The sequence below is a fragment of the Drosophila suzukii genome, assembly GCF_043229965.1.
Source record: "Drosophila suzukii chromosome 2 unlocalized genomic scaffold, CBGP_Dsuzu_IsoJpt1.0 scf_2c, whole genome shotgun sequence".
Classification (NCBI taxonomy): Eukaryota; Metazoa; Arthropoda; class Insecta; order Diptera; family Drosophilidae; genus Drosophila; species Drosophila suzukii.
This window is the reverse complement of record NW_027255896.1, coordinates 25,975,629-26,263,986: the sequence shown is the minus strand read 5'-3', so window position 1 is coordinate 26,263,986 and position 288,358 is coordinate 25,975,629. Positions and strand designations below refer to the sequence as shown.

Sequence of the window (288,358 nt, the reverse complement as noted above, 5' to 3'; positions counted from 1 at the left end):
GTTGGGAAGTTATCTCGGACAATCTTTTTATTTAACTTTCGGTAATCGCAACACAAGCGCTTCTTCCCGTTCTTCTTATCTACAAGCACCACTGGCGAAGCCATCTCGGATGTGCGAGGCTTGATTATCCCTTCCTCTAGCCATTCTTAAACCTGATCATCGACAATCTTCTGATCGCAGTAAGCTAATCGTCTCGGATGTTGGAAAACTGGCAACTCGTCTGTCAACAAGATCTTCTCTCGACTGGGGAAATGAGAATTCTTTTTGGCTTGTAACTTTCAATCAATGACTCCACTTCAGAAGCTACTTCCTGACTCAAATGCTCCAAATCTACTGCCGAAACTGTCTTAGAGTCTTTCGTGCTGATCATGCACAGACTTTCGAATTCGCTAATTAGCTGCAGACAAGTACTTTGCCCTGCCTGGTTATTGTATGATCCTGTCATTGGTCTTTGCTGAACACTTAGAACTCTTGGGGAAAAGATAGTGCCATACTTGGTTACCATCATGTCAACGCTGATTAAGATTGTTGTGCCTAAGATTGCGTCAAACTTCATATCGTCATCTGGTATGACATGAAACTCGACCGACATGTCGATTCCATCGATAACGACCTTTGTAACGAAGCTTCCGAATGTTAGCACTTGACTTTCTCCGATACCTGTCAAAACTCTCTGACGACCCATCAGACTGCCTACTCCAACGCCTAGCTTTAAGAACATACGCCTACGCATCAAGCACAATTCAGCACCTGTCCAAGTCCAAGTCCTTTGAATTCTGAATTCCTCAAAATCACAGATTTCAATTCCAAGCTCGAAGAAAAGGACTCACGCGATGGTTGTGAAACGACTTTATCGTCCTGGACGACATTGGTTGCTCTTTCTGTTTTGACCTGCACTTCTGCTTTACACTGTGCTGCTCGGTGTCCTGGCTGATCACATTTGAAACATTTCTCCTTCACGGGACAGTGTTTCTTCATGTGCGACGAATCTCCGCACCGAACACATTTCCTAACTGATTCAGCTAATGCATCTTGTTTTGTGTCGTGCAAAGCCTTGCTACCCTGTAAACCATACTTGTTAACTGGTTTGGATGATCCACGTGATTTTTGATACGCGTCGATTTGTAACTTAAGATCCTTGAGGTTTCTGGCCTGGTATAGCATTGCCTTATTTGATCTAGCATCTGGGATACCTTCAACGAAATACTCGATCAAACTTTCTTTCTCCAAACAAATGGGCTTTGCAATTTCCATAAGTGCATAAAGGAACTCGTGCAATAATTCACCCTTATGCTGCTGTCGTTTTCCCAACCTGCGATGAACTTCTGCTGAGGATAACTTGATTCCAAACTCCTCCACCAAAGCTGATTTCAAACTTGCCCAGTCTTTGATATTCCTCTGGCTACGCACAAACATCTTTGCTGCTCCACTAAGCAACTGTTTTGCATACACTAACAACTGTAAAGGGTTCCACTCAACTGTAGCTGCACAATCTTCGAACTCTCCTATCCATTGGTTTATGTCTGGAGAACTCGACCCAGAAAACTGCGAGACACTGCCCTCTACATCTTTCAACGTGAACCATGAACCACCCTGCCTTTCCTTTCCTAGTCTTGATGCTAACCTGCTGCGTTTGGCCGATTTATAGTGGTTTCTGCGGACGTTACTGATAGACCATCTTCACCATTATCCTCCGTTTCTGACTCACCATCGTTGTTTAGACCGTAGTAGGTCAACAACCTCTCTTGCAATTCCGCTTTCAATCCAGTCGTACCCAATTGCAACTTCGACAACTTCCGACGCAACTCTTCAACTCGCAATGCCAAGATCTCGTTTCTCTCCATTTTACAACTTTGTCCTGTAGATTATTAAGATTAAACAATGGTTACTTAAATTTAGTATCAAAAGCAAATTGTAAATAGATTAACCACCCTGTCTCTGGAACTGCTTGATTTCAATGTTACCCCACTACTTTACAAACGACTTGAAATAAACTTTCCGGCAACACTCCTCCAAAAGTTCAGCCACTCGCTCACTGATGTCGCTTTTGTTCGTCGTCGTATTTCCTTCCCACGCTTCCCGTTTTGTAGCGTCACACATACAATGAAGACTTCCAAACTCAACTGGAACTTTCTGGATGCTTTCGTCTGCTGCCGAGATCTGTGCACCAGCCTTCCGCTTGCACAATCCTGCACGCACGCTCCGATGACCACACCAGATCCAATGTCTTGCTCGCTGTATCTCCACTGCTTCCAGCCCGTGTCTGCTGCTTCTCCTAGATCTCCAGCCACGATCCGCTGCCTCTTAATCCTTCCGGCACTTCGTCCACTAGTTCTCCAAGTTCTTGCCCTTGCAAAAGCTACCAACTGTGTCTGCTTTCTACGCCAGCCTTCTTTGTCACACTCCAGCCAAATTGCTTATGACGATTTGAAGATATCTAGCCGATTTGCTCAATTTCACCAGCTCTCTGCATACGCACTCCACGTGTTTTTGCCAAGGTGAAAGTTCTGTCGAATGGTAGGCTATATCTCGGTTGAGCCCCCAAAAATTGCAGGGTCCTCTTTTAGAAAAGATGACGCTAACTTAAAATAGTATGATGATATGCTTTATTCACATTCGACTGATTAACTTAGGTTTCAAAAAATATGCGTGTGCTAATGAACTGTACTTTGCGAGATTCTGGCAGCGAGAGTAAGGCGGTGCGTTGCCACTTTTCACTCACGTTGCAACTGGGTATCGAGTACAACTTAGGAATATCGAGCAACTTAGGAATATCGAGTACAGAAAGGGAAAGGTATTAGATGTTAGCACTTGACTTATGGGGTCAGAAACGCTTCCTTCTGCCAGTTACATACTTTCCGACGAATCTAGTATACCCTTTTACTCTACGAGTAACGGGTATAAAAAGAAATTGTTTCTTTACGGACTCTATACGGCCAATGTGCACTTGATACTGAGGACTCCAAACGGAAGAACAGTATTCTAAATTAGGACGGACAAGGGACGTAGTAATAATTTGGTAGTGTATGGATCATCAAATTCTTTGGGCCAACGCTTTATAAACCCAAGAACACTCAAAGCTTTATTTCCAGTAGAGGTTACGTGGGAGTCAAATTTAAGTTTAGGATCTAGAAGAACACCTAAATCGTTTACTGAGTATATTGGGTGCAGGGACATGTTCTAAAAAGAGTAACTCAAGAGCGTTGGCGTACTCTTATAGAAATTCAAAAGGTTGTACTGACACCATTCATGGAATCTATTAATATCTGACTGGAAGCAGAAACCAGACTCAATATTATTATATGATAAACAAAGCATAACATCATCAGCATACATTAGTACACGAGAGTGAGTTATGATAAAGGGAAGATCATTTATAAGCACAGTAAACAGCAAAGGGCCTATGTGACTGCCCTGAGGCACTCCAGATGTCACGTTGATCATCTTGGAAACAGAATTTTTTTAATAAATCCCTCTGAGTTCTACCATTCAAATAACTTGAAATCCAAGTTAACAGATTATTCGACAACCTGACCTGATCTAATTTAAATAAAAGAAGAGAATGGTTTACAGAGTCAAAGGCTTTACTAAAATCTGTATATAAATTGTCTGTCTGCAGTTTTTTGTTAAATCCATCTATTACAAAAGATGTCAATTCGAGCAGGTTAGTGGTGGTCGATCTTCGCTTAACAAAACCATGTTGACACGGTTATGTTAAAGAGCAGCACAAATGTTGAAAATGAGAGGTAATAATGCGTTTAAATGTTTTAGGAATTACAGACAATTTGGAGAATCCTCTATAGTTCTGAACATTCACCTTCGCACCCTTTTTGTGGAGTGGAATAATAAAAGAATCTTTCCAGATAGTAGGAAAAACAGATGATGAGATAGACAAATGAAAAAGTTTAAGAATGGGTTTACAAATAGTTCGGGCACAAAACTTAAGCACACACGCAGGGAGTCCATCTGGCCCCGGAGAATAGGTTGGCGTTATAGTTTCTAAATCACTTAAGAGAGAACTTATGGTATTTACAGAGGAAACAGAACTATAAGTAGGTTGGAAGAATTCCGCAAATAAATCTGCAATTTCGGGATCCGTAGATGTCTCCATAGAGTGTAATCGTACTGATGATAGCAACGTTGAAGTCTTTCGCTTCGCATTAACAAAAAATGCCATGGATCCTTTGAAAATTCAAATTTACATCGTTTTAGATACATGGAATAGCAATGACTGTTAAGTACATTAAAATTAGTACGAGCCACCACATGTCTTGAAAAACTGGATGGCCTACCCGACTTTTTGTATTTTTTATGGAAGTTTAACTTAGGAGGAAAACTATCAGAAACACATTCACAGAAATACGAGTTTCGGACACTATAAAATAGTTCCGTAGCACTTTTAATATCCAAGGAATTATATAAATTTGTCCAGTTATATTGAGAAATCATGTTGTTGAGTTTATTATAGTCACATTTACGAAAGCATCTACTTCTAGTTGGAGAGATTCTAAATACCGTGACTTCAGACGGATCTACGTATAAAACTAACTTGCTGTAATGATAATTCTAACAAACCGTCAACGAAGTCATGTACAAATAAAGGGGTAGAGACAAGTGAGTCAGTGGGAGGGGACCAAGAAATGTCACGGAGATTGAAATCACCCAAAACAATCAAAAGATCCTTTTCGGAAAGATGAGATAGAACAGTTTTTATTGCAGACAAATTCTGCTCATAAATTGCTAAGTCGGATCCATGTGGAATATAAGAACAAGTTACATAAATAGAAAAAGATTATAAAGAAACTTTAACACCAAAGAATTCTATGTCATTGGGATTAAGAAAGTATTTTCTCTGCGGTGGTAAAGTAGAGTTAACGGCAATCAGCAACCGACCCCCCTACGAGGAGAGCGATCAGTTCTATTCGTATTAAAATTGTTGGACAGAAATTTAGGGTCTGATATCTCCAATTTTAGCAAAGTCTCAGTAAAGGCCAGAATGTCTTCAGAAAAGCATACAGCTTAGGTAGCTTTAAATTAAGTCCCTAACATTTTGATAGGCCAAAAATAAACTGCTCAGTTTTTTGGCGCAGGTACTACCGTGGAAGGCCTATTATTAGTTATCCATCTGTTTTAAACAAATTCTTTAATGACCCATTCATCATTCTGCCAAACTCTTTTATAGTTTAGTACATTAAATACTTCAGGAGGAGCAGATATTTTAAATGAAGATATCCCACGAACATATGGAAATTTAAACTCCTCCACTGTGATGTTTTAAGATGGGAACTCCTGATGTATAAATTCCAAAACATCTGCAGATGTGGTTTCAGGTGTTAAACGAGAGTCTCTTTTTTCCGCCACCAACAATCTGAACACCGTTCGTCAGATTATCGCGACCTCCTATAGAGCTAACTTCACCTGTAGGCACAAAAAGCTGCGTAGTGTTTGACCCCTTAGGCTGACTAGCAGAAACAGGGACTTCTCCAGAGCTTTTTGTACCTATGTGTACTGCTGGCAGTGAAGCTTTAGGTCCCTCAGCGCCAGTGGATGCTGACATAGCTGCCGTTACCGATCGGGTAAAAATAGTTGAAGCTGAGTTGGGATTTGAGACTGATGCCTTTACTTCAACAGATTTTAAGGAAGCGGTCTTTTTGCATTTAGGTGACCCTGTTCCTGAACGGTTGCTGTCTTTAATAAACTCTCATATTTAGGCGCATAATGCCATCTCTATCCTATGTACCGACATACATATATATATCTACTTTTTCGATTCTGGCAACGCTGCTACATCGGCGTCTTTTTTGTGAAATTCAGATCCGTATCAAATAGGCTTCGGAACTGACAAGAATAAAATTACATACAGTCCACACATCCAAGTCGTTTATATTTCTAACCATATTGCTGGCCCATCGTTCCGGATTCTTGGACAGTTTTGAAGTGCTTTGATTCTCAATTGTAATTGTTTGCAATGGAACAATTAAAATCGTTAGTGAAAAGCCGTGCAAGACTCAAGGCCAACATGACACGTGTCTTGGCATGGGCTGAACAAACGGAGATTGCTACACACACAGAGATCGTCACACGGATAGATCTTCTCAATGAAGTTTGGAAGGAGTTCAACCAGTTTAGCGATTGCATTGCGCTTCACGAGGAAGTGGAAGGCTATGTCGATCCGGAGATTGACAATGCGGTCTACGAAGCAAAATACCTAAGGGCAAGCGCTATTCTCAAGGAAAGGAGCAATGATGTACAACCGGGGACATCTACAAGCGGTGCGAGTGGCAGCAACGGGCTACACTCAAACAACGATGCAATCCTGAACTTGCTGCAACAAAACCAACAACTATTTGAGCGACTTGCTGTAAGTCAGAGCACACCGAACACGCCTGATCATGTTGGTGGTGACGTCACATTAGCGAATTCTCGGAACTCGGTACTCACGGCGAATTCAAATCTGAGCGAATTGCGTAAAATTCAAATCAAACGGTTCTCGGGCAACTACACAGAGTGGCCATCCTTTCAAGACATATATGAAAGCACAATTCATAACAAACAGCATTTGTCCAATACCCAGAAGTTCCATCACTTGAAAACACTACTCGTTGATGAGGCTGCCAACTTGGTTCGACACTTGGCAGTTACGGACACGGCTTACAACACTGCATGAGAACGTTTTAAGGAAAGATACAATCGTCCACGGCACATTGTAAACTCGTTTTTGGAACAGTTTATGAGCTTACCAACAACTACAAAGATCGATGCAACAGTTCTACGGAAGGTTTCGGACGGAGCAAACGAAATTGTTCGTGGATTGGATGCGGTGAATCAGATTGTTGGATCATCAATCTAGCCCTAGAAAAACTTGACGCTGACACACGGCGCAGGTGGATTGAGCGCAGCATGGAGACAGATTCACCCACTCTAGAGGAATTCTTCAAGTTTCTCGATTCTCGCTGCGAGGAACTGGAGCTGAGCAAAAGGAAGCTTGCGACTGGAAGCAAGACAACATCACATCTTGAAAAGCCAAAACGGATCACACAATCGATGGTTGCGGTTGAAAGTAGTGGCTGCACCAAATGTAGCTCTGCGGAACACACTCTATATGGCTGTCAGTAGTTTCTGGATATGTCTGGACTGCAGAGGAGATCATTTGTGAAGGAGAAATTACTATGCTACAGCTGCTTGCGACCTGGTCATGGGGTCAACAGGTGCAAGTCAACATACAAGTGCAGGCAATGCAAAGGAAATCATCACTCCCTTCTTCACGTCCAATCGAATCCACAGGCTAGTGGGAATCTTGCCCAGATAGCAGAGGGGGACGAGCAAAACTTAAGCGCGTCTAACACAAACTCAGTGATACTCAGTCATTTGGCCCAAGGTGCGGGCACCCAAAAGGTTGTATGTGCACAAGGCACTGCAAAATGTACACATCTAACGGAATTCAAGCGAAGCATACTACCAACTGCTATGGTGTATGTTAAAAACGCAAAAGGTGACCAGGATCAGAGCTATCTTATGTATCTGAGCGTTGCATCCAAGCTCTCGGATTGACACGGTCGGCATCATGCATTTTGGTTACGGGAATCTCTTCCGTAAAAGCAGACACTACAAGGGGATGCAGCACGCTGCAAATCAAGTCACGCATATCCGATGATCGTTTGGTTGTCTATGCCCACGTGCTAGGCAGAATCACCTCATCTCTGGAACGCCAAAATATCGACGCATCGACCCTCGAGGTATTTAAGGATCTGCAACTGGCGGATACACATTTCAACGCAAACACACCAGTAGATATACTATTGGGAAGCGAACACGTATGGTCAGTGTTCACAGGACGAAAGATTTTCGACAACAAGGGTAATCTTATCGCTATTTCCTTGGTATTCGGATGGGTTATCACTTCACTCATCACATCGAACTCAAGCAACGCTATTGCACTAACCACAACAATGGATATCGACAACACGCTTCAGAGGTTTTGGGAACTGGAGAACGTTCAAAGCAACACAAAATAGGAACCGGTAGACGATCAGGTCGAGAAGCACTTTCTCGCCACCCACAGTCGCGATGAAAACGGGAAGTATATCGTTGAACTTCCATTCAACACGGAAAGTCCCTAATTCGGAGAAACTCTACATGGAGCTCTTAAACGTTTCAAATCGGTGGAGCGACGACTACAACAAAAGGAGCAACTGCGGACACAGTACGTATACTTAATGCGAGAGTATATCAACCTGGGACACATGCGAGAGGTGCCGCCAGAGGAAATCACTACTGGAAATCTGTTCTTTCTTCCCCACCACCCAGTGCTATGCCGAAACCTGCGAGTGGTCTTTGATGGATCCTTTCGCGACGCTAACGGTAAGGCTTTAAATGGCACTCTTTTCACAGGACCCAGTATTCAGCGCGATCTATTTGCTGTGTGCCTACGCTTTTGAATGTACAAGTTCGCACTCTCAGCGGACATCGTTAAAATGTTCCGCCAAATATGGGTAAACGAAAAGCACAGAAACTATCAGAAGATCGTTTGGAGAGAGGATCCATCCGATCCGATCAAGCATTTCCAATTGTGCACTGTAACCTACGGAACGTCATGTGCACCCTTCCTGGCGGTACGAGTCCTGGAACAACTCGCCGTGGATCATCAAGACGAATACCCGAATGCTTCAAAAATCCTACTGGAAGATTTTTATGTAGATGATGTTCTTACTGGATCAAACAATGAGGATGAACTACGTCGAAACCGAGACGAGTTAATTCAGCTGATGTCGTGCGCAAATCTGGAACTCGGGAAATGGGTATCCAATACCTCATTCATACAAAAGGATGATACCAACGCACAATCGTCGCCAGTTAAGGTTCTCGGGCTATACTGGGATCCTGGAAAAGACATTCTAACGTACAACATTGGTCTAGCGGCAAATCCTGACTGCACAAAGAGACAAGTCTTGTCCGACGTTTCCAGGATATTTGATCCTCTCGGACTCTTGGCACCCATTGTAATCCAATTTAAGATTATTTTCCAAAAACTCTGGCTCTTAAACTTGGGTTGGGATGACCCGCTCCCAACTAAACTAGGGGACAACTGGCTAAAGTGTAGAGAAGATCTAGGCACTCTACAAAAATTCCAATTACCACGCTTCGTTGCCAACGACGCAGACAATATCGAACTTCACGGATTTTCGGATGCCTCAACCAAGGCGTATGCTGCTGTGGTGTACAGCAGAGTTACAAATGACGACGGATCCATCTTGGTGTCCCTTGTGGCTGCGAAGACAAGGGTGGCTTTGCGCAGCACTTCTTCTAAGCCAACTCATTCGTTCGATCTCTTCTGGATTACGCCACAAGAACATAACTGTTTTTGCCTGGTCCGACTCCTCAATAGTGCTCTCCTGGTTATCCTATGCACCAGCCCAACTAAAGACTTTTGTTGGAAACAGAACCTCGGAAATCCTTGACACTCTTCCTAGGAAGGCCTGGCGGCATGTAGACTCCAAATCAAACCCAGCTGACTGTGCTTCCAGGGGTCTGATGGCGGCTGACCTCATCGACTTCCATTTGTGGTGGAATGGACCTTTGTGGCTACGGGACAAGGATCAATACCTGGTAAAGTTGAGCGATTCACGTTTTGGTTTATCTCTTTCAGACAAACGCATTCAAGGAGAAGTCAAGTCCAACTGTTTGGCTACAGTGGCTGTTGCAACTCAGGTTCATCCACTCGATGAGCTGATCGCACGAGTTTCTTCTTGGCTCAAGCTCGTTCACATTGTCGCCTATGTGAAGCGATTCATTCAACGCACACAAAATCCGTCCTGCGATAGGGCCTCAAGAGGTCTTACATTTGAAGAGATTAAGGCAGCAAGGATCATTTGTATAAAACACGCGCAACGCTGCTTTGACGAGGACTATCAATTGCTCCTTGCCAAGAAACCCCTAAGGAACCGATCGCAGCTGGTCAAACTTGCACCAATAATAGACGAAAACGATTTGCTGAGGGTAGGCGGAAGACTGCACCAATCGCAGTTGTCACGAGAGGCGAAACACCCAGTTTTGCTACCAAAAACGCAACGAATCTCGAAGCTGATCCTGGAACACGAGCACCGAGTAAATCTTCACCCTGGCGTTTCTTCCCTGTTTGTAATCGTTCGTCAGAGATTCTGGATAATTGGAGCACGTAATCTCATTCGCAGAATAACACACGACTGTTTATCCTGCTTTCGTCTTCGCTGTGTCAAACTGCATCTGCGCCGAGTCACCGGCAACTCAACGCTCACCTTCGAACAAATGCGCACCTTGCTTGCTCAAATCAGCGCAGTGATAAATTCACGCCCCTTATGCTACACATCTGATACCGAAGACAACTACTTATCACCCGCCCACTTCTTAATTGGGCGACCGTTAACCACCGTGCCAGATCCAGACTTAAACCACATCCCTGTGGGCCGATTAGGATATTGGCAAAGCATCCAGGCTTCAAGGATTTTGGAAGAAATGGCATCAGGAGTATCTGACTACTGTGCAACAACGTCGAAATGGACCACTTCAACACCCAACCTCTCGATTGGTGATGTAGTTCTCGTTAAGGAGTCCAATACACCACCAGCTTCGTGGCACATCGCACGGGTTATGGAAACCTATCCAGGGAAGGACAACCTTGTTCGAGCAGTCAAGCTGAAGACATCAACAGGAGAGATGATCAGGCCAGTCACGAAGATTGCCGTTTTGCCCAGTTCAGAAACTGTGTTTCAGGGCGGGCCGGTATGTTCCTGAACGGTTGCTGTCTTTAATAAACTCTCATATTTAGGCGCATAATGCCATCTCTATCCTATGTACCGACATACATATATATATCTACTTTTTCGATTCTGGCAACGCTGCTACATCGGCGTCTATTTTGTGAAATTCAGACTAGTATCAAATAGGCTTGATCAGGATCACTAGCCGAGTCGATCTAGCCATGTCCCTCTGTCCGTCTGTCCGTCTGTCCGGATGAACGCTGAGATCTCGGAAACTATAAGAGCTAGGCTATTGAGATTTGGCGTGCAGATTCCTGAGCTTCTTACGCAGCGCAAGTTTGTTTCAGTAGACTGCCACGCCCACTCTAACGCCCACAAACCGCCCAAAACTGTGGCTCCTACAGTTTTGATGGTAGATAGAAAATTTTAACTGAAATGTATTAGTCTTCTCAATACCTATCGATTGACCAAAAAAAAATTTTGCTACGCCCACTCTAACGCCCACAAACCTCCAAAGAAAAAAGCTATGACGTCAGAGCCAGACAATCCGAAATGTTCTTACGCGTGTATGTGTGTGTATGTAAATAGTTGCCGGCCGAGCTTAGCGGCAAAGAAAAAAGCCCTGCCGGCGCTTAGAGAGAGCAAAGTGCGCGGCAAAAAACTTTAAAGATCTGTACATCTTTATTTATCTCTTTCAAAGAATATGAATAAGCTTAATAAATACCTATAGATTGTCCCAAAAAAACTTTTCCGTTTTCAGTCCAATGCTCTCAAACCAAAGTAGTTGCGACAAGCCTTGACACTAGAGCCAGAAAACGACATACATACATACATATGTATTTATGCATGTGTGTGGACGTAAAAAATTGTAATCTAATATCCGCGGCAAACAGAATTCTTTCAAACAAAGCTATTCAACCAAATATTTTGAAATACAGAATGTGCCTTAAAATTGTGTATGTTTAGCAAGCATACATAAATATAAATGTTTTTTGTCTATTTTATGTGTTGCTTTCTCATTCTTGGCGCTGGCTGAAATAAAACCAGAGCCGAGAAATGAGAGCAAGGGAGAGAGAACAAAGTGCGCGGCTAACTTATTTTAAAGTTTGTTATCTGAGTAACGGGTATCTGATAGTCGAGGTACTCGACTATAGCGTTCTTCCTTGTTTTTATTATCAAGGTCGGCCTTAAACTCTTTGAAATCAGCAAATACGCTCATTAGTTTATCAAACAGTTTCTTAAAACGATCATTGGTCAGCGCCACATTGCCATCCAAATCACGGTCTACTTCAACGCACGAGGCACAAGTCCACGAAAAACCAACACGCAGATCAATATAGTCTTTTAGTCTGCCACCAAGTCCAGTACATTTCGGATGTATGACTATGTTGCAGAGACGATAGTAAATAAGAACGTCATTAGGTGACGATCCAAGGGGACAATCTTTTTATTTAACATATGTTTGTTTGAGTTTAATACTTTCGGAGTTATAAGGTTAATACGCATCTTATCAAGATATTTTTGACACTTAATAGTTTAGTTTTAATGTACGAATAGTTTAGTTTCTATGATCATTTTTTTTTAGGTGTACACTTTATGGGGTCCTTCTGCCTGTTACATACTTTCCGACGAATCTAGTATACCCTTTTACTATACGAGTAACGGGTATAACTAACGAGTATACAATTTATACTCACTCAGTATACTGAAATTTATGCTGATAGTTTACTTTTTATACTATTAAGTTTAAAAGCTATACTATGTAGTCTCCGTTTTATACTATTTCGTATGCAAGTTATCCAGCTCATGATCCCATTCTTAGCTGAGAACGCTTTCCAGCTCGAGCGCCCAGCCGCCTTACCCAAGTCGTAAACAATTTCTTATAAACAATTCTTAGCTGGGAACCCCTTACTCAGCGTTCCCACAGAATCCCAATTAGCTCCCCCACTTCAATCGAAGTTCATTATTAAGATTCAATCCTTAGTCCTCCCAACATAAACTAAGCTGGGTGCAGCTAATGTAAACACAAGCATCCGGTCAACACCCGGCGTGCCCCAAAACTGCAGCGTAATCCGTTTAGCAATCGAGCAGAGAATTTGATCATCCGATTTCCTGACTCTCTTGAGTCCAACCCTTGTCCAACTCTTAATGAGTTCCCCAATTCTCTTAAGCCGAGGTTTGTTTATCAGATAATCGGCCCTTGGCCAGGCAGTCCGTTTTTGCATCTGAGAAGATCGGTTCAATAGAAAATATAGAATAAAAGTCGGTATTAAGGAAAAGTTGTAAGTTGTAACTTAGTGAATAAAATATAAAAATAAATTTTGTTAAATTATTCGCAAGTGAAATAATTAATTGGCGCCCAACGTGGGGCCACGCTTAAATTGTTCTAATTAAAAGCTTTAAAATAAATCACTAACGGTTTTGAAATTAAAAGGAACTTGCGTGTTTAAATAAAAACCTAACCAACCGAAAAAAAGGTCGCGTTGAAACCAAAGGAGGAGATCAATAAATAAAATAATCCCCTTTCCTTACAACAATCCTCTAATTAATAATCGGCATAATAATCCTGCTGCTCAACAAAAAAACTAAACGGTCTCAAAAAAATAATTCACAAAACTAAACAAAAATTGTTAAACTGTGAAAGTGAAAGTTGATACAAAATATATTTACTGAGAAACAAAAGCCAAATACAATTACAAATCCAAAAATACAAATTCAACAAGAAGGAAGAGCTTAGGGCAATCCCTCGCTAAACAGTGACGATCAGAAACAGAAAACAAACCGAAGGAAGAGCTGAGGGCAATAACTCGGTAAAAATTAACAACCAACAAAAATAAAATGAAGGAAGAGCTGAGGGCAATCCCTCGCTAAAACAACCAAGAAGGACGACCACAGCAGGATCATCAAAGGAAAACAGAAGACATCATATTAAGCCCAGGAAGAAAAGAAGACAATTAGTGAGCGTATCCTGTTTATTTTTTTATATTTTATTTAAGTACTATAAGAAAAAAATTTTTAAATAAAATCAAACAAGGTGGAAGACTTAATTAACGATTTTGAAAGAATTCTCACCATGTCTCTACCCCAACCTGCAATGGCTTCTAGCAGCCAAGCTAATAACCAAGTGAGCGATTTAATTGCACATATTGTAAATACTGAATTGAATCCTTTAAGGAATCGTGAGTTTAAAAGCACAAATAAATCAAAATATAAAAAAGGTTGAAGATTTTAAGTAGAAGTCATTGACCCAAATATTAAATGTGAAACTTCATTCGAAATTATCAAATCAGTCAGGGAATTTAAAGGAGAAGAAGACAAATACGTGAGTTGGAGGGAATCAGCAGGGATAGCCATGGGGCAATATGCTAGAGGTAGCGAAAGATTCTTTTCTGCATTGTCAATCTTGAGAAACAAAATAACTGGTACAGCAAACGATGCCCTAACACACAATGGGACAGTATTAAATTTTGACGCCATTATGGCAAGGTTGGACTTTGTTTTTAGGAGTGCTAAGTCAAGGGAAACTGGCCATAATAGAATATTATGGGTTAGTTAATAAAAAACTTACTCTTCTAATAAATAAAACCATTATAACTTACGGCAGAAATAAACCATTACAGACAGCACTAAGAGTATTCATAACAGGCCTCAACGGCCATATCTCAGACGTAATATTTTCTATGAATCCACTTACCGAACGCTATGATAATAGTAAAAGAACTAGAAAGCAATAATTTGAGGGCCCAACTCGCAAACAATTTTACATCATCACAGCGGAAAAATTATGAATCAAATTTATTCGGGTACCAAAACTCAAATAAAAATCCCAGGCAAGGTAACCATAATAACTATAATAGAAATCAGAGGAAAACTAACAACTTGAGGTTTGCCCAACCCGATAGCCAAAATAGAAACAATTATAATCAGAATAGAAATCATAATTGGAATCAGGGCAGACAGTATAATCCTCAATATAATTCCCATAATCAGTGGAATTCCATTAAAGCTAAACCAAACAAGCCAGAACCGATGGAAGTAGATGAATCTTTACAGATTCAGAATAGGCCAAAGTACAATCAGGGTTATAACAGATATAGCATTAACAACTATAACCAGAATAAATGGAATCAAAATAAAAAGCAGGAGACTCAAACAACTCCGCAAAATAATCCGCAGAACAAAAGAGAACCAACAGGTACGGTTAACCACCCGGCTAATAAAACTATGCGATTAAATAATATCGAAGAGGACCGTTTTTTAGGCCAGAATCCGGAGTAGGTTTACCCTATTTAACAAGATATGATAGCAAGATAAATAAAAAACTTAAAATTTTAATTGACACAGGAGCGACCTCCTGCTATATCAGAACAGGGATTTATAAAAACAAAAACGAGCTTCCTATATATAAAAGAGTATCTACGGTTAATGGATATTCTATAATTAAATATTATCACATGGTAACGATCTTCGATACGCGTTACACATTTTTTGATATAGATGGGTTCAAATCAGACTTTTTAATAGGTTACAACCTATTGAAAAAAATAGGAGCTGTAATAGACACAGAAAAAGGAGCAATAAGATATGGGGGCAAAGAAGAAAAATTGATTTATGATAATGACAGTTCTTTTAACCAACTTTCCTTATCTGAAGAAAAAACAATTCTTCAATTAAAGAAATGTATAATACGAAAATATTTTGATGAAAAGGCCAAAATCAGAACTGAGTCTAAAGAGGCAAATCAAAGCAAAACAAGTTTGGGATTTAAATATCCCGAACACGCCGTCGTTAAAGTATCCGACAAAACTAAAAGTATGGGATTAAAAAATCCTGAACAAGCCGTCGTTGAATTATCCGACACCAATCAAATAAACCATATGAGTGAATCAATCACAAACCAAAGAATGGATTTGGAAAATTAGATAATAAATGCAGGGTCCACTTTTTAGAAAAGATAACGCTGACTTAAATAGTATGATGATATGCTTTATTCACATTGGACTGGTTAACTTAGGTTTTTCAAAATATACGTGTGCTACAGAACTGTACTTTGCGAGAGTCTGGCAGAGAGTGAGTATGGCGGTGCTTTGCCACTTTTCACTCACGTTGCAAGTGGGTATCGAGTATTACTTAAGAATATCGAGTGTTACTTAGGAATATCGAGTACAGAACGGGAAAGATATTAGATCAGTAGGTGAGACTGCTTCTAGTGGTCCTTGTGTCTCCAGTACCGCATCCCACAATCGGCCCTCCTGACGCAGGATTTGTCCCGAATGCCTTAATGTACTCTGCCACGGTTGATGTCATAAAAGGCCCATCACCTTCTCCTACCCTTTCAACTTCGTATCTTACATGGATTCCGACTTTGACTACTTTATAAGGCCCTAGGTACTTTCCTTTCAATTTCAAACCAGTACCATACTGGGTGCGTTTAATGGCTACCAAATCGTTTCACTGGAACTTCTTTTCGATTTTTCTTTTTGCGTCAAAAGCTTTCTTGTTTTCCGCTTGGATACTCTGAATGTTCTCCTTAGCTTCCTTCCTCAGTTTGTCGCGTTCATCGTCTAACTCCGAAATTAAACAACCCTGTATCAATGACTTCAGGTGGACATCTCCTTAGATACGCATATCTAATCCTGTTAGCAGTTTGAATGGTGAAACTTTGGTACTCCTTGGCGCAGTGTTGTTTATGATCTGCTGTACCTTACCTACATGCTTATACCAGCACTCTGCGCTTTCAAGGCTTAGTTTGGAGAGCATCGGAATAAGTATTTTATGCATGCGTTCTACTTGTCCGTTTCCTATTGGTACGCCTGTTGCAATCAGCAAGCGTTGGATCTTCTCCCTATCGCAGTACTCCTTAAACAGGTGGGATGTGAACAGCTCCACGATCTGACACTATCCTATACGGATTTCCAAAACAAACAGCCTGGCGCTCCAAACAAGTCCCCACTTCATCAACCCCTGTGCTTCGTGTAGGATTCAACCATACGTACAAGAAAAAGGCGTCTACAATCACGAAGATGTGATTATATCGTTTTTTGGTGAACTCCATCGGATCAACATGATCTACATGGTATGTGACGAGCGGCTTGTCTCCTTTGTCTATCGGTGTAAGAAACCCTTCTTGCCTACCAGCCTTCGCATTCACAAGGATGCGGATTAGTTAAAAATCCACGATTGTCCACGATCAAAAAGTGATTAAAATTTGTCCACGTGGTTTATGGACGGCCCATTATTAGGGTCTTTGAACAGAACTTCGTTCACTATGTAGAAGTCTTCATAGCCTTTGGTCTCGACGACACTTTTGAGCACCTTCGTCCAATCATCTAATAGCTGTGCTTCATGCAAACTATGAAGCAAACTGTTAGACAACGTATAACATGACACCCTACTCAACGTATTTAAATGTCTCATGTTAGAACTTGACCTGTACTCTATTTCGTAGTCGAAATCTTGTAGATACATCGCCCATCTAGACACTCTGAGCGGAATCTCTTCCTTCTTCATGGTCATGGTAAAAGCGTTACAGTCCGTAATAATTTTAAACTTCTTCCCTAGAACGTACACCCGCCACTTTACCAAGGCTCCAATAAGTGCAAGTACTTCAAGGAATGATACTTTTCCTCACATGGCTTGGTTTTACGGCTCATGTAGAAAACTGGATGCCACAAGATATCAAAGGGATCTCATTGAAGCAAAACGGCTCCAAATCCAAACTTGGATGCATCTGTATGAATTTCTGTGTCAAGCGAATGATTATAGAGCTTCAGGACTGGTCCACTGATCAACGCTTCTTTTAGGTTTTTAAATGCTGCTAATTGCTGGTCTTGAAACTCGAACCTCACCTCCTTGCGCAACATATCGGACAACGGTTTGTACCTACGGAAGTACGACGTCAAACCTAGGAATCTTTGGACTCCTTTCTTGTCGCGCGGAATTGGAAAATCAGCAACTGCTTGAGTTTTGTCATTACCTGGCTTGATGGTACCGATTTCAACGACATAGCCTAAGAAGTTAACTTTGCGCTTCAACACCTGACATTTACTCCAATTTACGCGCAAGCCATTTCCTTGTGCCACTTCCAAAACTCGCTTCAACTTCTGCACGCCCTCATCGATACTCTTGCTCGAAATGATAACATCGTCCATGTATACAACCGCATCCTCGTTCTTAATCGAATCACGCATAACTGCCATGATAAACCTGGTAAACACTGCTGGAGAGTTTGTTATACCGAAGGGTACAAACAGGAACTCATACTGACCACTCTGAGTTACAAACGATGTATACTTTTGGGGATTCTGGCGAAACAGGCACGTGAAAGAAACCATTAGTTAAATCTAGAGTTGTAAAAAGTTGTCCACCTTGTAGCTTTTCGATCACACAGTCCATTTGAGCTGTTGGGAAGTTATCTCGGACAATCTTTTTATTTAACTTTCGGTAATCGCAACACAAGTGCTTCTTCCCGTTCTTCTTATCTACAAGCACCATTGGCGAAGCCATCTCGGATGTGCGAGGCTTGATTATCCCTTCCTCTAGCCATTCTTGAACCTGGTCATCGACAATTTTTTGATCGGAATATGCTAATCGTCTTGGTTGTTGGAAAACAGGCAACTCGTCTGACAACAAGATCTTAATTTCGAGTGGGGAAGTGAGATTTCTTTCTGGCTTGTAACTATGACTCCACTTCAGAAGTTACTGCCTGACTCAAATGCTCCAAATCTACTGCCAAGACTGTCTTAGAGTCTTTCGTGCTGATCATGCACAGACTTTCGAATTCACTAATTAGCTGGATACAATTACTTTGCCCTGCCTGATTATCGTCTGATCCTGTCATTCGTCTTTGCTGAACACTTAGAACTCTTTGCGAAAAGATAGTAACATACTTGGTTACCATCATGTCAACGCTGTTTAAGATTGTTGTGCCTAAGATTGCGTCAAACTTCATATCGTCATCTGGTATGACATGAAACTCGACCGACATGTCGATTCCATCGATAACAACCTTTGTAACGAAGCTTCCGAATGTTAGAACCTGACTTTCGCCGATATCTGTCAAAACTCTCTGACGACCCATCAGACTGCCTACTCCTACGCCTAGCTTCAAGAACACACGCCTACGCATCAAACACAATTCAGCACTTGTGTCAACAAGTCCTTTGAATTCGGAATTCCTACAAATCACAGATTTCAATTCCAAGCTCGAAGAAAAGGACTCACGCGATGGTCGTGAAACGACTTTATCGTCCTGGACGACATTGGTTGCTTTCTCTGTTTTGACCTGTACTTCTGCTTTACACTGGGCTGCTCGGTGTCCTGGCTGATCACATTTGAAACATTTCTCCTTCACGGGACAGTCTTTCTTCATGTGCGACGAATCCCCGCACCGAAAAAATTTCCTAACTGATCCAGCTACCGCATCTTGTTTTGTGTCGTGCACTGGTTTAGATGATCCACGTGATTTTTGATACGCGTCTATTTTTAGCTTTAGATCCTTGAGGTTCTGCTGCTCCACTAAGCAACTGTTTTGCATACACAAGCAACTGTTAAGGGTTCCACTCAACTGTAGCTGCACAATCTTCCAACTCTCCTATCCATTGGTTTATGTCTGGGGAACTCGACCCAGAAAACTGCGAAACACTGCCCTCGACATCTTTCAACGTGAACTATGATCTACCCTGCCTTTCATTTCCTAGTCCTTGATGCCAACCTGCTGCGTTTGGACGATTTATAGTGATTTCTGCGGACGTTACTGATAGACCATCTTCACCATTTTCCTCCGTTTCCGACTCACCATCGTTATTTAGACCACAGTAGGTTAACAACCTCTCTTGCAATTTCTCTTTCAATCCAGTCGTACCCAATTGCAACTCCGACAACTTCCGATGCAACTCTTCAACTCGCAATGCCAAGATCTCGTTTCTGTCCATTTTACAACATTGACCTGTAGATTATTAAGATTAAACAATGTTTTCTTAATTTTAGTATCAAAAGCAAATTGTAAATAGATTAACCACTCTGTCTCCCAATGTTACCCCACTCTCCGCCAAAAGTTTAGCCACTCGCTCAATGATGTCGCTTTTGTTCGTCGTCGTAATTCCTTCCCTCGCTTCCCGCTTTTGTAGCGTCGCACATACAATGAAGACTTCCAAACTCAACTGGAACTTTCTGCATGCCTTCGTCTGCTGCCAAGATCTGTGCACCAGCCTTCCGCTTGCAGAATCCTGCACGCATGCTCCGATGACCACACCAGATCCAATGTCTTGCTCGCTGTATCTCCACTGCTTCCAGCCCGTGTCTGCTGCTTCTCCTAGATCTCCAGCCAGCGATCCGCTGCCTCCAAGTTCTTGCCTTTGCAAAAGCCACCAACTGTGTCTGCTTTCTACGCCAGCCTTCTTTGTCACACTCCAGCCAAATTGCTCATGACGATTTGAAGATATCTAGCCGATTTGCTCAATTTCACCAACTCTCTGCTTACGCACTCCACGTGTTTTCGCCAAGGTGAAAGTTCTGTCGAATGGTACGCTATATCTCGGTTGAGCCCCCAAAAATTGCAGGGTCCTCTTTTTAGAAAAGATAACGCTGACTTAAATAGTATGATGATTGCTTTATTCACATTCGACTGGTTAACTTAGGTTTTGCAAAATATACGTGTGCTATAGAACTGTACTTTGCGAGATTCTGGCAGCGAGTGAGTATGGCGGTGCGTTGCCACTTTTCATTCACGTTGCAACTGGGTATCGAGTATTACTTAGGAATATCGAGTGTTACATAGGAATATCGAGTACAGAAAGGGAAAGATATTAGATCAGTAGGTGAGACCGCTTCTAGTGGTCCTTATCTCTCCAGTACCGCATCCGACATAAATATTATCAATAAAGATATGCAAGTACCTTTCAGGAGTGATATTCGCGGTGAAATAAACACCGAAAACGATAGAGCTATTTATAGCAAACAGTATCCCTGTGCTCTATCGGCTTCAGATTTCGTAAACTCTGAAGTTAATCGCATGTTAAAAGAAGGAATTACAAGACCAAGCAAAAGCCCTTATAATTCTCCAGTTTTAATGGTACCAAAAAAGGGTTTTAATGAAGATGGTACTGCAAAGCTCAGATAAGTTATAGACTGTAAAAAACTAAACGAAAACACCGTTCCGGACAGATATCCAATGCAAGATACATTGGTGATTTTGTCAAACCTTGGAAAAGCAAAATACTTTTCCACGATCGACTTGAATTCTGGGTTTCACCAGATTCTCATGAAAGAGACAGACATTTAAAAAACCTAATTTTCTATAAAGAACTGTAACGAACTGATTTTGTGTGTCTGCTCGCTACGAGATTCGTGCGGCTAGCTCAGAATATTGTGCGTTCGTCCCACCAAATTTATATGACGTGATTGCCCGTAGATCAGTGAGAAAACAAAGTGTTCAAATGGTAACAGTGGGATTTATTCTCGTGGTATTAGTACAGCGGGTGTGTGGCTGGGCTGGCTTCGGTATCTCTTGGCTCTGGTTCCGCCGGCTGCTGGCGCTCCTCTTTCTGGCTCCTCGACGCGTTGACTCGTCCTCCTCTGGATCCTGGGTCTCGGGACGCTCGTAGTGGCCGCCTCTGCTTGCTTGCCGACGCGTTGCCTCGGGGTCGCTTGTTGCGCCTTAGACCCGCAGAGAGTTCGGCCTTGTGGGCTTAGGGAAGCGTCACCGTTCTCAGACTAGGGTGAACAAGCCTTGCTCTCCAGGCTGACGCCTTTCGAGGCAATACCTGTCCCTTGCTCTGTCCCGGACGGTCCCGCTAGGTTCTTGCTCAGTTCGCGCTGACAGTCAAGGCTGCCGCCCGGAGGCTGTCTAGCGGTTCACTTCGCTTTACGCCTAGCGCAGACGAACGTTCCACCCGGCTTCACCCTAATGCGTGACGTCCGCGACGCTCCTGCGCTCCCCAATGAGCTCCGCGCGGCGATGGTAACGTGGCTGCCGGAAATGTCTGCTGGCGTCGCTGTCGATGTCCTCTGCGCTGTCTTCTGACCAGTATCTCGTTGTTCTGGCGCTCGGGGAGCTGGGCGGTCGCTACTCGGGAACTTCGCCGGTAATCGCAGGGCTCTCCAGGCTGCCGCCTCTTGAAACCGCAAATCGATCTACCGCTCGTCCGTCACGCCAGGTCCTGCTTGGTCGGGCAAGGTACGCTGGGTCGCAGACAACTTTCCTCCCCAAGCCGACGGCTCTTCGTCGTAGGACTCTTTTGCTTGTCTCTGACAGACCCGCCGGGCGACTCGCCAGGGTGTGGTCGTGACAAAGTTAGAAAACAAACGCCTTGACTTAGCCGCGTGATGCCTTTCAGAACTCAGCCACCTGTGTCTCAATTCGGAGATTCCTGATGTCCTAATCCCGAACGTCTCGACGTGGCGATCTTGCTCCTTGTATGCTTCCCACGGCGCTGCTTCCGACGACTCGCTTGGTTGTAGCTCCCTCGTAGATTATTTGCTTGACTGACTGTTTATTTGGTACTTTAATTGATCTTGAAGGTTTGACTCCTCGTGATCGACTGATCCAGCTGCCAGCGCTCTGCGGCCTTATATAGGGCCTCCAAGCACCGTTATTTCCCTTTTGCGCACGGCCCGCTGGATCTCTCCACTCTGGGTCCAAAGTTCGTGCCTCCTGGATGACCCACTTGTCCTTTATGTACCGCTTCCAATAGATGTTCCGCCCACTGCTGCCGTTCCGCTGATTCCCGTGCCGCTTGTGGCACGCCTGTGTGCCGCTCCACTGCCGAGATGTGGCACTTCCTCTCCCGGTCCAAAGTTCACGGGAGAGTCTAAAGTCCAGTGAAGTTCCGTTATCCCCTTCTGCATACGGCACTCTTGCTCTGCCCGCGAAGTCTCCATTCTCTCTCGATCTCCATCCTTGGTCTCCAATCTCTCTCGCTCTCCTTCATTGGTCTCCAAACTCTCTCGCTCTCCATCCTTGGTCTCCAATCTCTCTCGCTCTCCTTCATTGGTCTCCAAACTCTCTCGCTCTCCTTCGTTGGTCTCCAAACTCTCTCGATCTCCACCCTTGGTCTCCAAACTCTCTCGTTCTCCCCGCCGCGCCGTTACTACGCGAGTTCGCCGCGTATCTGGTAAGCGGCCGGCCATCTGCTGCTGGTTCTATTTGTGGGGAGTTATTCAACTATGATGAATTATGATTATGAATTCTTGAGAATGCCATTTGGGCTAACGAACGCTCCCAGAATATTCCAACGCGGATGATAGATGAGAGAACAAGTAGGTAAGACATGTCATGTTTATATGGATGACATTATTATATTTTCTAAAACAATAGAACAACACTACAAGGACTTAATCGTCATAATTGAATTGAATTGCTGAACGCAAATATGAAAATTTCAATTGAAAAAACCAAGTTCTTCAAATTAGAAACCACATTTCTGGCTTACGTTGTAATCAAAACAGACACCGAAAAAATATCTACAATTTTAAAATATCCAATTCCAAAACACATTCGAGAGCTTAGAAGCTTCCTAGGCCTTACCGGCTATTACAGAAAATTTGTGGAAAACTACGCAAAAATTGCAAAATCTCTGACAAAATATTTGGAAGGTCAAAATGGTAAAGTATCCAAAAAAATGTCCCGTAAAACTTCCATACAGTTAGATGATTCAGCTGTAAGAGCTTTTAACGAGCTCAAAGATAATTTGATTGCACAAATCGAATTGGTACAACCTGATTATAATAAAAAATTCACTTTAACGACCGATCCGTCCGATCTAGCTATTAGTGATGTTCTTTCTCAGGAAGGAAAACCAATAACCTTTATTTCAAAAACTCTAACTAAAGCCGAACACATATATGCAACCAATAAGAAAGAACTTTCAGCAATAGTTTGGGCATTTAAAAATTTGCGAAACTATTTATACGACGTGAGCTACATAGAAATCTATACATGTCATCAACCACTGTCTCTCTCAATCTCTCAAAAAAATGCAAACATCGAGATGAAAAGATGGTGCTCATTCATTGAAAGTTACTCTCCCAAAAAAATGTATAAGCCAGGATCTACCAATGTAGTCGCTGACGCCTTATCAAGAATTCAAATTAACAACCTAACGGACAGTAACGAGACGGTCTCAGATCAAAATACTCAGCATTCAGCAGAGAGTAGTTTTGAGAATGTTATACAAGAAACCCGTAAACCCTTAAACCAGTTTAAGCAACAATTGCTAATAGCAACGGTACCTCCCCGTACAATACATGAGATGGTCAATATACTCGGAAATATTAGACATATAAAAGAATTTGATACCCCGGAAAATTTGGTATCAATCTTAAGGGAATATATTTCTCCCAATATAACTATAGGTGTTCACTGTACTTTAGAAGACTTATACAAAATTCAAAATGCACTTATAGAAAATTTCACAAATAAATTCCTATATACAAAAATATTCGTCCAAGATGTAGAAAACCCTGAAGACAGAGCATTAATAATCGAAGAAACTTATTGTAGAGCACACAGGGGACTGGACGAAAATTACAAACACATTAACAGACTACACTATTGGCCAAACTTGAACAAAAAACTACAGGAATACATAAAAAACTGTAAAACTTGTAATAGTAATAAATATAATAGACACCCTGCACTAATTCCTATTGGTCAAGCACCCATCCCAAATAAAGAAGGAGAAAATCTGCATATTGACATTTTTTGCACTCAGAATTTAATGTTTATTACTTATATTGATTCATATGCAAAATACTTAGTTGTAAAGGAGATCCAAAATAAACTCAATATAGAAACCAAAATTGCAGAAATATTGCAACATTTTCCACTTGCCAAAACTTTAATGATGGATAACGAGCCTATTTTTTCTTCAACACAATTTAAATCCTTCGCACAAAGATGCGGTATTAATTTATATTTCGCGGATCCTCGCCATAGTACGTCCAATGGACAAATAGAAAGGGCTCATTCTACCCTTACAGAAATTGCTCGTTGCATCAAAAATGAACTTAATTTAGTTGATTATTCTGAAATTATAATTAAAGCAGCTCAGGAATATAACACGACTATATATTCCATTACCAACCAACGACAATACGATATATTATACAATAAAATCGAACATGATACTATTCCACAGTTATTAAAGCAGGCACAAGAGAAAAAGTTAAATTCTCACAACAAAGGCAGGAAAAGGACTTTCTCGTAGGGGAAGTCATTTATGAGAAAAAACACTGGAAAAGAAATAAGCTTAACTCTAGATATAAAAAACAAGTAGTTAAGGAGAATTTAGATAATAAGGTTATCATAAACAATAGAAATCGTACGATTCATAAAGGTAACATCAAATGTTAAACACAGTTTGTCTTAAATTACAGAAAATGAATTCAATCCAATTCCGAAATAATGGATTACACGAACCCTGATTTTTTCCTCTGCAATGATACAAAAGACATTCTTATTTATGATTCATACTCTGATCTATTTCATATAACTAATTTAAGTTTATATAAAGACATAATCAAACTCGAATCGATACACATAAACAAAAGTAATCATTTAAAGTGGGAAATTTCTTATGATTTAGATATCATTAAAATGCTTCTCTCACAAATTTGTCCAAGTAGGGCAAAAAGAGGAATCAATGAAATAGGCACCCTTTGCAAATGGATAGCAGGGACTCCCGATCACGATGATTTTATAAGATAATAATAACAACCCATTTGTTATTAATTCGAAATTATTTAAAGAAATATCTGAGAATCTTCAAACAGTTCTTTCAAACCAAGAATTTCCATTCAAAAACACCGTCTTCGCTTGCTCACTTACGATCTGATGAACTTAATGGATACAATTACATTAGCAAGAATAGATGTTTTCAACACTAAAATTCTAAACGCTGAAGAAATACAAGAAATATATAAACACGAACAGAAACCTGTAGTAATTACTGACATATTAGATATATCAAAATTTAAAATCCCTATACACCAAGAATTAATTTTAATATATATAAAATACCCCATCATAACAAACCGTTGCGAAGTGTATAACGCAAGATCCATCTCACACAATAATGGAAAACTGTTAATTTATAATCATGTTGCTAAATGTAACAATAGTTGTTATGTAATTTCTAATTTTAAGACAGAAATATTTAATAATTATGGTACTTTAAGCCCAGAAAATACTTGTTTTACTAGGCTACTAAATGGAGAAAAATCCCTTTGCAATAAAATCAGGGAATATAATAAAAAAATTGATGTTATCCAAGAAGAGCCATTTTTATAAATGGTTATAATACTGTTAATGATACACATTTAAATGGGTCATTTTTAATTACTTTTAATAGTACTACTACAATAAATAATATTCCCTACTCTAATCTGAACCATAAGATAAAAGATTATATCACTTCTAAACAGTATAATGATTTTTTAGTATCCGAATATCTTATGTCAAATGATTCGGAACTTTAGTTCGATAACATGAACATATTAAACCCATTTATTCACACTGTAACGAACTGATTTTGTGCGTCTGCTCGCTACGAGATTCGTGCGGCTAGCTCAGAAGATTGTGTGTTCGTCCCACCAAATTTATATGACGTGATTGCCCGTAGATCAGTGAGAAAACAAAGGTGTTCAAATGGTAAAAGTGGGATTTATTCTCGTGGTATTAGTACAGCGGGTGTGTGGCTGGGCTGGCTTCGGTATCTCCGGGCTCTGGTTCCGCCGGCTGCTGGCGCTCCTCTTTCTGGCTCCTCGACGCGTTGACTCGGTCTCCTCTGGATCCTGGGTCTCGGGACGCTCGTAGTGGCCGCCTCTGCTTGCTTGCCGACGCGTTGCCTCGGCGTCGCTTGTTGCGCCTTAGACCCGCAGAGAGTTCGACCTTGTGGGCTTAGGGAAGCGTCACCGTTCTCAGACTAGGGTGAACAAGCCTTGCTCTCCAGGCCGACGCCTTTCGAGGCAATACCTGTCCCTTGCTCTGACCCGGACGGTCCCGCTAGGTTCTTGCTCAGTTCGCGCTGACGGTCAAGGCTGCCGCCAGAAGGCTGTCTAGCGGTTCACTTCGCTTTACGCCTAGCGCAGACGAACGTTCCACCCGGCTTTACCCTACTGCGTGACGTCCGCGACGCTCCTGCGCTCCCCAATGAGCTCCGCGCGGCGATGGTAACGTGGCTGCCGGAAATGTCTGCTGGCGTCGCTGTCGATGTCCTCTGCGCTTTCTTCTGGGAGCTGGGCGGTCGCTACTCGGGAACTTCGCCGGTAATCGCAGGGCTCTCCAGGCTGCCGCCTCTTGAAACCGCAAGTCGATCTACCGCTCGTCCGTCACGCCAGGTCCTGCTTGGTCGGGCAAGATACGCTGGGTCGCAGACAAATTTCCTCCCCAAGCTGACGGCTCTTCGTCGTAGGACTCTTTTGCTTGTCTCTGACAGACCCGCCGGGCGACTCGCCAGGGTGTGGTCGTGACAAAGTTAGAAAACAAACGCCTTGACTTAGCCGCGTGATGCCTTCCAGAACTCAGCCACCTGTGTCTCAATTCGGAGATTCCTGATGTCCTAATCCCGAACGTCTCGACGTGGCTATCTTGCTCCTTGTATGCTTCCCACGGCGCTGCTTCCGACGACTCGCTTGGTTGTAGCTCCCTCGTAGATTATTTGCTTGACTGACTGTTTATTTGGTACTTTAACTGATCTTGAAGGTTTGACTCCTCGTGATCGACTGATTCAGCTGCCAGCGCTCTGCGGCCTTATATAGGGCTTCCGGGAACCGTTATTTCCCTTTTGCGCACGGCCCGCTGGATCTCTCCTCTCTGGGTCCAAGGTCCGTGCCTCCTGGTTGACCCACTTGTCCTTCACGAACCGCTTTCCATCGATGCTCCGCCCACTGCTGCAGTCCCGCTGATTCCCGTGCCGCTTGTGGCACGCCTTTGTGCCGCTCCACTGCCGAGATGTGGCACTTCCTCTCCCTGTCCAAAGTTCACGAAAGAGTCCAAAGTCCAGTGGAGTTCCGTTATCCCGTTTCTGCACACGGCACTCTTGCCTTGCCCGCGAAGTCTCCGTTCTCTCTCGTTCTCCATGCTTGGTCTCCAAACTCTCTCGCTCTCCGTCCTTGGTCTCCAAACTCCCTCGATCTCCATCCTTGGTCACCAAACTCTCTCGTTCTCCATCCCAGTCTCCAAACTCTCCCCGCCGCGCCGTTACTACGCGAATTCGCCGCGTATCTGGTAAGCAGCCGGCCATCTGCTGCTGCTTCTATTTGTGGGGAGTTATTCAAATCCTCACATTCCCCCCTTATTTCGGGAAACATTTAAGACTGGTTCCTACTCTCCGGCGTTTCCTTGCTTATCCCAGCCTTCGAGTCCTTGTGATTCCCGCGGCGCTCCCTCGTTGCTCCCTCGATGCTCCCTCGACGCTCTTAACTCCCTTGAGTTTCCACAGCGTTGGTCATCCTCCTCGTAGCAACTTTAAATCTCCCGCGCCGATAGTTCCCGTGTTTCCACTGGGACATCGATACTCATGGGCTATCGATCCCAGCTCGGCGCTCGTTGCTGCGTCTCACTCCTTTCCATGTTTCTTCCGCCTGGTCACACCATTCGTGCGTGATCGATATTTATTCGCATATCAGTACCGACGGTGCGGCGTTGCCACCTCCTCGTTTGCGATATTTCCACCTTGGCCGATATTTCCATTGTCGTGTGCCCATCGATCGCACTATCGTCCAGTGCCAATCGATCGCCTATCGAGGCGCCCCCTTCCCTGTCTCGTGGTGATTTTGCAATTTTTCATAGGTAAGTTCCTTTTGCAATTCCTCTACTCCTTCTCATCTTATCCTTCTCTCTCCTTTCGTCCTCTCTCGCCCTTCACTCGTCCTCTGTTGGCAGCATCCGACTCTACATTGGCGGCTTTTAAGAGCGGTTGCGGAGAGGACTTCGCATTCGCTTCGCAACCAGGACAGCATGTAAGTATTTATGATGTCCGTTTCTGCTTCCTGCATTAAGCCCCCTTTAAATTTCAGGTCGCTGGTGAGGCCCATGCATGCCCCGTTCCTTTTCTTGTTTTTAGTCAACTGTTGGTGTGCTGCGTGTTTCTGTTTTTTTTTTTGTGACCAGCTGGCTACGGTGTAGATCTGATTCTGCACCGTCCTCCCCTTTTCCTCGGGTAACAACTAGACGAGCTCGTCCGGCGCATTCCGTATAGAATCTCCGGATGCTGCGGTGTATGTCTGGACTGCGCGTCTTGTGTTGCTTGTCTCCTTCCGCGCATACTCTCTTCTACGTTACCCGTATCCTTGTGCCGTTTTGGAAGTGTCCCTTCCGCCTGGCGTTATCGCGGATGACTCTGGCAACTGCCCGACGCTGAATCCTGTTGCCTTGCGGTCGGGATCACCATCCATCCCTATCCACGTCCTTGTGCCCTACCCTTGTGGTTGACCTTTCTGCGTGGCGTGTGGATGACTCTCGCTTCGGCCTGACGCCTAATCCTGTGGCCTCGCAGTCTGGATCAACGTGTGATCCTTATCCATGTCCTTGTTCTATCCTGATTGTCCTTTCCGTGTGGCGTATGGATGACTCTCGCTGCGGCCTGACGCCTAATCCTGTCGCCTCGTACCCGTTGTTAGGCATCTGATGTTTCTGCTGTCTGCTCGTTTACTTGTTGCTTGAGCTCGCCAACGTGAACTGTCTTTTCTTTCTTCGACTGTGTGTGGCGAATTTTGCAGATCACTGGAGAGACGAAATCTACAACCTGGTAAGGGCCATCGTACCTCGGGGCTAGTTTTGTAGCGAATCCTTCGGCCGCTTTGGACAGGTGATGTTCCTTGGCCCACACTATGTCGCCCACCGCTGGTGACCATTGCCTCCTTCTCAGATTGTAGTGTCTGGCTTGGTCCTGGGACGCCTTTTCCATATTTCGCCTCACGATCTCGAATACCTCTCTTAGTTTGTTGGCATTTTCTTCAGGGGTCTCCGTAGCTCGTCCAGTGCCTAGGGTTTCCATATCATATAGGCTGCTGGGTAGTTCTGGTTCCCTTCCCTGGTTCCCTTCCCTGGTAAGAAACGCCGGTGTAAGGCCAGTGGATTCCGATGTGCTCGTGTTCACTGCTAGCATAATCTCCGGCCACTTCTCGTCCCAGTTTCTCTGGTCCTGCCCTGCGAACTGCGCAATCATGGTCTTGACCGTTCTGTTCGCTCGTTCGGTCGGATTTTCTTGTGGTGTGTATGGTGCAGTGAACTGTTGTCTGATACCCATCTCAGCCAGAAAACTCTTGAAGATACGGCTTGTAAAGTGCACTCCGTTGTCCGTTATGACCACCTTCGGGACCCCGTACCTTGCGATTATGCGCTCCCTAAACGCCTTCTTGAGCGACTCTGCTGTCGCACTGCGTAGGGGCACCAGTTCCGTCCACTTCGAAAACCTGTCTATCATGACCAGCAGCATTTGGTCCCCGTGCTTAGATCTTGGTAGGGGTCCAACGAAGGTTGCACATACCGTGGCCCATGGTTCCTCCGGCACTTGGGTCAACATCTTCCCGGCCGCCTGCATCTGATTGGGCTTAAACCGCATGCAAATCTCGCATTTTCGTACGTGGGCTCGGGCGTCTCTATGCATGCCTGGCCAGTAGTATCGGGCTGCCAACCGTGCAACTGTCCTTCGGCTTCCTACGTGTCCCGCAGACGGTGCGTCGTGGTTCTCCCTCAACACTGCTTCTCGTAGCGACTTTGGGACGCACATCTTCCATGACGCAACGTCTTCACTGCCTGCTCGGTGAGATATGTTTCTGTATAGTGTCTCACCCTCAATAACATAGTCCGGGTACTTCTGCGGTTGGGTCTTTATCTTTTCGCCCATGTCCTGGATCCAGCTGCACCCTCCTGAAGCTGTAGTTGCCGATGCCTCTTTTAAACCTCGTAGCGTTTTCGGTAGTGGTTGTCTTGATAATGCGTCGGCCACCACATTTAGCTGACCCTTTCTGTACGCTATCTCAAAGTCGTACTGTTGTAGGGCCCATCTGGCGATCCTTCCTGAAGGGCTTTCTATGCTGTTGAGCCACTTCAGGGCCATGTGGTCGGTTACTACCTTAAAGTGGTAACCTTCCAGATATGGCCTGAGCTTCCGGATCGCCCAGACGATCTCCAAACACTCCTTCTCCGTTGTCGAGTAGTTCTTTTCCGCGCCGTTCAGTGTTCGGCTTGAGTAGGAGATTACTCTTTCGCCCTTTTCGGTGTCCTAGGTCAGTATCGCTCCGATGCCGTAGTCACTGGCGTCTGTTTGCAGGATAAAAGTTCTACTGAAGTCCGGGCATGCTAGCACTGGATCTGCCACGAGTCTTGCCTTAACCTCCTCAAACGCCATCTGGTGCTCTGGTCTCCACTCCCACTTACTGCCTTTGCGCAGCAGGTCGTTCAGGGGTTTGACGATTCTGGTAAAATCTGATACAAGCCGGCGGTACCACGACGCTACTCCTAGGTACTGCCGGAGCTCTTTGACAGACGATGGCGGTTCTAGTTCGGCGATGGCGGCTACTTTTTCTGGATCTGTTCCTATTCCCTCGCTAGTCACTCGATGTCCCAGGTATAGCAGCTCCTTTTTGAAAAATTGGCATTTTTCTGGATTCAGTCTCAGGTTTGCCTCCTTTAGACGCCGGAACACTTCCCTCAGGTTTCTTTTATGTTCTTCCAGCGTGCGACCGATCACTATTATGTCATCCTGGTAAGCGAATGCGTGAGGTGACATCTTGGGGCCAATTACTTGGTCCAAGACTCGCTGAAACGTTGCCGACGCCGAGTGAAGTCCGAACGGCATTACCCTCCACTGAAACAGACCTTTGCCTGGTACCGTAAACGCCGTATATTGCCTGCTACTCTCTTCCAGTGGGATCTGCCAGTATCCATCTTTCAGGTCCAAACTGCTGATATACCGCGCTTCCCTTAGTTGATCTAGGATGTAGTTTATGCGGGGCATTGGGTAGGCATCCTTCACTGACTTCGCGTTGATCTGCCTGAAGTCGACACACAGTCTCCACTTGCCTGTCTTCTTTTTCACCATCACGATGGGGGAGCTGTATGGGCTTTTTGAATGCTCTATGAACCCCATTTGGAGAAGCTCGTCCACCTTTGCGTTGATTTCCCCTTGAATTTTTGGGTTCTTTGGGTAGTATCTCTGCTTGATTGGCTTGTCGTTCTTCATTTTGATCTGGTGTTCTGCCATATTCGATGTTCCCGACATTGTGCTGAAGTCTGCCAGCTCTGTTTCAAGGAACGCTGTAGTATCGTCCAACTCGTTTACTTGTTGAACGACTGCTACTGATAGCTTCTCCTCAAGCCATCCATTGTGTCGGTTCCTGGCTGGTATTATTATCTCGTGTCCAGCACACCTTATCTCGGTTCCGACTTGTTTCAGGAAGTTCCATCCCAACACTAATGTATCCACTACTCCGGGTAAAATCAACAGGCTCATGGTCACTTGTTTGTTGCCGAATTTGACCTCCACCTCGAGCTGCGCATTGATTCCGCCGCACCTTCCATCTGCCAACCTAACTTGCCGTCTCGTCCTGGTAATCTTTCCTAAAGCAGCAATATTGTCCGCCAATTCTTCGCTAACGAAGCTTGCCGTTGCTCCGGTGTCGATTGTGGCTTTGTAGCTGTTCCCACCAATCATCACAGCTGCGGACAACTGCTGCTCCTCCTCGATTAGCTTGCCCGTTAGTTTGGAGAGGTGGCATTGTGCGATCCCCGCTCGCCTCTCTGCGGCTGAGATCGCTGGCCATTTCCCGATCGTTGGCAGCAATCGACGCTCCTAACACCCACCTTGCCGCATATCCAGCAAAACAGCAGCCGCTGGTTACGACATCCTCTAGCCCAGTGTCCGTTCCCACCGCATTTCCGACAGGCCTCCTGCGGGTCTGTGATATGGGTGGCCTCTTGTGGCCTCTGTGTGTTGCTTGGCGGCCTCCACAAGGTATTGTTTGGCTGTCTCTGTTGCTGTGGGGGTGGTGCCCAATGGCCTCCGCGTGGTGCGTCTTCTGCCTGCTGTCGTCTGGCTTGGTGTGGTGGTGACCATTGGTCGTTTCCTCGTGTGTCCTGGTTATCTACCTCCTCGCATCTCCTGCATGTCACCTGTGTTGTTGACGCCGACTTTGTCTTTGAGAACTTGTTCTCCTGTGCGAAGACTTCCCGTTCCTTTTCAAGTTCTTCGTACTCATCGGCTAGGATCATTAGCGTGTCCATGTCCGACACTTTGTGTGCTCTTAAGAACATTCGTAGGCTTGGGGTGCAGTTCTCTTTAATGACCCTTAACGTCTCTTTCGTAGAATAGTTAAGTGGCCTAACCATCGTCTGCATGTCGATCATGTAGTCCTTGAACGACTCGCTGAAGCCTTGCTTCCTTTGCCGGACCTGGTCCGCCAGCCTGGTGAAGAAGTCTCTTGGCAGGAAATATGTGTGGAAGCTTTCAATGAATTCTGCCCAAGTTCTCCATTGCTTATTGTTGGCGATGAACCATTTCAAGGCCCTTTCTTTTAGCAACTGCGGCATCGCTCGAGGGATCATATCAAGCTCCAAACCGTACGTGTTGGCGGACCATTCTACCTGCTCCAGGAACTCGAATGGTTTTTCCGCCCCGTCGAACCTGAACGACCATTCGCGGACCTGCTTAGCGACCTTTGCATAGTCCGACTGGCTTGGTCTCGGGATCAGCGCTGCTGCTTTCTTTTCTTCGTCATTATTAATTAAAATGTATCTTATTTTATGAAATTTTATACCCTCCCCATTTTGTCTTATTGTTAAACAAAAATCATTTTTATTATTATTATTGTTATTATAAAGAAATTACCGGCAATTACAAAGTGCGGGCAATTTTCGGTTTGTGTTAGGCAATAGCTGCAATGGCCTTCTGCTTCAATCTTATGTTGTAATAAATAACAATATTGGTTTAACAATGGAATTCTATTTACTTAAAGTAAGATTAGATTTATATGCTATTGTAAAGTTTTATGGATTTCTGAAATTGAATTGCTGTAACTATATTTTTGGGATCTTCTATTTCTTCTAGCGTTTTTGGAGGAGCTTTTGTCTATGTTCTGTGTAAAGGGGACATTCTAGGAATATGTGGTGTAGGGATAGGTTGGGATTGCATGGTTGGCATGTGGGATGAGGTGTTTTGTCAAATAGGTGGCTGTGTGTCAGTTTACTGTGTCCGATTCGAAGTCTCATAAATTTTATGATGTTTATTCGGGAGATTGTTGGTTCTAAAGTTTCGATATTGTTTTGCTTTTTTGGGTTGATGAGCTTGTAGTATGGAGAAGTGTTGTTCCAAACTAACTCGTATTGGGTTTTCATGTATTTAGTAATGTATTTAAGCGTATCTGGTATGTTGTGGTTTTTTAAAAACAAAAAAAGAAAGATACAACTTTAGACATAAATCCACTACTCGCAGACATACAAGAATGGTGCAATTACTCTGGACCCAGCCTCTCTATACCAAAATCAAGAAATTTACATATTTGTCGAAAGAAAAAATGCAACTTTAGAATACTTAGCAGTTTGAACCTAAAAAATGAAACAACTTTAAAAATATTAGGTATTACTATAACGAATAAATATAAATGGGACGCACACATAGAACAACTAGTAATACAAATAGCTAAAAGGCTAAATATTATAAAATGTGTAAGGACCTTTTTCATGGGCTGGGATAAAACTCAGTCCGGCCAGGGTCCTCTACAGTTAAATTTGTAGAAAAGTGTTGGGACGAAACTGGACGGGGAGTTGCCGCGGGGATTTGTAGGGAAAGGAGGCCAGAGTATCCGCGTTGCACCGAGTAAGCAGCTCTAACGCAACACGGCACCCGAAAGGTATAGTGGAGGGCGGGGCTGCTCCCGGCGAAAATACTAACGAAACGAGCGGCGTAGCCGATCCCTGAGAAAATACCAACAAAACTGGACAGCGTGGCCGTTCCCCCTGGATGTGCGACTCACAAGCTACTGGGGTAAGGGAGTAGGGATCCGAGGGGAGGATGGCCGGAGGCGACCCTTCCCTGTGCTCCCTGTGGTCGGTCGAGTGGTCGTTTGCACTGAGTAAGCTTCTCTGGCGCAACACGATTCCCGACCGGCACAGATTACTGCACGTGGCTCGCGACTACCTAAATCGTAATTGGGGCGGGGTTCCCAGGAGAGGGTGGCCAGAGGCGATCCTTTCCTATGCTCCTTGTGGGCGATCGGGTGGTCGTTTGCACTGAGTAAGCAGCTCTGGCGCAACACGATTTCCGACCGGCACAAATCACTGCACGTGGCTCGCGCCTACCTAAACCGTAATTGGGGCGGGGTTCCCAGGAGAGGGTGGCCAGAGGCGATCCTTTCCTATGCTCCTTGTGGGCGATCGGGTGGTCGTTTGCACTGAGTAAGCAGCTCTGGCGCAACACGATTCCCGACCGGCACAAATCACTGCACGTGGCTCGCGCCTACCTAAACCGTAATTGGGGCGGGGTTCCCAGGAGAGGGTGGCCAGAGGCGATCCTTTCCTATGCTCCTTGTGGGCGATCGGGTGGTCGTTTGCACTGAGTAAGCAGCTCTGGCGCAACACGTTTCCCGACCGGCACAAATCACTGCATGTGGGTTCCCGAAAAATGCACAAATTCACACGGACACATACTTCTTCATTCTCTCTTGTCTTTATTATTCGCTAGTACTACTACTACTACCCCTACTCGCACTCAGTCTGATCGCTATTGTCTGTCCCACTTACTCCTTGGATCCGGCGTGCCGACGCTTGTGCCGCTGTACCACTCCGGGTTAAAGTCCGCTCCTAGGTCTGGTCGCCTTGGCTGCCATTCGAGAATGAGAGCGAGCTTCCGCCCTTGCGGCCGCATGTAAGCCCGGCTTGCCGGGTTTCTTCGTTTCCCAACACAGTTTCTTATCGAACCTCCCGCCTATCGCTATCGGCACTATCAGCTGTTGGCCCTCGGTCGACCAACACTGGGTGGTTTTCCAGCCCTGGTGCGCGCAATATTTAAATCGGATAAGCTTAGCTTCTAGTTTGAACTTATATAAGTAAATTGCCTTCGTGGCGTAATCTCCAATTGTATGCCTTCGTGGCAGAAAGAATAGAAATGGCGAAATGTGGAGGGTGTCTTTCACGCATCCTCACACCCCCCCCTTTCTTCGGCGTGATTATGGCGGAGGGAAACGATCACCTCCCGCCCGGCGGTGATGGTGACTCGGAACCGATGACCCTCGATCTGGCGCAGGTAGCGCACCCTCCGTCGATCCTGCTCCTGGATGGATGCGACTAGGGCTGTAGGCAGTCGTCGCTGGTGGGTGTCTACCCTCCAGCTGACTGGGGCGACGATCCACTGGGCCTCCATCCTGTTGTTGTAGTTCCGATCTGTAAATTGCTAGAATATTAGCCTAGGCCTACGTTCCTTACTGGCCCTGCCTGAGTGCGAGGATCGACTTATCTAGTGGGTACAACTCTCAGCTTAACCTAGTTTCCTACTAAAGTTATTACTACGATGCTTTGGGTACATTCGTCGACTCCCTTATGTTGGGCACGCGCTCTCTCCGGTGGCTTCTTCCGGGTCCCCTAGTTGGTCACTGCGTTGGTGGTACTCCTTCAGGTCGCCTACTCCTGCTGTTCGCCTCTTCCTGTTTTCCATATGTTGTATCCTGACGATATTCGGGGAGAGGAACTTCAGCACCTTAAATGGCCCCGAGTACTTAGGAGCAAGCTTCGCGTTAAAGCCTTCGCTGGCCTTTGACAGGTGGTGGAGGCGGACCATCACCTGTGATCCGAGCTGAGGTCTCCACTCGCGACGTCGCAAATTGTAGTGGCGGCCTTGTTCCTGAGAAGCCATCTGGTTGGTTTCCAGCGCAGTGCGGAAAGCTTCCTGAAGTCGTTTAGCTCGCTCAGTGGGGTCCAACGGCGACGAGTGTAGACCAGGCGTGACCACATCAAAGAGGGCCCCTGGCAATCTGGGTTCCCTACCCTGCACCAGATAGGCGGGGCTGAAACCGGTGCTATCTGAGATGCTCGTGTTTATGGCCAGCGAGATCTCTGGCAGTAGCTGATCCCACGTCCGGTGATCCTGGTCCACGTACTGGGCTATCATTGTCTTGATGGTCCGGTTTGCCCGTTCGGTGGGGTTCTGCTGCGGGGAATAGGGAGCTGTGTATTCCAGTTTGATACCGTTAGTGCGACAGAATGTCTTGAACCGCGGCTGGTGAACTGCGTGCCGTTGTCGCAGATCAAAGTCCTGGGTGCTCCAAAGCGGGATATTATCCTTTCCCGAAATCCAAACTCCAGTTGGGCGGCTGTGGCCTTCTTTAGGGGTATGATCTCGACCCATTTGGAAAAGACATCTATAAATACGAGCAGCATGGTATTCCCTCGTCGGGTCCGAGGAAGAGGTCCAACGAAGTCGGCTCCGACGAGCGCAAATGGCTCCGTGGGATGGCGGGTGAGCATTTTGCCCGCCGGTTTGCGTTGACTCACCTTGTATTGTTGGCAAACCAAGCAGCTGGTGACGTACCGCACAACGTCTCGATGTAATCCCGGCCAGAAATATCGTTGGGCAATCCGTCTGCGAGTCTTCCGGATGCCCAGGTGACCAGCAGAAGGGTGGTCGTGGCATTCCTCCAGCACTCGTTGTCTCTGCTCCCGAGGCACGCAAAGCTTCCATGGGTTGCTGTTTCCCACGTCTGAGGTGTGTCCGATGTGTCGATACAGCTGTCCGTGATCCAGAGTGTAATCCGGAAACTTTTCGGGGCGCCTCTGGACTTCTTCTTGCATCCTCCGGATCCATTTGCACTGAGTTCCGTGTTCCGCGAGCAGCTGAAGCATCCCTAGGGGTTGTCGGGAGAGGGCGTCGGCGACAACGTTGTATTTGCCCTTCCGATAGAGGACGGTAAACTGGTATTGTTGCAGCTCCAGAGCCCACCGGGCTATACGGCCCGTGGGGTTTTCAATCGAGTTCAACCACTTGAGAGCGAGGTGATCCGTAATCACGTCAAACTGGTAGCCCTCCAAGTAGCAGCGTAGCTTCCGCGTGGCCCAAACTATGGCGAGGCACTCCTTTTCGGTAGTGGAGTAGTTTTCCTCGGCTCGCTCGAGGCGTCGACTTACGTAGGCGATGACCTTCTCCTCTCCATCGATGCTCTGAGTGAGGACTGCTCCAAGTCCTGTATCACTTGCATCCGTCTGAAGCTGGAACTTGTATTCAAAATTTGGGCAGGCCAGTACCGGTGCGGCCGTTAGTCTGGCTTTGAGTGTCTCGAATGCCTGCTGTTGGGGCTCCTCCCAGCTCCACTTGACCCCCTTCCTGAGGAGTCGGGACATGGGCTGAACGATGGAGGCGAAATCCTGGTCGAAGCGTCGATAGCAAGATGCGATGCCCAAATGGCGACGGAGTTCCTTGACGTTGGTTGGCGGGCGTAGTCCCTGGATAGCAGCTATCTTATCTGGGTCCGTCCTGATGCCTTCTTCGCTAATCAAGTGGCCTAAGTATACCAGCTTTTTCTGGAAAAACTTGCACTTGCCTTGATTCAGCCGAAACTTTGCTTCCCGCAGTCGTCGGAAGACTTCCCTGAGATTCCTGGCATGTTCCTCCCACGTCGCCCCGATGACGATGATGTCATCCAAGTAGGCAAAGGCGTGGGGTTCCATATCCGGCCCGATGACGCTGTCAAGGGCTCGCTGGAACGTTGCTGGGGCAGAATGCAGTCCAAAGGGCATGACTTTCCAGTGGAAGAGTCCACGCCCAGGGACGGTAAAAGCCGTGCATTCGCGGCTTCCTTCCGCCATAGGGATCTGCCAGTATCCATTCTTAAGATCCAGCGTTGAGATGAACCGGGCGTTCCGTAGCCGCTCCAATATGTGGTTGATTCGTGGGAGTGGGTACGCATCGGGTATGGAATGTGCGTTGAGTTGTCGATAGTCGACGCACATCCGCATATCCCCTGTCTTCTTCCGCACGAGCACCAGCGGGGCACTGTGCGGGCTACGGGAGGGCTCGATTCGGTCGTCTCGTAATAGCTCGCCCAACTGCTGATTGATTATGCTCTGCATGGCGGGGTTCTTTGGATAATACCGCTGCTTTAGTGGCTTATTCTCCCGGAGAGTGATGGTATGCTCGGCGATCTCCGTTGGCCCGCTTAGCTCGTCGAAAAGCTGTAGCTCCTCCTGCAGAAAGAGGGCGGTTTCCTCGGCGTGAGGTTCTTCGGTCACCTGTAGCCTGGTTGGGTCCTCCGCTACATTGGCCAGGTGTCCGTGGGGACAGTGGCTCCGGAACGGGTTGTGCTTCCGTGCGCTGGCTGCGTCCGACTGGGCTGGCAGCTGATATACACCGATTTTCCATTGTGGTTCCCCAGGCCCAGGTGAGGTGGCTGGTTTGCGCGTGTGAGTTTCCACCGTTGTGGTGGCCAACAGGGCGCTCGTGGAGAGGCGTCGAAACGGGTTCTTCTCCTTTGCCGTGGCGGCGTCCGCCTGCGGTTGTAGGCCGTACCTGTTATCCGTGGTGATGCAGGTTCCCGCGGTGTCGCCTGACGGGTTCCTTGACAACGGGGGTCCCGAGGGGTCAGGACTTGTCTTCCGCACTGGCTTTATGTGAGTCCTCGGAGCAGGCTTTGGAACTGTTTTGGTCCCCCCCTCGGTGCCTTGCGATGATTGCGGCGTACCGGGTGTGCTTGGGGATTGCGCGGTTGCGGCCGTAGGAGTCGCCCGCGTATCTGGGGTTGGTTCTACCTTCCGGGTGGCAGGTGGGGCTAGTTGCAAGCAGACTTGCCCGCAGATTAGAGTTGCGCTGATGGCGCAAAGAAAGTCGATGCCCAAAATCACTTCATCCAGGATCGTTGGCAGGACTAGTAGCGTCAGCCCGATCTGTCGGTCGCTTAAGCCGACTTGCGCCCGGAGGGCCTTGGTCACCTCTTTCTGGGATCCATCCGCCAGAGAGATGCGGGAGCGGACTTCTCTGCTGTTTCTTCCTGAGTCTAAGCGCTTGGCGATCGCTTCGCTGACAAAGCTTCGCGAGGCTCCTGTGTCAATGGTTGCCGAGAAAGGTTGTCCCTCGATGGTAACATTGGCAACAATTCGCCCCCCCGCCAGGCGGAGTGGGGAATCTAGTGATGGGGGAGCACCGAGTGGGTCACCGCGGGCTCCCGACGTGGGCGGCGACCCTGGCCGTTTTCCGTCCGGCGGCAGCAGTCGATGGTACGGATGCTTCGTTTCCCACAGTCCCAGCAGTACATCAGCGGTGGGTTTCGGCATTCTCGTGTGAAGTGTCCAATTTCTCCGCAGCGGTGACAAGCTCGGCCGACGTCAACCGGTGGTTCCGCTTCCTGGGCGATCATCCCGTTGGATATCGCCGGCCTCCTGGGTCCAGAGGGCGTTGGAGCGAGAAAGTTCTGGAGTTGAGGTGTGAGTCTTCCGCTGCTCTCCCTGCCGGAATTCCAGCTTGCGGTTGGAATTAGGGCTGCATGTCGAACGGGGTCTCGATCCCGTGCGATTTCGAACGCAGTTGCCAGTTGGGTAAGCCCCTCTAGTGAGGAGAACTCATGTCGCCGTATGAAAAGCTGGTACTCCGGCATCAAATTCTCGTAGATCCGCTCGAGCTCCTGGCCTAGTGAGTACTTGGCGCGTTGCATCATCAGGCGTAATTCCACTACGTATATTTTGAAGGGCTCGCCCACTTGTTGTTGCCTGGTCCGGATGGCATCTTCTAGGCTCTGGTAGTACCGCGGAGGCAAGAAAAACTCCAGAAACTCTCTCCGGAAAGTTTCCCATGGCTCGGTGTGCATTTGGTATGCCCGGTACCAGCCTTCGGCGCGGCCTGAGAGAAGTCCAATGACGGCCCTCGGTATGTCACTCGTTCTCACATTGTAGGTAGTGGCACCTTCCTCGATGCGTTCTATAAAATGAACGGGGTCTGACTGTCCGTCAAACAGTACGCCCCATCCTCGCAGTTTCTCGGCGAACACTGCCGCGGATATAGGGCTGTGCGGAAGATGGGCGGCTGGGTTGGCGGCCGGTATCTCCCGTCCAGGGCTTTTCCGTAGGTTCCCTAAGCAGGGCACGGGAAGCGTGTGATCCTCAATTCCGGGCATCGGTGAGGTGGCCCGACTGGTGGACGTCCTCTGGGTGGGTGCTTCCGGGTATATTGCCTCCAGTGCGGCAAAGCGCTCTCGTAGAGCCGGGCTGTGGTCTCCTCCTCCGATGAAGGATGCCAATCGTGGTCGTAGTTCGTCTACTTGGCCGTTCGGGTCAAGTCCAAACTCTTTTAGCAGAGCCTGCAGCTCGTCCTTCCGGCGGTAGGCGATCCACCTGACCCCCATGTTTGCGGTCGTGGAATCACCCCCGGATGCGGTGAAAAACCTGTCCTCTTCCAGTCCGGCAGCTGCCGGATCTGGCTTTGATTCTGCGTCCTCTGACGTTTTCTTTCCCGAGACACTGGGCATACGCGCGGTGGCGCTGCCGATGGCTCTGCTGGGGATCACTTGGTGAGCGCTCCTAGTGGCGTGACTGGGCGCTGGGCGCACGGCAGGTGCTGCTGACGTGCGGCACTGGCTGACCGATGTGGTTGCGGCTAGCGCTCCCGTTGGCGCTCGGTGAGTGCGGCTGGTGAGCGGCGGCGCTGATCGTTGGGCGCTCCTGGTGGCTAGTGACCACGTATCCGGCGCGGTTGGCGCTGCTGAGGGCGCGGCTGGGCGCTGCTGATGGGCGCTGCTGTGGGCGCTACTGCTGGCGCTCGGTGGGCACTCGGTAGGCACTCGGTGGGTGCTGCTGGTGGTGCAAATAACGCCGCCCGATGGGCGCTGAACGCTGCGGAGGGCGCGGGGCCGCTCGTTGCGCGCTCCTGGTGACACCCGTTGTGTGGCTGGTGACCACGTGTCCGGCGCTGTCGGCGCTGCTGGTGGCGCTCTGTGGGCACCTGGTGGGCACGTGGGTGGGTGCCGCTGGTGGTGCACTGACGCCGATCGCTGGACGCTTGTTGGGCGCTGCTGGGCCGCTCTGTTGGCGCTGCTCGGGGCGCGGTATGCGCTTGACGGCTTCGTGAGAGACCACGTGGCTATGTGGCGCTCCGGGAGTGGGTCGGCATTGGCGGGCGCAGCGTTACGGGATCCCCTACTCTAACTATTCCTGCGGTCTCCTATCTTTCTCTAAATCTCGTCTACTGGACATGGGTCTTTAGGCCATGCGGTTGGTGGTAAAAACCCAACTCTCCTGAAGGATATCTAGTCGTCCTTATTCGTCCCTGTTCGGGCGCCAAACTGTAAGGACCTTTTTCATGGGCTGGGATAAAACTCAGTCCGGCCAGGGTCCTCTACAGTTAAATTTGTAGAAAAGTGTTGGGACGAAACTGGACGGGGAGTTGCCGCGGGGATTTGTAGGGAAAGGAGGCCAGAGTATCCGCGTTGCACCGAGTAAGCAGCTCTAACGCAACACGGCACCCGAAAGGTATAGTGGAGGGCGGGGCTGCTCCCGGCGAAAATACTAACGAAACGAGCGGCGTAGCCGATCCCTGAGAAAATACCAACAAAACTGGACAGCGTGGCCGTTCCCCCTGGATGTGCGACTCACAAGCTACTGGGGTAAGGGAGTAGGGATCCGAGGGGAGGATGGCCGGAGGCGACCCTTCCCTGTGCTCCCTGTGGTCGGTCGAGTGGTCGTTTGCACTGAGTAAGCTTCTCTGGCGCAACACGATTCCCGACCGGCACAGATTACTGCACGTGGCTCGCGCCTACCTAAACCGTAATTGGGGCGGGGTTCCCAGGAGAGGGTGGCCAGAGGCGATCCTTTCCTATGCTCCTTGTGGGCGATCGGGTGGTCGTTTGCACTGAGTAAGCAGCTCTGGCGCAACACGATTCCCGACCGGCACAAATCACTGCACGTGGCTCGCGCCTACCTAAACCGTAATTGGGGCGGGGTTCCCAGGAGAGGGTGGCCAGAGGCGATCCTTTCCTATGCTCCTTGTGGGCGATCGGGTGGTCGTTTGCACTGAGTAAGCAGCTCTGGCGCAACACGTTTCCCGACCGGCACAAATCACTGCATGTGGGTTCCCGAAAAATGCACAAATTCACACGGACACATACTTCTTCATTCTCTCTTGTCTTTATTATTCGCTAGTACTACTACTACAATACTACCCCTACTCGCACTCAGTCTGATCGCTATTGTCTGTCCCACTTACTCCTTGGATCCGGCGTGCCGACGCTTGTGCCGCTGTACCACTCCGGGTTAAAGTCCGCTCCTAGGTCTGGTCGCCTTGGCTGCCATTCGAGAATGAGAGCGAGCTTCCGCCCTTGCGGCCGCATGTAAGCCCGGCTTGCCGGGTTTCTTCGTTTCCCAACACAGTTTCTTATCGAACCTCCCGCCTATCGCTATCGGCACTATCAGCTGTTGGCCCTCGGTCGACCAACACTGGGTGGTTTTCCAGCCCTGGTGCGCGCAATATTTAAATCGGATAAGCTTAGCTTCTAGTTTGAACTTATATAAGTAAATTGCCTTCGTGGCGTAATCTCCAATTGTATGCCTTCGTGGCAGAAAGAATAGAAATGGCGAAATGTGGAGGGTGTGTTTCACGCATCCTCACAAATGTCTCTGCAGCACTAGTTCCAACTGTCACATTAAAACCATCTTAGATGTAATTAACTCAATTATCATGTCAAAAATTGACTTTGGGTTATTCCTATACGGAAAAGCATTCCAATCAAAAATTAACAAAATTAAAACCATATACCACTCAGCTGTTAGAATGGCACTCGGTGACATTCGCTCCTCACCAATCAACAATTTTTTTTTTTTTTTTTTTAAATGCTTTGCTATTTATTTATTGAATCTTCTCCCTTTGGATACTAACAATAAGTGTATCAAATCTTAGACTAATTAATCTAACTCACAGTCATATGACTGATGTTGTGCTAAAGGGGCCCGAAAGTTATAGCTGGCTTGGCAGGTCGTTGCGTTGTAGACGGGATCGGCTGGAAACCCAAGTCAAGCCTCTTGCGAGGCGATTGGGGTGCACAGAGAGTTTTTCGTTGTAGGACGCTTTTTGTTTGTCTATTTCATCTTTAACGGTAAGAATGCTTAGGTCCCTGTGGATGTTTTGGTTGCGAATATACCATGGTGCCCCAGTGATAGTTCGCAGGATTTTCGATTGAGCGCGCTGTATAATGTCTATGTTGCTTCTGCTGGCGTTCCCCCATAGCTGGGAGCCATATGTCCAGATGGGCTTGAGAGTGGAGTTGTAGAGCAAAACCTTGTAGTCCAACGCAGGGGCGAACGAGCGTTAAGAGTCCAGTGGAAGCTGCTGGCCTTTAGTTTTAGATGTACTTTCTTGCGTTCGATGTGTCTTCTCCAGGTTAGTCGTCTGTCAAGGTGGACGCCGAGATACGTTACATCGTTGACTTGGGGAATCTGCGTATTATTCAATAATAGTGGAGGGCATGTTTGCCTGTTGAGAGTAAACGTTATGTGTTTACATTTTTGTTCATTTATTTTAATCTGCCAATCAGATAGCCACCTCTCTACTACGAGGAGGTGGTTTGCTAGCTGTGTTGTGGCTCGGCCTGGGCACCTCGAGCGACTTAAAATTGCGGTGTCGTCAGCGAACGTAGATGTTGTTAGCTGCTCGTTCGTGGGAATATCCGCTGTGTATAGGAGGAACAGAGTAGGCCCTAGCGCGTTTCCTTGCGGGACTCCAGCTTTGATAATGTAGTCGTCGGATGTTGTTGTATTGCACCTTACTGCGAAGGTCCTGTTGTATAGATACGACTCAAGAAGCTTGTGAGTGTAATCAGGTAAGTGTGTTTTGATTTTGTGCATGAGGCCATCTAGCCATACTCGATCGAAGGCTTGAGATACATCGAGGAATATTGCGCTGCAGTATTCCCGATGCTCAAAGGCTGTGCGTATTTCTGATGTTATTCTGTTAACTTGTTCGATTGTTCCATGGTTTTGACGAAATCCAAATTGATGAGCAGGGATAACATTGTGTGCTCCTAGATATGGTGTTATGCGAGTTAGAAGGCATTTTTCGAACAGCTTAGACAGACACGATAATAAACTAATTGGTCTGTAGGATGACGGAATTGTGTGGTCTTTTCCGGGCTTCGGTATCATAATGATAATAGATTTTTTCCATTTTTTCGGATAGTAGCCGAGAGTTATAATCCCATTGAAGAGCTTACAGATAACCTCAATGGCAGAGTTTGGAAGTTCAATTAACATTTTTGGGGTTATTTGGTCACCGCCAGGGGCCTTTTTTGGTTTCAGTTCCCCAATGACTTTCGCGATCTCCTTTGGTTGAAACAATGGTGATAGGGAAATAGATTCAGATTCGATTTGTGGTAGGAAAAATGAACCAGTGGCAGGGTTCGGCTGGAAGACGTTTCTTAGATGTAACGCAAAAGTTTCGGCTCTATCTTCGTCGCTGCGGGCCCAGATGCCAGATGAGTTTCTTATCGGAGTCACTGTTTCGATTGGAGAGCTCAGATTTGGGTGAGCCCTCCACAGAGGATGTTTTGTACTGGTTGGCGATAGTTTTGTAATGTACTGCAGCTGTGCATTTTCTGTTTCTTGCTTTAGAGCTCGATTTAGTGAGCGAGTGGCTTCCTTAAGACGTTGTTTTGATGACGGCGATCTGTTGGCTTGCCAGGCATGTCGCAGGCGCCTCTTTTCTAGGACTAACCGTTCAATTTGCAGATTAGTTTTGAAGTGGTTGGTTTGCGCGTCCCTGCCTTGTGGTGTTGAGATAGTGGCTGCCTCCACGAATACTTCTTCAAGAGCATCGGTAGAGCAGTCGATGTCCGCTTCGATGTTGAAGTGAGGTGTTAATTTGATGTGTGAGCTTACATACTTTTTATATTTTAACCAGTTGGTTCTGTGCGACGTCAGCCTGAGGGGGTGATCTGTGGTTCTTGTGCTTTGAAGAAGAGTTATTAGCACTGGCGAATGGTCTGACGACAGGTCCGAAAGCGCTTTGGCGCTTATTATATTGCGGGGAATGTTTTTTGTCACCGCAAAGTCTATTAGGTCTGGAACTTTCCTGGGGTCTGTTGGCCAGTATGTGGGGCTGCCAGGGGAAACATAGTCTAATTTGTTGTTCGGTTTTATGATTGCATTGTATAATTGCCTTCCTTTGGGAGTCACAAGGCGTGATCCCCAGTGCGTGTGTTTGGCATTATAGTCCCCTGCAGCTATAAAGCGGTCTACAAGCAAGTTGTAGAAGTCCATGAATTGTCCTTCAGAAATTGTAAAGCGAGGCGGGCAGTAGACAGCGGCTATGGTGAGGTTTCCGTTGCCTGACTGCACTTTGATAGACGTGGCTTGCAGGTAATTAGTTGAAAACCTTTGGTGAAAGTGGTGCTTGATGCGTTCCCTGATTAGGATGCCGGTTCCGCCGTGGGCTTTACCATCTGGATGGTCTGTGCGGTAGAAAGTGTAGCCTCTTATTTGGAAGTTGTATTTGTTTGTGAGGTGCGTCTCTACCAGTAGCATAATGTCGATATGATTTTCATTCAGGAACTGTGTTACTTCAAGGTTGTGCCGTGAAACGCCATTGGCGTTCCACATTGTTATTCGTAGGTTTGCCATCTGATTATTTGGACTGCTTAGCTGCAAGTAGCTGTAACACCATGTTCTGGTTTTGAACCAGTGTTTGCATGGTCGTTTTCATGAATGACATGAGTTCCATCATACTTTGTTGCATGGTGACCATCATAGTTTCCAGAGTGCTTTGCGACTGTTCTTGGATCTGCTGAGCGTTTCCTAGATTAGACTGGAGTGGGTTTTCCGTCCCCGATCGAAGGGCATCGGCGTATGAGAATCCTGTCTGGGTATTTAGTTGACCAAAGGAGGATCTTGCAGCCGTGCCGAAAAATACTTCCGGCGTCGTACGCGAGTAAGTGTACGCATTTTGGGTTTTCTGATGACGCGTTGCTATCACTTTTCGCATGCGGTCCTTTATCTCCTTGTAGACCGGACAGCCCCTGTAGTTTGCCGTGTGGTTACCTTGGCAGTTAACGCATTTTTTCTTTTTGGGGTCTTCTTTGTTGGCAGGGCAGTTAGCCGAATTGTGGAAGTCTCCACAAGCTACACAGACTGTTCGAAGCGAACAGTATGCCCTGGTGTGTCCATACTCCTGACAATTTGTGCACGTTAATTCTTCGGTGCAATAAGTATTGCAGGTTATAAATGGGGTGCACTTCATTTTTCTTCAAGACTCTGCTGTCTGGCTCCAGCTCGACCCTGAAGAGTGGTTGCGGCTCCTTGTTCCTGTTTATAATGTTACTGACGTTCTTTGCAGAAAACCCCTTTTCCTTAAGAGCATCGATAACTTCCTTGGCGGTTACGTCGGGCTCGATTCCTTTTATTACCACTTGCAGGCCCTTGCTGCTTTTTAGTTGGTACGTGTAGTAGCTTTTCTTAGCTTCCTCCAGGTATTTGGATACTGCTCGGAAATGTTCTTCAGATTTGGTCTGAAGCTTGGTTTCATGGATATCCCCTTTTGTGACCGGAACAACATGAAAGTTTCCGTCTCCGGTCAGCGCAACAATTTTGTTGACCAGGGCGTTCGAAATTTTCTCCCTAATGTAAATTGGTGGGGGCTTAGGTTTCGGTTGGGTCTCCTGAGCCCGTCCTGATTCATTTTCTGCTAGAAGCGCAAATCGATTGCTGTCGGATCTCCCGGGTAATATATCTTCTACTTGGACACGGTTTATTTTTGACTTGTTACCTACCGCGGTGTTCTGCGGGCTAAGCTTACGCTTGATATGGATGTACCGATCTAGTCCGGTCTGTATGGCCGGACCCGCTTGCTGAATTTTGTTTTGGTTTTGATTTGTTGTCGTTGTTTTTGTTGCCGTTGTATTTAGAGCTGCGGTTGCAGTCGATTCCGAAATAATAGTCGTAGCTGTGGTTGTCGTTGGTTTTTTTGCCGTAGCCGTAGTTGTTGCTGACAAATTTAGTGCGGATGCAGAAGTTTTACCGTTGCATGTTGTTGGTGCGCCAGGGGTCGAAACTGATGGTGGGGGGGTTTTGCATTGTTGACTCCACGCCGTCGGAGTAGGGGTAGCCGTAAGTAAGCATGGTGAGCAAGATCGTGCTCTTTGGCTATCGACCGACAGTAGGGTCGTTTTTTGCACTTCGCTATCACGCGTTGAGACATACGAAAAGTAACCGTCTCTTCGGCTCGCGGAGCTGAGTCGCTCTTTATTCTGTTCGTAGCTCATTGAGCTTTATTAGCGTGGCACTTATTTATTATTATAAGATAAAATAATTATGTGCTAGTTTAAGACATTACACTGATTTTGTGGGTTGAAACCTAAATTTCTTTGGGTTTTAGCGTCTTTTCGCTTATTTGAAATTAACCTGTTTAGTTTTTGTGTTTTGTTTGCATTAATTTATCAACTTTCTTGCACTTTTCGCGGAGCTCGCACAAGACACGTCCACTCTCTTCAGCGGTCGTAGTGAATGAATCAACAATTTACTATACGAATCCAACATAAAGCCAATAGAACACAGAACCAAACACGCCATATTAAAAAACTTTAAAATCATATCCACCGAAAAAAAACTCCATCAGAACAAGTCATTAAACAAATTTCAAAAGCGAAAAGAATACCAAAACTGTTATCAACAATTAAGAATACTATTGACCAGTGCAATGCGATATCACTTTATCCCGTCCCCATAATAAATAAAAAAGAAACCACTCCAACGTGGGCTTCTAACTTCTCTAACATAAATAAATCCCTTCACATCTCATTAAAGCCCAACACATCTTCGATAGTATACTATCAAAAATTCCTAGAAATGAAAGATTCTCTCAAACAACATACACAGACGGCTCTAAATCCGATAGCGGAGTAGTCTTCAGTGTAACTTCCACACAACACATCATAACCCAGCAAATGCTCCCACCTTATTCCTCTATTTTCACTGCTGAAATATCAGCAATTCTCTACGCATGTAGATAAGCGGAAAAACAAAAAGGAAAATATTCCATATGCTCCGACTCATTAGCAGCTCTTACAGCACTAGAAAACCCTAACAATCATAGTTACTACACACTAGAAATTAGAAAAGTTATATCAAAATACAAACACAAATTTACTCTGATACGCGGCACTGCGGCATTATTGGAAACGAGCTTGCAGACCAAACTGCTAAGCAAGCACTTACATTGCCATTAATATTAGAAAAAAACCACAACATACCAGATACGCTTAAATACATTACTAAATACATGAAAACCCAATACGAGTTAGTTTGGAACAACACTTCTCCACACTACAAGCTCATCAACCAAAAAAAGCAAAACAATATCGAAACTTTAGAACCAATAATCTCCCGAATAGACATCATAAAGTTTATGAGACTTCGAATCGGACACACTAAACTGACACACAGCCACCTATTTGACAAAACACCTCATCCCACATGCCAACCACGCAATCACAACCAATCCCTACACCACATATTCCTAGAATGTCCCCTTTACACAGAACATAGACAAAAGCTCCTCCAAAAAACGCTAAAAGAAATAGTAAATCCCAAAAATATAGTTACAACAATTCAATTTCTGAAATCCAAAAAACTTTACAATAGCATATAAATTTAATCTTACTTTAAGTAACTAGAATTAATAGAAACATTCATATATATATAGACTTGTTATCATACATATTAACTATTTGTACTATAAATTCCATTGTTAAACCAATATTGTTACTTATTACAACATAAGATTTAAGCAGAAGGCCATTGCAGCTATTGCTTAACACAAACCAAAAATTGCCCGCACTTTGTAATTGCCGGTAATTTCTTTATAATAACAATAATAATAATAAAAATGATTTTTGTTTAACAATAAGACAAAATGGGGAGGGTGTAAAATTTCATAAAATAAGATACATTTTAATTAATAATGACGAAGAAATTTTTATTTTAAGTGATCAATATGATCTTTTGAAGTTTAATAAGCACTATCTCCCTGTTAAATATCATAATTAAAATGCTTTTAGCTATGTAAGATTAAAATCATTATACCCGTTACTCGTAGTTTTAAATAAAACTGTATGAATATTTATGAAATAATAACAAAATAATATATGAAAAAATAACACAAGAAATGCAATATACAACGTGATTTTATTGGGTTTTTGGGATTATCGGGATACCACCAAAAACAAAATAGTATAAATTTTATACTATAGGCAACGGAAAAATCGTATAAGTCTTATACGAAATAGTATAAAATGTATACTACCGATTTCGATAAATAGCTTAAAAAGTATACTACGGCTCTCTAGATTGGCTTTTGCGGTTTAACAAGGCAATGAATTGGGATATGGATTTTGAGGCCACAGAATCTATTGATTTTTTTTTTCCAAATTTTTGGGATTGGGGTTTGTGGGTTGATGTCTGAAGTGAATTCGTATAGAGCTTTGCGTTTTTTTATTATACCCGTTACTCGTAGAGTAAAAGGGTATACTAGATTCGTCGGAAAGTATGTAACAGGCAGAAGGAAGCGTTTCCGACCCCATAAAGTATACATATTCTTGATCAGGATCACTAGCCGAGTCGATCTAGCCATGTCCGTCTGTCCGTCTGTCCGTCTGTCTGTCCGGATGAACGCTGAGATCTCGGAAACTATGAGAGCTAGGCTATTAAAATTTGGCGTACAGATTCCTGAGCTTCTTACGCAGCGCAAGTTTGTTTCAGTAGACTGCCACGCCCACTCTAACGCCCACAAACCGCCCAAAACTGTAACTCCTACAGTTTTGATGCTAGACAGAAAATTTTAACTGAAATGTATTGTTCTCATCAATACCTATCGATTGACCTAAAAAAAAGTTTGCCACGCCCACTTAAACGCCCACAAACCGCGAAAACCTGTGACGCCCACAATTTGCATGCTAGATAAAATTTAAAAAAAAAAAATTTTAACTGAAATATATTGTTGTCGTCAATACCTATCGATTGATCCAAAAATAAATTTGCCACGCCCACTCTAACGCCCATAACGCTTAAATCTGTCTACCGCCGGTAGGTGGCGCATTTTAATTTCGCTTTGCTGCTTGCATATCTCCATTTCCCTTTGAGTAACGGGTATCTGATAGTCGAGGTACTCGACTATAGCGTTCTTCCTTGTTTTATATTGGTTTTTAGTTTTTGCAGATCTTTGTCCCACCAGGGGACTTGTTTGGATGAATTTGGGTTATATTGCGGTATGGATAAATGTGAGCTGTGTCTTATTATAGAGCAAAGATGAGCTGTTTCTTGGTTTATTTGTTGGCTGGGTGGTCTGTCGTCGGATGATTGCTTACTTAATATTTGGTAAAGAGGCCAATTGGCTTTGTCTATATTAAATTTTGGTTTAATGACTGAGGAGTCAGTTATTTCACTTTTAAAAAGTTCGATTGAGATCGCGGAGTGGTCGCTTACTGAGAGGTGACTGTCGATTGTCCATTTAGAGTATAAGGCTAGTTTAGTAGAAGCTAGGGAGAGATCAATATGTGTAAAGGTGTGGTGTGTGGTTAAGTGGGTGGGTGAACCATTATTGAGTGTGGTTAGTAAGGATTGGTTTATAAATTTAAACAGTAGATTTCCTCTTGTGTTACTTTTTTGTGATCCCCCAGCTTTTGTGCCAGCTGTTGAAATCACCTGTTATTAAGAGAGGGGTGTCAATATAGTTGTAAGTATCTTGTAATTCTTGTAATGTAAATGGTTTGTTCGGGGGTCTATAACTGAAAATTATAGTGCATTTAATTTTAGATTGTACTGTAACGGCGATTGAGTCAAAATTTATATTACGGATTTGGGTTTGTTGTTGTTGCAAGGAGTTGTGAAGTAGAAGAGCTACCCCTCCATAAGGGTTTCTCGAGTTGTTTATGTGGTAAAGAGTAAAGTTTATTGGGATGGGAATATTATTGGTAGAGTGGAGGTGGGTATCTTGAATGGAAATTATTTTAGGGTTCTTGTTTTTTATAAGTGCTTGTAAGTGGTTGTAATAATTGAGGTATCCATTTACGTTTAGTTGTAATATTTTTAGCATGTTAAAAATAAGAATATAGTGTTAAGCTTTCTTTAAACTAGATTAATATATATTTTTTAGGATTTTATAGGTCGAGTTCTTCATCAGTACTCATTATACTCGTGTGATCGGATATCTTGTTCTTGGTTTTCTTTTCGGATTTGGTTTTTTGGTTGTTTTTTTCTTTTGCTTTCAGGTTAATTCCTAATTTATTTGATTTAACATTGAATATTTTAAGTTTTAGTTCGTCGGAGAGTTCAGAGCCTGTTGAGTATTTTGATGTTGAAGGAGTGGTGTCCATGGGTTCTTCCGGGGAGTCTTCGTAGGTGATAGTTTGTCTTGTAGTATGATTCGGGGTTGATGTGGCTAATTTTGATGCTTTAGTTGTGTGCGTTGTTGTTTCTGTAACTGGTGTTTTGTGCGTTGGAAGTGCTGCTTTCAGGGCGTAAGGCATTGGTGGGTGAGTGTGACGTGTGTTGTAAATCAAGCGGGCTGTCTTGTGGTCCACTTTTTGAATTGTTTTGATGGCAGTCAGTTCTTTTTGTTTTATAAAGGCGGGGCATGGTTTGTCCATTGCGTTGTGGTGTTTAGTTTCGTCATCTTCGTATTTACAGCTGATGCAGGTTTGAGTATTGGTGCATGGTTCATCCTCTTTTGTGTGTTCTTTTTCGGAGCAGTGGGCGCATATTTTAGGGCTTTTACAATAGACGGAGGGGTGTCCAAATCTAAGGCAGTTGAAACATCTCACAGGGGGTGGGATGTAAGGTCGTATGTTTATTACTTCATACCCTATCCATAATTTGTCAGGTAGGGTAATTGTTACAAAGCTTAGTATGATTAAGCCTGTTATTATTGTTATTATTGTTGTTATTGTTTCGTTGCTGTCTTTTTTGATGTTTTAATTCTTCCAAGATTTCTTTTTCTTCTATATTTCGTAAGTCATTGGAGTAGATGACTCATTTAGAGGTGTTGAGATTTTTGTGTTCCTCAGCGCGGACTGGGAAGTCGTGAAATGTTTGTAATTTGAGCAATTTTTGGGCTTGTGAAGAGTTTTTTGTTTTGATTAGAAGAGCTCCCGATCTCGTCTTTTTTTACAAATTTCGACTGCTCCGTTACAAGCAAAATCTACCACTTTTTTAATAAGGAATGGGAATACATTTTCAAATGTTTTATTGTCTGTTCTATTAATTATAATGTATTTTGGTTCACTTGTTATCATGTAAATCGTTGTCAAGAGTCGAGACATTGCGGTGTGGTTGGGCTCGGGCCCTGCCATGCGGGAGTTTGGTCCACTTATCCTTTGTGTTTGTTGTTTTTTTTATGATCGGATACGAAGTGGTCGCGAATTAATTGGTCTTTTTATAGATTGGATGCTGATAAGCTGTTGCTTGTAGAGTTGGTCAGTCGCACGACTTTACTCTTTGAAGGTCGGAGTGAAACTGAAATCATTTTTATTTCTTACCCTTTTGTACTGTAAACTATTTATTATAACGATTTTAAAACTATTTTTTAAACTACCAGCATATCGGAAAACTCTGCTGTTTCTAGATCGCAAAAAGTTTCTTTAATTATAGAAAATGTTTCGGGGAATCCTTCTAAACTATTTTCTAAAAAAGAGGAAAACTTTAAGCTTGACTTAATGCTCAGCGAGTACGGAATGTTTTTCCTGCACATTACATTTCTAGAATAAATCTTAGCCTCTCTATGTTTCGCCTCGATTCTAAAATTCCAAAAGTGTTTAGGGGGACCACTTCTTCGAATACTTTCTGGGTAGTGAGTCAAAATATGGTACTTGGGTTTAAGTGGTTTTTTAAATAATTGTACTTAATCTTCGTTGTGCTCTTTTATTAAAATGTGTTTAAGATGCTTATATAAACATCACTTTTAAGGAGAATATCAATAATTTTTATTAATGTGGTCATATATTGCCAAACCATCAAACAATCAAGGTAAAGTAAAGAATTAGCGTTTTCATTATTATTTTTAATATTTTTAAGGCGATGAAGCCCGAAATCTATATATTTTTTTGCTAAATCGAACAGATTTTTTCTAAAATTAAAGGTATTTAAGCTAAATAATTTATGCTTTAAAATTAAGTGCAAAAGAACATCGCAGATACTGTATCGGCAGACACCTTCATACAAATCATGCATGTCTGCAATAAAGTTGTCCGTAACATGAAAATATTTAATAAAATTAAAAATACAGCTGTAATACCTGTTGCTTTTAAATCATTTAAGGCCAAAGCGTCCTCATAATTTTCTTTAGTTCTTAAATGCTGTGGTAAAGCAACAACTTCCTTGGCAGTGTTTGGCTTAAAAAGTGTACAAAATCGACAATTAAATGTTAATTTAAAAGAAGTCGTGAAACCTAGTACTTCGTTTTGGCCCAAATTGTCCCCAAGAATATTGGAGGTTATGAAGTATTCTTTTATCGGACCTTCGTTTGTACTTATTTCAATTCCAGTTTCTTCCAGACTTTTGAAAACGTCAACTAGAGGCTTTAGGAACGGGTCATTGCCATATTTTTTGGCGTACTTGCTTTTAAAATATGCATCAATAAAAACATAATCCAATTTTGAAAGTGTGTGCTGAGGAATAACTGGCATAGTGTAATACACCCCACATATGTTATCGACGCATGGCTTCCTAACGGGTTATTCACTTCAAACCCGTCAAAATATAAAAATATTGGTATAACAATTTTGCTTTCGAAGTGAGTAACTTTTTATTTCTGAAAAAAGTTCCATGTACATAATGGGTTATGTGGGTGTCGCTGTCACATTTTTTCGTAAGGTCTAAAGTAAGGTCGAAAAATTTTTTTAGTCTGAATTGAATTGGCCCTTTATATTCGATGGAGAAAGAGTTGGCTTATTATTCGTATCCTCTAATTTATTGTTCACGTTAAATACTCTAGCCATTTCAAAACTTTTGTCACTATATAGTTTCTTTGAAAACTTGTGTTCCGTACCAATGCTATTAAATGGGTTGGAACAAAAGTCCAAAAACAATCTTGCTTGAGACCGAATTTCGGCAGAAATTTCATTTAAAAGTAAGTCTTTAATATAATTCACTATGGACTAATTGATTTTTCCAATGACGTTCTGAACAATTAAAACATCTTTTCTACAAAAATTATCTTTAGAATGCAATTCGGTTAGTGCTTGCTGGCATACTCCTAATACTTTTTATTCGAAGCTAGCTATAATTTCTTCAAACGATAATTATACCCGTTACTCGTAGAGTAAAAGGGTATACTAGATTCGTCGGAAAGTATGTAACAGACAGAAGGAAGCGTTTCCGACCCCATAAAGTATATATATTCTTGATCAGGATCAATAGCCGAGTCGATCTAGCCATGTCCGTCTGTCTGTCTGACCGTCTGTCCGGATGAACGCTGAGATCTCGGAAACTATGGGAGCTAGGCTATTGAGATTTGGCGTGCAGATTCCCGAGCTTCTTACGCAGCACAAGTTTGTTTCAGCAGAGTGCCACGCCCTCTCTTACGCCCACAAACCACCCAAAACTGTGACTCCTACAGTTTTGATGCTAGAATAAAAATGTTAACTGAAATGTATTGGTGTCGTCAATACCTATCGATTGATCCAAAAAAAATTTGCCACGCCCTCTTTAACGCCCATAACGCTTATATCTTTATACCGCCGATAGGTGGCGCATTTTAATCTCGCTTTGCTGCTTGCATATCTCCATTTCCCTTTGGTCCCTTTAGCTGAGTAACGGGTATCTGATAGTCGAGGTACTCGACTATAGCGTTCTTCCTTGTGTTAAACTAGTTTCAGCACTTTCAGGGAAAGCATTTTGAGAGCCACTCGGAATATCGTCCAACTCTTCATTACTGTCAAAATATTCAATGTTGTGGTCCCCTGAATTACCCTGACAATTATACTGTGCGATCCCTGTATTGGTCAAGTTTTGGACAGATCTTATATTTAAATGCCTTCTGAGATGGGCTTTAAATCATTGAAAACAAGAATACTTTTGGTTGCAATTGCCTTCGACACATATGTATAAATCAATTTCCCTTAAAGTGTAAGCATAAATTATTGAGGTCAGAAAATTCTTTAAAACACTTAAAGCAACGCATATTGTTAATGGCTAGGTATTATTATTATAAAAGAACTAAATATAGAAATTAAAAATATAAGACTTAACTAATAACAGAATATTTCAAGATCTTAAAATTAAAAAGGATATGAATAAATTTTGAAATTAAAAATATTTTACAAAGTATTTACATTTTGTATAAATCTTCAGTTTTCATATTATAGAAAAAGCATTGGGACTCATTTGGGTACTGTCGACCAAATACTTGATAAATTTTAAAAGTTAGTGCAATAATGAAAGAGTTAAACTTATAAAAGGACTTTCCAAAGCTAACATAGAAATCAACCAAATTGGAAATGTCTACGCCCACAACAACGCCCATTATAAATGGTTGAATGGGGGAGTTTGACTCGACACTTTTTTCGTTTAATGTTTCAATAAGGTTTTGAATGTCATTGATTTCGATATTGTCCTGGTTTCACACCAAAATATATGTTCGAATAATCGCTGTTGTCCTAGTTTCACACTATGAAAAACTATTTTATCTTCAGCATTCAATTTATGCTACAGAGTCTCACTCATATAACAATTAGTATAAGCTTAATACTATAAAGTGTTGGCATGAAACTATTTTGTAATAACTTGAAACTATATTTTCTTTATACTACATAAAGTTTTTTTGAAGCCACAAGTATAAATAATAAACTAAATAGTCGAATATGACTAGTTTAAAGATAACAATACAGGTTTACGCTTTATACTTTTTGGTAGAGCACTTACCCTACAAAGTATACAGTTGAAACTAATTAGTGTTGAGTTAATACTTACATTTTCATACTTACTTTAGTATACTTTTAACACAACGCTTATTAAGTGTAAGCTTTTGATTTTTTTTTGGGGGAATATATTCTTGATCAGGATCACTAGTCGAGTCGATCTAGCCATGTCCGTCTGTCCGTATGAACTCGGAAAACTATAAAAGCTAGGGTATTGGGACTTGGCATTTAGATTCCTGAGATTCCTGCCCAGCGCAAGTTTGTTTCAGCAGGGTGCCACGCCCACTCTAACGCCCACAAACCGTCCAAGCCTGTAGCGCCCACAATTTTCATGCTAGATAAAAACTTTAACTGAAATGTATTAGTCTCGTCAATAGCTTTTATAGTTTCCGAGTTAACAGCGTTTAACGGGTATTAATTGCAGATATTTGAAAATATAATTTGGATAAAAACTAATTTTATGTTTTTCCATTTGGAGTTTAAATAAACAATCGGCTGGGGGTACTGACTCTGAAACAAGCAAATTAATGTTGACCATGTGAAAAACATGGTTTCTTCAAATTTAATGCCACAAACGTGATGTGTTTGCCCTTACAGGATATTGTAATCGCCTTAACTCATATGGCGTGTCATACGGAATCATAACTTAGAAGTTAAGATCGTAGCTTTATCGACGTAGCGGAGAAAACTTTATGTGCTCATAACTTTTTATCAGCATGGGGTATTGATAATCAAAATAAAATCTCATTTTCGGATATTCCAAATAAAAAAATTAAATCTATTTTACCATAGAATTTTTTCAAATGTGGCTTGTTTGGTTTAGCTAGACGGTAACTTTAAACCTGTCTAGCATACACGTTTTTGAAGATTGTGTAAAAGTGCAAATTAAAATTGATTTTTTTAATAAAAACCTATCTAAGTGCTGAGAAACGCTCCATTCGCTTTGTTATTTTAAAAGTTAAGCAGGCTTTGGCAATAATTAAAACAATATTTGTATACCCGTTACTCGTAGAGTAAAAGGGTTTTTGAGATTCGTTGGAAAGTATGTAAAAGTTAGAAGGAAGCGTTACCGACCCCTAAGGTACATATATTCTTGATCAGGATCACTATCCGAGCCGATCTAGACATGGCCGTCTGTCCGTCCGTATGAGCGCTGTGGTATCGGAAACTACAAAGCCTAGAAAGTTGGGATTAGGCATACAGATTCTAGAGATCATTACGCAGCCCAAAGTTGTTTCAGCAGAGTGCCACGCCTACTCGAACGCGCACAAACGCCCATAACGCTGGAATCCGTCTTTGTTCTTAATATAAATACCCATATACATGCCAAAAATCATTAAAATCTGACCATTCATTAAAAAGTTATAACCAAGTAATAGTCAATATTTTCCAAATACAATTGGGATTGCACACTTCATGTAGAAAATCAGCTGTTTTCACTAATACGCTAGGGGCGGTATGGGCTAGCTAGGTGGTAGCCCTAGGTAGCTACAGCAAGCATATCTTTATCTCTCTCGCACTCTCTTCAGCTTAGTAAGGGGTATTTGACTGTCGTTGGCATCGACCTTGCGTTCTTTCTTGTTTATATTTAAATCAATGATTTATTAAATAAATTATACAAATATTTGATTTTACTGTGCTTTTTTTTTACCAGTGTAACCATGATGAAAGTACGGTTGAGGGTCACTTCTTTTTCACATTACCTTCTAATTGACTTCAAATATTTTAAGCACCCAAATACATTTTCACCCCTTCTGAATCATGTGAAGGAAACGCTGCTATCTGCAGCACCTTACAAAATCACTCATATACTTATTATATCAATTTCCTGCGATTGAAAATCAAAATAAAAAATTAATTCGTTCACCAATAACTAAGCTCATTTCTCTTATATAAACATTGTTGGATATTCGATTTGCCCAAAACCATAGGATTTGTCGGTCGTGGAATAACAAACTCTGTTTCTCTCTTCCGTTGATAAGCTTGCTCTCGCAAGTGATACAAAGATTTCTCTGTATGTTGCAGCCTCTCGTGGCAAGTAATCTATGCATAATTGTTCGTGCTGGATTCTCAAGTGTCAGTTGCTCTTCGACCGCGCCAGAAGTCGCTACGGTTTCCTCTCGAATCACAAATTTCTGTAATAACAGTAAGTGAGCCTTAAGTGTCCTAAATCAAAACCAGATTAAAATTAACTTCGAATAATAGATATTCCTCTTCGGTCCTATTTCTCTAATTATTATCAAATTAATTAAGATAAATAGGACTTGGGAGAACATTTAAAAATAACTAACTATAATGAGTTCAAAAAATAAATTATTCTGAATTAGGAAAATCATGGGTTTATTGAGAAGTCGATTTTTAGGAGCCATGGAACTTATCAACATAGACCGGATGGAAGGGGAATTTTGGGTAACTACAGTTAAATTGTTGTCAAAATAAAACACAAAGTAAGAAATGAGCTTCAAATAACAGTCTATTTCATGAGCTGATTCCGTTTATTATCGCCTGATTAACCTTTGCCGACCCTCAGTCTGCAGCTGGTGCGATAATCTCGTCTTGCGGTCTGAACTAGATTTAACATCCTTATCAGCGCTAGAAGTACTCGTACTTAGGGGGATTTCCATTTCCAAGTCGATCGTTTCCCCTAGGCCCAATTATTTTACCCGTTACTCGTAGACTAAAAGGGTATACTAGATTCGTCGGAAAGTATGTAACAGGCAGAAGGAAACGTTTCCGACCCCATAAAGTATATATATTCTTGATCAGGATCACTAGCCATGTCCGTCTGTCCGACAGTTCGTCTGTCCGACAGTTCGTCTGTCCATCTGTCTGTCCGTCCGGATGAACGCTGAGCTCTCGGAAACTATAAGAGCTAGGCAATTTGGATTTGGCATGTAGATTCCTGAGCTTCTTACGCAGCGCAAGTTTGTTTCAGCAGCGTGCCACGCCCACTTTAACGCCCACAAACCGCCCAAAACTGTGGCTTCTACAGTTTTAATGCTTGAGTAAAAATTAACTGACTTCTTATCAATACCTATCGATTGACCCAAAAAAAGTTTGCCACGCTCACTTTAACGCCCACAAACCGCACACAAACTTCAAAAAATCGTAAGTATGAACGCGGATATCTCGGAAAATGTCAAAGGTAGAGAACTGAGATTTCAGATCTAGATTCCGTAACCTTGAGCGCAGTGCAAGTTTGTTACGCTAATATGCCACGCACACTCTAACGCACACAAACCGACCAAACTTGTGACGCGTACAATTTTCATGCTAGAAAAATTTTTTTTACTGAAATTTATTAGTCTCGTCAATACCTATCGATTGACACTCTAACGCCCATAACGCTTAATCTGTCTACCGCCCACATAACCATATATTGAGAGTTCTTCCTTGTTTTATTTAGTAAATTAAATTTGTATTTCGTATATAAATTCAAATGCCGAAAAATAATATGTATACAAATAATTTATATTATTATTATTATTATTATTATTATTATTATTATTATTATTATTATTATTATTATTATTATTATTATTATTGTTATTATTATTATTATTATTATTATTATTACTATTATTATTATTATTATTATTATTATTATTATTATTATTATTATTATTATTATTATTATTATTATTATTATTATTATTATTATTATTATTATTATTATTATTATTATTATTATTATTATTATTATTATTATTATTATTATTATTATTATTATTATTATTATTATTATTATTACTAATTTTATTATTATTATTAATCTTATTATTATTATTATTATTATTGTTATTATTATTATTATTATTATTATTGTTATTATTATTATTATTATTATTATTATTATTATTATTATTATTATTATTATTATTATTGTTATTATTATTATTATTATTATTATTATTATTATTATAATTATTATTATTATTATTATTATTATTATTATTATTATTATTATTATTATTAGTATTATTATTATTATTATTATTATTATTATTATTATTATTATTATTATTATTATTATTATTATTATTATTATTATTATTATTATTATTATTATTATTATTATTATTATTATTATTATTATTATTGTTATTATTATTATTATTATTATTATTATTATTATTATTATTATTATTATTATTATTAATATTATTATTATTATTATTGTTATAAAGGTTGTCACGGGATGAGGCCTCTGGGAGGTATCACCTTGCTCTTGGCGTTTGCTATCTGTCAAGGCTACGTGCCCTATCAAAGTCCTGAACAGTTCTCACAGGCAGTACCACAGCTAAATTCTTGGGCCTCCGGGAACTTCAATGAAGTGCGAGAGTTGGCTAATGAACTGAAGCAGAAATTTAACGATCTCTCCCAAGGATTCACTGACTTTCGCCTCACATCTTCCTGGAGTGGTAAGTTTTATGGATCTTAGGATAATTGAAGCAAACTCGCAAATTTTAAATTCGGGGGACTGATATTCATATAAGTTTTATTAATCAGAGAATTTAGAGAAACAAAAACTGGTCAAGTCATAGGACAAATACGCGTCGATCGGTTTCAAATCCTGACAATCTATTTTAAGATAGTTTTTACCTTACCCCTTTTTGAAAATCTAGCTAGTTTGGCGAGATAGCCGAAGAAGGCAAAAATGAAAACACCTACAGTTTCCTAACAACTGAACCATACATACACTTTACTAGGCTCTTGCACAGTCAAACATATCTTTGGGTATACAAGATTCGTGGGAGGTATGTAAAATAAACCGTTATATCTATTTTTGATTAGGATTCGATTTAGCCATGTCCGTCCGTCTGTCCGTATGAACGCTGAGATCTCGGAAACTATAAAAGCTAGAATGTTGGGACTTGGCATGCAGACTCTTGACGATTACAGCAAAAAAAGTTCAACTTTAAAACCGCTTTTTATAGACTAATATGATTTTCCTGTACACGCCGGTAGAACTCAACAATTATTCCGTAGAATCGTTTATGAGGTATTCGCGAAAGTCATGTTTTTTATGTTGCTTTATTAAAGAGCTAGTATCACAGAAGCCAATTATCTAACCGTTCGGCAGTTGACACAATCTGAAAGTAGATAAATATTCCTTTTTGAGGACATATAACTTGTTGTGATCGGATGTGATCCAATTAAAGTAGTTATTAAGAAGTTACCAAAATTGAAATTTTCTAGACGTTTATTGAGAAAGCTATTTATACCCGTTACTCGTAGAGTAAAAGGGTATACTAGATTCGTCGGAAAGTATGTAACAGGCAGAAGGAAGCGTTTCTGACCCCATAAAGTATATATATTCTTGATCAGGATCACTAGCCGAGTCGATCTAGCCATGTCCGTCTGTCCGTCTGTCCGTCTGTCTGTCCGGATGAACGCTGAGATCTCGGAAACTATGAGCTAGGCTATTGAGATTTGGCGTACAGATTCCTGAGCTTTGTTTCAGTAGACTGCCACGCCCACTCTAACGCCCACAAACTGCCCAAAACTGTAACTCCTACAGTTTTGATGCTAGATACAAAATTTTAACTGAAATGTATTGTTCCCATCAATACCTATCGATTGACCTAAAAAAAAGTTTGCCACGCCCACTTAAACGCCCACAAACCGCGAAAATCTGTGACGCCCACAATTTGCATGCTAGATAAATAATTTTAACTGAAATGTATTGGTGTCGTCAATACCTATCGATTGATCCAAAATCAAATTTGCCATGCCCACTCTAACGCCCATAACGCTTAAATCTGTCTACCGCCGGTAGGTGGCGCATTTTAATCTCGCTTTGCTACATGCATATCTCCATTTCCCTTTGAGTAACGGGTATCTGATAGTCGAGGTACTCGACTATAGCGTTCTTCCTTGTTTTCTTTTAAAATTTACTACCTTAAAAAAATATAAATTATTTTGAGGAAAAGTTACAAAAGATAAGTGCTTAAATGTTAAGACCAACTTTGCAAAAATCGATGGCATATCGAAAGCGCTATGGCTGGTTTAGTAAAACTATTCAAGTAAATTACTTCGTATATTTCCTCGAAAAAAGGATTGCTATGCTGACGACAATTTTTACACATTAATTAAGTTGTTACTAGACTGAAATTTGCAAGACTGATGTTTTATATTCATCGAAAGAAAGGGCAGTAATATAACTAAATTATTATGCGCCTTTCAACAGAATTTTGGGTTTGAAGCGAAAAATGTATATAAATCATGGGCTCCCAAGACTGTATGTGCATCTCGGCTCACCCCTTTTCGAAATTGAAAGAGATGCCAATTCGCAATTTAAAGGCCAGTTAAATTTTTTGTTTATGTTCGTAAAAAGATTTTTTTACTTGAAATAATGACTCTATCTGACTTTTTTTATCGATAATTATGATTATTTTGTAAATTTTAAAATATAACTCAAAATGATTAAGGTTCCAGATTAGCTTTGTTAATTTTAAAAAAGGAATTTTTAAACAACGTTTCGCATATGAAAATATGTCTATAAATACCATGCTTTGATGTCGAAAAAAATAAAAATAGTGTACATAAAAAAATATCGGCACTCAAATCTGTTGAAAAGTCGTGCTTAAAGGCGAACTTGATAGTGATCCAAATAAACGATATTTGTTGTAACTTGGCTGTTAATTTTCGGTCTTTTAAAAGTGTTATATTATTCCGCAACTGTAAAATATACAAGTGTTTTGATAAATTACAAATAAATAATGTTTTGTTTTGAAACAAATGAAATATATGAAGTTACCGAAAACTTGTTACGTCGGCATATTCATGCCCTAGTCCTGAGATGGACTTGGGCCGAGAGAGTTGGGTCCTGACCAGACACGCTGGCTGCCGGCTAATCTAAGCTGTTGCTTAATCGCAATACGATTAACTCACACGTCGTGTGCCAAATGGATCGTCGCGGGCCGGGCTACACGATCCCCTAATGTCATAATACGAGTACATAAGTACGAGTACTTCTAGACTGGTCAACGACGACGGCGAATCCGGTATCCGGATAACGAAGAACGTCTGTAGAAACGCCATCAGTGGCAGAGGCGGTGGCAGCGATGGAACGACACTGTAATTACACAGGTACACAGCCAAAATTTTCCACGAACCATTTCGAGTTTTCCATGATAATTGGATCCTCCTGAGCAAAAGTCCCATATAAATCATCACCAACGGGCTCCACGGCTGAGAATACAAGAAACAGATGTCTGCCGACGTTTTGAGTTACAACAACAAGACCTTTGGTTTCATCGGTAAGTGCACGTCACTACACGAAATGTGTATGCAAATTAAGTTTCTCACTAGTGAATTGATTAAAAAAATTTATTTTTATTTTTAACAATCACTTATTCACTATTACAATTTTACAATAGGTCCAACTTATTTAATTCACTGCTCTTGTATTTATTCTCGAATTATTGTTCTGCTCGATTCGGATCTCAAAAACGGACTGCCTGCTCTCTAGTTCAATGATCAATAATCAAACCTCGGCTTAAGAGATTTTATCCCCAAAAATTGATAAAGAGAATGACTCAAGAGAGTCGGAAAATAGGATGATGCAATTTGCCAATTAAATTCGAAGTCCAATCTTGGCCGGAAATTGGTGTTTACATTAGCGGAGTTTAGGGACCGCTTTGGGGATCTTTTTGTTTACGTTAGCGGACTCGGGACTCGCTTTAGGGATCTTTTGTTTACGTTAGCGGACTCAGGGCTCGCTTGGGGCTCCGATTGTTTACAAAATCGGTTTGGATGTTTACAGCATCCGTTTGATTCGGACTGCGTGAAATTGATCTGGGTGGGAATGATTTGCAGGCCTGCTTGGCAGAAATAGCTGACCACGGATTTATCTCGGGTCTGTCAGAGTTATTTGGAAATTAGCTCTCGGCTCAAAGTTGTTTATAAATTGGGTAAGAGCCCCTAAATAATGTGTCATATAACTCCCCCCATTCTAAATTGAATCGTCCCGATTCATTGGAACTGTTGGGTATATTGAATGTAACTGATTGGTTAATTCGACAAAGATATTTTCTTCTAGGGTATTTTCATTGTCGGGTGTATTATTTATCTCAATATCGGAAGTATTGCTTTCTGGTTCGATTTCTATACGAATTTGCCATGGTTTGAATATTAAAAATTTTCTGAATTTGATTATAATCATAATAATTAAATATATTAATGCTAATATGATTAATATTAACGTAACAGGTATTTGAGTTTGTTTAATTTGAATAAATGGATTTAGTATGTTAATATTATCAAATGAGAGTTCCGAATCTTTAGATATAATATATTCGGATATTAAAAAATCTGTATATTTTCGAGCTGTGATGTATTCCAATATCTTATTGTCTACATTGGTGTAGGAAATATTATTAATTATAGAGGTGCCATTAAAAGTATTTAAATATGACCCATTTAAATGAGTGTCATTAACTGTATTTTCTCCATTTACAAAAATGGCTCCTTGGATTACATATACTTTTTTATTTTTTTCTCTGATTTTGTTACAAAAAGATTTTTCTCCACTTAGTAATCTGGTGAAACAAGAACCATCTGGGTTAAGTGTGCAATAATTGTTAAATATTTCTGTCTTAAAATTAGACATTACATAGTACTTATTTCTACATTTTGCGACGTGATTAGCAATTAATAATTTTCCATCATCATGTGAAATGGATCTTGAATTGTAAACGTCACAGCGATCGGTAATAATAGGGTATTTGATGTAAATTATAATAAGATCTTGATGCAAAGCGATTTTAAATTCAGATATATCTAAAAGGTCTGTTATAACTACAGGTCTATTTTCGTGTTTATAAATTTCTTGTATATCGTCGTTGTTTAGAATTTTAGTATTAAATACATCGATTTTGGCGAGTGTAATTGTGTCCATTAAATTCATAAGATCGTAAGTACGCAAACGCAGACGATATTTTCTAAGCGGAATTTCTTGATCTTTAAAGGCTGTTTTGAATTCTTCAGATAAAGATTTTATCTCTTTAAATATTTTAGAATTAATAACGAATTGATCGTTATTATTTTGTATTAAATCATCGATTTTATTTTGGACAGTTATGTAATCATCATGATCTGGTGTTCCCGCTTTCCATTTCCAAATAGTGCCTATTTCATTAATGCCTCTTTTCGATCTACTGGGTATAATTTGGGAGATAAGTATTTGGATAATTTTTAAATCGTGGGATATTTCCCAAAGAAAATTGTTGCTGTCGTGACTCTTCAGAAATTCTGTTTCAAGATTAATTATATCTCTATATACCTCATCGATTTAGCGTCGCTTGTGAACGGTTGTGTTTACTCTTGTGCTCTGAATTTTTTGTCTATTCTGTGATTTTTTGCGAGTGTTTTGTGTTTGTTTATTAACAAAGCTTAGTCTAACCGCTGGGTTAGTGTCTTTAGTGTTTTTTACTAGATCTCCCAGTGATTATAGTTATTTTAACATTTATATTAGATTTGTTTAATCTACTAGCTTTGTTAGTGTAATTCTTATACTCACTAAACTTGCTAAAACTCTTCGATTCTCACTCTCTCTCCCGCTCTATATTACAACTGTAACTTAAACTCTCTCTGAACCTGCCAAATTTCTGGTAGACTTTTGGTGTGCTATTCTCTTGTCTCTCTCTCTCTCTCTCCCTCTCTCTTGCTTGCTTTACATTGTAACTGTTCCTGCGTAAAGTTGTCAGTGTCCCACAAGCAACGCTCAATCGATAGAAGATTTTTTCTCTCGTGCTCTTTACGTTTAAATTATTACGCGATCTCGCGCTTTTATTTTTTTTCGTGTTTTGTGCCTTTGTGGTTTTGGAATTTGATCCCAGTGCCAAATTTACTCGAGGTATTTTTCATATATTATTCTATTTTATTTAATCTCCTTAAAATGGCTCTTGTCTGCTCTAAGAAAAATTGTACTCTTTCGTCTTCAACTAAAGACCCTTTTATTTTCTGCTGGCTCTGCGAGTCGATAATGCACGTTAAATGCGCAGGATTTACTGGTAGAGTCAAAGACTTTATTGATCAGAATTCTGGACTCATGTGGTCATGTGGATCCTGCAAGGAAATGGTTGTTGAGATGAGCGGCTTTATGAAGCAGACTCGAGACAGCCTTTTGAATCTCTCTGGTGCTTTTAAACAGCTCAATGAGGGGTTCAATTCCGTTTGTGCCCAATTTAATAATAAAAAATTACTAACTGAGTCGCCTAAACGTAAAAAAACCAGCTCAGCGGCAGTTAATACGGTCACGGTATCCACCCCAAATCCGAACTTGGTGGCTGCAGCAGTCTCTGTTGACACTGTGGTAAGTGAACCTACTGCGCCTATGGATACAGCTGTTTTAGGTGAAGTCACTGCTTCTCGAAGTCGGGTGGTAAATAAACCTTCAGTGCCGACTACGGTGCCGACCGTACCTATAGGTACAGAAGTTACCGTTTCTGGCTCTCAGCTTAGTGAGGTGCAATCTGCTGCTGGGGGTCGTAAGAAATTATCAGTTGTTCCACAAAGAAAACAATTATTTGTTTCGAGATTCACTCCAGATACCACATCTGAGGATGTTTTGGAATTTATTCGTGAAAAATTCCCATGCGAGAATATTTCAATGGAACAATTTAGATTTTCATATGCTCGTAGTATATCGTCGTTTAAAATATTTGCTCCGCCTGATGTGTTTAAGGTACTACTTTCTGAAAGCTTTTGGCTTAATGATGATTTAGTAATAAAAGAATTTGTTCCCAATAAACCGAGAACAAATAACAGACCTTCCACGGCGCCAAAAAACTAAAAAGTTTATTTTTGGCCTATCAAAATGTTAGGGGACTAAATATGAAGCTACCCAAGCTTTATGCTGACTCCTCTGCATTTACTGCTGATATTTTGGCTTTTACGGAAACTTGGTTGAGGCCAGAGATATCTGACAATGAAGTTCTGTCAAACAATTTTAATGCCTATAGGACCGATCGCTCCTCACGTAGGGGAGGCGGTGTGCTGATTGCCGTTAGCACTAGCCTAACTTCCGAGAGAATTCACTCTGATACTCCTAATGAAATTTAATTTGTTAGTGTGAAAGTTTCCTTGCAATCATTCTCAATATTTGTTACATGCTCCTATATTCCACCTGGCTCTGATTTAATAATTTATGAGCACCACCTGTCTGCGATAAAATCTGTTCTATCCCTTCTTTCTAACAGTGACCTTTTGATTGTTTTGGGTGACTTTAATCTCCCTGGTATTTCTTGGTCTCCTCCTACTGACTCACTAGTCGCTATACCTCTATCCGCCCATGATTTTGTTGATGGTCTTCTAGAATTCTCGTTACAGCAAGTAAGCTTTATACGGAATTCATTAAATAGACAACTAGATCATGTGTTTGTTTCAGACCCGTCTGAAGTCACGGTATCTAGAATTGACGCTCTTGTTGTACCTGAAGACCGATATCATCCAACAATGGAATTGACAATCTGCCTCCCATGCGTTGATACCCTCTCTCCTTTAGTTTCTCAAACTAAAGTGAGATGTTTCCGAAAATGTAACTTTAAAAAACTTAACGACATGATTTCTCAATATAATTGGACAGAATTGTACAATTGTATGGATATTGAAAGCGCCACTGAACACTTCTATATAGTGTTAAATACCTTTTTTAATGAATGCGTTCCTGATAGGTTTCCTTCAAAGACAAACAGGCCACCTTGGTTTACCAATGCGCTTCAAAGACTTAAAAACCTTAAGACAAACACTTATAAAAAGTATAAGAAATCGGGTAAGCCATCTGATTTTTCGAAATATGTGGTGGCTCGATCGGATTTTAATGTTCTTAATAGTCATTGCTATTCTATGTATTTAAGTCGATGTAAATTTGAATTTTCAAATGATCCGAAGCAGTTTTATAACTTTGTCAATGCCAAGCGTAAGTCGTCAGCATTGCCTTCATCGGTACGTTTTAACTCAATGGAGGCATCGACGGATTCTGAAATTGCTGATTTATTTGCAGAGTTTTTCCAAACTACTTATAGTTCGGCTGCTTGGTCAAATTCTAACTACCCTAATCCCTTAAATAAGGCAAATTGTATCTTTACCCCTGAAATTACGGAAATTTCTCTCGTAAGAGACTTAGAAAAAACAACGCCAACTTATTCTCCCGGTCCTGATGGACTCCCCGGGTGTGTGCTTAAGTTTTGTGCGTCAACCATATGTAAACCGATTCTTAAACTTTTTAATTTGTCTATTTCATCGTCAGTTTTTCCTACTATCTGGAAGGACTCTTTTATCATTCCACTTCACAAAAAGGGTGCGAAGGCGGATGCCCAGAATTACAGAGGTATTTCTAAATTGTCGGCAATTCCTAAAGCATTTGAACGTATTATTACTTCTCATTTGCAACATTTATGTTCCTCGCTAATATCACCGTGTCAGCATGGTTTTGTTAAGCGAAGATCGACTACCACCAACCTTCTGGAATTGTCATCTATTGTAATAAATGGATTTAGGAATAAAATGCAGACTGACGTTATATACACTGATTTTAGTAAGGCCTTTGACTCTGTCAACCACTCTCTTCTCTTATTCAAATTAAATCAGCTTGGGTTTCCATGTAATCTATTAACTTGGATTTCAAGTTATTTGAATGGTAGGACTCAGAGGGTTATATTCAAGAACGCTGCCTCAAAAGTGATCTATGTGACATCTGGAGTGCCTCAGGGTAGTCATTTGGGCCCTTTGCTGTTTACTTTGTTTATTAACGATCTTCCCTCTATCATAACACACTCTCGTGTACTAATGTATGCTGATGATGTTAAGCTTTGTTTATCACATAATGATATAGCGTCAGTGTTTTCAGGGATGGTGTGAGTATAACCTTTTAAATTTGAACTGCCTTAAATGCAACGTTATGACTTTTCATAGAGGTACTCCTACTTTTGTTAGTTACTCTCTTCAAAATACGCCACTCGACCGTATATATTCAGTTAATGACTTAGTCGTTCTTCTGGACCCAAAACTTAAATTTGACTGCCACATAATGTCCACTGTCAGCAAGGCCATGAGTGTTCTTGGGTTTATAAAGCGTTGGTCAAAAGAATTTGATGACCCTTATACAACCAAATTATTATTTACCTCCCTTGTCCGTCCTATTTTGGAATATTGTTCTTCGGTTTGGAGTCCACAATACCAAGTGCATATTGACCGTATTGAGTCGGTACAAAAAAAATGTCTTCTTTTTGCCCTTCGTAGTTTGAACTGGGATCAAAACATAAGGCTACCTTCCTATCAGAGTAGATTACTATTGCTTAATTTACCTACCCTTGCAAATCGTAGAACAATGCTTGGTACTATTTTTATGCAAAATCTTATAAGAGGTGATATTGATTCTGTAGAACTTGTAAACCGCCTAACTTTCAATGTTCCTGTTAGACTAACATGAAATTATTATCCCCTAAATTTGCCACGATGTACATCTAATTTTTGTCTGCACGAGCCCTTTCGCGTTCTATGTAATAATTATAACAACCTTTATCATTTAATTTGCACTTCAACTTCTATCCCGGTATTAAAAACTAATATTTTAACTCATTTGCTTCATTCTTAGATGCTTCTTTTATTTTCATTTGTGTCCCGTCTCTATTTGTTTTTTGTATCTTCCTCGCGAACTCGTATTTTTTGCCCAAATTGATAAAAGGGCCCCGCGCGTAACAAGCACGTGCTTGGTGTCGTTGGGCCACTTGTTTGTACTGCTCGTAGTGCATCAACGTCCATCATATATCTCTATAAAGACTTATATTAGTTATATGAAATAAATCTGCGTATGATTCATAAATAAGAACATCTTTGGTATCCTTGTAAAGAAGGAAATCATGGTTCGCGTAATCCATAATTTCGGATTTGGTTGTAGCTACCAGCAGTAACAAGTACATTATTGAAATCATTATCTGTAATTTGAAACAAATTCCCCGTGTTTCTATTCGTAAATTACCTCTCCTACGTGATAATTCTTATTTTGTCTATCTTTATTGTGGAAATGCAACATTTTCTCTTGAGCTTGTTGCAATAATTTAGGCATATCTTCGTGTTTGATTTTATTAAATAGTATGTCAAAAAGTCGTTGGTTGGTTATTGAGTAAATTGTTAAATTATATACTGTGCTGCTTTAATAATAATTTCGGAATAATCAACTAAATTAAGCTCATCTTTAATGCAGCAAGCAATTTCTGTTAAAGTAGAGTGTGCCCTTTCTATTTGTCCGTTGGACGTACTATGTCGAGGATCTGCAAAGAATAGAGATATCCCATTTCTTTGAGCAAAGGATTTTAATTGGGATGAAGAGAAACTTGGTTCGTTATCTATCATCAAAGATTTGGCTAATGGAAATTGTTGTACAATTTCTGAAACTTTATTTTCTATATTTAGTTTGTTAGGGATTTCTTTTACGACCAAATATTTCGAATAGGAATCTATACAAGTAATGAATATAAGATTTTAGGCGTAATATATGTCAAGATGGAAATTTTCACCTTCTCTTTCTGGAATAGGCGCTTGACCGATAGGAATCTGTACTGGGTGTCTGTTGTATTTGTTTTGAATGCAGGTTGTGCAATTCTTTATAAATTCCTTAAGCTTTTTGTATAAATTAGGCCAATAATAGAGTCTAGTTATTTGCTTATAATTCTCATCAAGCCCTCTATGAGCTCTACAATGAGTTTCTGTGATAATCACGGATCTGTCTTCAGCGTCTTCGACATCCTGGACAAATGTCTTAGTGTATAAAAATGTATTTATAAAATTGTCTTTAAGTGGTTTTTGAATTCTATAAAAATCTTCTAGAGTACAGTGAACTCCTATTGTTATATTGGGTGCAATATGTTCTCTTAATATTGATATTAAATTTTCTGGAGTATCATACTCTATTATATGTCTAGTATTTCCGAATACATTAATCGACTCATGTATTGTATACCTCCCCGTTGCTATTAGCAATTGTTGCTTAAACTGATTTAAGGGTTTTCGGGTTTCTTGTATAACATTCTCAAAACTACTCTCTGCTGAATGCTGAGTATTTTGATCTGAGGCCGATTCATTACTTTCCGTTAAGTTATTAATTTGTATCCTTGATAAAGCGTCCGCAACAACATTTGTTGCATCCTGGCTTATAAATTATTTTGGGTGAATAGCTTTCAATAAAAGAATACCATCTTTTCATTTCGATATTTGGATTTTTTTGAGAAATGGAAAATGAAAGAGGTTGGTGATCGGTATAGATCTCGATGTTGTTAACCCCATATAAGTAATTACGAAGGTTGTTAAAAGCCCATACTATGGCTAAAAGTTCCTTTTTATTTGTCGCGTATAATTGTTCAGTTTTGGTTAGAGTTTTTGAAATAAATGTGATTGGTTTTCCTTCCTGAGAAAGAACAGCACCAATTGCCAAGTCAGACGCGTCAGTTGTTAGGGTAAATTTTTTATTATAGTCCGGTTGTACTAGTTCTACTTGTGCAATTAAATTTTCTTTGAGCTCGTTAAAAGCTCTTACAGCTGAATCATCAAACTGTATCAAAGTTTTACGTGATGCCTTTTTAGATACTTTGCCGTTTTGGCCTTCTAAATATTTTGTTAAAGGTTTAGCTATCTTTGCGTTATTTTGCAAAAATGTTCTGTAATATCCTGTAAGGCCTAGGAAGCTTCTAAGCTCTCGAATATTTTTAGGGATCGGATATTTTACAATTGTTGAAATTTTTTCGGGATCGGTTTTGATCACATTGTGAGAAACAACGTAACCGAGAAAGTTTGTTTCTAATTTAAAGAACATTGATTTTTCAATCGAAATTTTCATGTTTGCGTTCAGCAAAATTTTAATAAGGACAGTTAGGTCTTTGTAATGTTGCTCAATTGTTTTTGAAAATATGATTATGTCATCCATATAAACATGACATGTTTTACCCACTTGTTCTCTCAAAATATCGTCCATCGCTCGTTGGAATATTCTAGGAGCGTTTGTCAAACCGAAAGGCATTCTTAGGAATTCGTATTTCCCATTATTTATTGAAAATTAGGTTTTTTGTTTGTCAGGTTCGTTCATGAGAATCTGATGAAATCCAGATTCCAAGTCAATTGTTGAAAAGTATTTGGCTTTTCCGAGATTTGATAAAATCACTGAAGGGTCCTGCATTGGATACCTATCAGGTATAGTATTTTCATTTAGTTTTTTATAGTCAATTACGAGTCTTAGTTTTGGAGTTCCATCTTCATTGTAACCCTTTTTTGGTATCACTAGTACAGGGGAATTATAAGGACTTCTACTTGGCCTTATAATTTCTTCTTTTAGCATTCGACTTATTTCAGAATTTACAAAATCTGAAGCTGATAGAGCATAAGGGTATTGTTTGCTGTAAATGGCCCTATCATTTACGGTGTTTATTTCACCGCGTATATCTGTCCTAAAAGGAATCTGCATATTAATTTTTGAATGCTCTTCATTTATAATATTTAATATTTCATTCTCCAGATCTTTTCTTTGATCTGCAGATGATATTTTTATGTTTTTTATTTTTTGATTGTCGGATAGTTCAACGACGGCGTGTTCAGAATTTTTCAATTCAAAACTTTTATTTTTGTCGGATATTTCAACGACGGCGTGTTCGGAATTTTTAAATTTCAAACTTTTATTTTTGTAGGATATTTCAACGACGGCGTGTTCAGAATTTTTCAATTCCAAACTTTTATTTTTGTCGGATATTTCAACGACGGTGTGTTCAGGATTTTTACATCCCAAACTAAATTCGCTTTGATTACCCATTTCAGATTCGGACCTGATTTGAGCCTTTTCATCAAAGTATTTTTTTAATATAAATTCTTTTAATGGAAGAATGGCGTTTTCTTCTGTTAAAGAATGTTGGTTTAAATTGTTTCCGTTGTCATAGTTTAATTTTTCTTCTATTCCGTTATATTTAATAACTCCCTTAGCTGTATCAATCACAGCTCCTATTTTTTTCAATAGGTTATAGCCGATCAGTAGATCTGAGTCTAGCCCTTCTATTTCATAAAAAGTATATCGTGTATCAAAAATAGTTATCATATGATAATATTTAATTATTGAATATCCATTCACTGTGGATACTCTTTTGTATATTGGAAGCTCATTCTTATTTTTGTAAACTCCTGTTCTAATATAACACGAGGTTGCCCCAGTGTCAATTAATATTTTTAATTTTTTATTTATTTTCGGGTCATTTCTAAATAAGTAGGGTAAGCCTACTCCTGACTTTTGTCTAAAAAATGGTTCTCCTCAATGTTGCTTAGTCTCATTGTCTTGTTAGCCGGTTGGTTAACAGTTCCAGTTGGTACCCTTTTATTTTGGGCTTGTCCTTGCTGAGTGTTCTGGGTCTCAAATTTTTTTGTTTGATCCCACTTGTTTTGGCTATAATTATTATTTTGATATTTATTATAGTTAAACCCGTTACTCGTAGAGTAAAAGGGTATACTAGATTCGTCGGAAAGTATGTAACAGGCAGAAGGAAGCGTTTCCGACCCCATAAAGTATACATATTCTTGATCAGGATCACTAGCCGAGTCGATCTAGCCATGTCCGTCTGTCCGTCTGACCGTCTGTCCGTCTGTCTGTCCGGATGAACGCTGAGATCTCGGAAACTATGAGAGCTGGGCTATTAAAATTTGGCGTACAGATTCCTGAGCTTCTTACGCAGCGCAAGTTTGTTTCAGTAGACTGCCACGCCCACTCTAACGCCCACAAACCGCCCAAAACTGTAACTCCTACAGTTTTGATGCTAGACAGAAAATTTTAACTGAAATGTATTGTTCTCATCAATACCTATCGATTGACCTAAAAAAAAGTTTGCCACGCCCACTTAAACGCCCACAAACCGCGAAAACCTGTGAGGCCCACAATTTGCATGCTTGATAAAAAATTTTAACTGAAATGTATTGGTGTCGTCAATACCTATCGATTGATCCAAAAATAAATTTGCCACGCCCACTCTAACGCCCATAACGCTTAAATCTGTCTACCGTCGGTAGGTGGCGCATTTTAATTTCGCTTTGCTGCTTGCATATCTCCATTTCCCTTTGAGTAACGGGTATCTGATAGTCGAGGTACTCGACTATAGCGTTCTTCCTTGTTTTGATTATAGCCGTTGTTAGCCCTATTCTGAACCTGGATAGACTCGTCTACCTCCATTGGTTCTGGCTTATTTTGTGGCTGCCTATAGATGTTCCACTGATTTTTTTGGTTATTATTAAATCTACCCTGGTTCCAGGAATTATTTTTGTTCTGATTATAATAACCATAATTATTTTTGTTCTGGTTGTTGTCATGATTAAACCTTAAATTATTACTATTTCGCTGGTTATTGTAATTGTTGTTTTGTTGTCTTTGCTTTTGGTTGAAATGTGTTTGACCATTTCCACCAGAGTTTGGCTCACTATTTTTTCTTTGAGTGGTTGAGAAACTATTTGCGAAATTCGCCCTCATGTTGTTGCTTTCCAATTCCTGAACTATGACCATTGCATTCGGTAGGTCAGGTGGATTCATTGAGAAAATTGTGTCTGAAATTTGGCCGTTTAGGCCGGTAATGAAAACTCTAAGAGCAGTCTTCCTATGTTTTTCATTCATTTCTGCTGTTATCGGATTGTTTCTCCCGTAGGTCATAATTGTTTTATTAATAAGTAGAGTTAACTTTCTATTAACTGTACCATAAATATCCATAATTGCTAATTTTCCCTGACTCAAAACACTTAGTTCCTGTTCAATAATATGAATAGAATGTTTGTCGCTAAAGACAAAGTCAAGTCTGGTCATTATGGCATCGAAATTTAATACCGTACCGTTATGGGTTAAGGCATCGTTTGCCATTCCCGTTATTTTGTTTCTTAATATTGATAGGGCGGAATAAAATCTTTCACTCCCTCTGGCATATTGCCCCATGGCTATTTCAGCCGATTCTCTCCAGCATACATATTTATCTTCTTCTCCTTTATATTCCCTCACAGATTTGATGATCTCATAAGATGTGTCGCACTTTATATTTGGATCTATAATCTCTATCTGATAATCTTCAACCGTTTTAATTTTATATGAAAGCTGCGATCTTAAGTTAACGATCTCTTCCTTTAATGGATTCAATTCAAAATTTACAATTTGTTTAATTAAATCTCCTACATTTAACATGGTATTGTTTGTAATCGCCTGATGATGTTCTTGAGACGAACTTATGTGGAGTCTTTTATTTGCTCCGTTCTGGCTTGTTGAAGGTTCTGACATTTTGAGAATATTTTCGAAGTCAGAAATTAATTCTTCCACTTTGTATAAATATATTTCTTTTTTACAAATTTCTTATTAAATAATAATAATAATAAAAAAAAGATTATATCGCTCACGAATCGTCCTCCTTATTTTTCTTGTCGTTGTTTTTGGGGTTGTCGTTTTTCCTGGATGATGATCCTGCTTGGGGTCGTCCTTCCTTTTTTTGTATCTTGGGGTCTTCCTTCTTTCTTCGGGTTTTTAAATTGATGTCTTCCTTCTTTCTATAGTGTTTATTTCTTGGCGAGGGATTGCCCTTCAGCCTTTATTCTTTAAATGTCTTTATGTTGATGATTTCGAAGATTTGCTTGCAATATTTTTTTTAATTAAATTGTCTTTCACAATGGTTATTTGTTTCGATGAATTTTGTTGTCACTTTTTAAATTTTTTATTTTGTCCGAGCAGTGAATTTATGTTACGAACACTATTTTGTAATTTGAGATTTTAAGGGGATTATTCCATTAATTATTTTCCACCTTATTATTTTTTGATCAACACAAACTTTTTATTTTTTTGCCGGTTGTATAGAGTTTAAGGGGATTATTGCATTTATTAATTTCCCCCTTATTTTTATCAACACAGGCTTTACATATTCTTCGGTTGTATCGGGTTGTGGCCGCGCAAAATTCCTTTTTCACTTTTAAACTTTTCTGGGGTTTATTTAAAAGCTTTGCTTTAGAATTTTTTTTTTATCACACGGCCCCACGTTGGGCGCCAATTAAGTTTCTCACTAGTGAATTGATTAAAAAAAATTTATTTTTATTTTTAACAATCTCTTATTCACTATTACAATTTTACAATAGGTCCAACTTATTTAATTCACTGCTCTTGTATTTATTCTCGAATTACTGTTCTGCTCGATTCGGATCTCAAAAACGGACTGCCTGTTCTCTAGTTCAATGATCAATAATCAAACCTCGGCTTAAGAGATTTTATCCCCAAAAATTGATAAAGAGAATGACTCAAGAGAGTCGGAAAATAGGATGATGCAATTTGCCAATTAAATTCGAAGTCCAATCTTGGCCGGAAATTGGTGTTTACACTAGCGGAGTTTAGGGACCGCTTTGGGGATCTTTTTGTTTACGTTAGCGGACTCGGGACTCGCTTTGGGGATCTTTTGTTTACGTTAGCGGACTCAGGGCTCGCTTGGGGCTCCGATTGTTTACAATATCGGTTTGGATGTTTACAGCATCCGTTTGATTCGGACTGCGTGAAATTGATCTGGGTGGGAATGATTTGGAGGCCTGCTTGGCAGAAATAGCTGACCACGGATTTATCTCGGGTCTGTCAGAGTTACTTGGAAATTAGCTCTCGGCTCAAAGTTGTTTATAAATTGGGTAAGAGCCCCTAAATAATGTGTCATATAACTTGCATACCTAGTTAGAGTTAGCGAGATGCTCGATGCTCCTATCTGTCAAATGAGAGTCAGCGAGAAAAACCAGAGGGCTTGTTCAGTTAAGCTCAACATTTTTCGACACAAAAATTATAAAATTGTATTACACAAATCTTTTTGAGCTGATAAATAAGCATATACACTTTTTTTTCAAAGGTTATACTTTAAAAGTGTTTACTAACAAAATTTCCGAATGAAATTAAATTAAGCAAATTTCTTTGAGAAAAAATGTGTTTTTTGTTCAAAGTTAAGGATAAAATGAAGTCGATCCGATTAATTCAACCGGAGTTATACATTTTAAAATGCATTTACTGAGGAAAAATCTTCTTTATCGATCTGGGGTTTGTGTATACACAGAGAGAATTATTTAAGTAATTTGCACTCAAATTGAGAATTTTTGTACTCAAAAATTTAGCATGATCAAAAATTCTCACTTTTAGTGCAAAATACTCACTCAAATTTTTCAAAAATTGTTTACTTAATTTGAGTAATTGTGCTCTATTTTGAAAATGTTTTCTCAATATGAGTATAAACTGCACCTATTTTAAGAAATAATTTAGCTTGAATTTTAGAAACGAGTATCCCCTTTTCTCATACTGAGAAATTTCAAGCGCTCAAAATGAAAAACAAGTTCTTGATAGTGAACTTCTAAATTCTATGATATTTTTTCTCTTAGCTGTCAGCGTTCATCCGGACAGACGGACAGACGGTCAGACGGACAGACGGACATGGTTAGATCGACTAGTGATCCTCTTCAGGAATATATATACTTTATGGGGTCGGAAACGCTTCCTTCTGTCTGTTACATACTTTCCGACGAATCTAGTATACCTTTTACTCTACGAGTAACGAATAAAATTATAAAGTTAATAAATGCACATTTGGAAGCTATTTGAAATGCATACATCTACATATGTAGTATACACATCTATAGAAATAGCTAAGTCATTAAACACGTGCTCCTTTACCCAAAAATAACAAACACTGCAAAAATACATAAATTGTATGTGTGACTGTAACTGAAGCAACCCTGCAGTTCCACAATTGAGTTAAGCGGCCAATCATCACGAAACCGACTGCGACGTCGGCAGAGCAGCCAGCGACGCCAGCTGAGCGGAACGGCGTCAAAGAGACGCGCTCTCAGTCGGGGTCCGCAAAGAGAACGCACAAAAAGTACTTTTGGGCTCTCTCTCTCTCGCCATGTCTCAGCTGGAGAAATGCGTGTGAGGGCAAGGAGGCCCAGCAATTAAAATAGCTAGACTTTTGTGCACCCTTGCCTTTTGAATAATGCGACATTTTTTCGTAAATGTTAAAACAACCAATTAAAATAATATGTTTGGGTTTTAAATTATTTGTATTTCTTAAAAAAATGTATGTGTTTATTAATATTATTTATTAATATGTGAAGTCTTAGAAATATATTTTTATATAACGATTTGCATATGTCTATAAATACCCTGCTTTTATGTGCAAGATGCATAGACCAAACGGGACATGCAAAAAAAAAAGAGCAACAACGGATTAGCGGACCCGTTGTTGTTGTTGCTTGTTGTTTTTCTGGAAGGGGGCCGTCCATAAACCACGTGGACAGTTTTAGGGGGAGGGGAGGGTTCGTCAAAAGTCCACGATTTTCCACGAGGGGGGGAGGGGGGTTCGAGGTAAATGTCCACGTGGACATAGTAAAAAGTTAATTTTAACCTTTTAAATGTACTATTAAACTTCTATTTATTTACCATTTTTAAAAATCTCTATAGATATCATTTTTAATAAAGAAAAAAATTTTCAATGAAAAAGTCCACGTGGACAAAATGAGGGGGGGGGGGGGGGGGGGGGGGGGGGGGGTGAGTGGTTTAGTTAAGAATCCACGATTGTCCACGAGGGGGGGAGGGGGGTTCAAAAAGTGCTTAAAATTTGTCCACGTGGTTTATGGACGGCCCCAAGGCACGCGCCTTTTTTCGTCTTTTTCACTTGCGTTTACTTATGTGAAGGAGTTAGAAATGCCCGCAATTAACGTAGTTAAATAAAATAAACCAGTAGTTTAAAAGTGATACCTATACGATTCCCAGGTAAGTCTGTCGCAGAACAATATTTATTTAAACAGTGAGAGTAAAAACAAGTTAATGTATATTAAAACAAGGAAGAACGCTATAGTCGAGTACCCCGACTATAAGATACCCGTTACTCAGCTAAAGGGACCAAAGGGAAATGGAGATATGCAAGCAGCAAAGCGAGATTAAAATGTGCCACCTACCGGCGGTACACAGATTTAAGCGTTATTGGCGTTAGAGTGGGCGTGGCATATTTTTTTTAATCAATCGATAGGTATTGACGAGACCAATACATTTCAGCTAAAATTTTTTATCTAGCATGAAAGTTGTGGGCGTCATATGTTTCGTTGGCTTGTGGGCGTTAGAGTGGGCGTGGCAAACATTTTTTTAGGTCAATCGATAGGTCTTGATGAGAACAATACATTACAGTGTAGGAGCCACAGTTTTGGGCGGTTTGTGGGCGTTAGAGTGGGCTTGGCACATTGCAAAAAATTGCGATGCGTAAGAAGCTTAGGAATCTGCACGCCAAATTTCAATAGCTTAGCTCTTATAGTTTCCGAGATCTCAGCGTTCATCCGGACAGACAGACAGACGGACAGATGGACATGGCTATATCGACTCGGCTAGTGATCCTGATCAAGAATATATATACTTTATGGGGTCGGAAACGCTTCCTTCTGCCTGTTACATACTTTCCGACGAATCTAGTATACCCTTTTACTCCAAGAGTAACGGGTATAAAAATGGAAAATAAAAGATTCCCAAAAAAACACGTGGCGGAAAAAAAATAGCTGTGAAAAATATTAATTTTTGTCGTGAAAAACAACAAATGATGCATATAAATAAACAAATGAATGAATCTGTGAAAAAATTTAAAAATCTTATTGAGTGCAAAGTTCCTAGGGACCAAAAATAAGAGAAGCTCAGTATTCCCAAATTTCGTCCGCGCCTTGTTAAGTAAGTTTTTATTGAGTCTGAAAGTAACTATTGTTTGTAAGTTTAATTTTTAAAAGACTTCTGGTATTTTTACATTGAATGCCAAAGATAACATTTCTTTTATTATAAATAAATCTTACAAATAACAATTACTTTCGGTCACTCGATTTTATTCTCGTCTGTTTTATTTTTTAAACTAATTTTTTTCTAATACTGGATGCAATCGCTCTGGTGGAGCCCTCGGAGCCTCCCGAAAAGGCGCTGCAGAAGGCAATGCGGTGCGTTAAAAACTTGAGTTGTACCAAAAAAAAGGCAACGCCGGTACCAGATGCTGAGGAGGAGGTGCCAGCGACCCCGATAACACCGAAAACCCCGAGTTCAAATTTTAAAATAAATAAATAAAAATAAAAATTACAACTGAAATTTTATTTTATGCTCAACGCGTGCTGAATGTGCGCTTTTTCCGCTGCTTAATCGAGAGCTCAACGTGTGCTGATTGTGTGCTTTTTCCGCTGCTTAATGGAGCGCTTAACATGTGCTGAACGTGTGCTTTTTTTGCTGCTCAAAAAAGCGCTCAATGCGTGCTAGCGCGGAATGGTACTGCACTTAAGTGCTTCACGCAAATTACAGTCACACATAAATTCGTACATGTTGATGTACATGCAACTAAATTACATAGTTGCATGAAGCAGCACTTGTTTTACATACTTATTTTTCTATGTACATATATGTATATACGTATGTTCATGTGTACTCTTGCACCTTTTTTCCCATAAGGCACATCGAGGCACGGAAGGGCCGAAAGAATGTAAAATTCTTTTAGCGATATCCCGCACGTCTTAATCTTGGAAAATCTCACTGAAAGTGACCGACAAACGAATGCAGCGCGTGCCACTTTACGCGCGGTGCATTTAGAAACAGTGAGTGACAGACAACCATAAACGCAACGAAATTAAGTCTGCTCGTCTCGTTCGCAGAATGGAATAATCTAGAACTCATTCTGAGAATTCGCAAATACTTTTTGAGTTTTTCGGTTACTCATAATGAGAATATTCATTCTTAAGTTGGAAATCGAAGAACATATTTCCTCAAACTTAGACTTCTGTGATCAATTTAAGTTCATTTTCTTAAAATGAGTGCAGCTTTTCTTAACATGAGTTTTTTCTACAAATCTTATACTTAAATTGAGTACATCCTCAAATTGAGAATACAAATACTCAATTTGAGAACGTCATAATTTTCTCTGTGTGTATATACTTTTAAAAAATAAACATCTGTGAGCTTTCCCGGGAAATACATAAAACTTGATTCCAATTGCATAATAATTATTTTATTTAATTTTTTTTCGATATGCAAACAAATAAATCATTGTATGTGTTTTGTGAAACTCAATTCACTCTCACCAATGGTAAAGACAACATATAGTGCAATAAAAGAAAACATATTACAAAAATTGGGCAGTCTATGCGTCTAGGTCTGGAATGAACGTAACACATGCGGGCCGTCCAATTATCCAATTGTCTGATGTGTGCAATCTTTTTAACCTTCTTCTGTCTTAGTGATAGATGTACAAACAGGATTTCCAGATCTCGAAAAATGGTAGTGTTTATTGTATAGTATGGGGCTTTTAAATTATTTCTTAACATTTTGGCTTGGCAGAATTAAATTTTTTTTTTATAGACCTGCCACAGGCAGTGCCCCAGAAGTATATACCTTAATGTAGACTAGGCATTAAAATAGCTTCCAATAGCCGAGTTTCCGCCGTGATCGACAGTCCACTGCCCGGAGGAAGGAACAATCTCATTTTCCACAATGTGCTACTTCTATGTAAGTCGCCTGTCCAAAGTAAGCGCAAGGTACTTAACCGTGTTTAGCCTGTTGATATAATCCACCTCGACGCCCATGCCTCAAACTCATTTAACATGTCCTGCACCATGTCTGTCGCCTCTCTTCGCAGAACACTTCTCGCCAGAAATGTATTGTCCTCTGCATAAGTAGCTGTTAGACCATTCCTGCTACTAGGCAAGGGAAGGTCCGAGGTAAATTTGTGGAAGGTTTTGCAAATAGGAAATGAGCGGAGAAGATCAAAGTATGTTGGGGGAAAAATGTGTTTAAACTTAGACAGTAAGCCACAGTGCCAGACTCGATGAAAAGGAGTATCAACCTGCAACCGGACCGATAGCCCTATGTTTAGGGAAGAAAAAGTCCGTCCTAACATCATAAAGAGCTTTTCTTAATAATGAATCGCCCTTTTAAAGATAGCTAAGTCTTGTGGTTGACGCGTTTGCATCCAGCATCGCGGTAGTCATCGCTTCCCTTATAAATAGCAAAATCAATTGCCGTTGGATTCCTCCTTGCATCAAAAGGAAAGTGTGTTGGTCCTTCTGTGGCTGAGAATTGCAGACTTAAAAAAGTAGTATGATCTAAAAGCTGAACATCTCTCAGTGAAGGCGGCTACAACCCCAAAATTGATTGTAAGCATTCTAGTCACCAGCTATGATGAAACGGTTTGAAAATTTGCTGAAAAGTTGTCCAAATTTTTGAGCAGATAAAGAACAAGAAAGAAAGTTAACTTCGGCAAGTCGAAGTTTGTATACCCTTGCAGTTATAATTATTAAATATAATTCGAAATTCTTAAAGATACCAATAATGATATTGCCAATAATAAAGGATAATATGTCAAAAAACACCGAAAAAACACCAAAGCTGTAATTTCTTTCATATTATTTTCCTACCAATTTTCCGATTGCTCCTGGCCAGCTAAATGAGATAGTCGTCCGATTTTAATAAAATTAAAATATTTCCAAGCGTAGGAGTTTATATGTTAAGCTTTTTTTTTTTAGTATAACAAATTCATTTATTTAACGTTGATCAGCCAACCTAATGGCTATAAAACGTTGTGTACGAACAGAAATAATAACCATGGAAACATAACAGAAAAGGTGATTAACAATATTTACAACAATTGAACAAAAACAATTTTATTGATTTAGGACTCGAGAGACCTGACGTCCTCTTGTCCAGAGATCACCGGGGTGCCTTCGCTTCAGTCTTCTTCTAGTCCTTGGATGGGCCATGGAAGCTGGTAGGTGGTTTATGTGTGCAGTGAGGCGATCATTGTACCGACTAGAGTGCCGGCTTATCTGCTCCCTGACTGAGGGAACATGAAGGTCAGTTGTTAGGGCGTCATTCCTGACGTACCACGGCGCGTCTCATTCGCAGAGCACGGTTTTGGACCCTTTAAACTTTCATTACGTTCGAATCTGAAGCCATGCCCCATAGTTGGATGCAATATGTCATCGAGGGCACCACAATTGCTTTGAACAGCAAAACTTTATTGCCAAGGCTGAGCTTGCTCGTTGGCTTAAGCAACCAGTTGAGTTTTCTCAGCTTAGCTCTACATGTAGCTGCTATTTTGGTAGTGTGCTGCTTCCAGGTGAGCCGCTTGTCCAGGATCCATCGAGAAGCTCTACTCTGGGAAGGATCTTTCCTCTCAAGGTGAAATTGCAGTGTTTCGACTTTCTTCCATTTATGGACATGTTCTACCTATTTGTCCACTTCCCGTAAGAGTCGAGGAATTCCTGGGTAATCCTTGACGCTTCGATTGGGCAAGAGGCGTTCGCAATAAAGGCAGTGTCGTCAGCGTATGTAGCCAGAATCATGCCCGGCTTGTTAGGACACGGCAGATCTGAAGTGAACAGAGTGTACAAAATGGGGCCCAGAACGCCAGAGGAACGCCAGCTCGAACGATTCTGGTTCTTGACCTTTCCCCTCTCACCACGACTATGAAACTTCGGTCAAGCAGGTATGATTTTAGTAGGAGGAAATGGCTAGTCGGGAGTAGGGACTTCAACTTATAAAGTAAGCCATCGTGCCACACGCGGTCGAAAGCTTCCTTAACATCGAGAAAAATTGCAGAGCTGTATTGCTTGTTTTCAAAAGCATCTAAAATATGCTGGACAACTCGATGTGCTTGCTCTGGCGTTCCATGATGATGCCTAAAACCAAACTGGTGGTCGGGAATGGCATCCTGCACGCTTCTTACTCCCATGATTCTGCTAAGAAATATTCTTTTGAATTTAGAGAATGTGGGTAGCAAGCTTATCGGTCGGTAAGACTGGACAAGGTTCTCCGGTTTTCCTGGTTTTGGTATAATCGTTATCACAGCACACTTCCATTGAGAGGGAAAGTGGTGGATACGTAGCATTGAGTTGAACAGGAGAACAAGGAACAGGATTCCCTTTTTAGGCAGAGCCTTGGCAATTCGGCTATCGATGCCATCAAAGCCCGGCGCTTTTCTAGGATGTAGCTTTTGGATATGAAGACAAATTTCTTCTGGGCCTACGTGTTGGATCGGTAAGGCATCCGGGGAAGGGTCATCAAGGAAGGCAAGCGTTTCTTCAACATCCTCGCGGCTCGCGAGTTCAAATGGCTGGAAGCGTTTTTCAAGTTCGTCTGCAAAAGCTAAAGAGGTTAAAGCCGTAAGGATTGGTGGGGTAAGCATTCAGGAGCATCTCAGCAAAGTACTTCCGTTTGGTTTCATAAAGAAGCTTTTTAAGATCATCCTCCGCTCGTCGATATGCACTTTTGTCGACAGGATCTTGAGATCTCATATATCTGCGACGTAGGGAGCGCTTCAGACTTACCAGGTCCATAGTCTCAGGTTTTAAAGGAGTCTGAGGTGGACTGGAGGGGTTTGAGCTTGAGGTTGAGGACTCGGCAGCGATATGGATGTTCCGGACAAATAGCTCGACGGCGTCGTCGATGGCGTCAGGAGAGCGTAACACCATATTTAGGTTCACAAGCCGGTTGACTGCTTCTTGAAAGCGTGGGAGGCTCGCATTCCGAGGAAGGATGCAAGGCCTTCGGGAAGTTTTTTGCGCAGCGACTCTTAGTTTCACTATCAATGGGATGTGATCAGAGCTTAGTTCAAGACTTTCTGAGATGGAGAGACTCTCAGGCCGAATCCCTCTGTAGACAGCAAAGTCAATGGCGGTTGGCGTTCTTTGACTGTACGGATAGTGTGTAGGCCCTCCGGTTGCAAGGACCTGGACATTTGATCTTTGAATATAGTCTGCTAGTGCTCTTCCGCGGGTGCTTGAGTTACGGGATCCCCAGAGACGGTGGTGAGCATTCCAGTCTCCTGCGATTATGAAATTGGTTCCCAGATCGTCGAAGAGTTATTCGAAGTCGTCAGCAGTGCATTGAAAGTTTGGGGGATAATAGATAGACGCAATAGCTGTTTCACCAAGGTCTGTTTTAACTTTGACGGCGACACATTGAACATTTGGGCTTTGTAGACTATTGAACTGGTAACATTGAAGACAGGATTTTATTATAATTGCAGAGCCATCGCATTTCCGACCAGCCGGATGTTTCACTAACCAACATAATGTCAATATTATGACATTTTACAAAGAGCTCAAGCTCAAGGGCTTTGTTGGCAAGTCCGTCAGCGTTCCGCACACCAATGTTGAGGCCGATTTGACTCATGGTTGTGCAACATTGACTGGGTGAAACTCAGCGAATGCTTGAGCAGTTGCAGGAGAATTTTGAGGCAAAAGTTTTGAGACAAATCCCATCATAGACACCATCATTTGGAACAGCTTGTCCATCTGAGCGACGAGGACCGACAGGTTTTGGTTAGATTGCATAAGCATTTGCCCTTGACGCTGCCATTGCTGGTCGTTCATCAACTGCTGCGAGCTGCGTCGCAGTTGTTGCGGGGAAGACTGCTGCTGGTGACTTGGCTGTTGTTGCTGTTGTTGAGGCCTTTGTTGTTGCTGTGATAGCTGCTGCTGCTGCCGAGGTGGTACTACTTGATGGTGTAGCTGACTTTGCTTTCTATTGTTGCTTCACAGTGGAGGAAACTGTTGATTCTGTGGGAAAGTCATAGGAGCTTGTTGGTGCTGGGGACGACTAACTTGACCACGGACGGCGTTTGCGTAGGAGTTCTGACCCACAAAATTTGACCGAACATTCAAATTAGTTGACTGTTCTACGATGGGATATGATACTTTTTCGTCGATATGCAACTTGCTGATAGACGACGCAGCCTTTATAGCTTGCTGTATGGTTTCCGCCACAGATTACGCACTTGACTGGGTGAATATCCTTTACGCAGGCCTCCAAACCGTGTTGTAGGCCACATCTGACGCAGTTGGATAGCTTTTGGCAATGATTTTTAGTGTGTCCAAGTGCTTGACAGCGGTGGTATTGGACGACATCATCCTTTTTATAGGGGAGTTCAACTTGAACCCGTTGCCGACAAAGTGTCTTAATTTCATGAATTTCTTTGTTATTTGCTGCCGGTTCTAATTCTACAAAGACTAGATTCACGAACTTGGTCTTGTCGAAGCGGCTTCTAGGTCTATTCACAAACCGAACTTTGAGGCCAGTCAAGGTAAGACTCAATGTTTTCATCCGGGATGGAATGATGAACACCACGGATGACTACTCGACAGGATCTCTCTTCCTTTAGCTGCCACGAATGGAATGACACTTTTTTAAGGGTTAGAGACTTGGTTATCGCTCTGTATGCATCTGGATCTGCAGCCGGAATAGAAACAGAGTTGTTCGGGTGGCATTGTCAGTGGATCTAATAAGTCCGTTCAAATTCTCAAAGTGATCGACCACAATAGGGGGTGGTTTGTGGGAGGGTAATTGTCCTTGACTGTCAGACGGTTGGCTATGTTTCTTATTGTTGCTGGCGGGGTTGTTGCCAACGTTAGTGTTGACTACGTTGTTGTTGCTGGTAGAAGTACTGGCTTTTTCAGTGTCGTTGGGGCTGACCGTTTGAGAAACTACGACGTCTATGTCCATGTTCGACAGTTCTGAAAAGCGGTTAGCAGAGACGATCTTTTTTGGGCTATTAGAATTTCTTATTATTTTAGTGACTGAATTCGGTGATCTGGAGTCAAGACGGCGTTTGCTGTTTACCGAACTTGGAGTCAACCAGTCCTCATCCTCGGCATTTATGGCTGCTAGTTCCGGATCAACTTCATTGGTTGGTACAAGTGGGTTGTTGTGAGACGTGGCATTATATAGGCGACTAAATTTTGTTAATGAGCAATTTAGTGCATCACTCATTTTCTTCTGTTGTAAGGCCACAGTGTTACGGATGTTTAGCTCATCTTCGGAGTCTGAAAGACCAGCCATTTTTGCTATTAGGCACTGGTGTGCACTGCTTTACCGACTTATGGTATACAGAAGGCCTTTGACCAGCCTGCTTTGAGGCGATCGTGGCCTAGTGGGTAGGGTGCAAGCCCCGCAATCAGGCGGTGCCCGGCTCGAACCCACCGAGAGGCGAGCAGAATCAAAATTATTTTTTCTTTAATTTGCAAGAAAATAATGAATTGAAATATATTTCGAATTCAAATTTGAACCAACTAGCGGTGATTTGTATGTGCAACAAATACAACTGTTAGTTTTTAGTTTCTGTTCCACTTGTTTTGTTTTCGCGACAAGGCACAACTAACGGACTTTAGAAGTCGGAATCACAAAAGTAGTAGGTTTTGCCACGGAGGTGACACAGGGAATTTCGCAGCGATGCAAAAACGCGTCTGCACTCTACGAAAGCATGATCGAGACTGATATGTTAGCTAGAAAATAAGTTTACTTCGGCACCTTGAAGTTTTTATGCCCTTGCAGGTCGTTCCCGTGGGAGCATTGTATGTACATGGCTTTCCGATTTTTAGAAAACTAAAAACTAAATATAAAAAATGTTAGAAAACGAAATATAACGGTCTTTGTATTATTTTTGCATTATTTATCCGATCGTTTCTATGGCAGCTATATGATAAAGTCGTCCGAATTGATTTAAGTTTTATGCGAAATTCAGAAATATTAAAAGAATGATATTTCCAGGAGTAGAAGTAAAATAACACCGAAGCTATAATTTGTTTCAAATTATTTTTCCACCAGTTTGGGGGTGGGAATAGTATAAGGGAGTATTGCAATTGAATGCGGACTAAAAAAAAGCAGAAGATCAGAGGAATATTTGGCCGTGAATAATCAAAATCCTGGCAATTATAACAGCTAACAACTTCATCTCGTCGTTAGGGACTTTAGTAACCTTTTTAAGTTCATGAAATGTAAACACCATATTGGACTTCCCCTGCGGAAAGTACTTATCGAAACTAGCTAAAACCCATTTGGGTTTCTCTGGCTTAGCTCGCTTTTGCCTATTATAGCGAACTAAATCCTCAACAATGAAGAACGCTATAGCCGAGTACCTCGACTATCAGATACCCGTTACTCAGCTGAAGTGACCAAATGCGCCACCCACCCGCGATCTCAATATATTGTTATTTGGGCGGCAAACAGATTTAAGCGTTATGGGCGTTAGAATGGCAAACTTTTGATTTCTTTTTGTTGATTCAATCGATGGGTATTCACGAGACTAATACATTTCAGTTAATACTTTTTTTCTAGCATTAAAACTGTAGGAGCCACAGCTTTGGGCGGTTTGTGGGCGTTAAAGTTGGTGTGGCACATTTACGAAACAATCTTGCGCTGGGCAGGAATCTCTAGGATCTGCATTCCTAGTCCCATAATTGCAGCTTTTATAGTTTCCGAGACCACAGCGTTCATACGGACAGACGAACAGTCGGACATGGCTAGATCGACTCGTCTAGTAATCCTGATTATGAATTTATATATACTTTACGGGTCGGAACGCCTCCTTCTACGTGTTAAATACTTTCCGAATCTAATATACCCTTTTACTCTACGAGTAGCAGGTATAATAATAAGCAAAATTAATTAAATTGTGTAATCGTATTATACATGTACATTGTACATGAAAAAAGGCTTTAGCCGATGCCTCTTCAACCGTTGAATGCCTATTACTCAGTTAAAGGTAGTGCGAAGGAGATGGTGATAAGCATGCAGAAAGTCGGCTGTTTTGTTGGGTTTCGTCGTTCCCGTGGGATCCCGATTTTTAGATAACTAAAAATTAATTATAACAATTTTAGGACTAATTTACTACCGTGTATGTTTACCGAATACGAAAAATATCGGTGTTATTATTATTTTGACATTAATTATCCCATCGTTCATATGGCAGCTATATGATGAAGTCGTCCGATTTGACTTAAATTTTAATCGAAACTCTGAAATTTTAAAAGAATGATATTTCCGAGAGTTGAAGTTTATATGTCAAATAACACCTCAGTTTTGATCATTCCTGTTTGTTTCAGCAGAGTGCCACGCCCACTTTAACGCCCATAAACCGCCCAAACCTGTGGCGCCCACAATTTTCATGCTAGATACAAGTTTTTAACTGAAATGTATTAGTCTCGTCAATACCTATCGATTGACCCAAAAAAAAGTTTGTGACGCCCACACCGCCCACGTAACCATATATTGAGATCACGGGTAGGTTGCGTATTCCAATCTCGCTTTGCTGATAGCATATCTCCATCTCCGTTTTGTCCCTTTAGCTGCGTATCAGGTATCTGATAGTGGAGGTACTCGACTTCCTTGTTTATAAGTTAAGACTGTTCCAAGCATCGTTCTGCCGTTGGATAGGGAGGGTAAGTTAATTAGAAGTAGTCTACTAAAATAAGAAGGTAAAAAGCAATACGTTCTTCTGTAAAGATTCGATACGATTCCTCATTGGGGACTCCAGGCAGGAGATCCACACACAAGTATCGGGCGGACAAGCGAAAAAAATAAGGTCTTAGTATTACCAGGATCATCTAATTCCTTTGATCACCTTTTAATAAAGCCAAGTGCTTTATTTATTTATTTATTTATCTTTTTTCACCTTGGACGAAATATGATAAGCATATTTTAGACATGGGTCCAAAAGAACGCCAAGATCGTTTACTAGAGTTATTCTATCCAATGAGCCCTCACTCAGCGTGTATGTCGCATATTGAGGATTGACTCGACAAAAAGTCGAGGTCAGAGCACCATGTTTGAAAATTATTCAAATTGGATTGTAAGTTGGACTGGAAAGAAGTATCCTTGTACTGCAGGCATAATCTAACATCATTTGCGGACATTAGTACACGGGAATGATTTATAACAGAGGGAAGGTCATTTGTAAACAAAGTGCAAAGTAGCTGCCCCAGGCGGCTCCGGTCACCGGAGGTAACGTGGAGTTACAAGAAAGAGAATTTTCAAAAAGTACACTTTGTGTTCTGCAATTCAGATGTTGTTGTTGACACAAAGTAATAACTAACCCACAGAGGTGCTGCAAATGGGGAGTAATAATATTTTCAAAGAGCTTTGGGATCGCTTACAATTTAGAGATACCTCTATAATTGCTTGCTTCAACTTTGCTTCCCTCCTTGTGGAGAGGAATTACAAACGAAGATACTAGATATAAGGTAAGCAATTTGAGAAGGGGTTGCATAAGGCCTCCGCGCAATAACTAAGCACGCAGCCAGGAACTCTATCGGGAATAGGCGGGCCTAACACGTTGAAGATTAACAAGTAGAAAGTTTGTATTAAAAGTGGGACAGAATGTTAAATTCGACTTGGAAACTGAGTAAGAATAAGGCTGTGAAGAATGCGGTAAAGCAGAATTGGTCTTTTGAAAAAACTGATCAGTTGTTGAGGAAGTGTTTTCAAACGATAGCGAGGAGGGATACTTGATGGATTAACGCTTAGTGCTAACAAAATTATAAAACTTTTTCGGATCCTGATAGAATCCAACTTTACAACGATTTAAATAGTTTTTGTAACACAGAGAGTTTAGAACGGTTAAACTAGTCCAAGCACTTAAGTACAGTCTGGACTGGTGGCTTGTTGGAGAATGACGGATAGTATAACGGAAAACAAGAATTGAAAAAAGAATTTACGGTACTATACCAAAATATATATAGCATCATCCATATTTTGGGATGAGTAGAGATCGGACCAATTAAAGCCTGATAAGTAAAAGTTTAGCCTCCGAAAGTCACCCTTGCGAAAACAATGTAGTCGCTTAGTTCACTTCTCTGAGTTTTCTACTAACACAGAACCAGTATCGATTGAGACCTCGCACGCAACATGATATGGACCTTCGGGTTGAGTAAGAGGTGCTACTTTGGACAGAAACACGCAGTCCAGAGTCTAGTTACAAAGCACAGGTGCAGTAAACGGCCTATAGAGATTTTAATATAGTTAACTTGAGACAAAGATATGTTAAGCAAACCTTAAGTGATGTCATGATAAGCTAATGGAAGTAAGACATTCGTTTTTTGATCTCTAGACCTCGAAGTTCCAGGTATATTAATGTCTCCTAGAACCACAAGTTGATCCGGAAAATCAGATGCAGGCGGAATGTACGAGCAGGTGATATATATAGGACTACCTGGAATCGATAGCCTTACACATATGAATTCAATATTACAGAATTCACGGCAAAGACTCCACCACCTCGCTTGGATGGATCATGCACATAAATGGTGTACTTACCAGAAAAAAATTCGTAGTTTAGGATTTCCGATTTTAACCAGGTGTCAGTAAAAACAATAATATGAGGTGCAAAAGGAACACTGTCCGAAGACAATTTAGTTAAAGAGTTAAGATAGTCTTTAGTTTTTTGAAGTTGGTGGTGTTGGTACGGCAGATGGTGTTTCTGCAGAGCCAACTAGAGCCGGTAGAATCGGCTCAGTATTCACTGAAGGTGGCAAGTTATTTACGGAAGGAGGGCTGTCCACACTTGTATGGAAATATTTAAGGTCCTACTCTAATCTGTCTATAAGGTGTACATTGAGGAGTTTAAGGTAAAAAAAACGAAATTGAAAAAAAAAATCGGGTTATGGGGTCTGCGAATTGGTTTCATAGTTTATTACTCATACGCACTGTTGAGGTTGTTCAAATTTATTATTTTGACATAGGGTTCCCTGGATGGAAAGTTCTGACATTAGTTTTCATTCCAAAAACATTCCAGTATTTTTAAAGAATTTTTGAGGACGCTTCGCAAGGTCTAAAACTTAACCAAGAAAATTTTAATTTTTGAATACATTTTTTGCACATTTTAATGAACTTTTACTATGAATTCATATGGTATGAATTTCATGCTTTCTCCAATACATGAAATTATAATAGCCCCTGTTTATACAACACAGACAAATTCATGAAATGATATTAGCAAGGCTGTCAAATTTGTTGAACTTGATATAGAGCTCTATAGAGTAGTAGGCTGTGAAGTAGGCAGTGCCTCAACATTTCGTACATTGGGACTGAATTCATGGTCAACTTTCGTGTGTTATCGAATTCATAAAAAGGTGTTTATGCACACACGAATTTGCCCATTTCATGAATTGATTTCATGAAATAGGCATAGAATAAACACAGTATATGTGAAGAGGTGAGAACAAGATTTCATTTTTTTGACCGCCCTAATGCTCATACATATCATAATGCAAGTGACTACGAGATTGCGATAGAGGTTTAAATGCAAATTAGTTTTATTCGTTGTCGTTGACTTAAAAAAAATAAAATTTTTATTTTGATTGACCTTAATTCACAAACTCACTTATAGATCAATACACTTTTACTTATAACGCAAAATGATCTGAAATTAGAACGCAATACTGTAGGCTTCGAACGAAGGATTTTGGGCTTCGAACGGATGCTTGTGTTTACTTTACGATTGGTTTATTTATCTTAGCAGGACGGTCAAGCGCGGCCCTCGAAGTTAATGGAAAAGGCAAAGCCAGAATCTTAAGCAAAGGCAAAGACAATGTCGCTGAAGGCAAGGGCAACTTAGCTGAGACTGAATTCAAAAATTTGTTTATAAATTCCATAAGTGGAACCGTTTCACGGATTGGATAACTTCCCCCATTCTAAAATGGATCGTCCCGATTCATTATGAATTTCGTTTAAGCGATTTCCTAATTCTGTTAAAAAAATTTCATAGTTAATAGGTTTCTAAAGTTCTGGCCGTTGTTTTTTGGTTACAAATATATTTTTGTATTTAATAATAGGTAGAGCAGTCAAATATATAAAGATTAAAATTAATATTATAAAGGATATAGATATTTTGGTATTATTAACTTTAATGAATGGATTTAAAATGCTTATATTATCCAAAGTGAGTTCTGAGTTATTTGATAATATATAATCGGATATTTGATAATTTTTGAAGTGGTTCGTTGCTATATAGTTAAAAATTTTGTTTTCTAAATTGGTATATGAAACGTTATTAATTGTGGTAGTACCATTAAATGTTATTAGGAATGATCCGTTTAACTCGGAGTTGTTGACAATATTGTTGCCATTTATTAAAATGGCACTATCTTGGATAATGTATATATTTTTTTATTTTTCTCTCTTATTTTTTACAAATTGACTTTTCAACTTAAAGTGCAATAATTATTAAAGAGTTCTTTATTAAATGTAGACATTTCGTAGTATGTATTTGCTCATTTTGCGACTTGATTACTTATTAATAATTTACCATCGGACTGGGAAACGGATCGGGCGTTATATATTTCGCATTTTTTTTTTATTAGTGGATATTTTACATAAATTATTAAAAGATCTTTATACAGTGCTATTTTCAACACCGAGATATTCATTAAGTCAGCGATAATTACTGGCTTTTATTCGTGTTTTAATATTTAATTACTAACATCATTATTTAAAATTTTTGTATTAAAAACATCAATTTTTTCAAGGGTGAAGATCAGGATTCTTTCCTTTTCTATATTTATAATAGCTCCGATTTTTCTTAATAAATTAAACCCAATTAATAGGTCAAATTCTAACCTATCTATTTCATAGAACAAATGCCATGTCTCAAATATATTTATCTACTGATAATATTTAATAATTGAATATCCATGTAAATTGGTAAATCATTTTTATTCTTAAAAATTCCCTTCTTAATATAACAAGCAGTGGCTCCCGTGTCCATTAGAATACTTAGCTCTTTTTAAGTTTCTCTGTCCACTTTTTTTAAAGGTGGCATTCCCCTTTAGGGGTCTGATCTAATAAATGATCTTCATTGATGTTATTTAATCTACTTACCTTATTAGCAGGCTGATTAACTGTTCCTTCTGGTTCCCTGTTTTGAGCTTGAGTTTGCTCCCTGGCTTGGTTTGTACGATATTTGATTTGATACGAGATTTGGAGCGATGGATCAACGTCCATTGGCTTGACAGTTTGTTGTTCTTGATTGGGAATCCGATATTGATTTGATGTTTTGCAAAAAATTACTATTTTGAGGCTAATTTTTATTGTGGTTATAATTCCAATTAATTCCTGTCCCCTTAGTATTAGTATTTTGTTTTGGAATTTATTGGTTTAAATATTATATAATTTTTCTGAATTTTATTTTTATACCCGTTACTCGTAGAGTAAAAGGGTATACTAGATTCGTCGGAAAGTATGTAACAGGCAGACGGAAGCGTTTCCGACCCCACAAAGTATATATATTCTTGATCAGGATCACTAGCCGAGTCGATCTAGCCATGTCCGTCTGTCCGTCTGTCTGTCCGTCCGGATGAACGCTGAGATCTCGGAAACTATGGGAGCTAGGCTATTGAGATTTGGCGTGCAGATTCCTGAGCTTCTTACGCAGCGCAAGTTTGTTTCAGCACAGTGCCACGCCCACTCTAACGCCCACAAACCGCCCAAAACTGTGGCTCCTACAGTTTTGATGCTAGAATAAAAATTTTAACTGAAATGTATTGTTCTCACCAATACCTATCGATTGACCCAAAAAAAAGTTTGCCACGCCTACTTTAACGCCCACAAGCCGCGAAAACCTGTGACGGCCACAATTTTCATGCTAGATAAAAAATTTTAACTGAAATGTATTGGTCTCGTCGATACCTATCGATTGATCCAAAAAAAATTTGCCACGCCCACTCTAACGCCCATAACGCTTAAATCTGTATACCTCCGGTAGGTGGCGCATTTTAATCTCGCTTTGCTGCTTGCATATCTCCATATAGCTGAGTAACGGGTATCTGATAGTCGAGGTACTCGACTATAGCGTTCTTCCTTGTTATTTTTAAAACCATAATCCCTGTTTGCAAATTGAGCACGGAAATTGTTTCATTCCAATTCCTGGACCTTTGCCAAAGCACTGCGGTGGATTTAACGAGAAGAGAGTTTCTGATATTGAACCATTTAGTCCAGAGATAAAAACTCGTTGAGCATTGCTCCTTATACTTTTGTTTGTTTCCTTGGTAATTATGTTGTCCTTTCCTTATGTCATTATAGTTTTGTTTATTAGTAAAGTCATTTTGTATTATATTTTTTATAGTATTCAGTAACTGCCATTCTACCCTGTCTAAGGATACTTAATTCGGACTCAAGAACAGGGATTGGTCGTTTGTCATTGTATATAAAGTCCAATCTAGATAAGATTGCTTGAAAATTTAGAACACTGCCATGATTGGTTAAAGCGTCGTGAGCTGCTCCCATGATTTTGTTTCGTTAAAATACTGCTGACTCTAAATTTTATAAGGCCTCATTGCAGTTTCTGCAGCCTCCCTCCAACCTAAGTATTGTGTTGGTTCCCCGGTGAACTTCGGTAATGACTTTATTACTTCAAGGCTGGCTTCACATTTTCCATTTGGGTCAACTTCTTGAATTTTATAGTCCTCTACTGTGTTTGCATCTGTAGCTAAGTTTTCTTCTAAGCCATCTATTTTTTTCCTTACTTCGCTTGAATATTAATTAATCTTTTAATTAATTCCACAGTTAAGTTACTGGCTGTGGCTCAGACACAGGCAGAAAATTAGCTATACCTCCAGTTGCCATTGTTAAATTTAATTCACCGAAACTATCTATTAAATTGTCCAGATTGTTCTCTTTAATTTTAAAAATTGTTTGTCTTAAATTAATTTTTTTTAGACCTTATTAAAAGAAAATTTTAGTTATCCTCACGGTACTCTTCCTTCTGTTTGTGCGATGATCTTCCTTCTTGTTAAGAGTGAGAATCTTTTTTCAGTGTTGGCGAGGGAAAGAACTACAGCCCTTTCTTCCTTCTTTGCGTTTCTTTGGGGTTTTTATAGTGGTTTGATGTTTGGTTGGTTTTTGTAGTATTTCTTTTTTTAATTTTAATTTGCCGTTTCGAATTTGTTTTGTTTTAATAGTGTTCTTGAGTTTATGAGTTAGATATTCAGTCCACCATTTAATCAACTTAATATTTATTTTAAATGGATTATTTCACTTATCGTTTTTCATTTAAATTTATATCACGATCACTGTATCTTTGTTTTGTGTCGTTGGTGGATGTTTTAATTTTTCCACTAAAAATTTGAGTTCTTGGCTGCGCGAGTTCCGTTTTGAAAATTAATTTTTATTTTTCATTAAATTGTTTTTTTAGAACTTTGGATGACGCAGCCCCACGTTGGGCATACATATATAATACTGAGAAGGGTAGCTATTCGAGTGGTGTAGGTTTTATTTAGGATAGTTGTGTTGGATATATTATTACATATAGAAATTATAACTATAAGTGTTCTGCACACGTTCTGCTCTGGAGTCTATCTCTGTCTCGACTACTTTACATTTTTAGAGCCTGGTAACATTATAAAAAGGGACTTATTCTACACTAATATCGAAGGTTTGGTATATACCATATTAGGCGCTGTTCACAGTCGGCCTCTCCTGACAAATCTCTGCGTCCTCGCAGGATTCATGGGGTGGATCATCTTCAAAGTCGTCATCTTCATCGGGCTCCTCCGGTGGCAGCTCACACCAGCGCTTCATCTTGTCGGACGAATACACCGACTTGTAGTGTCTCTGCTTTCGTTGTGCGTGAGGGATATCTTCTACAAGATATCTGTCGTTCGGCAGGACCTTGTTGATTATAAAAGGTCCTTTGTAGCGCGGCTCCAATTTGCATGATGTGCCCGTGCTGAATGGCTCATTCTCGACCAGCACAAGGTCTCCAAGGCTGTAAACAGTTGGCTTAGCATGTTTGGCATCGTAGCGTTTCTTGGCGGCAGCTCGGTGATCGTGGACAGTTGTCGCAGCATCTGCTCTAAGTTGATCCAATTCCGCATCGGTTAGCATCTTTTGGTGTTGGCTTTAAATGATGTTGGTTATCGCGTTCATTAGGATATCTCGAGGTTCATACCCATACAGGAGCTGAAAGGGAGAGCATTTAGTAGTACTATTTACCATGGTATTAATGCTCCACTGGATTGATCGGATATTGTCATCCCAACGCTTATCGATGTCATTGGAAGGCAACAACATTGACAAAATGATGCGATTTGTGCGCTCTGCGTGACCATTGGCTCTGGGTGTTCTTACAGCATTTAAAATGTGCTTAACATTGTTTGATTTGCAGTACTTATCGAAATCTTTTGATGTAAATGCTGTACCACGATCTGTTACAATTCGATCTGGCATTCCCAGGTAGCTGGTTACATCTTGCAGGACATCCAGGACGTGTTTAGTGGCTGTACTTTTCACCGCTCGTACAATGGTGAACTTGGTGAATGCATCGACTATTACCAAAATATGCTCGTTTCTCTTGGAACTCTTTGGAAATGGCCCCAGGTGGTCCATGTGTATCGTGGAAAAGGGAATCGGCTTGATGTCATCGTAGTGGTACTGACCTTCCTGACGTCCACCTGGTGTTTTATAAAACGCACAGCCCACACAGGATTTTATGTAGCTTTTGACATAGTTTCGCATTCGGGGAAACCAAAATAAGTTTAGAATTCGTGCCATAGTCTTATCCGTGCTCATATGTCCGGCCTTATCGTGACATTCATGTAAAATGTGGAATCCTTACTGCCTCGGCACAACCCATAACAAATTGTTACCATGTTTTCGAAACAAGCGATCTTGCTCGATCACATACTCGTCGGTCTTAGATTTCTTTTCCAATTTCATGTCGGAGACAACTTTCTGTACTTTCTCGTCCTGTAGCTGTATAGAAAATAGCCAGTCCTCTTCGTCGATTATCGTTTTTGCTATTTTCAGACTTGCGGTATCCATCTCTCGAGCATCTTCGAACGGAGCTCGACTGAGTGCGTCTACGTGGTTCATCTGTGTTCCTGCTCGATGAACGATATCTATGTCGAATTCTTGAATGCGTAACCACCATCTTGCAATCCGGGGTATCAGTTCTCGTTTCTCCATCGACGTCTTTAGGGCATTGCAGTCGGTGATAACCTTTATCTTTTTGCCATAAATGTAGTATTTGAATCGTTCCAACGATTCCACGACGGCTAGAGCCTCAAGTTCGTAGCTGTGGTAATTTTTCTCCGGCTTAGAAGTAGCTCGGCTATAATAAGCGATTGGTTTCAGCTGGTCCTCCTCACGTTGTAGCAAAACTCCGGCTAAACCAACGGCGCTGGCATCATGCTCTGCGTCTAGACGATAGCTGGTGACAACTGGATTTGATATTAGACATTTTTTTAATTCGTCGAAGGCTTCTTCTTGTGGCGCTTTCCAAGAAAACGGCTGATCCTTGCGCAATAGGATTCTTAATGGCGCTGAAATGATGGCATATCCAGCAACGAATTTTCGGAAATAACCAGTGAGACCCAAAAACTTTCTCACATCGGTAACATTGGCTGGTTTCGGGAACATTCTGATGGCGTTCGTCTTAATTTCTCCAGGACTGCTTCCTTCTGCGTGTATCTGGTGACCAAGGAATGTTATTGACTGCTTATATAACTCACATTTGTCCAGGTTTAACGTTAATCCGCCCTCTTTTAAAACTTTCAGGATCCTCTCAAGCTTCTCGTACATCTCATCAAATGTTTGACCGCCAATAAGGATGTCGTCCATGTAGTGTATCATGTCGCCTTTCTGCACTCTCTTTTGTAACTCTGCCATGAGTCGATTGAAAACCGCAGGTGCGTTCTTCAATCCGAACGGAAGTCGCTTTAATTCGTATAATCCATCTGTGGTGATGAATGCAGTAAATCGGCTCTCTGGGGCTATCTCTATTTGATAGTATCCACTTTTGAGGTCTAGGGATGAGAAGTACTTAAATCTTTTCGGCTGCTGCAGACGTTCTTCGATGTTTGGCACTGGAAAATTCTCCTTCTTGATCAGCTTGTTTAGGCGGCGGTAATCGACGCACATTCGATCGCTACCATTCGGCTTCTTGATGAGCACCACCGGGCTGGCGTAGTCTGATGTTGACAACGTGATGATGTCCTGCTTTAGCAGCTCGTCGACCATTCTGCTTACGATTTCTTTCTTTGGCTCGGATACTCGGTATGGGGCTTGTGCTACTTCGGCGAAGTTCTCCAGTAAGCTGCGCATTTGCTTACATTCTTTGTCGTTCTCAAAATTTTCTAGCAGCTTCCCGATATTGGTGCTTACAGGGGTTGTCGGCAGATGCACTGCTCGTTTGATTTTAGAATCGCCTGACTCAAAGTTGAGCTCGAGATGAGCGGAGATGATGACGTCCTGTCCCAACAGAAAGTCCTCCTGCAATTTATCGTTGTCTGCTATATACACTTTCGCTGTAATCGTCTTCCCATCGATATCCATATCCACAGTCATCGCTTCTGTGAGGATACATGAACCTCCGCAAATGCCTCTAATCTTCATAGAGCACTTGTGGCGCTTGGCGTTAATTTGCTCGGCAACTGATTGTCGGATGAGACTGGCTTGACTACCCGTGTCGATAGAGGCGCTGTAATCGTGCGAGTGTACGCAGATTTTCCTCGTGAAAAGTTTGTCCTGATTTGCGGCTCCTAAACGCATGACATTGGTGGCTTGGCAACTTCCATTTGGCTCGTGGAACTTGTTGCATTTGGTACAGCGTGACTTTTTCTTCTCCTTTGGACACGAATTGGCAAAGTGTTCTTTTTCTCCGCAGTTGTAGCATATAACGGATTCCTTTGTCCTTGGTGATTTAACATCGCTGTCTGGTTTCTGCTCGAAGTTGCTGGCTTTCGGTGAATACTCTTTCTTGCTCGTATTTGGCCGACATCGATTAACGAAATACGATTCGGCTGCATCACGAAGCTGTTTCATTGTGGCGAAATGAATTGCTGCAATACTGTTTTGCAATTCACGATGCTGTAGACCTGCGCGAACATATCTAATGATCGCTGCCTCGCTGAGCTTGTAGCGCACCCCAAGGGCTGACATCCTGAAACAGTACTCCTTTACCGTCTCCTTTGGTCGCCTGGTTGCATTGGCCATGTTGAAATGCACTTCTGCTTCGTTTGGATTAGCGCCGAACTCGTCCTTTATAGCTTCGGCGCAGTTTTTCCACGTAGTGTGTAGAATGGGTGATGAATCAAGCCACATCTTGGCTGGACTTTTAAGCTTTGTATAAATGGCGAGTAACAGGAACTTCTCGTCCCACTGGTAGGCATCAACCACTTTGTTGACACGATCGATGAACTGATTGACTGAAATGGCGTTGTCGTCGTTGGGATCAAATTCTGGCAAGGTGTTGGCAATTTCCTTGACTGAAGCTTGCCTCACGTTGTTCGTAGCCTGTACAGGAATGCTCTCGTTGTTAATCTCGTTGATATCCAAATCGATTATTTGGTGCTGTTGCTGACTTCCTGCATGTGCTGGTGCTGCGTTTACCATTTGAACGGTAACTAATTGAGCTAACATGTCCTTTAGTTACTTCATCTCGTTTTGCAATTGTGAAATTGCCGCTGACTGTGCTGACATCGTTTCTTCTTGCTGCATGTTGATACCCACTGCTGCTGGCAGTTCTACGTCCTCCGATTGTTCAAACTCTATTAGTCTTTTAACCAATTCGGCTCTGGTGCCCGAAACTGGCACGTTTCTAGATCTCAGCAAGAATCTTAATACGTCGCCTTTAAGACCTGCTATCTTTGGCATTTTAATGTTGTTTTAGCGACTAGGTTGGCAGTCCTCTTTGCGAGCGAGACAACAATATGTATCTCACAAAGTTCTGCATCTGCTTTCTCACTTGACCAATACACACAAACTCTTTGTATGCATGTATGTGCTCTGGCTTCTAGAAAATTCTGACTTGCATCGACTTGTAAAATTCACAAATACTCACAACCGCTTTGTGTGTATGTGCTTTGGCTTCTCTTGAGACTTCTGCTGCTCTTGAGACTACTGCGGCCACAGGCTCACTAAGAATCCTGATCTAACTGATGTGCTTGACTCCACGGGTTCACTAAGATTCCCGATCTGCTTTCCTTGAATCCGCCTGCCACGTAGAACTGGAACACATCCGTAATTTGCAATTTAAGCTGTCACATAGACCTGGGAACACATCCCATTGCAAACTTTCCACGCCGACGATTCTTGCTGCTTTCTTAGAGTTCTTGGCACAACTCCTCCGCCTCACACATATCCAACCACACTGATCCCACTTCTGAACTGAGAAGGGTAGCTATTCGAGTGGTGTAGGTTTTATTTAGGATAGTTGTGTTGGATATATTATTACATATAGAAATTATAACTATAAGTGTTCTGCACACGTTCTGCCAAAATCCAATAATTTGTTCTCCATAAGGATAACCAGATATAATCACTAGGTACGCATAGTATGAGGTAATTTTGAATTTTAATAAAGGGTCTTAATATATATAAAGTATAAAGCAATTTCATTGTTGGCTCCATAGATAAGTTTTACTTAAAGTTTTAAAAGGCTCTTACTCTACAAAATAAATATTTTTTCATTATTTGGTTCTAAAGGTTGTTCTTATTATCTCTCAGTGTATTAACGGTTTTATTTTATTTCCTTACTAATATTGTTATTTATTTATTTAATTTTTTAACCGTTCTTCTACTAATGAATCGCGTTCGGCTTTAAGACAACAAATGTTTTACTAATGTTCATATAAATCTCCAATTTTATCCGCTGTTGTGCATGTTCTCTTTTTATTTTTTTTACCATTTTATTAACCATTAAATTCGAATGCCGAGTATAAATTAACCAAAGAATATAAATTTTTGTAGTAACTCACTTTGTGTACTCTCCACGACGATAGATCGATCTCCGGAGCGGTGACTGTAAAAGAATTGCGACTCTGCTTCGCAAAGAGTTAAATAAATACAGAGTATTCATATGTTTTAGTCAACCAACTATTTTCTTAATAAATAATTCCTAAAACAAATCCCGTTAAATTATTATATTTTTATTTTTTCATTCGGTTCTAGCTAAGCCTATATTTTTTGTTACTAAAATAATTTTATTTTTTTTAATATTTAATTTAATTTTATTTCAAAATTTTCTCTCAGGCCGATCTAGCACGCACTCGGGGTGGCTTAAATGTTAAAGAAATTCTAACATTGTCCGAGCTTATATGCCCTTAAATTATATATGAAACTGCGAATCAAGGAGTTACTCGTTGTAGCGCGGCTGTTCACTATTTACTAGTGTATCGGCGATGGGCAAACCTCAGCTGCGGATACACTTTCTGGCTCTCCCTAACCCCGTTGGGTAGTTTTCCATGAGCACGTGATCGAGCCCTAAATCTCGCGTTTTGCCCAATTTTAACACTGGCCAACTGATCTGGAATCCTGGGGGACTAAATGCTGCTCTTGTTTGTTGCCTATGTATTTGCTGCTGCCCCGTTAACTACAGAGGGGGAACCGCTGAGGCGGTTACAAAATGAGCGGCTTTTCTGTCCGCTAAGATTAGATGGACTCTGTGAGAACTCTAGGCCTTAGATCGCGATGGGAAACTGCTGGTGCTTGGTTGACTACTGAGGGTGATCCCGTGGACGCGGTGGGCGACCGCGTGACTGCAAGCACGGCTGCCGGAGGGACGCGGTGAGCGACCGCGTGACTCCAAGCACGGCTGCCAGGGGGTGCTCCCGTAGACACTGTGGGTATCCGTCGATCTTCAGGCGTTTCTCGGGCGCGTCCCTCGATGCCCGTGCTACCCAGCACTATCTGCTGCTGCGGGTGGCCAATGCGGCTCGCTAATCCAATAGGATTAAAGAAAATTTGCGAGACGAACGCCGTCAGAAACCCGTTTAAGCCCGGTTATTATTTTTCAGCTTACCTAGGCAACCGGGTCTGTAAAGTTGGCCGCGGTAAGGCAGCCAAGTTTTGCATTGCGACTCTAATGCAGCTGCAGCTGAGGTCCACTAATATGGCAACGCAAAAGCTAAGTGCATATGTACCTATGTATTTATAGAGCCTATTTTCAGGCCAACTATATATATACGTGCTCGCATAAACGCTTCAGACGCTGTTACAAAAACCCCCCGCCGAAATCTAGCTAAGTATTTGGACCAAGTACCCTAGATGGATACCGCCTGAAGCTAGGTCACTGGCGGATATCCTTAGCATAATAAGTGCCTAACAATCGACCCTGTGGATCTTCCAGTTCGTAATAGCAGTTACCCAAATTCTTGCGCACCCGGACCTTGACAAATGAAGGGCCAAGCTTCGCATTGTATCCAGATTGGAAGCAACTCTGCTTAAAATTACGTCGAATCACCTCTTGACCGGCTTTGAAAGATATTACCTCGACCGAAGGTTGTATCGCTTTTCATTTGTGTGAGTGTGAGTGTTATTCAGCAATCGGTGTGGCAGGAAGGCATAAAAACCAGCCAAAATATCGCTGCCGCAGATTTAGGGATTTAAGCCCGTTTACGTGAAAAAGCGCCGCGTGTGGGAACGGCCTTAACCTAGCGTGGCACACTGGCCAACCGGGTTTAACCTTAATAATAAAAACTCTGTCTCTTTTTGGATCAGTCTTAATATAACCAACGCGCCTTGAGAAACTGAATCTTAAGAATAATGTGAAAAGAAAATCAATGAAATCAAAGATATGTAAACCCTAAAAAAAACAATAATTTTTTAATTGGAAAATTTGTTATTGTAAGGCATTCAAAGAAGGGCGGTGAATTCGGTGCTGGTTACAAAGTTTATTTTAAATCGTTCACGCGTCCAAGACAAATGTTTATTTTTCCTTTAAATTCTACATAGCGAGAAATAACGCTACAATTTAGATTGCAGCCAACCCATACCGTCCGGAGATCGATCTTCAACGTTGGAGGAAATGCCGTGAGTCACACTTACTAATCACATATATTTATTACTTCACTCACATTTCTCGCCGATCCGTAAAGCGAATGAAACTTATTTAAACATAACCTCACGATCTAAAAAAATTTAATTAAATAAAATACCATGAGTTATTTGCATTCTCTATGAATTAATTTGCAATTTTCAAATAAAGTTAAATATAAATTACGATCGCCTGTTTACAAACTCTTAAAGTCTCTAATTTCCTGAAAACATGAATTGATAAATTTAGAGAAAGTCCCTTGAAGAAGTTTTTAGAGCATAAATAATACAGGAAACCTAGAACTATCGAAAACTATTTCTTTAACTTAAATTTTATATCTAGGAAATACATATTGTTATAACATGAATATTATCTTCCTATACCTTATTGTCTCAATACCCTAAGTTCTTTTTATGATTATTAGGTATGACTTGTATCGCTATCTACGGAAAATTAATTAGCTTTTCGAACAGAAAGAAAACCATGGATCTCTTCATAACACTGAACTCAACTAAGCTGATGATTTCTCGATCGTAGGGTATCAAATGGGTCACCAAAGCCATGCTTTAAGATGGTGATCATAAGTTGGGAGGGCCAAACGCGACCACAATACCATCCGTGGATTCGCATAGCTAACATTCTCTATAACTTTTCTGTCGCTGTAATACTTATTCCTGAGTTTATTTATCATTCTTGTAGCGTGTATCTTTCGACTGAAGTTTTATGAATCGAAGGATCTGTACTTGCGGGGCACGCTAAAGGGTCCGACACTAACTCGTCGACTTTAGGGGTGTTGTTCTTGCTTTGTACTGACCCTGACACTATCTAGGTATTTACGAGACCAATACATTTCAGTTAAAATTTTTTATCTAGCATGAAAATTGTGGGCGTCACAAGTTTTTGCGGTTTGTGGGCGTTAAAGTGGGCGTGGCAAACTTTTTTTTGGGTCAATCGATAGGTATTGATGAGAACATTACATTTCAGCTAAAATTTTTATTCTAGCATCAAAACTGTAGGAGCCACAGTTTTGGGCGGTTTGTGGGCGATAGAGTGGGCGTGGCACTCTACTGAAATAAACTTGCGCTGCGTAAGAAGCTCAGGAATCTGCACGCCAAATCTCAATAGCCTAGCTCTCATAGTTTCCGAGATCTCAGCGTTCATCCGGACGGACAGACAGACGGACAGACGGACATGGCTAGATCGACTCGGCTAGTGATCCTGATCAAGAATATATATACTTTATGGGGTCGGAAACGCTTCCTTCTGCCTGTTACATACTTTCCGACGAATCTAGTATACCCTTTTACTCTACGAGTAACGGGTATAATAAGGGCGGTTGTTTTAAAGTATAGAATTTCAATTTGTTTCAGGGTGAGCTATTAACTTGATTTGTTTAGATTAATTTAATTAGGATTAATAAAATATTTTGATTAAATTCAAAATTTAATTCAAATTTAATTTAATTAAAGTTAATTTTTTTTTTTTTCTTCTTCGTAAGTACCGAACATTTGTTAGATAATAGTTTTTCATTAATTTAATGCTTCATTAGATTCGGGACTCATGTATTATTATTTTTGGCCGTTCAAATAAAAGCCCTGTTTAGTTTTCAAAAGATAAAGGTGGATATAGGAAATAAACAATTAGTTTTCAAACTCACGGCAACTTTTCCATCGACGAAAGATCGATCTCCCGACGCGGGTGTGCTGGAAAAAGATTATGGCGTTTTGCACCATAGGGTTAAAGTAAACTTAAGATCGCTCGATATTTTGAAAACGATTTAAAAAGAAACTTTCTTGCCATTATATCCCGATTCTTTATATGCGCAAAATTGTTATTTAAGTTTAGGTAGTATCTATAATAAACTAATTAAGATTCGCTTCAGTATATTTTAAAATTTCCATAGATGTTTTCCCATGGGGTTCACTGTGTTTGCAGGTTAAAGATGCTCACAATTGGGGCAAGAGATTGGGTTGATTGCCAGAGATAATACAAATAAATAGCAGAGGGTTAAAACCCGATAAAATTTGCGCCTATGTGCATTGGGTACATATGCCGTTTATGGGGGTGCTCCTCGGTACACGCACGTCGGTTTTCGTTGGTAATATCTGGTTTACATGCTCCTCGGTACATGAACGTGGGTTTTCGTTGGTGATAACTGGTTTTCGTGCTCCTCGTCACGTTGACTTTACATACTGCTAACTGGGCACAACCTGACGATTGGGTAACGGTTACAGCAAATACCTAATAAAATACACTATTCTCGAGCACATCCACCTTACGATTGTGCTCCAAAAACGTTTTGGGGGTTTTTGGACTTTTTTTTCGGGTCGTTGCCGGCAGAAATCTCGCCAATCCAACCACCAAATAATATAAATTGCTGCTGGCCGGAACACAGTCTCGTAGCCGGGACGACTCTAAGTTTTTCCACTTCAGCTGCCTGAGACACGGGCGGGGGTTAGAAAAAAAAGAAAACGAACTCGCCGGGAAACTTAATCCGGGTTAAGCTTTGGCGGGTGTCTTTATTTAAATTTTTCACTATCGAATCGCAATACTTGCGAGATGCACGCGTACCCACAAAAAAAAACCTAAAAAAATTTTTTTCTGGGCGGAACTAAACAAAATTTCATTGCTTCAGCCGCCGCTACATTCTCTTCCGGTTTAAGTTAACTATCCTCTCTTGTCGTTGGCACGCTCAATTCTAATCTTAGTGATAAGAATGTGTAGTCAGTACGTGAATCTGTGGGCGCAAGACCTCCACCCCCAAAGCCGACGAGCGAGTACCGGACCCTATAGCGTGCCCCGCAACTGCAGATTCCTGATATCATCCACAGCATCCAATCGTTGCTCGCTACAGAGATAATTGAATATTATTAATAAGAAAAGTGGTGGTCAACGTGTGGGGCCTTAGGGAGTACAGTAGTCACTCATTAAGACTCACCGGTAATGAAAATCGAATTCTTTTCTATACTTCTTTAATATCAACTTTTAATTTATTCACTTCTACAAAATACTTTTCTTGGATCGTTAATTCTTTTGGAGAAATACAACAGTATTAGTTCTCGAACTATCCGCAATACATTTTAGTAAATATAACCGACTCCCTACATGGATTTTGTTTAACTAGAGAAGTCCTCTTAATCTGTCTCTCATTATTTTTACGAGAAAGTTTAGCAGTAAAAAAAAATATTAATTTAGTTATCCTAATATACGGGGAACATTAAGCAAAAGTTCATTTTTATTGGTTTATATATAGAGAAGATTTTAGTTTAATATCTACTACGGTAAATACTCTTTGGTTTTTGTATTTTTTTAAATATAATTATTTCTAAAGTGCTCTAAAAATGGGGTTAGACCGATCCCCAGGAAAAGGCTCTCAGGAAGCCACCAAGCCAGTCAGTCCGATATGAAAGTCCGAATTTAAATTAGCCTCTGAACTGTTCGAAACTATATGCCGTCACGAGTTTCATAAGAAGTGCATTGATGCGCATATCAAGAAAAGCGACTTGTGTCCAGTATGCAAAATTTCCTGCAGGCCAGTGGTCGAAAAGTGTTTACAAACTCGGTCTCAATCTAAGGGTCGTCAACAAGGAATTAGCGATAATACCTCGGGCCTATCTGGAAGAGCTCAGAGCAACAACAATAGTGTTACTGATCAAGCAACCGCAATAAACACGGTCACAATGGTGTCCAGGGAGCAAAGGCTATTCTCGCTTCAGAGAAAATTACCGATTTAATCCAGACTTCAGTATAAGAAAGTGTACAGAGTCAGATCAGAACCCCGCCAAATTCCGCTGTAAGTGGCGAGGAAAGATCTGCAACTCCTCCAACAGTAGACGGGGAAAAAAACGAGCCAGTTGATGTCGAACAAATTCAAAACAGACATCGGGTCCTGCCTAACATAGGTTCGCCTGGTTCTCACCGAAGTAACATGTCCGATACTCTAAGTAGACCCGACAAGGTCGTTCATATCTCTCTTTGAGAGCAAGCCCAACGAATTTTTTTGGCGTTATAGTTTCTAAATAACTTAAGAGAGAACTTTCGGTGATTACAGGAGAAAAAATACTACTTGCCCTGTTTAAGTGATTAGGGTAGCTAGAATTAGACCAAGAAACAGAACTATATTGGAAGAATTCTGCAAATAAACCTGCAATTTCGGGATCCGTAAATGCCTCAATAGAGTTTAATCGGATAGCCTACCCGACTTTTTTTTACTTTTTATAGAAGTTTGTATTTAGGTTTCTAACTCTTTGCAACTGATTGGAAAACCAAAGTGGCCTGTCTAACTTAGGAGGAAAAAAAACTATCAGGAACACATTCACAGAAAAATGAGTTTAGGACAATATAAAATAGTTCCGTAGCACTTTCAATATCTAAGCAATTATACAAATTTGTCCAGTAATATTGTGAATTCAAGTTGATGAGATTACTAAAGTCACATTTACGAAAGCATCTACTTTTAGTTGGAGAAAGTAAAGGAGAGGAGAGGAGGGTATCAATGCAGGAAAGCCAAATTGTAAGTTCTAATGTGGGATGATACTGGTCTTCAGGCACAACTAGTTGGTCAATTCTAGATACAGTGACTTCAGACGGATCTAAAACAAATACAAGATCTAATTGTCTGTTTAGTGAATTACGTATAAAGCTAACTTGCTGTAATGATAATTCTAACAGACCGTCAACGAAGTCATGGTCAGATAAAGGGGTAGAGACAAGTGAGTCAGTGGAAAGGGACCAAGAAATGTCAGGGTGATTGAAATCACCCAAAACAATTAAAAGATCCCTTTCGGAAAGATAAGATAAAACAGTTTTTATTGCAGACAAATGTTGCTCATAAATTGTTAAGTCGGATCCAGGTGGAATATAAGAACAAGTTACATAAATAGAAAAAGATTTGAAAGAAACTTCAACACCAACGAATTCTATGTCATTGGGATTAAGAAAGTATATTTTCTCCAATGTTAAAGTAGAGTTAACGGCAACCAGCAGCCCACCCCCCCTACGAGGAGAGCGATCAGTTCTATACATATTAAAATTTTTTCATAAAACGATCATTGGTCAGCGCAACATAGCCATCCAAATCACGGTCTATTTCAACGCATGAGGCACAAGTCCACGAAAAACCAACACGCAGATCAATATAATCTTTTACTCTGCCAACAAGTCCAGTACATTTTGGATGTATGACTGTATTGCAGAGGCGACAGTAAATAAAAACGTCATTAGGTGACGATCCAAACTGACAATCTTTCTTGGAACAAAAAAGAGCCATTCTTAAGTATTTAAATTTAAGAAAAAAAGTTACTTATACAACCACAGAATCAAACGAATTATAAATACCTCACTTAATTTGACACTGGGATTAAACAATAAAAATGTAGACACACAAAAACACAAAAAATTTAAGAGGGCGTAGAGACTGCGAAAGCCAGAGAGCGCGAAAAAGTGGCTGTCGATTGTGCGTGGCTTGCGAAACACAAACAAAATATACACGACAACAGTTTAGACGACAAGAAACGGGAGAAAGATTACAAGAAAGTTATGGGAAACAACAACAAAAGCTATTGAAACAAATGCACCGCAGCGTACAGAAGTTACAATAACAAAACGCACCGGCTAAAAACAGAGTTAGGTTTTGTTAAGATTTCTACAATAAAATAGACAATTAAACATAAACAAACGATTTAAAACACAAGCACGGCTGGTTATGTTGGACTAAGTCACAAAGCAAGGCACCAGTAACACAGATATTAATGACAAATTGACAAAAATCACAGAGCACAAGATAAATACAACCGATCACAAGCGACGCTATTTCAACAGTCTCAGAGTTAAGACTGTCGTCGACGCGAAGCTTTTCTCGACGACGTCAAACGCGCTCACTGTTATAGTAAAAGTAGCCCATTTAGACGCGAAATATCAGAGCTGATTCCAGAATCTGAATCTCAGAAAGGTTCTGAATCGGAAAACTAGTTAAAAGTAGACGCGTTTACTCTAAAATGCTGGAATTGCCGCAAAGATGGCCACATTTACCAGGATTGTTTAGCCGATAAAAGACTTTTTTGTTACGGCTGTGGAGCAGATAACACTTACAAGACGAATTACGCAAAGTGTGCAAAAAACTCCAAGTCCGGCGCTTCGAAGTTGCTGTACAAACCGAAAACTTTAAGTGCCTTTCGCAACCAGTCAACGATGACCGATTAAATGTGGATGTACCGTTCGTTGCACCACAAATATCCCTGACGTTCCAGAAAGCAATGCCAGCTCTTTGCTGCATTGTAAAGTTAAAAATTTACCTGATATTCCAAATCAAAATTTTTGTCCCAACCCTCTATTGGAAAGATTTAAATCTCGGAGTTCTAAAAGAATCAAATCTTTTTGGCAAAACATTGGAACCTGTCGGCTAGGATTGAAATAGATTTGTTCTGTTCCTGTAGAAACAAGAGATCCTCGACCGTTTTTGCCGGTTCGTTTATTAAATCGTACCGTGTACGGTTTACTTGACTCCGGGACATCTATAAGTTGCTTTGGGGGTGATTTAGCCAGCGAACTCATGAAAAAGAATAATGCTTACAAGTCGTTAAACGTTAGAACTACCACGGCAGATGGAAGCCCACACGAATAGTAGGCAAGATGAGAGTAAACATAGAATATGTGAACATTCAAAAGATTTTAAACATTTATATTGTACCATCACCAAAGCAAGATCTATACTTGGGAATAGATTTTTGCAGGCTGTATGATCGTCTTCCCAAAAATCTGCATATATCCGAGCTAGAATCTAAAAAGTCTAGCAAAGTCAGCAGCGAGGACGAGGTAGATCAACACGACTTGTCTGAAGCAGAAAAGTTAAGATTAGTCAATGTTATCAATTTGCTTCCTTCATTCGCTCAGGAAGGTCTTGGGTAGACTAGTTTGATTACACATTCAATTGACGTGGGCAGTGCTCATCCAGGTAAACAGCGTCATTTCCCCGTCTCACCTGCCGTTGAGAAGAGTATGTACGCAGAAATAGACAGAATATTGCAATTAGGGGTTATTGAAGAGTCGGAAAGCGCATGGTCCTCTCCTATCGTCATGGTTACTAAACCTGGCAAAGTGAGGATTTGTTTAGATTGCCGAAAGGTCAATAGTTTCACCGCGAAAGACGCATATCCACTTCCACAAATCATCGGCATCTTAAGTCGGTTGCCAAAAGCCGAGTATATTACTAGTCTTGACTTGAAAGACGCATATTGGCGCATTCGCAGGTAGGCCACTCTACCAATTAAGTAATGCCTTTTGGGCTTTGTAATGCCACCAGCACAATGTCTCGCCTGATGGACAAAGTCATCCCACCGCATCTCAGGAACGAGGTATTCATATACTTGGATGACCTCCTGGTAGTATCGTCAAACTTTGAGAATCATCTTAACGTACTTAGGGAGATCGCCATTCACCTCAAGCGTGCAGGAAAACCAATTAATATTGGCAAAAGTCATTTCTGGAAGCGACGTGTACGTTATCTGTGCCATATCATTGGTAATGGCGGAATTCGAACAGATCCGGAAAAGGTGGAAGCAATCACTGAGTTTCCAGTCCCGAAAACCCTGCGAGGTTTGAGGAGTTTTATGGGCTTATGTGGCTGGTACCGCCAGTTTGTTCCGAATTTTGCATTACTCGCTTCTCCTTTAACTGATTGGTTTGATAGTCGAAATGAATTTAAACCACTTTAAGTCTCCTGGAGATCAAGTACACGATGAATACGCATGAAAGCTTTAGTTACCATCAGAGCTGATCCCCGAAGTTCTTTTCCAAGCCCATAACAGTCCATTGGCTTCCCACGGCGAGATACATAAGACTGTCGAGCGCGTTAGGAGGTATTATTTTTGGCCTCGCCTTGTGCCTGACGTGAAAGCATACGTTAATGCCTGCGAGACATGTAAGTCGACTAAACCACCGAATCATGTTCTCAGACTACCGATAGGAAAAGCGCCAGAAACCGTGCGACTCTTTCAACGAATTTTCATCGATTTTCTCGGACCGTACCCACGTTCGAAAAGCGGGAATATCGGGATTTTCATAGTCCTACATAATTTCTCTATATTTGTATTTCGAAAACCTGTGAAGAAGATCAATGCTAGTGTTGTTATTAAGTAAGTGTTGTTATTAAGAGCTCGAAAGCGAGCTCTTCATAACTTTCGGTGTTCCGGAAACTATCGTATCAGACAACGGATTCCAGTTCCGTTCTGAAACGTTTCAGAAACTGATGAAGACTTATGAGATTTCACACATGCTCACGGCTGTTCATTCGCCTCAGGCTAACGCCTCTGAGCGAGTCAATCGCTCTGTTATTTCAGGGATTCGAGCTTACCTTCGTCCAGATCAGAAAGATTGGGATGAGTATTTGAATAGGATATGTTGTGCCTTCAGATCCTCAATCCATGCTAGTATCGGTACAACACCGTATTATATGGCTTTCGGCCAGCATATGGTAACTTCCGGTTCTACTTATTCCTTGCTAAGGAGACTGAACTTGCTACACGATCGTTCTTTGATGTTTAATAGTCAAGATTCGTTTGAGTTAATCCGACAGGAAGCGACTAAGCAAATGCAGAAAGCTCACGATCGTAACGAAAAGCGATATAATTTGCGCTCGAGAGATGTTTTCTACGCTGAAGGGCAAGAGGTGTTTCGACGCAATTTCAAGCAAAGTTGCTTTCAGACCTGCTAAAACGCCAAGTTTGGTTCATCATTAGCCGATTTCGAAGAAAATTGGGAAGATCTTATTGGGTATCTCGGGTAACTATCACGGGAAAGATACTCGCCAGTGATGCGACTCCAGGCGGTAATCTGTCTAGGGTATCTAGATCCAAATACACTAGCCTGATTCTAGCGGGGGGGTTTTTGTAACGGCGCCTGTTGCGACTGGCGAACCTAGCTTCAGCCTGAAAGCCTACTATATAGGGCCCGCTTAAACCAAAGCTTGACTTAGTGTGGCCACCTGTATCGGCTATTCGATATTTCGATATTTTTGAAGAGCTGAGCCAGGGTGATCTTGGAAAGTTCTAGTTTTTACACCTGTCTGTCGTCATATGATATATATTTCCGCCAAAAGCCTCGCTGGTATCCGGCGATTCCGGTTAAGTTCTTCTTGTTTTGACCTGCGGGGCACAATCGTCAGGTATGGTTTTTTTGAGACCCACATTTTGCCATATCTGTTATTAATTTAAATGCACAATCGTCAGGTTGGCCCGCGAGGAATGATTTGGAGAGATTAGTGCCCTGAAGTACACATGTTTATTGGCCAGGCATATCGCACCCGAAGTGTAGTTATACCCGTTACTCGTAGAGTAAAAGGGTATACTAGATTCGTCGGAAAGTATGTAACAGGCAGAAGGAAGCGTTTCCGACCCCATAAAGTATATATATTCTTGATCAGGATCACTAGCCGAGTCGATCTAGCCATGTCCGTCTGTCCGTCTGTCCGGATGAACGCTGAGATCTCGGAAACTATGAGAGCTAGGCTATTGAGATTTGGCGTGCAGATTCCTGAGCTTCTTACGCAGCGCAAGTTTGTTTCAGTAGACTGCCACGCAAACTTTAACGCCCACAAACCGCGAAAACCTGTGACGCCCACAATTTTCATGCTAGATAAAAAATTTTAACTAAAATGTATTGGTCTCGTCAATACCTATCGATTGATCCAAAAAAAAATTTGCCACGCCCGCTTTAACGCCCATAACGCTTAAACTGTATACCGCCGGTAGGTGGCGCATTTTAATCTCGTTTTGCTGCTTGCATATCTCCATTAAGCTGAGTAACGGGTATCTGATAGTCGAGGTACTCGACTATAGCGTTCTTCCTTGTTTTTTTTTAGCTTCCTTGAGGACCAGATGGCAGTTTAATTCGACTATATAACCTGTTCCGACGCCCAACATTCCGCGCATCTGTACATCAACCAAGTTTTAGGGGGTGCGCGAGTCCGTCTGGGAGATTTTCGAGTGGAATATCGCTGCCGCAGATTTAGGGATTTAAGCCCGTTTACGTGAAAAAGCGCCGCGTGTGGGAACGGCCTTAACCTAGCGTGGCACACTGGCCAACAGGGTTTAACCTTAATAAAGATAAAAACTCTGTCTCTTATTGGATCAGTTCTAATATAACCAACGCGCCTTGGGAAACCGAATCTAAAGAATAATGTGAAAAGAAAATCAATGAAATCAAAGATATGTAAACCCTAAACAATAATTTTTTAATTGGAAAATTTGTTTATTGTAAAGCACTCAAAGAAGGGCGATGAATTCGGTGCTGGTTACAAAGTTTATTTTAAATCGTTCACGCGTCCAAGAGAAATGTTTATTTTCCCTTTAAATTCTACATAGCGAGAAATATCGCTACAATTTAGATTGCAGCCAACCCATACCGTCCGGAGATCGATTTTCAACGTTGGAGGAAATGCCGTCAGTCACACTTACTAATCACATATATTTATTACTTCACTCATATTTCTCGCCGATCCGTAAAGCGAACGAAACTTATTAAAACATAACCTCCCGATCTAAAAAAATGTAATTAAATAAAATACCATAAGTTATTTGCATTCTCTTTGAATTAATTTGCAATTTTCAGATAAAGTTAAATATAAATTACGATCGCCTAGTTAACAAACTCTTAAAGTCTCTAATTTCCTGAAAACATGAATTGATAAATTTAGAGAAAGTCCCTTGAAGAAGTTTTTAGAGCAAAAATAATACAGGAAACCTAGAACTATCGAAAACTATTTCTTTAACTTAAATTTTATATCTAGGAAATACATATTGTTATAACATGAATATTATCTTCCTATACCTTATTGTCTCAATACCCTAAGTTCTTTTTATGATTATTAGGTATGACTTGTATCGCTACCTACGGAAAATTAATTAGCTTTTCAAACAGAAAGAAAACCATGGATCTCTTCATAACATTGAACTCAACTAAGCTGATGATTTCTCAATCGTAGGGTATCAAAGGGGTCACCGAAGCCATGCTTTAAGATGGTGATCATAGGTTGGGAGGGCCAAACGCGACCACAAATCCATCCGTGGATTGGCATAGCTAACTTTCTCTACAACTTTTCTGTCCCTGTAATACTTATTCCTGAGTTTATTTATCGTTCTCTTCCGGTTTTAGTTAATTATCCTCGCTTGTCGCTAGCACGCGATCTAATCTTGATAATAATGTGTAGTCAGTACGTGAGTCTGTAGTCGCAAGACCTTCACCCCCAAAGCCGACGAGCGAGTACAGGACCCTATAGCGTGCCCCGCAACTGCAGATTCCCGATTTCATCCAGCCGAACTGGAATAAATAGTTAAGGATTTCGAGCTTCATAAGGATTGGCACAAATGTATTCTAGGCCGAGTTCGCAAAGCTTCACGGTTTCCTAGAAGGTTTTCATACGCCTTAAACTACGCGATTTGCGCTTTCGTTAGTCAGGTAAATAATTGATTTTATGAACTGTTGGTGTCTTTCCTAATTTATGAAATTTGTGATGGAGCACAGAACTATTATTACTAATACATCTAAAGATATGGGATTATCGACTTTAAGCAACGTCCTTCTTACTCCATCATTGTCACATGATTTCGTAAGTCACTCAAAGGCGTCGGTCTGAACGGAGACCTCGACGTGCCGGCTTTGCGGTTTTTCGCGCATTTAGCACAACTTGGCTTATATGTGTTGTTGGGAGCTCCGCAGCCATAACAGAAAACTCTCCTCTAGCTCGTCGGCTTTGGGGGTGGAGGTTTTGCTAATCCATATCTGGTATTTGCCTATTATTATTAATCTAGACATTGAGCTTGCTTGCGACGACATAAGAAATTAAATGGTAGCAATAGAGAGAAACTAAGAGAATGAAAAAGGAAAATTCGGTAAAAGAGACGCCGATGTTGTTACGCCAGTAGCCCGCCTTACCTAAGATTACTGGATCCAATTTCGATTTGCGTGATCCCTTTATATACCTTTTCGACCGCATAATCACCTGCAGAGTTCAAGTGAAATAATTACTCCATGGTTTCGTTTAAATCAATTTTAATGATCTAAATTAAATTGCATACCTATGGCCAGTGCGGGTTACACCCCTTTCGACATTGGGAAAAGACTTAAGTGGAATACAATTGCAAATGTCAATAGCAGAAGGGAATAAGAAGAGGCTATGTATACTATCGATGTGTAATGACCAACAAAATCCAATAGTTTGTTCTCGATAAGGATAAACAGATATAATCACTAGGTACGCATAGTATGAGGTAATCTTAAATTTTAATAAAGGGTCTTAATATATATAAAATATAGAGAAATTTCATTGTTGGTTCCATAGATTAGTTTTATTTAAAGTTTTAAAAGGCTCTTACTCTACAAATGAAATATTTTTCATTATTTGGTTCTAAAGGTTGTTCTCATTTTCTCTCAGTGTATTAACGGTTTCATTTTAGTTCCATACTAATATTGTTACTTATTTATTTAATTTTTTAACCGTTCTTCTACTACGTTCAGCTTTGGGACAACAAATGTTTTAATAATGTTTATATAAATCTCCAATTTAGTCCGCTTTTAGCTGGTGTGCATGTTCTCTTTTTCTTTTGTTTGACCATTTTATTAATCCTTAAATTCGAATGCCGAGTATAAATTAACCAAAGAATATAAATTTTTGTAGTAACTCACTTTGTGTACTCTCCACGACGAAAGATCGATCTCCCGAACGGTGACTGAAAAAGAATTGCGACTCTGGTTCGCAAAGGGTTAAATAAATACAGAGCATTCATATGTTTTAGTCAACCAACAATTTTCTTAATTAATAATTCCAAAAAACCGAACCCGTTACATGATTATATTTTTATTCTTTCATTCGGTTCTACCTACGCCTATATTTTCTGCTTTTAAAATAATTTTATTTTATTTAATATTTCATTTCATTTCATTTCAAGATTTTCTCTTAGTGCCTTTCTCTGTGTGTTAAATATTAATGAAATTCTAACATTGTGCGAGTTTATATGCCCTAAAATTAATTATGAAACTGCGATTCAAGGAGTTCCTCGTTGTATCGCGGCTGTTAACTATTTACTAGTGTATCGGCGATGGGCAAACCTCAGCTGCGGATTCACTTTCTGGGTCTCCCTAACACCGTTGGGTAATTTTCCATAAGCACGTGATCGAGGCCTATAACTCGCTTTTTGGCCACTTTAAACACTGATCTGGAATCATGGGGGACTACATATTCGCTCTGTACGAACTATCGGGCTACTGCTGCTCTCGCTTGTTGCCTATGTAACGCCGAACGCCGTCAGAAACCCGTTTAAGGTCGGTTGATATTTTTCAGCTTACCTAGGCAACCGCCAATATAAAAAAATATCGAACTCGATTCTCAGAGCACTTGTTTGTGTATTTTTTTGGACTTAGCGTGCCGCACTCGAATTAAACGCGTGTGATTGCTATGAAAACTTTGAAAGAAAAGAACGTGTCTGGAATTCGGATGCTGGTCTGTAAAGTTGGCCGCGGTACGGAAGCCAAGCTTTGTATTGCGACTCTCTTGCAGCTGATTTAAGCCAGCTGATCTAATGCAGCTGCAGCCGAGGTCCACTAATATGGCAACGCAAAAGCTAAGTGTATATGTACCCATCTATTTATAGAGCCTACTTTCAGGCCAAATATATATATACGTGCTCGCACAAACGCTTCAGGCGCTATTACAACTGATCGCGGCTTCAATCCGCAGTAGACTGACCTCTTTATTCGAAAAATTTATCCAACGATCCTCGGCCAGAAACTTTTCTTTCTTAAGCTTCCAGAAATTTAATTTTTGCTTATGCTGAAACTGTCGCATCTCGTTGTGAAAAGAAATTATGCTGCCCGATGCAATTTGAATGAAAATCGGAACGCAATATGATCTTAACTTAGAAGGCAATACTGTAGGCTTCAAACGAAAGAGTTTGGGCTTCGAACGGAAGCTTGTGTTTACTTTACGATTGGTTAATTTATCTTAGTAGGACGTTCAAGCGCGGCCCTCGATTTTAATGGAAAAGGCAAAGACAAAATCTTAAGCAAACTCAAAGGCAATGTCGCTGAAAAGTTGTTTATAAATTCCATAAGTGGAATCGTTTCACTGGTTGGATAACTTGCATGCATCGCTTGTGTGGGTTGTCAAGCCATGAGAATGTGCTGACACTGGCCTTCCCAACAACGTGGGATGCCGACGTTGGCAAGTGAAACAGTTGTGAGCGCTTGCCCAATCATGGAAATGATTGTTGCTTGCGAAGCACTTGTAGCACAACTGTTTCCTTTGGATAGAGGCTGAACGATGATATTCCGTCATTTGGAGGAACATTGAACACAGATCGCAGTCACTGGGTATCGGAACTACCCTGTTTTGAAGGAATGTACGAGGGTGGTCCGATAAGTACTTAGCCTCCAAAAAAAAAACGAAAATTTTGGAAAAGATGCGATTTATTTCTCAACATAATCTCCTTTTAGCTCGATACACTTGACCCAGCGATGCTCATACTTCTTTAACCCGTCTGAAAAATACATTTTCTCGAGGTCTGCAAAATAGGCCTCTGTGGCGGCGACGACCTCTTCATTCGACGCAAATTTCTGTCCAGCGAGTGACTTTTTCCAGTTTGGAAACGAAAAGAAGTCACACGAGGCCAAATCTGGAGAATATGGTGGATGGGATAGCAGTTCGTAGCCCAATTCGACCAATTAGGCCTTGGCGAGGGCGGAAGTGTGAGCCGGTGCGTTGTCATGATGGAAGAGCACTTTTTTCTTCGCGAAATGGGGCCGTATTTTCTGCAATTCGGCGGCGAATCGGCCCAATAATTCGGCAAAGTACAGCCCTGTGACCGTTTTGCTCTTCTCTAGGTAGTCGATGTAGATCAAACCTTGTGAATCCCAAAAAACGGTGGCCATCACCTTTCCGGACGATGGAATAGTCTTCGCCTTCTTCGGAGCAGGTTCGCCGAGTGAAGTCCACTGTTTCGACTGTTCCTTGGTCTCTGGTCTGTACCAGTGGATCCATGTTTCGTCGACGGTCACGAAACGACGCAGAAACTCCTTCGGATTGCGCTTAAACAGCGTCCGGAGTGAGCAAACGCGGCACCCATCGCGCCGACAGCTTTCTCATGCCGAAAATTTCATGCAGGATATGACCCAATTTTTGACGATCGCCATCGAAGGAGAAGAGTCACCGTACACAGCATGCAAGAGCTCTTTGATTTCGCTGCGCGATTTCCCTTCCAAAAACAAGAATGGAATCACAGACCGATATTGCTCTTTCTCAATTTTTCTAAAATCGGCGGACACTTCCGATTCCACACGCAGTCGAAACAAAACTACGAGTCCGATTCGGCTGGAATTTGGACAGTTGCCGTCTACGAGAATGTACTACTCGATAGTACATTTCTCTTGCGATAGTGACGCCATCGGGCGGTGAGGCTAAGTACTTATCGGACTGCCCTCGTATTAAGCTCGAGCCAAGTAGAAACTTCCGCTTAATCGATTGCTCTTGTCAGCTTTGGAAGATTCCCGGAGCAAACATTTACTAGAATAGGGTCCCAATTCTCAACTTTAATGCCGGAAAGTTGTAGGACAGTTTAACAACCTTAAATGGTGTTTTTAAGTTCCTTTAAGGCTGCCAAAGATTCTTGTGCAATAGATTGCATGTTGAACAGGTGGCTCCTTACCTGCAATCACTAGTTTTCGAAACGCTCAGCTAGGTTGTCCCAAGATGAGCGGAAGCTATCTTTGGTTAGATTGGACTTCGAAAGTCGTCCATCGAAAATCTCTATATCGATCGGAGCGAGCTGACAGCCAAACGAAGTATAATCTTGGGACGATAATGCTGAAGGTTAAGAAAATTTGGAGGAGTCCTGTTTGATTTGTTCGACCGGAGCAACAACCTTTTTCCTTATTGCGTACGTTTGAAAGAATATTGATTTGAGGTCGGCACTATCGCCTGCAGCCACAATGCAATTTAAACATACGTCGTATGCTTTCTTCACTTTTCGCCATAATGCTTGGACTTGGTCGCGGCGGACCTTTTAGGCGGATACGGATGAATTAAAACCAGCTGGACTTTTGCCGCTGACCTGGAAATGACTCAGGGGGTCAGCTGTAGCATTAAATTGGCTTAAGGCAGCGGTAACCTTTGCGGATATATTTTAAAATGAAGTTGATGACATAACATTTTGAAGTGAAATTTCGGGAACCAATTGAAATATGTAAGGAAATTTCTTAAGGATGCCTAATTGTAGTTTTTTTTTAAAGAATTTAAGATATAAATGACCGGAGTGTGGACAGAAATGTATTAACTAAATAAATGACTATATAATGAACACCACGATAGCTGTTAAGCACCGATTGCGGGAGTTCTGCAGAGTTATGTATATGCGTATTGCGAATAGCGGAATAGCGGTAAATCGAAAAATATGTTTTCCGGATTCCTTCACAATTGAAACAATAATTGAAAAAGTGAACTGTATTTTGGAATACATATGTTAAAATATGTGCACGTAGCAGAAAGGACAGTAAGAAATCGAGAACTGCCAAGTTTTGTTTTTTGCGCGGAATCCCACGGCTACACCTCCCACCCAACCGACCGAGGGGTTCTGCCGCGTGTCGTAAGGAACGAATTCGCGAGATGATAGACGCGTAGAAAAAATAAGATACAGTTCGAGGAAAACAAACAGGATCTAATACTTTGCTAGAAAATGTATAAATCTTTTTAAGAGAGGCAGACAGACAGACTACAGTCACTATAGTCAGAACATAATACTCTAAAATGTCCATGCAAGTCATAGTTAGATCTGCAATGATTTAAAAATAGGGGAATAAAATTTGTTGTTAATCTGCATGGAACAGACAAGCTTATCTGGCTAACCAAGCCGGGGCTATTCATTTCACCCCGAACAAGGTTAAAAATAAAGTATGTTCCAAGCATCATTCTGCCGTTGGCTAGGGGGTAAGTTAATTAGAAGTAATCTACTAGAATAAGAAAAAGTTCCTCTGTACAGATTCGATACGATCAACATGAATTTCGTATTGGGGCCTCCAGACGCAGTCAAGCATCGGGCTGACTAGCGAAATAATTATGGTCATAGTAATATAAGGATCACCAAATTCCGTTGGCCACCTTTTAATAAAGCCAAGCGCACTCCCAGCTTTACTAACCATAGTCAGCAAATTTTAGTCTTGGGTCCAAAAAAACGCCAAGATCGTTTATTAGAGTTATTCTATCCAATGAGCCCTCACTCAGCGTGTATGTCGCATATTGCATTGACACAACAAAAAGTAATTACTTTACACCTAGAGCCATTTAAGTCCAGTAAATTGCCAGAGCACCATGTTCAAATCGGATTGTAGGTCGGACTGACAGGAAGTACCGGTCTACTGCACGCATAATATAACGTCATCTGTGTACACGGAAATAATTTATAACTGAGGGAAAGTCATTTAAAAATAAAGTAAAAAGTAGCGGCCCAGGGTGGCTTCCTTGTGGGACACCGGAGGTAATGTGGAGTAAACGAGAGAGAGAATTTTAAAAAGTACTCCTTGTGTTCGATAACTTAAGATCTATCTTAAAAGATCAACAGGGAACCCTAATAAATCGAGTTATCTAACCAGAAGAATGTCATTTAGTCATGATAAAGTCAATGTAAATTACGTCTGTTTGAAGATGTTTTTTAAGTCCCTTTATCGCAAATGATGTAAGTTCTAAAAGGTTAGTGCTTTCTGATCTACGTTTCATAAGCCCGTGTTGACACGGAGATATAATTGACCCACAGAGGTGCTGCAAATGGGGAGTAATAATATTTTCAAAGTGCTTTGGGATCGCTGACAATTTAGAGACACCTCTATTATTGCTTGTTTCCACCTTGCTACCCTTCTTGCGGAGAGGAATTACGAACGAAGATTCTAGAGATAAGGAAAGCAATTTGAGAAAGTGCTTGCATAAGGCCTCCGCGCAATATCTAGGCAAGCAGCCAGGAATTTCATCGGGACCAGACGAATAGACGGGCTAAACACGTTGAAAATCAACAATCAGAGAGTATTCATTTAAGGTGGGGCAGAATACTAAATTCGCCTTTGATACTGTGCAAGAATAAGGCTGTGAAGAATGCGGTAAAGTAGAATTGGTCTTTTGAAAAAACTTTCAAATAGATCGGTTGTTGCCTGATCAGGTGTAGAGGTAGTATTTTCCGAAGATAGCAAGGAAGGATATTTGGTGGATTAATGCTAAGTGTTAGGCAAATTTGGCAACTTTTTCGGGTTCTAAGAGAATTGAACTTTACAACAATTTAAATAGTTTTTGTAACACAGAGATCTTAGCACGTTAAAACTAGACCGATCACTTAAGTATCTAAAATAAAAGGATTGAAAACCCGTGTCTTTGAATTTCCTGCCTTCTGAAAACAATGTTATGCCTTAGATGACTTCTTTGATTTTTCTACTAGCACAGCACCAGTGCCGATTGAGACCTCGAAAACAGGATGATATGGATCATCGGCTTTGCACGCAGTTCGAATTAGTTACACAGCACAGGTGCAGTAAACGGCCTAATGAGTTTCTAATATTGTTAACTTGAGACAAAGATATGTCAAGCAAACCTTCACTAAAGTAATAATGTGCTTAAGGAAGTAGACATTCGTTTTTTTATCTGTGGACCACGAAGTTCCAGGTATATTAAAATCTCCTAAAAGTGCAAGTTGGTCTCTATTATACAGCTTTTTTTTAACTGACTGTAAAACGAAAGGATGATTTAAATTCTCCGGAAATTCAGATGCGGGCGAAATGTACGAGCAGGTCATATATATTAGATTACCAAGAAACGATAGCCTCACACATATTTTCAATATTATGAAATTCCTCAACAAGCATTTCTTCCGACTTGAGGGTAGAGTCCACGGCAATTAAGACTCCACCTCCTCGCCTGTATTGTCGGTCATGCCTATAAATCCCAAAAATCTGAATTTATAGAACACGAGTATATACTTTGAAATATAATAATGGTCGTGTGGAGGACAATATGGAAAATAACTTGATACGGCGATGGAATAATTTCGAGTGTACGAAATTTCCAACAAAAATGAATTGGATTATGGCCGCTCACAAATTACAGGAACTGAAGTAAGTGCATTATATGCCGTTGCGTCGGACTTAATTACTGTGGGATTTATACAAGAAAAAATACAACAAATTTGTCGAAATGGGGTTTGAACAACTTGCTGTATGACCGATATATAATAATAATAAATGAAATTTATCTGAAGCCGTTCAGGTCACCGTAGCTGCTGGAAAAAAATTCAAGGAAAATCCAGGAGAGAAAAATCCAAAGATCCGGCTTGAGTGGACGAAAATATTGGGATGAGAGTCAGCTTGATTAAAAGGTTTGAAAGTCCCAGGTAAAATGGTACGATGAACACGAGAGAAAAACTTTATTGGATCACATGAAAACATTAACTGCCTAAGCCTAGCATACCTGAAGCGGAGGCTTAGGGGACAGTTGGGGATGGAGAGCGGAGGGCAGTGCGAGCATGCGAGATGCGCACATCTGGAAAAAACTTCCGCTCGACACTGCCTCTAGAAATTAAACGCCTTTTTGGGTGTGAACAATTACTAATGAATCCTAAAAGCGATAAGTTTCCATAGCCCGTGCAAGGTGTCAAGATGCGGTGATTTATTGGACTCCTTAACGTGCGGTTTCGCACGGTGGTGCTTAGTAGTCCTTGGAGCTAAGACTGGGTGCTTTTGCCGTTGGATACAGAACAGAAGGGGTATTGACAATTTTTATGACAATTGAACAACAAAAATGTAATGCCTTCGCTTTAGTCTATATCTTGTCCTTGGGTGTGCAAAGGGAAATGCTAGGTGGTTCGTGTGAGCTGTGAGGCGCTCGTTGTACCGACTGGAGTGCCAGTTTAGGGCGTCATTGCAGCGCATCTGCAATTATTTGCAGCGCCCAGTTTTATACCCTTTCGACTTTCATGACGTTTAAGTCTTAAGCCATGCCCCATAGTTGGATGCAATAAGTCATCGAGGGCACCACAATTGATTTGAACAGCAACACTTTGTGGCCAAAGCTGAGCTTGCTCGTTGGCTTAAGCAACCAGTTGAGCTTCCAAAGCTTAGCTCGACATGTAGTTCTTATTTTAGTTGTGTGCTGCTTCCAGGTGAGCCGCTTGTTCAAGATCAAGCCCAAGTATTGCGCCTGGGGTGATTGTGGAATGGTGATGTCGTGAAGCTCAACCCTAGGAAGGATCTATCCTCTCAAAGTGAAATTGCAGTGTTGCGAGTGTTTGTTCCATTTATGGGTACATTTCACCTGTTTTTTCACTTGCCGTAGAAGTCAAGAAATTCCTGGGTGATCCTTGACGCTTCAATTCGGCAAGAGGAGTTCGCAAGAAACTCAGTGTAGTCAGCGTATGTAGCCAGAAGAGTGCCCGGCTTATTAGGACACGGCAGATCTGAAGTAAACAGGATATACGAAACGGGACCCGAACGATTCTGATGCTTGACCTTTCTCCTCTCACCTCGAACATAAAACTTCGGTCAAGCACGTATAGCTTTAATAAATAAAATAGGCCAGTTGGGAGTTGGTACTTCAGCTTATGAAGTAAGCCATCATGCCAGTCGCGGTCGAAAGCTTTCTTAGCCTCGGGGAAAATAGCAGAGCTGTAATGCTTATTTTCAAAAGCATTTAAAATATGCTGGACAACTGGATGTGCTTGCTCTGGGGTTCCATGATGATGCTTAAAGCCAAACTGGTGGTCGGGAATGGCATCCAGCACGCTTCTTACTCCCATGATTCTGCTAAGAAATATTCTTTCGAAAACTACTATCAATGTCATCGAAGCCCGGCGCTTTACTAGGATGTAGCATAATGTAGCATATAAAGACAAACTTCTTCTGGGCTCATGTGTTGGATCGGTAAGGCGAGTGTATCTTCAATTCCTCGAGGATCGCGAGGTCAAACGTTTCTCAAGTTCGTCCGCAAAAGCTAAAGAGGATGTCGTTTCATATTCCGTGTAGATTTCCAGACGTTACGGCGTTAAGGTTTGGTGTTCTCAGCATCATCAAAATATTTTCGCTTTGTTTCATAAATAATCTTTTTAATATCATCATCAACTCGTCGATATGCGCTTTTGTCAACTGGATCTTGAAATCTCATATATCTGCGACGTAGGGGTTCAACCTTACAGGGTCCATAATCGCAGGTTTTAAAAGAGCCTGAGGTGGATTGGAGGGGCTTCAGACTTGTCCGGACAAACAGCTCGACGGCGTCGTTGATGGCGTCAAAAGAGCTTAAGACCTGACTGCCTGATGACATTGACGATCCAACTGAAGTGTTTGTGCGAAATATTTACATCGCTGCCGAATCATCAACCTGCGGCCAAAGACCAAACAGCCCATCTGATCCACTTCATGCCCTTTTAAAACCTGAGGTCCTGGATTTGGTGAGGCTTAAAAGGACGTTGCGCCGCAGATTTATGCGTTTTCGAGACCCTGCTGACAAAAGAGAATATCGTCGTGCTGAGGACGATCTTAAGAAACTTTTGCTGAGAACGAAGAGTGAATACTATGCTGATATGCTCCGCAATGCTGATCCCACAAAGCCGTATGGTTCCAATCTCTGGAGGGCAACAAGGAATATTAAGCGACAGTCCCCTCGCCGAATTCCAATAAAGCGTGCCGACAACACGTGGTGCAGATTAGACAGTGAAATTTCGATGGCCTTTGCTGAGGAATTGGAAGGGCGCTTTCAGCCATTCAATCTTGCCAGGCCTGAAGACGTGGATAATACCCTAGCATTTTTAAATGCCCCCTCCTCGGCGATCGAACCTATCCCACATGTGATTCCGGAAGAGGCTTGCCGTCGAATTCGCAAGCTGCAAGGCAATAAGGCTCCCGGTTTCGACGGGATCGACAGCAGAATTGCCAAAGCGTTACCTAGGAAGGGTGTACTTTTTCTAGTTCTCCTTTTCAACTCCATGCTACGTATCCACCATTTTCCCACACAGTGGAAGTGTGCTGTGATATCGATGATACCCAAGCCAGGAAAACCGGAAAACCTTGTTGCATCTTACCGACCAATAAGTCAACTGCCCACCTTCTCTAAAATATTCGAAAGAATATTCCTTAGTAGAATGATGGCAGTAAGAAGTGTGCAGGACGCCATTCCAGACCACCAGTTCGGCTTTAGAAGTCACCATGGAACCCCAGAGCAAGCACATCGGGAAACGCCGCAAGCAGTACAGTTCAGCAGTCTTTCTTGACGTCAAAGAAGCTTTTGACCGCGTTTGGCACGATGGCTTGCTGTTTAAGTTGAAAACTCTCCTGCCTACTGCCCAATATCTTCTTCTGAAATCGTATCTTTTAGAACGAAATTTTATGGTAGATGTGAGAGGCGAAAGATCGTCCATCAGATGCATTAGGCCAGCTCGTACCTCAGGGTAGCGTTCTTGGTCCGGTTCTATACACTCTGCATACCGCTGACCTGCCATACCCTAGGGAACTGGGTACCCTCTTGGCTACATATGCTGATGACACAGTCTTTATTGCCAACTCCACGAGTCGAATCGAAGCAACTCAAATCACACAAAACTTTTTGGATTTGTATGGCGAATGGACGAATCTATGGAATACCTCGATAAACGGAAATAAGTCTCAGCACTGCAACTTCTCTCTTAGAAGTAAAATTCTCCCCAGAGTGAAATTCCAGGACACAGGCATACCGCAATCAGCCCAGGCTCAGTACTTGGGCTTGATTTTGGACAAACGTCTTACGTGGAGGCAGCACATAACTAAAATTACAGCAACATGTCGCGCTAAACTGCGGAAAGTAAATTGGATGCTTAAAGGTACAAGTGAGCTCAGCCTTAGCAACAAGATGTTGCTGTACAGGTCGATAGTGGTTCCTTCATTCACGTATTGCATACAAATATGGGGTACCGCTTCAGACTCAAATGTCATGAGAATGCAAAGAGTGCAAAACCGGGCGCTACGTCCAATTCGGATGCGCCTTGGTACGTAAGGAACGATGTCCTAGCTTGCGATATTCACATCCCCACGGTGCGAGAGCAGATAAACATGCACTCAAGCCGTTACAACGACCGTCTACTAGCCCACACCAACCTTCTAGCAGCATTCCTGGCAAACCAAATTACAACGAGAAGAAGACTAAAGCGAAGGCACCCCGGTGATCTCTGGACAAGAGGACGTCAGGTCTCTCGAGTCCTAAAGCACCTGTCTCTTATGTTTCCATGTTAATTATATCTCTTCGTACACAACGTTTTAAAGCCATTAGCTTCGCTGATCAACGCTAAATAAATAAATTTGTTATACCAAAAAAAAAAAAAATTATTCCTACAAGCAATACATTGTTGCATGCAGATGTGTATTTATTGTGCTCCAGGAAAAAGTAGTCAATAAAATCATAAAAGTGGAGTGATTGGTCTAATAAATGTACTATTACGCGAAAAGACGCTTTCCGCGATGATATGTCGAATGTTTATATTGATTGGTCAATTGAATTAATATAAATCTTAACACTTAAAACTGAAACTAGCTTAACCTCGATTACAATGAGACTCAAACGACGTTCGCTCAGAACGTCAACGAGAGCAAGACGAGAGATGGCTCTCAGTACAAAGAAATAACGCGTAGTTCTCTTTTAAAGCAACCAAAAATAATGCAAGCTCTGAGTCCTCTAAATTCTCAACGGAAAATAATCCGTGGCAATGCTAGCCTAGCTGCAATAGAAACGCCCATAAATACAAACCGTTTTAAAGCCTTGGCAGATGTCTCTGACGCTAAGGAGGCCGAATCTACTGAAGTCGAGAAAAGGAAGCCAAAGCCTCCGCTTATCTATATTCGAGAAAAAAGTTCCAATGTTCTTGTCAACAAAATCATCGAGCTTGTTGGAAAGGATAACTTCCACATAGGCAACATTCTAGAAACAAAAGAATTTTTACACGTATCAGTTAAAAAGCAGCGGCCTGCAAGACGTACTTAAGGGCGTACTCGTAGAGTCCGACGTAACGCCTGCAGAGATAACAATAGCGCTACAAGAGAAGGAATTTACCGTTAAGACAGTCCTCAATATCCTCAACCGGGATAGAAAGCCGCAGCCACTCTTTAAGGTAGAGCTCGCACCAGAAAATAAGCCCCTAAAAAATTACGAATTGCATCCCGTACACAATCTTCAGTTCCTGTTGCACCGCAGAATTGCAGTTGAGGAACCGCACAAACGCAATGGCCCGGTACAGTGTGCGAACTGCCAAGAATATGGCCATACTAGGTCATACAGTAAACTGCGCCCGGTGTGTGTAGTTTGTGGAAAGCTTCATGACTCCGCAAACTGCCCAGCAAGCAAAGATGACTGCAACTCGAAAAAATGCGGCACACTGCTAACCATGGAGGTTGCCCAGTTTATAAGGAGCTGAAAATTCACATCCATCAGACAGGAACTACTGCCCACACCCAAAATAAACAGTTGACAGCTTCCCGGTCAAACCCTGAAGTCCTCTTCTCGACTTCAGCTAGATCCTCACTACGACCCAGAAACTTTGACAAAAATGTGACAATCGTAAGCGCTCTAAATCGGGGCTGCCTGCACCTGTCACAAAAAGTTAATTTCTACAATCAGCGTATCAAGAGCCGAACACGGCTCAGCATCATCAATTGCCGGAGCAGCCAAAATGCAACTTTGAAGCTATGATTTCCAGCCAGCAACAAAGCCTTACGGAGTTTATGTCGATTATGTGCACAACCATGCAATACTTAATGCGAAACTAAAATCTGCTGATTAAAATGCTGATCTCACAACAATCCAAATAATGACATCCCTACGGATATCTACGTGGAATGCTATCGACGTTTCACAGTATAATCTTGAGCAATTCCACAGATGGCGATCTGTCCGCTAGGCAAAGCTTAAGACATGCCTCACGTCAACTCACTAAAGCTTTACAGCCAGAAGAAGCATATGCCCAGCGCCGCTACATAGAGCAATTGTCAACATCTAGTACTAAGACAGAGCCAGCATGTTTGCTAACCACCTTAAAAACGTCTTCCAACCAAATCCTCCCACTAGCGCGTTCACCTAGCCGACTTTACCATATGAGCCTCAGCTTCTACATGAGCCAATCGAGATTTGCCCAAACGAAATCGTTAACATCAAAAATCAGCTGAGTCCAAAAAAATCCCTGGGATGCGACCTCATAACCCCCAAAATGATCATTGAGTTCCCATATTGTGCCGTTTGCACTATCACCCAGCTTTTCAATGCCATCGCAAAACTTGGCTACTTTCCAGTGAGATGGAAGAAGTCAATTGTAATAATAATAGCAAAGCCGGGAAAAGACCACACAATCCCCACGTCGTATAGACCAACAAGCCTTCTTTCATGCTTACCTAAACTTTTTTGAAAAATGCGTGCTGACTTGGATAAACACATACCTAAGAATCCAGGAAAGAGTCCCGTCACATCAATTTGGGTTTCGTGAAAAACACGGAGCAATTGAACGCGTTCGAAAAACGAGAGTACTGAACTGCCATGTTCATAGATGTCTCTCAAGCATTTAATAGAGTTTGGCTAGAAAGTACAAGATCAAGACAAAGCTCCCATACAACACCCACAAGCTTTTACAGTCTTTAGCTGGAGTTCCTCTAGGTAGCGTGCTTGGGCCAACCTTATATGTCCTCAACACAGCAGACATCCCGAAAAGCACACGAATAATAACATCCACGTTTGCTGATGACACAGCTATTCTTAGCCGCTCAAAATGCCCGATGCAAGCAACTGAGCAGCTAGCTCTTCATCTGGTCGATGTCAAAAAATCAGATTGGCGAAATAAAGTGAACGAACAAAAATGCAAGCACGTTACGTTCACCCTGAACAGGCAAAGCTACCCGCCGTTCACGTTAAACAACACTCTACTCCCGCAAGCAAACGAAGTGATTTATCTAGGAGTACACCTCGACAGAAGACTCACATGGCACCGGCACGTTGAAGCCAAAAGAACACACCTAAAGCTAAAAGCCAGCAGCCGGCACTGTCTTATTAACGCTCGGTCTCCCCTTAGCCTTAAATATAAAGTCCTGCTATATCACTCGGTACTCAAACCTATGTGGATGTACGGCTCCAAGTCCTAAAGCAATAAAATTGTTTTTCTTCAATTATTGTTAATATTGTTAATCACCTTTTCTGATATGTTTCCATGTTAATTATTTCTGTTCGTACACAACGTTTTATAGCCATTAGGTTGGCTAATCAACGTTAAATAAATAAATTTATTATACTAAAAAAAAAAAAAACTTGGTTTCGGTATCCGCGCGTAAAGTAAGGGGCGTGAATTTATCACTGCGTTGATTTGAGCAAGCATGGTGCGAATATATTCGGGGGTAAGCGTGGAATTGACATAGCGAAATTCCGTCTTCAATTTCGGAGAAATAAGAAACAACTAAATTCTGTCATCCGTTCGGGTCCTTGTAATGATGTCCTTATGTTGTCTAGATGAAAACACTCCTTCCAATTTGTCGTTGCAATTCGAAAGTCAGCTATAATGAAGTTTATTTGTATGATTGTTGTTGTACAAATTAAAAAATAATAATTTTACTTGTAACTCTTTGCATTTTATTATACCCGTTACTCGTAGAGTAAAAGGGTATACTAGATTCGTCGGAAAGTAAGTAATAGGCAGAAGGAAGCGTTTCTGACCCCATAAAGTATATATAATCTTGATCAGGATCACTAGCCGAGCCGATCTAGCCTTGTCCGTCTGTCCGTCTGTCTGTCTGTCCGGATGAACGCTGAGATCTCGGAAACTATAAGAGCTAGGCTACTGATATTTAGCGTGCAGATTTCTGAGCTTCTTACGCAAAGCAAGTTTGATTCAGCCGAGTGCCACGCCCACTCTAACTCCCACAAACCGCCCGAAACTATGTCTCCTAAATTTCTGTTGCTAGAATAAAAATTGTAACTGAAATATATTGTTCCCATCAATACCTATCGATTAACCCAAAAAAACGTCCACAAACCGCTCACAAACTTCAAAAAATCGTAAATATAAACTTGGATATCTCGGAAACTATCAAAGATAGAGAATTGGGATCTCAGATTTAGTTCCGTAGCCTTGAGCGCAGCGCAAGTTTGTTACGCGAATATGCCACGCCCACTCTAACGTCCACAAGCCGACGAAACCTGTGACGCCCACAGTTTTCATGCTAGATAAAAAATTTTAACTGTTATGTATTGGTTTCGTCAATACCTTTGGATTGATTCAAAAAAAAATATGACACGCCCACTCTAACGCCCATGACGCTTAAATCTGTCTTCCGCCGGTAGGTGGCGCATTTTAATCTCGCTTTGCTGCTTGCATATCTCCATTTCCCTTTGGCCCCTTTAGCTGAGTAACGGGTATCTGATAGTCGAGGTACTCGACTATAGAGTTCTTCCTTGTTTTTTAATTATGATGTTTTGGTTTCATATTTAACATACATCATATGACGTGTTCTTCGGGCTGTACATATTCGCCATTGCTGCAAAGAAGAAATGGAGGCACACGATGTGCGGCTTGTGCTTCTTTAAAAAGGCGGAGCGCGCCAAATATCCATCATAGTGTTCTTTCTTTCGGCCATAGTGCGGAATGGTATCTTTAAGATCCCGCCACAGACGCTCAATATTTTATGTATTGGCCTTCGTGACTGGGCCAACAAAATTGATGGAGTGGTTGACTTTCAGGTGTTGATTGCCTGACTCATCCAAGCAGACTTACGCTCTCCAGCAATCGGAGACGATGGTGGTCCCGGCAGCGGTTTTCTCTTACATAAGTGGTAACATGGTATCCTTTGACCTGTCCTCTACCGGAACCATGAAAAAGTCGTCGGTCTGGTGTCGTCGCTGTTACCGAACACCCATTGAACCAATCTACGTCTCCGATTACGGTCCTGACCATTTTCACCGACCTATCTACATGGACTTCCCTGAGGAACTTCGTCCAATCGGCCACGGTCTGGGACGCCCACCCAATTCATCCTCCAAAAATGAATATGTGGAGTTTTCAAGTTCCACGCAATGAACTTGCATTCCTAGCAGTAGGGCACGCAAGCATTTTCAAAAAATGAGTTTTTGAAGGAGCTTTCATAAGACATTACTTTTTTAATTTATATAATATAATTTTTGATTATATACAAATGAAAAGCTTGCCTTAAAAGGACACTGCCTCTTTATTTTCTTCTTTTTGTTGGAACTTTCAACTGAAAACCTTCCCTGGCGTATTAATAATATCTTCCCATCATCTTCGATCACTTTGCATGGGCTGCAGGTTGCGAGGACAGACCCGCTTGACAATAGTTCACGTTTGAGATTGAGAGAGTGTTTCAGCGAAACTATTTAAGATAGTTCCAATTATGTGGGCCATATAATTTAAAATGTCAGCAAACATCAGTTTTTTAGTGCGAATCTATTCGGCGATGAGCGTTGAATTGACATAGCGTAATTCCTTCTTCAAATTCGGAGAAAGAGGTAACAATTAAATTCTGTCATCCGTGTAATGATGTCCTTATGTTGTCTAGATAAAAGCAGTCCTTGCAATTCGTCGTTGCAATTCGAAACTCAGCCAAATGAAGTTTGTTCCATTGCCACTGAAGATTTTTAAACACTTACCACGTAAGAATATGAAGTGGCACAAAGGCAGCCAAGAATGTTGATACGTGGCTTCCGAACTTTGGTATCCTTTGAAGGGATTGAAACTAAGTATTCGCAACCAGCGTTAACAAATGAAAGGGCTTGAGCGAAGCAAACGCTAGGAAAACCAAATTTTTGTTGCTGAGATGTGGGTAGCGTTGACGAAAGAGGCTTATGGGAATAAGATTCCGGGAAGGAAGGAATCGTCAGAGTGTTTTTTTATCGGTGCTTGTTTTCAGGATCAGTTTCGAGATCCGATGAGTTTTGGGTAGCAAGACTGCGTGTTTTGTCTCTCTTGACAATTGCGATTGGTGCAGTAGTCGGAAGGTGTTAGTGGACTATTGAAGCTATTCGTGTGGCTGGGCTTGTATGGAGCCGCGGTCAAAAATGTTTCTAGTGTTGATATCGATCACAAAATTATTCCAAGAATTTTTTGACTCTTGTCTAGATAACGACCAAACATAAGACACACGTCAAGTTGATAACAATAAAGCTTACTGCAGTCTTATAAAATTCAAATGCACTTTTGCTTAGCTTTCTACGAATGTCCACGGTTTTCATATAGGACTACAATCGCCTACGATTGACGTGGAACTTGCGAGCTGGATACATATATTTCTCTCTGCGCGGCAATCAAGAAAGCTGGCGGTGCTAATAGTTGCGCGTTATGGTTACGCTGCACGTTGTACGCACAGAATATCCACTCCTTTGCGAGGTTAATTCCTCGCGGCGAAAACCTGGCACCTGGCACCATCAGACCACACGAGGGTAAACGACCCCAAAAGTGAAGATTACTTAAAAATGGAAATTTTTGAGGTGCTCGATTAGGTGCATATGTGGCGAAAGTAAATAAAATTCTGCATTAGGGGGTGAATGAATTATAGAAACCTCAAAATGTGAAGGCAAAGTTAAATCATTTTGTTTTCGCTTATGAAGGTACAAAAATTTAGTTTTTAAAATAAAAAAATTAAATAACTTTTTGAAAAGGGAAATAATTACAATACTTTGAATCCTTAGCAATATACAAACTAAATAATTTTTTTTTATACTTATAGGAAAAAATTAATTTTTTTTATACCAGTTAGTCGTAGAGTTAAAGGGTGTACTGGATTTGTCGGAAAGTATGTAAAAGGTAGAACTAACCGTTTTCGACTCTATAAAGTTGATCAGGATCACTAACCTAATCGATCTACTCATGTCCATCTGTCCGTATGAACGCTGAGATCTCAGAAACTATAAAGGCTAGACTGGCATGTAGATTTTTGAGCTTCTTGCAAAGCGCAAGTTTATTACGCTGACACTCGTAACGCCCACTCTAACGCCCACAAGTGCCTATAACGCTAAAGCCCTACATTTGTGAAGATTTGTAAAAGTGTAAAGGCAATTTTGTTTTGATTACACTGCCAAAATTTTCAACATTTCTAGTTTTCCATGATAATTGGATCTTCCTGAGACATGAGTTTCATTACCAACGCGCTTCGCGGTATAACTAAGAATACAAAACACCGATGACTGCCGACACTTTGAATTATGTGGCTTATATAATTGGACAGACAATCAAAACATGACGGCATTGCAAAAATATAGTCACCATCTTGAACCATTACCTATGGCTTTGGAATTTGACGACAAAGTTAGAATACCCTATATTTGTACAATTTCTTTTACAGAAAACCGCTCCTAAACCACTGAATGCTTTAATTTTATGAAGATTTTTTATTGGATTTGTTATAGGAATAAATCAGTTTCTTAAGTTTTATTATCTGCTCCTACATATTGTTAAATTTGAAATATCTCATGGCAGCCTATAGGATGCGAGTAAACAAGAAAATCGTCTTCGGAATACAACATTTTTAAAACAGCATAATGTCCCCAAAAAACAAGAAGGTAATACTCTAGATTGGGAACTAACCCCCGAAGTTTGCGAAAAAATTATCCTGGTTGGACCGCAATTAAGAATTTAAGTGCCAAAATAACTTGGTTGTTCTCTTTTAATTAAATTTTAAAGTTTCCAGTTTTGCAACAAAAAAAATTTTAGTGAGTTCCTATCAAATTAATTAATTTACTAATAAGTTCCTATTAACCTAATTAGGGATTCAAATGTGTTCCTATAAAATATCATATAGGATTTTTTTTTATTTTGTTTTATTTTTCTATTAGTCTCGTCAATACCTATTGTTTGACCAAAAAAAAGTTTGCCACGCCCACTCTACCGCCCATAACGCTTAAATCTGTCTGCATTACAATGTGTGCATTACAATCTTGCTTTGCTGATTGCATATCTCCATCTCCCTTTGGTCCCTTTAGCTGAGTAACGGGTATGTGATAGTCGAGGTTCTCGACTATAGACTTCTTCCTTGTTTAATTTGCATGGCCATGGCTTTAAAAAAGAAATGGAGGCACGCGGTGTGCGGCTTGTGCTTCTTTAAAAAGGCGGAACGCGCCAAATATCCATCATAGTGTTCCTTCTTCGGAATGCTATCTTTAAGTTCCCGCCACAGACGCTCAATTTTTTGGGTATTGGCCTTCGTGACTGGCCAACAAAATTGATGGAGGTGTTGACTTTCAGATGTTGATAGCCTGAGTCATCCAAGCAGTCTTACGCTCTTCAGCAATCGGAGACGATGGTGGTCCCGGCAGCGTTCTTCTCTTGGATAAGTGGTAATAGGGTATCCTTTGACCTGTCCTCTACCGGAACCATGAAAAAGTCGTCCGTCTCGTGGTCGATGTTACCGAACACCAACTCCCCCTTGATTATTCGTCCGCAATTATGCTTCCTGCGACCAATCTTCGTCTCATATACTTCCACAGTCGCACCATCGCCTCCGATTACTGTCTTGACCATTTTCACCGACCTAACTTCATAGACTTCCCTGAGGAATTCAATTCATCCTCCAAAAATGAATATGTGGAGCCTTCAAGTTCCACGCAATGAACTTGCATTCCTCGCTGTAGGGCACGCAAGCATTTTCAAAAAATGAGTTTTTGAAGGAGCTTTCATAAGACATTACTTTTTTAATTTATATAATATAATTTTGGATTATATATAAATGAAAAACTTGCCTTAAAAGGACACTGCCTCTTTATTTTCTTCTTTTTGTTGAAACTTTTAACTGCAAACCTTCGCTGGCATACCCACATTATCTTCCCATCGTCTTCGATCACTTTGCATAGGCTGCAGAAAGTTGGACAGTTCCGCTTGACAATAGTTCACGTTTGAGATTGAGAGTGTGTTTCAGCGAAAATACTTAAGATATTTATATTTTTATTTATATTTATGTGGGCCATATAATACAAAATGTCAGCAAACATCAGCTTTTTGTGTTTTTAACTATACCGCGGAACCATCGATGCTCGGGATTGGATAAGTACGTGTGTTGATTTTTCTAGTATCTAAACACAAACGCACTTTACCAGGTTTTACTACTAGTCTCATCGGAGAACTCCTCGCACTGTTTAACTTCTCAATAACGCCGAGCTCAAGCAGACGGCCAATCTCGCCGTACATCAAATTTTTAAAGGCCGGCGAAACCGCATTAAATTGTTGTTTAAGTGGCGAAGCTGATCCTACGTCTAAATGATGTTCTATCACAGAAGTTCGTCTTCGTCTCTGGCCATAACCGCTCGCAACTGCATTTGTTTTGCTGTCATTAAGAGATAGTGATCACTTTCTAAATTTGACGATCCTAGATGCGAAATAAAACCTTGTGTTAAGTTATATTCTCTCCAAATATCTACTCCCAACATAAGATGCTTCTCCAAGGAAGGGATAAAAACCTTTTGACTTCCGAATACAACCTAGATAACTGAGTTCCGTTTTAGGTACTTTGTCATAAACTTTTCTTACTTCACGTCGTTATCGTTTCCTCGGTTGAATAAAGTAGTGCCAAGAGTTGTCCAAGTTTTTCCCAAAGAAATACAACAGAGGGGTTGAGTTTACTTGCATCGTGTTTCACTTTTTACTCTCGAATGATCTAACATGGGTATCGAAACAGTTTTCAACCGGTTCCGAATCATCGACCAGTGATGCCAACACACCGATGTTGCACTCTGCCTTCTTCAACATGAATATTCTCCTTCCCCTCGCAATGGGGAGAATGGCGTATCAGGAGAGGAAGCAAGTGCCCGAAAGGAGCCACCCCAAGGCTGAGCTTTGCACCTTGGGTAATCCGTTTTGACTCGAGCGGATACCCGGCAGAATTAATTCCGCGTATACATCAGCTACCAAAACAGTCGACACTAAGGAAGGGTGGAACCATCTATCATCAGCCAAAGTGATGTCTGGAAAGCCATCCCGGACCTTCGGATCCAGGGGCTTGGCCGGAGTTCGGGTCTGCATCTGGTCATCAACTAGCATTAGCATTTGTCGGGTCATATTCGATGACTTTGAGCAGATCTCGGTGGTGCAAGCCCGCTCCTAGGCCACGCGGGTGACGGAAAGGTTGAGGACCCTTGCCAAGGATGAGAGAATGCGACTCACGGGGCAGCAAGGATCCACCAAAGCTCGAACGTCAAACCGCTTCTCCCCCGACCCCACTAAAATGGACGCAGTTTGACAAGATGCTTACACTCGTGCGCTGCATGATAGCGGCCACGAGGTCAGTCGGGTCTTCGGACATGACAAGTAGGTCTCGAGTTTAAACAGGTCTCAATTTTCAATAGGAGGGTAGCTAACTCTTCAAATGTGTACTTCCCGCCAGCCTGCTTGTACAAGTGTGTCAAAAAGCTTTTGACACTGGCCTCCCATAGCCCTCCCATAGGAGGCGCGCCAGGAGGGTTGAAGTGCCAGGTCACATTTTGGAGACTGTACTTGGACAGGATCAAAGACCTCGTGGATTCAATGAAATCCTTGGATAAGGACGAATGCGCATGCAAATTTTTGACCGAATATCTTGTAAAAGTTTCTTCTCGGTTGAGGTCCACTTGCGCAGCGGAAAGCCTGCACTCTCAAGGGCACCGCGGAGCCCTTTTATGGCTGAAACAGCGGACTGCTGCATGTGATTGCCAGCTAGAACATCATCGACATACATAAAGTTAGAAATTATGTCACTTGCCAAAGGATATGGGTCACGTACTTCCCGGGCCAGTTGTTGAAGCAAGCGTATGGTCAGAAAGGGGTCACAGTTAACTCCGAAAGTGACAGTGTCGAGCTCATAATCACAGAGTTTTCCCTCTTTATCGCGGAACACGATTCTTTGGAAACGTGTATGATCGGAATGGAAGAGAATATGCCGATAAATCTTGGTTATGTCAGCATTGAAGATGTATTTAAAGAAACGCCATTTGAGGGTCTGGATGGTCAAATCAGATTGCAGTACCGAACCTGTATAAAGGATATCATTTAAGCAGTACCCGTTTGACGATTTATTGGAGGCGTTAAACACGACGCGAACCTTTGTGGTGGTACTGTCTGTCTTGAAAACCGCGTGGTGTGGCTATTAAACATTTCTGGAGTCGTCATTTGGAAAGATTAGGTGCATATGACCTAAATCTAAATACTCCTGAATAACTAAGTCATACTCCTCTTTCAAGGGGCGTTTTTACTCAACCGTACTTCCTTCCTAAGGAATTGCGCCAGTGCGATGGACCTTGAATGTCCCAGGCTTATTTTGTTAAGTTCTTTAAAGGGCAAAAAAACAACATACCTCTCTTCTTTATCCCTTGTGGTGGTTTGCTGGAAGTTATCTTCACACACCGAGCTGGATTCCTTACCCGGCTTCACTGGAACATCCTCCACCTCCCAGAATTTGGTATGGATGCCGTCTAGTTGAGATTCGGTGACAGAAAACCGTGCTGAGAAGGAAGATATTCTTTTAGTGGGATTCTTCGCGATTGGGCCGCAAAGAAAGTACCCAAACATGGTCTCTTAGCCAAGAAGTGTTCCGCAAAAATTTGAAAGGAAGTCGCCTAAAATAATCTATGGAAGGATATCGGTGCCTCTGAGCACGTCAATTTACAAACTCTGGTAGAAATTCGGATCTGCTAATTGGATGGGGGGAGGTCCCTCAACGACCCGTTGGGTTTCGTACAGGATGGGAGGTTTCCGGCTTAATGTGGTAACACATTTGCGGAGGCTTCGATTTGGATTTGTGGCTTGACGGTGGAACCTATATGGAATTTACAGCGCTTACGAGGTTGGGCAGCAACAGTTTGATTTACTCCCGAAATTAGAGCTTGTGTGGATTCAGTGGGGAACTTAAATAGGTTTAATAACCGTTCTGATATAAAGGTTGCCATACCCGTATAGCAATTGTGCGTACTTGTGCAGTCTCTCGACATGTGGGTTCTTACAAAACAGTTCAGACAGAGTTTCTGTTTAATACACTGTTCCCGGTCGGCAACCGACATATTTAGGAACTGGGGACACAGACAGATAGGATGGTTGTCCCTTGGACAAAGTTTACACGACTGTGGACTTACGGTGACCCTATTTTAAAAGTTATGGATAATCCGCGGCCCACTTTCAGGACGCGGGGCTCTTCAATTGCATCAAGGGTTCGATGACGACCTTGTGAAGGTCGGACACAGTGCCAATGTAAGCTTCGGCAGCTTTGAGAAGCACAGGAAAACGAGAAGACAATCCCCGTTTGTTGTATCTACTTAAGTTATTTTCAGAGCTGACAAACAACCTTGGATAGTGGTCTCCAGGTGCTTTAGGGAATTGCCACCCTATTGGGAAACAAAGGGAAGATTGAACAGGATCTTTAGTTAACTGTTGACGAGCAGCCGCTTGTTTTCGAAACGTTTGATAATACACCAATAGACCTTTGATAATGCACCAATAGACTTTGCCTCTCCGCTCGTTTACGAGTTGAGGTGGACCAGCTTTTCAACGCCAGAAAGCCTTTGATTTTGAACATTGATGGCGAAAAAAAGGTATCAAAACGGCCAATTAACATAGTCGCCACTGAAAATTTCACAGTCTATTGGAGAAACGCGGCATCCACTAGGAAGAGGCACCGGTATGGATGGTTCAGGAATAGGTTGAACGCTAGCTCATTCAAGTGCTTCGTTTAGTCTTGCAGCGCATCGTTCAAAGACATAGTAACAGTAGTCATACTTGGCTTGCATGACTGTCATCTTGTCTGTACTATTTAATACATAAAGAACCTGAGAGCACATCTCGTACTCTTTATCTACCTTGTACCAGAGAGCCTGTATCTGCTGAAATCTAACCTTATTAGTGTGAGCAGACGGAGCTAGGTCTGCTGGGGTATTGACCCTGGCTTCGAATTGACTAACCCTATCGGTTACAGTCACAAATTTTGTCAAAGCAGTTTTAGCTTCAGCCTCAGCCATTTTCGCAGTTGATCTTGTGACTTACAGGAATAAAACCTGCTGTGACGCTGCCGTTTTCACGGGTTTTAAAGGGGTTAAGGACGGCTGATCGTTATGGATGGATTTAAGCTTTTACTAGGTCCAGCCCTTTGGGTTGGCGATGACGACTCGCTTTTGCCTCTGGCCCGTCCGGAAGTTCCAGCTGTTGGGACGGTTAACTGAACTTTTTGTTCCTCACCTTCACCAGTTACCATAGTACGCTCGAGTAGGAGCCTGAAATTACACGGACTGTCGCTGTTTAGTGCGTTTCGGCTTAACGATTTGAAAATTGGTCAGAAAACCACACCACGGGTCAATATAATAACAACAATGTGAAAGTGGGTATGGTATATTACTTAGCTGGATTGTGAAATGGATGTATATCTTGGATAATATATGAACTGAACCAGAAAAAATGGATGCGGAACGCGTGGATTCGGAACGGTGTTTGAGGTTTTACTTTATTTTTGGATGAAACACTTCGACATAATTCAATTTAAAGACCATATGTAATATAGTATATAACATAACAATACAAATATGTCGATAAATTTTGCGGAATTTGTGCGGAATGTGCCACTTGTGGTGTGCACATTATGCTTCCGATCGGAAAGATTAAAATGAGATATAAATTAATCTGGTTGATGGGCGCGGCCTGAGGTGGTCCTCAATGGCCGCACTGTCAAGGGTGGACTTCTTCGATGAGCCCACACGTATGTGCGGGAGAAACAATACACGATATGTGTGTGGCCAAGGGTGGTCCTCTTCTTTATTGTCAAGGGTGGTCTTCTTCGATGAGCTCGCTTGTAGGCGCGGAGGAAGCGGTCGCTTCTTGGAGCGCCCGTTATAGCTGAGTGGCGGCCAGTTGCCTCCCGTAGGTGCGGGGGGATGCGTTGCACTCACGCGTGAATATGAGCCGCTGGAGGCTGCTGCTTGTAATGGCCTCCCGTGAACGCGGGAGGAATATAGTTGCTGCTGGTCGCACCTGCCGAAGCCCGCTCGGTAGTGCGGGGGAGGAGGGAGCCTTGACCTGGTTCTCGTGCGTAGAGATCGGGGATCCCTCTCTGGAGTCAGAGCCGGATGGCTGCACCTTCACAATTGCTGATTAGGATGACTTACGTTGGGAGGTAACTGCCCCCTTCGCCTGCTGGCCTAGAGACTCAGTCAGTGCAAAATAATAAGAGATATTTAACGGCGGTTGTCGGAGTTTTGCAATGCTATTGAACTTGTGTTCTTTATTCTTATAGAGCTTGAAGCGAACTGAACTTAAAGTTGACAAAATTGAAACTCATAGCGGCCACGCAAATATGCTGTGTTTGCCGGCTATGCACGAGCATCCGGCCAAATGCCGCGTCAGCGGTTTTGGCCGCAGCTGGGCTTCGGACATTCGGTCATCGCCTCCGTCCGGTTAGCTACTTAGTTAACTACTCCCCCCTCAAGATTGAGGCCGCCCTCGGCCGACCCTATTTCAGCGATCACCCTTCTTAGTTTTACCGCAGATCTTCTGGCACCGGTGAGTCGCATGTAGGTTAGGCCGACACAAATCAATGCGCAAAATATTACTCCTGTAATTAGCGCTACCATGTGTGTCTGATTGGTATTGATTTTATTTCCGAACTTCTGAATGTATTCCAGGTTACGTTCACTCAAGCGGTGAAGGTAGGGGAGGCTCAGAGTATTTTGACTGATGGTGATGTTCAGTGAGGGTGAGCTTGCCACCCCCGGAGTCCTCTTCTGGGCGGAGTTTTGGTTCAAAACCAGGGTTTCGTTTACTGTGACGCGCTCACTAAAGATGACGAGATGCGTCCCGTGTATCCAGACGCTTGTTCCGTTGTCTACTCGTACCTGCGCTGATTGATCATTGATGATCATAATTCCCTCATCGACATAAGTGATCGGATGTAAATCGCTTGGTTGGGTCTCGCAGTGCGCAACTCCACCTGCATGGAGTTCTCGGGCGCATGTGGTCCTCGCTGATAGTCGGCAGAAAGTGACTCCTGGTGTTGTGGAGCAATTCTGGATCGCATACATTTCCCCATTGCATTCTGCTATTATATTATCCACTAACCTTAGCATCACATTATTATGCGCTACCGGGAACATTGTAATCTTCTTACATGCTAATTTAATTTTTGGGAACTTAATAAGGAAGTGCAATATGTTAGCGGACTGGAGAATTTTTACGGACGCTACGGACAAAATATCTTTTATAGGAGTGTCGGTGGGCTCCTCCATCCAAATACTTTCTAGGTCTGCGTGATCTAATATGTTTGGGCTGACTATGTTTACTTTAGCAAGCGAAATTGCCATCATTAAATTTTGAAGTTCCATTGTTAACATTCTGTTTCTGGAGAGCAAGGTTTCATATAGATGGCCAGTGTCCACTTGTGAACTCTTTGCCACTTTTAGGATTTGATTTACGGTTGACGTTAATTCATTAATTTGACTTTGTATTCTAGTATTTATTTCTATTTGTCTATTGTTTGAATTGATCAATTGTGTTTCTGTGAATTTAATTCTCTCTAAGTCCCCGGCGTCCGGAGTTCCTGCTACGACTTTTAAAATTGATCCTAAAAAGTCTAAACTCCTTGCTACCCTGTGGTGCACGCCTAACGAGTCGAGCAGGTCGCGAAGGTGAGCTGTGTCCACGTCCAAAAGTTTTTTCATGTGTGACTGGGGAAACATATCGCTCATATTTTCTGTTTCTTCTACTACGCGCCTGTACTCTGAAAGGTTCGCTGAATGTCTAACGAATGCGAATTCCTCCCACACTAGTATTCGACCGTCAATAATGGGGATGTACTTGGCTTGTGAATAGTCGGTGATGTGCGCCGACGCCATGGTTAAGGAGAAGAGGATTGGAATGATTTTGGACCTGTGGAATGAATTCAGAGCTATATTTTTGTTCATGACAAGGTTGCCCACCACCAACGGTAATTAACTTAACCTTAAAAAAAATATTTTATCAGCTATGCTTAAAGCTAGTAAAATTTGTGCCAAGTGGCAAAAAGGTAAAAAACTTATTTTTTTTATTTAATGTTGTCCTTGTGGACCACCCTCCCCTTGATGAGGACTGTGGTCCCCATGTCCGCTTCCACAATCTTCTCTTCACACAATGGTGAGAGTTTGTTGCCTAGCCGCCTGTTGGATTTTACAAGGACTTTTTCACCAACTTTGAACACCCTGTTCTGTCGGGCAGCATTTTCCCTGTTCCTGAGCTTGTCCTGGGCGATTTTTATCTTATCCTGAATTTCATACTGTGGTTGATCCGACTGTGTTTGAATTACGTCGGCTGGCCTCTTGTCGATGACCGAATGGATAGATTTATTGTATCTGGCTGTGGCCAGCAAGATTAGCTCGACGGTGTCACTGATGCCTTTATCAATTTTAAGGCATCTAGCAAGCTCTACTAGAGTGCTGTGGAAACGCTCCACTTGTCCGTTTGAGACACTGTGGAGGGGCGGTGCATTCGAGATGCTCACGCCGAAATGGTTTTCCAGCATGGACAAAATGGTGTGTGAATTCAACGATGGTTCGTTGTCACAATATATGACCTTGGCTTTCGGGAAAACATTCAAGAGTTGTAGCAGTGCTGGTTTGATGTCCTCTATGGTTCTAGAGGGGATTGGCTGGACCATCGCAAATTTTGAGAATTTGTCAATGGATGTAAGAAAATATTTTTTATCCGTTGAGAAGATGTCTATGTGTAATATTTCCCCAACCTGAGACGGGATTGGTGTTTCCCCAAGCTCCTGCTTTTTGGGATGCCTGTCATATTTAGCTTTAGCACATGTTTTGCAGTTAGCGACGATTTCGATAGCTAGCTTGGCCATTTTCGGGAAGTAGTACTCGGAGAGTACCTGCTTCACATTTTCTTGGGCCGACCTGTGAGCCCTGTTGTGTTCAGTGGACAGAATTTCTCGTCTCTCCGGGACTGCAAAAATGTCCGTTACACGATTTTTACAATACCAAAATTTTGTGGCTGGAAATTGGCGTACCAGTTGGTCCTGTATCATTGCGAGTGTGTGCAAATCGCAATGGATGGCGTTTACGCCCTTAGGAACAATTAAATCTGCGAGATCATTGAGTAATGACTCTTTGCAGGAGAAGCTGATCGCATGCCGTCTCTTGTTTCCAAAGAGGACAAAGCTGCGTTTTTGCGGAAAGCGAGCTTCCTCCAGAGTTATCTGGTTTTGGAAGCAATTCAAAGGCTTATCCGTTGCCTCAATTGTGTGGGTCAGTGACAGCTCACTGTGAATCGTGGCCGCACTTGAAAAAGCTTCTTCCTCTCCCAGAACGTTAAGTTGCTGTCTTGAGAGGGCATCCGCAACGAGGTTTTCCTTGCCGGGCTTGTAAAAAATTTTGGCGCCGGACTCGTCGATGCGAGCTTTCCACCGTTTGATCTTTGCATTCGGATTGGATTCCGATACCGCAAAGGTCAGTGGTTGATGGTCAGTAAAGATGTTGATATCTTTCACTGCATATAGATAGTGACGTAATTTGGCCAATGCCCAAACTATTGCTAGCAGCTCCCTTTCATTGGTGGCATAATTGACCTCTCTGTCCTTTAGGGTTCTCGAGATCATGGTAATGGGCCGTCCCTCTTGGGATAGGACTGCGCCAATGCCGTAAGCTGAGGCATCTGTCGTTAGATCAAATGCTTTTTTATAGTTGGGATACCTGAGGATGACCTCCTCGGAAGCTAGAATGTTACGCAGCTTGTGAAAAGCTAGCCGTTGCGGCTCGTTGAACTGCACCTGGATATTTTTCGACCTGTGTCTGCTGACACTACCGAATTCCCCTTTCAGGATGTCTGAAATGGGCCGAGCTATGGACGCAAAATCTTTAATAAAGCATCTATAGTAGCTGGCCAGGCCAAGGAATGATCTAACTTCGAACACGTTTTTGGGCTCAGGGAATTCTTGAATGGCCTTTGTTTTTTCTGGGTCAGTAGTAGCCCCGTTGCTGGTGACTATAAAACCCAAGAAGCTAACGCTTTTTTTGAAGAATTTAGATTTTTCAGTTGATACCCTCATATTAGCATCGTAAAGGCTTTTGAGAACCCAATCTACGTGCTGGATGTGAGAGTTTTCGTCTTCTGAGAAGACGATAACGTCATCGACATAAACATAGCAAAATTTGCCTATCTGCTCTCGCAGTATGTCGTCTATAGTTCTTTGGAAAATGCTGGCAGCATTTTTTAGTCCAAATGGCATTCTGCGAAACTCGTACTTTCCTCCATTTACGGAAAAGGAAGTCTTTTCACGGTCGCGTTCTGCCAGCGTTATTTGGTGGTAGCCAGATTTTAAATCGAGCGTAGTGAAGTATTTCGCTCTGCCTAAATTCCCTAGTATCATAGAGATATTTGGCATGGGATAGCGATCAGGTATTGTCCTCTCGTTCAATTTGCGAAAGTCCAATACGAGTCGCATTTTACGAGCGCCCGTCGGTGCCCTTTTTGTCTACAACCCATATCGGGTTATTGTAGGGGGATCTCGACTTCTGGATTATGCCATTTTTTAGCAGCTCTTGAATCTCGCCATTAACGAAATCGGCTGCGCCCATTGGGTATGGGTAGAGTTTGGCATAAATGGGCTCCTCATCAACAGTTCTGATGGTGGCTACCACCGATGTGTTGTAAGGTAAAGCCTCATTGGGGTCCGCAAAGGCTTTTTTCCTGTCGCGGAGCATTGTTAAAAATGTCTTTCTGACCAAAGGTGGCGCATCTGAGCAATCCACTTCGGTAAAATTTACTTAGGACACGAGTGAAAATCAATTTTCTCCTCTTTGTTGCCCCATTTGATGTGGCCAGAGGCCAGGCAAAGTGACGCTCCCGCCTGTTTAAGAAGGTCGAGGCCTACGATTGCATCAAAAGAAGATAAGTCGGGTAAGATGAAGAAGGTGGCCTTCAAATCAAAAAGTGACACGAAGCATTTCTTCGTGATTGTGGTGTTGCCGTGAATTGAGTGAATTTCGAAGGGGTTTTCTACCGGGACACATTTCAATCCTTCGAACGGTCGGATGAAATTTTTCGAGGCGCCCGTGTCAATAAGCAGCTTCATATTTATCCCCGCTACTCTTCGTCTGATGACAGGCAGCAGGGATTTTCCCCTAAAAAATGGACTACGTCTGAATCGTATTCGCAAATAGCATCATCGTTGATCTCTGCTATTGCGCTGGACGCAGCGTTGGCGTAAGATTTCCCTTCCTGATCTGAGCTTTGGGTGACGTGGTTTACCCTCTGCTGTTTTCTAGGGGCCCCTGTGCGCTCGGACGTTGCCGGTCTCCTATTCTGATAGGGTGGAGCTTGAGCAGGAATGCAAACCTTTAAGGAGGGGTCGACTTCCATCGGCTCCGGTCTACTCTGCAATTTGTTATTGCGCAGGTCAGAATGTACCTGCGCTTTTGCTTGTTTGGTATAATAGGGATTTTTATTAATACCCAACTGGGGGTCTGTTTGGGAAAAATTTCTATCCTGCTGGCGCCTTTGCTCCTTTGGACTCGTCTTACGGTCCCTATCCTCTAGACTCTTTGCAAACGATGTTGCGAACGTGTACCTCTCGTGGTTTGATTCCACTTCTTGCGCTAATGCCAACGCAGTTGGCATGTCCTTCGGCTTTGCCGAGAAGAGGACATCAGATAGGCTGCGTCTAAGGCCCGAAATAAATACCCGGAGCGCATCGTCCCGGAATTTATCACACAAAATTCTTGCCGCCGCTGTCTCGTACGACATCGTGGCTTTATTTGTGAGTAAGGTGAGTTTTTTCTCAACCTCATCGTAATATTGCAGGAGTGTGAGGCTTCCCTGTCTGAGGGTGCCCATCTCCTGTTCAATGACGTGGATCTGCCGTTTGTCACTGTAAGTGAAATCCAGACGGTCTATGATCGCGTCAAAATTTAAAATTGTGCCAAAGGAGGACAACACTGCATCAGCAGTGCCTCTTATTTTACTTCTTATTATAATCACTGCCTGATAATGGCGTGAACTACCATTGTACCGTCTAAATATGTGGTAGGCAGCGGTGGCGGCTTGCCTCCATGAAACATATGATTCCTGTGCCCCCGCAAATTCGGGTAGGCACTTGACAGCGTCCAGAGGCTCGCTGCATTGAACTGTGTCTATAATTTCTATGGCTGCATAAACCTTAATTTCTGGCGTTGGGGCCGAACTTCGGGACGTCGTGGGCGCAGCGCGCAATTCTGCCACTTGGCTGGTCAATGCATCGATTATTTGTCTGAACTCCCGTTCTTTTTGTAAATTTACGGCGGCCTGCCCGGCCAGGGCGTTGTCAATAGCCGCCTGCACTACTCCTCTAAGTTGTTCAGGATCCATTAGGTCTACCCTTTCGCCCGCTGGGGGGTTTCTACGCGTGTTTTTCGGAGTGGAAGCTCGAAGGAGTTCTTCACTATCTGACCCTGAATCGCTAGCGTACTGCTTGACGCTTCTATACTTAGAAAATGGCGAGCTCATATACGCACACAAAAGGATTAGAAAACGGGGACACAGAGCCGCCAAAATGAGAGCTCGTATTTCTTCACTATATAATTCACCTAGTTAATTTTAAGGGTAGTAGTAGTACCTGTGCCCTTGCATAAAAATTATTGTAGTGGTAAATATTTTAAAATTATAATACTGTAAATTATAAGAGATAAAGGGTATATGAGACTGACACACAGCCTCGACTCATAGTCAAAATATTTCAAATCAGAAAAATTAATGAATTTAACGTAATATATTTATATATTTTATTTTCGTTAATCAAATCCCGAATTTTATCGGGCTAGGAGCCGTTTTACTCTCGTAGTATTCTTTATTAACTAGTTCTACTTTGCAGACTGGTTAGAAAATATTTAAATGAGGGGTGCACTTACATTTTATTTACTGTGGTTTCTTCCTCAAAGATAAAAATTTTTTCCAAGAATGTAAAAATTTCTAAGCGAAACCGTTGGGTTTTTATTGTTGAGCGCCAATTAATCTGGTTGATGGGCGCGGCCTGAGGTGGTCCTCAATGGCCGCACTGTCAAGGGTGGACTTCTTCGATGAGCCCACACGTATGTGCGGGAGAAACAATACACGATATGTGTGTGGCCAAGGGTGGTCCTCTTCTTTATTGTCAAGGGTGGTCTTCTTCGATGAGCTCGCTTGTAGGCGCGGAGGAAGCGGTCGCTTCTTGGAGCGCCCGTTATAGCTGAGTGGCGGCCAGTTGCCTCCCGTAGGTGCGGGGGGATGCGTTGCACTCACGCGTGAATATGAGCCGCTGGAGGCTGCTGCTTGTAATGGCCTCCCGTGAACGCGGGAGGAATATAGTTGCTGCTGGTCGCACCTGCCGAAGCCCGCTCGGTAGTGCGGGGGAGGAGGGAGCCTTGACCTGGTTCTCGTGCGTAGAGATCGGGGATCCCTCTCTGGAGTCAGAGCCGGATGGCTGCACCTTCACAATTGCTGATTAGGATGACTTACGTTGGGAGGTAACTGCCCCCTTCGCCTGCTGGCCTAGAGACTCAGTCAGTGCAAAATAATAAGAGATATTTAACGGCGGTTGCCGGAGTTTTGCAATGCTATTGAACTTGTGTTCTTTATTCTTATAGAGCTTGAAGCGAACTGAACTTAAAGTTGACAAAATTGAAACTCATAGCGGCCACGCAAATATGCTGTGTTTGCCGGCTATGCACGAGCATCCGGCCAAATGCCGCGTCAGCGGTTTTGGCCGCAGCTGGGCTTCGGACATTCGGTCATCGCCTCCGTCCGGTTAGCTACTTAGTTAACTTATATATATTTTTTTTTTTCGCACAAAATGGAGGCCTTAACGGTGGAGCGGCCAATTTGGCGGAACGGGGCTTGCGCTGATTGTGGAACTTACGCGGATTCTGCTTCCGAATGGAAAGATCAGAAAAAATATATAAATACATATATTTTTTCCCAAAATGGAAGTGGTGGAGCGGGATTGTGTGGAAAAACTATATATATATTTTATCGCAAGTGGAAAAAACTTTAGAATTACCTAGCTTGTGGAAAACGATGAAAGAAATCCGTTTTGATTGGATCAAATGACGGGGCGGGTCCGTGCCAAAAGTTGTATAAGTTTTTACCAAAGAAATAGAACAGAGGCGTTGAGTTTACTTGCTTGGTGTTTCACTTGTTATTCTCGAATGATCTAAAATTGCGTAAGATTAGTCTATCAGGTATACTAGGAACAAGAGAGCTGTTTTTAACCGTTTCGGAAACATCGAAGAGTGATGCCAACACAGCGATATTGCACTCTGCCCTGTTCGACATGTACAACGATCATTTTTACAAAACTGGAAGGATACGTACGTCGATCAGGATTTTCTTGAGGTACAGAACTTGCTTGAAAATATTCTCTCATGACATTGACGATAGACGGGTGAGTCTTTTATGATAACGTTTAGGTGGACGTAACTTTGGTACTTTAGCCTCTTCCGGTGTCAGATTTGATATCAATTCGAAAGTGGGAAAAATAAAGACTTTTTACCTCAAGGGTTGATATTTAGCGTTCATAACAAATTTACCACACATATTGCAAAAAGTGGTTGGACCATTTAAAGAAGTGAATTCTTTTATTATTATACCCTTGCAGAGGGTATTTTGATTTCAGTCAGAAGTCTGCAACGCGGTGAAGGAGACGTTTCCGACCCCATAAAGTATATATATTCTTGATCAGCGTCACCAGACGAGTCGATATAGCCATGTCCGTCTATCCGTCCGTTTTTACGCAAACCAGTCTCTCAGTTTTATAGTTCTGATATCACATTTTGTGACGAAAATGTATTATACGGTCTACTAAGGTAGGTAGGAGTGGTTGGATTTTATATACTAATTTCCACACTTAGGCCACACTGGGCCCCTTGTGATACCACGTGATCTCTGAGCAGATCCTTTTCCCTAGCTCATGGGTTATTTGATTTCGCGAAGTATTTTGTTCTTCTTAGAAAACATAAGAGATTTTAGTCTAGAATTGTGGCATGTTGAGATTGAGTTCCAACGGTTGTTGCTAGCTCGTCTGCTATGCAGTTGCCCTCAATATTACGGTGTTCAGGCACCCAGATGAGGTTGATTCTCAGATGAGTGGCCATCTCGTTTAGTCCCACTATGGGCCGCTCAATGCTCAGTTCAGTCAGAGCACCAGTAAAAGCCGTTGGGGTGACTTTGTTGAAGGCGCTTTTTATGTCTAGAAACGCTGCCAGAGAGTATTCCTTATTGCGGAAGCCTCTCTCTATACTATATACTAGAGAGTGGAGGGCGGTATCGGTTGATCTGCCTTTTCGGTACGCGTGATGTGCCTCCGAGAGTAGGTTTGGGTTGATGGTTAGCCTGATATGGATGTCAATTAGCCATTCCAGGGTCTTCAACAAGAGGGAAGATAGACTTATCGGGCGGAAGTCCTTTGAGTTGGTATGGGAGGGATTGCCGGCTTTCGGTATAAAAATTACCTTAACTTAAAAGAGTTATTAGCCCACTTAATGCGGTCAGGGTTCGAGATGTTGTCTATGTTCTGGTCGTTAACGTTCTTCTCTATGTAGAGGTCCTCTACTACTTGGGTGTTTTTAGGGAAATGGGTGTCTAACAGTAGTTCTAGGGTTTCCTGGCTGTTTTCAGTCCAGCTTTCAGCATTGGTTTTTAGGCAGCCAATGGTTGCTGGAGATTTTGCTAAAATTCTTCTAAGTCTGGATGCATCCGCAGTAGATTCTATGCTGCTACAGAAATTAGCCCATGCTCTTCGTTTTGATATTCTAATTTCCTTTTTGTATAGGCTTAGTTTTGTATGGTAAAAGTTCCAGGAAGATTCCCTATTGTTGTATTTAGCTCTGTTAAAGTAAGTTCTACACTCTCTTTAAAGGTTCGCCAGGATTGTGTTCTACCAGGGGGGTTTGTGCTTTGCTTTGACTGTTCTGCTTGGGCAAGACCTTTTTATGGCCTCACCGCAGATGTCAGTAAAAGTATTAACTAGGTTATCTAATTCTTGACCGTTGAGTATGTGCGTCGGTGGAGCGTGTAGGTTCCTATTGAGGAGATTTTTGTAGTATCCCCAGTTGGTTAATCTTAGATTAGTAATGTTCTCGGCGGGAGGACAGTCTAGAGCTATTGTAAATTCTATGTATCGGTGGTCTGAGAACGAGTGCTCGATCCCCACGTTCCACGCTTCTAGCTGTTTAAGTAGAGGATCAGATATTAGTGTAATGTCTAAGACTTCCCTCCTATTTCTAGTGATAAAAGTTGGGTCATTACCTTTGTTGCAGATGAATAGATTTGATTGAAGGAGATAGTCGTAGATTAACACACCCCTTTCGTTTGTGTTTGTACATACATACTTCCCCATTGCGTGTGGTGTGAGTTAGGGTCCCCTCCTAGGATGAGTTCCTTAGATGAGTCTGCATGTATAAGTTGTTGTGTAGTGGTGTTTGGTAATGGCCCGTCGTAGTCGTGAGCCAGATAGAATGATGCTATGGTGTGATGAGTGTGTTCGTTCAGCTCCAGTCTGACCGTGGTGAGGTCGCCTTCGCTAAACTGTGGAATAAGAAATGGGTTAAGGCGTGTCTTTGTGAGAATGCAGGTTCTGGTTTTACCCTTACTCTTGGTGTTAAATAGCTTGTACAGGGGGGTTGATAAGCCACAGATGCTGTTACCAACAATCCATGGCTCTTGAATGAGGACTACGTCTAGGTTGCCTGTTGCCAGGCGGATGAGGAGGGCAGCGGATGCTGCCTTGCTCTGGTGCAGATTAATCTGCAGTAACCGCACCTTCTTTAGGACCGTGGTCGGGCTGGGTACCCTCCGCTTCCTCCGCTATGTCTTGAAGAACAGTGCGCCCTGGTCGGGTCGTTTTCTGAGTGCACTGCTGCTTCACGCTTTCTGTCACCTCTGAGTCGGTTGACAAGTATCCTGTATGGGTGGCCTCCTCATGCTTTAATTCGTCGTCGCTCGGGGGTTCATACGACGCACCGGCGGTCAGGTTGTCTGCCGCTACTTTGTCTGTGTCGTAGATGCGAAGTTGCACTTTGTCGAACCCGTAATTCACCCGGTTCCAAGCAGGCCTGGATCAGGAGGATTACCACGTTCATAGTGACGCGCACGGTTTTCTCCACCTTAACCACCTTCGGCAGCCACACCATCGCTCTCGGTCGAGATGGGATGTCTGCAGCCTCGCAAACTGCCAACTTGGCCCCGGGGTAGACCTCGCCGACCTTGTTAATGGCAGCCTTGTAAAGTGCTGCCGATCTCTCGTCTTCACAGGCGATCAATTTTACGTTGCCCTGGTACCACCCTGCATCAGTGCAATCGGGTGGGTGACGCAAGGGCCCGTCTAACCAGACCCCATTGGTTCCTTGGCTCCTTGGTCCAGGCTATGTCTTCTTGAATTTTTTGGTAATCCAATTTCGACGTTTGATCCTCACGTATTGGGTTGGTAGCCAGCCGTTTGAGGATACGGAATGCTTTCTTTCGTTCAAGAGGTCCTGCATGGTTAGGTGGTGTCCTCTTGAACTCCTTTGCCCTGGTACTCACCACAAGACCGGCTTTGGCGCTCCCCTCAGGTTGGAGTAGCTGGTTAAGCACAACTACACAGGTGGGAGGCTTGGGCTGGTCTTTTTGGAGAATTGGGCTTATACGGCTGCGTTGTTCCCTTTCCTTGGCAGGGGTCGACGTCACATGGACTTGGTTTTTCGGAGCCGTGTTCGTCTTATCGTCGTTGATTGCGACTTTCGACTTTTTAAGAGTGTCGGGCTCTTATTTGGTGCTGCTGAGGCTTTTCTTTTTATTAAAATTCTCCATACTTAAATACCACGAGCTGCGGAGAAGGGACCGGTCCACCCGGGCAGAGATCCGCTTTACCCGGGAAAGGCTGACTTAGAACAGGCGGTCGCCACTTGCCTGAGCTCACCGTTTGAGACTGAGTTTTTTGTTGACTCGGGCTCCCAGCCAGATTGACTCTCGGCACGGTACGAGAGATACCTTAGTCCAGCCCGGGGTGAGATGAGTTGTGTGGGTAGGGAAGAGGTAGGTTAAAAACGTGTGGGAAGGGGGTATGTGTGAGCTATTTGTCGGAGGCGGCAACACAAGAATTAAGAAACTCTATTCACTAAGTAGATCGTATAAAAGTTGATATCACAACTTTTGTTTGCTGAAGGTGCGATCGTCACTAGATTTTTACCTCGTTAAGCGGTGTTATTGTTAGATCACAGTCATATTCGTTTTCACATTTGTGTACCTTAATACCATGATCAAAAGTCATGTTTAAATTAAAAATTATTACAATAGTGTTTTTACTTTTATTCCGCTGTAAAGGTTGGGATTTCACATGCAATTCTGTGGAGCGCACATTTATAGATTTTTTCACAGTGTATAGCACAAGCCAGTACCTTTAGTACTTTACAAGTTACGGGTGTTCCAAGTATTGCTACTTATATCTGTTTTTCTGCCAAACTATCAAGTTTTTCCAAAAGTGGTAGAAGTAAAGTTTCTTCTATTAAGCTGCTTAATATCGACTTTAGTTTCCAGGACCTTCAGATATAGCTTTGATACGCACAAAAAAAGATCAATACTCAGGAAGGGTAAGATGTTCTGAACTGGTTGCCATTTTTGTTGATTAATACCTTTGACACAAGACTTTTAAAAACAATATGTCGTATCGTTAAAGCCGTTTTCGAGGAACCAGAAAAAAAGCTTAAAAAAATCGAAATAAAAATAAAAAAGAAGAAGGAAGAAGGAAGAAAGGACGCTATAGTCGAGTACCTCGACCGGCGGTGCCGGTTCAGTAAAATGCAGGGATTGCAATGCAAACTTCAAAAACTTTTTCTGCAACCTCTCAATCCTATTGATCTGGACACTTCCCGAGGGATTCCAAACAAAGGAAGCATATTCAACCCTAGAACGGACAAAAGCAGAGTATACAATCTAGAATACGTATCTTTGAATAATAAAATGTTTCTCTTCACAAAGCCGAACATTGCATAAGCCTTTGGTAATATAAAATTCAGGTGCTCATTAAACAGAAATTTGTCATTAAATAATACCCCCAGATTAACTATTTCATTCAAAACAGAGAGAGGGTAGTTATTGATGTGATAAGTGGATGGAATAGTTACAGAACGTTTCGCATAACAAACGGTGTGGCATTTGTTAAGGCTTAAAGGCAAACTATTCTTGGAACACCAACTGCCTATACTATCTAGGTCAGATTGAAGCAATATCGAATCATTTACGTTACTGACAGTCCTATAAATCTTTAGGTCATCCGCATATAAAAGGAAGCTGGAAGAATGGATACAGGCACAAATGTCATTTATAAAAATAATGAAAAGTAAAGGGCCAAGGGAGCTACCCTGAGGAAGTCCAGATGTCGCTTTATAAGGATGGGATAATGCACCACCTACTTCAACATGATAGCGTCGGTTATCCAAATACGATGCTATCCAGTTAAGAAAAGGGGAGTGAAAGCCATGTTTGGAAAGTTTAGCCTTTAGGGCAGAGTGACAAACCTTGTCAAAAGCTTTGCAAAATCTGTGTAAATCGTGTCCATCTGCAAATGATCTTCAAAAGCATATATACAGTGATTGGTAAAGACAGCCAAGTTGGTCGCCGTAGATCGACCGGGCATGAAGCCATGTTGATTAGGTTCGATGTAAGACTTTATTAAGAACGATAATTTTTTGAAAATTATTCTTTCGAACAATTTAGCTATGTTGCTGATCTTAGCAATTGGCCTATAGTTAGAAATATCAAATTTACTTCTTCCTTTATGGACCGGCGTGACTCTAGGAATTTTCCATCTAAGTGGGAATCTTCCTTGAGACACGGAAGAAGAGAACAGAATTTGCAGGGGTAGGTAAAGACTGGCAATACAATTCTTGAGGAAGAATGAAGAAATTCCATTAAAGTCTAGTCTTGGGGAATCATCAAAATAACTAATTGCTTCAGAAATGTCATCATACGATATGTACAGGCTCCCAATGTTGCAAATTTCTGCAATTGAATTTAAAGTTTCCAGGTCATACCAATCATCGGAAGGTTCCATGTTCGAGGAAAAAGAGGCAGCGAACAAATTTGCGATATCGGCCTCAGTGGAAGCAACAACATCACCATACGACATTGTTGAAGGTATAGACGAATGTGATTTTTTTGAGTTGACAAAGCGCCGAAACTCCGTAGGGTTGGCCTTCAAACTATGCTCAATTTCACAAATGTATTGGCTATGTAGAAATTTATTAAGAAACTCAAACTCCCGTTTGTGCTGCCTATATCTTTCACCATCGGCTAGGTTATGTGTTTTAGAAAATTTTTTGTAGTATTTTTTTCTAATGTTTTTGATTTTTTGCAGTCCCTTAGTATTTATTTATTTATTTATTTATTTATATCCTAGCGCTACAAGTGCACACTTATAGTTATCGCGCTAGTCACATTGAGTTGATATTTTATATTATTATTATTTTTAAGTTATTAAAACAATTTCTCTCGCTCTTAATTAATATTATTGACTAACATCAAATTTTCGTAGTTTCTTAGTTACAATTATTATTGTTTTTAAAATATATATATTTTTATTTTTTTATTTTTGTTTGGTTTATTTTTTTTTTTGTGTTATTTTTTTTCATTTAATTTTTATACTTATGTGTACTGGTATTTTAAAAGATCTTTAACTTTATTGTAAAATTGAGTTGCGCTCCTAATTGTTTTGTATTGGTGCGGTAGATTGTTCCATAGCCGGATACCATTTATGAAAAATTGCCTTCTCGAACACAGTGTTTGTATTCGAGGGCATATGTAATTTTTGGTTCTTACAGATGTGGCTGGGGTAAGTTTATTGAAAAGATATTTTGGTTCTCCACTCGTCACTATTTTGTGAAAGAATCCTGATTGTTTTTCGTCAAGTAGAGAATTATTAGCTAAGTATAGTTGAATCTGTGAGGACATAAGGTTTTCAAAGACTTTTTGATAGAAAAGGTAATATTGAAATAGGGTATAGTCATTGTTTGGCTTAGGAATTGGGAAAATTTTGGCGTTTTTCCATATTAACGGAAATGAAGACGTTGTAATAGCCGTGTTAAAAATATATGTAATATGGGGCAACATTAAGGGGAGCAAAAGCTTAACAAATTTTGGACTCATATTATCGAGACCAACAGCATCAGACTTGACATGCAGAATACTAGCTAGGACATCACTTTGGTTTATACATATAAAGCTAAAACTATTATCACAGAGGGGTTGAGTATTCAGGTACGGATTGCATGTTGCTTCAGGTACATCTATTTCCAAAAACTTTTTGTTTATTAATTCGACATCCACCTCAGACTCTGTCTGTTGCTTACACTTTCCAATACCTAACCGTTTTAGTTTGTTCCATCTTTTTTTTGAGTTAACACAATTATTAAATTGTATGTTATAATGCTCTTTCTTTGCTGATTTTATCTTTTTGTTTACTTTTACCCTAGCCTCTTTGTATTGTTTTCGAAATTCATCAGTTTTGTATCGCTTCCACCGGAGGTAAGCTACATCTCGCTGACGGGTTAGGTTTTTAATTTCACTACTGAACCATGGATTTTGCATTGGCTTAATCACCTTGGTCCTTAGGGGCACAAACTTGTTGAACAAATACTGGACATTGTTGGTTAAAACCTCTAATTGACAATCTACATGACGAAGATGGTAAATACATGACCAGTCACAACACAAAAATTCCGTTTTTAATTCATTATAGTTTATATTTTTGTAATCTCTGTACGTAAAAGAATTGATTTTGCTGTCAAAGGTCAAGTCGTATGTTAAAAATATTAGGTCATGTCTGGAGAAGGCTGGTACAGAAACCTGGTCATAATGTATGATTTTGCCAGGGTCATTGATAAGAAATAAGTCAAGTAATGTATCACAGTGGCTGCTATAGTGCGTGGGAATCGTTTCGTTTACGGAAAACAAACCTAGGGACTTAAAGTTATCTAGGAGATGGCTTTCTGACAATAGGTTGCTGTTAAAATCACCTGCCAATATGATGTCAGTGTACTCCAACGAAATGCCTGAAACAACATTAAGTAATGACCCGTAGTCAATTGTCCGATTCGGTCTATATATGCAACCTAGAAGGGTTCTTCCATGGGATTTATTGGGAAGTTCTAATAGAATGTATTCGATAGTACTGTCACTTGGCTGTTTAAGTACCACTTTACATTTCAGCTTCACATTCACGTATATAGCAACACCTCCTGCATGACCAGTACGGTCGGACCGATAAACATTAAAGCCTTCACAAATAATAGACGAATCACATAGATCATTTACAAACCACGTCTCAGACACACATATCACATCGACATTAGACTGAGTGAAAAGGAATCTAAACTCATCAATCTTCTTTAGCAAACTTTGTGCATTTAAGTGAACAATTTTTAGACCAATTTTATAACTACTTATAGTTTTTATCATGGCACTAGCTATGGAACAAACTTCCTCATCCTGCATTGTTGTTATCAATGATTATTAGGGGCATTGTATACCAAGGAACGGAACGGACTATGCTGTCAAGAGTACTTTTAATCGTTGAAAGAAAGGTTTTATAATTAGTTTCTATGCAAAGGTTCGATAGCAAGACACCCCAATTTAAGGATAGCAGGCAATCCCTTAGGGAACTCAAACTAGAGGGATCAAATATATATCTAGGATTAGAATCATTGAATGGCAGAAAGCTGTAAAATTCGATGTTTAAGCACAAGGGCTTGTGATGTACAACACAATTTGAAATTTAGAGCTAATGCCAAAAAAATCGACTTTTGGACCATAGTGCACCGGCAGAAGGTTCAGCGGCGGTACCCTCCGTCTAAGTATTGTTCGGTCGTTGAGCGGCCAACCTGAAACTATACATCGATACATCGCTATTGAGATGTTTGTTATTTTTTCTGGAACAGGCTTTAGATTTCCACCTATCATTTATTGTTTGCACGGCAGGAGACTTCTTTGGTGTCAGCGATCCATCAGCCTCCCTCAGGAATTCATTAATTTGAAGTTGATGGGCAAGGAATACACAACGATGGGCTTCTAAACTTTAGCAAAGTTTCGAAAAGTTCTTGGGACCACCCGTGAGGTGAAAAATAAAAGGATACTTTTCGTTGAATGTTCAGGCTGTATGCAATGCCTAGATTCTGCTAACAAATAAAAAAAACTCGCATAAAGTATCAACTCGACAACGGCAATTTTAACAAGAGAAATCGCTATAGTCGATAGACTCGACTATTAGATATCCGTTACTCAGCTTAAGGAAGTGCGAGAGGGATGGAGATATTCTTAAAGCAACTCTGTACGTACGATTAGATCCCTGAAACTATAAAAGCTAGAATCCAGGTCTTGGCATGCAGATTCTTAAGCTTCTTGCACAGCGCAAGTTCATTTTACGCCTAATCTAACGCCCGCAACGCTAAGCCTGTCAGCGCCCATATTTTTTGTCAAAAAAGTCCTGCGGTATTATTATTGAATTTTTAATTGTTTATAAAATAGGTTACAATAATGCGATTCAAGCCGTTTTGTTCGATGACGCGTTCCCAACGAGTTGCCAACTTCATAATGCCCATCTCATAGAAGCTCGCTTCCCTATTGGATTCACAGAACTCTCTTGTGGCCAACTTCAGACTACCAAGCGCGTTCGTCATGGACAAAAACAGGTGGTAATCACTTGGTGCGTGATCCGGACTATACGGTGGATGCAAAAAAAACTCCCATCCGAGCTCCCGGAGATTCTGGAGCGTCACCAAAGATGTGTGTGGCCTGGCGTTGTCTTGATGGAAGACATTTCAGCCTCTGTTGATCAAAGATGGGCCTTCAAGCGGTCCTGTTGTTGGCAGAACAGGTTCGAATTGAGCGTTTGGCCGTAGGGAAGAAGCTCATAGTGGATGATTCCTTGTCAATCCCACCAAACACACAGAAGAACTTTCCTGGCTTTTCGACCACGACCGTTTGCGCTTTACGTTGTCGTAAGTGACCCACTTTTCATCGCCAGTCACCATACGCATCAAAAACGGGTCGATTTTGTTGGGATTCGTCGATACGGTCAAAGATGTTTTTTGCGTCAATTCGTGTGGCACCCATACATCGAGCTTTCTATTGACTCCAAGCTTCTTTAAATGGTTTATAACGGTTTGATGACTCATGCCCAGCTCTCGACCGATGCTACGGCTGCTACTATGCCGGTCTCTTTCGACCAATTCAGCTATTTTATCGAAATTTTCGACGACAGGCCTTCCAGAGCGTGCCGCAACTTTGACCACCTCTACACCAGAACAAAAACGTGGAAACCATCGTTCTGCGGTGGGAATGGAAACTGTATCGGGTCCATAAGCTGCACAAATTTGTTGGCGGCTTGAGATGCATTTTTGACTTTATCACAGTAGCACTGTAATATAAGCCGTATTTTCTCTTTATTTTGTTTGTTTGCGAGGCTGTACCTCATGAACGACTAAAAAGAAAGAACAATCAATAAAACACATGAATGCGCGAATAAATCTAAAACTACGCGCTTGCAGCAACAGTTAGCAAAAATACAGCAGGACTTTTTTGACAACCTAATATTAACTTATTTTTATTAATTTAAATCATTAACTTGTTTTTTATTAAATAATTCTTTTGATTTTCGATCGCAGGAAACTGAAATAATAAGTGCATGAGTGATTTTGTAAGGTGCTGCAGATAGCAGCGTTTCCTTCACATGATTCAGAAGGGGTGAACATGTACTTGGGTGCATAAAATATTTGAAGTCAATTAGAAGGAAATGTGAAAAGGAAGTGACCTTCAACCGTAAAAAAAAGCATAGTAAAATCAAATATTTGTTTAGTTTATTTTATAAATTATTGATTTAAATATAAACAAGATGCCAACGACCGTCAAATACCCCTTACTCATATAGATGGGTATTTATATTAAGAAGTAGGCGTGGCACTCTGCTGAAACAAACTTGGCTTGCGTAATGATCCCTAGAATCTGTATGCCTAATCCCAACTTTCTAGGCTTTGTAGTTTCAGAGACCACAGCGCTCATACGGACGGACAGACGGCCATGTTCTTCCTTCTAACTGTTACATACTTTCCAACGAATCTAAGATACCCTTTTACTCTACGAGTAACGGGTGTTTGTGCCTAACCGAAGTAGACACTTCCGGGTCACACCGCGGGGCAAGGGGGTAATGAGCACTTGTCGCTGGCACGGGGACGCTTTGCTGGCAGGACGATCGCGTCACGGCAATGGTAACGATGGTTACTGCGATGCCGGACTACAGGCGATGCGGAACTGCGCTGAGGTTGAGCTAACGTGGTTAGAAGCTAGTTGAGATAGTGTACTACAAGCCCTATTCCCGGAGGTGGAAAGTATAGCCGCGGAGTTACGAGTAGTGTTGATAACTGATTTATTCTTCATTTGATACATGCTTTTATACTACTTGGAACACGGAAGCTTAGTGTAATGATTAGTGAACTAAGCTATATTCTAAAGTAGGTCAGAGAATTATGATTATGGTGCAGTTGGCTCGGCTAAAACTGCAACATGTGCTGACTGTATTGGCGCGTCAGTGTACCGTTGAGTCGGTGAGACGGTGAGTTAGTCTACAGTGATTGCTACTGAGCGCCTGGTACTGTCCCCAACTTGGCTACTGATGATTGCTGATCAGCAATTCTCATATGCAGTGGGTGCTACTGAACGCCTGGTACTGACACTGCAACATGTGCTGACTGCATTGGCGGGTCAGTGAGCCGTTGAGTCGGTGAGACGGTGAGTTAGTGTGCAGTGATTGCTACTGAGCGCCTGGTACTGTTCCCAACTTGGCTACTGATGATTTGTTGGGTGTGGTCATGTTGAGTATCTTTGGGTACGGACAACGGGTATACAAATATTGTTTTAATTATTGCCAAAGCCTGCTTAACTTTTAAAATAAAGCGAATGGTGCGTTTTTCAACACTTAGATAGGTAGTTATCAAAAAAAATCAATTTTAATTTTCACTTTTACGCAACCATCAAAAACGTGGCCGCTAGACAGGTTTAAAGTTACCGTCTAGCTGAACCAAACAAGCCACATTTGAAAAAATTCCATGGTAAAATAGATTTATTTTTTTTTATAATAGCTTTGCATTATTAGGCCGGTAACAGAAATGCGCCTGGAATATGAATTTCAGTATTGACTAACGTATGGGGTTTCATGCCATTCCCTTAGGCAGTGTTGTGAAACTTTTTTATATTCGGAATATATTTTGATTATCAATACCCCTCTGCATGCTGATAAAATGTTACGAGCAGATAAAGTATTCTCCGCTGCGTCGATAGAGCTACGATCTTAACTTCTAAATTAAAAGGAGATGTTTGTTTGATAACGCGTATCCCTATGATTCCGTGTGACACGCCATATGAGTTAAATCGATTACAATGTACTGTGCGTTTATCATTTGTGATATCCATCAACAACGCTTAAGGGCAAACATATCACGTTTGTGGCGTTAAATTTGGAGAAATCATGTTTTTCACATGGCCAACATTAATTTGCTCGTTTCAGAGTCATTACCCCCAGCCGTTTGTTTATGTAAACTCCAATTGGAAAAACATAAAATTAGTTTTTAACCAAATTATATTTTAAAATATCTGCAATTAAGACCCGTATCTAAATCTAAGATTTCAATGCCCCTATCTATGACAGTTTCCGAGATATCCGCGTTCATATTTATTATTTTTTGAAGTTTGTGGGCGGTTTGTTGGCGTTAAAGTTTTTTGGATCAATCGATATCCATTGAAGAAGAAAAATTTGCCACGCCCACTCTAACGTCCATTACGCTTAAATCTGTCAACCGCAGGTAGGTGGCGCATTTTAACCTCGCTTTACTGCTTGCATATCTCCATTTTCCTTTGGTCCCTTTAGCTGAGTAACGGGTATCTGATAGTCGAGGTACTCGACTATAGCGTTCTTCCTTGTTTTTATAATTGATCCGAAATATATCAAAAACAAAGAAGAACGCTATATGGGTTTTCAATATTTATTGGTTTATAAGATGCAAAAAAGTAAAAACAAATCTGATTAATATTGATATTACAAACATTTCAATCTGATATGAAAGTATATCAGTTTGATATGAAAGCATATGAGTTTGATACGAAAGCATATCAGTTTGAAATTAAAGCACATCAGTTGGATAATAAAAAATACCACAATTTGGTCACAACTTTGATATGTGTGGTATGAAAATATCAATTTCATATGTTCGAAAATATGAATATGATATGGCAAAATAAGGGATCAAAAACCAGTTTTGGTATTTTATTTTCTCTGTGTAGCATGAAAATTGTGGGTGCTACAGGCTTAGGCGGTTTGTGGCCGTGGATCAATCGATAGGTATTGACGAGACAAATAAATTTCAGTTAAAATTTTTTATCTAAAATGAAAATTGTGGCAGCCACAGATTTGGGCGTTTTGTGGGCGTTAGAGTGGGCGTGGCATATTCGCGTGACAAACTTGCGCTGCGCGCAAGGCTACGGAATCTAAATCTGAAATCCCAATTCTCTATCTTTGATATTTTCCCAGATATCCTCGTTCATATTTACGATTTTTTGAAGTTTGTGGGCGCCTTGTGGGAGTTAAAGTGGGCGTGGCAAACAGATATTTTGGGTCAATCGATAGGTATTGATGAGAACAATTCATTTCAGTTACAATTTTTACTCTAGCATCAAAACTGTAGGAACCACAGTTTTTGGCGGTTTGTGGGCGTTTAAGTGGGCGTGGCACACTGCTTAAACAAACTTGCGCTGCGTAAGAAGCTCAGGAATCTGCACGCCAAATCTCAATAGCCTAGCTCTTATAGTTTCCTAGGTCTCAGCGTTCATCCGGACGGACGGACATGGCTAGATCGACTCGGCTAGTGACCCTGATAAAGAATATATATACTTTATGAAGTCGGAAACGCTTCCTTCTGCCTGTTACGACGAATCTAGTATACCCTTTTACTCTACGAGTAGTGGGTATAAAAACTTTGAGCCATAATTTTTTAAACGGTGGTATTTAGATTAATTATGTTAAAAAGGCGCGCAAAGTACGAGTATTTTAAAATACCTTTCTAACGACATATAGCACAAGCCTGTAGCTTTACCCATTTATAGCTGTTTTCGCCAAACTAGTTGAGAGGTTTTTATGTCCACATGGACCTAGGTGTTTTTAAAGAAGGCAAGAAGTTCGCCTTGTTTCCTGCTGCAGGCTTCTCCTAGTGATGCCAGTACTGGGGCACCGAGGTATCTTCTTCTTGAGGTGGAAAGTAGAGCCGCGGAGTTACGAGTGGTGTTGATAACTGATTTATATACTACTTGGAATGTAATGATTGTAATGTAATGAATGTAGGTCAGAGAATTATGGATATGGTGCAGTTGGCTCGGCTAAAGCTGCAACATGTGCTGACTGCATTGGCGCGTCAGTGTGCCGTTGAGTCGGTAAGACGGTGAGTTAATGAAACATATAATATGCTGACCAGCAATTCTCATATTCTCCTGATACTGACACTGCAACATGTGCTGACTGCATTGGCGGGTCAGTGAGCCGTTGAGTCGGTGAGACGGTGAGTTAGTCCATTTTAAATGGCAGCTACATTTCAAAACGACCTGACGAAAGCTTGTGCATGGTTTGCTGAAAGTTTTTTTTGCAAGCTTTAGCTCAACCAATATTATCATTGACACTGACGCTACACACCTGAGCCTTGAGTCGGTGAGACGGTGAGTTAGTCCATTTTAAATGGCAGCTACATTTCAAAACGACCTGACGAAAGTTTGTGCATGGTTTGCTGAAAGTTTTTTTTGCAAGCTTTAGCTCAACCACTATTATCATTGACACTGACGCTACACACCTGAGCCCATACGGGCTAATTGTGGACCAAACTCTCGAAAAGACTTATAAAGTTTTTAAAGTCGGCATGCCTTCCACTAAAACTTGTGAAGACTCATTTTTGATAACTGGGACTTAACGATGACTACCGCTAACCCCTTGTGTAAGTTTCGGAGAACCTTTTTCTTTAATTGCGGACCGATATAAAGCTTTTGTAATAATACACATATCCTCAACAAACTCTCGTAAATCATTACTTGGATTCAGAACATCGATTTCTGCCTGGATATCCTATTATTTTTCACAATATGTTTCGAGAATCTGCATCGGAATTCAATTTGACTTGATTGAAAGAGATAGTTTTTTCTTCGAATGACTTTTTCACACGCCTTATTTCATTCATAACCCTGTCGTGTTTTTGCATTGCCGATAATATTTTTATATTTGCTTTGGCATTTCCATCCTTACACGTTGGTTCCTTGTATTGGCTCATTTTGAAAATTATTAAATTTGTTTTACTAAACGAAATACAAATATAAATGCCTGACACAAGGGTTGAATGGATTTATTCAGTATATGTTCCCGAATGCTGATGTATTAAATTTAAGACGGGTACCAAATTTTAACAAAAAGAGAAAAATATTTGCTTGGGTCAATTAAGTGTTAATAAATTCAAATTTGTATTCTACGTATATAAGTGTAACACTTAAGAAAATGTTCCCAAAATCTTTTATGTGGATCCCATACGTGTTAAAGATGCCCACAAAACACCGCGAAAATGTACAACAAATTTAATTTTATTGAAATATGTACGTGGATCGTAAATGGTTAAGGATGGCAATCTTCGCTATAAGACTAAGAGTTGATTCCAGTGTGCGCAAGAAACATCCAACTGTATATATGCAGCCCCGAAGTTAACTGCACCTTTTTCCACCGATGCCTAAAAAAATTTATGTGAATTTGTTAAAAAAATGTATTCTTATTATTCGAACTTGTTTTATATTCACTGCTCTTTACTTTTCACTCGTTTCAACTGCTCGATTCGATTCTCAAATACGGACAGCCCTGCCTCGAGCTCAATGATTAATAACCAAGCCTTGGCTTGAGGGACCTATCTCAAAATTGATTAAGAGAGTGAGTCAAGACAGTCGAAAAATAGGATGATGCAATTTGCCAATTAAATTTTAAATTAAATTTTGGCCGGAAATTGGTGCTTATGTTAACGGTCTTAAGGGATCTTGTTTTTACGTTAGCGGACTTCAGGGCTCGCTTTGGGGCTCTGATGTTTACAATATCGGAGATTACTTTATGGAGTTTACTGTATCGGAATGGGAATAGTTTGGAGACGTAGTTGCCAGAAATAGTTGACCACGGATTTATCTCGGAGTCAGTCAGAGTTATTTGGAGATTGGCTCTTGGCTCAAATATGTTTATGAATTGGCTAAATAATGTGTCATATAACTTGTATAGCTGATTATTAACTGATCTGGAACTGGGCACTGGGAATGGAAATTAGCAGCACAAAGCCGTTTTTGGTGTTCATGTACTTTTTGAGTTGTACCGTTATGCGTGCGGTATACCAATTATTCTAATCTTCCACAGCAATTTTCCACACACAATATTTTGTTATATATTTCATGTATATGGGTTATTCAATTGGTTTTCCAACTTAAAGAGTTCCAAAATTTGTATTCTAGGTACTGGAGTGAGCACCGTGTTTTTTTTTCTTGAGAAGTAAAATCCAATTGCAACGCAGAACTGCACAACGTCCGCTTGTCGCTTGCTCTGTCCCGACCGGTCCCACTAGGGTTTCGGTCAGTTCACGCTGACAGTCAAGGCTATCGCCAGGAAGCTGCCTAGCAGTTCACTTCGCTTTCCGCCTACTGCAGACGAAAGATCCACCCTACCTTCACTCAATTTCCTGTCGCTCGTGACGTTCCTGCGCTACTCAACGAGTTCTTCGCAGCTGTCGGGATGTGGCTGCTGATGATGTTTACTGATGTCGATGCCGACGTCGCCTTCTCCTTATCGTTCTTGCTCCTTTTAGTTGAGTAACGAGTATCTGATAGTCGAGGCACTAGGCTATAGGTTTTATCGACTAGTGTGTTTAGAAACGGACAGACGGTCGGACAAACGGGCGGAAAGACGCACAGACGGCCGGGCAGACGGAATTCCTCCACTTGTGGAATTCCTCGACGGTGTAGTTGCGGTTCTGCACCATGTTGGTTAGACTATCGCTCTTCTTGACCTGCCAATCCTGTAGCTTCTGCATCTCAACCAGACCCTGGTCAGTAACTTTTGGATCTACAGCTGTACCTGGTACTGTTGGGGCCAGCTGTAGAGGTGAGTCTGGTCCCTGCCAATCCTTGACTTGATTTCCTCGATGGAAAGATTATTTTTATTGATAAGGTCCAGTAGGCGCTGGCGCCTACGGACAGGCGGACGGACAGACGCACGGACGGATAGACGGACATGGCTTAAATGACTCGTCTAATGATGCTGAATAAAAATATATATTCCTTATGAGGTCGAAAACGTCTCCCTCACTGCGTTGCAAACTACTGACTGAAATCATTATACCCTCAGCAAGGGTATAAAATGTACACTGAAAAAAACTTAGAAATTGTGGGATTAGTAAAATCGTAATCTCTAATTTAGCCTTATAGCTTCAAAAATGTTTCCGCTGGGCAAGCGATAGAGCAACGCCCACGGCATTCAGCTGAATCAAACAGGGGCTTCACAGGCACTACTAGAATCATATTTAACTCGTTAGCTTCAAAAGTGTGGGTGACAGAGGTACTGTTACCGCTTTCGCAACGTGCTTCGGTCATTATACTTTTACAAACCGGGGATAAACATTTTTTTTACCAATTTTCAGATGCATCTACGCTAAGCCATTAACCTATCCTCTTTCTCTAGATTCTATTTTAGGACTTAGCGGTAGAAGCTCCCCCCAACTAGACGCTTTGACTTCTGAATTCAGCGAGCAGCTGGTGAAGGATTTGCGCCAAGAAGTTATTACCTATAGTGAAGTATCACAGCCCAATTTCTTTGAAGCAAAGGCCGCTGAACTTCTTGAGCGTTACGCGGGAAGTAAGAGGGCTATTCTGCCACACACAGTGGGCCTTGGAAACTTTCAACCCTTAGACTTGACCGGGTTCGATGAGGTAAAGAACTATGCTTATCCTGCTGAGGTCAAGGTTGTTGACGGAAAGACATACGTGGTGCATCGTAATTGCACTGAGGCCACAAAGTTATCGGAACTCAGTGGCTCGGCGCAACTGAAACAGAGATTTCTCGACCATGGGCAGACAACTCTTCCTCTTAGCAGCACTACGACCACCATTACGCAAAAGAAGACCATTCATGACTGGGTAAGGGAGAACATGGAACCAAACGTGGTCGGCTACAACTCGGTGGTTAACGTGGAAGGCCAGATGGCAAACACCGCCCATTATCAAATGTCGCCAGGATCGGGCTCGACCGTGTCAATACATAGCTTTAATGAAACTATTACCACTAATACGGACGGATCTAGTTCCGTAGGAGGGTCGGAGTTGCAGCAGCGCTGGCAGCACGGAAAGTTGGTATTTGATCTGCGTCAGCCTATCGATAAGACCACAGTCCCGCGGGACGAGCAGTGGAAACGCGAGGAGCGTGAGAGGCTTTTCTGGTATCTTACTACGCCGCAACGACTCGACGACTGGCAACAGCAGGAGGAGGATCGTCTGCTAGGCGTTGTTCAGCGCTATGGGATAACTCTGACCGAGCTAAAAGAGTTCCACCGCCGCGAACTGGCCCGCTACCAGGCTCTTCTGGTTCAGTACCAACCCCAATTTCATGATATAAGCGGTTGGCAAAGGCAGGAGCGTGGTCGCCTGGACTGGCTGATCCACCAAAATGGCATTACTGCTCAGGACATGAAACGCTGGCAGAATGAGAACGAACGCAAGCTTGTCCAGGCGGCAAAACAGCACGGTATCACTCAGAACGAATTGCGGCAGTGGCAGACGAAGGAGTTGCAACGACTTTACGTCCACTTTAACCATAAGAAAGAGTCACTGGTGCCGCAAAAAAGCTACACCTTCCATTCATCCAGCTCCCTCACCGAGGATAACACAAAGGAACAACAGCGTCTGGATGAGCTAATTCGTCAGCACAATACTACCATCTCTGCTCTCCAAAACTCCATTAAAACCGACCAACAGCGACTTAAGAATCTTTCAATTAGGTACCAGGGTGATATACAAAGCCAGACGCAGTGGCTTCGCGGTGAGGTGGCCCGAATCGGAGAACTAATAAAGGACCAAAGCGAGCAGGTTTCCAAGATCACTGCGTGGCAAAGCTCTGAGCGCTCCCGTCTTAAAAATATCCTTCTACAACACCGCGGTTCTGTGGAAGAAGTGCATCAACGGATGAACCAAGACCGGAAGTACCTACAGAATCTGGCCACCAAGTACCAAGTGACCGTTGAGGAACTGGAGAAGTGGCAGCACGAAGAGCTGCAGCGTCTTCAAGTGCGCGGACAGCAGCAGCTTCAGGAGCACATCAAGGACTGGCAGGCCAGCGTAAGCACCAACCTGCGTGACATTGCTGCTAAAAACCAGCTCACCATAGAGGAGTTCCAGGATTACATCATTAACGACCGGAGTCGCTTGGAGAAGATGGCGCGCATGTATAAGATAAAGGTGGAGGAGATCGAGCAATGGATCAAGAACGAACTGAAGAAGTTGCAGTCAGAAGGTTTGCTTAAAGATGTGGAACAAGAGTTGCTTCAGTGGCAGCTGGCGGAACGCGAGCGTCTTCAGGTCATGGTGCGGCACAACACTCTAACCGTGGAGCAGTTGGAGACAAAGATCAAAAATGACCAAGAGCACTTCTTTCAGATGGCCGTCAAGTATAAGATCAGTGTAGAGGACATTCAGGACTGGCTAAAAAAGGAGCTTATGCGCTTAAAAAATGAGGGCCTGGTCAAGGCGGAAACGTTGAGGGACTGGCAGCAGAATGAGCGGGCCCAAATCATGATGCTTGTGCAGAAGAATAAATACTCGCTTAGCGAGCTTGAGCGCAAAATGCTGACAGATCATGCGCGACTCCAAGATCTTTCGAACACTTATAATGTAAAGGTATTTGAGATTCAGCAATGGATCAAGTCGGAGCTTGCTCGACTCCAACACGAGGGACAACTGAGAGTGGAGTCGCAGCTCAACAACTGGCAGAAGATTGAGCGCCAGCGCCTACTGGACCTTGTCAATAAAAATAATCTTTCCATCGAGGAAATCGAGTCAAGGATTGGCAGGGACCAGACTCACATCTATAGCCTGGCCCAACAGCACCAGGTACATGTGGAGGAGATCGAGCACTGGATCAAGCAGCAAATTCAAAAGTTACAAGACCAGGGCCTGATTGAGATGCAGAAGCTACAGGACTGGCAGGTCGAGTGGCGCGGTAATCTTACCAACATGGTGCAGGATCGCGACTACACAGTAGAGGAATTCCACAAGTGGCTGCTTAAGGATCGCGCTCAATTGCAGAGTTTGGCTATGCAACACAACGTGCAGATTGAGGAGATTGAGCAGTTTGTTCAAAAGGAGGAGCAACGCTTCATCGGAATGGGTCTATTAAAACCCAGTGAAAAGCTGACTAACTGGCAGGAGGTAGAGCGTTTGCATCTCAAGAACTTGGCCCACCAGCAGTACAAGTCTACAGAGCAGTTAGAGGCCCGCCTGAGACAAGATCGACAACTTCTCGAAGGCTTGGCCCGCCAGTACAGCGTCCAGGTGGAGGAAATCGAGCTGTGGATGAAGCAGGAGCTGGCGCGCATGCGTGATGAGGGCAAGCTTCAAATCGACAACCTAACCTCTTGGCAGCTGGCGGAGCGCGAGCGTTTGGAGGACCTCATCAAGAAAAACAAGCAGTTGAGCGCCGAAGAGCTTAGAGCCGAGCTGGAAAAGGATCGTGAACACATGCAGACAATGGCTTTCCAGTACCACACATCAGTCGAGGAAATCGAGAAGTGGCTTCAAAGCGAAATTGAACGACTGGAGCAGCAGGGAAAACTGAACATCGAACAACTGACTTCTTGGCAGCGTACCGAGCAGCAACGTATCCTTTCGCTACTCCAGCAGCATTCTAACATAACCTTGGAGCAGTTCCAAGCCAAGGTGGGTATTGTTACTTTTCTGAGGTTTTTAGTATTCTTAATTAACTATTAAAATAATAATTTTAAAAATCTCTAATTCTGGTTTAAATTGTACTGGGCAATGTTTTTTATTTGATCTATGATTATTTTTATACCCGTTACTCGTAAAGTAAAAGGGTATACTAGATTTGTTGGAAAGTATGTACATATATTCTTGATCAGGATCACTAGCCGAGTCGATCTAGCCATGTCCGTCTGTCCGGATGAACGCTGAGATCTCGGAAACTATAAGAGCTAGGCTAGATTTGGCGTGCAGATTCCTGAGCTTCTTACGTAGCGCAAGTTTGTTTCAGCAGAGTGCCACGCCCAATCTAACGCCCACAAACCGCCCAAAACTGTGGCTCCTACAGTTTTCATGCTAGAATAAAAATTGACCCAAAAGTTTGCCACGCCCACTCTAACGCCCATAAGCCGCCCAAGCCTGTGGCGCCCACAATTTTTATGCTAGATAAAACATTTTAACTGAAATGTATTGGTCTCGTCAATACCTATCGATTAGTCCAAAAAAATTTGACACGCCCTTTCTAACGCCCATAACGCTTAAATCTGTCTACCGCCGGCAGGTGGCGCATTTTAATCTCGCTTTGCTGCTTGCATATCTCCATTTCCCTTTGGCCCCTTTAGCTGAGTAATGAGTATCTGATAGTCGAGGTACTCGACTATAGCGTTCTTTCTTGTTCCTATTTTACTTTGAGTGTTTTGCATTGCATTGTTGTTCGAAATTGATTCACATTTTAAGGTGTTTTTACTAATTAATCAATCTGCACCGATTGTAATAAGTAATCGAAAACGTAAATACCGCTTGACTCTCTTGATTTGGAATTAGTACAAGCATCCGTTTAGCTCCAACCTTCGATTTCGTTCGAACTTTTCATATCCACGTTTTTTTCGGGTTTAGGTTCCGACTTTTGAAATGCCTTGTACTATATTTATTATTTAATATTATTGTTGAACTTTGGCCCAACGACACCAAGCACGTGTTCGCTAAGCGCAGGGCTCATTTTTCATTTCGTGCGAATACGGTTTGCGTGGAACTGTCAACATTTTTTTGTTAGTTCCATGTATTACAATAGATGACAATTCGAGCAGGTAAGTGGTGGTCGATCTTCGCATAACAAAACCATAATAACACGGTGATCTCATCGAATAGCAAAAATGTTGCAAATATGATGTAATATTTCATTCAAATTCCATCAGGAATTGCAGACTATTTAGAGATGCTTTTATAATTCTGGACAGCCACCTCACATCGTGATGGATGGCATACCTGACTTTTTGTACTTCCTATAAGAGTTTGTTTTAAGGGTTTTAAGTCTTTGCAGCGCATTGGTAAACCAAGACTAGCAGGAATGCACGCACTAAAAAAGAGCTTAGGACACTATATAAGTGTTCAGTAGCTTCTTCAATATCCATGCAACTATATAAATTTGTCCAATTAAATGGGTGTATTATAGTCACATTAACGGAACCATTAGTGATTTAGTGAATTACGTAAAAATCTTACTTGCTGTCTTGATAATTCTAACAGACCATCAACAAAGTCATGGACAGATAAATCTGTAAAGACATGTGAGTCAATGGAAGGGGACCAAAAAAGTGAGGGAGATTGAAATCACCCAAAACAATCAAGAGATCCCTGACAGAAAGATGAGTAAGAATATTTTTTATTGCAGACAAATGCTCCTAAATTATAAGTTCGGATCCAGGTGGAATAGAAGAACAGGTTACAAAAATAGATAAAGATAATTTTATGTCGTTGGGGATTATAAAGTATATTCTCCCCAATGTTTGACTCCAGGTAACGGCAATCAGCACCCCAACCGAATTCCAAAAACATCTGCAGATGTGGTTTCGGGGGTTAGGAGAGACAAAAATATTTGCTTTCTTTATGGAACAACAGAGAGTCACTTTATTCCCACACCAGCAATCTGAACATTGTTTGTCTGATTATCGGGACCATGGACTCCTACAGAACTTACATCTCCTGTAAGCACAGAAAGACCCCTTAGGCTTACTAGCGGAACCAGGGACTCCTTCAGAGCTTTTGGTACCTACATTGGACATAGCTGCCGTTACCGATCGAGTATAAAATGCTGGAAACTAAGCTAGTATTCGGGACTGATGCCTTCACTCCCACATATCTTACAGGAGCGGTCTTCTTGCGTTTGGGCGACCCAACTGAAATTTTGTATTCGTTTTAAGGTCCGCCTTCAAATATTTAAATTGAGCAACTACGTTCATAGGCTTATCAAAAAGTTTCTTAAAGCGATCATTGGTCATCGCCACGTAGCCATCCAAGTCACGGTATATTTCACAGCAAGAGGCATAAGTCCACGAAAACCCAACGCGCAGATCAATATAATCCTTAACATTGCCAAACAAGTCCAGTACATTTAGGATGTATGAATGTATTGCAGAGACGACAGTAAATACAAACGTCAAACGTCCAAATTGACAACTTTTCTTTCCAGTCCGACTTACAATCCGATTTGAATAATGTTTAAACATGGTGATCTGACAATTTTCTATATTTAAATGGCTCTAGGTGTAAGCTAATGACTTTTTGTCGCGACAATCCTATATCCTAATATGCGGCATACACGATCTTTACTTTTATGGACCCAAGACTAAAATTTCCTTTTCATATTTCGTCCATGGTGAATAATGCTGGGGGTGCGCTTGGCTGGGGTGCAAACATCATTTTACCTTTTTATTCTAGTAGATTGCTTCTAATTAACTAGCCCTCCCTAGCCAACCGCAGAACGGTTCTTGGAACAGTTTTTATTTATAACCTTATTCGAGGTGAAATTGATAGCCCCAACTTGGTAAGCCAGCTAAACTTTTCTGTTCCATGCAGATAAACAGGAAATAACATTCCCCTAATTTTAAATCATTGTAGATCTAACTTTGACCTGTTATCTTAAAACCTGCCTCTCTTAAAACGATTGTTATTAAGTTTTCTATTTTTCCTCGAACCTATATCTTTATTCCCACGCAAAGAAAAATATTAAATAATGTGGACGCTAGACGGGCTTTAGTGTTATAGTCGTTTGTGGGCGTTAGAGTGGGTGTGGCACCCTGCTGAAGCTAACTTGTTCTGCGCAGGAAGCCCATGAATCTGCATGCTAAGCCCCAACACTCTAACTCTTATACCGATTTGCTTTTACGACTAGTCTATCTGGTCTTTAACTTTTATCGTGCAGATAGCTATTAGGGACTTTGTCAGGAACTCAAGAAACTGGGTTAATTTTTACCCAAAACAAGAACAGGTCAAGTGTGTCAAAAAAATAATTAGGAAATTTCAATTTTATTGGGCCTTACAGATTTTACTACTTGACCGAAAATTTTGTTTGGGTAACCAAATGAACTAACATCGGACTTTAATTCGATTTTTTGACTACTTGGGTAAAAGTTTTCTAGCACCCTATGAAGAGATATTTCGTCAATAACTTCGACAACCTCTACGGGGGCTGCAATTTAAGTTCCTGGCCAGGACACCTTGTGTCAGCATGTTCGATATCGATTAACGATTATTTATTTATTTACTTATCGCCAATGGATGAATCCTTATCTGGCTACATACGATTACCTTAAATCTATTATTGAAAATTACTTTAAAAATATTCCCTAAGGGTTTGCCGTAGTATATCTTTATTGGCCCCCCAGCTGAATCTAATGCTAGAAGGCAAAGAATTAAATAATCTAAGAGCCCTTAGTAGTGGCTCATTGCCAGCATAATTAGTCCTGACAGCACGGTCCAGAAATGGAACCATGGTACGGAGATTCCTGGAAGGAACATTAAAATTGATGCATCCCAACAGGCAAGGACAATCAATATTTCCTACTAGCAGATCATTCAGAAAAAGAAGGCCAGCAGTTGCACGGCGATCCTTCAAGGAACAAGTGTGAAGCAGAGAACACTGACTATCATAGGGCGGTGCCGGTTCAGTAAAATGTAAGGATTGCAATGCAAACTCCAAAAACTTTTTCTGCAACCTCTCAATCCTATTGATCTGGACACTTCCCGAGGGATTCCAAACAAAGGAAGCATATTCAACCCTAGAACGGACAAAAGCAGAGTATACAGACAATCTAGAATACGTATCTTTGAATAATAAAATGTTTCTCTTCACAAAGCCGAACATTGCATAAGCCTTTGGTAATATAAAATTCAGGTGCTCATTAAACAGAAATTTGTCATTAAATAATACCCCCAGATTAACTATTTCATTCAAAACAGAGAGAGGGTAGTTATTGATGTGATAAGTGGATGGAATAGTTACAGAACGTTTCGCATAACAAACGGTGTGGCATTTGTTAAGGCTTAAAGGCAAACTATTCTTGGAACACCAACTGCCTATACTATCTAGGTCAGATTGAAGCAATATCGAATCATTTACGTTACTGACAGTCCTATAAATCTTTAGGTCATCCGCATATAAAAGGAAGCTGGAAGAATGGATACAGGCACAAATGTCATTTATAAAAATAATGAAAAGTAAAGGGCCAAGGGAGCTACCCTGAGGAAGTCCAGATGTCGCTTTATAAGGATGGGATAATGCACCACCTACTTCAACATGATAGCGTCGGTTATCCAAATACGATGCTATCCAGTTAAGAAAAGGGGAGTGAAAGCCATGTTTGGAAAGTTTAGCCTTTAGGGCAGAGTGACAAACCTTGTCAAAAGCTTTGGCAAAATCTGTGTAAATCGTGTCCATCTGCAAATGATCCTCAAAAGCATTTATACAGTGATTGGTAAAGACAGCCAAGTTGGTCGTCGTAGATCGACCGGGCATGAAGCCATGTTGATTAGGTTCGATGTATGACTTTATTAAGAAAGATAATTTTTTGAAAATTATTCTTTCGAACAATTTAGCTATGTTGCTGATCTTAGCAATTGGCCTATAGTTAGAAATATCAAATTTACTTCTTCCTTTATGGACCGGCGTGACTCTAGGAATTTTCCATCTAAGTGGGAATCTTCCTTGAGACACGGAAGAAGAGAACAGAATTTGCAGGGGTAGGTAAAGACTGGCAATACAATTCTTGAGGAAGAATGAAGAAATTCCATTAAAGTCTAGTCTTGGGGAATCATCAAAATAACTAATTGCTTCAGAAATGTCATCATACGATATGTCCAGGCTCCCAATGTTGCAAATTTCTGCAATTGAATTTAAAGTTTCCAGGTCATACCAATCATCGGAAGGTTCCATGTTCGAGCAACAACATCACCATACGATATTGTTGAAGGTATAGACGATTGTGATTTAGGGTTGGCCTTCAAACTGTGCTCAACGTCACAAATGTATTGGCTATATAGAAATTTATTAAGAAACTCAAACTCCCGTTTATGCTGCCTATATCTTTCACCATCGGCTAGGTTATATGTTTTAGAAAATTTTTTGTAGTATTTGTTTCTAAGGTTTTTGATTTTTTGCAGTCCCTTAGTATACCAAGGAAGCCTGTAGGAACCCCGTATCTTGGAACGGACTATGCTGTCAAGAGTATTTCTAATCGTTGAAAGAAAGGTTATATAATTAGTTTCTATGCAAGGCACCCCAATTTAAGGATTGCAGGCAATCCCTTAGGGAACTCAAACTAGAGGGATCAAATATATATCTAGGATTAGAATCATTGAATGGCAGAAAGCTGTAAAATTCGATGTTTAGGCACAAGGGTTTGTAATGTACAACACAATTTGAAATCGTAAATTCAGCCAGAGTTACGTTAGAGTGAACAATAGAATTAATGAAGATTAAATCAAGCAGCTTATGCAAATCATTGAAAACATTATTAATTTGGGTGAGGCCCATACTAAAACAGTCATCAATGACAGTTATTTCATGTGAATGATGAACATTTCCGATGCTTGTGGGTCCCACGTCCAGAAAACAGAGCTGAGGTTGAAGTCTCCAGCCACACATATGCCATCAGAGTCCTCCAAGCTGGCATGTATGTTAGAGATGTTGTCTAAGTGAGCCTGGTAAAGCCCAGAATCACTGCCAGGTGGAACATAGGAAGCCACTATCGATTTCTTCCCGGATGAGCCAGACACCGCCACCGCCAATTGGTCCAGAAGGGAGTCATCATTAAGGAGTCGAATTACAGTGCAACAGAATTTACGGCTAACAGCCACGATGACACCACCTCCTCTCTCGCACTGCATTCTGCCGAAGTCTTTATCTTTACGAAAAACTTGGAATAATTAAAGACCGAAGAATTCATTCGAACTAAAGTTAGAATTTAGCCAAGTATCAACCAGTATGATAATGTCATAGTCACTGTTGGAAGTATTCATAAAGACAGTCTGCGTTTTAGTTCTCATGCCGGATATATTTTGAAAGTATATTTTCAGGCCATTATTTCCTGAATGATGGCTATTTGAGTTTACTGCAGGCAAGCCCCTAGCAGGTTGCCAGTCAACGCATATTGTTGAAGAGGAATTCTCAACATCCAAATTAGATGTCGGCCTCGCATGATCATAAGTACTATTAAATACCTTGCGTAACGTATCCGTACGTATTTTTATAGGCAGGTTGAGATCGTCGTTCCATGGAATAATAGTGCAGTCGAATTGAGAATATGTAAATGATTTTCTTACGGACGCATGCCTGTTCTGTGACGGCCATCCAAAGAGCGTAGAAGAAATTGCATCAATGGAGAGAGGCGATAAAGAGCACAGTGAAGAGTGTATCCGACTACTCATAAAAGAGAGCGCTATCCCAAACGGCGCGCTGAGCTCAATAGTATCAGAATCCGAAGATAGCAGCATCCGATGTTGGTTTAACACCAGCGGCGAATATGTAGAGAACATATTTTCAATGAGCGGGTTCCAAGCTAATGAAGAGTAAGAATCCAGCCAATGTTCTAGGTACTTCGGGAGAAAGGCGTAAGATGATGAGAGCGCAACTCCGAGGAACGCGCTTAGAGCGGGAATCTTGATGAAATATGATGAAAGCAGCTCTCCAGAGAGCGTTTGACAAAAGTCGCGCGAAATAGACAACGACAAATCCAGCTGATGCCGATGTTGTTTTGAATGTGATAAGTGCACATCTCCGAAGAGCGCGCTTAGAGCGGGAATCATAATGGAATCTGGTGACAACGCCTCTCCAGAGAGCGTTTGATGAACGTTAGACAGAACAAAAAAGGAAAAATCCAGCTGATGATGTTTTTGATTTGGGAGTAACGGGCGCCCAACACTTAAGAGTGCACTGGGAGCGGCGTATGAGAGAGTAATGGTAGCAGCTAGCGATATCGAAACCAGCGGACGTTGACATTGCGAATAAGTAGCATGAAGATGAGGAAGAGGATCGTAAAAATTTGCCGTAGTCAAATCGACACCAGAGGCGCCGATTATTGGGGGTTTTTTGAGTCCGATGTATGATGATTGTGCAAATCCAGAACGTTTCCATCAACAATAGGCCTGTCCCTGTGGATGAATCGACTGACCTTGATTGGATTGGGCCAGAACGCATCACTAAACACAGTCTGAAAGTGCTGCTCAGGTATTCCTAATTTGAAATTGACGAATTCCAGTGTAGCAACATCTACACCATTTTTGACTAAAGGCTTGCAAATTATGGTGGCGGTATCCACACATAGCTTATTTGCAACATATTCACACACAGAATCAGATTTTACGTGCGCTCTGAATCTACTAATATGAAGGAATTTATTGCTCGGCACAACTTCGAGTAGTTCACAACTAGGAGCTTGACCACCTATTCGCCTCTTGTTCCTGGCGGCATAGAAACTGGTGCAGGGGGTATCAGGTCTGCATGTTTGGCTTGACGACCAATTGAAGAAGCTGGATCCAATGGTTTCACCACTTTTTTACGCTGACTGACATTGCTATTGTCAGTGGTAGAATTGGGAAAAGCCTTCAGAAACTTTGAGTTTAAATCCATGTATAGACTCTTAAGGTCATGAAGTTCTTCCATTACTTCATCGATTTTGGAGTGTGAATCGTTACTCACAACACAGCGATCACACTGCCAGAGTAGATTCGGCATATTTGTTTATAATCTAATAGCATCCTCCGGGAGATCAACACATGCAGTGTGAAAAGTACAACGACAAAGCGATGAGCAACGAACCGCCTCAAAACCGCGAAGCTGCGCTGCTGTAACTTCAGCATTGCACTCGGAGCACGAATAAGAATTCATAGCGAAAAGAAAACACGTCTGACTACAACTAATGCTAATCAGAGACTTATTAAAAAATGTACCTCGGTAGAACAATGAAATTAACTCGTGAACATTTTCGTGCAGTCAGTTCTCACAAGTTTCGTCGTGGATTATCGTGACATACCGTGAGATACTGCCGTAGAGCACTGACTTGGCACCCAACGACTTCCTTTAATTCTTTCACGTCAAGAGAAAAATCCGTGGCCAATGATTTTTGTCGCCAGAAGATGCTGTTGAAGCGTTCGGAAACCAAGTTTTGGTGTCTCAATTTGAGCGGAAAAAGTGGTTTGACCATTGGTTTGAGCGCACACAAAAGTGTATTAATTTTGGTGGAGAATACTTTGAAAAATAATATAACCATTTTTTATGACAAATATTCGCATTTTCATTATTAGGCCTTATATATACGAGTGTGGTCCGATAAGTACTTAGCCTCCAAAAGAAAAACGAAAATTTTGGAAAAGTGCCGATTTATTTTTCTCAACATAATTTAGCTCGATACTTGACCCAGCGATGCTCCAACTTCATTAACCCGTCTGAAAAATACATTTTCTCGAGGTCTGCAAAATAGGCCTCTGTGGCAGCGACGACCTCCTCACTTTTTAAAGTTTGCAAACAAAAAGAAGTCACACGGGGCCAAATCTGGACAATATGCTGGATGGGGTAGCAGTTCGTAGCCCAATTCGACCAATTTGGCCTTGGCGAGGGCGGAAGTGTGAGCCAGTGCGTTGTCATGATGGAAGAGCACTTTTTTCTTCGCCAAATGGGACCGTATTTTCTGCAATCCGGCGGCGAATTGGCCCAATAATTCGACATAGTACAGCCCTGTGACCGTTTTGCCCTTCTCCAGGTAGTCGATGTAGATCACACCTTGTGAGTCCCAAAACTCGGTGGCCATCACCTTTCCGGCCGATGGGACAGTCTTCGCCTTCTTCTGAGCAGGTTCGCCGGGTGAAGTCCACTGTTTCGACTGTTCCTTGGTCTCTGGTGTGTACCAGTGGATCCATGTTTCGTCGACGGTCACGAAACGAAGCAGAAACTCCTTCGGAATGCGCTTAAACAGCGTCAAACACTGCTCTGAAGTGGTCTGACGGTTGCGTTTGTTGTCCGGAGTGACCAAATGCGGCACCCATCGCGCCGACAGCTTTCTCATGTCCAAAATTTCATACAGGATTTGAGCCACGCGGTCTTTTGACATGCCTACTGTCTCAGCTATCTCGCGTGTCTTCAATCGGCGGTCTGCCAATACGAGATCGTGGATTTTTGTCGCGTTATCCTCCGTGGTAGCTGTTTTCGGGGCACCTGGGCGTGGCTCATCAAAGACCGACGTGCGACCACGTTTGAAACTCGTTAAACCAATTTTTGACGGTCGCCATCGAAGGAGAAGAGTCACCGTACACAGCATCCAAGCGCTCTTTGAATTCGCTGCGCGACTTCCCTTCCAAAAACAAGAATCGAATCACAGACCGATATTGCTCTTTCTGCATTTTTCTAAAATCCGCAGACAAGCCTCGTAAATTGGTCAGATGTTTTACCTTTTTAAAAAACCCTTATCAATTTAGCTCGTAAGACTTCGGATCATTGTACTGACTTTGGACTATATAAGGAGTCGAGCCAATTATTGTTGATTTTTTAAATTGACATTTTTTAAATTGACAAGATTTTAAGCGTTTAAATTAAGTAGACCATATAAAATGTTTTCGTCACAAGAGTTTTGTTTATTAAACGTGCGGCTGTCACTACCTTTTTACATCGCTATGAGGTTTTTTATTAAATATCAGAAGTCAATTAATTTTCCAGTAATTGTTGTTAAATAAGTATACCTGAATGCCATGCGGGTGATTAATATTTAGTATATCTGACAATTTTTCGATACATTGCCTACGTACCATTTAGTTGCATTTGTCCATACCTACCTATACACTTAAAAGTGAAATTGGTGTAAGAGATATGGCAAATATAATTCAAATTTGTCTTTAAGTCGCTATACAAGTCGCTAAAGAAAGACTCAATAAAGTATATATATTCTTGATCAGCATCACTAGACGAGTCGATCTAGCTATGTCCATCTGACCGTCTGTCCGTCCGTTTCAACGAAAACAAGTCTCTCAGTTTTAAAGCTATCATGTTGAAACTTTCCCAAAAGTCTTCTTTTTTATTGCAGGGTATTATATAAGTCGGAACCAGCCGGACCGGACAACTAAATCTTATAGCTCCCATAGGAATAATGTAAGAAAAAAATGTTTAAAAATTATATCGTTTCCTACGCGTGGAAATAGCTTTTTTTAATTAGTTCTGAAATTCGAATTTAATTTTATCAAAATCGGACGACTATATCATATAGGTGCCATAAGAACGCCATAAGAAATTGGTGGGAAAATAACATAAAACAAATTATAACTTCAGTGTTTTTTGACATAAATTTAAAATCGATTGTGCAGCTTTAAAAAAAAATGTCGCAGTGATTATAGTAAGAACAATTATGTCAAAGTAAAGTGCTTAGACCTTAAATTTATATATCAAATGACATATAAACTATGTCTTTAGTATAAGCAATTTTAGCCATTTCTCGCTTCTTTTTTTTTCTTGGTCGTTGATGCACTATGGTCAGTACAAAAAGGGGCCCTACGACACCAAGCAATGCTTGTTACGCGCGGAGCCCTTCACCCTTTTGGGCGAGTAAACAAAATCGCGGACAAAAAGAGAAAGACAATATAAAAATAGACAATTAAAAATACAGGTAAAAATACGAATAGACAAGATACATAAAGTAAAACTAATTAGTTACTAGGTAGGATAGTATTATTAATTTAAGGATAGGAAGTGAGTCGGTAGTAGATATTAGGTGATATAGTCTATTATAATCATTGCAAAGTCAATGGTGGCGCCAAGTGGACAACTGCGCCAACTAGCCTATAGCACCCCTAGCTGCTTGGTGGCTTACTAGTGAAAAGAGCTTATTTGCTGCATGTGGTGTGAAATCTCGATTGAATTGCAAAATATTGATTGTTTGGTTATAACTTTTTAATGAATGGTCCGATTTTAAAAATTTGTTTCATGTAGATAGGTATTGATAATAAGAGCAAGCCCTCATTTAAAATTTTACAAAATATAAGGTTGTCAAAAAAGTCCTGCGGTATTTTTATTGAATTTCAACTGTTCATAAAATAGGTTACAATAATGCGATTTAAGTCAAATATGCGCCGTTTTGTTCGATGACGCTTTACCAACGAGATGCCAACTTCATAATGCCCACCTTATAGAAGCTTGCTTTCCTATTGGCAAAATTTTCGGTGAGCCAATTTTCACAAAACTCTCTTGTGGCTAACTTTAGACTACCAAGCGCGTTCGCCATGGACAGAAACAGGTGGTAATCACTTGGTGCGAGATTCGGACTATACGGTGGACGCAAAAAAAACCTCTCTCCCGGAGCTTCTGGCGCGTCACCAAAGATGTGTGTGACCTGGCGTTGACCTGATGGAAGACAATTCGGCATCTGTTGATCAAAGATGTCCTCTTCTGCATGAGTCCTGCCTTCAAGCGGTCCAGTTGTTGTCAGTACATGTCCGAATTGAGCGTTTGGCCATAAGGGAGCAGCTCATAGTGGATGATGGATAGTGCCAATCCCACCAAACACACAGAAGAACTTTCCTGGCCGTCAATCCAGGCTTGGTCACCGTCTGGGCCGCTTCACCGCCTTTCGACCACGACCGTTTGCGCCTTACGTTGTCGTAAGTGACCCACATTTCATCGCCAGTCACAATACGCTTCAAAAACGGGTCGATTTTGTTGGGATTCAGAAGCGATTCGCATGCGTCGATACGGTCAAAGATGTTTTTTTGCATAAATTCGTGTGGCACCCATACATCGAGCTTTTTAGTGACTCCAAGCTTCTTCAAATGGTTTATAACGATTTGATGACTCATGCCAAGCTCTTGACCAATGCTACGGCTGCTACTATGCCGCTCTCTTTCGACCAATTTAGCGATTTTATCGCAATTTTCGACGACAGGCCTTCCGGAGCGTGGCGCTTCTTCGACCACCTCTACACCAAAACGAAAATTTTGAAACCATCGTTGTACGGTCGAAATGGAAACTGTACCGGGTCCATAAATTGCACTAATTTTATTGGCGACTTGAGATGCATTTTTGCCTTTATCGTAGTAGTACTGTAAGATATGCCGTATTTTCTCTTTATTTTGCTCCCTGTTTGCGACGCTATAACTCACGAATTACTGAAAAGAAATAGCAATCAATCAAACACGTGCAAACGCGTGAAAAGAGCTTGAAAAAAAAACAAACTTGCGCTGCGTAAGAAGCTCAGGAATCATGCCAAATCCCAGTTTTCAGGCTTTTGTAGTTTCCGAGATCGTTCTGGTGGCTTTGCTAAAAAGATGCTTATGTTAATAAAACGTAACCAAATCCTTTTGTCCAGAACTTACTTTCTTTGTGAGAACACGCCCGGCAGGTTGTCCATGTAGGCAGCAAAGTCCCACTCGGCATGTTCCCTCCCACTGCAATTCTGTAGTGGATCTCCTTCAGCACTTCAACTATTTTGCGGATTTGTCCTGTTGTGGTATTGCTTCCTGTACGTGAAGTCCCACAATAATATGCAACAGATTGAAATAGGCGTCCTTTTATATATGCACTGATCTCCTGCAGTCGTTTCTTGGGTTTTCCTTCCATTTTTAATTTTTCAGTTTTCACACCGTTTTTGCACGAGCACCGCCAAAGATTACATTTCTTATTCTTTGGACCGCGGCTAACGGCGTTCACTGAAAATTATTTTTTCTGGCATTCGGCTTGCCGAAGTTAACTTCCTTTCTTGTTTCCATTAAATTATTAAAGAAAATGCCTCTTTGCAAAAAATGTATTACACTTCCAGCTTCTGTAACAATAGTTGTATTCTTGTTTTCTTTAACAATTTTCTTTTTGAAACGTGGGGATAATGTGGAGCCTAGTCTTGTATTCTGTTTGAATAAATATTTCATGTCCTGGATAACATTTTTTTTTTGTTTTGTTGGCAGGATTGCGTCGCGGCAATGGTAACGATGGTTACTGCTATGCCGGACCACAGCCGATGCTGAGGTGGAGAATAGTCGACCATAGTTTATTTTAAACTATCGATAGTGTCAATAGTGCCATCGATAGTGGCTCGATAGTATAGCCCAACAAAAAATTTTTTTTTAAGCAAATATAATAAAATTATGCTTTATTTTAACTAAGTTACGATTTAAAAATAGAAAATGAAACGAATAAAAAACGAATTTTTTGGCCCGCCTTGCTGAATGTTCTTTCAGACTCCACGGACGTAGCCGGAATGCAAAGATATTTGGCGAAAAGGCTCGCAATGGCAGGGAAATCAGTTTGATTCACCTGGAAAAAAATAATATACTTAATTATATGCAATTTATAACTCGGCACTTTTAATTAAGGCATACTTTCATTCTTAATAGAGGGTCGATATCTTGTCCGACAATTGGCCCTACAAGATACTACCTCTTAGTTAAAATTGCATCGACTCTTGAGTTTACAACTTTATTAATGGAACGCTGTCCTGTAAACTTGAATCCGATGCTATAGGTTGATTACTTGCGGTCTGTTTAACTGGAAAATTGCCCAGCTCATTTTCAAAAAATGTTGCTGCTAGTTCAGCGCTTTAGCTATGTTGAAATCCACTTTTTTTTGAACTGTGGATCCAAAAGCGTAGCCATCCTGCAAACTGTTCTCTGCTCATAAACGGAAAGACGTTTCTTGATTGATTCCATCAATATTTTGTTTAAAGTTTGTCCTTGAAGAGTTTGTAGCAAAGGTACAACACTTTCGATTTTCCGAAAAAGTCCATATGTCATGGGAATAATAAGCGATATCCTTACGTATTTTCCGCCAGAAATTTTCTCGCTTGCTTGCTGAAAGAAGGCCAATACTTTTTCAATATCATTCAGCATAAGTATTTCCTCAGCAGTAAATGGCTGCGGTGCATTCGTTGTTGATAGTAAAACTTTGGCAATGGCTTCGTTCATTTTCATAATACGCTCAATCATGAAATAAAAACTATTCATCCTAGTGGGTGTTTCTTGCAACAAATTATATTCTAAGCCTTCTTGAGCTAATTTGAGCTTTTCATTTGATATAGTGCTTTGCTTGAAAAATCGAACGATTGATTTACACTTAGTAAATAAAGCTTGAAGCACTGGGTCATCAACTTGCGAATATACAATAGTTCACATGCTTTAAGCATGGATCTGGCATTGTCGGTAACAATACATACAGTTTTTTCCAGAATGTTCCATTCAATAAAAACGTCCCACAATGTATCAGCAATGTTTTGTGAACAATGATTAGTTGTGCTTAGAAGTTTTTTTGTTACTAAAGATGCTGTTTTTAATTCGTAGTTATATACGAAATGACCCGTCACAGTCAAAAAACTAGCTTTGGCACTTGATGTCCACAAATCACACGTAACTGCGATATTCGAAACACTTACAAGTATTGCTGATAACTTGGCAGAACTTTCGGTAAAATATTTATACATCAGCACATCTCTTAAGTGCGTATTGCTGGGTAATTTATACCGAGGATCCAATACATGAGTGTATTGCACGAACCCTTCGTTTTCTACAATATTGTATGTCAGTCCTTCTTTTAGAATTTGAATCATACACGACGGCTCTTTTAAAGTAAGACGCCACAGAGTTCATGCTCGATCTGCAACTGCTGCTTGTAGATGCAGTGTCGTTCCTCTCAGAACGTTCAACTTGTGTGCTCTATTCTGGGCTCTTACTTTCCACGCCAGGATGGAACCCATTTAAATGGTTGTACAAGTTAGATGTATTGCCGCTTGTTTTGTATTCTTTGCCACAATCGAGACATTTGGCATATTTCTTGTCGTCGGACCTTTTAAAATATTTCCAGACATGTGAAATTTTCGACTTCTTTTTGTTACTCTGTCGATTTGGTTCCAAGTCTTATTCAGAGTCTGTGCTGGGGGAGCACTCACAGTCCGGCTTGTCGGCACTTGATGAAGACACTCGACGTTTACCTTAAATTTAATAAATTATAGATCAAAACACTTATGTATATAATATAGTAAACATACCCATATTTAAAACGCGATCCATAACAATTTAATTAATTTCTTCTTGTTTTTCAAGTTTTCCTTGTTTTTTGCAATTGACGCAGACACAGAAAATGCGCGAAAATTTTTTTTAGGGATGTAAGAAGCGCACTATCGATGGCACCATCGATAGTGGATGGGCCACTATCGAAGGTGTCTGCTGCCATCGATGGTGGCTCGATAGTGCCAAACCATCAATAGTGGCGATAGTGCCATCGATAGTTCTCCACAATAGTTCTCCAACAGTACTTATGTTCCCAACTTGGCTACTGCTTGATTTGTTGGGTGCTGGTCATGTTAAGCACTCTTGGGTACGAACACAAGGCTTTAGGTTTCCCGTCCAAAAAATACTCGAGAGTTTAGTGTTTCTATTAACATTAAACATAAACATAAAATTACATTGTATGCTGTTAAGGTTGCTTAAAATATATTATTATAGAGTGTCAATCTGATTTTTTGCGTGCGAGAGGGATGGACATATATTATACATTTTTACGAGCCGCCATATAGGATTCACGCCTTGTGGCGTGTTAGTAAAAACAAACAGTCGATAGATATGAACTATATGTGGCGTTTTTGTAGCCGAGTAATGGCGCGACTATACCGTTTTCTCTTGTTCTGTTTACACTTTTTAATATAAATCTGTTGTGTACTAAGGTATTTTTCCTCAAAAACGATGTTTTTCAATAAACGCCATTTTAGACCACAAGCTTGTTCGGCGACATTTATTACAGTCTTTTAAAAATGATGTTCCCCATACTTCACTTATTTTATCGCTATGTGAACAGCCATTTACAGTGATATACGTTTTTTCCTATTTTAAAGTTTACTTTGCAAAACATAGCTACAAATTAAATTCTTCAAAATTGCAGGTACAAAACGATCGTCGTTTTCTAATGAGGCTTGCGGAGCAGCACCACGTGCATATCGAAGAAGTGGACAACTATGTAAATCAGGTGATCGAGGACCTACGAAAAAACGGACAGTTTGATATTGAACACCTGCAAACATGGCAGAGAGTGGAAAGAGACTATATTAAGAGTCTGATTGCCGAGTACAAAAATGGGCTGTCTACTACTGAGTACGAGGAAAAACTGTTAGCAGACCGAGCCCATTTAAATAACCTCGCTGATCAATACCGCCTGAACGTGGAGCAGATCGAGGAGTGGATGATCGCGGAACTAAAACGTCTGCGGGGCAGTACGGAGGAATCTCTAAATAGCCTTAGCGCCTGGCAGGCTTCCGAATTGGAGCGCTTGCAGGGTTTGATTAAACAGCAGAATCATCTAACCTACGTGGAGTTCGAGATGGAGCTAAACAAGGAACGGGAGCGCTTGGAGAAGCTGGCAGGCCAGTATTCCGTCAACATCGTAGAGATCGAGGAGTGGCTTCGTCAACAGTTGATAAATCTGCGAACCACGGGTCAGGCAAAGGTAGACAATTTGAGCAAGTGGCAGGTGGATGAGCAACAGCGCTTAATAGAACTACTGCTTAAAAAGCAGCAAGAGATGCCATACGAGCAGGTGGAGAGAGAGCTGTATCAGGATCACGCCCGTCTTCAAAGCCTTTCACAGACTCATCACGTGGGCATCGACCAGGTAGATCAATGGTTGAGGGACGAGCTACTGCGCCTGCATAACTCCGGTCTCGTTCAATTTGAGAAGCAAACACAGTGGCAGGAGAAAATCAGCAACGGATTTAACTACTGGCTGCGGCAGCAGCACAATGGGACTAGCTATCAAGATTTTGTTGACTTCCTTAAACGCGACAAGCAGCGGATGGACGGCATCGCGACCGACTACCACGTGACAGTGGAGCAGGTGGAGAAATGGGTAAGAATCGAAGACCATGAAGCATTTGTTTGTTATCAAATATGTTATAAGAATTAACACAGCCCAACACCAGCATAACCTGCATATCTTATCCAGAGTCTTAAAAACGATTCACAATATTTTTTTAAAAAACTATTTTTTTTTGCTTTGTGTTTTTATAAGTTCTCCCATGTGACGTCATGTGATTTTGTTTTATCGTTTTGACGATTTATTTACAGTAGTGTTCGTAAGACAATTTAGACTAAAAAGGTGGAGCTAATATTAGCAAGCCTATTCCATTTATAAGTGATTCAGCAGTGCCAGGGCAAAGATTTGTGGAAAACGATGTCATAAAAGTTTATACAAGTTAGAACAAGGAAGATCTGTGTAGTAGAGTGCTTGGACTATAAGATCCCCGTTAATCAGTTAAAGGAAGCAAAAGAGAGATGGAGATATTCAAGAAGCAAAACGAGATTGTAAAGCGCTACCTACCCGCGATATCAATATATGGTAATGTGGGTGGTAGACAGATTAAAGCGTTATGTGCGTTTATGGGCGTTAGAGTGGCAAACTGTTCTTAGTTATATTTTTTTAACTATAAAATTGTAAAAGCCCAAGATTTGTGTGCGTGGGTGTCAGAGTGAGCTTGGCATGTTCGCATACAAAATTTGCGCTGCGTACAAATCTAAGGAATATAAAACTAAATCCCAATTATCTATCTTTGATAGTTTTCGAGATATCCGCGTTCATACTTAGGATTTTTTGAAGCTGTGGGCGGTTAGATGAGCGTTGATTGATTGATATGTGTTGATTTAAAAAATAAATTTCAGTTTAAATTTTTTTCTAGCTTTTTGGTTTTGGGCGGTTTTCGGGCGTGTTCAATGAGTGAACCTCCCTATCTTTATTATAACATCTCTTGGGGTTATATGCCTTAAGAAAACCCTCTCGACCAGAATATCATACAATCTAACATTAGCCGAATTGTCTCATTTAATAACAAGAAAGGAAGTTAACTTCGGCAAGCCGAAGTTTGCATTGCAGTAAAAATTGTTAAATTTAATTCAAAATTCTTAAAAATACAAAAAATGATTTTCCCAATAGTATAAGATAACATGTAAAAAAAATAACCGAAGCTATACCTTGTTTCATATTATTTTCGCACCATTTTTCCGATCGTTCCTCTGGAGGCTATAAGATATAGTTGTCCGATCCAGCTTATTCCGACTTATATACTACCTGCAAAAGAAAGAAGATTTTTGGGAAAGTTTTAGCCCGATAGCTTTAAAACTTAAAGACTAGTTTGCGTAGTAACGGACGGGTAGACGGACAGACGAATATATATACTTTATGAGGCCGGAAACGTTTCCTTCACTGCGTTGCAAACTTCTGACAGAAATCATAATACCCTCTGAAAGGGTATAAAAACCGGAAAATAAAATAAAATGAATAACATAACAAAGTTAATTACCCTGAAAATGCGAGCAAGGAAAAATTGAAGGGCGCGATGTACAACTACAAGAAAAGAAATGAAATGAAAGAAAGCGAATGAAGTAACTTGTAGAAAAATAATAAAAATAACCATCCTAATGACCACAGTTTTCCGATGTCGACCAGGTCGAGCGACTGCAAAGTTCGGCGAGTGCCTACTTAGAATTCTCATCCGAATTCGCCGCGAATAGAGAGTGCATACAAATTAATTATCGAATTTCAAGTCAAAGAAATTCACTTAACTTCCACAGTCTATGCCCTCTGGTGTTTTTTAAGTTTCACATACACACGGGCTATTTTCCTTTTTATACCCTTGCAGAGGGTATAATGATTTCAGTCAGAAGTATGCAACGCAGTGAAGTCACGTAGAAACGGCAATGCGGGAAAAGAGAGTTTAGAGAATGCAGTTGGAGAGAGTTGGGAGAGCACGAGAGAGAGTTTGGAGAGTACGGATCACGAGAGTTTGGAAAGTTTGAATATAGAGAGTGTGGAGAGAAGTAGCGGAGAGGCGATAGAGCGAGACAGCAGTAGTATGACCGAGACAGCGAGAGAGCGCCGGCGTGCCGAGTGCGAAGGAATTAACGGTACATTGCCGCACTTTGGCCTTTAGTGCTGTGCCGTGCGAAGAGCGCGAAGGGTCGAATGGTAAGCCCGCGGACTTTGGACTCTGATATGGTGCCTTGAGCAGAGGGCCAAAAGCAGAGGCATAGGATTAACGGTAACAGAAGGCCTATATAAGCGCTAGAAGCTTGACCGGTCATTGCGAGTTAGAACGTGAGTGAACAAAGTCAAGCAAAGTCAAAGTCAAGGAGATACAGCCATGAAGGTAGGCAGGAGCAAGATCGCTACGACGAGACGTTCGTAAAAGCATAAGTCGAATTGAGACCCAAGTAGCTGATACACAATTACAAATACGCGGCTAATTTGAGTGAAGACTCGTTCGACTGTTGCAACTTGCAAGGTCTGCTGTAGCTACGTCAGACGGTTGTCCTTATAGTTGAGAAGGAATTGAGCAGGCGTAGCACCGATTCATCCTGTCGACAATGATGTGGAGTAAATGGATTGTGTCGCCCGACGGATGTCTGGAAAGCGCAGTCGTTGACTTCCTTGAGTCCGGTATTGGAGGCTATCAGAGGAAACTCGGTCAACTGTTATGAGGAATGATCTGGGTACGTCAGACGGTTGCCCGAATAGTTAAGCGGGAATTGAGCAGACGTAGCACCGGAATCCTGAAACCCAGTTACGCAGAACATCGCAAAGCAAGTCAACTAATTATACCCGTTACTCGTAGAGTAAAAGGGTATACTAGATTCGTCGGAAAGTATGTAACAGGCAGAAGGAAGCGTTTCCGACCCCACAAAGTATATATATTCTTGATCAGGATCACTAGCCGAGTCGATCTAGCCATGTCCGTCTGTCCGTCTGTCCGTCTGTCCGTCTGTCCGTCTGTCTGTCCGTCCGGATGAACGCTGAGATCTCGGAAACTATGGGAGCTAGGCTATTGAGATTTGGCGTGCAGATTCCTGAGCTTCTTACGCAGCGCAAGTTTGTTTCAGCACAGTGCCACGCCCACTCTAACGCCCACAAACCGCCCAAAACTGTGGCTCCTACAGTTTTGATGCTAGAATAAAAATTTTAACTGAAATGTATTGTTCTCATCAATACCTATCGATTGACCCAAAAAAAAGTTTGCCACGCCCACTTTAACGCCCACAAACCGCGAAAACCTGTGACGCCCACAATTTTCATGCTAGATAAAAAATTTTAACTGAAATGTATTGGTCTCGTCGATACCTATCGATTGATCCAAAAAAAAATTTGCCACGCCCACTTTAACGCCCACAAACCGCGAAGACCTGTGACGCCCACAATTTTCATGCTAGATAAAAAATTTTAACTGAAATGTATTGGTCTCGTCGATACCTATCGATTGATCCAAAAAAATATTTTTTTAATCTCGCTTTGCTGCTTGCATATCTCCATATAGCTGAGTAACGGGTATCTGATAGCCGAGGTACTCGACTATAGCGTTCTTCCTTGTTTCACAGTGTTATTATACTTGTTACTCGTAGAGTACAGAGCAAAGGTTAAAAAATCTGACAAAAAAACTTTTTGACATATTTTTTAAACCATTGTATTTAGACAAATTACGTCATTTTAAAGTTCAAATGATCACCTTTTAAAAAAGTGTCATTCGACTGGTGTTTTCAAAAAAAGACAACAAGGATAATTAACTGGGTCACTTTTTCCCAACAGATCAAATTTTCTCAATTCTTACTTTTACACTTTCGCTGCTCTTTTTTCGAAAAAATACATGCAGACACATGCATTTTCTGTTGAAGCGTGCCGAATGGTTAAATTTAAGGAAGTGTGTCCACTTAGTCGAATACCCTTTACCCTTGTTTAGAGGTGATTTTGCGTGATATCAGAAGTTTTTGTTTTAGCGATGAACAATTTAACACTAACTTACAAAAAAAAAAAAATTTTTTCTGCTTATCTTTAAAACTACTTTTCTAGACTACTTTCTTCCACACTTTCTTCCTGTACACGCTGGTATTATTCAAAATTTTTTGCAACGAATCGTTCTTGAAATATTCGGGTAAAGCATGTTGTTTTCATGTTGCTTGACTAAAGAGCGAATATCATAGAATCCAATTATCTAACTGTTTGGCAGTTGTCACAACCTCAAAGTAGCAAGATGTACCTTTCCGAGGACCCGTAGAGTAAAAGGGTATACTATATTCGTCGGCAAGTATGTAGCAGGTAGAAGGAAGTGTTTCCGACTCCATAAAGTGTATATATACTTGATCAGAATAACTAGCCGAGTCGATCTGTCCGTATGATCGCGGAGATCTCGAAAACTATATAACTTAGAATGTTGGGACTTTGCTTGAAGATTGGAAGTTTGGTTCCGCCGGGTGCCATGCCCACCTTAACGCCCACAAATTTAAATGGAGTTATGTTCTCATTAACAATATATATCTACATGCTACAAACTATTAAAATCGGACAAGTCAAAAAAAGTTACAACCAAATAATAATCAAAATTTTGCAATTCAATCGAGATAACACACCACATGCAGAAAACCATTTGCATCTCGGATAACCTCTTTTCGAAATTAAGAGAGATGCCATTTGATTTTTTTACTAAGAATCGGAGGAAAATTTATAACTTGAACTGCTTCGGTTGAGAGTAGAAGAATCTTTCCGGAGTTGCATCCAACTGTAGTCACTCATCATTCCTTCGTCCCAAAAATTGTGATAACGCTTCTCAAATTGAAGATATCTTGATCAAATCTTTCTCCCTGTTCATAACTTTCTTCGTCCAAGCTTAATAAAAACAAGTCCAAGTGATTGCTGAAAATGCACATTCGGTGGTTTTACCAAATGTGGTAGAACTAAAGTTTCCTAAATGGACCTGTTTAAGACCATTTAATTTTTTCAAGACCTTAAAATAGAGCTTGGATACAGCTCGCGCCAAGCTCGCGAGTTTATCAAAAAGTAGTGAATTGAAGTTTCTTATATGAAGCTTTTTAACATCATCCTAATGCACACAATGTTATCCCTGCTCATCAATTTGGATTTCGTCAAAACCATGGAACAATCGAACAAGTTAACAGAATAACATCAGAAATACGCACAGCCTTTGAGCATCGGGAATACTGCAGCGCAATATTCCTCGATGTATCTCAAGCCTTCGATCGAGTATGGCTAGATGGCCTCATGCACAAAATCAAAACACACTTACCTGATTACACTCACAAGCTTCTTGAGTCGTATCTATACAACAGGACCTTCGCAGTAAGGTGCAATACAACAACATCCGACGACTACATTATCAAAGCTGGAGTCCCGCAAGGAAGCGCGCTAGGGCCTACTCTGTTCCTCCTATACACAGCGGATATTCCCACGAACGAGCAGCTAACAACATCTACGTTCGCTGACGACACCGCAATTTTAAGTCGCTCGAGGTGCCCAGGCCGAGCCACAACACAGCTAGCAAACCACCTCCTCGTAGTAGAGAGGTGGCTATCTGATTGGCGGATTAAAATAAATGAACAAAAATGTAAACACATAACGTTTACTCTCAACAGGCAAACATGCCCTCCACTATTATTGAATAATACGCAGATTCCCCAAGTCAACGATGTAACGTATCTCGGCGTCCACCTTGACAGACGACTAACCTGGAGAAGACACATCGAACGCAAGAAAGTACATCTAAAACTAAAGGCCAGCAGCTTCCACTGGATTCTTAACGCTCGTTCGCCCCTGCGTCTGGACTACAAGGTTTTGCTCTACAACTCCACTCTCAAGCCCATCTGGACATATGGCTCCCAGCTATGGGGGAACGCCAGCAGAAGCAACATAGACATTATACAGCGCGCTCAATCGAAAATCCTGCGAACTATCACTGGGGCACCATGGTATATTCGCAACCAAAACATCCACAGGGACCTAAGCATTCTTACCGTTAAAGATGAAATAGACAAACAAAAAGCGTCCTACAACGAAAAACTCTCTGTGCACCCCAATCGCCTCGCAAGAGGCTTGACTTGGGTTTCCAGCCGATCCCGTCTACAACGCAACGACCTGCCAAGCCAGCTATAACTTTCGGGCCCCTTTAGCACAACATCAGTCATATGACTGTGAGTTAGATTAATTAGTCTAAGATTTGATACACTTATTGTTAGTATCCAAAGGGAGAAGATTCAATAAATAAATAGCAAAGCATTTAAAAAAAAAAAATCCTAACTTTCTAGGACCCTAAAATAAGGTTTTGGGCCAAACTGAAAAACAAAGTATCATTTTTATTTTGAGTAGTCCTCCAAATCTTGTTTTGCGTTTAACTTTTTAACATTGAGTAGAAAAACAACTAGACTAGTAAAATTGAGCATTTGTTCCCAACAACCCCGATATATAACATTTTTAAAATTTTCTCTTTTACACTTTCACCGCTTTTTCTCCTAAACCAATTGATCAAACCGGATCATCACAGTTAATTTATATTTTTTCGTGTGTATATAGTAGTCGGCTTCGCAAGAAGCAAAGCGAGATTGTAAATCGCAACATACTGCGTACGAATCTAAGCCTAAAATCCCCTAAAATAAGGTTTTGGGCCAAACTGACAAACAAAGTAACATTTTTATTTTGAGACAGACGGACATAACTAGTTCGACTCGGGTAGTGATCCTGATCCCCGAATACAGTATACCCTTTTACACTACGAGTAAAGGGTATAATAATGTCCTTTTATTTCATACATTTTTCATACAGCCTTTGTAGTGAGATCACTCTAGGTAATATTCCTGTTGAACGTAAATCTTTATTTTACAGCTATCTTACATACTTCAGCCGGGGCTTATTTATGCTTAGAGACAAGACATTTTGATTTTAATGGGTTGATACCAAGTCCATTGTGGGCGCTTATGTTGTCGAGCGCAGTGCGGTCACTCCTAATTCCAAGTATACTTTGAAAAACATCACAATGGCTAGCACAAGTAAACCTCCTCAGTAATATGAGAAGGAGATACATATATAACATCAAATTTTTCGTGACTTGACATGTGGATTATATTGCTCTTACATATTTTAAGCCATTTTTCTTTTTTTTTGCAAAGTGGCATTGCAAAGTAGACCAGCTGCTTCTCAGTAATATAAGAAGGAGATACCTATATAACATCATATTTTTCGTGACTTGACATGTGGATCATATTGCTATTGCATATTTTAAGCCATGTTTCTCTTTTTTTGCAAAATGGCATTTAAGGTCAAAAGGTCATTTAAGGTGAAAAGTTACTTTTTATAAAATTAAGAAAGCGTAATTATGTAGTAGATCGTGTAATACATTTTCATCACAAAAGTTGTTATCAAAACTTTTGTTTGTTGATGGTGTGATCGTCACTAGATGTGTACCTCGTTAAGAGATGTTTTTATAACTTATCTACCCTCCCAAAAGCTGAAGAATTCTAGTTTCTTATATAAAACTGTTTATAACAATTTAAATGATTTCATGACCCTAAAATAGCGTTTGGATACGCACATACAAAATTTAATTTTGTCAAAAGACGAGGAATCTCAAGTGCAAGTCTCTTTAAACTTTAAACCGAAATGGTAATAGCCGTTCTTCAGAAATCAAAACAAGGAAGAACGCTATAGTCGAGTACCTCGACTATCAGATACCCGTTACTCAAAGGGAAATGGAGATATGCAAGCAGCAAAGCGAAATTAAAATGCGCCACCTACCGGCGGTAGACAGATTTAAGAGTTATGGGCGTTAGAGTGGGCGTGGCAAATTTATTTTTGGATCAATCGATAGGTATTGACGACACCAATACATTTCAGTTCAAATTTTTCATCTAGCATCCAAATTGTGGGCGTCACAGGTTTTCGCGGTTTGTGGGCGTTTTAGTGGGCGTGGCAAACTTTTTTTGGGTCAATCGATAGGTATTGATGAGAACAATACATTTCAGTTAAAATTTTCTATCTAGCATCAAAACTGTAGGAGTTTCAGTTTTGGGCGGTTTGTGGGCGTTAGAGTGGGCGTGGCAGTCTACTGAAACAAACTTGCGCTGCGTAAGAAGCTCAGGAATCTGTACGCCAAATCTCAATAGCCTAACTCTCATAGTTTCCGAGATCTCAGCGTTCATCCGGACAGACAGACGGACAGACGGACAGACGGACAGACGGACAGACGGTCAGACGGACAGACGGACAGACGGACAGACGGACAGACGGACAGACGGACAGACGGACATGGCTAGATCGACTCGGCTAGTGATCCTGATCAAGAATATATATACTTTATGGGGTCGGAAACGCTTCCTTCTGCCTGTTACATACTTTCCGACGAATCTAGTATACCCTTTTACTCTACGAGTAACGGGTATAAAAATTCGCACATAACTTTTAATCGGTGTACGAAACTTAGCAATTTATAACTGTTTTCCCGCTCAACTAGCGAGTGGTAGAATTAAAGTTTCCTATATTAAGCTGTTTAACATCATCTAGAATTTTTTGGACCCTAAAATAAGTTAAATAACTCCGCACAAGCGGAGATCCAATGTATGGAGGCCTGCCAGCTGCTGGATACGCAGCGAATACCCGTAGTAACGGCACTGCGGAAAGAGAGAGTTTGCAGAATTCAGTTCAAGAGAGTTTGGAGAATTCAGTTCGGGAGAGTTTGGAAAATTCAGTGCGAGAGAGTTTGGTGAATTCAATTCAAGAGAGTTTGAAGAATTCAGTTCGAGAGAGCTTGGAGAGTACGAGGAAAGACAGCTTGGAGAGAGGGAGCGAAAGGTTAACGGTAGATCGCCGCACTTAGCACCCAAGTGCACAGTGGTTGGACCTGTATGGGAGCCGCGGCCAAAAATACTTCTAGTTGTTGTATCGTTTCAAAATTTTCCCCAAAATTCTATAAAAATATTTTAATTATAGCAAACAAAAATTGGACATATCGCCTATCCTATAGCTACCATACAAAATATCGAACCAAATTTCAAACGCGTTGCTATTTTCAGTTTCAAACTTTCTTATTTAAGTATTATTACATTTAAGGAATATTTTAAGAGGAAGAGGAGTGGTTTATTATCCGCCCACCAATATTAATCCGTTAGTTTGGATTATTAAGTGTAAATTACATGAAAAAAACACAACAATAATATTAAACAAAAATACAAATTATAGCAAAAGAAAAGAAAATTTTAAAAAATAAATGATAACAGGATATATTTAATTGTTAATAGTTCAAATGCTGATGCTGATAAAACGGACTTTTTTTAATGTGGGAGCTTTCTTTAACCAGTAACATAAGGATCTAAGCTCAGAAGTAATCTGTGAACCACTATAGTGGTGCCGTGCGCAGATGCCAAGAATTAACGGTACCAGGTGCCCTATATAAATGGGTCCAGGGCTGGAAGCAGCATCACTCGATCACGAGGAGTGAATCCGGCACGATCAGTGAATTGTAAAAGTCAATGTACCAAGTCAGCCAGCCGCAAGTCAGCAGATCCAGTCGTCGGAAGCAGCGCCGTGGGGGGCCTACAAGGAACAAGATCAATTCGTCGAGACGTTCGGGATTGGGACATCAGGAATCTCCGAATGTGGCCAAAACCCCGAATGTCAGAACGCGAACTACCAGTCAGGAAGGGCAAGCGATCGACCCGTTGAGGCATTCTAAAGACGTTGCCCTGGAGAAGCCCAACGGTTCAGCAAGTCCCGGAACGGGGGTTGTCCAAGGGCACGCAAGACAAGAAACAGCGCAGAGGACATCGGCAGCGACGCAAGTAGACATCACTGGCAGCCACGTTACCATCGCCGCGCGGAGCTCATTGGGGAGCGTAGGAACTTCGCGGACGTTAAGGATTAGGCGCGACAAGAGACCCCGAGGAAGAGCGTCAGCAAGCGAGCAAAAGCGGAGCCAGCGGTCGTCAAGTCAACGCGTCGACAGGCCGGGACGAGGGACATCAGCAGTCTGTGGAACCATCGCGAGGAGATACCGTGGCCAGCCCAGCCACACACCCGCTGTATTTATGGCACGAGAATAAAATCCACGATTACCATTCGAACCATGTGTTTCCTCACTGATCTACGCGGCAGTCACGTCATATAAATTTGATGGGATACATTAGGTCCAACATTTGCTGCAAGAGTTGGGGAAACCCAGTAAAAACTAGATCCATACAAAATTAAAAAAAAAACAAGGAAGAACGCTATAGTCGAGTACCCCGACTATCAGATACCCGTTACTCAGCTAATGGGACCAAAGGGGAATGGAGATATGCAAGCAGCAAAGCGAGATTAAAAAGCGCCACCTACCGGCGGTAGACAGATTTAAGCGTTATGGGCGTTAGAGTGGGCGTTGCAAATTTTTTGAGTCAATCGATAAATTTTGATGAGAACAATACATTTCATTTAAAATGTTTATTCTAGCATCAAAACTGTTGGAGCCACAGTTTTGGGCGGCTTGTGGGCGTTAGAGTGGGCGTGGGACATTGCTGAAACAAACTTGCGCTGCGTAAGATTCCGAGATCTCAGCGTTCATCCGGACAGACAGACAGACGGACAGACGGACAGACGGACATGGCTAGATCGACTCGGCTAGTGATCCCGATCAAGAATATATATACTTTATGGGGTCGGAAACGCTTCCTTCTGCCTGTTACATACTTTCCGACGAATCTAGTATACCCTTTTACTCTACGAGTAACGGGTATAAATAAAGTATAAGTTTTAGATTCAATTTCTTAAGTTTATTAGTAAATATGAAAATTGAAATTAATAACAAGGACTTCAAGAGATACATTTGATTCAATTACTTAAGACTTTTAGTGAATATGGATATTGAAATTAAAATCCATTTCATTTTTGGCTTCTAAGGGCGATGAAATTTCAGAAACGGCTCACACGGTTCGTAGTCAATTAAGTCAGAAAGTACCAGCTGTCTTCTCAGGGAAATAAGCCGTGCAGATGATGGAACTTACTTTACACAAACTAGTTTCTGTTCAATTTGCTCTCTTGTAAAATTATATTTAATTGTATGTGCTTTGTTCTCCTCTGGCAAGTAGGATTATTTGCAATGCTTATACAACCTTGGATGTCTTCAAAAATATCTATAGGACCACTAAGTTCTAGATTTATCTTATTTATTAGTGATTTAAGACAAAGAGCCATGAAATCGAACAATTTTTAAACATTTTAAAAAGATACCCAGTGGAACTTTTTCTTTCAGTTTCATATTCAGCCCAATTGGAATCTACACATCCTATAAGAATATTGAACGGCGAATTATAGAGCGTTTTCTATAATTATAACTTATTTAAATCAGAGTATGGGGGTGCAAGAAATTTTAAGTATAAACTGATCGAACAAGCGAAACTCAAGGCCAAAACGACTTTTCTCTTTCAAAGATGATATGGTACTGCCTTTATTTCGCGGCCCCGTTGAAAGGGTCCTCTTTCAAGACATAGGAAGTACAGCGAGCTTGTGAACAGGGCGGCAACTGGTTCCCTTGGCGGCGGGCAGCTAAACGACAACAGTGTCCGTTGTCGCGCCCATACACTAGGGATTCGATCCTACTTATTCTCCAGTGCTCCTCAGCATTATTACATAACATTATTACATTATCTTCGTGAATAAGCACCACGGTACCGACAGCGACGTTTGGCGATGGGGAAGTCCATTTAGTTCTTGATCGGAGTGCGTTGAAATAGTCTGTAGACCAGCGATGCCAAAAGGACTATCTTAATGCCGTGACTGCTTCAAATCGTTGCAATGTGTTGGCTTTAGAGTCGTTGACGATAGGTTCTGGCATGGAACGCAGTGATCTTATCGTCAAAAAGTGACCTGCTGTCAGAGATGAGGGATCGTTCCGATCTGATGACATCGGTGTGAAAGGGCGTGAGTTGAGGATGGCTTCCATCTCTACCACGACTGTTAAAAGCTCCTCGTACGTAAACTTGGTGCTTACAAAGGTTCTGTTGAGTAGGCCTTTTGCGCTCTTCACTGCCGCTTTCCACAGCCCACCAAAATGCGGAGCCCTGAGTGGGATGAAGTGAAATCTGATGAAGTCAGCCGCACAAAATTGTTGAGTTGCGGTTTGAGTTTTCTTATTGAACAGGAACTTCCTTAGGTCGTGCAGCTGATTAGAGGCTCCAACGAAATTGTTCGCGTTGTCACGGTAAATATTTGTGGAGAGACCGCGACGTCCAGAAAATCTCTTCAGAGCCGCCAAAAATGCTTCTGTGCTCAAATCCCTTGCATTGATGATCCAGAATTTCATACGAAGTAGCGCCTACAAGTAGTACACTCCTGCCCATATTTATACGACACCTCGACAATTTTAGTTTCGACCCTCGTGTGTCGTGTCGTATAAATATGGGCAGGAGTGTAGTAGTGCTGGGAAGTAGTAGTGGTTGCTTCTCAATCTCAGGAAGATCGGAATAGTCGAGTCGTCCTCCGACCACTATGAGATCGAATCCAGTAGCGGTGTCTAAGAAAAGAGAAAGAACCTTTAGAGGAGCTTTAAGTACTTCGTTTTTCCTGAGGCATCTAAGTTCTTCCGGAAACGAGTGGTTTTAAAGATTCCAGGCTATGCCGGTTGCTGCGTACTCTAATTCTTCCGGACTTAGGGTGGACCCTTGAACTTAGATGATTTCCGAACGACGTGTATGAGCTGTGCTTTGCAAGTGATGCCAACAGATAGTTTTTTGTAGTTGTGGTTGACATTATGTGTTTCCGTTTCTCGCAGTTAACGATATCCAAATCGATGGCAGCATTTTTTGCAACAGGCCACTTTTATATGCCGTCATACAAAAACGATGGACCGGTGAGCCATGGATGGATGGGTCCAGTTCGGTGACAATGCAGCCACGAGACACAATATCGGCTGGGTTGCTTTGGGTGGGCACGAATCTCCATTTGGCGGCAGATTTTAAAGTCTGGATTTCTGACACGCGATTTCCTACGAAGGTTGAGAGCATAACTGAGTGCTGTTCAGTTGTTGTTTTCAATTTGCAAACACTGCCCCACACTTGAGCGCCAAAATAAACGGTGAATTATAAGCTCTTTCTATAACTAGTTTTTTTCTCAATATAAGCTTGATATTAATAGTTCTCTTCAGATATCTAAGAACTCTTTCAAGGCATTGCCATAGTTCATTATTGCTGCTGTTTGTATATCTACTTAGAATACTTATTGAAGTACTTAAGTCTGGCCGTGTACATAAAATAATGTACTTCAAACAACCAATTCAAAATTACGCGGTGCATCACATAACTCTTCTGATTGCAGAGCCTAATAGTCTAACTTGCTTGAGAGGGGAGTATTAAGGGGTTATATACCTTCTTTGTCGATGAAAAAGAGGAAAGTTTGGATTTTTTTTTAGGTATGTAGCAATTATTTTATTACACGAACGTTTTAATTTTTTGATAGTACACTTTATTAACAATGTTTGTGCAAAATTTCGTAGGAAAATATTAAATAGTTTTTAAGGGGTGGCTGTTTCCCTTAGAGGCCTTTTTTTGAAGAGCCTTGCGGTGATACTTCCCCAGGTCGAACAGGTCAACTGAAACCATAAAAGTAAACAAATTTCATTAGTTTAGTGTAATTCCTTGTGGGTGAACGATCGTTTTTAAGATTTTTGTTTTTGTGCATACGGGAACGTTTTATGCTAAAAATGAACTTTTTGGTCGCTAGAAATTTCACTAAAAAATTCATTTCGGCGAAAAAAAAGTTTGTGCCTAAAAAGTCGATCGTTCAAGCACAGAAAAATTTTGTTACGAACATTTAAAAAAAAATTTTAAGTAAATCGGTTCAGTAGTTTTCCGCCAATCCATATCACCGCAAAGTCATTTTTCAATAAGCACCATTTCGAGATATTCGCGTTTAAAGTTTCAAGTTCAGTTTATGCGCGCGACGAGGCGCGCGGTTAGGAGCGCTGTAACTTTTTTTCTACTGCTCGAATCTCTATGAAAATTTGGGAAAATGTTTTCAAGGAGTTGTTCTTTAAGATAAAGCAATAAAAAATTTTTCGTTTTTTTGAAAATAAAAATGGTATATAACTGAATTACAACCTTCCATATTACATTTTCTCAATTCCATTTTTTATATATGCTGACTGACTAAGACAAATGTCTCCATCAGATGTATCAATTTGTATCCCAATAAAGTGTTCATTTCACGTAAATGGGTCATTTTAAACTTATCATGAAGATTTGGATTTAGCAATTACTACATCAACCACACATAACAAAATATATATATTTCCAAAATATAAATACACCGATCAACTTCTAAGTTTTCAAATCCATAATCCTTCAACACACTTTCAAAAAATTCAAACCAACTTCTAGCAGATTGCTTGAGGCCATTTATAACTTTATTAAGCTAACATACTTTTTCTTATAAGAATGATTCAGGCCTTTTTTAACGTTCATGTAGATTTTATCTCTTAGAGTTACGTTTAACAGTTTTTACATCCATATGGTGAACCATTTAATTGTAATGATTTGAAAGTGCCAACAAAAATCTAAAACTGGAATTTTGTGCCACTGGTGAAAATGTCTCATCGTAATCAGTCATATGTTCTTGAGTGATGTCCCGCGCTACAAGTCTTTCTTTGTACTTTACTAAGTTCCCATATTTATCTTGTTTTATACTAAATACCCATTTGCAATCAACTATGATTTTATTATCTGGCTTTTGCACTAAGCACCAAGTGTTACTTTGAAAATGTGTGTTTTTTGTGTTTACTTTTATTTCTTTCACTGCGACTGATTTCTTCTTAATTTTTTTTCTTTTAATTTATCACTAGTTTCAACGACAGGATCGGCATTCTCAAGATATGTGGAATTTTCATTGAGTTGTTGACTTAACTCAGCCTGAACAGATTCATTATTCTCCACCAAAGGAAATCCAGCTCTTCATTTTCTCTTCATAAAGATTCATTATATTGTCCAACAGTATTACTTTGAACCTCAGAATCTTCTTCATGTAAATCTCTTGATTTTAAGATTTTTATTTCATCCACCACAACATCTTTTGCTGTCATAAATATCCTCGATTCCTCTTTTCACAATTTATATCCATTTGGTTCATATCCAACAAGTATAGCCTTAGTTGTCTTTTTGTCAAACTTTCTTTTTCGTACTTTATTTAATGCATATACCGTCGAACCAAATATCTTAAGATATTTCAACGTTGGCTTTTTGTTATGCCACATCTCAAATGGTGTTTTCTAGGGGATCTGTTAATTAAATAAGATGCTGTTAAAACAGCCTCACCCCAAAAGTGTTTATTGAGTTTAGCACAATTAATTATTGCTCGAGCCTTTTCGATGATTGTTCATATCATCCGTTTTGATACACCATTCAATTGTGGAGTATGAGGAACCGTTAAATTATAGCTTATGCCTGTTTCGACACAGAATTCAATCGTTTCGTTAACAAGATATTCCCGATATTCGGTACAAAAATTCACAATTTTTAAATTAAGGTGAGCCTCGCTCCTCGCTACAAAGTCTTTAATAACGAAAAACACATCTGACGTATAAGTTATTAAACAGGTCACCCAGTAATGTGTATACTGGTCAATAAAGACTACATAGTAATTCATACGAGTATTATCAATGGTAGAGATTGGACCACAGACATCGGAATGGACAGTAAACAATGGTCGTGTAATATTTTCCTTATTTTTACATTTTTGAAACTTTAATCTAGATTGCTTGCCATTTATATCAATATTGTTTAAAGTATTAGTATCTTCAAAAAAACTATTCGTTTTATTTCTAAACATTTCCCAACACTTTTGTGACCTAATCTTTCATGCCATAATCGATACTCAGCACTATTTGACATTTTAGACGTAAATATTTTACTGTTCAATTGAAATTTTATATTAGGTACAGTGCACTCACACATTCCATTAAAGGCCAATTTACCATGTTTAGATACTTTTACACCTCCAGGGTTAAATTCTATGGTCATGCCTGCATCCTGCATCTTCTTTAGCGATAGTAGGTTGTGTGGAAACTCCCAGCGTTAGCCACATTTGATTGCAAACGCTCGTACTTGGAGAACAATCTTGTGTCATTTATAAGGTGGTCCGATGCTCCTGAGTCTAGGATAAATTCAGCATCGCTTGTTTTTGAATTGGAAATTGCGTTTCTCAACATAAAAGCAGTTGCCATATGAGCCAGTCTTTTCTATTGTTTTAACTGAAATTCTGATTAAACTGCCTTTTCAAAAAGAAACAATGAAAAACTTTTTGGTTTCGGTTTGAAACTTGACTTGAACGGTTTCATCTTGACCTTCTGCGTTGGTTTATTATACCCGTTACTCGTAGAGTAAAAGGGTATACTAGATTCGTCGGAAAGTATGTAACAGGCAGAAGGAAGCGTTTCCGACCCCACAAAGTATATATATTCTTGATCAGGATCACTAGCCGAGTCGATCTAGCCATGTCCGTCTGTCCGTCTGTCCGTCTGTCCGTCTGTCTGTCCGTCCGGATGAACGCTGAGATCTCGGAAACTATGGGAGCTAGGCTATTGAGATTTGGCGTGCAGATTCCTGAGCTTCTTACGCAGCGCAAGTTTGTTTCGGCACAGTGCCACGCCCACTCTAACGCCCACAAACCGCCCAAAACTGTGGCTCCTACAGTTTTGATGCTAGAATAAAAATTTTAACTGAAATGTATTGTTCTCATCAATACCTATCGATTGACCCAAAACAAAGTTTGCCACGCCCACTTTAACGCCCACAAACCGCGAAAACCTGTGACGCCCACAATTTTCATGCTAGATAAAAAATTTTAACTGAAATGTATTGGTCTCGTCGATACCTATCGATTGATCCAAAAAAAAATTTGCCTCGCCCACTCTAACGCCCATAACGCTTAAATCTGTATACCGCCGGTAGGTGGCGCATTTTAATCTCGCTTTGCTGCTTGCATATCTCCATATAGCTGAGTAACGGGTATCTGATAGTCGAGGTACTCGACTATAGCGTTCTTCCTTGTTTTTAAATTGTATATCTTTTAACTCCTCCGTTCTGCCTTTTTAATCTCATATGTCACTTCTGCCTGAGTTTCATCTATAACCCTCAAAAGATCGTGCTATTCTAACAGCGCTCTCACTCTAAACTTCCATATTGAATATTTTTCACCGTCAAACGGTTCGATATTTTTTCCCTTTATCCATTTTATGGTTCTCTATCACAACACAGTACAGCAACAACTTCCTAGCAACTATGTATAGCAACTCTCCTCAGCAACACCAAACAGAAACCTTCCACAGCAACTTTTTCCAGCAACTTTTCACAGCAACATTAAGCAACTCCGGCCAGCCACTTCCAACAGCAACAATGTCGCTCACCACTGTCCTCAATTTCGAATGACAACACTGTCCCGCCGCAACGTGGAGATTTGCGGCGAATTTGTCGAAGAGTGTGTTCTAAAACGATTTCTCGGCGAAGTCGTTGATGTGTGTTCTAGATAGATCACTGTGAATTGGTTATATGTATGCAGCTTCTTCCTGAAATTAGAAATATGGTTTGCAGCGAATTTGTCGCAGCGTTATATATCAAAATATATAAAACCAATTTAATTTTCTTTATTGTTCAGGAATCGCTCCTTGTTGTTCAGGGACCGTTCCGCATATATGTATATACATATATATATATATATTTTTTTTTTTTATTAAATAAAGCTTAAGTATATACATGGATAAAAGTGGTAGAAGAAGAGAAGAGGTAGAAATGTTACGATCCCGCGGGACTGCCGCAAAGCTATACTTCGCGGGTCGGATGGCGGTCCGTTCTCGACGCCTTAGCTCCTTCAGGATGCCAGCGGCCATGTTGGCTGTCGCGTCCCATTTGCTTTGGTTTTCCAGCATGCAGCTGATCACTTTGTCCGCTGTCAGGTTACAAACGGTTGTCGTTTCAGCTTCGGCTCGGTACCTAGCGTATAGGGGGCAGATGAATAGCGCGTGCTCCGCGTCTTCGATGCTTCCTGTGCCGCAGTGGTCGCAGTAGGGGTTTGGCTCGTGATTAAACCTATGCAGGTATTCCTTGAAGCAGCCGTGCCCGGAGATCATCTGCATGAGGTAGAAGTCTACCTGTCCGTGTCTTCTTTGCAGCCAGGGGGTTAGACTGGGAATTAGCCTGTGCGCCCATAGCCCTGTGGTCGCATTGTTCCACCTCCTTTGCCATGCCTCGATCGAGTTGCTGCGCTGGGACCTGCTTCCCGTGCTCCCAGTTCTTCGTTCTGCCGCCAGCAGGTCTATCGGTATAGTGCCGGCTACCACTAGCGCGGCTTCCTCGGATACCGTGCAGAAGCTGCTTGTGATGCGCAGTGAGCAGCGTCTGTAAACGGCTTTGCACTGGCGGCTGTATGATGCGGTCTTCATGGCTTCGGCCCATATGGGCGCGGCGTACAGTATGGTAGATGTCACCACTGTGGCTATGATCCTTCTGCTGTGCTGCTTCGGTCCTCGAGTATTGGCCATCATCCTTGAGATGGCTGCAGTCGATCTGGATGCTTTGGCTGCTGCATACGATAGGTGCGTCTTAAACGATAGCCTGTGGTCGATCAGTACTCCAAGATACTTGATTGAGGCGCTTGTTTCTATTGGAGTTGATCCGACTCGTATTGTGGCCTTCTCCACAGTCTTCCTGCTGCTTATGAGCACTGCCTCTGTTTTGTGCTCGGCAACTGCTAACCCGTTGTCTGCGAGCCAGCACATGAGGGTGTCTATCGAGAGGGTGCACCTATCCGTGATCTCTTCGAGGGCTTTCGCTACCGTTACCAGCGCTATGTCGTCCGTAAATCCCACCACAGTGCATCCTTCGGGTAGTACCAGCCTTAGGATCCCGTCGTACATGACGTTCCACAGTATCGGGCCCAGGACTGAGCCTTGAGATACTCCTCCTGTCACCAGGTACTCGTGCTCTCCGACATCAGACGAATAGTGAGCACTCTGTCCTTGAAGTAGTCCGCTACGAGGTCGATCAGGTAATTCGAGATTCCCATGCGATGAAGTGCCTGCAGGACAAGGTTCCAGTTGGCAGAGTTGAAGGCGTTCTTGACGTCCAGGGTGCAGACGAGGCAGTACTCTTTTGAGCCACCTAGCCACCTTTCTCCTTCGATTGCGTTAGCAGCCATTTGGGTGACCGTTTGGGTCGCGTCAATGGTGCTTCTTTTTCTCCGGAAGCCAAACTGGTGGTCCGATAGCGCTCTAAGTTGGTCGAGTTCTTTCTCGAGGTGGGTGCAGATTATGCGCTCGAATATCTTCGTCGTCGTCGTTCAGCTTGCCCGGTTTTGGGATAAACACCAACCTTTGACGCTTCCAACCTATGGGGAAGGTTCGTTGGGTGAGACACATGTTTTACATCTCCGTGAATATACCCGGGTAGTTTTCCACCAATGTGTGCAGTGTAGCATTGGGAATGCTGTCGGGGCCAGGGGCTTTTTCGATTTTGGTTTTCCTTAGCGCAGCCAGGACTTCGGCTTCGCTGGTAAGAACAGTATCGCCTTCCCCGGTAGCTTGCCAAGTAAGGGGCGGCTAGGTGGTGAACAGGGTGGACACTATTTGGCCAAGCTGTAAGTGGCCGGTAGGGGTCGGCTGTCTGTTGAGCTTACCCATGACCATCCTGTATGGTGACCCGAATGGTTCTGCATCCGCCGCTTCGCACAGCTCCTGGAAGCATCTTCAAGACCTTTCTCTTGGCTCTGTAGGTTGTTTCCCTTAGCTCCTGGTTTCCGCGTCCTCTGCTTCTCGGACACCTGCGCCGGGCCGCTAGGCAGTCTCTCCGCGCGCAGCCTATCTCCTCGTTCCACCATGGTACTGGTCTTCGCCCGTTACCACCTTTCGTGGTCTTCTCCATAGATGCATCGCACGTGGAGGTGTATATATCTGACACCCTCCATACGCAGTTGCGTGCCAGTTCAGGGCTAGCGAAGGTCAGGTCGATAGTTGACTCCCGACCTGACTTGCTGAAGGTCGGTCTATTACCTTCGTTGAGTAGGCATACGTATAGTGAAGCCACTGCCTCAAGGAGGATGGTTCCCCGCTGCGTCGTACTAGCGCTGCCCCATGTTGTGGACCATGCGTTGAAGTCACCTGCGATGAGGATAGGGGACCTACCGCGTGCGTCGTCAGCGATCTCCTGCATTATTGTTCTGAACTCGCTAATGTGTACGCTCGGGGCTATGTAGCAGCTGTAGAATGTTATCCCTTTGATCTTCGCTCTGGTGTATCCCGTCCTGGAAGCCCATTGCGATAGGTGTCCAGGGGGCTGCCCGCAGCTCCATATTGCTGCTCTGCCGTCCGAACTACGTTGCCATAAGCCTTCATGCTTGTCCTTGTAGGGTGTGAGGAGTTGAATAACTCCCCACAAATAGAAGCAGCAGCAGATGGCCGGCCGCTTACCAGATACGCGCCGAATTCGCGTAGTAACGGCGCGGCGAGGAGAGTTTGGGGACTTGGATGGAGAACGAGAGAGTTTAGAGACCAAGGATGGAGAGCGAGAGAGTTTGGAGACCATGGAATGGAGATCGAGAGAGTTGGGAGACCAAGGATGGAGAGCGAGAGAGTTTGGAGACCAAGGATGGAGATCGAGAGAGAATGGAGACTTCGCGGGCAAGGCAAGCGTGCCGTGTGCAAAAGCGGATAACGGGACTCCACCGGACTTTGGACTCTCCCGTGAACTTTGGACCGGGAGAGGAAGTGCCACATCTCAGCAGTGGAGCGGCACACAGGCGTGCCACAAGCATTTCGGGAATCAGCGGGATGGCAGCAGGGGTCGGAGCATCGATTGGAAGCGGTACGTGAAGGACAAGTGGGTCAACCAGGAATCACGGACTTTGGACCCGGGGTGGAGAGATCCAGCGGGCCGTGCGCAAAAGGGAAATAACGGTTCCCGGAGGCCCTATATAAGGCCGCAGAGCCCTGGAAGCTGGATCAGTCGATCACGAGGAGTCAAACCTTCAAGATCAGTTAAAGTACCAAGTAAACAGTCAGTCAAGCAAATAATCTACGAGGGAGCTACAACCAAGCGAGTCGTCGGAAGCAGCGCCGTGGGAAGCACACAAGGAGCAAGGTCGCCACGTCGAGATGTTCGGGATTGGGACATCAGGAATCTCCGAATTGAGACACAGGTGGCTGAGTTCTGGAAGGCATCACGCGGCTAGGTCAAGGCGTTTGTTTTCCAACTTTGTCACGACCACACCCTGGCGAGTCGCTCGGCGGGTCTGTCAGAGACAAGCAAAAGAGTCCTACGACGAAGAACCGTCAGCTTGGGGAGGAAAGTTGTCTGCGACCCAGCGTACCTTGCCCGACCAAGCAGGACCTGGCGTGACGGACGAGCGGTAGATCGATTTGTGGTTTCAAGAGGCGGCCGCCTGGAGAGCCCTGCGATTACCGGCGAAGTTCCCGAACAGCAATCGCCCAGCTCCCCGAGTGCCAGAACGGCGAGATACTGGTCAGAAGACAGCGCAAAGGACATCGACAGCGACACCAGCAGACATTTCCGGCAGCCACGTCACCATCGCCGCGCGGAGCTCATTGGGGAGCGCAGGAGCGTCGCAGACGTCACGCATTAGGGTGAAGCCGGGTGGAACGTTCGACTGCGCTAGGCGTAAAGCGAAGTGAACCGCTAAACAGCCTCCTGGCGGCAGCCCTGACTGTCAGCGCGAACTGAGCAAGAACCTAGCGGGACCGTCCGGGACAGAGCAAGGGACAGGTATTGCCTCGAAAGGCATCAGACCCTAGTCTGAGAACGGTGACGCTTCCCTAAGCCCACAAGGCCGAACTCTCTGCGGGCCTAAGGCACAACAAGCGACCCCGAGGCAACGCGTCGGCAAGCAAGCAGAGGCGGCCACTACGAGCGTCCCGAGACCCAGGATCCAGAGGAAGACGAGTCAACGCGTCGAGGAGCCAGAAAGAGGAGCGCCAGCAGCCGGCGGAACCAGAGCCAGGAGATACCGAAGCCAGCCCAGCCACACACCCGCTGTACTAATACCACGAGAATAAATCCCACTGTTACCATTTGAACCCTTTGTTTTCTCACTGATCTACGGGGCAATCACGTCATATAAATTTGGTGGGACGAACACACAATCTTCTGAGCTAGCCGCACGAATCTCGAAGCGAGCAGACACAGAAAATCAGTTCGTTACATCTGGCGCCCAACGTGATTTTCCCAACAGTGAGAACAGCACAAGAAAAATGGGAAAGAAGTGGATTTACCGCCTCAAGAAGAAGGACTTCGCCCATGTCGCACAGAGGCTTAATGTCGCCCTGGAGGGCAGTCTAGAAGACATGAGGATGGCACTGTCGGAATACTATTCAGAAACAGAGAACAACCCACAACTTGTCGACATCTGGGCCGAGCTGGAAGCAACATAGCACGACAGAGCCGGCCCAAGCATTACATTAACAAACGCTGAAGAGGGAAACCTGGTGGCAAGCCTGAGCTTTGACAACATGCAAAAAGAGGCCCACAGGAGAGAGTCAAGCCAGGATAAGAAAACAACAGCGCTGACGCCGAGACCAAGCCAGTCTGACTATGCAAAGGTCGCTAAACAGGTCCGCGAATGGACGTTCAGGTTCGACGGGGCGGAAAAACCATTTGAGTTCCTGGAGCAGGTAGAATGGTCCGCTATCACGTACGGCGTGGACCTTGATATGATCCCTCGAGCGATGCCGGAGTTTTTTAAAGGAAGGGCGTTAAAATGGTTCATCGCCAACAACAAGCAATGGAGAACGCCAAGAGATTTCTTCACCAGGCTAGCAGACCAGGTCCGGCAAGGGAAGCAAGGCTTCAGCGAGTCGTTCAAGGACTACATGATCGACATGCAGACGATGGTGAGGCCACTTAACTACTCTACGAAAGAATCGTTAAGGGTCGTTAAGGAGAACTGCACACCAAGCCTACGGATTTTCTTAAGAGCATACAAAGTGTCGGACCTGGACACGCTAATGAACCTAGTCGATGAGTACGAAGAACTTGAAAAGGAACGGGAAGTTTTCGCACAGGAGAAAAAGTTCTCAAAGACCAAGTCGGCGTCACCAATGCAGGTGACATGCAGGAGATGCGAGGAGACAGATAACAAGGACACACGAGGAAATGACCCATGGTCACCACCACACCAAACCAGACGACAGCAGGCAACAGACGCACCACGCGGAGGCCATTGGACACCACCCCCACAGCAACAGAGACAGCCAAACAATACCTTGTGGAGGCCGCCAAGCAACACACAGAGGCCACAAGAGGCCACCCATATCACAGACCCGCAGGAGGCCTGCCGGAAATGCGGTGGGAACGGACACTGGGCTAGAGGATGTCGAAACCAGCGGCTGCTGTTTTGCTGGATATGCGGCAAGGTGGGTGTCAGGAGCGTCGATTGCTGCCAACGATTGGGAAATGGCCAGCGATCTCAGCCGCAGAGAGGCGAGCGGGGATCGCACAATGCCACCTCTCCAAACTAACGGGCAAGCTAATCGAGGAGGAGCAGCAGTTGTCCGCAGCTGTGATGATTGGTGGGAACAGCTACAAAGCCACAATCGACACCGGAGCAACGGCAAGCTTCGTTAGCGAAGAATTGGCGGACAATATTGCTGCTTTAGGAAAGATTACCAGGACGAGACGGCAAGTTAGGTTGCCAGATGGAAGGTGCGGCGGAATCAATGCGCAGCTCGAGGTGGAGGTCAAATTCGGCAACAAACAAGTGACCATGAGCCTGTTGATTTTACCCGGAGTAGTGGATCCATTAGTGTTGGGATGGAACTTCCTGAAACAAGTCGGAACCGAGATAAGGTGTGCTGGACACGAGATAATAATACCAGCCAGGAACCGACACAATGGATGGCTTGAGGAGAAGCTATCAGTAGCAGTCGTTCAACAAGTAAACGAGTTGGACGATACTACAGCGTTCCTTGAAACAGAGCTGGCAGACTTCAGCACAATGTCGGGAACATCGAATATGGCAGAACACCAGATCAAAATGAAGAACGACAAGCCAATCAAGCAGAGATACTACCCAAAGAACCCAAAAATTCAAGGGGAAATCAACGCAAAGGTGGACGAGCTTCTCCAAATGGGGTTCATAGAGCATTCAAAAAGCCCATACAGCTCCCCCATCGTGATGGTGAAAAAGAAGACAGGCAAGTGGAGACTGTGTGTCGACTTCAGGCAGATCAACGCGAAGTCAGTGAAGGATGCCTACCCAATGCCCCGCATAAACTACATCCTAGATCAACTAAGGGAAGCGCGGTATATCAGCAGTTTGGACCTGAAAGATGGATACTGGCAGATCCCACTGGAAGAGAGTAGCAGGCAATATACGGCGTTTACGGTACCAGGCAAAGGTCTGTTTCAGTGGAGGGTAATGCCGTTCGGACTTCACTCGGCGTCGGCAACGTTTCAGCGAGTCTTGGACCAAGTAATTGGCCCCGAGATGTCACCTCACGCATTCGCTTACCAGGATGACATAATAGTGATCGGTCGCACGCTGGAAGAACATAAAAGAAACCTGAGGGAAGTGTTCCGGCGTCTAAAGGAGGCAAACCTGAGACTGAATCCAGAAAAATGCCAATTTTTCAAAAAGGAGCTGCTATACCTGGGACATCGAGTGACTAACGAGGGAATAGGAACAGATCCAGAAAAAGTAGCCGCCATCGCCGAACTAGAACCGCCATCGTCTGTCAAAGAGCTCCGGCAGTACCTAGGAGTAGCGTCGTGGTACCGCCGGTTTGTATCAGATTTTACCAGAATCGTCAAACCCCTGAACGACCTGCTGCGCAAAGGCAGTAAGTGGGAGTGGAAACCAGAGCACCAGATGGCGTTTGAGGAGGTTAAGGCAAGACTCGTGGCAGATCCAGTGCTAGCATGCCCGGACTTCAGTAGAACTTTTATCCTGCAAACAGACGCCAGTGACTACGGCATCGGAGCGATACTGACCTAGGACACCGAAAAGGGCGAAAGAGTAATCTCCTACTCAAGCCGAACACTGAACGGCGCGGAAAAGAACTACTCGACAACGGAGAAGGAGTGTTTGGCGATCGTCTGGGCGATCCGGAAGCTCAGGCCATATCTGGAAGGTTACCACTTTAAGGTAGTAACCGACCACATGGCCCTGAAGTGGCTCAACAGCATAGAAAGCCCTTCAGGAAGGATCGCCAGATGGGCCCTACAACAGTACGACTTTGAGATAGCGTACAGAAAGGGTCAGCTAAATGTGGTGGCCGACGCATTATCAAGACAACCACTACCGAAAACGCTACGAGGTTTAAAAGAGGCATCGGCAACTACAGCTTCAGGAGGGTGCAGCTGGATCCAGGACATGGGCGAAAAGATAAAGACCCAACCGCAGAAGTACCCGGACTATGTTATTGAGGGTGAGACACTATACAGAAACATATCTCACCGAGCAGGCAGTGAAGACGTCGCGTCATGGAAGATGTGCGTCCCAAAGTCGCTACGAGAAGCAGTGTTGAGGGAGAACCACGACGCACCGTCTGCGGGACACGTAGGAAGCCGAAGGACAGTTGCACGGTTGGCAGCCCGATACTACTGGCCAGACATGCATAGAGACGCCCGAGCCCACGTACGAAAATGCGAGATTTGCATGCGGTTTAAGCCCAATCAGATGCAGGCGGCCGGGAAGATGTTGACCCAAGTGCCGGAGGAACCATGGGCCACGGTATGTGCAGCCTTCGTTGGACCCCTACCAAGATCTAAGCACGGGGACCAAATGCTGCTGGTCATGATAGACAGGTTTTCGAAATGGACGGAACTGGTGCCCCTACGCAGTGCGACAGCAGAGTCGCTCAAGAAGGCGTTTAGGGAGCGCATAATCGCAAGGTACGGGGTCCCGAAGGTGGTCATAACGGACAATGGAGTACAGTTTGCAAGCCGCATCTTTAAAAATTTCCTGGCTGAGATGGGTATCAGTCAACAATTCACCGCGCCATACACACCACAAGAGAATCCGACCGAACGAGCAAACAGAACGGTCAAGACCATGATTGCGCAATTCCCAGGGCAGGACCAGAGAAACTGGGACGAGAAGTGGCCGGAGATTATGCTAGCAGTGAACACGAGCACGTCGGAATCCACCGGCCATACACCGGCGTTTCTTACCCAGGGCAGGGAACCACGTCTACCCAGCAGCCTATATGATAAGGAAACCCTAGGCACTGGACGAGCTACGGGCGACATAGTGTGGGCCAAGGAACATTACCTGTCCAAAGCGGCCGAAGGATTCGTTGCAAAACTAGCCCCGAGGTACGATGGCCCTTACCAGGTTGTAGATTTCGTCTCTCCAGTGATCTGCAAAATTCGCCACACACAGTCGAAGAAAGAAAAGACAGTTCATGTTGGCGAGCTCAAGCAACAACAAAACGAGTAGACAACAGAATCGTTAGATGTCTAACAACAGGTACGAGGCGACAATATTAGGCGTCAGGCTGAAGCGAGAGTCATCAATACACCACATGGAAAGGACAATCAGGATAGAACAAGGACATGGATAAGGATCTCACGTTGATCCAGACTGCGAGGCCACAGGATTAGGCGTCAGGCCGAAGCGAGAGTCATCCACACGCGGTAGGGCACAAGGACGTGGATAAGGATGGATGGTGACTCCGACCGCAAGGCGTTCAGGATTCAGCGTCGGGCGCGAGCCAGAGTCAACCGATTACGCCACGTAGAAGAGAGTATGCGCGGAGAGAGACAAGCAACACAAGTCGCGCAGTCCAGACATACACCGCAGTATCCGGAGATTCTATACGGAATGCGCCGGACGAGCTCGTGTAGTTGTTACCCGAGGAAAAGGGGAGGACGGTGCAGAATCAGATCTACACCGTAGCCAGCTGGTCACAAAAGACAGAAACACGCACCACACCAACAGTTAACTAAAAAACAAGAAAACGAACGGGGCATGCATGGGCCGCACCAGCAACCTGAAATTCAAAGGGGGTTTAATGCAGGAAGCAGAAACGGACATCATAATACTTACCTGCTGTCCCGGTTGCAAAGTGAATGCGAAGTCCTCTCCGCACCCGCTCTTGAGAGCTGCCAATATGGAATCAGATGCAACCGATAGAGGACGAGTGAAGGGCGAGAGAGGACGAAAGGAGAGAAAAGGATGTGAGCCAAGGTGGAAATATCGCAAAGAGCAGGTGGCCGCACCGTCGGTATCGATATGCGAATAAACATCGATCACGCACGAATGGTGTGACCAGGCGGAGGAAATATGGAAAGGAGTGAGACGCAGCAATGAGCAACGAGCTGGGGATAGATAGCCCATGAGTATCGATGTCCCAGTGGAAACACGGGAAATATCGGCGCGGGAGATTTAAAGTTGCTAGGAGGAGGATGACCAGCGCTGTAGAAACTCAAGGGAGTTAAGAGCGTCGAGGGAGCAACGAGGGAGCGCCGCGGGAATCACAAGGACTCGAAGGCTAGGACATGCTAGGAAACGCCGGAGAGTAGAAATAAGTTTTAAATGTTTCCCGAAGTGAGGGGGGAATGTGAGGAGTTAGAAGCAGCAGCAGATGGCCGGCCGCTTACCAGATACGCGGCGAATTCGCATAGTAACGGCGCGGCGAGGAGAGTTTGGAGACCAAGGAATGGAGATCGAGAGAGAATGGAGACTTCGCGGGCAAGGCAAGAGTGCCGTGTGCAAAAGCGGATAACGGGACTCCACCGGACTTTGGACTCTCCCGTGAACTTTGGACCGGGAGGGGAAGTGCCACATGTGGCACAGAGGCGTGCCACAAGCATCTCGGGAATCAGCGGGATGGCAGCAGGGGGCGGAGCATCGATTGGAAGCGGTTCGAACCAAGAGTCACGGACTTGGGACCCGGGGTGGAGAGATCCAGTGGGCCGTGCGCAAAAGGGAAATAACGGTTCCCGGAGGCCCTATATAAGGCCGCAGAGCGCTGGCAGCTGGATCAGTCGATCACAAGGTGTCAAACCTTCAAGATCAGTTAAAGTACCAAGTAAACAGTCAGTCAAGCAAGTAATCTACGAGGGAGCTACAACCAAGCGAGTCGTCGGAAGCAGCGCCGTGGGAAGCACACAAGGAGCAAGGTCGCCACGTCGAGACGTTCGGGATTGGGACATCAGGAATCTCCGAATTGAGACACAGGTGGCTGAGTTCTGGAAGGCATCACGCGGCTAGGTCAAGGCGTGTGTTTTCCAACTTTGTCACGACCACACCCTGGCGAGTCGCCCGGCGGGTCTGTCAGAGACAAGCAAAAGAGTCCTACGACGAAGAACCGTCAGCTTGGGGAGGAAAGTTGTCTGCGACCCAGCGTACCTTGCCCGACCAAGCAGGACCTGGCGTGACGGACGAGCAGTAGATCGATTTGTGGTTTCAAGAGGCGGCCGCCTGGAGAGCCCTGCGATTACCGGCGAAGTTCCCGAACAGCAATCGCCCAGCTCCCCGAGTGCCAGAACGGCGAGATACTGGTCAGAAGACCAGCAGACATTTCCGGCAGCCACATTACCATCGCCGCGCGAAGCTCATTGGGGAGCGCAGGAGCGTCGCGGACGTCACGCATTAGGGTGAAGCCGGGTGGAACGTTCGTTTGCGCTAGGCGTAAGGCGAAGTGAACCGCTAGACAGCTTCCTGGCGGCAGCCTTGACTGTCAGCGCTCACAGCGGGACCGTCCGGGACAGAGCAAGGGACACGTATTGCCCCGAAAGGCGTCGGCCTGGAGAGCAAGGCTTGTTCACTCTAGTCTGAGAACGGTGACGCTTCCCTAGGCCCACAAGGCCGAACTGTCTGCGGGTCTAAGGCACAACAAGCGACCCCGAGGCAACGCGTCGGCAAGCAAGCAGAGGCGGCCACTACGAGCGACCAGAAACCCAGGATCCAGTGGAAGCCGAGTCAACGTGACAAGGAGCCAGAAAGAGGAGCGCCAGCAGCCGGCGGAACCAGAGCCACGAGATACCGAAGTGAGCCCAGCCACACACCCGCTGTACTAATACCACGAGAATAAATCCCACTGTTACCATTTGAATCCTTTGTTTTCTCACTGATTTACGGTGCAAGCACGTCATATAAATTTGGTGAGACGAACACACAATCTTCTGAGCTAGCCGCACGAATCTCGTAGCGAGCAGACACACAAAATCAATTCGTTACAAGGGCTCGCTGAGTATTGCCACCTCAGCCTGCTGCTCGATGACCGCCTGTGCTAGCAGGTCCTGCGCCGCTGTGCAATGGTTAAGGTTTAGCTGTAGGACCTTAACCATTCTGTTTATCGTGCATGGCTCTTCGGTACTCAGGGCACGCACTGCTGAGGGTCGAGTGTTCGGCTTCTCCTCCAGATTTTCCGCTTGTTGTGCAGATGATGCATTTTGGTTTGCCCTGGGTACAAGTTTTATACTTGTGGCCATCCTTGCCACATCTGAAGCAGGATTGCTGCGTGTTTTTGGCTATTGCCTTTGACGCTGGGCATCTGGCAGACATGTGGCCTAATCCCATGCTTTTGTAGCATCGCCTGGGCTCCATTTTCTGTCTTATGCGGCAGACGACCCATCCAACCCTGATTTTCCCCTTGTCGAGAATCCGCTGCGCATGCTCAGGTCTGTATATATACTCGTATGTACACTTGCATTTTTGTATGCACTCACATTGCAATTGTGTCAGGGCCCATAGCCTATGGTTTTGATAATAAACAAGGAAGAACGCTATAGTCGAGTACCTCGACTATCAGATACCCGTTACTCAGCTAATGGGACCAAAGGGAAATTGAGATATGCAAGCAGCAAAGCGAGACAGATTTAAGTTATTCGCGTTAGAGTGGGCGTGGCAAACTTTTTTTTGATCAGTTGATAGGTATTGACGAGACTAATACATTTCGGTTAAAATTTCTCAAATTTATCTAGCACGAAAAATGTTGTCCCCACAGATTTGGCCGGTTTGTGGGCGTTAGAGTGGGCGTGGCATATTCTCGTAACAAACTTGCGCTGCGTACAAGGCTGCGGAATCTAAATCTGAGATCCCATTTCTCTATCTTTGATTGTTTCCGAGATATCCGAGTTTATATTTACGATTTTTTCATGTTTGTGGGCGGTTCCTTCACACGATTGAAATGTGCGTCATTAATGTATGCGTGCACAATTATCTATATGAGTTTTGTACATTTGAACATGCAAATTTCATGCACTGTGTGTTTCTTTTCAACAAATGGGGTGTCATTCGACGCGAATTCAAAGTGAGAATTGTGCTCTATTGTGCTCTAATTTAAAGCCCGTTTTGTCCACCAAAACCGTATTAAGCGTCAAGAAGGGGTACATAAGAAATTGCTTTGTGCTGAGTTCCCGAAATATTAATTTTATTACTCAATTTGGTATTATTAAGTCAGTTTACGATTAATCGATTATGTAAAACAATCGATATACCGATATGCGCAGAATTCGTGTTTAAGCCTAGTACTCATCGACGAAAGCCGCGAGCTTACCATAGAATAAGCGGCTAAACTTTTTATCGGGTCCGTTTTTAACAGCGATACTCAGATGAGATAAGGAAATACCAGAAAAAATATCTGATTTTGTAACTACATTCCGCCGTGCAAAGAATAATAATAAAAATAATGATCTTTGGCTACGCTCGTCCAAAAGGCGGTGTGGAAAATTGATCGAAATTACGGTAAACTGGAAGGAGAAAGATCAGGAAAGATTGTAAGTTATAATTTTGCATTTTTAAATATTTGTAACCATGAAAATGTACATATCGAATTGAATGCTCGATATGAGTGCGCTCTTATCGATTTTAATATGTATAATTCGATTCCAAATATTGATAAAAAAAATAATCTCTTTCACATCGGTGACAAGGTTATTACAATTCCAACTGGATCATATAAATTGAATATATCACCGATTTCATTTACAATAAAGTAAAAGACTATAACCATGAAAATTCATTTAAAATTAAAAAGTAATAATAACACACCTTAAGTTGAAATAACTACCAGGCGACAGTCAGTTTACTTTAATAAGGAAAGATCGGTTGGACAACTGTTTGGTTTAAATCAAAAAGTACTAGAACCACATCCTACAAAAGTCTATCGATCAGATCAGACCGTGAACATAGTAAAAATTAATACAATTCGTTTGGAATGTAATATAATCAGCGGTTCATATGTAGATAACACACCGAATCATACGTTACATGAGTTTGGCATTAATGCTCCGCCTGGGTATAAAATGGCACTGACACCACATAACCTAATTTAGTTACCAATCAACTGTGACGAAATGAGCACACTATCTATACGCATAGTTGATCAAAACGGTGATTTGGTGAATTTGGGTGGTGAAAACGTTTCGATTCGCATGCACATTAGGTCAATAGAATGATTATTTATAATAAAAGACGTAGCTTAAGTCCTCAGCCAAGCATTACTAATTGTAAAGCTATAGAAAGAGGATCAACAGTACAAAGAAGCTTACTTACTTTGAAAAATAAACTATTTTTAAAGTCGTTAGGATTGAAGCTTCGAGTATAATATAAAAGGTGGAAGGAAAAACAATGAACGAAATATTAAATGTTCGAGAAAAGGTTTACTCAGATGAGAGTATTTCGAAGAAAGAGTTTCCTACTTATTCATCGTATAATCAAACACTTAAGCCAAACGATGAAATTCGAATTACTATCCAAAATCAAGACTTGTACGGGCTTCCTCACGAAAGTTACCTTTATTTTCAATTTAGAAAAGATTCACCGAATGCACCTACAACTGATAATGTGACCACTTCTTTTAAAAATAATTGTATGGCTTACTTTTTGGATGAAATGAAGTACGAAATAAACGGATGTAAGATTGATAAAACACGATTTGCCGGTATGACTACAACCCTAAAAAATTACAACTAAAAAATTAAGAAATTAGGTAGAATGGCGTGAACTGGCGGCGTCGGCGGGCTGCTTCGCTGGGCTTTGGCGGTTTGCTGCTGGTGCGGCGGAAAGCGTCTAAGCTGTAGGGGAGAAAACGCAAAATGATTCACTTTGTAAAATAGGCGGGGGAGCGACCGCGGTTTATTCAGTTGACTGCCAAAATCGAACTGCTTAAGTCTAAGCTCAGTTCCGCGCTCCAAGGCGCAGCGGTGACTTCACGGAGGGGAGCTGGGAACAGAGCAGGAGAGCGGGAGCGCGAGAGAGCGGGAGAGCAACAGAGCGGTGCAGTTGGATAGCGGGGCCGGTCCAGATTCGCCAGACAGTGGGCCTGAAAATTCCGCCCCCCTTGCAATCGCTAGCGTTGCAAAAAGAGACGGAACCCCGGCCAGTCGCCTACGCCTTAAGCCTGCGTACAGGTGCCTAAGAGGATCCACCCGAACACCGTCTTCTGGGCTACTGGCAGTCCCTCGTCGACCATGTGGAAGCCCGGCTGCATCACCTTCAAGTAGACGTCCGCGCCCAGGATTGAGGAAATGGTGGGTGGCCGATGGAAACGCTCATCCGCGAGCGGTAGCTCCTAAAACTTCCTGACTACGCTCTCACTGAGCGCCCGGATGGGGGTGCGGATGCGCACGTTCGGCTCGATCCTGAGGACCACCTTTAGCTTGATGGCCTCGTCGACCTTTGACCGAATCGTCGCCGTGCAGATGCTCTCATCGCCCACTTTTGTTGTCGGCAAACTAAACGCGGCGGCCAGGGATGCATCGATGGAGCTTGTCGGGGTGCACGGAACGATGAGTACTAAAGCAGTCGAGAGGACGTTGACGCGAGACAGATTGCGTAGTAATTGTTTATTTTCTGCGCTCAGCTTTAGGAACCTCTGGCACTTCCGAAGAGGATGGATTCCGCGGCATTGGTAGGACTGAGTACCTCTCGTACGTCTGCTATCCAATCTCTGAGCGCTACGTGGACAGTTAGCCATTTTCCTGGTTAGAGTGTGGATAAGGAAAAAACAAACAGGGATGATAAACAATGACGTGGATAATGGCTACGAACTAAGGTGTATAAGAAACGCGGCTCGTTACGAGGTAGTTTTGGACGGGTCTCTTGAAAGAAGAACCACCTTGGTCACTGGACGTTTGACAATGCCGCGTGTCGTGCGAATGTCGACTACGCGGAGATTTCGGTCGGGAATTCAGACAAGCTTCTATTCTCGCTAGGAGGGTGGACAGCTCTTTAAAGGTGTACTTCCGTGTAGTGATGGACTTGTAAAACAAGGTCTTGAAGCTCTTGATACCAGCTTCCCATAGGCCTCCCATATGGGGTGCCCCAGGAGGAATGAATTGCCAGGTGAGCTGCTGGTGACTATACGCATCGTTCACAGACTCCTTAACGGCTTGCAGGAAGTCTCGGGAAAGCACGGTGGAAACGCCGACGAATGTCTTTCCATTGTCGGACTGGACTTGGCTTTTTCTGGATACGAAACGAGCGAAAGCGGCAAGAAACTTTTCAGTCGTTAAGTCGGATGTAGGCTCTAGATGAATGGCCTTTGCAGAAAAACAAAGGAAAACCAAAACATACCCTTTGTAATGAGACCAGCTCTTCCGGTATAATTTTGTATGTCAAACGGGCCAGCGTAGTCCATCCCTGCGTACGTGAACGGACGGGAAAAAGACACTCGCTCTTTTGGAAAACTTCCCATCATCTGGACTTGCAATCTCTTTTTGTGGATAACGTAGACCTGCAGGAGTTAACCACTGCCTTAACCAAGTTCTTTATTCTCGGAATCCAGTATCTGGACCGGGTGATACGCACCACTAACTGATTACCACCATGTAACGAAATGAGATGCGTGAGTTTTAACAGAAGCCGCGAGAGTGTACATTCGTACGGTAGGATTATCGGATGTCGTTAATCATACCGCAAACTGTCAGAGGCCGCATGCTCTGATTGGCCCTTTCTTGTCTAGAAAGGGGTTCAGGGAGAGAATCGAACTTGCCGCGGGCACAGGACGCTTCTGACTCAAGCAGCGGTATTCCTCAGAAAAATACCTGCGCTGAGTGCAAATTGTCATGAGCTATTCCGCGTCGGCAATGTCCTGGGCCTCTAGACGGACCCCGGAATGCGGTGATTGTCTTCGACATCGCTAGACAAATCGATGGACATACGCTAGGAGCCGCAAAGCTCTATCTAATTTGGAAAAGCGATCCAGGAAATCTTCTGATGGCATAGACGCCACATGGGCTTTGACGTTACGCTTTTCGATCTCGGTCACCGGCAGGTCGTTCCCTGGCTGGGCCAATGATCGCGTGGACATTGCAGCCAAGTGGGTCCATGCCACCAAAGCGGGTTATCCACCAGCTCTTGAAGGGGAACTCCTCGAGTAGCCAAATCAGCTGGATTATGTTCGGATTGAACGTGTGACCAATTGGCTGCCTCAGTGGACTCGGTGATCTTCGTCACCCTGTTGGCAACGAACGTGGCCCAATGGCACGCTGGTTTGGCTAACCATGCTAGCACAATCGTGGAACCAGTCCAACACTGGCGTTTTGAGGTCAGCCTCGGCATATTAGGAAGAATGGCTTCGGCCACCTCGGACAAAAGGAGAGCCCCACATAACTCCAGCCTGGGAAGGGACACCGTTTTGACTGGCGCCACACGCGTCTTGGCCGTGAGCAAGTGCACCATCGTCTTATGGCCCACCTCTACGCGCACATAGATTGCAGCTCTGTATGCCTTTTACGAGGCGCCACAGAATCCGTGATGCTCTACGCGGAACTCTGGACGGAAGGAAACCCATCTGGGTATTCTGACCTGGTCTAGGACCGAATAGCTCTGGAGAAAGCTGTTCCATTTTTGGCACAGCTCAATTGGAAGCTTATCGTCCCAGCCTAGATCCTGAAGCCAAATCTCTTGCTTTAAGATTTTGGCACACACAACAAATGGAGCGAGCCAGCCTGCTGGATCGAACAGCTTGGCAATTTGGGAATGGACTTGGCGTTTCGTGGTGGTGGTTTCCGTTGCTAAATCTGGTGGGACGAAAAATAACTCATCGGACGTCGCCTTCCATCGTACGCCGAGAGTTTTGGCTGTGCTCTCAGTGTCGATCTCGAGGAAGTCGCTTGTCAGAAGATGATAGCTTTAGATATGAGCTAATGTTTCTTTGTGGTTGGAGGTCCATTTTCTCATTGGAAACCCCGCGGAATCTAGAGCACTTTGTAGCGCGCGAACAATGAACTTAACGACCTCGGCGGTGTCAGCTCCCGAAAGGACATCGTCTACATACATATAATTTCGATAGACGCTCTTGGACGGATGAGCTGCACGTCAGTTTCCAGCTATTGCAGGACTCGAATGGCCAGGAATGGCACGCAATTGACTCCAAAAGTTACCGTCTGTAATTCGAAATCTCGAATGTGCCTCTCGCTGTTGCGTAATAAGATGCACTGGAACGGGGAATGCTTCGGATCTACCCATATCTGCCGATACATTTTCTCGATATCGGCACTGTAGACGTATCGGAAATATCGCCACTTAAAGATCTGTATAGTTAGATCGGACTGTAAGACTGGGCCAGCATGAAGGACATCATTTAAACTGACCCCATTATCTGAAGGGCTGGGGGCATGAGATACTCTTGAATCACGGAGTCGTATTTGGTTTTCAGCTGACTGTCCCTCTTTAGGCGTTGCTCGGTTCTTAGGGCAGCTTTTAAGGTTTCGGGATCACGAAACGGAAGACTTACGACATACCTGCCGTTATCGTCTCTCGTAGTCGTTCGGAGAAAATTTTCCTCACATGTCAAATCGGAAGATTTTGTCACTTTTACTGGCAGATCCCCCACCTCCCAAAATTTGGTGAGAAGCCTATCCAGGGACGTGTCAACCGTGTGGGAGATTCACGTGGAAAATGCGAAAATTTGATTTTCCCTTGGAGCAGGAACGGGTCCTGTTAGGGTCCACCCGAAAATGGTTTCTTGACCGAGGAGAGAGCCACAAATGTTCGTCCGGGTGCCGCTTAGCTGAATGGATGGTCTCGACCAAAATATCTATCTGTGCGCTCTCGTAGAACTTTGGATCCGTTAGTAGCAGTTCGGGAAGATCCCGTAGAAACTGTTGCGGAATCGGACAAGATGGGAGGTTTCCAGCTAATTGAGGAAGAATATAGGACGTCATGTTTATTTGCCGGCCAGGCCTGGTCGGAGAACCGATGGTAAACTGACAGAGATTTTTGGTTTCAGCGGATAATGTCTGGTTTACGCCTGATACTTGGGCTCGGATTACGTGGCGAGGCATCTTAATTAATTTGAACAGCCGCTCAGAAGTAAATGTTACCTCTGATCCTGAATCTATCAAGGCAAGAGCTTTAAAATTCGACCCCAGGTGACAAATGTCAATTATGGCGGTGCCCAGCAAGACGGATCTATACCCCGTCGCGAAGTAATTTTGGACTGTAGAGTCCGTGGACCCGGAAGCGGTGGCAACTGGTGTATTGGGTCTGGGTCTCGGGGAGGGATTCGAAGGCGATTGTGTGATGCCGCGGCACGTAAAGCAACTATGAGTGCTTTCACAATCACGCAGCTGATGCCCTCGTGCGAAGCAGTTCAGACATAGCTGCTTCCTCTTTATATATGCCGACCGCTCGTCGACCGTCATCTAAAGAAACCGTGCACATGTGCAGACAAGATGGTTTTCCTTCTTACAAAGGTCACATCCTGTTGGCTTGGGTGCTTCCCTTGTCTCGTAAGAGTTTATTCTTCGAGGCTCTGCAGTGGGGGCGGATGTTTTTGGCAGATTGGTTCGAGCCTGACGGCCGTACGTCGTCTATGGCTTCTAAGGTCCGGTGACGCTCGGTAAGGAAGGCGTTCAGCTCCAGCCACGTCGGAATCTCTGCCTTGTTGTGCAGGGACTGTTCCCACAAGGATAGCGTGAGCTTAGGAAGTTTGGAGGAGCACATTTACACTAAGAGGCAATCCCAATTTTCGGTTTCAATTCCGGACATTTCTAAAGCCTTGAGGCAACCCTGGATAATGCGTCGAAGTTCACGGATAGCTGACTCAGATTCCTGATTAACGGACTGCACATTGAAAAGTATTTTTAATTGGCTATTTACTAACAACACCTTGTTTTCGAAACGCTCAGTTAGGTTAGCCCAAGCTGAGCGAAAGCCATCGTTAGTAAGGGGGAGTTCGACACTATCGTGTGAGCATCGCAGCTTGTATTGGCATTTAGGTGAAACAGTTTTTCTACTGGCGTCAGCCTTGGATTTTTTATATAAATGGCCGTAAACAGATCCCTAAAGGTCGGCCACCGCAGATAATCTCCGGTGAAAACCTCGGTATCGCACGGAGGCAGCCGACAGCCACAGGAAATGTAAGTCTGGGTAGGAACAGCTTGAACTTGGGGAGCCGGGGCTATCATATCCGCGATCAGTAGCCGTATTTCGCTTTGAGAATTGCCAAACTATCAGTTGCACTGTCTCCGGCTTCTGCTATGCACCCGGTGCATTCATCGTACTCTGCCTTGATGCGGTCCCATAACGCGCCTATTTCTTCGCGGCGGAGGAATTAGAGGAATTTGAGAAGGTGTTAGTGCCATTTTGACGTTTGCACGGGTGACCCTTTTTCGGAGCGAAGAGGACTTAGCGGTTAGTTCGGGTGTGGGCGGATCTACGGATATGCTTGGAACTAAGGCAGGTGGAATAGACAACTTGTTGTTATCACTTCCAACGGACATTAAAAAAAAGACCTTTTTTGGGTAAGAATCTGCTTTGTGTCGAATAAATAGGAAACCTGGCCCACCTCTGGAACAGTGGAACGTGGTGTCGACAAAAAAAAAGTAGGGGATCGGAGAAATAGAAATTGAAGCAAGTACCGACCTGGATTACTCTGCGGAATTAAACCCAATGATACGGATTAGGAACGGTGAGTAAGGAGTTCGTATATCACTCGTGGAGAAAAAATACTGTAATATTTAACCTTTTTGGTATATGTATATTGTAACTGTGATCAAGTTAGGTATTTTTTAGTGCTGTGTTAATATGAAGTCCCCGGTGGAGTAATTGAATTGTTTCGCCTTTATTTAAACTTCTGAATGAAGATAAAATACCAAAATATGCCAATAAGTTGTTGGCCGGAGGATGCTATTTGTTGATTATGTAGTATTAGAGTTTTGTTTTAATTTAATTTAATACTCCGAGGGAAAAAATACTTAAATATACCAAAAAATTTGTGGACGGAGGATGCTTTGCATGCAGTGGAGTGCTGGTATTATTTTCCCTGGATAAAATAAATTTTACAAAGTAAATACCAAATAGCAAATAAATACTAAAAAGATTGATGGTTGTAAATAAAACACACAATGACCAAAAAAATTGTAACGTCGGTTGGTCTAATTTTTATTTTATTATTTTTAACCGGATGGCCGACGGAAAACTTTAATTAGTCGGAACGGGATGATAGAGTTAAAATTATATGTGATTGTATGTAGATATTTGTATGTATGTAGATATGATATTTTAAATAGTTTTAAATTTATTACATAATTATTGCCGGCGGGGTATGTGTTGTGGTGGACGTTTTCGATTTATTTGTATGTGGACTGTGTTTAGAAAAACCAAACAATATGTGCAAGTACTTTAGCGGCTGCGGATATACAGTGCGAAAATCTTTGAAAGTTTTGGGGGCCTGAATTGGCAGAACACTGGAAATTAAATAATTCTCACTGTATGCTTGGCTTATATTTGCACAATATTTTTTTGAAGCTTGGAATTTTTTTCTCGATTTTATATATGTGTATGTATGTATGGATGGGCGGCCAAATGCAATTAAAAAAGGAGCCGGAAAAATTGGCAATATGGCCGCACGTAGCAAAAGGAAAATCGAAGAAAAAAATGGCAAAGTAATTTTAATTGCCGTTGTCGAATTTAATCGGTCTTGGATTTTGGAAAAATCGTACAGAAAGTCAAATGAATTATATTTTCGAGTGGCTGACTGCAGACCGGCAATTAATAAGACGAAAAAGCTTTACTTATCTTATCGGCTCGAATGGATCAAATGTGTACGCCGGGGTGTAGCGGGGTACGTCGGAGCTGGTGGAATGGCGTGGGAGGCGACGGCGGGAACTGGCGGCGTTGGCGGGCTGCTGCGCTGGGCTTTGCTGATGGTGCGGCGGAAAGCGTCTAGGCTGTAGGAGAGCTCGTCGTAACCAAATTCTTTCTTCCAGAACATACTTTCTTTGCGAGGAAACACCTGGCATGATGTCCATATAGGGAGCGAACTCCCACTCGTCATGTTTCTTCCCACTGGGATTTTCTAGTAAATCTCCTCCAGCACTTCAACTATTCTGCGGATTCGCCCTGTTGTTGTATTGCTTTCTGTCGGTGAAGACCCAGAATAATGGGCACCAAGGTGCCTTCCAACGTCTTTGAACTCAGCAAATGATCTGTAACGAATCTCGTAGCTGCCCCTAAAATGCTCCGCCAAATAAGCTAAACGTAACAAAAGCAATCAAAACCTACGGCTATAAACCAACTTAAACCCAAGAAAAAATTTCAATTTAAATTTTGTGGGTCAAATCCAATGGGTGAGTTGTCTAAGAGCTGTATTTTGGCATTAGGATTGGCCGTCGGAAAACCTGTGAAAAAATAACAAATTTTTACGCCTGAGGCCAACTTGTCGACAAATCCGAAAATAACCAGAAGTCTGCAGCGGAAGAGCAGCGGTTCTACAAGCCGTGGGAGAGAAGAAGAAGATGCAGTAAGCTATATCGAGAGCATAAAAGACGTCGAATTTACAAGTAATCTTAATTTAAGCCCGGTTCTCGCTGTTTCCGCGCTTTCGCTAATTCCCGTTGAGATGTTTGGGGATACGTAAGGTTTTGTGCGTGGAAATTGAGGTAGGAGTGGTTCTTAGAAAGAAAGAAAGAACAGTGAAAAAGATATCTGTGCCAGTGATCGTCCCTAATCCCTCTTTACCACTAAGACCCCCTATTACATAATCCGATGGTCTACTAATGCCGGAAGAATCCAATAACCCACGGTAAAAGCGAACTCATTACCTTAATGCGTCGGTTTCCGGTTCAAAATTGGAATTTTGGAAATGCCGTTGTAAAAGTTCACATCGCAGACGTAGAACATAAACGGGAACAGTGAGAGAGCATGAGAGAGAAGTAGCCCAGACGCGAACCCGAGAGAGAGACTCCGAATACGGTTGTGCGTTAGAGTGAGATAAAGCATAGCTTACAAGACCCTAGGAGAGAGAAATGAGAATGAAACATCGGAGAAGCGGAGATGGAGATATTAAAGGAATTGTTGGTATAAAGTATTGAGTTTTTATAATTTTAAAAATGTCCCAAAAGCATCGGTGCGGGTGTAAATATCGGTACGAGTGTTTAAGAAAAACTTCCAATAAAATCTTTACATTGTGACAAATTAATATTTTTCAAAACCCTCAAAAACAGCAACAGCCTCTGGAAAGCGCTTTCTACGTAAGAGCCGTGAAAACGCTAGTTACCTTTTATTTCCTTTACTAATTTTATACCAGTTTGGTCGAGCCATAAATATTTTCTTGGCTGTTTTAATATATTCGCAGCCATATGTAGCCACTGTATCAGCCCAATATATCATGGGAACAGCTTAGCCTTTTGTTTACCTTTTTAATATAAGTCAAACTACTAATTAACAGTGGCGTATAAAAGGTTATTGAATTCATAGGGATTCAATTCAAAGGGAGTGCTTTCGAATTTCTAAAATATTAAACTTTTCTTAAAATCTAAATTAGCTTATTGAAATTGGAAAGAATTATTTGTTCTTTTTAAATTGTTAGAATTGAAATGAGATTTCATGAAAACCATGAATATGTATATTTCGATATATATTTTTAAATAAACATATTATAATAATTGCTTAAAATATTTTTTTTGATCACCGCTAAATAACCCCTAACCCATAACGCAAAAGGGTTTTAAAGTGGGATTTCAAGGCCGAGGTTGGGTGGGCAAAGTGGGTCGCCACGACAGCAGCAGACCATAACCAATATTTACATTTTATATTACATTTTACATATAACTCACTCTCTATCCGGTTACGATTTATCTATTGGTTAGTTTTTTCCACGTTTTTAAAATATAACAATAAGTAGGCCTTGTGGTACGGCAACCTTTTCACATCCCCCCATTTGCTGACGAGCCAGAAAAGCCAGAGTATCAGACCTGCGGCTGTACCAGAGGGAATTCCATCCTGCCTTTAATTTGGGGCTTTAACTTGGTTCATATATTTCACGATTTAGTTGAACAGGAAAAGCTAGTTCGACTCACTTTTAGGTATGACCCTATCTGTTTATCTTTGCCTATAATTCCCTCCATAGTAGTAGTAGCTGCAAATCAGTCTATATTTTCCGCTTTTTTGGTCCGTGTATTTTATTTGGCATACAAGCTAAGCAACTCTAGAGAAGGTAGCTTGTCCAATGTTAGTGTGGGTTCTTTTTTTCTATTTATTTTTTAGTGAAAAGGAGATAGCTAAAACTAGGTGATTGAATGCAGTGAGATTGGCTTTTAGGAGCTGACCGAGAACCACGTCCAACAAAGCGTTTAAATTTTCATCTCTTCTTTTGTGTGCGTACTTTGACAGCGATCAGTTGCATAGAATGTTCAGGAGGTACATTATGAAAAGGTACACCTGAACACAGCATATTCTCCGTCCAAATTGGAAAAGTGTGCTAGTTAAATCATGAATGTTCTTCTTGGATCGATTAGGAAATAGGGAGCGATGGTTCACTGGACTGGCACCTATCGACAATTTAAGGGGTGCATTAAATCTATATTTTATTATCATTTCATACATGCATTCAAATTGGAAAATCGAACAACATTTGTGGATTGGGAAGGTGGTAAAGTTTAGTTGGGCTATCAAACATTTTTTTTTGATAATCGTTGAACCAACTTTTCGAAAAAATAATTTAAATAAAGTTAATATTAATTAAACAAAAAAAAATTACATGTATATTTATTTATTATACTTAAAAAACGTTGAAAAAATATTTTCTTTTTAATGCCGGTTGACTTCCGGCGGAGATATGGTTGATTCAAAATGACATTACAAAATCTGGGCGCGACGATTTCTCCAGTGGGCATTGTGTGAAACTCACAAATTTAAATGTATTATTAAAGTACTTAAAGTCTATCGCCCTTACCACCATCATAAAAAATATTCATAAATAAACAAATATCGCCGGTTTCTATTTTATCGTCGTTTTTATACCCTTGCAGAGGGTATTATGATTTCAGTCAGAAGTTTGCAACGCCATGATGGAGACGTTTCCGACCCCATAAAGGATATATATTCTTAATCAGCATCACTAGACGAGTCGATCTAAGTAGTATGGGAACGCGGATTCTGGGACAATTAGCATATTAATGGCCCCCGCCCCCCTCCCCCCCCTCATTAACGTATGCGGGTTTTGGGACAATTAGCATAATCCAATAAATTAACTGACCTAATGGGATTTGAAGTCATAAAAATGTCACGATCATGTCTATAAATAAATTGCCCCCATCGCCCCCACATCCCCATGTGACAATATTGATCATGTATCCCCTCATTATGTGTAATTAATAGTCAGGTGAGAAAGGTGCACGCGAGAAAGGTCGCACACCCATAGTATCCAAAGGTTGATATCTCAGAGGAGATTGCATCCCCCACATCCCCATGTGACAATATTAATCATGTATCCTTCCCCTCATTATGTGCAATTAATAGTCAGGTGAGAAAAGTGCACGTGAGAAAGGTCGCACAACCATCCAAAGGCTATTATCTTAGAGGAACATATCCGATCATGTTGGGGAAAGGTGTGATCACGTACCCTTTTGCCTCATTATCACAGGTGTTGCTCTGCACGTGTGAAAGGTCCCACACCCAAAGTATTCAAAGATGGTTATCTTAGAGGAACACGTCCAATCATGTTGGGGAATAATGTTTCCTATGATTGTAAAACTAATTTAGAAATCAAAAGAACCCTAATAAAATAAATCTCACAAGTTAATGATTCTTAGATGTGGAATATTTTCAAATACACATTTTTGTTTTCGCCCCAGAACGTTTAACTGGTAAATTGTCTAAGATTCCCTCCTTTCCACAAATGGGTCATAAACATGTCATAAAAATGATTCAAGCAAGAGCTACCCGAACATGCGCACCTGTCCAGTACCTGACCGCAATAAAAGGGACACATGCACAAGCCTGAAGGCGCACGCTCATTGACAAGATCTGTGCCTCACGCCAACGACCTCACGGCTGACTGCTAGCTCTAATACGTTCCCATAATAAGGGTTGAAATCACGACCACGCAACAACTCGCAAGTAGCCGACATATCTCAGTCAAGGAAATATTTTCCATTCTCCGTACTTGTAATTTTAACTCGAAATAAAAAGTCAGAAGTTTATTTTGTAGCATAATAATACGTTTGTTCATTTATTTTGGTATTGCAAACATTTTTGTTATATATAGAAATTAATTTTCTGCTTTGATTCCGGCGATGTGCATAGAAAAAGCAGGCGCACGTTTCCGACGTCGTTTCTAGATTACAAAATGTAATGTGTTCACCATAGCTCGTAGTTTTGAGATCATGTCCACCTCGATTCATGAACATAGTTTTTGTGTTTAGAAGGTATTGAAAATGCTGACCAATTATCTCTCCTTTTAATTGTTCAATAACTTGGTCAATTTCCTCATGAAATTTCATTTTGTTAATTTTATTTTCTTGTAGGTCTTTACACATCTAGTCTCAACTTTAAAATGATGTATAACAATTATTTTATTGTTTTGAAGCTACATTTAAAAAATTTCAAAATAATGTATGCATTGTTTAGAGCACAAACCCCGCCCTTAAGGTGTGTGGTTTAATGAGCTGACGACTCCCAAAAAACGTCTGTAGAAATCGTTTCTATTCCACACTTTTACAAATAACTTGTTTTCCGCTTGTAATTGTCCTTAGATACTTTCGAGTTTGTGGAAAACTGTTCTCTCCGTCGTTCCAAAAAAGTTTGTGATGTGTATTGGTTAACCAAATTGCAGTCTTTCGAGATTTTGTATTTACCAAAGTAAAATCATATGGCGGCTCTATTAAAAAACAAGGAAGAACGCTATAGTCGAGTACCTCGACTATCAGATACCCGTTACTCAGCTAAAGGGACCAAAGGGAAATGGAGATATGCAAGCAGCAAAGCGAGCGCCACCTACAGGCGGTAGACAGATTTAAGCGATAGGGGCGTTAGAGTGGGCGTGGCAAACAGTTAAAATTGTTTATCTAGCATGAAAATTATGGGCGTACAGGCTTGGGCGGTTTGTGGGAGTTAAAGTGGGCGTGGGAAACTTTTTTTTGGGTCAATCGATAGGTATTGCTGAGAACAATACATTTCACTTAAAAATTTTATTCTAGTAGCAAAACTGTAGGAGACACAGTTTTTGGCGGCTTGTGGGCCTTAGAGTGGGCGTGGCACGCTGCTGAATCAAACTTGGGCTGCGTAAGAAGCTCAGGAATCTGCACTCCAAATTTCAATAGCCTAGCTCTTATAGTTTCCGAGATCTCAGCGTTCATCCGGACGGACAGACAGACGGACAGACGGTCAGACGTACAGTCGAACAGACGGACATGGCTAGATCAACTCGGCTAGTGATCCTGATCAAGAATATACATACTTTATGGGGTCGGAAACGCTTCCTTCTGCCTGTTACATACTTTCCGACGAATCTAGTAAACCCTTTTACTCTACGAGTAACGGCTGTTCGTACCCAAAGGTACTCAACATGACCACACCCAACAAATCAAGCAGTAGCCAAGTTGGGAACAGTCCCAGGCGCTCAGTAGGACCCACTGCATATGAGAATGGCTGATTAGCATATTATATGTCTCACTAACTCACCGTCTCACCGACTCAACGGCACACTGACCGGCCAATGCAGTCAGCACATTTTGCAGTGTCTGCCGAGCCAACTACACAAACTGCTACCATAATCAAAACTCCCTGACCTACCTACCTACTTTAGAATATAGCGCACTTCACTAATCATTACACTAAACTTTCGTCTTCCAAGTAGTATATAAACATGTACCAAATGAAGAATAAATCAGTTATCAGCACACCTCTTAACTCCGAGGTTTTACTTCCTACATCTGGGAATAGGGCTCGTAATACACTATCTCAACTAGCAGCTAACCACGTTAGCTCACCCTCAGCGCAGCTCCAGCATTGCCTGTGATCCGGCATCGCAGTAACCATCGTTACCATTGCCGCGACGCGATCGTCCTGCCATCATAGCGTCCCCGTGCCAGCGACAAGTGCTCATTACCCCCTTGTCCCGCGGTGTGACCCGGAAGTGTCTACTTCGGTTAGGCACAAACAACGGCTTTAACTATTATTCAAGTTTGGATCTTTTTCGAATACAATTCCAATTTCCTTTAGAATAAAATTATTATTATTATCAAAGAAACCGTGAACATCAATCGAAACAGTATCTTTCAACATTTTTCTAATGTTAAAAAACTCGTTGTGCTAGTCCGTTTAATTGGTTATATTCAAATAAACGGTCATGTATGAGGAGACAGTAAGCTTGGGTATGTTCATGACTTGGTGTCTTCAGTTCTATTGAAATTCTCACATCAATAGGACCAGTTTTCACTGATTCGTTTTGATATGAAAGAGCAACCACAATAATAGGGGCCTTCAATTTAAATTCATTTGGGGTCAAAAATGGTTGTGATTCACGATTATAGTAACTAGATTGAGATCTTTTATACATTTCATATAGGTGACCTTACTGATTTTTACTTAAATCAACATTCAGTTTATCATACGGTTATGATTCAGAATTCAAATGAACTTTCAAGTTTGATAAATTATTTGTGATAACTTCTCCATTTAGTGTAAGTCCAATTATTATAAATCTTGGTTTTTTCGCAGTTGGCCGACAATTTCTCATTCCAGCTGTGTTGACTCCCATACCCCTATTTGGGGTTAACATATGAATACCAACTCCGGAATGCGATTAGTAGGCTTACACCACTTTTAATAATATCATACATCTTAATATTTGCAAAATCGGTCAGAGTTACATGGAAAATTTTCCAGGCTATATTCGTCATTTCCAGTTTAAAAGTTTGTTCATTTCTGCTTTGTTGTAACACATCGCCAAGATTCTTAGTTAGCATCAACACTAGTTCATGTTTACATTTTAACACAACTTTTTTATAATCCTCTGCAAATCTCAACAAAATTTTAATGGTACAGAAAAGTTGAAGTGGGGTCCCGTAGAAATTTCGTCTCCACTGCTCCATCCACAATTTAATAGATTTTGACTTTGAAGAATATCCAGAGATATAATATTTTTTAGGGTAGTACTCATATTGATGGACATGGACTTGACACATTGCACACGTTGTATTAAGTTCTTACCTAGCAGTATTTTGATGCTTATTTTCTGTTTAGTCTTGTTTTTGGATGGTTACTTTGTGTATGGTACCTGTAAAGTACTTGGTTTTGGATGATTACTTTTTGTATAGTATCTGTAAAGTACTTGGTTTTAGATGGTAACTAACTGTTAACAAGTGTTATGAGTTGTTATAGTTTCTTATTAAGAATTATCAAAGCATACAAACCAACTTACCGTGAACTATAATTACCTGACCGCCATTAAAGTCAAATGCCCAAGACCTAAGGAGCAGGACGTCTGATAAGATCATACATCTCAAGACCGTTGATAAGGGATGATGTTCCGACCGTGCACAAACTCGCAAGTAGCCGACGTACCTCATTGAACAAAATACTTTCCCTTCACCATACTTGTAGTTTTAATTACAGTCAAAAAGAAATTTTGTAGGATCATTTAATATTATTTTATTTATTTTATTATTGTAAACATATTTCATTTAATTCATAATTAAATATATATTATATATATTTGTATATAAATAATTTTCTGACACCTCCCTCTGTAAGAAATATATGGGTTGTTAACCTTCGTTCCAAACGTTCCCATAGATAGATGTAAAATAATTCTCACAATTTAATGTTTCTCAGATGTTGGACTATTCTTAAACCATTCATTTGTTCAGTCAAAAAAAAATTTTGTAGGATCATTTAATATTATATTATTTATTTTATTATTGTAAACATATTTCATTTAATTCATAAATAAATATATATTATATATATTTTTATATATTTAATTTTCTGACTCCTCCCTCTGTAAGAAATATATGGGTTGTTAACCTTCGTACCAAGCGCATATTTTCGCTTGGTTCCCAGCGTCTTTTAATTTAATTTCTGATTCAAGTATATGATAGAGGTGGTGTGACCTGGTAATATCTCTTTTTTTGTTGCCAACTATTTTCTAGTTCTAGATTTCTAGTTCTATTCTATTTGTATGAGTTAGGCATCATTGTCTAAGATTTTGAATAAGTTTAATGAACTCTTTAATAACAATACTCATCTGCTTTTCGTGATACATGATGGCGGTTGGGCTGCTTGGACTTTGATTACTAGCTGTTGTTAACTGTTATGAGCTATTAATAGATGTATACAAGTCGTTTACTAGATGTTATTAGCTGGTTACTACATGTTTAGTATCTGGTTACTATATCTTTAGTAGATGTATACAAGTTGTTTACTGGATGTTATTATCTGGTTACTAGCTGTTAAGTATCTGGTTTCTATATGTTTAGTAGATGTATACAAGTTGTATCCTAGATGTTAGCTGGTTACTAATTGTTTTTAACTTCTACGAGCTGTTATAGTCTTTTGTTAAGAATGATCAAAAATTCTTGATCACTAGACGACTTTCGATGTGAAGTAAAAACTTACACTCTCATTTTTAAGGTGTTTACTATCTCACACGATAGATACAGGTACCGTGAAGCCGATCATACAGAGGCATTTATCAGTTTCCCCTGCTATTGAGAAGCTGCTTTATGCAGAAAACCATAGAATGCTACAGTTAGTTGTAATAGAGGAGTCGAAAAGTGCCTGGTCGTCGCCAGCCTTTCTAGTCCAGGAGCCAGGACAAGTCAGACTTTGTTTAGATAGCCGAAAAGTGAACTCGTAGCGAACTAAGAAGGATGCTTACCCACTGTCTCAAATTGATAGCATTCTCAGCCGATTGCCCAAATCCGTTTTCATAAGTAGTTTAGACTTGAAGGATGCCGTGAACGTGGAGTTCGCACCGATCCCAATAAAATCTCAGCTACAGGGTGGCTGATGAATATTGCTACATTAAGAAACTCAAATATTTTTTTTTCAGTGTATGGAATTCTTTTTTCTTTTATTTATGTTAAAGCTCATTCAATTTTATTAAATATAGCTTAATTAGTTTTAAAAATAATGGAATTTAAATGCCCCCTGCTCGTTGATGCATGTGCGGCATCTTACCAAAAAGTTGTTCATTACTGCTTGGAGAGTTGAGACAGGAATAGCCGCAATTGTTTCTCGAATGGATTGCCTTCAGTCAAATTTGTTCTTTTTGCTTTGTAGACTTCCTGTTTGTAAGAACCCCACAAGAAAAAGTCAGGTGCAGTAAGGTCAGGCGACCTGGGTAGCCAACGGAATGTGGAGTTTCTGGATATCAGCTTATTGGGAAATTTTCGTCGCAATTCTGTCATAAAAGGTTGCGCTATGTGAGGAGCTACACCATCTTGCTGAAACCACACAGAGTTGAAAGAAATTTTCATTCGGCGTAATTCTGGATAGAAAAACTCTCTCAACATGCTCAAGTAACGGTCTCCAGTAACCGTAACGGTGTGACCGTTTTCTTCGAAGAAGTAGGGCCCGACAATGCAGCGTGATGAAACTGCACACCACACTGTGACACGAAGTGGATGCAATTCCGTCTCATGGAGTGTCTGTGGGTTGGAAGCACTCCATATTCGACAATTTTGTTTGTTTATGTTGCCGCTTAAATCGAAATGGGCCTCGTCAGACATGCACCATTTGAAGCATCTTCTGGCAAAATTCCAAGCGAATCGGCAAGTCTGCAGCGTTCAGTTTGTTGGCCATTTGAATTTAATATGAGAATAAGTCCAAATCTTTGTGCATAATTGACTGTAATGACTGTCTGCTTACACCCATTTGAGCAGATAAGCTTCTTGTCGAAACACGTGGATTGTTTTGTATGGCAGCAGCTACAGCAGCGATTGTTTCCTCCATTCAAACTGAAGGGTTTTGATGGTAAGGTCTTCTGTTGACTGTCCCATGCTCGGCAAAATTGTTTACAAGTCTCATTATGGTCCATCTGCTCGGAGGATTGCCGCCAAACGTGCGCCTATACTCTCTTTGAACCGAAACTACGGACTCCAGTGCGTGATAGCGGCGGACAATCCAAATTCTTGTTTCAGTGTCACAGTTATCCATTTTTGTGAAATGTAAAAGTCAATCTGCAAAATAAAAAAAAATTAACCATATTCATTAAATAGAAAAAAAGGTATTTAATTTTTTTTTGGTAGCGGCTTTCATCAGCCACCCTGTATAACAATTTTTCTTTGCCAACAATACTTAAATCGCTAAGAAGTTTCTTCGGTTTAGCAGGATGGTAAAAGAAGTTTATAAATAATTTCGCTGCAGTATCAGCCCCATTGACCGACCTGTTTAAACCAAAACAATAATTTGTAATGTCAGCTGAGGGAAAAGATGCATTCGGATTCCTGAGAAATAAGCTTTTTACTGCTTCTACGGCTTAGAGTGAGATAGAGCAATTTAATGAAATCTAAAATTTAAATTAAAATTTGTTTGGTAAATTTCTTGAACGTAGTGCTTTCCCCTCCCATGCGTATACTGCTCCACATACTCCGCTCCTTGCTCAATGTTCCTCATCGACCACCATTCCGGCCTCAACGATGTATTCTCAGCCTTGTAGCATTAACTTTTTGACCTCGTGATCTTGCCCTTTCTGGTGGCGTGTCCACCGTGGCCTTAAACTCCTTCCTGTCTATGAACACTGTAATGCTCCTGGCATTCACATCTTCGGTATGCCCATGCATGGTTGATTATAATACCTCTCCTTCCGTTGGAAACACTCTGATCATGTGCCTTCCTGGTAGCTTCTGCAGATTGTGCCTTGCTTCCTACGTGCGGCTTCCAGGTGGACTTTGGCCGGCGAGCTGTTTTCCGTGATCCTCTCCAGGACTTTCTTTCGGGACATAACCAGAGGCTGTGTCGAGGTCTGCATGTCTACCATGAAGTCTTTGAAATACTCACCGTAGGCTTGCTTCCTCTGTCTGACCCGATCGGCTAGTTTCACCATGAAGCCATTGGTTCAGAAAAATTCCTGGAAATCTCCGGGTGAAAACCAGTTTCCAAAAACCTGTTCTTGGCGATGAACCATTTAACGGCTGTGCCCTGCAGGAGTTCCGGCATCGCTTTGGGGATTTGATTTATGTCGAGCCCGTGTGTAAGAAAATTCCAGAAATTCCAAGCGCTTTTCGTGCCCGTCATACCGAAGCTCCACTCTCGGACCTACTTCACCACCTTGGCGTAATCCTGCACTACGCCGTTCCCCTTGTTCTACCATTCTCTTCTCTCTCGACTCGAAACCCAAGAAAATGCATGATATCCGATTGGGAATTGGAATGGTTGTGATCGTCAGCTGACAGTGACTCCCAGCTTTCGGCGGCGGCGCTCCTCAATGACTCCTGTGGCGTCGCTCTTCCTGGACTGCTCCAATCCCGCACGGCTGGCTGGACTCAGGATGTTTGGTTCTCGTCAATGACACGTATGGCCCAGCAGGTCGAACCCACAACCCTCCTTTGTCGCTAGATACGATACTCCGTCTCCACTCTTACCGTACCGGGATCTCGTTCTCCTTAACGCCTCCGCTGTTCCTCCTATCAAATCCTTTCGTCTCAAATCACCGTTGCAGTATCAACCTTGTAGCTTCAGCGTCTTGACTATGATATCTTGGTCATAGTGTTTGAGCAAAGGAATCTAACGGTACTCTCGCGACCACGCATTCGTTTGAATCCTCGAACTAGTACTTTTCTTCTGCTTGTCTCGTGGATTGTCTCGCGTATGTCGACTCTCGCCTGCGTATCTTGATTGACTGTTCTGAGCTGCGCTTAGGCCTTACCCTTTATAGGCCTTGGCTGTCCCGTTATTTCCCCCTTTGTACACGGCTTGCACCGAGTCCGAGTCCAAGGTCCACCGACGTCCCGTTAGTTCAGGGTGCGTCCTTTTTGTGCTGGTCCAAAGTCCGCACATTTACCGTTCGACCTTTCTGCCCTTGGCGACGAGAGTCTAAGTCCAGCGCTGCACCGTTATTTCTCGGTCTTTTCGTTCTGCTTGGGTGCAAGGTCCATTGTTTATTGGTGGACGGGGATGCCCTTGGCTCCTCCAGATTTGTGACGAGTTTTAAAACTCCTCACAATTCATTTTATTCTTCTTACGACGTCACTGACGATAAAATCATAGCTAGTGAACTTGTGTTCCGATTTTAATAATTTTCGACGTGCCGGTAGGTATTGAAAATCAAAATAAAATAAAATGTATTTTACATTTTAATCTTTTTTAAATTTGGGGGTCACAGAATTCGGTTTGTAACCTGCCAAAAGTTCGAAATACCGGCTACGAATTGGAAAAGTGTTATTAAGCCATAAAAAGTGGCTAAGTTCGAACACTTGGTACTTTGACTAATGGATCAATTGTAGGCCCTATACAGACTTTATTATTATTATTATTTATTGTTTTAGGCTTCCTAACGCTACAAGTTTTAAAACTTATAAATTACAGCGCTAGTCACAACTGGTAAACATATTTAAATTTGGACAAAATTGGTTCTTAAATCTAATGACATACATTGTTACATTTATTGTTGAACATTTAGATAAATAGAAATGAAGTTAAATCGAAATTAAAAAACTAAGGAAAAGGTTTTGGGGATAAGTCGGAATGTTAAAATAGGATAATATACCTTATAGTAGACTAGAACTGCTATTTTTTAGGTGTGAGAGAAGTTTTGTCTTAAATAGTGTTGCGCTCCTAGTTTCTTTTATGTAGTTGGGAAGCTCGTTCCACGTTCTAATCGCATTTATAAAAAATTGTCTATTTGATAGCAGAAACCTGTGTCGGATGCAGATAATATTCTTTGTTCTTGTAGATCTGGAGAATTGTAATTTTTCAAATAAGTACGATGGCTCCCTGGTGTATATAACTTTGTGTAAAAAGATTATTGTTCTACTTTTCATATAATCTGCCAAGCTTATATCAAATATCTTGTAAGAAATTTGAGTTACATGGTCAGATCTATGCAAATTAAATATAAAACGCGCAATACTGTTGTATGCTATTTTCAGCTTATGTTGACTTGCTACATCACAATTTGCATAGATCTCTAGACCATAAAAGAGTGTGGGTATTATACAAGACTTGGCAATTAGAAGACGCACACTAACAGGTAAGGAACATTTAACTAGTGACAAGGATCTTATTAGTCCGTATGTTTTGCCTACAGCTTTGTTTACGTGGTCATTCCAGTTCAAGGTTCTATTAAATGTGATACCCAAATTATTGGCGGTTTCCACGTACTCAATTGGTGTTTTGTTAATCATCAAGGGGAACAGTTCAATATTGCATAATTTCTTCTTAAAAATGATTAAGCACTTTGATTTCAATGGATTGATGGCTAGACCGTTGTTTTTTGCCCATTCATTTACTCTTCCAAGCTCCATTCTACAAATATCTAAACACTCACTAATTCTGTTTAAGGGACGACTAACATACATCTGAACATATAAATGGACATTACATTTCGACAGCACAGAAGGAAGATCATTTATATAAAGTGTGAATAATAGTGGTCCAAGAACCGAACCCTGGGGTACACCACGCTTCAGATAGGCAAACGAAGAACAAATATTTGACGATACAACATATTGACGACGATTTTTAAGATACGAACACAAAAGTTTGAGGGCAGTATTGGAGAAGAAATACAAATTTTTGAGTTTTGAGCACAGGATATCATGATTTACTGTGTCAAACGCTTTGCTGTAGTCCAGCAATAGTAAGAAGGTGACATACGAGTTGTCCGTCTGTTGACGTATATCTTCGGTTATTTTTAAGATGGCTGAAGTGCAGCTACGATTTTTTCTAAATCCAGATTGATGGTCATTTAAGAGGCTATTGACAGATATAAAATTATTTATTTGTGATGCGACAATATTTTCAAACACCTTCGAGAGGTACGGAAGAATAGATATCGGCCGATATTCTTTGTTTGATTTTGGTATTGGGATAATTTTGGCGGTTTTCCAGCAATCAGGGAACGTAGACGTGGTAAGAGCCGTGTTAAATGTGTGCGTAAGGTATGGGATAAGTTTAGGAAGTCGAATTTTTATAAATTTAGGATGAATATCGTCAGGTCCAATTGCGTTAGACTTAATTTTAAGAATATTATCTAAAACATCACATTGGTCAACACACATAAATCTAAAGCTAGTATCACAGACGTTTTCAGGTACTGAATTCAGGTACGTGTTGGTTGTGACCTCTGGAACTTGGCATTCTGCTAATTTAAGGTTGAGTTCATCTATGTCAACATCTAGTTCCTGTGATGTCTTTTGTTTACCTATCCCTAGAGTTTTAATCTGTTTCCATGTTTGATTCGAAGAGGTTGAGTTTTTAAATTTTTGGCTAAAAAAGTTTGATTTTTCAGAGTCGATTAGTTTGGTAACCGTTTTTCTCAGAGATTCAAACATGCTGTGGTGTTGCGGTGTTTTGTATCTTTTCCACTTCTGGTATGCTTCATTTCGTTTTATAATTGCCAATTTTATATTATTAGTAAACCATGGTTTTTCGGACGGTCGAATTGTTTTACTTTTAACTGGGACAAAACTATCGTATAATTGGCTAATATTATGTTGTAGAAGTTTAAGTTGACGATCGACTGTTGGAAGACTGTAAATATTGTTCCATACACACAGGTCAAATGCTTCGTTCAACAGTATGTAATTAATATTATTAAAATCACGATAAAATATTGTATGGTCCGTGTAGTTTAGGTCAAAGTTATAGGTCAGGTATATAAGGTCATGTTTTGAAAAGGACGGAACGATTAGCTGATCATACAAACATATTTTATTAACATCACTCACAAAAAACAAATCTAATAATGAGTTACGTGTTCTGCTGAAGTGGGTTGGAAATGAAAGATTCACTGGTTTCAGACCTAGCGATTCCATGTTGCTGGTAAGGTGAGATTCCCCCAGAATATCACTATTAAGATCGCCTGCAAGGATTACACCAGTGAAGTTTACTGTAATGTCTGTCAGAATATTGATTAAATCATCATAGTTTGTGTTGCAATGCGGACGATAAATGCAGCCAATTAACAGATTTTTATCAATAATCGGGTTTTGTATTTCAAGAAAAATATATTCTATTGCACTGTTTATTGTGTGTTGGCAAATAATTTTGGCTTTTAATTTTTTGTTTACATATATAGCAACTCCTCCCCCATGACTAACACGATCAGAACGGTACACATTATATCCATCACACGATATTAGCACATCACATAGACTCTGGACAAACCATGTTTCAGACACGCATATAACAGCAATTTCCGAATTTACAAACATGTACCTAAACTCTTCAATTTTCTTTGGCAGGCTTTGGGCATTTATATGACAAATCTTGAGACCAGGGTTCTGCTTTGCCAGGATGCACAGAAGGGCACGACTATTTGCTGTTGAATTATTAAGGTTTTCTTCCATTGTGAATAGTGTTAAATTTCAAAATAAAAAAACAAGGACTGCACACCAGACAAAAAATTAGGCAGACTACTAAATTAACAATGCGACTGATCCTAAACAGATGAATAACAAGAGATAAAGATATTAAACTAATTGGAAATCCTAATATAGAGATAAAAAATATTTTAATTACGAAATGAATTATTCTCTAAAGCGGCATCTCTGCTTGAGTTGATTACAGACTTTAGCGTTTTAATCATTTTAAAGCCTTAAAGTGGGCGTGGCACATTCAAATAAGAAACTTGCGCTGAATGAGAAGCTGAGAATTGTCTCCGTATGAACGCTGTGATCTCGGAAACTTTAAAATTTTTTATCTAGCATGAAAATTGTGGGCGCCACAGGTTTGGGCGGTTTGTGGGCGTTTGAGTAGTCGTGGCACCCTGCTGAAACAAACTTGCGCTGCTCAGGAATCTCAGGAATCTGCATGCCTTATCGCAGTATTTCAGATCTTATAGTTTCTGAGATCTTAGCGTTCATACGGACAGACGGACGGACGTACATGGCTAGATCGACACGGCTAGTGATCCTGATCAAGAATATACATACTTTATGGGGTCGGAAACGCTTCATTCTGCCTGTTACATACTTTCCGACAAATCTAGTATACCCTTTTTCTCTACGAGTAACGGGTATAAAAAGGGACCTGACTACCCACTTAAAAGAGATCCATGGGATTAGACAGGACTCCTGAAGAAGAGGTAGAACCTCCTGTCAGCATATGCGGCTTTTTGCAGTAGCACTATGTTAGGTTACGTTAGGTTAGGGCGGCTGTCGGACTGTAGGCCGACACACTTAGACCTCTATGTATATATATCTTTAAAGGTAGTTCAAAACATGACCGTTTTAATGTCATTGATTTTAATTTTGCGAAGGTGTACAGAAATGGGTTTTCTCTTCATCTTTGAAAGACCATAGCTTGGTCAAAAGGACTCGGGTTTCGATATGACATACCTTTATTCCACCTTGTGGAATGATTATGTTGGTATCTGCATTAAAGTGTATAACTTTAAAGGTAGTAAAAAATATGACCGTTTTTATGTCATTGATTTTAATTTTGCGAAGGTTTACTGAAACGGGCCTTCTTTCCATCTTTAAAAGACCATAACTTGGTCAAATGAACTCCGATTTCGATATGGCATACCTTTATGGGCTTGTGGAATGATTATGTTGGTATGGGTCTATGGGTCCGTTGTGATACCGAATAATCTCGTTCTTTTCCTTCTCTAGGGTCCCATAACTTATATGTATCAGCCTGTGATTAGCTGATCAGCATGTCTTCCACCCGGAAGACTTAGTAAAAGCACTTACGTTTTTTAGATTAATTCCCGTTATTTCAGTAAGATCGTCGATGAAGGGGTTTCCTAAGTGTTTCATTCTGAGTCTGCATAGGGCTGGACAGAAGCAGAGAAGGTGTCCCTGCAGCTTCTACAGAAGTCAATTTTTGGGGCTTTTAGCCTGCCGGCATGTGTGCCAACGAGCCAGTGGCCTGTAAGAGATCGAATCAGTATGCCACAATCTGTGCGGCTGAATTTGAGTAATTCTGAGCTTTTTTTTTTGTTTATCACAGGCCATGTCTGGTAAGAGATACGACACTGCGGTGCGTTTTGCCAATGGGTGTTGGCTAGTTTGTTAAAATAGTTTTTTATATTTGGCTTTCAAGTTGCCATGGGCTTACCGACATTCTCCTTTCCTGGGAGGAGAGGCTTGGTGGTGCCCTGCCTGGCTAACTCGTCCGCTATACAGTTGCCTACGATATCTCGGTGACCCGGAACCCATATTAGGCTGATAGTAAAGTGATTAGCCATCTCGTAGAGAGATCTGCGACAGTCTGCTATTGTACGGGAGTGGTGTTTGTCGAGTAGATCTATTTAATAGCTGCTTGGCTGTCACTATATATATTAAGGTGTCCTCTTTGGAGGCAAATGTTCCCTAAACCGGTTAGAGCTTCTTTTATACCGTGAAACTCCGCTTGAAAGACGCTACAGTGGTCCGGGAGCCTGAATGACTTCCTGATATCTAATTATTCGGAGTATACACCTCCGCCAACTTGTGCTTCTAATTTGGAGCCATCTCTATAGAAGCAGATTGCGCCCGTCGTGCCCGGTCGGCCCTGCTCCCATTCCTCTCTATCTGGAATCAGGGCCTCAAAGGGTGTGTGACTATATTCAATGGATTTGAATAGATCCGTTATCTTTGGAATCGATTTATCATGCTGGAGCCCGGTGTCCCTCAGTCGAATAGCTGCCGATTTGGCCCTATCCATGCCTGCCAAGTTCGCATTCAGCGCGTCATTCGGGGTGGTTCGAAGGGCTCCACAAATACACAAAGCCGCCATTCACTGTACTTTGTTTAGAGGAGTCAGTATGCATTGTTTGTGTAGAGCGGTCCACCACAGAGCCACTCCGTATAGTACGATTGGCTTGACTACCGCTGTGTATATCCAGTTGACTATTCTAGGTGACATGCCCCATCTTAGCCCAATTGCTTTTTTACAGGAGTAAAGTGCAATGGTCGCTTTCTTGGTTCTCTCTTGGTTATTTAAGCCCTATTTGAGGCGCTTATCTAATACTAACCCCAAGTTTCTGCCGTGATCGCTAAAAAGAGAAATTACAATTGTTTAGAATAGGTGGGTTGAGTTGTGGAATTTTGTATCTATTTGTAAATAGAACAAGTTCCGTTTTTGAGGGATTTACCCATAGTCCGTTCTCTATCGTCCATTCCGATAGTATTTTAAGTTTAACGGTCATAAGTTCGCAACGTGTTTGTGATATTTTCCATTAAAGATGATGACGACGTCGTCTGCGTATGCCACTACCTTACAACCTCCTCCTTCCAGAATCCGCAGTAGTTTATTTACTGCGATATTCCACAGGAGGGGTGATAGTACACCTCCTTGCGGGGTGCCTCTGTTCACTAGTCTAGTCTGGGCTGAGGTCCCTAGTGTGGCTGTGACCATTCTGCTTATCAACCCCACCATTGGCGGCTCAACCCCTAGCTCTGTGAGAGATTATGTTATAGCAATGGGAAGCACGTTATTGAAGGCTTGATGCTGCTTACCACCAAGTGTAGCGGCGATTCGGTTAATAAGCGTGTTGTGCCTCTGATATTTGTGTCGGGTCGATAGTGGCCCTTATGTGTAGGCTTATCATTCTTTTAAAGCTCTTAAGCAGGAATGATGTTAGGCTTATTGGCCTTAAATCCTTTGCTGTGGTATTGGTGGCCTTCCCTGCCTTGGAAATGAAAACCACCTTCGTTTCTTGCCACGCTGTTGGTAGTTCTCCTACCGCTAGGATGGAGTGGAAGATTTTTTTTCAACCAGTTTATGGCTAATTGTCCTGCTTGTTGGATGTGTGCCGGTGTTATCCCGTCCGGTCCCGGCGATTTGTATGGTTTAAAACTATGAATGAACCATTTCATGTTGCGGTCTGATAGGAGGGGATCTAATTTGATTCCCTCTTCTACTCTTCTTTCTGGAGGATGACCTGTTTGTTGGCTCCCCGGGAAGTGAGCGTCTAGGAGCAGGTCCCAGGACTCTTTACTGGAGTCTGACCATGATCCATTTGCTTTCTGAAGATAGCCTAAGGGCGCGGCTGTCTTAGAGAGTATTTTCCTGAGCCTATGTCAGAGCAAAAGGTCTGCCATGCAGTTCGTTTCGCTCTTCTAATGGCCTTCTTGTAAGAGGCTAGTTCATACTTGTAGTTCTGCCAGTTAGTGCCCTCATTTCCCGCCTTTGCTCTTTTAAACAGGCATCTGCAGTTGGTTCTGAGGATTGATAGTTGTTGGGTCCACCAGGGGGCTTTTTCCTTCCCCTTGGTTTCCCTGTGGGGCACTTTGGGGTGGGGTACTTTGAAGACAGTGTTGCATGCTTCTGTGGGTTTGTAATGATTTCTGACGGTTCCATGGGGAAGATATTCGTTAGAACTTCTTTGTACCTGTGCCGGTCGGCTCGTCTAGGGCTATCGAAACTGACCGGCAAAGGCGAATCACGGGACAGTACGGTTTCTAAGAATATATGGTCCGAAAGGGAGTGCTCGTCAGAGACTGTCCAGTTTTTGACTGCGCCTACGAGTGAATCTGATACCAAGGTTAGATCTATGATCGTTTGGCAAGCTTTAGTTATGAATGTAGGGACATTGCCCCTATTGCATAAGAATAGGTTCGAATTTAGAATAAAATCAAAAAGAGACTCACCTCTGTCGTTGTTGTTTGGGCAACTCCACTGGGTGTGATGGGCGTTGGCGTCACAGCCCATTACCAAACCTTTCCTAAGCTTTTCATACTTCTCTGCCAGTCCTCTGATCAGCGCATCTGGGGGGTTTTCCTTTTCAAAGGCCAAGTAGGCCGATAGGACCCTTCTAGAGCCACTTTGCAGCTCCAGGCTTACTGCGGTGTTATCTCCGTTACTGTATTTGCGAAGCAGAAATATACTAAACGCCTTTTGGCTAATATGCAGGTTCGAATTTTACCTTCCTTGGGGTCAAGCATAAGCTTGTATTCCTTTGTTCCTAGTCCAGCAAATCTTGCCTCCTACTACCCAAGGTTCCAGTACTAGAACTAGGTCAGGTGAAGCAGAAGTGCAGCAGACACTGCTTTACTGTGGTGCAGGTTTATTTGTAGAAGTCTTAGTGACATCTACTGCAACCTCCACCACAGTGACGTCGGCCTCAAACTCCTCAGCAAGCACCTGCTCGGCTGGGTTGCCGGCAGAGCTGCTAGCGGCGTTGGAGTCGCCCTTGTACACCTTGATGTGGATCGCACTGAACCCGAAGTTTAGCACTCCTCGAGCAGACTCGTTTGGAGCAACTGACTCCATGTTTTGGACCAACGCGGCCTGGTTGACATGCACTTCAGGCTCCTCCACCTTGACGACTTTCCAGTCCTTCGTGGGGAGGTGCGGGTTGCATTCTTGCAACATGAAGAGAATGTCCTCCGGCGCCTTGATCGCTGCTGGGAGCCAAATCCGAGCTCGGGGCCTACTGGGGACATCACACCAGTCTAGTGCGACAATGTTCGCCCCTTCGTAGACCTCACCGAGCTTGCTCGACGCCTGTTTGTACAGGTCAGCGGACCGCTGACTGTCGCAGGCCACCACCTTGACGCTGCCCGTGTACCAGCCGGCGTCCATGCAGCAGGGCGATGTGCCTGGCTTCTCCCGCACCATGCGCAGGCAAATAAGGGAAAGGTGGGACTCCACTGCCGTCCACTTGTTCCTGGGAATCCTGCCCTCCGGATTGCCTTTGTCTTAAGACCGAGTAAGACTCGGTCCTTCGTAATTTCGGCGAAAGAGACCGATGGCTGGATCTTAGATCTCTTCGTCTGAGCCCATTATTGGGTGGGCTTACCCTGCCCGTAGTTAGGAAGCACCTTCTTTGCCCATTCTACCTTCTTTAGCCATTCAGGCGAAGGTGTGGCAATGTTGCTCCTAGTATGAGAGCGCAGAGTCTAGGCGGCAGTCCGCCTTTCTGCGTAAGTTTATTTATTGGCGCCAGCAGGTGGCCCGAGCGCCTTGGCAGTGCCTACCGCTGCTTTAGGCGCAGGTGCGCACGTGGCGGAGGAGTTCGCGGCTGGCTTTCTGCCACCCGTGCTGGTACGGATATTGGAACCAGTGTTTAGCTTATCCGAGGGTTTTAAAAAGTTTCCGTCTCTGTGTTTGGTTTTTAATAACTTCATTCGATTCTATAGTAAATCCCACGAGTTGCGGAGAAGAGGAAAAGTCCGACCGGGCAGAGATCCGCGATGCTCGGGTAAGGCGACAGTTTGTACAGGGGGTCGCCATGTCCCTGAGCACACCGTTTGAGACTGGGCTAGTTTTTGTTCCCGGCCCCCAGCCAGGCTGACTCTTGGCACGGTCCGTATTACACCGTAGTTCGGCCCGGAGTAAGATGTTGTCTTGAGAGGGGAGATAGGGTGTACTTGTTTTGTTGGGAGTTGGTTTGTGTAACGCAACTATTTAGATGCGGCTGAACAATTCGCATCGTCGGTATTGCTTCGTTGCAGTATTTCCAGGATTGCTTATTTACTGGGGCTTCCGTCCACGATTCCGTGTTTGACTTCTCCCACCAGCTTATTCACAGTTGTCCTCGAGAGATGTCGTCCGCTATCCGCAACCTGCGACCCGCTCGGTTGTCCCAGTTAGGCGACTTTGGAACCATCTCACAAGTTCCTCAAGTTAGTGCAGTAGCACTATAGAAACAAAGAAGAAATACACCACAGAGTGTAGACAATATTTCAACAAAGCCTGCATTTAAACCCAGTTTTCAGGAGCGCCAAACTGCCCAGTGTGCTAAAAGCGGTGTATTTCCCAAAAGCTATCCCAACCGACTTATTTTTCACTTCAAACGCGTCACCAATTTTTGATCTGGGCGTTAGAGTGAGCGTGGCATATTCGCGTAACAAACTTGCGCTGCGAACAAGGAATCTGCATGCCTAATCCCAGTATTGTAGCTCTTATAGTTTCCGGGATCTCAGCGTTCATACGGACAGACGGACATGGCTAGATCGACTCGGCTAGTGATCCTGATCAAGAATATATATACTTTATGGGTTCGGAAACGCTTCCTTCTGCCTGTTACATGTTTTCCGACGAATCTAGTGTACCCTTTTACTCTACGAGTAACGGGTATAAAAAAGGACCTGACTACCCTACTAAAAGAGATTCATGGGATTAGACAGGACTCCTGAAGAAGAGGTAGCACCTCCTGTCAGCATATGCAGCCTTTACAGTAGCACTATGGAAACAAAGGAGAAATACACCACAAAGTGTGGACACAATTTCCACAAGGCCTGCATTAAAACCCAGTTTTCTGGAGCGCCAAACTGTCCAGTTTGCTAAAAGCGGTGTATTTCCCAATAGCTATCACAACCGACTAATTTTTACCTTCATACGTTGTTCGTATCGTTCTTGCTTACATCAAGCTAACTAAATTTAGCAGAAACATTGGAAGATTGTCTAGGGACAAGTTTGAAACAAAATCCTGAAATGAGTAGCGTAAGCGAGGAAATTGCAGCTGCTGTAAAAGCGATGCAAATTAATTTACTAACGCAGTTTATGGAGAAAACGGCATACAAACATTGAAGCTCTGTTAGGCAGCGGCCTAGAGCATGAACCAGATAGTCAGCAACAAGCGGCTAATACTAGCCGCAGTGTTCCATTAGAGCAACTGTTAGGGCTATCTATCCCTCAAGAGAGTGATAGTAATTTATTGCGATCTTTTAAAATTTATTTTTCCGATCTGTTTTAGATCTGTTAATAAATAACTGGGAACTTCGGTTTTCAGGAACTGACTATACTTTGGTTGTGGAAAATTTTTTTTAAGGGTTGGGGCCTTAAGTCATCAGAAGGGAACCGAACACCAGATCCCTTCCCTAGTAGAAAGGGCAGAATTAAGTACGACCATAAAAAAATTTCCGTCTTTCGCTGCCAGGGTCTTGGAAAAAACAATATTATTATCTCACACGATAGGCACAGGTACCGTGAAGCCGATCAATCAGAGGCATTTATCAATTTCCCTTGCTATTGAAAAGCTGCTTTATGCAGAAAACCATAGAATGCTTCAGTTAGTTGTAATAGAGGAGTCGAAAAGTGCCTGGTCGTCGCCAGCCTTTCTAGTCCAGAAGCCAGGAAAAGTCAGGCTTTGTTTAGATAGCCGAAAAGTGAACTCGTAGCGAACTGAGAAGGATGCTTACCCACTGCCTCAAATTGATGGCATTCTCAGCCGATTGCCCAAATCCGTTTTCATAAGTAGTTTAGACTTGAAGGATGCCGTGAACGTGGAGTTCTCACCGATCCCGATAAAATCTCAGCTACAGGGTGGCTGATGAATATTGCTACATTAAGAAACTCAAATAATTTTTTTTTCAGTGTATGGAATTCATTTTTCTTTTATTCATGTTGAAGCTCATTCAATTTTATTAAATATAGCTTAATAAGTTTTAAAAATAATGGAATTTAAATGACCCCCTGCTCGTTGATGCATGTGCGGCATCTTACCAAAAAGTTGTTCATTACTGCTTGGAGAGTTGAGACAGGAATAGCCGCAATTGTTTCTCGAATGGATATCCTTCAGTCAAATTTGTTCTTTTTGCTTTGTAGACTTCCTGTTTGCAATAACCCCACAAGAAAAAGTCAGGTGCAGTAAGGTCAGGCGACCTGGGTGGCCAACGGAATGTGGAGTTTCTGGATAGCAGCTTATTGGGAAATTTTCGTCGCAGTTCTGTCATAACAGGTTGGGCTATGTGAGGAGCTACACTATATTGCTGAAACCACACAGAGTTGAAAGAAATTCTCATTCGGCGTAATTCTGGATAGAAAAACTCTCTCAACATGCTCAAGTAACGGTCTCCAGTAACCGTAACGGTGTGACCGTTTTCTTCGAGGAAGTAGGGCCCGACAATGCAGCGTGATGAAACTGCACACCACACTGTGACACGAAGTGGATGCAATTCCGTCTCATGGAGTATCTGTGGGTTGGAAGCACCCCATATTCGACAATTTTGTTTGTTTATGTTGCCGCTTAAATCGAAATGGGCCTCGTCAGACATGCAAAGACAGTTCAACATGTTTCCATCCTCTTCCACCATTTGAAGCATCTTCTGGCAAAATTCCAAGCGAATCGGCAAGTCTGCAGCGTTCAGTTTGTTGGCCATTTGAATTTAATATGAGAATAAGTCCAAATCTTTGTGCATAATTGACTGTAATGACTGTCTGCTTACACCCATTTGAGCAGGTAAGCTTCTTGTCGAAACACGTGGATTGTTTTGTATGGCAGCAGCTGCAGCAGCGATTGTTTCCTGCATTCAAACTGAAGGGTTTTGATGGTAAGGTCTTCTGTTGACTGTCCCATGCTCGGCAAAATTGTTTACAAGTCTCATTATGGTCCATCTGCTCGGAGGATTGCCGCCAAACGTGCGCCTATACTCTCTTTGAACCGAAACTACGGACTCCAGTGCGTGATAGCGGCGGACAATCCAAATTCTTGTTTCAGTGTCACAGTTATCCATTTTTGTGAAATGTAAAAGTCAATCTGCAAAATAAAAAAAAATTAACCATATATTTTTAAATAGAAAAAAAGGTATTTAATTTTTTTTTGGTAGCGGCTTTCATCAGCCACCCTGTATAACAATTTTTCTTTGCCAACAATACTTAAATCGCTAAGAAGTTTCTTCGGTTTAGCAGGATGGTAAAGGAAGTTTATAAATAATTTCGCTGCAGTATCAGCCCCATTGACCGACCTGTTTAAACCAAAACAATAATTTGTAATGTCAGCTGAGGGAAAAGATGCATTCGGATTCCTGAGAAATAAGCTTTTTACTGCTTCTACGGCTTAGAGTGAGATAGAGCAATTTAATGAAATCTAAAATTTAAATTTAAATTTGTTTGGTAAATTTCTTGAACGTAGTGCTTTCCCCTCCCATGCGTATACTGCTCCACATACTCCGCTCCTTGCTCAATGTTCCTCATCGACCACCATTTCGGCCTCAGCGATGTATTCTCAGCCTTGTAGCATTAACTTTTTGACCTCGTGATCTTGCCCTTTCTGGTGGCGTGTCCACCGTGGCCTTAAACTCCTTCCTGTCTATGAACACTGTAATGCTCCTGGCATTCACATATTCGGTATGCCCATGCATGGTTGACTATAATACCTCTCCTTCCGTTGGAAACACTCTGATCATGTGCCTTCCTGGTAGCTTCTGCAGATTGTGCCTTGCTTCCTACGTGCGGCTTCCAGGTGGACTTTGGCCGGCGTGCTGTTTTCCGTGATCCTCTCCAGGACTTTCTTTCGGGACATAACCAGAGGCTGTGTCGAGGTCTGCATGTCTACCATGAAGTCTTTGAAATACTCACCATGTCGAGCCCGTGTGTAAGAAAATTCCAGAAATTCCAAGCGCTTTTCGTGCCCGTCATACCGAAGCTCCACTCTCGGACCTACTTCACCACCTTGGCGTAATCCTGCACTACGCCGTTCCCCTTGTTCTACCATTCTCTTCTCTCTCAACTCGAAACCCAAGAAAATGCATGATATCCGATTGGGAATTGGAATGGTTGTGATCGTCAGCTGACAGTGACTCCCAGCTTTCGGCGGCGGCGCTCCTCAATGACTCCTGTGGCGTCGCTCTTCCTGGACTGCTCCAATCCCGCACGGCTGGCTGGACTCAGGATGTTTGGTTCTCGTCAATGACACGTATGGCCCAGCAGGTCGAACCCACAACCCTCCTTTGTCGCTAGATACGATACTCCGTCTCCACTCTTACCGTACCGGGATCTCGTTCTCCTTAACGCCTCCGCTGTTCCTCCTATCAAATCCTTTCGTCTCAAATCACCGTTGCAGTATCAACCTTGTAGCTTCAGCGTCTTGACTATGGTATCTTGGTCAGAGTGTTTGAGCAAAGGAATCTAACGGTACTCTCGCGACCACGCATTCGTTTGAATCCTCGAACTAGTACTTTTCTTCTGCTTGTCTCGTGGATTGTCTCGCGTATGTCGACTCTCGCCTGCGTATCTTGATTGACTGTTCTGAGCTGCGCTTGGGCCTTACCCTTTATAGGCCTTGGCTGTCCCGTTATTTCCCCCTTTGTACACGGCTTGCACCGAGTCCGAGTCCAAGGTCCACCGACGTCCCGTTAGTTCACGGTGCGTCCTTTTTGTGCTGGACGGGGATGCCCTTGGCTCCTCTAGATTTGTGACGAGTTTTAAAACTCCACAATTCATTTTATTCTTCTTACGACGTCACTGACGATAAAATCATAGCTAGTGAACTTGTGTTCCGATTTTAACAATTTTCGACGTGCCGGTAGGTATTGAAAATCAAAATAAAATAAAATGAATTTTACATTTTAATCTTTTTTAAATTTGGGGGTCACAGAATTCGGTTTGTAACCTGCCAAAAGTTCGAAATACCGGCTACGAATTGGAAAAGTGTTATTAAGCCATAAAAAGTGGCTAAATTCGAACACTTGGTACTTTGACTAATGGATCAATTGTAGGCCCTATACAGACTTTAGCGTTTTAATCATTTTAAAGCCTTAAAGTGGGCGTGGCACATTCAAATAAGAAACTTGCTCTGAATGAGAAACTGAGAATTGTCTCCGTATGAACGCTGTGATCTCGGAAACTATAAAATCTGCAAGATTATTTTGTCATTGAGCCGCGCCCACTCTAATGCCCACAAGCCGCCCAAAACTGTGGCTCCGACAACTTAAGTGCTGGAAAGAAATTTAAACTGAAATGTATTGTTCTCATCAACACCTATCGATTTACCCATAATCCGTGACACTACACTATGATGTAGAGGTTCAAAAGTTATTCTAGGCATATGGTTGCTTTGATAAAATGGCTTAGAATTACCCATTCATTAAGTTTCGCCCAAACGATTAAATTCGATTTTCACGTCCCTTTCCATGCTATAATAATGAAAAATTGTTTATCAAATACTGGTTATTATTCCTGTTACTCGCAGAGTAAAAGGGTATACTAGATTCGTCGGAAAGTATATAACAGGCAGAAGGAAGCGTTTCCGACCCCATATATGTTCTTGATCAGGATCACTAGCCGAGTCGATCTAGCCATGTCCGTCTGTCCGTCCGTCCGGATGAACGCTGAGATCTCGGAAACTTTAAGAGCTAGGCAATTGGGGCTTGGCATGAATATTCCTAAGCTTCTTGCGCAGCGCAGATTTGTTTCAGCTGCGTGCCACGCCCAATCTAATGCCCACAAAGCTCCCAAAACTGTGGCTCCTACAGTTTTGATGCTAGAATAAAAATTTTAACTGAATTGTATGGTTCTTATCAATACCTATCGATTGACCCAAAAAAGTTTGCCACGCCCACTCTAACGCCCACAAGCTTCAAAAAATCGTAGATGTGAACGCGGATATCTCGGAAACTATCAAAGATAGAGAATTGGGAGTTCAGATTTAGATTCCGTAGCCTTGTAAGCAGCGAAAGTTTAGTACGCGAATATGCCACGCCCACAACCGCCCAAGCCTGAGGCGCCCACAATTTTCATGCTAGAAAACATTTTAACTGAAATGTATTAGTCTCGTCAATACCTATCGATTGACCCAGTAAAAGTTTGCCACGACCACTCTAAAGCCCAAAACGCTTAAGTCTGTCTACCGCCCATATAACGCATTTCAATCTCGCTTTGCTGCTTGCATATCTTCATTTCCCTTTTGTCCCTTTAGCTGAGTAACGGGTATCTGATAGTCGAGGTACTCGACTCTGGCATTTGCAAATGCGGAGGGTAACCTGATTTTCAAGACGCATTTATACCCGTTACTGTTAGAGTAAAAGGGTATACTAGATTCGTCGGAAAGTATATAACAGACAGAAGGAAGCGTTTCCGACCCCATAAAGTATATATATTCTTGATCAGGATCAATAGCTGAGTCGATCTAGCCATGTCCGTCTGTCCGTCTGTCTGTCTGTCCGGTTGAACGCTGAGATCTCGGAAACTATAAGAGCTACGCTATTGAGATTTGACGTGCAGATTCCTGAGCTTCTTACGCAGCGCAAGTTTGTTTTAAGCAGTTTGCCACGCCCACAAACCGCCCACATACTTCAAAAAATCGTTAATATGAACGTGGATATCTCGGAAACTATCAAAGATAGAGAATTGGGATCTCAGATTTAGATTCCGTCGCCTTGAGCGCAGCGCAAGTTTTTTACGTGAATATGCCACCCCCACTCTAACGCCCGCACACCAAAGAAACCTATGACGCCCACAACTTTCACGCTAGATAAAAAATTTTAGCTGAAATGTATTGGTCTCGTCAATACCTATCGATTGATTAAAAAAAAATATGCCACGCCCACTCTAACGCCAACGTGTACCACCGGTAGGTGGCGCATTTTAATCTCGCTTTGCTGCTTGCATATCTCCATTTTACTTTGGTCCCTTTAGCTGAGTAACAGGTATCTTATAGTCGAGGTTATCGACTATAGCGTTCTTCCTTGTTTCTTTTGTCAATATTGCTTATAAATGTCCATTGATTGCATTCCCAGAATGATTTATCACTTTTTTTGGGTCCATACAAAGTTACCCGCCCTAATATACATACATAAACTAGTAACTTGATATATTTTGTTATTATTATTATTTTTTATTATTAAATTTATTTTTTATATACATAGGTTGAAAAAGAAGCTGCTCGACTTTCGCTAATAGGAGTAATTGAACGTCCGCAGAACAACGTGAAGTATGAGGATATAGGCAAAATTTTGATTGGAAACCAGTCTGCTTCATGGAAAGACGAATTGTTGACACGCCTTCGAAGTGTGACCAGCCAGCGTCCTTTCTCTCGGCAAGAGTTTGAGAGCTACCTGATCCGCAACAAGGCGATCTTCGAACAAATCGCAAGTCAATACCATGTGAATATCAAAGATATTCACTTGTGGCTGAACCAGAGCGCCAAGAACGCGGGCCTGCTCAGCTCTGAGTGGGAAGCCAAGGAACGCCTGCATATCGACAATCTGATCAGCCAGCAACAGCGCAAGCAGCATAGGTGGTCCGTTCAGGAGCTGGAGCTTCAACTGAACAACGATCAGAAGCACTTGAAGGAAGCAGTTGGCCAGTATCATGTGACTGTCGAAGAGTTGATGGTATGGTACAAGAACGAGCTTAGCCGACTCTTAGAGCAGCGCAGAATCGACCGCGGCTCAGACCTCTCGTGGCAGACCGTTGATTTGGTTACTGGACGACAGGTCAACAACTGGCATGAACAAGAGCGAATGCGCCTGCACGAAGTTGCCGTCGGCGTAATGATCACTGAGAAGGAGCTTCTTGATTTCATCTCACAGGACACAAGCTTCCAGGCGCAGTTGGCCAAGTTCTATAATGTAAGTCTGAATCAGTTGGCGCCCTTGCAACGCATATATATCGGCAACATGGCGCGCGAGAACTTACTGGAGCAGCGCCGGTTGAACCATCTGGACACTTGGCAGCAGCGTGAGCGTGACCGCCTTTATGAATTCATAGGTAATCAAAACATGACGCAGTTGGAACTTAAAAATTTGCAGAACCAGGACACCCACCTAATTGAAGAATTCTCCCAGAGGTACGAAATCTCGGCACAGCATCTCAAGGACTGGCAGAACCGGGAGCTCGGGCGAATTAACCAGTTGGCAATGTACTACGGCATGTCGCAGAGCGATCTGCAACAATTCCGGGAGGGCGAGCTTCTCCAACTGGCCTATGTAAACCATCGCAAACTATTGCCCGCTGTCCAATTAAAGGAATGGGAGAAGCACCACAACAGGTCCTTAAGCCGCTTGCAGAGTCGCTATGCCAAGCTTGGCGAAGAATTGGTCGCCTGGCGCCGCATTCTCTTTCTGCGAAGCCAGGGTCTTATTGACCTTCCAGCAGATAGTGAAGATGGTGGACACGTGGTGGATTCAGGAAGCACCAACGCCACAGCTGAATACAATCCAACATTTTCAAAAGATAGAGGAGACCAGCCGCCCCACACGTACGAGGACTCCTTTGTTGAGGGAAATGAACCGGGCCTGGAGAGCGAGACGAACCATTCTCGAACTTTAAAATTCACCTCCTTCCTGCCTACGACCACTCCCCTTACTCCCACTGACGGGGGTGGACCGGTTGGAGGGTACGAGTACCATCGTGAAGACTTCACTTTCAACGTGCCAGTGGGCGCAGCCTCGTCCTCTGCTGGACCCACTGTATCCTCAGCTAGTGCCATAGGGGATAAGCCCACTCAACAGGAGGAAAATCTTGAGAAACAGCAGCAGGTGCAACTGCTCAGTTGGAATGAAAGGCTGGATGATCCGGGAAACCAGAAACAGTTTGAGAACCAGGCCTGGAACCATCAGTCGGATGGCCTTGGTCGGGATCAGATTCAGCTCAAAGATGGCTCAACCTTTGGCCAAAGGGAGGGTCATACCAGCAAAAGTCAGCCTCTACAGCTACCTTCAAAAGTACATTTTTGATTAACGATAGACTAGCAGGAAAATTAATGGTTTCATTTTTCTAAACAGGTAGAGGTAAATGCAACCGCAGAGCCCTCGTTCTGGAACAAACTCAAGGAAAAGATCGGATGATATAAAACTATAAGCTACCATTTACGATATTTGCATACACTCATACAAATATTGCTTTCTGCATATATGTTTTTAATATCTTAGTAAAGGAAATAAATAAAGTACTCTTTTGTGCAGCAATAATATTTAAAAACGTACATAAAAGCTAGGGAGAGATTTTGAGCTGATTCGGAGTTTGCTCCACCAACGGGTATTTATATTTAATGCTCGCAGCTTTTTTTGGGATGAACCAGTTTTGGGTGCAGATGGATATTAGTACATACAAAAAAACATACTTAACCCTTGAATCTCTGTCCATGTAGGCGCTAGATAGATGCTAACGTCGTGGTCGTTGTATAGTAGTTGTAAATGTGTAATAACTTTCTGAGATTAGACATTTTATTTGCTTAGAACTTTTTGGGTATTTATAATCAAAACTAAATTTCTTTTATACTTTTACAACATATGAACAAATTTGCGCTGCGCAAGAACCTCAAGTAATTTAATGCCGCATCCCAACAATGTAGCTTTCATAGTTTCCGAGATCTCAGTGTTCATACGAACAGACGCACAGACGAACGTGGCTCTACATATGTTGTAGGGTCGGAAACGCTTCGTTCTACCTGTTATCTACTTTTCGAGAAATATAGTATACCCTTTTACTCTACGAGTAACGGGTATAATAATACGAATTTATATAAATTGGATCGAACTGATTTTGATTGGTCTGCTCGCTACGAGATCTTTCGGCTAGTTTAGCAGATGGTGTGTTTAAACGAACGTTCTAGTTTGTTGTCTGTGATGTTTCTACGCTGCTCGATGAGATTGCCGTACCTCTCGTGATGTTGCTGCTGACGATGTACTAAACACTGCTTCTGGATGTGAAGCGAAGCTGGATGTATCGGGGGCTCTGGCTCTCGAGGTTTCAAAAAATCTCCGTTCTAGGAACTCGCTCGCAAAACAGCTGGGCTTTTCCAGGACTACGCCTCTTGAAAACCACAATAGGTCGACAGCTCGCCCTTCCTGGCTTGAAGCGTGATTCTTAGGCACTGGGGGACTCGGTCAGTTGACGTTTTGGAATTCCGCCTTTAAAACCGCTGGACTCTCCAGGACTACGACTCGATAACCACAATCGATTCACCGCTCGCCCCTCCTGGCTACTCGCGCCAGGTCCTGCTTAATTTACCACTCGACGAACCGGTTCGCACGCTGGCCACACGTTTGCACGTCAGCTATATAACTTTCTCCCCGAGCTCAGGTTCCTCGCCGCAGGACCTTATTGCTCAAACTCAGACAGACCCGCCGTGAAATACACCAGCATTTAGTCGAGACAAGAGGGGAAATAGGTTTTATTTAGCTATGTGATCCCCGCAGGACCTTAGTGACCTGTGTCGCAATTTGCTGTCCCAATGCCGAACAATTCGATCTGGCTCCTTGTCGACTTCCTACGGCGCTGCTTCCGACGACTTAACTTGTTGTTCACTTGTTCATTTGATGCTGGTCGACTGATTTCTTGACTTTAATAAACTGATTTTAAAGAAATAACGCCTCGTGATCGATTGCTCCAGCTGCGAGGGCTCTGCGGCCCTATATAGGGCCTCGGAAACCTTTATTTCCCTTTGCGCACGGCCCGATGGTTCTCTCCACTCCAGGTCCGAGGTCCGTGGTTCGACCCCGTTGTCCCGTTCTACGGCTTCCAAATAGAGGTATGGTACAAGAAAGAGCTTAGCCCACTCTTAGCGCAGCGCAGAATCGACCGCGGCTCAGACCTCTCGTGGCAGACCGATGATTTGGATACTGAACGATAGTCCAACAACTGGTATGAAAAATAACGAAAGCGCTTGCATGAAGTTACCGCCGGCGTAGTGATCACTAAGAAGAAGCTTCGTGATTTCATCTCACAGAACACAAGCATCCACGATCCATTGGCTAAACTCTGTCATGTGAGTCTGAATCAGTTGGGGCCCTTGCAATGGATATATATCGGCAACATGTGGCGCGAGAACTTACTGGAGCAGCGCCGGCTGCTGGCCTTTTGGCAGCAACGTGAGCGTGACCGCCTGTATAAATTCATAGGTAATCAAAGCATGACGCAGTCGGAACTTAAAAATTGGCAGAGCCACCCACCGAATTGAAGAATTCTCCCAAAATTCTCCCGAAGTCTCGACGCAGCAGCTCAAAGACTGACAGAACCGGGAACTCGGGCGAATTAACCAGTTGTCGCACAGCGATCTGCAACAGTTCCGGGAGGGCAAGCTTCTCTAACTGCCCTATGTAAACCATCGCAAACTATTGCCCGCTGCCCAATTAAGGAAATGGGAGAAGCACCACCACTGGCTCTTAAGCCGCTTGAAGAGTCTGCAAAAACAATCTTATCGCTTAGTTGACTTCTCTGATTTTTCTTCTAGCACAGCACCAGTGTCGATAGAGACCACGAAAGCAGGATGCTATAGATCTTCGGGTTGAGTAAGAGGTGCTACTTTGGACAGAAACACGCAGTCCGGATTAGATACAAAGCACAGTTCAGTAAACAGCCCAATGAATTTTAATGTTCTTAACTTGAGAGGGTATCCGGTTTTAACCAGGTCTCTGTAAACACAATTTTGTGAGATGCAAAAGAAAGACTATCCGAATACAACTTAGTTATACTGATAGGAAAGAGATAAGCTGGTTTTTAGTTTTTTGAAGAAGGTGCTACGGTAGAAGATGAAGGTGCGACACTACTGGGGAGTCTTGTTTCTACAGGTTTTTTCTTTTACTTGAATTCCTATTTCTAGCTTCGAGCCACCATAAGTGTATGCCAGAATTCCTAGTTTCGAGTTCCTTTACCACCATAAGTGCTGGCCAGAATCTTGCAGAACATATGGTTGAAAAGAGCTCGCTTGGAGCAGAAATCTTAAAAGACAATGTGTCCCCGGCATAGGTAAAATTAAATTTTCCACGGTAATATTTTTGGCCTTTGTTTTGTGCTGTATATAGTCAGTTTGGTCAGGGAAAAGCCGAGAAACAAGTATTTGTTTTCTTAGCAGAGCCACTGATGCGGGCTTCGGTGCGGCAGATTGTATTTCTGCAGAGCCAACGTGTGCCGGTAGAATAGTAGGGTCAGTATTAACTGCCGGTGTCATGATATTTAGTGATGAAGGAACTGGTGAGTCAATTGCAGATGATCCAGATTGCAGTTGATCTATATTTTTTATTTAGCTGCTAATCACAGGAACATTTGCGGACTTGTTGTGGTCGACCGCTGGTCCGTGATGGAGTTCTGATCTTAGCTTTCCAGGCCACCAGTGGCTTGAGGCCATAAAATTGTGAATCCAGCGCTGAGAGTAACTCATCTGCTCGGCGAGAACTATCTCTAGCTACGCCGAAGCTATTAATTGCATTCTTTAAGCCACCTTTTGTTTGGCGCATAAAAGATATCATCTCGTACGCAACTTTCAGTCAAGGGTCACAGCAATATAATAATTTATGACCCTTAGCCAGGTAGTCACTAGTTCGACCGGTATACCCGGTACACTTGGTTTGACCCATTTTTCACACAGCCAACACGTCAGTTTTGACTGATCAGCTCTGATTCATTGATGGCATTTTTTAATAGAGCAGACAAAAGTATCCATAGTTTGTGTTATTCGGACCACTGTACCAGAGGAATATAAAGCTCGAAAATTTTAAGCAAACAGTCAAAAGTGGGGGAAGAAAGTAGTAAATCAGAGGAGGGCGCAATTTTTCTGCAATTTGTGTTTGAATTTTTCCAGAACCCAGGAAGCTGCATTGAAACACAAGACGCTCTGCAGTAGGAAGGTTTCAAAGATGCCGCACCCCCAGTATAATACACTGGAATTTACCCAAGTTCAACATCAGCTTCAAGTTCCATTTGTTGTCTGGAACCAAAAAATCTTGAAGTGAGCCCCAAATTATTTAATATTAATGAACATGTTCCAATATCATATGCGTATTATATAAAGAGTGCTTTTGATTCTAAACTAGATAAATTTGTTTTAGAAACAGAAAAAAATTCAGAAATAAGTTTTGTAAGTTCCTTGATAAAAAATTTAACTGAATTGAGTGATGAGTACTAACATAAAATAGTTCCTATGAGAATGACTTTGGATGATTTCACAGGTCGTTTTAGAGGTGCAGCCCTTTCTAAATGTTAATTGGATTATAAAGTTAAAAAATTCATACCAGTATTTTTTCATAATTTTTCAAAATACGACTGTCATTTATTTATTCAAGGATTGGGAAAGAATCCCTGTGAAATTTCCGTAATACCAATAAATAAGGAAAACTATATTTCTGTCTCAAAATATATGAAATGTTTAAGTGGAAATAGTTTTGAAATTTGTTTTCTCGATACATATAGATTTATGCCATCAAGTTAAGATAACTTAGCTTCTAATTTAGTTGATGATCAATTGAATACTGTAAAGTAATTTTTTAGTAATGATATTGAATTTCGACTAATGCGTAAGAAGGGTATATTTCGCTATGAATATTTTGATTCCGCTAGTAGACTCGAGGAAACTTCCCTCCCACCAAGGGAAGCATTCTACAGTAATTTAACAAAAAGGAAATGCTCTCAAGAAAATTATGATCACGCTCTTAAAGTTTGCTACCATTTCTTATGTTCCACTCTTAAAGATTATTTGGAATTATATTTAAAAACTGATGTATTCCTTTAAACTGACATTTTTAAAAACTTCCGAAAAATTTGTATGCAAATTTATTTACTTGACCCAGCTCAGTATTCTACGACACCAGGTCTATCTGGGGAGGCAATGTTGAAAACTACAAATATTCAACTTGAATTACTGACAGATAAGGATATTTAGATAGATTTATTCAAAGTAGCATTCGTGGTGGTTTAGTTCAATGATGTCATAGATATACAAAAGCAAATAACAAATATTTGTCAGATTATGATTCCTCGAAGGAGTCTACATTTTTAATGTATGTGGATGCGAATAACTTGTATGGTTGGGCAATGTCACAACCTTTACCATATACAGATTTTAAGTGGATGTCTACCACAGACATAGACAATTTTGATATTAATAATATTCCAATCGATAGCAAATACGGTTATTTTTTGGAAGTGGACTTAATATATCCATACCGTTTACATGATCTTCATAATGATCTTCCATTTTGTCCGTCAAATTGTCTGGCCTCAAAAGAGGATAAGGTAAAAAAATTAATTGCTGACCTGGGAAATAAGAAAAATTATGTAATACATTATCGGAATTTGCAACAATGTATATAGAATGGGTTAGTATTGAAAAAGATCCATAGAGGTGTTCAGTTTTTACAAAAGCCTTGGTTAAAGATTTACATTGATCTAAATACTTTACATAGGCAAAATGCAAAAAATTAATTTGAAAACGTTTTTTTAAATTAATGAATAATTCTGTTTACGGAAAAACAATGGAAGATCCCGAGCGCAGGGTCGGTATTAAGCTTGTTAATACATGGGAAGCTCCGGACAGCACGGAGACTGGACGAAAAGCACATTGTGCCAAAACTTTAATTTCAAAATCCAATTTTCATAGTGAAACTAAAATAAATGATAATTTCTATGCAATTCAAATGAAAAGGTTGTCCGTTCTATTTAATAAGCCAATGTATTTAGGATTTGCAGTGTTAGACTTATCGATATGGAAAATGTATGATTTTCACTATCAATATATCAAGCCAAAGTTTCTGGAAAAGTTACTCTTAAATTATATGGTTACTGATTTAGTTATCTATACAATAAAAACTGAAGATTTTTATAAAGATATTCGTAATGATCTTGAAGCAAAATTTCATTAAAAACAAGGAAGAACGCTATAGTCGAGTACCTCGACTATCAGATACCCGTTACTCAAAGGGAAATGGAGATATGCAAGCAGCAAAGCGAGATTAAAATGCGCCACCTACCGGCGGTAGACAGATTTAAGCGTTATGGGCGTTAGAGTGGGCGTGGAAAATTTATTTTTGGATCAATCGATAGGTATTGACGACACCAATACATTTCAGTTAAAATTTCTTATCTAGCATGCAATTTGTGGGCGTCACAGGTTTTCGCGAATTGTGGGCGTTTTAGTGGGCGTGGCAAACTTATTTTTAGGTCAATCGATAGGTATTGTTGAGAACAATACATTTCAGTTAAAATTTTCTATCTAGCATCAAAACTGTAGGAGTTACAGTTTTGGGCGGTTTGTGGGCGTTAGAGTGGGCGTGGCAGTCTACTGAAACAAACTTGCGCTGCGTAAGAAGCTCAGGAATCTGTACGCCAAATCTCAATAGCCTAGCTCTCATAGTTTCCGAGATCTCAGCGTTCATCCGGACAGACAGACGGACAGACGGACAGACGGACAGACGGTCAGACGGACAGACGGACAGACGGACAGACGGACAGACGGACAGACGGACATGGCTAGATCGACTCGGCTAGTGATCCTGATCAAGAATATATACACTTTATGGGGTCGGAAACGCTTCCTTCTGCCTGTTACATACTTTCCGACGAATCTAGTATACCCTTTTACTCTACGAGTAACGGGTATAAAAAGCAGATTGATTTCTACAGTATTTCAGTCTATAACTTGGCGAGCAAATAAACTTCCTGGGGCAACAGATTCCGCAAAGGTTGTACTTTGTGCTCCTACTGGAAAATCAGCTTTTTGGATTGGGGGACTAACGCTTCATTCAGTTTTCTCCCTTCCTGTTAATCAAACATCTGGTTTTTTAAGACCCTTAAGCAATGACACTTTAAATTCAAAGCATTGCAAGTTGATTGATATCCAATTAAATATTATAGATGAGATCTCGATAGTCGGATCAAAAATGCTTGGATACTTAGATCAAGGACTTAGTCAAATTTTTAAAAGTCAAGATGTAAGTTTTGGGGCCAAGTCTATAATAGTGTTTGCAGATCTGAAGCAGCTTAGCCCAGTTGGAGATCGTTGGATATTCGCAGAAAATGCATCTTATCCCTATAATATTCTGGCAGGAGCTAACCTTTGCAATAACTTTAAGTTTTTCGAGCTAACGGAAACAATGCGGCAAAGTGACGACCACGCTTTTGCCCTGGCTTTGAATAATATATCTGAAGCCAACATGACACATGCAGATATTGAGCTTTTCAGGACAAGAGTTCTTCCAGTAACCGATGTTCCGACGACGCAATTCACTTATTCTGTTCTAATGCTGACATAATCCATTACAACTCCCTAAAACTTGCCCAAATTAGAACTGAAGAACTTGTGTCAACTGCAGTAGATACAGTTAAATCAGCTAATATGTCTGAAAGAAGTCGAGAATCAACTCTTAGGTATGCCCAAAACATAAAGACCTCTGAAATTCAGGGTCTACCATATATTTTACACCTGAAGACAACTGCAAAATATATGGTTACCGTCAATATTGACACAAGTGATGGACTTGTAAATGGGGCATTAATGCGTTATTAGTTACTGGACTGTGGATTAAGTTTACAGATGCCACTGTCGGTACTATAGCTAGGTCAAAAGTTCGAGGAAATGATCACCCAGACTGTACTCCAATTTATAAAAAAGCCCGAGTATTCCAATGCGGAAATTCGGGACATTCTTCTATTGATCGAAAACAATTTCCAGTTGTTCCTGCTGAGGCTATTACCATCTATAAGAGCCAAGGAGCAACCTACAGCAAAGTCGCAGTGCATCTTATAAGAGGCACTAAACGAGCTTCGTTGTTGTAGCAGAGCAACTAGCGCATCGGGTCTTTTCCTTTTAGAAGACTTTGTCCCTCCAACTAGGTTTGGAGCTACAAATGGCCAAGGAGCACTTGCACGTTTAAGAGTGGAAAAGGCTTTGACTACGGAATATGAACCATTGGTCAATGAAAATGAGGATATCTCTTTTTATTACCACAACGTGGAATCTCTTCGCGCTCATCGCGAAGATGTTGCCGACGACAACATTATTTGTTCTGCCAACTTTTTATGTTTTGTTGAAACCTGGACTCTTCCACAAGAAGAGTACACTTCAAGGGATTTCGACATTATAAGAAGAATAGATTGCAATCGTTTGGATGGTATTAGGAAGAACGGAATACTTATTTATGCTAAACAAAACATTTCGAAAAATGTCTTATTTCTGTTTGAGACAAAGAAGTCCACAAACACAAGGGCAACGTATCAATCGATTGCATTTAAATATCTTGACACGTCATTTATAATTGTTTATAGGAGTCCCGGATTTCCTATTGCAAGATTTCGAAATGAAATTAAAGCTGACGTGGAAAAAGTGCGTAGAATGGATAATACTAAAGTAGTAATATTAGGAGATTTTAATATTTGCAGATCCCCAGGGACTGATGTTCTGGAGGAACATTTGAATGCCTATAACCTATTTTCAATCAATGATTGGATATTTTCAGATTCTCGAATTCCACAAGCTCTTGCCATTACTTATGAGACACCATATAGCCACCACGATGGAATTTTTTTAAAGTATAGCTTTTAGTAGGTAATATAATTAAATATATAAATTGTAAAAATTGTAATAGGCTAGAAAAAAAAATTAATTGTATATAGCGTATTGTATATATGTATATTTATGGTATTATTAATTTATTTATTTCTATATATCAACGTAGTTTTCAAAATTGTATATATATATATTTATATAAATGATACTATTTTCCCTTTCGTGGATTGTGACCTTGACGTGGTGTGGAGGCTGAGTACGTGAAATGGTTTTAATATCACTGAAGCTAGCAACAATCCTTAAAATGTAACATGGTGTTACTAACATTGATTGTTTCTTATAACTGCAAGGGTATTCAAAATTCGGCTTGCCGAAGTTAACTTCCTTTCTTGTTAAAGATGAATCGGAAGAAATTTAAATGAAAAGATTCAAAGTAAAATGACGATCATGAATAAAGATTCTGATTTAGAATGCATCTTTCATGAACATACCATGGAAATAATTTCTAAAACTCAAGAATTTCAAGAGAGAGACAGTGGGTGGTTTCTTATAAAATTGATTCGTTTGGAAATTAATGTGAATCAATATACATGGATGGCTGGCTCGTCTTTCATACCACTACCTCGTTTCCTTTTGACAAAAAAAGCAATAGTTAATGTTTGTAACGAAAACAAGGAAGAACGCTATAGTCGAGTACCTCGACTATCAGATACCCGTTACTCAAAGGCAAATGGAGATATGCAAGCAGCAAAGCGAGATTAAAATGCGCCACCTATCGGCGGTATACAGATTTAAGCGTTATGGGCGTTAGAGTGGGCGTGGCAAATTTTGGATCAATCGATAGGTATCGACGAGACCAATACATTTCAGTTAAAATTTTTTATCTAGCATGAAAATTGTGGACGTCACAGGTTTTTGCAGTTTGTGGGCGTTAAAGTGGGCGTGGCAAACTTTTTTTTGCGTCAATCGATAGGTATTGATGAGAACAATACATTTCAGTTAAAATTTTTATTCTAGCATCAAAACTGTAGGAGCCACAGTTTTGGGCGGCTTGTGGGCGTTGGTGAGATCAAGAATATATATACTTTGTGGGGTCGGAAACGCTTCCTTCTGCCTGTTACATACTTTCCGACGAATCTAGTATACCTTTTTACTCTACGAGTAACGGGTATAATTATCAATATTGTTTTAATTCGGCATATAATATTGATATAAGGAGATAGTTCTTATAAGTGATGAAATAAAATTAGATTTCACAGGGTTGACTTTCCCCCTTGAAATAGAATGTATAAAAAATTTTTAAAAAAAGAATACTCAAATGACCTTAAACGTATTCTGATATAATGAAGAGACGAGGGAAATAATTGGACCACTTTTTCAATCAGAAGTGGAGAAACCTGTTCATATCAATATGATGTTTTTGGAATACGGTGGAAATGGACGTTACATGTACATTAAAAATATTTCAAGGTAAAATCCTTTATTCATTTTTATCTCTTTAAAAATATTAAATAATTTGTATATATTTCTGTTTCAAAGACTAACGACTGCTCAAAGAGGAAATCAGAAGAGAGCGCAATATTTCTGCAATGTATGTTTAAATTTTTCCAAAACTGAGGAAGCTGCATTGAAACACAAAACGCTCTGTTGTAGGAAGGTGAATAATACACTGGAATTTACCCAAGTTCAACATCAGCTTTAAGTTCCATTTGTTGTCTACGTGGATTTTGAATGCTATCTGGAACCAAGAAATCTTGAAGTGAGCCCCAAGTTATTTAATATTAACTAACATATTCCAATATCATATGAGTATTATACAAAGTGTGCTTTTGATTCTAAACTAGATAAATTTGTTTCAGAAACAGAAAAAAATTCAGGAATAAGTTTTGAAAATTCGTTGATAAAAAATGTAACTACTTTGAGTGATGAGTACTTACATAAAATATTTCCTATGAGAATGATTTTGGGACCAGCAAATATTTGATGATTCATTGAATTGTTTTATTTTTCAGAAAGTTTTAGGGACTGATAGGGTTAGAGATCATTGTCATTTCACAGGTCGCTTTAGAAGTGCAGCCCTTTCTAAATGTTACTTGGATTATAAAGTTAAAAAATTCATACCAGTATTTTTTCATAATTTTTCAAAATACGACTTATTGCTACGATTTATTTATTGAAGAGTTGGGAAAGATTTCCGGTGAAATTCTATATTTCTGTCTCAAAAAAAATTAAATGTTTGAGTGGAAATAGTTTTGAAATTTGTTTTCTCGGTACATATAGATTTATGCCATCAAGTTAAGATAACTTAGCTTCTAATTTAGTTGATGATCAATTGAATACTGTAAATTCATTTTTGTATAATAATATTGAATTTCGACTAATGCGTAAGAAGGGTATAATTCGCTATGAATATTTAGATTCCGCTAGTAGACTCGAGGAAACTTCCCTCCCACCAAGGGAAGCGTTCTATAGTAATTTAACGGAAAGGGTGTGCTCTCAGGAAGATTATGATCAAGCTCTTAAAGTTTGGTCGCATTTCCTATGTTCCACTCTTAAAGATTATTTAGAATTATATTTGAAAACTGATGTATGCCTTTTAACCGACATTTTTGAAAACTTCCGAAAAATTTGTATGCAAATTTATTCACTTGACCCAGATCAGTATTTTACGACACCAGGTGTTTTTTGGGAGGCAATGTTGAAAACAACAAATATTCAACTTGAATTGCTGAAAGATATAGATATGTATAAATTTATTTAAAGTAGAATTCGAGGTGGTTTAGTTCAATGTTGCCATAGATTATGATTCCTCGAAGAAGTCTTCATTTTTAATGTATGTGGATGCGAGTAACTTGTATGGTTGGGCAATGTCACAAACTTTACTAAATAAAGATTTTAAGTGGATGTCTACCACAGACATAGACAACTTTGATATTCATAATATTCCATTTGATAGCATATACGGTTATTTTTTGGAAGTGGACTTAATATATCCGTACCGTTTACATGATCTTCATAATGATCTTCCATTTTGTCCGTCAAATTGTCTGGCCTCAAAAGAGGATAAGGTAGAATATTAATTGGTGACATGGGAAATAAGAAAAATTATGTAATATATTATCGGAATTTGAAACAATGTACGCAGAATGGCTTAGTATTGAAAAAGATCCGTAGAGGTGTTCAAATCTTACAAAAGCCTTGGTTAAAGAAGTACATTGATCTAAATACTTTACATAGGCAAAATGCAAAAAAATAATGTTGAAAAAAATTTTTTTAATTAATCAAAAATTCTGTTTACCGTAAAACAATGGAAGATCCCGAGCGCAGGGTCGATATTAAGCTTGTTAGTACATGGGAAGCTCCGGATAGCACCAAGACTGGACGAAAAGCACATTGTGCCAAAACTTTAATTTCAAAATCCAATTTTCATAGTGCAACTAAACGTAAAGATAATTTTTATGCAATTCCAATGAAAAAATGTTCCGTTATATTTAGTAAGCCAATGTATTTAGGATTTGCAGTAATAGACTTATCGAAATGGAAAATGTATGGTTTTCACTATCAATATGTGAAGCCAAAGTTTCAGGAAAAGTTACTCTTAAACTATATGGATACTGAATCATTTATCTATAAAATAAAAACTGAGGATTTTTATAAAGATATTCAAAATGATCTTGAAGCAAAATTTGATACATCGGACTATTCAGATAAAAGAATAATAATTTCAAAAGAGTTAACAAAAAAAGTTTAGTGTTTTGTAGGGATGAGCTTAACGGTAAACTCATGACAGAATTTGTAGGTCTGTGCTCAAAGGTTTGTTGTTATAGAATAGATCTAGTTGACTCTTCACAAAATAAAGCAAGGGGAGTGAGTTCACGAAATCTTAGAATTGATCACTATAAAAACGTTTTATTATCTGGAGCCTCACTATATGGTAATATAACAATGTTTAGAGTAAAAGCACACAAAATAACTACAGTTAAAGTAAATAAAAAAATTCTTTGTGGCAAACACAATTTTTAGAGTTAAGCAATGAAGACCATGGTACCACATCTATTAAACATCAAAGATTAATCGAAAATTATATTTTGGAAAATTTTGAATGGCTAGAATCAAATTCATTTTGCTTGGGTGAGATGATACAAAATAATTATGTAAACGATGGAGAATCATTAGAAAGCCTTAAATTTCAAAAGAAACATACATAGCTATTTTATAAATCCGTTGAATTGGAGACGTTTTATTATGATCGAGACTTTGCAAAATATAAATGAAAATGATTTTGAGTTTGTAAAAAGTATTTTTATTATATATAATTTTACTTAAAAACATTGTTCAAAAAAATTAATATTAAACTTAGTATAAGATAAGTAAGTAAGTTAGTATATATAAATAAAGATTAATTAAGTAAATCATTTGTTATACTACAAAATGTCTTCTTTATTTTTCCAGCTAGTCCTTGAAACCCCCAGCCACTTAACCAAAACTTTATATTCTTTTCGCCTTACAACGTTTTTAACTAGGTATGTGTGGCGGAATCGTGTTTTTTTGAGTTCTTCTTTATAGAATCCGCCCTGAATCGGGTTACCATCTAAATCTTCAAGTAAGTATATTTTAGGGTATGTATTCTTCACCATTATAATTTTAAAGATTTTAGTTCTATAGTTTAGTGTAGAAATTTTCTCCAAGACATGTTTTTATTTACTAACACAAACGTGGTCCCCCTTACAGGATTTACATGCAACAAGTATTTTCAGGTGATTATACGATGTTTGTAATATTTGTTTTTCATTGGAAGAATTGACATTACTTGGACTCATTTTTATTGTTCTATGCACTCTTTTATTATATTTACTAATTAATTGCTTATACATAACTATCAACTTATATTTTCCATTGAAACTAAACTCATGGCACATTAACTCTTTAAGAGTTCTATTAAATCGTTCAACTATTGATGTTTTAGAGTACTGAAGGTTGAACAATGATTTGCCCTATAACTTTTCATTAGTACTTAAATTTGGAATTAAAGAATTCAGTGCCATCATCAGTTTGCAGGTTTCTTGGTGTTCCATGACCCGATTTAAATATTCTCTCCATGGCTTGGGAAACATCATTTGCATTTTTTGATTTTAATGCCTCACCCCAAGCATATTTCGAAAATGTGTCTATAACAGTCAACAAGTATCGGTACCCATCATTAGATTTTGAAAAGGATCCCATTTCAACCAAATCTGCTTGCCACAGATCGTTTATACCCCTTGTAATAACTCGTCTTCGTTGAAAGTTTTTTCGAGATGGTCCGTGCAACTCATTTACGATTTCTCGCTTAATCATATTCTTCTAATAGGCTGAAAAGCAACACCTTCTAACTCAATTGTGGTTTTTTTCGGTAATGATATCGGTTTTGTTACATATTTAAATATATAGTCCTCAATGGTTTTAATCTTTTCCACAATTTTGGCAAAAATTTGGTCAGCGCTGTCTGCCCTCTTACTATTCAATTCAATTTTATTTTCTAAGGTTGAAATTTTTGTGAGTCGACGATTAACATTTTGAGTTATAATTTTTCTTAAATCTTCTCCCAACTTTCCGAGGATCTCATCAGTATATTGTTTCGTTGCTAGATCATTGTTGTCTAAAGGCTTAGATCCGTTTTTGATACGTTTATTTTGAGCATTTAGATTACCGTCCTCATCGATGAATAATCCCTCAGTAGAATTAACACGTCTTTTCAAATTTTCTGATCGTTCCTTATCAACAGAAAAATGTCCAAACTTGTCGACAGACATAATTTATATAAATGTAAAACATATTTGTCCTTCCTATTTATACTCATTAATATATAATCCTTTCTTCACGCAGTTCCTCTAATATTGAAAAAATTTCGTTATTGTGGCTGGTGTTACCCGCTCCTTTTGATGCTACTAAAATTTCCAATCGTTCGACTAACTCATTTACATCATTCCAATATACATAGTTTGGATTTGATTTCTGAAGTGTCATGTAACCAAAGCCTGTTTTTGAGCGAAGTGGAGTAGACGTTGTAGGACTGAAATCTTTGTCTATCAACTTCTTAATAATATGGCTATATTTGTATGCTCGTGTACCCTTGATTCTGTTATTAGGTTTAAAGCCTACTCTATGTATATTCGTTTCTAAAATAATTTTTTTATACATTTTCAAGTCTTGATCATCATAGTTTTCAGGTTTACTAAGAAAAATTAGAGAGTACAGACCAGGAGTCAGATCACAACTCATTCCACTAGAAAATGTTATTTTATTATTTTTAATTTTTAATTCTTTATCTCCCAAAGTTAATGAATTGTTTGCGCTTTTTTTAGGTCCATAACCCTTATCCAAAACATTTCCTCTGGTCAAATTACTGATATTAAAATCATAATTATAACTAGTGTTATTATCTTCTAGCTCTGCATCCACACCCATATCGGCCTCTCCTGTATACATTGGTAAAGGTGTTGTCCCTTCTTCTTCACTCTTTTCCGTCTCCTTTTTCTCTTCTTCTATATCTTCCTCTATATTCGTTTGTGAAAAGAATTGATTATAGGAATCACTATCATCGAAAGACCTTGGTGGAGTTATGTTTCGATTAGACTGCGGATCTTTCTCATTAGTTGTAAAGTAGAAATCGTCAAGCTCTCTCTCATCATCATCGTATTTCTTAATTTGCTTCATTTCACGCTTTACTTTTATACATCTTTTACATTAGAAATCTTTTGTTTTTTATTTTCCTTAACAAGTTCATGTAAGGGTTCAGTAATAGGTTTAAAAGTTTCCTCCAATTGTAAATTCGTATGATTTTTGACTTGTTTGAGATAACCGAATTTTCGCTTCAAAGCAAATCTAGCTTTGGTTAACTGTGACAAAATATTCATTGTAGTATATTTGCAAACTTTATAGGTAAAAGACTTAAAATTTCCGAAATTCATGTAGTCACTCCTCAGTTACTAAACAAATACTGTTTAGGGAACGCCAAAATCTGTAATATTTATATACCATTTCCGAATAAAAAAAAGATTCGATACATTTTATCATTATATTTAAAAAAGTGTATTTATTGTTATATTCTTAAAATCTCAATCTTTTTAATGATTACTGACTTATTTATAAATACAAATTGTCATTACTTTTATGAATATTAAATTTCCCATCAACCAATTCATTGGTGATATCATCCTGAAGAGAGGTGTACCTTTCCGGCATGTACAGGATGTGCTCCTCCAACACGAGAGCAATAAATTCTCCAACCTTTGTTGTTTTGCGCTCCGCCTTGAGGATCGGGAATCTTACATTTTCAGGCATCCTTGTCTTCGATAGCAGTGCCTTTTTATTAAATTTATTGAACTCTTTAATTACAATGTTCATCTGGTTTTCCTGATTCATGATGGTTGTTGAGGTTTTTGAACTTGGTACAGCTGTTACACGTTGTATATAGCTTTATTTTTATGTTTACTACCTGTTTAACAGTTGTTCAGTACTTGTTTCGTAGTTGCTTACCAGTTGTCTTAGCTGGTAAATAGCTGTTATTAGATAGTTACTATCTTTTTAGTAGCTGTTAACTAGTTGTTTACTTGTTGTTATAAGCTGGCCACCAACTGTTTTGAGCTGTTATGAGCTGTTGCAGTTCCTTGTTAAGAATGATCAAAAATTCTTGTCCTCTAGATGACGTTCGATGTGAAGTAAAAACTTAGACTTTTTATACTATACAGAGTTCACACATACATGTACCCATACATTGATTTTCAACCCACCAAATGTAAATTAACCAAATATATTATATATATGGTATATTAAATATACCAGTTTTGACTCCACATCTTCTACGAAAGAAAGTAGAAAAGCGAGGCACAGGTGTCCACAGTTGTATGTATCAAAGTCTTGAACTCTATCCTAATTGTATTGTATTCTATGTCCCAAGTATTTCACAACTTCTCTAGGTGGCTGAAGATTTCCAAAACTATCGAAATAATGTATATTATTTTTATTTTTATTATATGCAACCCAATTTGTACCACATGATGCCGACTTTTTGGTGCTTCTGGAAGAAGATCTCTCATAAACACCCCTCTAAAATGTGGGATATATTTCCTAGCAAAATGTATAATGTCGATATTTGATAGTGGTCTATTGGGTAGCATTGAAATTAGTTTTTTCGCTTTTTAATTCCTTTCCCGTTTCTATAATCCTTAAGAAAGAAACCATAACCTTTTCTATAGGGATTGAGATATAATCCTTCTCCTACAGCAACACTTTCAATTTTCCTGCTGTGACGTTTATTCTCCTCCATTTCTTATTTAGCCATTCTCGGATTGTTAATTGAAATGTTTGTCTTCTTCATTTTGTTCTTCATTATCTTTTTCCCCCCTTTCTTTTCCTTTTTATTCAATCCCATACCAAATTTTTTCTTGGCTTGCATTATATTTGTAACAAAGTATGCTGCTGCTTTTTCACCAAGACTATCTGGTGCCTTGACACGAGACCAGGCTTTGTCAATTAATATGGAGTCTGCCCTATGTCGTTCACTCAATGCCTTGTTTTGAGAATATGCAATATCGTGCTCCTTGCAAGCTTCATCCAATGGGTTTATTCCTTGATCACCGCGTTAAAACCGTTTCTGTAACTTTGTACCCGGTCCACAAAAATTATACCCCGGAATATGGGCTTTAAACGGTAATGTATTAACTGGCTTATAGACAAGACCACCACCGTGCTTACAATAAAAAATACGACTGATGCGATTATAAAAACGTTTCCCCATTTTATTGATGTTTAATCATCAACGATTTCTCATTGAATGAGGCACATTAGATTGAAAGATGCATTTAATAAGTCAAAAACAAAAAATTGTAGTTAGAAATATAAACGATGAAAACGAGAAAAATCTTCCGCCACGACATATTGCTCTCTTACCGAACACAAAAAGGGGTCATAATGTTGGACCTTCGAATTGTGGTAAAACTAATATTATGCTAAGTCTAATAGAGAGTCCTAATGGATTAAAATTCGAAAATGTTTATATATTTTCAAAAAGTTTATATCAACCTAAATATGACTACTTCTAGAAATTAGTCAAGCCAATTAAAGGAATGGGATATCATACATTCTCCCATAATGACAATGTACTAGACTACAGTGAAGCCAAAAACAATTCCATTATGATACTCGATGACGTAGCTTGTGAGAAACAAGATAACGTAAGATCCTATTTTTGTATGGGTCGACATAAAAATATCATAAATATACCGAAACATCTGATTCGTGACAATGCCAACTGTAGTATGGAAAGAGGGGTTCTGGGACAATTAGCATATTAATGGCCCCCGGCCCCTCCCCCCTTCATTAACATATGCGGGTTCTAGGACAATTAGCACAATTCAATGAAGTAACAGATTTTTATGGGCTTTGAAGTCATAAAAATGTCACGATCATGTCCATAACGAGTATACTTAATTGCCCCCATCGCCCCCACATCCCCATGTAACAATATTGATCATGTATCCTTCCCCTCATTATGTGCAATTAATAGTCAGGTGAGAAAGGTGCACGTGAGATAGGTTGCACAACTATACTATCTAAAGGTTGTTAGAATCTTAGAGGATTATATTATTATCATGTTGGGGAAAGGTGTGATCACGTACCATTTTGCCTCATTATCACAGGTGTTGCTGTGCACGTGAGAAAGGGTGTGCACCCAAAGTATTCAAAGATGGTTATATTAGAGGAACATGTCCGATCATGTTGGGGAATAATGTTTCCTGTTTCCTTGTAAAACTAATTTAGAAATTAAAAGAACCGCAAAAAAATAAATCTCACAAGTTAATGATTCTCAGATTTGAAATATTTTCAAACACACATTTTTGTTTCCGTCCCAGAACGTTTAACTGGTAAATTGTATAAGATTCTCTCCTTTCCACAAATGGGTCATAAACATGTCATAAAAGGGATTCAAGCAAGAGCTACCCGAGCATGCGCACCTGTCCAGTACCTGACCGCAATAAAAGGGACACATGCACAAGCCTGAAGGCGCACGCTTATTGACAAGCGCAATAAAAGGGACTCATGCACAAGCCTGAAGGCGCACGCTCATTGACAAGATCTGTGCCTCACGCCAACGACCTCACGGTTGACTGCTAGCTCTATTACACGCCATAATAGGGGTTGAAATCACGACCGCGCAACAACTCGCAAGTAGCCGACATATCTCAGTCAGGGAAATATTTTCCATTCTCCGTACCTGCAATTTTAACTCGAAATAAAAAGTCAGAGGTTTATTTTTTAGCATTATAATATTATTCATTATTCATTTATTTTGGTATTGCGAACATGTTTTTGCATAGAAGAAACACGCGCACGATTCCGACGTCATTTCTGGATTACAAAATGTAAAGTTTTCACCATAATTCGTAGTCTTGAGATCATGAACACCTTGATTCATGAACATAGTTTTTGTGTTTAGAAGGTATTAACAAGGAAGAACGCTATAGTCGAGTGCCTCGACTATCAGATACCCGTTACTCAGCTAAAGGGATCAAAGGGAAATGGAGATATGCAAGCAGCAAAGCGAGATTAAAATACGCCACCTACCGGCGGTAGACAGATTTTAGCGTTATGGGCGTTAGAGTGGGATTTGGATCAATCGATAGGTATTGACGAGACCAATACATTTCAGTTAAAAGTTTTTATCTAGCATGAAAACTGTAGGCGTCACAGGCTTGGGCGGTTTGTGGGCGTTAGAGTGGGCGTGGCAAACTTTTTTGGGTCAATCGATAGGTATTGATGAGAACAATACACTTCAGTCAAAATTTTTATTCTAGCATCAAACTGTAGGAGCGTGGCGTGGCACATTGCTGAAACAAACTTTCGCTGCGTAAGAAGCTTAGGAATCTGCACGCTAAATCTCAATATCCTAGCTCTTATAGTTTCCGAGATCTCAGCGTTCATCCGGACAGACAGACAGACGGACATGACTATATCGACTCGGCTAGTGATCCTGATCAAGAATATATATACTTTATGGGGTCGAAAACGCTTTCTTCTGCCTGTTACATACTTTCCGACGAATCTAGTATACCCTTTTACTCTACGAGTAACGGGTATAAAAATGGTGACCAATTATCTGTCCTTTAAATTGTTCAATAAATTGGTCAATTTTCTCATGAACTTTCATTTTGTTAATTTGGTTTTCTTGTTGGTCCTTACACATCTAGTCTCAACTTTATAATGACATACAAATTATTTTATTGTTTTGGAGCTACTTTTAAAAATGTAAAAATAATGTATGCGTTGCCAAGAGCCCCGCCCTTAAGGTGTGTTTCACAAAAGGGAAACCGGTTTTCTTTAAACCTGTTTAAGGACGGACAGCCTATTTCCTCGATATTAATGAGCTGACGACTCCCAAAAAACGTCTGTAGAAATCGTTTCTTTTACAAATAATTTGTTTTCCGCTTGAAATTGTCCTTAGATACTTTCGAGTTTGAGGAAAGCTTTTTCTCCATAGTTCCAAGAAATGTGGTGATGTATACTGGTTAACCAAATTGCAGTCTTTCGAGATTTCTTATTTAGCAAAGTAAAATCATATTGTGGTTTTATTAAAAACTATTATTAAAGTTTGCTTCTTTTCGGCCAAAGAGCTAGTGAGATGGCTCTGAGGGCGCCGAGCTGAAGGCTACCGAACGGGTCGCAGGCTGCGGATAGCGAGCGCCCTGGTTCTCCAGGATAGCTACGAATAAGCGTGGAAGTTGGACACGGCCCGGCTACCGCCAAGCCCCCAACACGAAGCGCAAATAAGTAGCCCCGGACAGTCAGCGGGTATCTGCGCCGTAGCAGTACCGACGTCGCGCTTGTGCTGCCGCCTCCGACAAATAGCTCACACACACCCCTTCCCACACTCTTTGAACCTACCTCTTTCCCACCCACACAACTCATCTCACCCCGGGCTGGACTAAGGTGTCACTCGTACCGTGCCGAGAGTCAATCTGGCTGGGAGCCCGAGTCATCAAATAACTCAGTCTCAAACGGTGAGCTCAGGCAAGTTGCGACCGCCTGTTCTAAGTCAGCCTTACCCGGGTACGGCGGATCTCTGCCCGGGTGGACCTGTCCTTTCTCCGCAGCTCGTGGGATTTAACATGGAGAACTTAACAAATACTAAACAAAAAGACTGCACAAGACGAGAGCCCGACACTCTTATAAAGTCGGAAGTCGTAACCAACGACGAAAGAAAGAGCAAGATCACGGCTCTGACTACCCCAGTCCACGTGACGTCGACCCCTGCCAAGGCCAGCGAACAACGCAGCCGGCTAAGCCCAACTCGCCATAGCGACAAGCCCAAGCCTCCCACCAGCGTAGGTGTGGCTAACCAGCCACTCCAATCTGAGGGGAGCGCCAAAGCCGGTCTCGTGGTGAGTACCAGGGCAAAGGAGTTCAAGAGGACACCACCTAACCAGGCAGGACCTTTTGAAAGAAAGAAGGCTTCCAGGATCCTCAAACGGCTGGCCACCAATCCGATACGTGAGGATCAGACTTCGAAATTGGATTACCAGAAAATCCAAGAGGACACAGCCTGGGCGAAGGCAGTTATCCCAGATTTCGACATCGCTATGACTACCAGCAACAAGCGAGAGAGGTCGATGGAGTCAGCTCAACCAGCGAGCAAGAAGGCCAAAGTAACCAACCGCGGCACATGGTCGAGATCCTTTGCGGAAGTGGTAAAGGATCGGAAGATCATTGGAGTCATCGACCAGAGCGATGAAGGCGGAAGGATCCCAAGAAATCATTGGGGTCTGGTTAGACGGGCCCTTGCGACAGTGGCCTTGAAAGTGCTGGACGAAAACCCAGGACCGCCACCCGATTGCACAGATGCAGGGTGGTACCAGGGCAACGTAAAGTTGATCGCCTGCGAAGACGAGAGATCGGCAGCACTCTACAAGGCTGCAATTGACAAAGTCGGCGAGGTCTACCCCGGGGCCAAGCTGGCAGTTTGTGAGGCTGCAGACATCCCGTCTCGACCGAGAGCGAGGGTGTGGCTGCCGTCGGAACCATTGGAACCAGAGGCTATACTCAGCCTGCTGACCAGGTTTAACCCAAAACTTCCAACAGACGGTTGGAAGGTTGTCAAGGTGGAGAAAACCGAGCGAGTCACCATGAGCGTGGTTATCCTCCTAAACCAGGCCTGCTTGGAACCCCTCGCAGCCCAACAGCACAGAGTGAACTACGGGTTCGACAAGGTGCAGCTTCGTATTTATGACACCGATAAAACAGCGGCAGACAACCTGGCTGCCTGTGCGTCGTACGAACCCCCGAGCGACGACGAACCAGATCACGAGGAGGCCACCCTCACCGGCTACGTGTCAACCGACTCGGAGCTGACGGAGAGCCTGAAACAGCTGTGCACCCAGGACACAACCCGACCAGGGCGCTCTGTCCTCCAGGACATAGCGGAGGAAGCGGAGGGTACCCAGCCCGACCCCAGTCCCAAAGATGGTGCAGTTTCTGCAAATTAATCTGCACCACAGCAAGGCAGCATCCGCTGCCCTCCTCACCCGCCTGGCAACAGGCAACATAGACGTAGTCCTCATTCAAGAGCCATGGATTGTTGGTAACAACATCTGTGGCCTATCAACCCCCCTATACAAGCTATTTTACACCAAGGACAAGGGTAAAACCAGAACCTGCATTCTTACAAAAACACACTTTAACACATTTCTTATTCCACAGTTTAGCGAAGGCGACCTTACCACGGTCAGACTGGAGCTAAACGAACACACCCATCACACCATAGCATCATTCTATCTGGCTCACGACTACGAAGGGCCACTACCAAACACCACTACACAAGAACTCATACGCACTCACTCATCTAAGGAACTCATCCTGGGTGGGGACGCTAACTCACACCACACACAATGGGGAAGTACAAACACCAACGAAAGGGGTGAGTTACTCTACGACTATCTCCTTCAATCAAATCTATTCATCTGCAACAAAGGTAATGACCCAACTTTCATCACTAGAAATAGGAGGGAAGTACTAGACATTACTCTAATATCTGATCCCTTACTTAACCAGCTAGACGCGTGGAAGGTGGGGATCGAACACTCATTCTCGGACCACCGATACATAGAATTTACAATAAGTCTAGAACATCCTCCCGCCGAGAACATAACTAATCTAAGATTAACCAACTGGGGATACTATAAAAATCTCCTCAACAGGAACCTACCCGCTCCTCCGACACACACACGCAACCGTCAAGAATTAGATAGCCTAGTTAACACTTTTACTGATATCTGCGGTGAGGCCTTAAAAAGGGCTTGCCCAAGTAGAACAGTTAAAACAAAGCACAAACCCCCATGGTGGAACCCAACCCTAGCGAACCTTAAAAGAGAGTGTAGAACTTACTTCAATAAAGCTAAATACAACAATAGCGAATCCTCCTGGAATCTATATCATTCAAAACTAAGCCTATACAAAAAGGAAATAAGAATATCAAAACGAAGAGCCTGGGCTAACTTCTGCAGTAGCATAGAATCTACTGCGGAGGCATCCAGACTCAGAAGAATTCTAGCTAAAGCTCCAGCTACCATTGGCTATCTTAAAACCAATGCTGATGGCTGGACGGAAAACAGTCAGAAAACCCTTGAACTACTGTTAGACACACACTTCCCTAACAATACCCAGGTAGTGGAGGACCTCCACATAGAGGTGAATCTAGACGACCAGAGTATTGCCAACATTTCAAACCCTGACCGCATTCAGTGGGCTGTTAACTCTTTTAAGCCCTTCAAATCACCCGGCCCAGATGGGTTCTTCCCGGCCCAGCTACAACGGACATTAGATATGACCCTTCCCTGGCTGACAGCCATCTTCCACGGCTGCCTTGCTCTAAACCATATTCCAACAAGGTGGCTGGACGTTAAGGTAATTTTTATACCGAAAGCCGGCAAGCCCTCCCACACAAACCCAAAGGACTTCCGCCCGATCAGTCTCTCTTCCTTCTTGTTGAAGACCCTGGAAAGGCTAATTGACACCCATATCAGACTAACCATCGACCATAGCCTACTCTCTGACGCACAGCATGCGTACCGTAAGGGCAGATCAACCGATACCGCCCTCCACTCTCTAGTGTACAGTATAGAACGAGGCTTCCACAATAAGGAATACTCTCTTGCAGCGTTTCTAGACATAAAAGGCGCCTTCAACAACGTCACCCCAACGGCGATCACTGGTGCTCTGACTGAACTGGGCATTGAGCGGCCCATAGTGGGACTCATACACACCATGCTAACCAGCAGGGTAGTGCACTCCACTATGGGATCGGCCCTCTCGACCAGGAATGTCAGTAGAGGAACCCCACAAGGGGGCGTACTCTCACCTCTTCTATGGGTTTTGGTGGTCAACAAACTGCTTACACTTCTAGAAGAGGCGGGCACAAAAGTGGTAGCCTACGCGGATGACGTGGTTATCCTACTGCAGGGCAAATTCCCGCAAACCCTTTGTAATCTAATGGAGACAGCCCTACACAGTAAAAAAGCCATAGGGAGGAAGTGGGGTTTCTCCCCCATGATAGTTCACTGGCTATATACTGCAATAGTCAGGCCCATTCTCCTCTACGGAAACATCGTTTGGTGGCCTTCTCTAGATAAGAACTGCAACCTCCGGATCCTTCACAAGATCCAAAGGAGCGCAGAGCTCTGCATCAGTGGGGCGCTGCGCACTACCGCCACCGAGGCACTAAACACAATTCTCGATCTCCAACCCCTGGACCTACTTGCCAATACTGGGCATCTGCAACAGCGCTGAGGCTCCGTGAAGCAGCCACATGGACAACGGGCTCCACGGGTCACTCCATTATCCTATCAAAACATTCACCCCTACCACGTCATACAGACTACGTCCCACCCATAGTCAACTTCGAAAGAAGTTACAAAATTCATATACCCACCCGTTCAGACTGGGACAACCTCCCACATCAATTCGTAAACGCCGTCAACATATACACTGACGGCTCCAAGTTTAACTCCCAAACAGGTGGGGGAGTCTTCTCCCCCGAACTAGACATAAAAGTCTCATTCCGCCTACCAGACCACTGTAGTGTTTTCCAAGCGGAAGTGATGGCAATTCAGGAAGCCACTACCCACCTGAACACGTCTGTACATAAAGACAGTGATATCTTCATCTTCTCGGATAGTCAAGCTGCCCTCAGGGCCCTTGACTCCTACACAACGAGCTCAAAAACAATCTCTGAATGCCGCAAATCTCTTAACGAGATGGCCACTCATCTGAGAATCAACCTCATCTGGGTGCCTGGGCACCGCAACATTGAGGGCAACTGCATAGCAGACGAGCTGGCAAGACAGGGGACAACCGCCGATATCCTTCGTGATAAGGACACGGTAGGGATGCCCATGGCTACCTGCAAGCTCCTTCTCAGGCAGAGATTGTATACTCTTTCCAACAACCGTTGGAACTCAATCTCAACATGCCACAATTCTAGACTCACATGGCCAAACTATAACACGAAAAGAACAAAAACTCTCCTACAATGTAGTAGGGAGGACATCTCCACTCTCCTAAATGCCCTCACGGGCCACTGTCTTATAGGGACTCATGCGATAAGGCTGGGTCTAAGTAACCACGACTTCTGCCGCAGCTGCAAAGAGATAGACGAAGAGGAGAGCATCAAACACCTCCTATGCTTCTGCCCAGCGCATAACCTAAAGCGCTTTCAAACCCTAGGTAGCTACACACTTCCGAACCTTGCGGCCATTCAGGACGTAAGCATTCAAAAACTACTATGTTTCTTAAGAAGAACAGAATACTTCGCGAAGGCAGAAAACCCATGAGCTAGGGAAACGGAGATCATGTGGTATCACAAGGGGCCCATTGTGGCCTAAGTGAGGGGACTAATATTTAGTCTCCAACCACTCCTACCTAACCTTGGTTCTTTTTCGAACACAATTCGAATTTCCTTTAGAATAAAATTATTATTATTATCAAAGAATCCTGGAACATCATTCGAAACAGTATCTTTCAACATTTTTATAATTAGGGTATTCAATTGCGTTGCAATCGTTTGAAAAGTGTAAAAGTGTAAGCAGTTCCAACAACAATTTCCATACAAAATAGTTTTCAAGGCCTACAACACCCCAGCCTATGTATACAAATCTGTTGTACTTGTGTAGAAATAGGGGGTTAATAATGGGTAGGAATTTTATCTAAAATACTAAAAATATACTAAAAAGTAGGGTTTTAATGAAAGAAAATATCATAGCCTTCTTTTCACAAAAATTTAAAAGTTGGCGTTATTTTGTACGTCAATTTCCTGCAACGATATTTTAAAATAGAGGGCGTTCACAATTCTCGTCTGGCAAACTTACAAAGTTTACACTTTTGCAACGCAATTGAATACCCTAAATGTTAATTAACTCGTTGTACTATTCCGTTTAATGGGGTATATTCAACTAAACGGTCATGTATGAGGAGACGGTAAGCTTGGGTATTTTCATGACTTGGTGTCTTTAGTTCTACTGAAATTCTCTCATCAATAGCACCAGTTTTCACTGATTCGACCACAATACTAATGGCCTTCAATTTAAATTCATTTGGGGTCAAAAATGGATGTGATTCACGATTATAGTAACTATATTGAAATCTTGTATACATTTCATATAGGTGAGCATACTGATCCTTACTGAAATCAACATTCAGATTATCATATGGATATGACTCAGAATTCAAGTTAACTTTCAAGTTTGATAAGTTATTTGTGATAAGTTCTCCATTTAGTGTAAATCCAACACAATTTTCTTGTGTTGACTCCCATACCCTAACTTGGGGTTAACATATGAGTATTAACTCCGGAATGCGATTGGTAGGTTTACACCACTTTTAATAAAACCGTACGTCTTAATTTTTGAAAAATCGCTCGGAGTTACATGGGAAATTTTCCAAGCTATATTCGTCACTTCCAGCTTAAAAGTTTGTTCATTTCTGATTTGTTCAAACACATCACCAAGATTCTTAGTAAGCATCAACGCTAGTTCATGTTTACATTTTAACAAAACTTTTTGTAATCCTCAGCAAATCTCAACAAATTTTTTATTGGTACAGAAATGTTGAAGTGGGGTCCCGTAGAAATTTTACATTTTGTTAGTAGTTTTATGCTTTCTGAAATCTGGGGGTTGGAAACGATTGACATCTTGGCGCTAACGAGTACTGCTGCGGATTGGGATACCAGATCGACGTGGCTGTGACGGTTGAGGTTCATCTAGCTAGATTGGTGGTGGTACTTCATTGGAAGCTTGGGTAGATTGGATTGTGATGGGCTAGATGGCTGCTGTTCTTCATGTCTTGGGCTTGGCGGAGTTGTTGGTGGATTGAAAGTGTCGGGCATTTACCAAAACGGAGTGTTGTCATCTTTGGAGCTGCTACTGAGGTCATCGTGATCAGATCTCGGCTTAATCTGAATTATTTGGCGCTTAATAAAGCCTGTGGATGTTCGAAGAATAAATACGGCCTATGGACCGATCGATGACAGCTTTTATCCTTTTTTCTCCCCTGGCGTAATTTTTGGCAAATTCTTTTTGGTTCGGCGAATACTTTTTGGTTCGATATGCTGGCTTTCAGTTTGTTTTTCAAAAAGTTGACTTAAGATCGTACGCACAGGGCGACCAATTAGAAGTTCTGCAGGACTTTTTCCTTCAGAGTTCGGGGTGAAACGATACGAACTAAGGTATTTCGTAACGGCTGTTTTTACTGAATAACCGTCTTTAATGTTTTTGCCGACAGAAGTTTTAAAAGTTTGGAAGAAGCGCTCAGCAAGTCCACTTGATGCTGGGTGAAAAGGAGCTGTAGTTAGGTGGTTAATTCCATGTTGAAGGCAAAATTCCTTAAAGGTTTCTGCAGTTATCACTGACAATTGTTTTGGGGTAACCCTGAATTGCAAATATAGCTTTAAGCGCTGATATTGTATTTGCAGTTGTAGTTGACGACATTTGGGTTATAAACGGGAACTGAGAATAAGCAGCGACGCATATTAGCCACATTGAGTCAAATATAGGACTCGCAAAGTCTATGTGTATCCTTTCCCTTTTGCCTACCTTGCAAACGGTGCAACTTTTAGTTAGTTGTGCTATGTCGTCGTCGATACCTGGCCACCAAACATGCTGACGTGCTAGTTGTTTCATGCGAACTATTCCTCAGTGACCGTCGTGAAGAAGTATAAGAAATTTACTTCGAAGCTTGCGAGGAATATTAATTCGGTTGACATCAGAATGGAGACATAGCAGCTTGTTGTTGATCGTCAAGGCAAATCTGAGGCTGAAGTAAGGTTGTATTTCGGGATCATCCTGTTGTTCTGGCCAACCAGTTGATACGAAGTTGTATACTCTCTGCAAACTTGCATCGCTTTTTAGACTTTCGTTGATGATATCGGCATTTATTGGACAGGATATATCGACGATGTTATAGCATTCCTCTTCCTTATCGAAAAGGGGATCTGAGCTTATAGGAAGACGTGAGAGTGCGTCTGCGTTTCCATTTGCTGTGGTTGAGCGACATTTAATATCAAAATTGTAAGCCATCAATATTATAGCCCAACGCTGGAGTCTGTTTGAAGTCATTGTTGACAAATGCTTGCTAGGATTAAAGATTGTGACCAACGGCTTGTGATCAGTTATGAGAACAAATTTCCTGCCAAATAAATACTGATGTACCCCAAATAATAAATACCCCAAATATGATTAAAAGGGCTTCCTTCTCAATTTGGCTGTATCGGACTTGGTGAACGTCAAGGGTTTTCGATGCGAAGGCTATTGGTTTTTCCTTGTCATTTGGATGTTTGTGTGCCAATACAGCACCAATGCCGAAAGAGGATGCATCTGTGGCTAAAACAAGCGGGAGATTCTCGTTTAAAAATGTGCTAGCTCAGTAGCGTCGAGGACATGCTTTTTCAAAGCTGAGAAAGCTTGCTGTTGCTCTGGTCCAAACTTGAAGGGTATGTTCTTTCTACCCAATTGATTTAGGGGTGAAGCTAACTGGGAGTAATTTGGAATGAAATTGCACTAATAGTTCACTTTTCACACGAGCGCATCTAGCTGTTGTAGAGTGGCGGTCCTGACGAATCCGGAAGAATGCCCTTAACACTGACTCTTCTCCCAAGGTACTCAATTTTATCCCTTAGAAAGAAACATTTCTCTTTTTTACATTTTATGCTATTCACCAATAAAATGCATCAAATTTGTTCAAGTCTGGATAGGTGTTGGTCCACTGTAGGAGCCGAAATAATTATGTCGTCGAGTTAATTTCCACAACCTTTTATTTCACTTAGGAGTTGCTCATGGTGACGCTGGAATATAGCTGGTGCGCAAGCTATTCCATACGGCAAACGTTGGTACTGAAAGAGACCCAACGGCGTGTTGACACCCATAATTTCTTTCGCTGCATCGTCTAACTCCATTTGTAAGTATGCAACTTTGAGGTCAATTTTGGAGAAATGCGTGCAGTGACGAATTTTGTGTAACAACGTGTAACTCACGTGTCAGCAATGGATATTGCTCGACGTCCAATTGGGAATTGACGCCTTGCTTGAAATCGCCACAGATTCGTAGTGCTCCACCTGGCTTCGGTGCTAGTACTATTGGCAATGCTAAATTTAATGGGTTTCAAAAAACCTGCTTCTATGAGACGCTGCGCTTCCTCCTTGAACTTAACCAATTGGGCAAACGGAATTTGCCTGCTTTTGTAGAACTTTGGTACGAAATTCGGTTTAAGGTAAATGCTTGCCTTAAAGTTTTTTATCGTACCCATAGCCGGCTTAAATACCTCCTTATACCTCTGGCAAAGATCTGTCATTTGAGTCCTCTGCTTTTCAGTGATGTTTGCGATTTGCTGAATTTCAAAATTGAATGTTTTAAAAAAATCCAAGCCGAACAGATTATTGGAGTTCTCCACATTAGCGACAATTATCACTACATTTGCCAATTTGTTGCCACACTTTGCTACAGTGTGCAGCTCACCCTGTACAGGAATTTGTTGTTGGCCAAATGCGTGCAAGATTCGATCGCACTTCTGCAGTCTCGGGCTGTTTAGCTTTTTGTATGTATTGACATTCAATACTGACACCGTTGCACCAGAATCCATTTGGAAGGATAAGATTGTATTGAAGGGCTCCACTTCAATCACAATTTGACCAAGCTGGAAACGTTGTAAATTGTTTAAATTGACTCTGTGTTTTTGTTTCGAGTTTTTTGTTGATCGATGGCTTTTTTTGTCTTTGCACTGCTTGGATAAGCAAACGACAGCTATGTGCCCCTTTCTGGCACATTTGTGGCAAATTGCCTCCCGAAACTTGCAACTTTCGCGAGAATGAGAGTGACCGCAGCCAGAGCACGATTTTAAAGCAGTCTTGCCGCCTTTACCATCAGAAAAATTGCATTTTTGAAGATTTGATTGTTGTGTGTATACTGCGTTTGAATCAAGAGCTCTCTTCTCACTCCTTTTGATTACTGCCTCTGCCTTTGTTGTTGCCTCGTAAGTTTCGATAATTGAGAGAACGTCTTCGAGCGACGGCTGCAACTTCTGCAAGGCGGCTGTGCGAATTGCGTCAAATGGAGTGTGCACAATTATTTGGTCGCGGATCATTTCATTAACGTAATTAAATGAACACTCATCGGATTGGAAAAAAAATTGACACCCTCAAGCAACGCCACGTAAATCGGCAACCCATTCCTTATGTGTCTATGAGTCCCGCATCTGACGTTCGAAGAATTCGTACCGTGCAGCAGCAATATGACGCTTCTGCTTGAAATGTTCTGTTAGTTTTTTCGTTATTTGTTTATATGTCTGCTGGGCCAAGTTTTCGCTACCAAACAGATATTTTACAAGCTCAGATATGTGAGTGCCTGCCCACGATAGAAAATACGCTTTTTTTCCTATCTGCTGCTTGCACAGAGTAAGCGGAGAAGTGCTGTGTTAATTGTTGGAGGTACGTTTCCCAATTTTGATCTTCTTTGTGAACGTTTGGAAACGGCGGGCACACGGATAATTCTCCCGACCTGGGTAAGTTCACACCACTGTTTTGTGAAAGAATTGATTGCATTCATTTTTGTTGTTGTTGCATAAACTTCTGCGCCAATTCTTGCTGTAGAGCCAATAATGTTTCAAAATTAACTTGGCTGTCAGCCATTGTATGTCTTTTTGCGTTCGATAACTGTTGCTTTAGTCTACCGACACGAATAACACAAAATTAAATTTTGCGGCACATTTTTCCTCGTCGCCAGAAAATGTTGTGTTCCGATTAAAAGGAGACGACAGATCGGGTTGAGATTTGTTGACCAACTGACTTTATTCGGCTCTGTATAGCTGTGAAATTTTTGGTATGTTAGAGTGTACATAATAACAGAGAATATCGATAAAGTAAACAGCAAATGGCCAAGATTTCGTGATTATGATACATATCAGTATCTGTACAGTACTTGGTTTTGGATGATTACTTTTTGTATAGTATCTGTAAAGTACTTGGTTTTAGATAGTTACTAACTGTTAACAAGTGTTATGAGTTCTCTCTTATTAAGAATTATCAAAACATACAAACCAACTTGCCGTGAACTATAATTACCTGACCGTCATTAAAATCACATGCCCAAGACCCAAGGCGCAGGACGTCTGATAAGATCATACATCTCAAGACCATTAATAAGGGATGCAGTTACGACCATGCAACAACTCGCAAGTAGCCGATCTACCTTTTTCAACAAATTACTTTTCCTTCATTTGTACTTGTAGTTTTAATTACAGTCAGA

The 288,358-nt window shown here is 41.8% G+C and overlaps 3 protein-coding genes and 3 long non-coding RNA genes across 7 annotated transcripts in view; 2 read left to right on the top strand and 4 right to left on the bottom strand.

Moving 5' to 3' along the window:
* LOC139354382 (uncharacterized) overlaps positions 1–1,416 on the bottom strand; it is a 27,866-nt gene extending 26,450 nt beyond the window's left edge. The window contains exons 1-2 of the mRNA XM_070998607.1: positions 831–1,416; positions 308–750 (exon numbers count right to left, since the gene is read on the bottom strand). Of these exons, the coding sequence (XP_070854708.1) occupies positions 308–750; positions 831–1,416 (1,029 nt within the window). The remainder of the gene's footprint in view (positions 1–307; positions 751–830) is intronic.
* Positions 1,417–8,216: 6,800 nt separating this feature from the next.
* On the top strand, positions 8,217–16,902 carry LOC139354381 (uncharacterized). The gene is made up of 5 exons (XM_070998606.1): positions 8,217–8,361; positions 8,461–9,281; positions 9,349–10,758; positions 14,727–15,010; positions 16,716–16,902. Exons 1-5 carry the CDS (start codon positions 8,217–8,219, stop codon positions 16,900–16,902), a joined length of 2,847 nt encoding a protein of 948 aa, XP_070854707.1.
* Positions 16,903–58,592: 41,690 nt separating this feature from the next.
* Positions 58,593–257,229, top strand: Tig (Tiggrin). 2 transcript variants are annotated; one of them, XM_070998377.1, is made up of 6 exons: positions 58,593–58,746; positions 60,788–61,021; positions 166,964–170,208; positions 186,422–187,381; positions 255,184–256,983; positions 257,044–257,229. In XM_070998377.1, the coding sequence occupies exons 1-6, from the start codon at positions 58,617–58,619 to the stop codon at positions 257,104–257,106; spliced, it is 6,432 nt and encodes a 2,143-aa protein (XP_070854478.1). In that variant the 5' UTR covers positions 58,593–58,616; the 3' UTR covers positions 257,107–257,229. The 2 variants fall into 2 exon arrangements, with proteins under 2 accessions (XP_070854478.1, XP_070854479.1); XM_070998378.1 differs by lacking the exon at positions 58,593–58,746.
* LOC139354142 (uncharacterized) lies at positions 140,646–149,064 on the bottom strand. The gene is made up of 2 exons (XR_011605221.1): positions 148,083–149,064; positions 140,646–143,085 (listed from the first exon to the last, which is right to left on the bottom strand). It is a non-coding gene; the product is annotated as an uncharacterized lncRNA (long non-coding RNA).
* Positions 181,545–185,073, bottom strand: LOC139354113 (uncharacterized). The gene is made up of 4 exons (XR_011605193.1): positions 183,874–185,073; positions 182,875–183,808; positions 182,735–182,818; positions 181,545–182,667 (listed from the first exon to the last, which is right to left on the bottom strand). It is a non-coding gene; the product is annotated as an uncharacterized lncRNA (long non-coding RNA).
* Positions 185,136–186,017, bottom strand: LOC139354114 (uncharacterized). The gene is made up of 2 exons (XR_011605194.1): positions 185,532–186,017; positions 185,136–185,474 (listed from the first exon to the last, which is right to left on the bottom strand). It is a non-coding gene; the product is annotated as an uncharacterized lncRNA (long non-coding RNA).
* Positions 257,230–288,358: the final 31,129 nt, after the last annotated feature.

Bases quoted from the DNA above. Each gene is read 5' to 3' on its own strand.
- LOC139354381 (XM_070998606.1), top strand. From the start codon at position 8,217: ATGCGAGAGTATATCAACCTGGGACACATGCGAGAGGTGCCGCCAGAG. The intron at 8,362-8,460 runs GTAAGGCTTTAA...TCGCACTCTCAG, and splicing joins ATCCTTTCGCGACGCTAACG to CGGACATCGTTAAAATGTTC. The intron at 10,759-14,726 runs GTATGTTCCTGA...TCCCATAATCAG, and splicing joins CTGTGTTTCAGGGCGGGCCG to TGGAATTCCATTAAAGCTAA.
- Tig (XM_070998377.1), top strand. From the start codon at position 58,617: ATGTTGCAGCCTCTCGTGGCAAGTAATCTATGCATAATTGTTCGTGCT. The intron at 187,382-255,183 runs GTAAGAATCGAA...TTATATACATAG, and splicing joins TGGAGCAGGTGGAGAAATGG to GTTGAAAAAGAAGCTGCTCG. The intron at 256,984-257,043 runs GTACATTTTTGA...TTTTCTAAACAG, and splicing joins CTCTACAGCTACCTTCAAAA to GTAGAGGTAAATGCAACCGC.